The 243793-nt window shown below is 43.4% G+C and overlaps 4 protein-coding genes, 1 long non-coding RNA gene and 1 other non-coding gene across 23 annotated transcripts; all 6 read left to right on the top strand.

Moving 5' to 3' along the window:
- The first annotated feature begins 1623 nt into the window (after positions 1-1623).
- ULK1 (unc-51 like autophagy activating kinase 1) lies at positions 1624-77353 on the top strand. 2 transcript variants are annotated; one of them, XM_077787203.1, is made up of 29 exons: positions 1624-1929; positions 3208-3358; positions 4165-4257; positions 4348-4389; positions 17494-17526; positions 18315-18351; positions 24983-25156; positions 26889-26962; positions 29064-29165; positions 36382-36440; positions 40144-40226; positions 43101-43151; positions 49459-49547; positions 51597-51762; positions 52968-53028; positions 53311-53400; positions 57340-57465; positions 60793-60944; positions 61766-61849; positions 62421-62683; positions 63236-63420; positions 63848-63963; positions 64478-64621; positions 67105-67292; positions 69844-70022; positions 70159-70277; positions 71853-72010; positions 72226-72361; positions 74178-77353. In XM_077787203.1, the coding sequence occupies exons 1-29, from the start codon at positions 1823-1825 to the stop codon at positions 74231-74233; spliced, it is 3318 nt and encodes a 1105-aa protein (XP_077643329.1). In that variant the 5' UTR covers positions 1624-1822; the 3' UTR covers positions 74234-77353. The 2 variants fall into 2 exon arrangements, with proteins under 2 accessions (XP_077643329.1, XP_021400133.1); XM_021544458.3 differs by lacking the exon at positions 1624-1929 and adding an exon at positions 2721-3015 and having other exon boundaries at positions 3161-3358.
- A 4617-nt stretch (positions 77354-81970) lies between these two features.
- PUS1 (pseudouridine synthase 1) lies at positions 81971-87410 on the top strand. Of its 2 annotated transcripts, none has more exons than XM_021544569.2 (6): positions 81971-81994; positions 82499-82723; positions 83483-83620; positions 83855-83957; positions 84194-84891; positions 86921-87410. In XM_021544569.2, exons 2-6 carry the CDS (start codon positions 82508-82510, stop codon positions 86969-86971), a joined length of 1206 nt encoding a protein of 401 aa, XP_021400244.1. In that variant the 5' UTR covers positions 81971-81994; positions 82499-82507; the 3' UTR covers positions 86972-87410. The 2 variants fall into 2 exon arrangements, with proteins under 2 accessions (XP_021400244.1, XP_021400243.1); XM_021544568.2 differs by lacking the exon at positions 81971-81994 and adding an exon at positions 82125-82228.
- A 1500-nt stretch (positions 87411-88910) lies between these two features.
- LOC110478081 (uncharacterized) lies at positions 88911-99208 on the top strand. Of its 6 annotated transcripts, none has more exons than XR_002466700.2 (8): positions 88911-89012; positions 90936-91141; positions 92125-93079; positions 94536-95427; positions 96677-96870; positions 97339-97437; positions 97547-97629; positions 98716-99208. It is a non-coding gene; the product is annotated as an uncharacterized LOC110478081 (long non-coding RNA). The 6 variants fall into 6 exon arrangements; XR_004148956.2 differs by lacking the exon at positions 98716-99208 and having other exon boundaries at positions 92125-92312; positions 92916-93079; positions 97547-97692; XR_004148955.2 differs by lacking the exon at positions 98716-99208 and having other exon boundaries at positions 94536-94753; positions 95292-95427; positions 97547-97692.
- LOC116184204 (small nucleolar RNA SNORA49) lies at positions 96064-96202 on the top strand. The gene has a single exon (XR_004148960.1). It is a non-coding gene; the product is annotated as a small nucleolar RNA SNORA49 (small nucleolar RNA).
- Positions 99209-99258: 50 nt separating the features above from the next.
- EP400 (E1A binding protein p400) lies at positions 99259-146212 on the top strand. 11 transcript variants are annotated; one of them, XM_077787195.1, is made up of 54 exons: positions 99259-99373; positions 101535-102887; positions 108708-108798; positions 109207-109314; positions 110022-110401; positions 110607-110912; positions 111059-111244; positions 112606-112746; positions 112862-112940; positions 113211-113257; positions 114266-114323; positions 114991-115080; positions 116257-116364; positions 116950-117143; positions 117335-117512; positions 117932-118068; positions 118220-118389; positions 118820-118994; positions 119379-119515; positions 120149-120335; positions 121302-121468; positions 122295-122449; positions 122970-123212; positions 124265-124429; positions 125227-125394; positions 126592-126671; positions 127337-127635; positions 128052-128254; positions 128353-128522; positions 128716-128912; positions 129394-129505; positions 130005-130148; positions 130456-130605; positions 130839-130922; positions 131486-131617; positions 131735-131779; positions 131887-132040; positions 132519-132757; positions 133264-133437; positions 133683-133730; positions 134734-134870; positions 135345-135401; positions 135525-135603; positions 136157-136357; positions 137365-137410; positions 137502-137611; positions 138203-138407; positions 138891-139054; positions 139410-139616; positions 139898-140093; positions 140396-140526; positions 140959-141126; positions 141825-141902; positions 143694-146212. In XM_077787195.1, exons 2-54 carry the CDS (start codon positions 101565-101567, stop codon positions 143964-143966), a joined length of 9276 nt encoding a protein of 3091 aa, XP_077643321.1. In that variant the 5' UTR covers positions 99259-99373; positions 101535-101564; the 3' UTR covers positions 143967-146212. The 11 variants fall into 11 exon arrangements, with proteins under 11 accessions (XP_077643321.1, XP_077643319.1, XP_077643322.1 ...); XM_077787193.1 differs by having other exon boundaries at positions 126580-126671; positions 127340-127635; XM_077787196.1 differs by having other exon boundaries at positions 126580-126671; positions 139919-140093.
- A 768-nt stretch (positions 146213-146980) lies between these two features.
- NOC4L (nucleolar complex associated 4 homolog) lies at positions 146981-155035 on the top strand. The gene is made up of 15 exons (XM_021544570.3): positions 146981-147077; positions 147219-147342; positions 147448-147554; positions 147837-147944; positions 148082-148231; positions 148783-148882; positions 149182-149216; positions 149320-149370; positions 149888-149999; positions 150625-150685; positions 151235-151345; positions 152584-152747; positions 153096-153178; positions 153928-154041; positions 154347-155035. Exons 1-15 carry the CDS (start codon positions 146982-146984, stop codon positions 154461-154463), a joined length of 1533 nt encoding a protein of 510 aa, XP_021400245.2. The 5' UTR covers position 146981; the 3' UTR covers positions 154464-155035.
- Positions 155036-243793: the final 88758 nt, after the last annotated feature.

Raw genomic sequence — 243793 nt, 5'->3', positions numbered from 1 at the left:
TGGTCCTAGGGGAAGTTTCTAAATTTTTGTAGAAGTTTGAAATACTTTCAGCAAAGTATTTTTTTTTTAAGACATACAATTGAAAGATTCTTAATTGCTACAAATGTTAAACTGATCATTCAAAGTGCATGTGATGCCTCACGTGCCCATGGCATCCAGTACTACTTGGTCCTGATCCTTGTACAGACTTTTATTCTGCTATCTTGAAGTCCCTTCTGCTCACTAGAAAGCTACCCAGTGAGACTGCTTAAAAACAAAACAAATTTACCTAAAACAAAACCAAAATGTCAGCAGAGAGGAGGTTGACGTTGCCACCTGGCTCTGTAAACAGCTGCATGCAAAGAGCTACCTTAGGACCCACGTTTAGTCAAATCCAACTTACGTTTAACTTTTTTTTTTTTTCACAACCAACAGCACGTGAAGGAACAAATGAGCACACTCAGTACAGAACAAAGGACATTCATCAGTGGGGTATTTTGGCTTCTAATTGAATAGCAGTCATATCAACTTCCTCCTTCACCCAGGACTGCATGTCTTTGCTGTGCTGGGGAAGGAAAGGCAGAAACACCTGTGGGCACTGGAGATTTTACCACGGTTCTTGCAAGAGTGCACTTGCTAACCAGAGTGCTCTGGCTGCTTTCCAGCCAAAGCAGATACAAGATTTTGCCTGCTTAGAAATTGTCTAAGTAGTTTCAAAACATTTTCTTCACTTCCTGCCTTAAACTTTTTCAACTATTACCTTCTGCATTAGAGGCGGTGGCTTTTAACAAGGGATAACATTAATTCCCAAGTCTGTCATTTGCCAAGTACCATTTTTCTTTGGAAGTTTGATGATGGTTGACATTTTTACTGTTTTCTGTGTTAGTTTTAAAATTAACCTCTTATGATCATTGACAAAGGCTTGAAATTGTAGATGTGGATGATAAAGAAGTGTGAAAGAAAACAAGTAGCTAAATATATTGTATGTTTTTTTTTAAAGGAGTTCTAAAAGTAAGTTCTGCTGAAATTACAAAGGTGCTCTGGTTTAAGGGCAACTTCAACAGAGACAGTTTTCAGATTCCCACTGATTCCTTGTCACTTTCACAGTTCCCAAGAAGCACTAAACTGCTGGAATTTGGGATGCCAATCCCTACCAGTGGGGCACTGCTACTTTTATACTGGCATTTAGTACACACTGTCATTTTCCCACTAAAATTTTAAGTGGAGGAAGGTACCTGAACACCAGTATTTAGGAACCAAGGACAACAGACTATCCCATCAGCACTGCCTTTGTGTAGAGAACACATCCTGACGCTGTGAAGTGCTGCTTGTGCCCAGCTTGTGCTGAGAATGGTGATAACTGCAGCACCCCGCGTCACGACCCCGAGCACCGGCATCACCCGGGCAGCGCGTGTTTGGAACTGCGGCGCTGCCACAGGTCGATACACGGGTCAATACCGCACAGTTGGGTAAAAAACAAACTTCAGGCAGAATGTGAGAGCAGCAGCGCTGCCCGCAAGGAGCGTTGTTTTCTCTGCAGCTGGAATTTGATGTGTGATAAGCATACAAACAGGAGAGAGTGTGCAAGTAGTGTGGATGCTGCCAGGGCTGGTGGATTTGGGCAGCTTGGAGCATGGGGCAAACATGTGAGAGGCTCCCACCATGGAGGGAATGACCTCTGAGCCCACACCCACAGGGCAGAGCTTGGGGGTCATTGCACAGCAAGAGATGGGATGGCCAAACCACACCAGGTTCAGGCCAGGAAAGGTCTCTGATTGCAACAGCGGTTCCATGCTGAGCTCTGGAGCAGGACATCGAGAAGAGTCCATCGGAGGAGAGCCCCATGGAGGCAGCCTCGGGCAGTTCTGGAGGCCCGTCTGGCTCCCTGCGGAGCCGTGGTGCCCTGGCACAGGAGCGGGCTGAGAACGGCCAGAGCCTGTGGAGGAGGAGGTGGGCTATGCCGGGAGAGAGGAAGGGGTGCTGGGGATGCTGGGACTGGGTCCACCTGGACACTTTACAGCTCCTAGGGTGAACTTCGCCCAGCCACACACATTTGTTTAATTGCTTGAAACATCAGTTGGTCTGTTCAGCCTGGAGGAGATGGACAGGAGATCTTATTGTGGTGTACAACTGCGGGACTGTGAAGGGAAGTGAAAGGGCAGGCACTGTTCTGTGGTGACAGTGACAGAACCCCAGGGGATGGCCTGAAGCTGTGTCGCAGGAGTTCAGGATGGATATTGGGAAAATGTTCTTTGCTAGGAGGTGGCTGGGCAGTGGTACAAGCTACCTAGAGAAGTGCTGACCACCGAGCTTGACAGAGCTCAAGAAGCATTTGGACAACGCTCTCAGGCACGTGGTGGCAATCTTGGGGCTCTGCCGCACTTCAATATCGTTGTGTGTCCCTTCCAACTCGGAACGTCCCATGATTGTGTGACCTCCCCAGGGCCCGGGCGGGGGGCTGGCAGGAGCCCGGGGGCCGCGGCGGCGCGGCGCTGACTCAGGCGGGCGGCAGGCGGCGCCTTTAAATGTGCCGGGCCCGGCCGCTCCGCCTCAGGTGCCGCCGCCGCCGCCGCTCTGCCCGCCCGCCCGCCGCCTCCCCCGCCGCGCACCGCGCCTGCGCCGCCGGCGCGCCCGCTCCGCTCCGCACAGCTTTGTCCGGGCCCGGCCGAGCGAGCGGCGGCTCCCGCGGAGCGACCCCGACCCCGCGACCCCGGCCCCGCCAGCGCTCGCAGCCGGGGGCGCGGGCGGCCCTTAAGGTGGATCGCGCTTAAGGTGGAGCGCTGCCGTGAGGCGGACCGGGCGTTAAGGTGGATCGCGCTTAAGGTGGACTCTCGGCGAAGCCGCGCCTGCCGGCGGGGGGGCCGGGGCTCGGCATGGGGAGCCCCGCCTGAAGCGGGGCCCGAGGAGCCGCGCCGGCCCGGCCCGAGGAGGAGATGGGGGAGGCCCGCTGCTGAGGAGCCAGCTTCGCCCCGGCCGCTGACAATGCCCGGCTCCCGGCCGCTCGGCAGGAAGAGGCAGCCCATGGACCAGGGCGAGGTGGGCAGCGCAGCCCGGCGCGGAGCTGCCGCGGCCGGCGGGAGCGGGGCTGCTCCGGCTGCCGACCGCTCCGAGCGGGGGGCGGTGGCGGCGGGGGGATATCCCCGTCGTGTTTGGATTGGGAGAGGTTTAATTTTCTTTCAAGGCAGCTCCTTCATCACCGCCATCCTCCTCCTCCTCGTCCCTTTGCAGCTCTGAAGCCGTCCCGGCCGCAGCCTCGCCGCCGGCCCCCGGGACCCCCCGGCGCAGCGCCATGGAGACGGTGGGAAAGTTTGAGTTCAGCAGGAAGGACCTGATCGGGCACGGAGCCTTCGCCGTCGTCTTCAAAGGCAGGCACAAAGAGGTGAGAATCCCTGCTTTTTATTTCCCCCGCTTCTGCTTTTCATTTATTTATTTATTTCCTGCTCTGGGCCGAGCTGGGGGCAGCGCGCCCCGGTCGCCGCATCCCCGCCGGTTGCGGCGGATTTTGCCAGCCTGGGCATCACCCCGGGCTCAGGATGCTTATTTTTATTTATTATTGTTCTCCTTGGAGTTTCTTCCAAGCAGGCGTGTGTGCCGGCAGGAGCCGGGCAGGTGGCTTCACCTTGGGGCTGGGAGGCCGTCGGCTGCCTCTGGGGTGCCCACAGATCCACCCAAAACCCATCCCCGCCTCCAAAACAAGGGAGAAAAAATCCTTACACACTATATATGAAAGGAGCTCTTTAGTTTGTTTGGGATTTTTTTTGTGCGTGTGTGTCTGTGAAGTCTTCTCCTTCTCTACTTAATTTTTCCAGGAGGAGGAGAAATCTCTTACTGGTAAATAAAAGGAAACCAATCCGGCAGTGGATTTTCCATCATTAGTGCTTGGGATAAGCCACGGCTCCCACAGTGCATTTATTTCTAGTGATTAAATAAGGGGATAATCATTGTATGAAGTAGTAACAAAAACCTAAACCTTGGGCTTTTCTCCTTGGGCTGACAAGCATAATTCTGGAAAGGGCAAGTCTGAACAAGTAAGGAGAAGGCATTAGGATGTGAAGTGAGAGGCCTTTACCGGTGCTGCAAGACACTTCTTTCAGTAGTGTTTGTAATCTCTTAAGAACCTGCTTATCCTAATGTGAATGAATGGTGACATTTACATTTGTTTGTGTTATTTATGTACTGTTTCAGAAACCTGAGCTGGAAGTAGCTGTGAAATGTATTAACAAGAAGAACCTTGCAAAATCACAAACACTGCTGGGCAAGGAAATAAAAATTCTTAAGGTAAAGGCAGGCTGACTTATTTTCTTCTATCTTTATTCTATACGTCCTTTGTTGCTCCTAGCTTATGGTATTTTTTTTAACTTTTTCTAGGAATTGAAACATGAAAACATTGTTGCCTTGTATGACTTCCAGGTAAATACATTCAATTATGTCAAACCACTCTAAATTTGGGAAAAGTTGAATGGAGTTTGTGAAATTTCACTTTTTAACAAGTGTTTCTATTCAGATGTGTACTTGGGATGGGGGGCGGGGAGGGGGGGAAGAGAAAGCCTTCTGATAAGTTAGGGAAAGATAAACACAGCAGATCATGTGGTAGTTGTTGGCTGGACCACACAACTCCTGTGCAGGTGGGAGCTTCTGCTCCAGGATGTTACACAGTGAAATATGGTGTGGTGAATATGCCTGTGCTAGAAGCTTTTATGTTCTCAGAATGTTAGAAATAAAATTAACAGTAGTTATTTTTGTCATGCCAGCTTTTTTATTTTCTTTTTCTGGTCGGGATACCCTCCCCGAGAAAATTTATTTTTCCTAGGCCATGTAAAAATAGTGCAAGCATGACTTTGTAGCATATGATTGTCTTAGCTCCAGAGGATTTTAATTTGCATTTTTCTGTTGTCCTTGTGGTCGTCACTAAGTGTTAAAAATTGCAGCAGACATTTTTCCTTCAAAGTCAGCCCTGAAGATCTAATCTAGAGGGGCCGAAACCCATCTGCTGCGAAACGCAAATCATCCAACGATTTTTATTTTTTTTTTCCCCCTTGATTATTTCATGAAATCCTGCTTGGTAACGGGGCAAGTTTTCTTTGCTTGTTAAGAAATAACGCCGCAGGATGCAAAGGCTAAGGTGGAGCGGCAGTGCTGGTGGATGCGGGGCTGTGGTCCAGGGCGAGTGACCGACCCCCGGCTGGCCCTGGCGTCCCTTATCGCCGGTGTCCTGCCCTGGCGCTGCTATCACGCGTCCCGCAGGCCCCGTGTTTGTTGACATTCCTCCTTCTCCCGTGGATTGGCTCCGGTGGCCGCCGCGTCAGCCCCGGCGGCGAGTCCCACCCGGGCTGGCGGTGCCTGCTGGGTGCTGTAGTCCGCCGCTGGCACCCGGTGTCCCGCAGCCCCCCGGCTCCCTCCCTGCTGGAGCTGGGGTGCCTTGGAGAGCGCTCAGTGCCTGGTGGTGTTTTGGCGAGAGAGGGTGTAGGGAATGTGATGCTGCTCTGGCTGGGAGCAGGATTGCTGCTGCTTTGCTCCTGAGCCAGCCCTCGGAGCTGATCTGGCAAAGCAGCCTTTGGGATGATGAGTGCTGCAGAGTAGCTGGGAAAGCTTCCTGTGGGCACAGTCCCCTTGGAGCATTAGATCTCATGGTTTGGGTTTTGTTTGATTTTGGTTTTTTTCCATTCTCTGTACCTTCCTAATTTGCTTAATAACTTTTCACTTGAGAGAATGAGTGGCTGCTCCTGCACGTCACAGTTTGCATTTGTATGAAGCATTTGTGCTTACTGACATCTTTCAAAACTTTTGTTGAATTCATCTCCCTGCTTCACATTACTGCTGAGTAGAAAGCAAATCATGGACATTTTCTGCCAAAGGAGCAATTTAATCACTGTTAAAATTATAGAAATGTGTTTTTCTCCTTTTGTGATGAGCTTTATCAAATTCTGTGTTTAGTCTGATGAGATTTTAGCAAGAAGCTATGTAAGATACCACAAAACAGGAACATAAGAATGGTCCAGGGCTCAAGGCATGCCCAGGTTTGTTCTTAGTTACCAGCATTGTCATAGAGTCCTTGTATGACCTGGGTAATTTGATTTCTCAGAGAAAATGAGATTATTCGGGGGCATTGGATGTGGACTCTCCTCTGGTGTGAGGTGATCTATTACCAGACAGTCTGTTGCAGTTAACCCACATATATTGTGTGTAGTGTGTCTGAATGTTTGGCCTTGCTCTTTGTCTGCTTAGGGGTTGTGTGAGAGTAAGTTATCTGCAAAGGTAAGGGTGAGGTCTGTGGAAGTCTGGCTTCTTCCCACCTTTCCTTACTTTGTGGAGAAAACTACTACTTATATTGCTCCCCTGTTACCAGATAAGGAGCTTCATTCATAGCTGTATATGTATTTATCCTCAAAAATACCATATTTGCAGTTAATTGAATCCTTACTTGCAGGCTTTCTAAAACAGAAGATGTTTATTTTTGTATTACAACATAGAGCAAAAGGAAAAAAAAAAATAAGGGAAACTTATTGTTGCCCTGTAGCTTTGTCTGTCATTGCATTTTGTGTCCTCCCTTCCTCTGCACTGCCTGTCAACAGTGACTCTGACTTTTACTTGTGTGTTTCTTGCACACAAGGAAATGGTTACCAAAACCACAGGGGCTGTAAGCAAGTGATTACACCCAATGATGCTTTCATTTGCATTTTCCTGGTTAAAAACTCATGTTAGCCAGACCTCTCCCAACATGAGATTTTTGATGTGAGGCTAGATTTGCTCCAGACAAACACTTGCAGTACTGACATTTAGCACTGACAAGCAGCTCTCATCCTGGCACCTTTAATTTATCCTTCACATCAGGGAAAATTGCTGTGTTCCTTCTTATTTCACAGATCTTTGTGATATTGGTTCATAAATAATGACAAAATAAGAAACTTCCTAGGAATAAATTATTCTGATGAATGTTTAATCCATAAAAGTACAGTGACTGGACTCTTATAGATCCCCTTGCTGGAGTCCTTAGAACAGCATCAGTACATGAGAATGGCTCACAAAATGAAATATGCATATTCCCATTATTATGTCCTTATATATTAATGAGAGGTGCTGTTAATAGTTTAGGAGCCTAATGCAAGAACCCCTGCTCAAAAAGAGAATAAATCTTCTCGTACCACGTTTCTAAAATGCTATTTGGTGTCTGTATGGAGTTGAGATGTGAGTTTTTCCTTGGCACAGGAGATATTTGGCAGACAGTAAAAGCTGTATTCCACCATGTGTGGGGTGTATTAGTTGCTGCTGAGCACTACCTGACCCCTCAGCTGGCTTTTTGGGGTCCCCAGTCTGCAGCAGTCAAGGGGAGTAGAGTGGTCCAGAGGGACATCTGGGTACCAGAAATCCTTTTACTCTGACAACAGCCAAAATGAGCCCTTGTTCCTTAAGGTGCAAATTAGTAACAACAAATGATGGTTTCTACCAAAGGAGGACTTGGTATAGAAATAAAGTTTCTTGCAAAACTCATTTCCATGACTCTGAGGATCAGCTCAACTCTTCATGCTCATTGACAGGGAAAGCTTAGCTCATGTGGTCTGTTGTGTGGGGCTTGCTTTGGTTTATTTTGTGTCTCAGGACATTAAATCTGTGAGCACTTGATTAGCTGAGGAGATTCAATGGTAGGAAGGGAACCCTTGAACTTGTCAGATCTTGGGAGCAATGTGTGCCAGAAAATTTCTTCCAGCACTAGGAAGAAGTTCCTACATATATAGCTAAGATCTTTGGGCAGTGGGAAATTCTGGGTGTCTTTCCCTCCCTGTTCTGTGCCAGCTGCCCCAGGTTAAATAGGTGTCAGCTGAAGATTTCATATGTGTCTCTGCTGGTGCTAGGGCAGAAAATCTGCTGAATCTGGGCATGTCATGCTTTGGATATTAGAAAGCATTTTCCTGCATGAAATAAGAAGGATAATTTTACTGTCAGATTTTTCCCTAGTTGTGCCCTGTGAGTTGAACTTGCTTCTTTAGAGCAGCTTGGCTATGACTGTGCTTGAGTGGGTATCGGGTGGTTTTTGTGTTAGGTTTTTTTTCTCCCCCAATTTCTGCACAGTGGAATGGACTGGTTGCAGTAACACAGCTGCTAAAGTCACACGAGGCACTGTGCTGTGATGTTTCTGGCTTAGCCTATGTTACCTGAGGGTCTGCTTTCTACAGTTTGGCAACAGGTTGGTTTATTCTACTCACCAGTTTGGGATGAGCTGAGACAAATGCTTAACTCAGTCACCTGGTGCAGACTCACCAAAAATATTTCTGCAGCGATGACTGTATCACCTGGAGACAAAGAGCACAAAGTCCTTGCAATGCAGTTTTTTCTTGTGCACATGGATTAAGGCATGGGTGGCAGAACAAGCGCTTCTCAGGTTAGTGATCAGTCACCCTGGGCTGGTTTTGAGAGCCAGGTAATAACAGCATTCTTGTGTTGCTGCTGTGTAGAAAGTCCTTGTGATCAATAGAGCTGTGGCTGCTGGGCTGTGATTTTGTGCTGTGCTGGCTGCACCATCACCTGTTTTCTGACACAGAGCCTTTAGATGCTACTCTGCATCTTGTGTACATGCCTCCTGCTGTCCCCTGGGACCCCTGGAGCCCCGTGGACAGCAGTGTCCTTCCGTGTGCCCTCCAGCACCGCTCACCTCTGCTGCAGCACTGCACTGATGAGCGTGGTGCCGTGTGAATCAGTGCTGCTGCAGTGTCACCTCATGCCTGGCCACCTCTCGTGCCACCTCATGCGGGATCTTCTGTTCCTCAGGCGCTGCTGTTTACATGCCCCATCTCGGGAGACAGGGCTCCGCTGAGGCACTTGGAATGACTAAAGAGGCACTCTGTGTCTGGGAGATTGCTCTCCTGAGGTCAGGCTGCCTGCTTAAACCCTGTTTTAATTCCATCCCCTAGCGAAGCTGGCAGGTTGCCTGGTGAGTGGGTGTAAAGTGCAGCTCTCTGAACTGCCAAGCAATCCTCTTTCTGTTTGCGCTGCGGACAAGAATGGCTGTCTGCTATCCTGCTCCGTCAGCATCCTCGCATCTGTTGAAGGGAATCACTCTTACTGAAGATTGAATCTGGCTTAATTTAGAGCTAGAAGGGGAAAGGATAAAAACACAGCCACCCTCTGCCAGTTGTTTTGTAGGGAAAGGCTTGGGAGTTTAATGGACCAGAATGACCATGTTTGTGGAGAGTTGGGAGTTCTGTAGTGTTGAACTTCGATTTGATGCTGGCTTCCTCAGCCAAGTGTCCCACTGTGCAGGTCACTGAAACATCCAGCAAATGTTGACCACTAAATATAGACCTCAGTCATGAGCTTTTTTTAGAGGGAGTTGTCTTGCCACATTTCTGAAATTATGGTCACTGTTTTACTCATGCTGTGTGTAAAGCACATACCTGTATTCCTCTCACATGATTAAGGTGTCATGGAAGAGCCGGCGACGTGGTGGTTAATAGCCTCCAAAGCTCCTGTGGAAGGTAGCATTACTCAGACTATAATGACAGATTAAGGAATGTTTCCCAGCAGCAATAGGAAACTGGAAGGCTGTTGTGTTCACAGTTTGATAGCAAAGCTGTGGTGGCTGCTGTTTGTGCTGCTGCTCTTGAAGCTCCACCAGTGTTTCCATCATGAAAATTTCCACTGTGTAAATCCTTGTGATGACGGAACATGTTTGGAGTGAGCAAAGCAAGGAGGTGAAGATTTGGATAATGGATGGAAAGATGTGTCTCCTAATCAGTGGCTGGGTGGGATTAAATTCAGGTGGAAACAGTGTTTGAATTTATTTCAAATATTTATAGGCTCAAACCAAAGTCTAATTGAAAGATTTAGTTTTGTGACTGGACTGAACTTGCCACTCAACTGTGAAAGTGCAATAAAGCTAATGTGTCTCAAAAGCTCATCTTAGTGCTCCATCTTGTATAGAGAATTGAGGGCACAGTTCACTTTGGTGTGTCCTCCCTTCTCCTCTTGTTTTCCCACACCACCTGCCTTCCCACTGTTGATACCAACTGAAAAGCTTTGCACTGACCAGCAAACAGAGGGTTGGTGGTGGTGGTAGGCATCCAAACTGGATGGCTCTGGTTTGCTTTGGAAAAACACCCAAAGCAGATGTGGGTCTTCCATGAGGCAAATTGCTTCCATCCCAGAAGTGAGATACAGTGGGAATGAGAAGTAAAGCACAGGGGTGGTCAGCAGAGGTGGTGGCCTTTCCAAAGGCAAGGAGAGGTTTTTGGTTTGTTTTTGTTTTCGGAATAAGTAGACATGGTTTTGCTTGATGTTTTTTGTTGTCTAGCTGGTGTTTTTTCCTTTTTCCCTGTTGTTACTTATGTTCACATAGCAGTAGCAAATGGCACATTTAGTGGAAAATTAACATGAATGATGTCGTCTTCCAAGGCAATGTTTCTCAGGTGCAGACCTAAACATATTTTGATTAAGAGAAAGCATCTTAATTGTCTTCAGATGTTATATTTCCTATCTGAGAAATGTAATAACAAATGTTCACAGCAGAATCCAGGGATGAGCCCTGCTGAAAGACAACTTTGGAACCTCTGCTGTGCTTATTGTATAGCAGAGAGGCACTTTAATTGTGCATTGTCTCCTTCTTTATAATATGCAGCCCTTTAATACTACCATAAACATAGAGATGCTGTCAAAATGCAAAGTGAGGATCTCAGAGCTGCATCTGTTTACTAAGCAAGGTTGTTTCAAGGGGGGCTGATAGAAATGAATCAAGCCGTGCATCACTGGTTGCTTAGGGCAGTAATGTTCAGTCTGGCTGCAGGAGCACCTGGCTTGTCTCCTAGCATCAGAATAACAGGAGGAATTAGGTCAGCTGAGCTGGCATAGTAGGGATCAACCAGACTGTGGTTCCACTGGGGGGGAATGAAAGATGCATAATTTTGAGTCATTAGAGATCTCATTTAGCAAAGCATCTTAAAAACCTCCAGGAAGGGGGGGTCTCCCAGCCAGCTCTGAGTGCATTGGTGGCCCAGGGTGTGAGAGCTGCTGGTGTGATGGGTACCACAGGCAGGGCTGGGAGGGAGTCCAGGGGCTGTGGGGTGGGCTTTGTGTGTCCCTGTGGGTGCTGTGTCACCTCACCCTGCACACAGCCCAGTCACCTGGAGACTCTTCATTTGCATTTGATGATCTTTTCATTTGGCTGGCAGTCATAGACAGCATACTAAATATGTTAAAAAGTGCTCATTTCTCTGTTGTTTAAATAGTGCAGATTTGATCACGTTTCTCTGGCTTCCAGTAACTGGATTTTTCCCTTCTTAAATTAAGAATTTTCTTATTTGAAAGAAAACTCATGCTCTTTTTTCTTTATACCCCTTGTTTCCAGACCTTTGTGGTAGCAAGTGTGCTTCTTTTCTTAAATCTGGTGAATGAAGTATGAAATAAATGGATGGAAAAGAGACTTGCAAAGGCCAGTCACTTATGCAGCTGCCACAGAAAACCCTGGGAGGTCAGACCTCTAATTTTCAGAATTGCTTATAAAACAAACAAACACACCAGAAAAACCCAAACCAAAAGAACTCTTGCAGAGTATCAGATTGTGTTTGGTATATACCATTAAAAAACAAGCAATTCCCAACTTTGTCAGCGGGACTACATTAATGAAACTAAAATCAAACCTCGGGACTGAGTCACTTTGCTTGTACTTGCACATATCTCAATAAATGAATGTGTCTCAATGAGTGTGATTAAAATGGAAGTATCCACCTCAACCCCTAGGTCTCCCCGCACTACCCCTGCTCATTGGGCAAGCTCATAAAATGCAGCTTTTAGGTATGCAAGGATTTAATTCCAATACATGTGACTGAGCTTAAGGTAATGGGGAATTCAACCTTAAATATTCCATTTATAGTATGGCTGGGATACAGGAAGGAGATGAGGAATAAATACAGAAAAGCGAATAGGGTCTTGATTATTTTTGTCATTGTGTTTAGAATTCTGACATTTCCTCTTTTGATAGCATTAATATAACGCATTGCCTTTTGCCTTTTTCAAGCTTGCTTTTGCTTGAAAAAGCTTCTAGGTATTACTCTGCCTGTTGGCAAAGGGGGAACTATTTCCACCCCATGTCAGAAAGTCCAAACTTTTCAGGATTCTGCTGCTTTTCTTTTCCTTACATTCTCTTATCCCTGCTGCAGCCTCATTCAGTGGTATGGGCAGTGCATGGCTGGGGGGCCCAGATGCTGTAGGAGCTGCAGTGTTACCTCCAAAGCAACGTGACTGCTGTAAGAAGGGATTGCTTCTCAGTGTTCCAGCAGCTCAAGTCTTAATTTCCTCTGATGTGTATGTTCTTGGTCTTGCCTTGAAGCTCTGTGACCTGTGAAACCCAGCACTTTGTTTCTGTACCCCATTAGGACGTGGATCCCATGCTTTGGTTTCTGTGGTTAGGCTTGGAGGCAGCTCCAGCTGTGACTTGCTGTAATTTGCTGCCCTGCAGAGGCCCCATAGAAAGAGAGTCAGGTTTTTCTGTCTGAGCTCTCTGCAAGCGTGTGGGGTCTCAGTGCTTTGTTAGAGGCCAGCAGTGAATTTGTGAAGCCCAGCAGCAGGGCTGTCGCTGCCTGGGAGACAGCTGGGGCTGGGCTGAAGGAACCTGGTGGAAGCTCGTGTCCAGTGGAAGGGATGGTGACGTTTCTTCAGGTCACTTGGAGGCTGAGCTGCCTCACCAGCAGTGATCCCATCTGGCTGTGATGGTTTGAGCTGCCTGGGAAAGAGCAGCTCCATGGACATGACGTCCTGTTTGTTTTCTAATGTCATGCAAGCAGACTTTAGAACTGTTGCCAGGGGGATGGGAAATAGTCTCCCTCCCTTCCTGAAGCCTGTGTAGTACCAGAGAATGGTTTTCCTGCTGTTTTTAATCTGCCCTGAAGTACAACCTGTCCTGAAACAGCTCATCTGTTTTACAGCGGAGAGTACGGTAGTGCCTGGAATGGGGCAATGGGCAGTGCTGACCCTTGGCATCACTGTTCTTCCAGTTCTGCAAAAATCTGCCTGCTGCAAGGCTGCCCATAGACCATTTTTGTGCTGCAGGGCCTCCCTTCTGCTTGCTCCACGTCCTAGAGCAAGCTGGCAACTTCCCCGTCATGCAGGGAAGCACAACAAACACTTTCTTGAAGTATCATGGAAGCAGAATGCAGTCAGTGACCCAACTGTGGGCCTCGCCAGGTCTTGCTTCTGATGCTTACTCCATGGTGTCTACATTAAGAAATTAAAAGCCGTGCTTATTTTGGAAAGTCACAAATGTGCTGACTCTGGAAATAACATTTTCCAGTCTGTAGCAGTAGGTTTTACCTTTCTTCATCTGAGTTAATTGGAAGCCTGCTCAAAATGTTCTTGAGCTCCTCCTTATTGATGATGTTCTGGAGGAGTGAGGAGGAGAACCAGGGCCAGAGAACAGAACACAAAAGGCTCTGAGACCTGTTTTTCTTTTCACTTGGGGTCAAAAAGCATGTGAATATCTTCTGGGTATTTGCTTTAGATCAGTTTTCCAAAGGATGAGCAATGATAGGTTCTTCCACACTTCTGATTGATGTTGCTATTGTCCCTTATCTTGCTTCCATTCCAATAGATGCACTGGAAGATAATCCTTGCATATCATGACAGTTTTCCTTTCCCTTTTCAGAGGCTAGCCTGCTCAAGCCAGGCTGTGAGCCACAGTGAAACAGTACTAAGTAGATTTTACTTTTTGGAAAGTTTTTTTCCTCTTTAGAACAGCAGGTTTGTTTTTCCCAAACCCAGTTAACTTGGGAGCCCCTGCCTGAGCTAGGGATTTTCCAGGTGCCATTGGCCTAAGAATTGGCTTCTGTAAAGCAAAGTTGTGTTTGTTTGGACTGTGTTTGTGACTCCAGTGCCACTGTCAGAAAGCAGTAACTGGAGACCACAGGTCAGAAGGGTACTGGCTCCATGAGATCCTGCTGGCAAAACAGGAGGATGTGATATGCCGTGGTTCTGCTGCAGTGAGTAGGGGAAGTAACAAAAAAGAAATGGAAAAGCTTAGTTTTCAGTTGGTGTTATCTTCCACTGTCAGACCCTCAGCTTTATGTTATGCTTCTGTTGTGTTGGTGCAGTTGGTTAAGTCCTGGCCCTGCTTAGAGAGATCCATGTGCAGCAAAATTATCTTTGCTTGGCAGCATCTCTGGGTGCTGTTGGAGAGGTGGTGTTGAGCAGCTCATGGGAGATATCTCCTGAGAGGCACAAATCCTCTGCCATCACAGGGATGCCAGCAAACACCCAGGAGAGTTTTAAAACTAGTCTTGACACTTGAGTGCTTATGGCTCCTCTACTGTAGGCAACAGGAGCCTTTTCAGGGTGTAACCCTGGAGCTACCTTCATCTTCAGAGTTCTTCCTGCATCCCAGTTGCCCTAGAAAAGAGGCCTTGTGTGAGCTGGAAGTCATTCTTTGCTGGCTTTCCCCAGAGTCTACTACAGTGCTGGTCTCACAAAGATTGGTGAGAACACTGCACTGCTGAGAGAATCCTGGAGTGTTGTGTAATCAAATTTCCATTTTTTGCTGTTCCTGAGCACCTTTTTAAACTTGGTGGCAGGCTGAGTTCAGGGGTAGAGTGCAGAGGAGGATTTTTCTAAGGAAAATTCCTCTCTGAGACTTTTTAAGCTGTGGTAGGAGGATGACTAACTGTGGGTGCACCCAGACATTTCCCTTTGGACACACCTAAGCACACTCTTTCCAAGAAGAGGATCATGCCACCTTCCAGTATGGGTGGAGAGAAAATTTAAAGGGAGTCAGGACTGTTGGGTCTTAATGTCCTTAACACCATGTGTCCTGGTGTCACAGTGAGGAATTGTAACAGAGCACAGTCTTGGGGTGATTTATGGTGTATTGCTAAATGAGGTTTCTTCATTTCTTTGTCCTCCATCATCAGATGTGTGTTATTTGTGGACAGCAGAGGCTGTTGCCTATTTTTACACTCAATTAAATTGTAACTTCATCACCGGGGCCTCTGCTCAAGAACAAGCCTGGCAATGATCCAGGCTGATTAATTATCAGCCTAATGCCTTTGGCAGAGGTGTTTTGCTGCTATTGTGGGGCATGGTCGGGGTACTGCTGCCCTTTGTGATGACAGGAAAAGTTAGGGGTTGTGTCTGTGCTGTTCTCTTCATTGAGCTTGTTTAGTGACAGGATTAGGCTTGGCTGTACAGACTGGCACATGTAAATAAGAGGTCCAGAGGAAATTATCTGTAACGCTTCTTGAAAATAAGCCTCTGCAAAAATACAGCAAACTGTAATACTTTTTTTGGATGTGGAAATGAGTGGGTTGGGCATTTTGCATTGGTTTTCAGAGAAACTGGTAGCTTGCAAAATTGGCGTGCAGTATTTTTTTCCTTGTTTTGTTAATGAAAAAATCATAAATATAGTGGAAGGATAAAAATGGACAAGAAGTAGTTTCTGCTGCTGAATCAGTTTGAGAGAAGTCCATCAGCCTGTTTGAGAAACCAGAAGTCTCTTTAGACAGCTGAGTCTCTTTTAACCACAGTAAGCTCTACCAGCTTTTTCCAAACATGAGTTTGTTTCTGGGACCCTTCTTGAAATAAATATTTAGTTTTGTTGGCAAAATTCTACAGACCTTTCTCGTAAGTGGGTCTTGAAATGCTGAAGCTGCAAATTTGTAAGTTTGTTCTCCTTGGTACAGGCATCTGTGATGTGAAAATACCCTTGCTAGATGTTCTGGCCAGTTCTGCCTGGTGAGGTTGAATTTTCAGAGGGTGCTGTTGCCTCTGATGGCTGGGGAAGCCACGGACCTCTCTCCTCAAAGCCTTTCAGGCATTGCCCTCTTATCACACCAACACAGAGTGAAGAGATAAAACCACCAACCACCAAGGTCATGTGTTGTTGGGAAAGTCAAGCAGAGCATCTCCCTTGCCTGTGCAGGTCCTTGTTTAACCCTGGTCACTGCACACACTGGCTGCCAAAAATCAATTATTTCCTTGGTGATGTTTGTTTGCGGCATCTTTAAATATTATAGAGTGGAAAAACAACCAAACTGCAGAGTGTACATTAGCTGTTGGCTAACAAGATATTGCAAATATCTTCTGGACTTGGTTTGTGTAAGCTCTGGTTCCTCTTCATTTCCTATGTAGGTAATAATACACTGAGCTTCCCCAAACCCTGCTGGCACTATCCATATTAAAGAGCAGAGTTACTGAGCTGCAGTGATCACAGCACATTTAGCCTGGAAGTGTCTATGAAACCTGTTTGTGGCAGTGATGAACTTGGTCTGGGCTGCAAAAACAACTTCAGACACTTCCTGTGTGCCCAGCAGTTGCCCTGCAGTGAGTTCCCTGAGCAGCTGCATTTCACTTCTGGTGTATCTCATATCTTCTGGTACTTCTGGGGCTGGAGTTCCTGTAGAAGTGAAAGTCCTGGGTGTCTTTTATCAAGCTTGGCTTTCTGCTTAGGACAGCAGGAGCTGATGGGCTTTGAACACTCCTGAGAATTCTCCCTCAGTGCTTTGTCATGTGCAAAGCTTGTGGTGATGCTTGGGGTTTTCTTCTTGCACTGCTTCCCTGGGCTGGTGCTTTTAACCACAGACTGGTTTCCAGCTTCATGTGTGTAGGAAATTGGATGACTTAATGTGTGCTGCTTTCAAATGCAGAGGTTGATAAACAAAGCCTGTTGAAAGAAGTGTTTGTAATGCAGGGAAGTGCAACAAACTCTTGAAGAATCACAGAAAATTGCTTTTTTAACAAACAAGGGGACTTCTAAAAGCTCAGCTGGGCTTGGCAGTGAGAGCAGCTGTAAGAATGGAGGGTGGCCCCAGGCTCTGGTGGACACTTGAGCTCCTCCAGGGAAGGTGGCCATTTCCAAGGCAGGAGGTGAACTCCCAGGATGGTAAGAGCATCACAGTGCAGCACTTGTACTGAATTTAGGAAGATGAGCATTTGGCCTGGGCTTTGCTGGTATTGACCCCTATTACAATCCAGAAAACTTTAACCGCCTGATAATGGCACTGCTAAGGCATGTAGAAAATATGGTTGGCAAGTGTTACATTTTTTGTCTGAGATATTTCATTTTTGCCCTCTAAGGGAATGTGTCACTTGGGCACTTTTCAGCCACGGGGTTGAATTGCAGGTCCCAAAGGTATGCTGCTCTTATCTTTCTGTTCAGCCTAGCACTGCTCATGTAGGCACAGCTGCTATAAAGGGCCAAGTTAAATGTGGAAATGATTAAGGCTCTAAGATAGCAGTGTGCCAGCATCTGTGTTGCGTGCCACTGTTAATCCCTGGAGCCTGAAAGGACATGGAGACCTACACTACAATACAGGAGATCAGCTTGGTTAAACAGATGCACCCTCACAAACCAATAATATGCTAAAATACCTGGTATTTTCAGAGCAAAGATTCTTCCAGGAATTAATCTGTAATGTTTTTACCCTTTCTTCAGTCTGACTCATAGCAGAGAACAGATTATCTGTTTAAAAGGTAATACAGTAATAAATGTCTGAAAAACTTCAGTGCATAAATCCCTTAATTTTTGATTTTCTATTTCCCCAGGAACTGGCAAACTCTGTCTACTTGGTTATGGAGGTGAGTGTGTCTTTATCTTTTTTAACCTCCTTTCCCTCCCTCTTTCTCTCTTTGAATTTTTTAAACTAATTTTAAGCAGAGGAGCGTGTTTCACAAGTGGTGCTTCCTGCTGGCAGTCTCACCTGTGGGGCTTTGTTAATCTGATCTGCAGCTCAGGCCTTGGAGAGTGTGGGTGCAGAGAGCAGCCAGGGGATTTTTCATCTTGCTGCTCTCAGAAAGCTGTGCAGGTACAGGCTTAAGCAGTCAGACACTGAACCTCAGGTGTCAGATGGGTGCCACGGGGGAGTTTGTGTTCAGGCATCCACCAGAGAGAATGTTCTGGACACAGATGACCTGCAGAGTCTCTGAATGTTTCCCTTCCTCTGCAGTTCTCACTTGGAAATCTTGTTGACTTTTCCTAATGATGTGGAACACTGTGAGGAATTCCAGTTTTCAGCTGTGTCCACTCCCAGGCTTTCCTCAAAGAGCTTTCTGCTGGTGTCTCCAGTGGTGACCCCTCTGCTTTGTTCTGGTTTTACCTTTCTCTCTGATGTCTAGAACATGGATGTGCACAAGAGCTGGTTGATGCTGGTGTATCATCATGCAACATAACATTTAGGAGAAATAGGACAGGAGAGGAACCCAGGGGAAAGAGGTCTTCCCTGCCAACTTCTGAATATGTATTTTGACATGTGTGCTTATTTATGTTTAAATACTGTGATAAGCCTGCCACCCTACTGAAGTTTACTGTTTTTCTTGTTAATCTTTGATTTGCCCTGTATGAACTGAGCTTTTTGTTCTCTTTGCAGTACTGTAATGGTGGAGACCTGGCAGACTACCTTCACAGTAAGTACAGCAGTATGGAGAATATCCTCTGGGAGGTTCACCCTTCATAATCATTGGAAAACTGAGAAGCCATGACAAAAAAAGCTGGTCTTGTAGTCCTTTCTATGTAGGTCAGCAGTGACTATTGTCAGTAGTTACATATTTTGGTTACAATGGCCTTATAGGTTAAACATATTCCAGCACTGCTAGGGACATGATTTGTCTTTTCTTGGTGACTGGAAAAAAGCTATTTACACTGAAGCCTTGCAGTTCTGTAGAGTTGGATTAAAATAAGATCTCAAGAGTATATTCTCTTAAGTTACCCCTAAGGCGTCCCCACATCTAGGGCAGAACGTATTTCCTGTTTCAGCATATTGAGGATGGCTGTGGTGTAGCCAGTAGTGCTGTGAGAGTGACCCCCATTAATTTTGGGGTCTTCTGGGAAGTATAGCACAAGTATCTGGGACCATGATGCCTTGAAGAAGAACCTTTTGATGAGACTCAGGGGTGTCTTTGCCATCAAGCCAAATTCTTTGCAAGTCATTAGCTGTACTGCTGGGACTGAGGCAACCCCTCAAGGTATTTTTCAGTGCAGCACAGGTACAGGACCCTGGTCTTTATGAAAATCTTATACCTCAGTACCTAGAACAGGCAGGAGGATAAAATGTTTAATAATATACTTGGCTGCACTCAGACACAGCTTTTTTTTTTTTTTTGGCCCTGACTGCCATTTTTTTTCCTTTAAAGTAGCTTTCTGGTTGTTTTGCATGTTAACTAGAAGATTACTAAATGTGAAGAGACAACTTTAATCTCATTTCATGTGTGACTCTAGGTCATGGTTAAACAAAGTTTGTTCACATTGTTCAAATTAAAAGCTAGTCAGCTGGATAAATACTTCAGGCTCCTTATTGAGGTATGTGATGCCTGGAAATGGCAAAAATTGAAGGATTAAAAGATAAATTTACATTTGCCCTACAGCTAGTGTTGGTGTCCCTAGAATGATAATTTGAGGCTTGATGCTAGCATGTCACACTCTTCCTACAGGGGAATGAATTATATTTGTGGACTTGAATTTTCAGAAAGGGTTTAGTACTTGAAGGAAAAAGAATATTCTGTCTTTCAAGTGTTTTGTTTGAAGTGTGGGTGAGATAGAAGTGACAGGCATTTGTTTTTTAAAATCCACATTTAGTTTGCTTTGTCTTAGATATGTTTTGCATCTGTTGGGTATTGCTCTGCTCTAAAAGGAGCATCTTTAGTGGTGGCAGAATGTTCTTATGAACACGAGTGGAAGATGGTTTTATATTTGGTACTTTCTTGTTCTTTCTGATTGCAAATGCAAATTTTATAAATCAAATGCTTTTAAAAAACAGCGAAAATTTAGTTTTACCAGTGCATGGGCTTTGAAAGCTAAATTTTTTAGCTTTCATGCACACCAAGAGAACCTAGATCTTAAAGCACTGGGCTGTGCATTCTCTTTGGCAAACCTGTATGTGGAAACAAGAAATTATAGAAACAAATGACACAAGCAAGGATTTATAGAAAATCTTCTGTCTGTACTACTACTCCTGTCTCTACATTGTTGTCTTCCCTTTTGCCACTCTCTTCCCCCCCAAAAAAAAAATCAAGAAAATAGTGAAGCATGCAATGAGTTCGGCTATTAATACAGCTCACTTCCTGGTCTAGCAATTGAAATTACTCAGTAAGTTGGTGGCTAGTTTGAGAAAGTGACAATAAATTGTATTTTACAAATAAAATTATGTTTTACCCCAGTTTGGTTTGTGTGAGTGTTACCTGTACAAGACTTGATCCTTCTTTGCTTGTGTTTGTGTGAGAAAGTTAACATTTAGCTCTCTTTTTATCAATCAAATATTTTGGTTTGATAACTGTAAAGATGTGACTGGGAAGCTGGTGCTTAGTTTTGTTTTAATGCTTGTGTGCTGGTTGCCAGTGAAGAGAACCCAGCAGGCACCAATTTCCAGAGGGAGAAGTCAGTAAGGGACTGGAGCAAGAAGGTTTAGTTACTCCCATTGGTGCCAGATCCCAGAGCCTAGATAAGTGTCAGATTTCTGCATCCCACCACATGCTCCTGCGGGGTATCTCCTCTTCCAGCTTCTGCAGGCACCCAGGGTGCTTTTGACAGGAGTGATTTTTCACTGAAAACTCATATTGGAAAGTTTAGATTTCTTCAGTATTTGACTGGTACTCATGAGGCTCATCTCTAGTGAGTGGTTATTGTGCTGCTTCAGTTATTTTGATAATTGTGTGATGGTGTTTAATTGCAACATCTACTTTCCCACTGGCTCCTCAGACATTTGTGCTGGTAGTTCCTGCAACACTTAAGCAAGCAGCACATGCAGATCTCCTGGTTCTCATTCAATGAGTTGCTTGTAAGCTTCCAGATCCATTGTGCCCTCTAATTTACAGGCATTAGGCAAGCTGGTAATTCCATGTTGAATCCAAAGGCACTCTAATTCTCCTTGTCTTCGTGACTGGAGGACGTGCCCAGGTGCACGTTGCAGTGCTGGGTTATGGTGTTGGGCAGCCCCATCCCTCTCTGGATGTGTGTGTTCTGCTCAGCACAGCTGCTGTGCTTTAGAGGTACAATGCAATTTCCCTTCTGGGAGCTCACTAGATGTTGCTTTTACTGGAGGCCATGGTGTATTGAGCTGAGAGTGGCAGGTCTCTGCTGTGGGAAGTGTTACAGAAGTGACCAGTTTCTGTACAGGACTAACTGGAATTGTGTCCTCAGGTACTTGGGAGGTCAGAGCAGGCTGGTCTGAAATTCCTTCTTAATTTCTGTGAGTTGGCATTGGCACAGGCTGTTATGGACACTTCATAAGAGCATATTTGTGACCTTTCTTAAAGCTGTTGCTTTCATATCATAACAGGGAATTTCTTGGTTTGTCCATGACACATGCAGGGAACTTTGATCTTTCTAGTCCATCCCAGCTGGTGCAGGGACCCTGTTGCAAAACAGGGGTGTGAAGCATTGCTCTGTAGCTTTTCTCCCTCTACAGCCAGATAATTGAGAAGGCCTAGTCCTATCACAGATATATCTGGAATTTCTGACTTGTAGAGAAGATTCATAAGAGTGTCACTGACCACGGGTAGATGGGACAGGTTCAAGCCAGGCCCCAAAAAAGTCAGCTTGGCCTCAGACTTCAGTGTGACTTGGATTGAGCCCATGTTAGAGATACTTGTGACACCTGTGGGTAAGAGGAGATGTTCTTTTTCCTAAACAACTTTTCCAAAATGATGATGTAATACAGCGTCAGTGGGTGTACTGCAGTACATCTTCTCTTGGATCAGCTGACAAGGGCTGTTTACTGCAGTTCACCTGGCAGCCTCTGGCAGGTTGAACTTCTCAGAACAGGCTGACCAGGGCACTTCCTAGGTGGCTTTATCCTTTTTCTCTGCCTTTAGAGCTCAAGGCACTGTGAGCCCCACAGTGACCCAGAATAAATATTTTCTCTGATCTACTGACCTGAGCAGCCCAAAGCAGTAAGAGTGCCTCATCACTGAAGTGGAGCCCATGAAAATAAACACAGGGATATTATTGCTTCTCAGTAATGGCAGAGTAGGGCTTGTGAAACAGCATCCTCTGCAAGAATGTATTGCTCACCACAGACATCCAGAGGGATGCTCAGACTTTAATGCAGGATTAGTATTTTGCCAGCATTTTTCTGGTGAAGATGAGACTATCCCTTTTTTACAGGGATAGATTTACAAGTTCCCTGTTTGAAATGTAAGGGAAGAGAGTTTTGTTCTCCACTTATTTGTGGTTTTTTTTTTTTTTTTTTTTTTTTTTTTTTTTTTTTTCACGGCACCTAAATTGAATGAGTTTTCTGTATCTTCTCATTCCCCCTGCTGTTGGCAGCTGGTCTAGGAGGACTTTTGCAGACAGGATTCTGAAGTCATTGAAAATGTCAGTTGTATTTATGTTTCTGTCCTTCAGTTGCAGATTGCTGCTGTCATACAGTAGACTGATGGGCTGAGTATGAGAGATAAGGAGTTTTGTTTTCCAATGCTACAGCCTGTTTGTTAATAGAGGGAGGTAAAAGGGTATTGCCCCTGCCCTGCCCAAGGAACTGACTGTCCCTTCTCTGTTGCTGAGAGCAGAGCCTCAATTTCCCAGTCCTGCCTTCCTGTCTGGATTTGTGAGATTTAATGCTGCCAGAGGATCCAGCAGACTTCTGTCTGATTTTCCAGCATTGCAATATGGTAGCTCTACCCTGCTACTGCAGTTGCACTGTGGGGATATGTCTGCACAAGTTCAAGACACCAGTTCAGATTCTCTGTGCCAGGAAAACAGTTCTTTTGCAGGGCTGAGGACTTTGTAAGGACTTCTGTGAAATGGAAAAGCTTAAATTCTGCGGGATCAGGTAGTTTAGAAGCCCTATTTTCTATGGATGAATGGATTTTTGTGATCTTGGTAGCAATGTTGTTGTTTTTAGTATTATAAAGTGTTAGAATTCACATCAGGGAGGCTCAGCTGGTTTGCTGAGGGCTGTGGCTGGTGCTGTGTTATCCTTATAGACACCAGATTATCTAAAGGAGAGGAAACGCCTTAAAGCCGTGGCACGCTCTGGGGACTGCAGGTCAGGACAAGGCTCTCCACAGCTCTCTGCTAGAGGCAGAGTGTGTTTAGCCAGGAGCTGGTAATTGCCTGCTGCCTTAATAATAAGAATTATCGAGTTTCAAGTCTTGCTTCATGTTTGGGGGAGGGTGATCAGCCTGTCCTTTCCTGGGCCTGAGCTGAATTGGGAAAAAAAAATTTATGAATTCCTGCTGTTTTGTTTAAAAATGGTGTTTTAACTATTCCTGTATAGATTTCCTGGAGTATAAATTGCAGAAATACTACGGAGCTCTTTTGTTGGAGAGACTATTGAGCACAGCTAAGAGATGCTGGACTTTTAATAGATAGAAAATAGACTGAGTACACTGTGATATTTTAGCAGGAGGATGGGGAGAGCTTTGTTAAAGAGGAGGCAGTGCTTCAGAAGATGCAAGTGTGTTTTGAAGACTTGCATCTGAGCTGCCTCTTAGTATCCTTAAAATCCTTTCACAGAATCTCCCCTTCTGGGAGAGGAGTCTCGTGAACTCCAGCTGAGTGCCAGTTCATGAGGAAAAAGGCTCAGTGAGAGGAGAGAAACTTTATATACATGTGCACTGCTCTCACGTGTTGGGAGCCCAGGACCACCTGATAGCCATGGTGACACTTTAGCTGTGCCTGTGCCCCCTAGAACAGTGAGGCTTGGGAGTGGTGGGAGTTTATTTCCTATTCTAAGTCCTGCTTAACTTATCTATGTCACTGCTGCTTCCCATCCATGTATTTTAAAAGTTAGGTTTTTAATTTCCTGTGTTGTGTTAAAGCTGTGTGCAGCCTCAGCTGTGTTTTCATAAGGATTCCTCTCTTCTAGCTGACTGGGCACAGTGGTGTTTTGAAGGTCCTGCTAGCCTGTTTTAATGTCTTACTAGAGGACAGCTGGAAGAAATCTAATGAAGTCCTGAGTAATTTACAGAGACCTTTTACAAAATAATTATTTTATTCAACTGAAATGGTGCTTGCTTGAAGCCTGACTTGCTCAGTGACTGACAAGGAGGCAGGCTGGTAGCACTGTTGATCCTGGGGTTTGTTCAGCAGGCTGTTCCCAGCTTTGGCAAGAGTTTCATACGTATAGTTCTTAAAATAACGAGAGCTGATGTTGCACTGCTCTGATTAGAAGAGCCAGATGAAAATTATTTTAATCCCTTCAATGTTTATTTTCACACCACGGTCCCTGGAAAGCCTATGTCTCAGGAGAGGCCACTCCAGAGCTTCTATATTTGCAGATTTTGATCACTAATACATTATTTTAAAAACTTGGCTTTTTTTCACATTTTTCTCAAGCATGAAAACATTTTGAGACATTCTTGCTGTATCTATGGATGCAGGGTGGAGGGTGGCAGGTGATGGTTTGCAAGGGTCATTTGGTAGGGTCTGTTGTTAAGTACTGGACTGTAGTTCACTGGGTTTGGGATGAAAATTCTGGTTTGGTTGGGTAATGATGCACAAGGGTTAGGCCTAGACTTGGATTCATACCCTAAAGGTACAGATCCCTGCTGGCCATGTGCCCTAACCTACTGTGAATTTAACCTATCAACCCTTCCTAGGTCTAGCATGAGCCTTAATGACTCTTGTAGGTGTAAATCCTGATCCTAATTGCCTTTCCTCTTAGCTCCACCTTTAGACCTAGTCTTTGTGATAAAGCTCTTGAGTATCCAGCTGCTGCTGACCATAGCTCACAGGTAGCCACAGTCCTGCCTGGATCTGCCTGGCAGCTCTTGCTGAGGGGAAGCCCTAAACCTCACCAGATGCCACTTTTGGACACAGTTAATAACCCAGATTCAGCACCCAATGCAGGTCCAAGTTCATCATGAGAGACTTGGGGCTGAAAACAGCCCTGACCACAGAATAAGCTGGGAATGCAAATGCTTTCCCTTGTTACCTGTAGGAATCATTCAGAAATGGTGTGTGGGGGAAAAGACATCATATGTGGGAATAAAATGACGAATTAGAGTTAATTGCTGTGAGATTCTGCCCTCTGGGCTCCTCAGAGAACTGGCATTGTAAGTTTTTCATCTGTGGTTATTTTTCTTTCCTCCTTCCCAGCTATGCGGACACTTAGTGAAGACACCATCAGGCTCTTTCTCCAGCAGATAGCAGGTGCCATGAAAATGCTGCACAGCAAGGGCATCATCCATCGAGACCTGAAGCCACAGAATATCCTCCTTTCCTATGCTGGAGGCAGGAAATCAAATCCCAACAATATTCGCATAAAGATTGGTAAGACACCACTACAAACGTCACCCTAAGCACTCAGGTTTGGTGATGGACAGATGGAAACCTCCATCTTACTTTGGGGAACTGTCTAGGAGGAGGAAAGCATTGATTCACTTTGGAAAACATTCGGGTGTTTTTATTCTTAACTCCTCTGCTAAATGTAGCCTTTCAGCTGCCTCCAAGCAGTAGGAGCAAAAGCTTTCTGCTCTGCCAGGACACAGATTTAACACAAAGGAATTGGGCAGGCCTTGCTCTGCTCTCAGTTGAATGGTGCCACCCTCAGTAAAAACAAACACCAGCCTGCCCTAACTGGCTGGTAATCTCCAGGTTTACCAAGAAATATACAGAAGTTACGACTTTTGTCTTTAGCTTTTAACAGTATTGAGGTTAAATGTTGTCTGAAGACCTGACAGTAGTTGCTCTCTTGACTGGCCTCAGAGAGTGCAGTGGGTTGGCAGGCAGAAAAGTGGGAGTTTTCTCAGTCTGAACCAGAGACAAGCTTCTCAGCTGCATCTTGAAGATATTCATGTTCTGCATATTAGGCAAGTGGCACAGATGGACCAGAAGTTGGAATGAGTGCTCCAGAAATCCAGTTACAGAGCACACTTATTCCCTGCAGTCCCTCAAAAATAAGATGATATCACCCTCACATGTGGGCTTTTGGTTATGTTACAACTCAGAGCTGAAGCTGACACCAATTAGGTAAAACTGTTCCTCACCTTAACCTTGTGCTTTGGAGAAAGTGTTTGTGCTTTCCTTCAGCTGGGAAATGATTTCCAGTGGAAAAGTTTGAAATGTTGCTGTTGTTTGACTGAAGCATTTTGATGAGTTTTTTTGTTTTGTTTTAGATTTTTTTGGTCAAGTGCAGAGTTAATATCTGTAGGGAAGGGATTGGTAGCTGCAAACAGGCAGGAGGGCTGTAGGCACAACTGCTCTGGGTGTGATGTAACCTGCAACCCTCCTTGTGCTCCCTGAGGGGTACATGGTCCAGGGAGAACCTGGCTGTACCAGTTCTTTAGTGACAGATGACAGTGTAAACAGCTGTGTCAATGTCCTAGCTTGAAATATCTGCTAACCTTGAGAGAACATCTCAGTGTCATATGATCAGATGCTGAGTAACCTGCAGAGGTAATTCCTCTTAGTATTCCTTGTTCCTGGCTCTTCTACTTGCTAAGTGAACTGTGGCTCAGTTACCTGTCCTAGTGCTCGAATTAGCACTGTTGTACCCTCCTAAAGGAACAGAACAAGACTAATTTTGGTAGTGCTGGTCTAGAAATGTGGGTAGTGGTGAGTAGTGGTTCCTCCTGGATGTGTTTCACATTACAGCCTTTTCAATGGAGGGCAATTTTCAGTTCCCAAAATGAAAGGCTGAGACAGCAGCAGATGAACTGGCTGGTTATGAACTGTCACATTCTCACTGAAGTCAGGAGAGCCTTTCCATCTGACATTTCAGAGTGCAGGCAAATTGATACTGATCCCTGAAAAAGGGATGGGAGTTTGTTCATCTGGCTACTTTTGGGGCTTAGTCTGTCCTTTTGTACTATCTATACTGTGCATTAATAACTAGCACAGGGATGCTGCTGCTCAAGAAGAGCTGTCAAGGTCTTGCTAAGATGGGATAGAGTCTGCAAAAATTGATGGGAAGTGAAGGTAAAGTAGGAAGAATCAACTGGAGAAGGTGCAGGCTCCCTAGAGCTGGTGTCTGCTCCTGACCTACCTCTGTTTCTTTTTGTAGCTGACTTTGGGTTTGCCCGGTACCTCCAGAACAACATGATGGCAGCAACATTGTGTGGTTCACCCATGTACATGGTAAGTGTGTTTTTTCTAGAAGGGTTTCTGTGTTGTTCTTGCTTTGCTCCCCAAAAGCAAGGCTTTGTTTTTATCTAGTGTTTTCCCCAGAGGTGAAGTTTTGTTTACTTGCCAGAAACCAGCTATTACACAGTCCTGCAGTTCTGGCTGCTGGTAATGTCAGACAGCAGGTGCCTGTGTTGTCATGTAACTTCCAGGTGAAATGTGGATAAACTATGCTTTCAGGATGACTGCTTAGACTGTGAAACTGATGTGTATAAGAAACCAAACTCTGATCCCTTTTACCCTCTTTGTACTTTCCACTCTGGGATCAGGTTGTGATGAGGTGATTTCTTATTTGTGCTCATGGCAGCAATCAAGGTCTTGGTGTCACATCAAGTCAATGAAAGGAAAAATGAGAAAACTAGACAGAAATAAAAATGTCAAAACCAGACTTGTAATAGTTCCTGAGGACGTGGGTGTATGAGCTCAAAGTAAAAAGATGATGTGAGTCAATTTAGGTTGAAGTTTGTGTAGGTGCCCTGGGGTAAAAGGCACCTCATTTCAAACACAGTCTAAACTCTTAACTTTTTTGTCTGTAGTCTTTGAGCAGAGTTAGGCTGGGCTGTGCTGCAGTGCACAGGCCTAGTGCATTTGGTAGTCTGTTCCACAGAACTACCTCGAGCAAAACACACTTCCTCTCTCTCCCTTTTTTTGAAGCCTGATGTTTATTTGAACTATGCTATATGTGAAGATGATGTAACTCTCTTCTCTGACAGTTTCCTGAATTGTCTATTTTTAGTGATACTTTTTCTTTCAGAGTCTCTTGTGAAAGTAATTGAAAACACCCAGCTTATTTTCTGAAAGGGCTGGAGAAAACTAGTGATGTTTTTTTCTGTTTGTTTTTTATTTTAAACAACACTGGATGTTACAAGGAATCTAAATGTTTCATATTCTCTGTTTATTGATGGGTTTGAAGGAAGATAAAAAAGGAGGGTTCAGTTGGGATTTAGGGAGGGTTTTGAGGTCTTTCCCTACTGCTGTTGTAGGTCTTGTGCAGGAGTCCTGGGAACATCTGCTGGCAAGGCAGGACTTTATTCCCTGCTTTAGCTCACAGCCTATGGCTGCTTTATTTAATTTTGCTCTTTTGAAAAACCAGAAAGGTATTTTACCCCTACCAAAAGAAGCTTTCTGTCTGAACCCCAGTATGATCCATACCATGGCAAGACTTGAAACCTCCTTGTCCAGTTCTTGTCCTGCTGCTTTGGCTTTTTTTGGTGTCATGCCTCCTTCCTTTAGGGACAGACGAAGCTCCTGTCTACAATTTACTTGCTGCCATTTTTTTTTCAATGACATGTGGCCTTTAGTTCTACCAGAGCTAAAAAATTGATCCTGTTCCATGCTGACAGCACTGCAATGAAATCTGTAGTTATAAACACGTGGGATTAGCCAGGCTGCCCTCCTGTCCCTCCTCTGCTAATGCTCCTGAGGCTCTGGGGGCTTGCACTGTCTCCAGCTTCTGGAACCAGCCTGAGGGAGCAGCTGAGGGCACAGTGTGGGATTAGAAACCAGAGTCTGAGGCACAGCAGGGCTCAAGCTGTTGGGCTGGAACACTGCCTTTGAGCCCAAACTGTGGCCTTGGCACCAGGCCCTGGAGCTTCAATAATGTGCTGCCATCTTGGGCTAAATGAGGGATGTGCCCAGGGATGCAGTTCAGGATGGAGGCTGGAGTTTACCTGTGCAGTGAGAGCCTTTGCTGCTCTTGGTCTTGCTCCTTGCTTTGGTTGAGAAAATGTTTGTGATTTCAGTGGCATTTCTTCTGCTGGATTCAGCAGAAAACTGTACACTGGGAGAAGGGGAAGTACTGAGTTTGCCCAAAATACACAATATTAGGATGTATTTTTGTCTTCTGAATGAAAGTCTATGCTTCCTGCATTTAAATAGGGAAGTGGCCCTTTCAATATAGTGTTACACTAAACAAAGTGTAACTTTCATGGTTATTGGGGAATGTAAGCTCAAGAGGTTTTATAGCATAATAGTGATTTATCTCTTGGAGTTGCTAAAAAAACCCACCAAAACGACTACTTTTTATAAAAGAAATCTCCCCTCTCTCCCTGAAAAGGCACCAGAAGTCATTATGTCACAACACTATGATGCCAAAGCTGACCTCTGGAGTATAGGAACCATCATTTATCAGTGTCTAACGGGAAAGGCTCCCTTTCAGGTGAGTTGTTTAGATTTGATGTTTATGACTCTCTCCTGCTTTTATCTCTTATCTTTTCCTTCTAATCTGGTTACTCGAAGGCTTCTGTCACCTCCAGTATCAACTCCCATAGATCCAGCCACATGCAAGTCTGACTAACACCTTGACAGTGTTGTGCTTTATATGTTGTAATTCTGCTTGTGTTACTGGAATATGACTCTTCTCTGGGCTGTCTTTCATTAAAACGTATTTCCCAGTTATAAGAGCTTAAGCAGGGTCACTTATTGAGAAAATTACCATGAATCAGTTAAAGCAGTGGGGTTTTTTTAAGCCTATGCTTAGAAAATCTGTTTCTATTTACAACTGTAGTCAGTGTATAATTTATAATTATAATTCTAATGGCTATAGAAGGACTATAAGAAAGATTGTAATTGCAAGTTAATGTTCAGGATGATTTGGTGGTAAGTAGTGTATTGCAGCTAAATCAACTTGGCTTTCAGAGCAGTTGAGTAGGATAACATCAAAAGGTTTTTATCTGTCATCTCACAGCAGTCACTTCCAGCCTGAAATGTTTATGTTCATCAGATCCAAGCCCCTCCAAATATAACACAGTCCTGTAAAGCTCCACCCTGTACTTAATGCCATAACTTCTGGATGACCTACAGCATATCCTTTGTGAACAGCATTCTCTGGTTTTTTTTTTTTTTTTTTTTTGAATGGTGGAGAATTCACCACAGCCTTACTCCTGTTGCTTCAGAATTACTTCACGTATTTTTCATCATCCATAGCTGGAATTCATCTAGACTCAGTGTAATTTTTTTGTTAGCCATGCTGTGTGCTACTTTACTTCTTCCATCTCTGAATGAGATCAGCAGATTCTCCCTTGAAATGACTCTTTCAAGTATTGTATTTGTCAGGGTTTTCATCCCATTGCTTTCTGGTCCTCTCTTGTTATGTCCTAACATCCTTTATTCCCTTATCCCGATTCCCTAACAAAACAAAATGGGAAAAATCCCCCAAAAAACCCCCAAAAATAATAAAAAGGAAACAACAACAAATAGCACAAAAGTCAGTCAGAGGGAAATTTATGCTCAAGTAATAAGGCACATTTTATGAAGTGAAGGACTTTATGAGCTTTAGTTCCACAGCTCTTTAGGATTTCACACAAGACCTGGAATGTTTATGCAGTTACATCATCAGGGAGGATAAAGCAAGTTCTGACTCTGTTGCAGGAAAGAGTGGGCAAATACAGGAGTAAACTAATGGTATGTTTTGGTTTTGTCTAGAGCCAAGAACACTTTTTTCCTTCAGGGAAATTTTTTCCTGCTCCTATAAGAATCTTCCACTCCAATGCTTTATATTCTGTCCACCAGCTTCCTCTGTATTTAGAGCAAGACTTCATTTCCTTTGCATGTTACTTTTTTTTATAAACCCCTACAAAATGCACTGAAACTTCTGAATGGCTTTTGTTTACTGGCTGCACCCACTTGTCATCAGTGCTGGTATCTTTGTTTGAGAGGAGAAAAGGACTGTTAGGATGAAAGAAAATAAATATTTGTGTGTTAAAAAGAAAATGGAGGGGAGGAGAAAGCAAGATTTGACTGCATGCATAGGAGAGCCTGGCATAGATTTTTCCTTTGCCTCTTGGTGCCTTTTAGTCTCTAAAGGCACCTTGGTACTTACTCATTCAAATGATTTAATTGCTGTTTAATGTGGTGACTTTATCATAGGGGCTCTTTGTCTCTGATTGAGGCATGGCAATGCCCTGCCTTGGAGTGGGCAGTGAAGGGACACTTCAGTCCCTGCCCAGCATTTCCTGACCTTGTTTTGTGCTTGCCTCATTAGATAACTCTCTCCCATAAACATCTGTTGGGCTGGGAATGGGGGTTATTGGTTTCGCTATTTCAGTTTTCCCCACACCCTTTCCTCTTTTGGAGGTTGTATTTTGAAACAAAATGCCAGGCCCTGTTTGTGACTGCAGTAGCAGCTGTGGATGTGTTTGATGAGGGGGAGAGAGGAGCTCAGCCCAGATGGTTCATTGTGCCCAATCTATTTGTTTTGGCCATGCATGTCACAAATTGCCTTCCAGCCTGAGATGCAGGTGAAAAAAGCCTGTATAGGGGAAGCTGGTTAAAGGTTAACTGGCTTTCTGTCTTTGACTGTGTTGTAAGAATTTGCTGATGGTCACTGAGCAGGCAAGAAGCTGGTGTTTAGAGGGCTTTTAGGAGAAAAGAGGGGTAGGGGACAGAGGTGATTGGGACACCATGAGTAGGAGTGAGTGCTTTTGGGAGGGATGTCTACCAGTAGGTGGAAAGAAGACAGGCAGATTCCACACAGTGCCACCAGCAGACCCAGTTGCACAGGGAAGCCAGGAACTGGATTTCTGAGTGAACCTCTTCAGGCTAAGTCCTCTGCTGACTTTCCTCCCAGGCTGGCAAAGAGAGCTCCTCTTCTCTGTCTAGCTGAGTTTCCCATGGGAATCTGGAGCTGGGTGGCATGGAACATGCTGAGTTTGGGTGCTGTAGCTGCCACTGCCTGAGCCAAGGAGGCACCTTCAGGAAGATGCAAACAAAAAGGACTTGAGTGTTATCTGCAGTGAGGAGGAATGAGCTGCCTAAAAATAAAACAGGACTTCGGGGAAATGGGTTAGATGGGAAAAAGATCAAGTGTGTGGAAAGACTGAGGCAGCTGTCAATCCTGAAAGTGCTTGTAAATCAAGACAGAGATGTGCATGTGCATGAATGTGGTTGCTGGCTGTCTCAGAGTTAAAATTAACTATAGCTGGGTCACCCAAGGCAATTTCCCAGAGCCATTCCTGTCCCTTCCTTGCCTCACTGCACACAGAGAAGAAAGAAGCTGCTGATGCTCAGATGTGAACAGTTGGTAGGATGGCTGGTGAAGCTTTCTTAAGGAGCTTTTTGTATTAAACATGCCCATAAACAAAACAGTGAGACTGCCATAGGGATGAGATTAATGGGATTCATAATCCCTATAAACAGATTTGTTGAGCACTGTATTAATGTGGAATTGTTAATTTGCCTTGCCTAATAAGTGGTCTGCACTCACGTCTCTGCATTTCTGTCACTGAGGACAGGACTTAAACATTTCCTGCTCCTGCTGACCAGACCTGGGAAGTGCCCTGGGAGTGTAGTGGTTTATTCTTGTCCTTACCTGAGTTGAAAAGTTTGGGACCCCATGCCCACCATGAGGTGGTGCTGGCTGTGTAAACTAGTGACAACCAGAAGCAAAGCTGGAGGCAAGAGAAGAAAGATTTGCACAAAGTCCAAAACAATCCAAAACCAATCTAGTCCTTGTCAGATGGTCTTTTAAATATGATTAGTTAAATGACCTCAATCTCCTCTTTCTTTTTTTTTTTTTTTCCCTGTGTGGGAGGAATCACACTGTTATTTCTGGTGGCTTCTGTTGTGTGACCCTTTTTAAATCTTGGTAAGCAGACACCCCACTGAGCACGTGCAGGTTGTGTCAGAGCTGGCTCTGGCTGTGGCAGTGGGACATCAGATCCTGCTAAACACCACAAACCTGGTTGTCTGCTGTCTGAGCCTTTGCAGGAATCTTGAGCTTTCTAAGGACATGGTGCCCTGTGTCTGGGGGAGAGTGAGCCAAAGAGCAGGGATGTGACAAGAGAATTAGTGCAAGTTTTTCTGCCTGGTCTGGCAGCTCTGAAAGAGTTAACCTGCCTGTTTATGTTCTCATTCAAGATAGTTGTTAGGTGAAAAATTAATTTCTAAGTCTGATGTACCAAGTTCACTGCTTTAATTCTGAGTTAATTCTGTCTGCATAAGTACTGGGATTATGTATCACTTGCAGCAACTGCTATGTTGTGAAATGGCCTTGAGGAACACCAGGAAAGGCTGGGTTTTATGCCAAGAATTTGAATCCCTGGTATATTTGTTAGGCAGCTTGCTCTTCTGTTCCCAGCTCTGTTCCTTTGGAGTGCTCTGTGTCCATGGGGACAGGAATTCCTGGAACTGGTGGGTAATTCTGCTGAGACTGGGTGCAGTGATTGACTTGTTGCTGTAGTCAGTGGAACACTGGCTTTTGGAGCAGTGTTTGTGGGTCTTACCGTGCTCTGTTAGCAGTAAAGAGATCCATGGATTGCTAAAGAAAAAGGTTCAGGGTGTGGGTTTTTTGTTTGCTTGTTTCTGGTCCTTGCACTTTCAAGTCCTCTGAATGTCAGCCCCTTAGGTCTGGGAATCTTAAAATATCAGCAAATATTTCCAGTAGGTTTTCAAGCTTTTCCCTAGAGCTGCTGAGCTAGAAACAACATTACTTACTTATATTTTTCTTTTCCCCTTTATTCACCTCTAGATCCCCAAGGAAAGGATTCAAGAGCAGGGCAATACCATACACCTGTTATGGAGTGTTGAATAGACAGGGCTCTTCAGGGAAGGTGTGAAAGTCTCTGGCCCTCTTCTGTCTAAATGTTGGGCTTTTGCATCCAGCCGTGGCTCAAGCATGACAAATCCACTGCTGAGTGCTTTTGGAAGCACCACCCTGCCTGCTTTTCACATGCAATTCACTGCCAGGCAGCCAGCACTGAAGGGCATTTGGCAGGGTTCTGCTGAATGCCTTTGTTGGCCCAACATATTTCCACTGCTGCTCAGGACAAAGTAACAGACTGGCAGGATTGAATTTGCCCAATTGCCTCTATATATAGAAAGGGTAGACAAAACCAAAATGCAGCTGCTCCTAGTGGCATGAGAGAGGGACTGAGGGTGTGAACTGACCTGCTGGTGTGCCCTCCTGGCCTGAGGGAAAGCTGAGCTGTTCTGCATCCCTGGTTCTGATAGATGGGTGCTGTCCCACAGGTAGAAGTTGGCTCTGTGTACCTTGAATGGTGTGATTGTTTCTTGCCTCTGGTGTTTTTATCTTGGGCAGGGTGTATCTGCTTGGAAAGCAGATTTCAATTTAAGTTTCAGCTTTCTAGACGAGGGAATTCAAGTGACATTTTTACTGTATTACAAACTTGAGTTGTTTTTTTTTTTTTTTCCATGATTCTTAGAGAAGCACTGTTTATTGAAAGGAGAGGTGAGCAAAGTGGCTGAGGGTCCTAGTGTTTTATGAATTGTATGACAGCAAGAGAGCAATGGACAGGTTACTGGGAGCAGAACTGTGTGACTCAGTCAATTAATAATGAAATTACACGAAGCTGCAGTTGGTTTTACCAAATGAATAGTGATCCATGGCTGCCTGTGCTGGGCACTCATTGGAATGATTCTCTTCCCCTGGAATCTGCACCGGGGACCAGCCTTGAATCACAGGCTCAGGGACAGCCCAAGTGAGGGAGTGTGGTCTGAGTGGGGAGGAGCCTGGCATGGTCCTTGCAGAGCAAGTGGGAATGGTACTGGGACAGCAGAATGTGGAGGAACAGCATCCCTACAGGGACATCGCTTGAATTTGTACAAAGAGGAGGAAAACTTCATTGAGAACTTTGTTTCTATCCAAGCCAGTGCTTAGAAACCTTCTCTAATGAACTGGTCTTCCTATATGTGCTGCTTTGAATATACTCTCTCTTTATTGCCAGGAAAATTTCAACAAAACAGTGTTTGAAGTAGATCAGAGCTTCATTGTATTTGTGAAACAATTGAGCTGTTGCAACAGGAAATGACCAGAGCAAACAGCCAAGGCTTGTATCTCTCTGAAGTGAATGAGCCCTTCCCTCCCTGGGCTGCAGTTCTGCCCCTCCTTTTACTTTGTCTGTCAGGAATATTTGTCATCACTCTGGGCAATGTGGCCAGGCTGTTTGGTGCAGTGTGTATGCTTGCCTCCCTGAAGTTTGCCAATTATTAATCTAATTACATTCCAAGATCTGCCAGGGGAAGGTGTAAAATGGAATTTTCCTGAATCAAATTGAGTGGCAGCAGTTGGAAATTATGATGCAGTTTGACATCTGTCTAACAAGGTGCTCTGCTTTAATTTTCATGTTCTTTTGGTGTAGCTTCTGTTCATAAGGCTGTGTAAAAAACACTGTCCTGATGAATACTACACAAGTGTGTTGATACTATCAGCTTTTGAGACCGCCCTTGCTTTCTTTTGAGGTTTTTTTACTGAGCTCTCAGTTATCCTTAATTTTCATCTTTAGCCAGAGGGAGTTAGGTGATGTTGAAACAGCATCTTATGTGGCTGCTTTTCCAGCCATACAGTAGTAGTGGTATTTTGATGGCCATCTGCAGATTGGCCTGTCTGATTTGCCATTTTAAGCATCTTAATTGACCTTAAATGCTTCTAATTTAGAAAGAGAAGTAGGTGCAAGGCTCAGGGGGTTTTTGAGCCTGCCCTGAACATCAGGAGAAGGTGCCTGCTGCCTCTTCATTCACACTTTCCTGCACACTCTGCTGCACTAATAATTGATTGCAGATGAATCCCTCTGATCTTCCTGCCCAGTTTATGTGCCTTCATGTCTGTGTCGTGCCAGCCAGCCTGCTCTGCCTTTAATAAAGCAACTTTGCTTAAGCAGAGAAGCTTGAGACACTAGGGTTAATTTACTGGCCTGTATTATTCATTGCATAAAAACAAGTGGTGAATTTATATTAGGGGATTTTTATGTGTCTGTGCTTGTCTACTGGTGATGTTATTTTTAACCTCAGCTGTAAACCTCTTGTTCCTAGCCCCCACCTTTTTTTTTAATCCCATCTTTCAGAATTTGGAATATTGTCATCAATATCCCCCACAGTTGTGTTTATTACTGCACAAATAAAATAGGAGCTATGGCTGGTGACCTTCTGGCTTCCTGGAACTAAAGTAGAAAATCCTAATTCAGTTGCTGTTTCTCCATGTTCCTAGCCTCTTCACAGATCCCTTGCCCATCAACAGGTTCTCTGCCCCTTTTCTAAATGCCCTGCAGCATTAATCCATGTTCTCAGCAGGATCTGCCATGCATCATTTGGGACTCCTCACGTATGCAATTATTTAGTCTTCTGGGTGAGGCGATCAGGCCAGCCCAAACCTGAGCATCAGAGCCCACTGCAGTGAAGCTCAGCCTGTAGAAGGGCAGAGCAGGACAGAACCAGGTCAGGGACAAAAGGGCAGCAGGTTGAAATATTGTATTTTCACTGCAGGACAGGGCTACTTTTTCAGTCTAAAGCAAGCTGCATTGTCTGTGCTGGTCCACAATTAAAAAGTGCCTCTGCTCTTCAGAGCTACAGTAAAATAGAAATGCTAATCTCTTTCCTTCATTGTCAACTGCTTCATGTGCTGATTTCTTTCTCCCCTACAGGCCAGCAGCCCACAGGATCTCCGCCTCTTCTATGAGAAAAACAAGATGCTGATGCCCAAGTAAGAATTTTTCCAATGTCAATGTTTGTAGGCACTTGTTTACTCTGTGTTTACACCTGTCCTTGCATGCTCCTGGCTTGTCACTTGGGGAGGTGACTAAAATATTTGGCCTCCTGCCTTTCCCCATTCCTGAAGCCAGCAGTGATGTGTCCCAGGGAAAGTCCGACGTTAGCAGATAGCCAGGGCTGGGGTGTTCTGTCTCTCTGCAGACACTGTTCTCCTACGTTGCAAAAATTCAGTGTTGTTGGTGATTCCAAGAGCCAGCTAGAGGTCCTGTTCCACACATGGCATCCCTGAGGCTGAGAGCTTTGGGATGAGCTGAAGGCAATTCTGGGATCGTGCGAGCAGCCAGGCTGCAGCCTCTGCTGTAACCTGCCCTACCTGACTGCAGATCACATTCCCATTTCTCACGTGTCAGGGCAGCAACTGCTTGTGTCCATCCTGCTCTGGGGGAAATACTATAACCTCCCTGGAAATGGACACTGCTGCTGTTTCCAGGGGGAAGAGAACTTGCCCTCATCCCAAAGGGGTGTATGTTACCTCTGCTCAGTGCTGTGATTTGTCAGGGTATTTTGGTTTTGTTGCTGTGCTCTTACTGTTTCATTTCTGAGCTCTGAAAGCAGGAGCTCATGATGGCTCTGAAAACTTCAAACTGGTACAAAGACAGGACTGAAGTTACAGATTATATATCTAAAATCTAGATGGCCTTTTTTAACCAGAAAGCTAGCTCCCAGTTGGCAGAGGAAGTTCTATATATGCAGGAAGTTCACTGGGTTGCTGTATATGGATTTTTCTTTTCCCTTATCAGTTCAGACAGCTCCAAGAGATAACTGTAAGGAACTGTCAAGAAGCTGGAGCTCTTATCAATGACTTGTGATATGCAGTTAATTTCCCTTTAATTACTTCCTTTTTTGATTTGGGGAGAAGGCACAGATTTCTACCAGGATTACCTCTGGGGCACCTGGACTGAACCAGAGGGTCTGATGGAGTAAAACACCTGAAAAGAAACAATTTAAAGCAAAAATGTGACTGCATAGTTGAAGCCTGTCTTTGTGAGCAGAAAGTAGAGCTTCTGTTTTTCCTACACAGCCCAAAACATGGCTGCTCACCTTTGAGGTACCTCCTCTTACTAAATGAGAAATTAATCCATAAAACTGAGTTTTCTCGTGTCAATCCCAGTGCCCTGCTGTTATTTGGCACATGGTGCAGGGAAGGGCAGAAATTGAACTCAGCTGTAAGAGGAGAGCATGTCTGTTCTTGTAGGGATTAGTCCTTCGAGTGCTTCAGTCTGCATTTGCCATTTTCACTTATTTGCAATTTTGATCTACCGAATTCTTCCAAAATTCAGATCCAAGCTGATTGTTTTTCTCACTGTGGAAGTCAGATCTGAGCTGGCCTTTGTGTAAATGGCAATTCCCTCTTTCCAAAGTTGGTTTCTCTCTTTAGCATGGGCTGCAATCTGTGCTATTCCCGAGTAAACATGAATAAACTCCTTGAGTGCCCTGCCAGCACAGGATGAAACACAAAACTACTCCAGAGACCTCCTTCTCAGACTGCAGCAGTGACAGGATTTGGTTTCATTTTCCTTGGGACTATGCAGGCTGGCACACACTTCCTTTCCATGGCCAGGGAAAGTGTTTTGGCTTGGGAATGGCGTGGGGAAGCAGTCCCTGGCTGCACTTCTGCTGCTGGCAGGTGAGGAGATGCTGTTCTGAGCATTCTGGGAGCCCGTGGCAGCAGAAGCCCGAAGACTTCACAATTTTCATAGTGCTAATCTAAATCATTAACATTCATTGTGCTGGTTTGCATAGCAAAGTACATCCAGGTCATGGGGGCAAGGAGGCAGATTTGTTGCTTATGTTTAAAAAGATGGTCCTAGAAAATAATACTGAAGGGTAGCAGAGCTTGATGCTTTGGACATGGGAGGTAAGAGGAGACACAGGCTGTTAATCTGCACCCTCTTCACCTGTCTCCTGCCATCTGAAGTCCATGAGTTGATGTGCCTGTTTATTTGCTTTAAAACCAAGGTTAAAGTCATAGCTGGGAAATGGACTCATTTTGAATGAGAGCTTTATGTGTCACAGATAAATTAATGATGATAACACTGCAGGGCTGCAGGACTCCAGCACTAATGCATTTTTCAGGAGGCTGCTTGCTGTGGTATGTTTGGGTTATTCCATTACACAGTGTGCTTCCAAGGGATTCCTCCTTTGGTGGGAGGCTCAATTTTAGTCTGAGACCATCTGCATCCCTTCCAGAGTCCTGGTGGGCTCCTCCTGTGTCAACCTGAGAAGGTGCACAAAACCATTCTAACAATAGGGATGGAAAACCATCTCCTCCATTACACACAAGGATGAGGGATACTTGTCATCATTCTCTGATCTTGGCATCACTGGGTTCAATTCCTGCCCCAGGAAGACCCAGGGCTTCACAGAGAAATAACTGCGTGGTACTGAAATGTGTAAACATGTACCTTGCCTTCCATCTCCTGTTTCTCTGAACAGGAGTCTGGTGCTAGCTAGCACTGTTTTTTCCCCCTCACTATTTTTGAGCTAGCTTCTGTTTTACCCCTGTCTGTGGTAGGGTGTGTTGGTGGAGATGATAAAGGAAGGGTTTTTTCCTCCCAGCATTGGTCAGACTTGGCCTCAGGGCAGTGACTGATGCCAGAGCCACTGAGAGCTAAAATTACTGTGCTGGGCACACATGTCATTACCTCAGCTGACCCAGCATGGGGAGAGGGGAAAGCCTGGCAGAGTGTGGGGGCCATGCTGGGAAGAGCCATGATAAACAGAATTAATACTGAGGGGAGCTGCAGCCACCCACGCTTCTCTAGGAGAGCTCTGCCCCAGCCCAAAGCCCCCAGCAGCACTTCTGGGGGTGGAGGGAAGTCAACAGAGCTGAATCCACTTATGCAAGAGCTGAACTCTGCTTTCCTTGCCTTAATCCATTCATTTATTCCCTGCATTTTTCAATCTACGGGGGTTATGAAGAGCTGCCCTGGCCTCTCCTCCATCTGCTTGTGGGATGAGGGAGAGCACAGTGCTTTACCAGCTCTTTTGTGCTTCAAAGGCTGTTGAAAAGAATATTTTCTTCCTAACTATGCTGAAAAGTGAGGTAATAACTGCACAAATTTTAGCTTGCTTAGGTGGCAGTTGCTCACATCTTAGTGGCCTTTGATTAATCTATGCTGTATGTCAAGGAAGCAAATAGAAAAAGGTTACTTGTTAGTCTTACATAAGCTGCACTGAAAAATAAGTGCCTTAATAAAATGATAGTAATTGGTGATACATTTCACCACTAGTGTCTTAATTGGAAGCTTCCCCTTGGAAGTTGCTTTGTTCTAGTGATCTTATTCCCATTAGAGCAAGTAGGAGTGATTTTATTTATTATGTGTGAAATACTGCAAGTGGAATGGGCTTAGCTGAGCCCCAGGGGATGACACTTGTTTAGGGAAGGATCTGCAGGTGCTCATGGGAGAGGCCGCTGAAGCAAAAATAGGTGTAGCCTGACCAATGGCAGTAGGGAGTGAAAGCCAGAGACTCAAAATAAAGACATTTCTGATCAGCCTCCCTCCAGTGAGCTCCTGGTGTTCCTGGCCCAGCAGGCATGGAGTGAGTTTGCATTTGCCAGTTGCCTTCCTGAATATGTAAAAGCAGTTTAAGTAGACCACAAGTCTCTTATTTTGCTTTGTTTCCAATCCTAGCATCCCCAGGGAGACATCAAGCCACCTGAGGCAGCTCCTGCTGGGCCTCCTGCAGCGTAACCATAAGGACCGCATGGATTTTGGTAAGGCCTCCTTCCAGTTTGAGTTCTGCTGCCTGTCCCTGTGTCTTTTGGCACTGCACAAGCCTCTCTGCTTTTGGCTGGTGCTAGGAGAAGCATCCACACACCTGGATTTTACTTGTGCCTGGAGGGTTGTATAATCTTGGGGATTTTAGTTTATGTGCTGGTAAGATCAGTGCTGATTCCAGTACAATTTTGTAAACCAAGGAGACTTGGCACACTTTCAGCATATGTTTATTACTTGCATTCCCTGTCCTGGCCTCTGCTTTTATAATCTCTCTGAGCTGTGGTTAAATGTGCTACTAGATAAAATGTGTCTTGTGTATATGTGCTTTTCTGTCACAGTTTCTTCCCAGAGCTGCAAGCTGCACTCATTTACTGAACAATGCAGTCACTAGCCTCTGTTTCTCAGGGTTTGCTGTGATAATCTGAGCCAGGAGATGCTTCTGCTTGCAGACTCTTCTCTCCTTCAGTTTGTGGGGAAGGAAGCCTTGGTCCTTCTCAGGCCTTAAGCTCTCCAAGCCTTTATCTCAGTCTCCTGACATGGCTGACATGAAGATTCCCTCTTTTGTCTTAATTCCTTCCAAACTGAGATCAGTGATTGTGAGCCCAGTGATTCTGACTTGGCAGCATCTTCCAGATGTGTTTTAGCTGAGCTCAAAGGTCTGAAGAACCTCCTAGAAAAGCGATGCCCTAGAGGAAACTAGACAGAGGTGGAGCCTTTCCTTGAATCACTGAAAGGACCAGGTCATCTAAAAGCAAATACATCCTGTGTGTGCTCAGGATGCTGCTTTTTAGTCAGACTTGGGTAAAAGAGGTTGATATTTCTGGGGTTTGAGGTTTGGTTTTCTGTTGGGTTTTTGTTTGTTTATCTGCTCAGGAAGGTTTGTTTCCCCCATGGGCAGCACATACTACGTGATGAATTGTTTTGCACCCTCTGTTATTCTTTTGGATTAGAGATACCAGGAAAGCCTTTCTGGGTATGGTCAGCTTGATAAGCAACTGTGGATTACCTGAGGTTGATCATAGTTACCCAGTGATGAATGCCAAGGACTGGTTACTGGAGTGTAGAAGTGAGAGAATGAGCTTTTTGAAAAGCGAGTTGTTGAAGCTCATGACAGATTCCTGATAGAATCACCTGGCAGGGTTATTCCCTACAGATTTTATCTGGCCTGTGGATCTCCACCTCTTCTCTCATGCTGCTGTGCATTTCAAAAGAAGGTGTCTTTAAGGTTCTTGGTTCCCTGCTGTCAGAAATTGTCTGGCAAACCTTTTTAGCCCGTATAAGCTGGTTTTGTACCTCTTGGTACTGAGTAGAGTGCATGGGTCTGTGTCTAACACTTGGAATTTTGAGCTAGTAGCTTTTGATATCACTCTGGACAGCAGTTACAGCACATCTTGCAGTATTGAGATTTTTCCTGTCCTTAATCACATTTTTATCAATAAATTGGTATGTCCCCAGAGGAGAGGGTTTCCTGCTGTTCCTTGTTCCCTGAGACCCTCTGCCTGGAGAGGTCACAGTGACCTCCACAGAGCTCCCCCAGAGCTCACTTGAGTCACACAACAGCAACTCATCAGCTTGAAACTTCATATACTTGTTGTGTGTCCCAGCTGCTGTTCTGCCAGGAACTGATGCTCTCTGCAATCTCAAGATTATCTAAAGGAAAACCAGGAGGGTTTCAAGTTGCAAGTTTCCTGCTGATGATTACAAGCTGGGTTGTTTGAATTTTGCTTTGCAAGCACAGCTAATAAGCAGTTTGGAGCGAGGAGGGGGGAAAACTGAAAGAAATCATCATTTCCACACCCCCTCAGTTGAGTCAACTTGGCTGAGGGATGGTACCCTCCTCTAGTGCAGCAGGCTGAAAAAGAAGCAGGAAACCCCAGCAGCTGAGCAGCTCCCACAGGATGGGGATGTTCTCCATCCACAACAGATCTAATCTGTGAGATGCCAGCTTTCCCTGCCAAAGATTTCCATTCCTTGTCTTGGGCTAAGCTCCAGACCACTGCACTGTGGCTGCAGGACCCTGGCACAGCAGTAGCAAGGAGAGGCTGGGGGGACAGGGATTGTTGAAGATTAAAAAGCAGATAAACAAAAAACCCAATGACTGTTCTGGAAAGCTCAGTCACCAAAGAGGAGCTGTTTACAGAAGTTTGTAGACCTTGGGTGTTGCAACAGGAAATCCATTCTGGGAAAGAAGCTGAAGCTCAGTAATCAGCGTTGATCCATGGCTGACACTCCCAACAGACTGAGTTGCTGATTGTGATAGGAGAGGGCTCTGGCACGGAGCTGCAGTGAATCAGAGATGAAGGAGCTGGGAGAAGTGGCTACTTGTGAGGACAGGCAAACATGCAGAGAGTGTTCAGCAAGCCAGGACAGAAGCTTTTCTTGGCCTGGATCTGTAGAATGAATTCCCATAGTGAGGGGAGGAAGCAGCAATGAAAGGGAGGGAGTTCTGCGCTGTGGTTCTGGGGTGACCCATTAAAATGCATTTCTGCCCTCAGTGCGTGATGGATTTGAGCCTGTGTGTCATGGAAGAGCACTTAGTGGAAGTTTTTGTCCATCATTCCTGTTCTGTGGAGTGAGTGGCAGTGCAGTGTGATAAATATAGCTGCCCTGGATCCCTACATTTAGGGTGATTCACCATCCTGATCAGCCAGGGATCCAGTTAATTTCCCATCCTTTTATTATGAGCAGTTCCTGCATCGGGTCTCCAGCCTGTAGTCTTGACCACTTCTATATGCAACCAGAGTCAGTCAGCTTCCATTGTTGCATGGAAAAATCACTGTATAACACAGTAACTTCCTGTGTTTTATCTGCTTTGTAAACTTCTTACAGGCATTTTCTTTCACTGAGTCATTGTTCTTGATTTTTTTCAGATGAATTTTTCCATCACCCATTCTTGGATGCAAGTGCCTCTATGAAAAAATGTAAGTATTGCGTTTTTGCTTACAACTCTTTCTGAACCATGGCCTGACTTCCTTTGCTGTTAGTTCAAAAGGAAAGAAAAATACTGCTTTATGTTTCCTTAGTTATTTAGGCAGGGATTCGGTGTTTCTTACTGTGTCATGTCCAGATTTTGCCATCAAAATGTATTTAATTTTACTGAGTTATCTTCAAAGGGGTGATTGGGGGATATTTAAAAGCCTGAAGTTGTGAAATGTATTCAGCTGCTTTGTGTGAAGTGCTTGGCCAGTGGGATTCTTGTAGGTACACAGGATTGGGCATCATGGTCTTGCTTTTCATCCTCTTCCTGTAGGACCATTCAGGCTAGTGAATGGTGCAAACTGGCACTCCTGGCCCTGCTTGCCAGGTTGGCTGTGCAACAGCCAGATTTTGTGGCTACCAAATCTTGTTTCATCATTTACATCGATTTTCTTGATACATCTTGTTTTAGAAAGGTTACATTTATTACTCTGTGGGAGCTGGCCAAAACAAAGACAGATTTCTATTGCAAGTTCTCTCTTCCTCCTTTTGAGTCAAAACTTTGGAAAAGTTGCAGCCACGTGTATTATGGTTCAGAGGTTTGTTTTCAGTGGAAAACAATTCAGAGTTGCTTCTAGTGCATGGGGCATCATAGTTCTCTGGCCAGGAGACTTGGGTTAGTGGAATTGTGTATGGTTGTCTTCTCTGGAGGGATTCTCCAGGACATTTAATCTCCTGAGTAAATACAGCACCAAGAATCTTCATCAGTAACTAATTTGGGCTGTCCAGTGCAAAATCTTGGAGGAAACACGTCCAGCACAAACTCAATTTCTCTCTTGGGTGTGTGCTATGCGTAGACACACCTTGTCTGATATCCACATCACTCTCTTGCTTTCCTGCTGCCAGAGCAGGACTTCTGAGCTGTCCCTGATGAGATTTTACCTGTGCACTCAGGTGATCGTCCTGCGGGCAAGAAAAGACGCTTCTGGTTTAGGGGAGCTTTCAAAGCAGCCAGGGCCCTGAACCCACCTGTGCCAGCAGGATGTGGGGCCAGCCCTGGAACACAGGGCAGGAAAGGACCCTGGCCCTACAGGGCTGCTCCTAAGCCAGCCCAGCTCCTGGCACCTGCTGTCCTGCAGCTGTGTGGGGAAAAACCTTTGGAGTCTGATCCCCCTGTGGGCAGAAGATCTCCCCCTCAGGATGTTCTTGCATGCCCACCAGCTCATCTCCTGCCTCCAGCTGTCCCACTGCTTCACTGGCCAGGGGAGCAGAAGACCCCAGAAAAACAGGAGAGGGTTCTCCTGACTTGGCCTCGGTTTCCAACTTGTGCACACCTGCCATGCAGGAATCAGAGGTGCCATTATGAGCAGGAGGCTGTAGCTCAGCCTTTGCCCCCAGCTGCACCAAGGTTAATGGTGTGGGGTCAAGGACCAAGAAAAAAAGCACCTTTACAGGCTGATAAGGCCTATGCAAACTCCAGACCTCTCTGTCACCCTGTTGATCCTCGCCTCCGGACGTATATCCACAGCCTGGAGTCCTCTCCAGGCAGGAGAGACTGCTACTGGTTTTGAAGACATGGGAGAAATATCAACCCATTGGTGGAGATGTTGAAGCTATTGTGCACAGAAATCTGCTAGTGGAGGAGGGAGTTCTTGTAGTCTGCTCTGAGGTCTCTGCTACTGCCAAATGCCTGTGATGGATCAGAGCCCCTGGGACATGTGCTGAAGAGCCTGGAGGAGAAAGGCTGCTTGTGGTCTTTTTGATTTCTGATAGGAGAGAGGAGAGTCAGTGTATCAGCAAGGGTTGGGTTATGGTGATCTGGATAAGAAAAACCCACATGAGATTTGTGAAATGCTGTCTAGCATGGCAGTGGGCTCGACCCTTGCACTGCTGTAGCTGAAGTGTGTCTTGGCAAGGCTGCAGTTCTCAGGGGATGGCTCCCCTGAGTCTGTGTGCAGAGCTAGGGTGAGTCCAAAACCTTGCTGTGCTTCTTCATCTCAACATATGGCTCAGCATCACGGGTGTAGGAAATACCAAAGAGAAGAGCTGCACCTGAACCATGCTGGTTGTGCTCAGACTGAATTAGAGCCCTCATGCCTGCAGTGGAGTGCGAGGAAGGAACAGTGTGCCTTTGTTCTTGCTCTCCTTGAGAGCTGATCATTAGCTACCACTAAGTCATTCACATCTGAGATTTTTTTAAATATAATGGAATTTTGGAATTCTGGAAAACTGATGAGTCCTCAAATATAGATCATTCTGCAGGTGAATAATTTTGAAGCTGCTAAGGCAGGGGGATCCCCCTTGTTGAAATACATTTTCATGTTTTTTGAGATGCTTTGGCAAAATCAACATTTCTTTCAAGAGCCTTTCAATAAGACATTTCTGACAAGCACCTCTTCTTAACTGCTGTTTTGAGGGATGGTTGTTTTCATGTCCCTCCTCTCATCTCCCTCCCTGGAGACTGGGTTCAAGGCCCTTGGGCTTAACTAAGATGCTGTACTTTTTGTTTGTTTGTTTATAATTTATTTTGTATTGTGGGTTTTGTACCTGTGACTAAGCGTGTACTTTAGATGTGTAAAAATTGATTAATAAAGTTTTAAAATGCTCTGTCTAGTCAGACTGTCGTCTGTCTGTAGCCAGGTCTGATCAGCATATGGTATGGGGCTGTGTGTTACAGTAATAACACATGAGAAGGCATAATTAGATGCTTGTGCAAGTCTTCTCTCAGTAAACACATTGTAATTGGTACCCGTGCAGAATATTTTGGAGGTTTTTCTGCTCCTGCCTTTAATGAATGAGATGCTGCTGCCTCCTTGACTCTGAGTTTAGAGAGCATGAAAGGTGAGCACTTATGGTTCAGAAGTGCATGGGTGCTTTACTGTCTGAAATACCTGTCAGGCCTTAGCTTGACTTTTGCCATCTTTTTAATCTTATTGTACATAAAATACTCAGATGAAAACTAGCAAAACATCCCCCTGACTTTTGCATACAAAAGATTTTAATGCTGCAGACTTTTAAACTCTAAAAAACAGCTTATTTGGACAAGTCCTTTCAGATTTTGCACTCACACTTTATTGCCTTGTCAGAGATTGCAATTAAAGAACTTTTTTATGAGCGGTTTTAATTGAATCAGGATAATCAGAAAAGTGCATCTCTCCAGTGTATAACTCAGATTCCTAATAAAGCTTTTCTATAAAACTTGAGGGTTGGCTATTTTTTAAGACAACTGAGCCCCTGCTAGGATGATGTGTCAGAAGTTATTTTGACAAGTATAGGATCCAGTATCAGGATCCACACAGCTGGATCACAGGCTTGCCTTCATGGCTCCCAGCTCTCCCATTTTGAAACCAGTTGGCATTGGTTACACAATGTGCAGGATGACTGTTCTGTTGCTGGAGCAAGTTGGAGAGGACAATTATGAAAACAGACTTATTTACATTACAATTACAATCCAGCAATTTCTGGATTTGGGTGGGAGCCTAGAATTCATGTTAACATTCCCCACATTCAGACTCAACTAAGAACATGATGAGCCAAGTGTTTGCATCCTTTTTAATTTTGAACTGGGAGTGCCTGGGTGTGTGGAGGAGATGGAAGCAGGCGTCTTTCTTTCAACCTGGCCTACATGGTTGACACCAAAAAATGCCCCAGCAGGGATGTGGAGGTCAGAGGGGGTTTGTCAGAGCCAAACCTCATGGTTCTACATGCATCAAAGTCTGTTTGTAGTGTCAGGACCTTCTGAGTTGGAGCTCACAGCATTACAGTGTGAATTTGGGGAGTTCAAAGGGATTTAAATAAGAAGAGTGGTTAATAGAGGCTGTATCTAAAGGAGTGCTTCATGCAGCTGAGTTTGAGTTTCAGATGATAATGGCAAAGTCTGCCAGCTTGTCTTCCCTCCTGATTAATGAAAAGCTATCTGGAGCAAATAGTCAAAAATAGAAGTGTTTCATTTCTAGCCAGGTTTAAATCAATAATCACCAAAATAGGCTGGAGGGGACCTTGTGAGAGGGCTGGAATGACTAACAAAAATGCTAATTCCAGGAAAAATGAATGCTGATGCAAGTCTTGCATCAGGCATGTGTGGATACAGTAGAGAAATCACTTATCTTCTTTTAAAAGCACCCTTCCATAATAGGAAGGGCTGTCTATACATGGGTGAATTGTTCTGTAGCACCTGGCAGGATAAATAAGAGGGGAAGACCTTTTTTTCCCCTCCTTTTTAGTATTAAATCCATAGGAAGGTCCTAGGGATTGCTCTGCAGGCTCTGTGGGAAGACTGTGGAGATTAAAAGCAGTGTGATAGAGGCAGGACAGAGCTCTTCATTTTACAGACAAGTTCTCAGGGCTCTGTGTGTGTTCTCTGAGCATGGAGAGGGAAGGCAGCTGTGCTGGCTGTGGACAGAATGGCTCTCCATGCCAAGCCCCTGACTGACCTCCCAGAACACCCATCCTCAGGATACCTCCATCCCTGCTGCTGTACAGGAGCCAGGGCAGTGTCTTACAGCAGCACAGCCCACCAAGGGCACTAGATCTGGTGCAGGGTAGATGTAGAAGCTAAAAAGTGTGTCTAGCCCCCTGCTGCCATCCTGCTGTGGGTTCCTACTTGTTAATGTTGGCAAAGACTGGAGGAGATCACTGTGACCCTGCTTAAACTGTTTCAGTGGTCACTTACTTACATTAAAATATATATATTTTTAGTCTACACTGCTTTGCCTTCTCTTTCCTGTTATTGGATCTTGTTACATCTCTCTCAGACTGAGGAATTCAGTGTTTCAGTGATTGCTTTCTCTGTGATACAAGACTCTGGTCCAGTCATCCTTTAACCTTCTTTGATAGTCTGCATGGAAAGATTGCCTAAAGCCTTTTATTAAAAGGCATATTTTCCCATTCTTTTATCATTAGAGCACTGTTTCAACAGTTAATTGCTGAGAAATGGACTTTTATTTTTCTAGCCTGTCAAATAGAGCAAGTACTTTGTAGTATCTAATGGGATTAATGACAGAGGTAGTTTTACTTCAGACAGAAACATTCCTCTTCTAGGTGTTATTAATCTCCCTTGTATTAGGTATGGAGTCATTAGCACAGGTACTATAAAGGTAGAAATTTGATAGAAGGTGCTAATTCTCTGCCAGCTTAATGGAAGAGCAGTAAAGTGTTCCTCTCCTCAAATAAACGTTGTCTCTGATCTCTATCTTAAGTCATTCAAATACCAAAATGGTTTCAGTGTCAAATCTGACTTCAGGCTGCCTTGAAGTGGAGATTTTGGGCTCTTCTGTGCTGTTCAGTCTTGTGCAGGTGAACTGGGGAATTTGAACCACTAACTGCTTCAAAGTCCTTTGAAGAGCCATTGTTACCTTTGACTGTCTCCCTACTTGGCTGAGCTGAGCTCTTCTGTTATTTACTGAACCTCACTTGCATAAGTCACTGGAGTTAAATATTCTTTTCTCCTCTGATGCCTTAATTATCTTTTCTGCCTGAAGGTCAGTGCTAACCAGGCTTTTCAGTGTAAGCTTTAGGCCTTGTGTGGGTTACAAAGGCCAGTGCAAGAAAGAAGTGAATAAAATGGGCAGTTCCTCTACTGAACAATAAAACATAAAAGTGACGGACACAGGGATGGCCTGTGCCATGAAAACTATTTCTGTGCAAAGATGCTGAATGACCAAAACATGTTTAACTTGTTGAAGTGACCAAGTTGAGCTGTGGGAAGCAATGCACTATTTCCTGGAGGAAACACCCTTGAAGGATTTTTGTTGGGTTTTGGGTTTTTGCTCAGAGCACATGGCCTGGAATGCCCGAGTGGCTGTTTGGACAGCAAACACATAGGCTTTGAGTAGGCATGTGTTTAACTTGGCACACATCTCCCAATATTTGATGTATGTGTGCCAAGCCATGAGGTCTCATGAGGAAAAATCTGTCAGGGTATGGTCTAGCTCCTGGCTTCTGCCCCAGACACGAGCAACTCTGTTCACTTTTCTGTTTCTCTTTCCCTGCATTTGCAAAGATGTTTTGGAGGCTCTTTAGAGCAAAAACTATCTTGCTGCTTGGATAGGTCAGTGGTTGAGTGGGCATCTGATCTTGGTCAGGAGTTCTCAGACCTGTGAGAGTGTGCACGGAGGAGTGGATGCATGTGAATCACATAATTGAACAGAATGCTGATTTTCTTTTGTTCTCCTTTAATTGACCACATATGATACATGAGACACATGATGGTGCATGAGATAAATCTGATGGGAAAAGATGAAGAAGACTTTTTATTATTGCTTGATCTTGGTTTAACCACTTATTCTGGTTTTTGTCTTTTGCTGGTTTTAGCTGCTTCCGTGCCAATGCCTTCTTATCCCAGTTCTGGCTCTGGTAGTTCCTCTAGCAGCTCATCCACTTCCCACCTGGCATCACCTCCTGTAAGTACAGCTCAGAGGCTGCACTCTTTGTGTTAATGGTTTTCCTGCTTGTGTGTTTGAAATGAGGTCTCTGCTTTAGTGCTCTCCTGGTGTGAGTCACTGTGGTTCTGGCTGGGCTTGGAGCAGTGTTCTCTCCAGTTCAGAGTTTGGATCCTGAAAGTTGGCTTACTTTCCCCAAGACATGTTTCAGTGTGCCATTGCCTGTTGGATGAGAAGCCATTATGAAAGAAGTTGGTATGAGCAACACCAGCTTGTCTTGGCAGAGATGGAAAGCTCCTTGGAAGCCAAACCATTTGTTAATTCAGGGTGTAGCTCTGTTTCCTTGGCTGCACATTCTGTATGTTCAAGCAAAATCTCTGCAGCCTGACAGTACATCCACCTTCTGACCAGCATGTCCAGGCACCACAGAGGGACATTCTGCAAAACTATTTGCTCAGACCAGACCTGCCACAGTCCAGTGGTCTCATGAAAGATGATCTGAACTGATGGGTTTTCTCTCTGGTCACCCAAAATGGTGAGAATTTTTCTGGAGGGCAGAATATTTAAGTGACCGGTGAAGTGACATTCCTCCAGCTCGCTGAACTGAAGGGTTGTTTTTGAAGGCTCTTGGTGAAAGCTGCCTTTGACTTTGAACTCAGGAATGCTGGTGGTTTGATTGGTAAGGGAAGGGAGAAGGATGGGACTTTTTCTTCCCTGGCATGACTGGTTTTTTGCTCTGTTCTCTGTTTCCCTGGGCCAGAGTATCTCATGGGAAAGACTGAGGGGCACCAGCAGAAGTTGATGTAGATGCTCATGATGTGATCTAGACAGAGAAGACAGGTCTGCTCCCCTCTGAATGTTTCATAACTGTGTCCCTGAGAGCTTCCTCCCTGCAGCCTGAAGTAGAGGGTGGTTGGCTGAGGCCCTCCTGGCCATAAGACTCCAGGAATGAGCAGATGGTGTGAAAAGCAGACTTACTCTCCTGAGCTTTCCTGGTCTGGAAGCTTAAGGATGGTACAGAATCACTGCCAGACTGGGAAGGGGTCCCATGTTATTTGTTTACTCCACCTCTCCTGCTCTGCCTTTGGAGGTTTTGCTGATGGAGGTGTGCTGGCTCAGTCTAGGGAAAATGCCATGTCTGCAGGGCACAGTTCACAGATTGAGTGGAAAAGAGACAACTTTGACAGCTGGAAAATTCCTTCTGCCTCTATGTCCTGTGTGTGCAGAGAGAGGGAGTCCCCATTGGTGCAGCAGGAGAGTTTCTGCAGGGTGAGCAAGGTCTTAATGAAGCCCAAGTGAAAGCTGCTTCAAGTCTTTCTCAGCCTGGAAATGCATTAGGATAAAGACTGTGATCTGCTCCATGGGCAGTTCAGCTGCCTTAAAGCTTTCTTAAACCATCCAGCCTCCTCCATCTGTCTGCAATGGGAGGGGATTTTGGGGCTGTTCATCATTTAGCTGAAGGAAGCAGGAAAATGGGACTTTTTAGGGACTGTCCTGCCTCTGACAGCTGCGAGCTGTTTATCTGCTGAAAGTTTAATCTCTCTTGGGCCTTTCTTTAGCTCCTTAGCAGCAGTACAGCAAAACAGGGTGGTCTTGGAAGTTCAGGAACACTTATCTCTGTGTTACCAAGTGCTGCAAAAGCACAAATAGAGACCAGATGGTTCTGTGTTTAAGAAAAAAAACAGAAAAAATGTAACCCTAAAGAACAACCAAAAGGATCTCTGAAAGCTCCTCTCGTGTTCCCAGCCATAGTAAAGTGAGTTGGTGGAAAATGTGTGGTTGATCCAGAAAACCTCAGCAGAAGGATGCAATACCTTGAGTGAATTTTTCTTATCTGTAGAGCATCAGACACACTGGAAATATGTTTTGTGTAACAAAAGATGCACTGTTCTGACAGGGGCATAAAAGGCTGTTCCTTTTCAGCAAAATGAACAGCTGCTTCTGGCAAACCATCAGCCCTGGTTTATCAGCAAAATGTTGTTTATAGCCTTGTACAGCTCAGTTTAAAGGATGGAGCAGAATGATGAAGTAGCTGTGCTGAAGGCAGTGTTTGTTTTCTCCTTGAATTAGCAGTCCCTTGGAGAGATGCAGCAGCAGCTGCAGGAGAAGGCTCTGGCATCTCCTACCCAGGATTCTCCCGGGTTTCTGCACGGATCCAAGGACTCTGCAGGAAGCAGCAGCAAGAATTCCTCCTGTGACACAGATGACTTTGTCATGGTCCCAGCACAGTTCTCAAGTAAGGTGGCTTCTGAAAATGCAGATGTTCTGAGCTGAGGGGGATGTGGATGTTAAGGATAGATCTTGAAGAGTTTAAAGAGTGATTAAACTTGTCTGTTTGGACTGAATTGTAGGAATGGTTTTGTTTTCAAGCTGGTAGAGACATCTGGCTCACTGGCTAGCTTCATATGATGTTTTGTAATTACCTTTAAAGACAGGATTTGAGAGTAAAGATTACTTGAGGACCTCAGTAAGAGATTGAACCTGGAAATCCAACTGGAAAAGAAGATAAATAGGCTCACAGGGAAAAGTCTCTCCCACAGACGCTTTTACCTTGTTATCCTGTCTTCAGTTTCACTCAGCATCACAGTCCAAGACAGGATTTCAGCCAGCAAGCTGAAAAATCCCCAAGAAAAACTAAAATATGTTGGTTTTTTTTTTTTAATGCTCTGAATTTCATTTTATGACCTTTATGTGTTTATACTTTGATAGGACTTGCTTGAAAATACAGATGTACGTAGAACCAGGGCCTCAGTTCATGCACAAGTCCTTACTTAACCAGCAGAAGGACATTGTTCAGCCTTGCCCATGTGTGTGATGCTTTGCTGAGTTGGAATTCAGGGATAAATGCTGTGATTCCTCCTTTCACAATTACACCACTTGTATTAAAACAGGAATTTGGAGGGGTAATCTCTGGAAGATCTCTGCAGTCCTTATGATAAGGAGGAGCTTGTGTTTTCCCTGGAATAAGTGGTGGGACCAGTACACACTTGCCTGGTGCTGGTCATGTTCCCAGTGTTCAGATGTTTGTTGTGTATCCAGCTGCCAGCTCATTTGGCTGCCCTGGATTTTTGCCATGGAGGACAGGGATGTTCCAAAGCACTCTGAGTATCTTGTACCACTTTTACACAGCAGCCAGTGACTTGCACTAAGTGGACATGGACCTGTTGCCTCAAATGATTGTCAGGATTGCCAAGCCCCCTTCCAAGAGGACTTGCTTTTGGCCTAAATTTTCCACAACTTCAGGGTGTAAGGATTAGCAGCATCCACCATGAACTTCAGCTTCAGCCCACATGTGGTTTGCAAAACACTGACTTCAGGAACAACTCAGCAGGGCTCGGAAGAGCAGGAAATTCTACACAAAATCTCAGTTGCTATGAATGTATAAAAACTTAAAGAAAATTATCTTTAATTAATCTATTTTTGTGCTTTCATGTTCATCAGGTGATTTAGCTGCTGAGGCTGCAGGAGGGAAACCAATCCAGGACAGCTTGATGTACAGTGGGTAAGACCAGCATGGCACCTGAAGCTGTCCAGCCACTGGAGCCTGCTGTGTGCTTGGGACTGTGGGGTTCTGGTGGATGGGAGGGAAGATGTTCCTGAGTTAGCCTTTTTTTCAGGGGTGTCTGTCACCTGCCTGGTTCTGACCATTTTCAGTTTCATATGGTTGGAGCAAGGATGACAGTCCCCAGAGCTGCTGGGCAGACATGGCTCTGTTGCTGTGCTTTGTAGGAGGGAGAGAAGGTTGGTTCCCAGGCTCTGACAGCTGAGTTTCTGTTTTCCTCAGGAGTTCCCTGGTGACTTCAGCAGGCTTGGAAAGCCAAGGGAGGACACCATCTCCATCACCCCCATACAGCAGTTCTCCAAGCCCATCCGGGTAAGAAAAACTGTTTGGTGGTGTCTGTGCAACACTGAATAATCCAACTCCCACTGACTTCCAGGGGGGATTTTACTGCTCTAGTGTGCTGGGCAAGATCCACATCTCTCCTCTTAATTAATGGGTAACAAGAAACACCCAGTAGAAACTCCCCAGCCTTGGGCACTGATCAATCCCAACTACTGAGCCTGTCTCTCCCTCTTCTGGCTCTCAGGAGGGGCTAGGAGAGAACACAGGAGAGGTGGAATTAACTCTGTTCCCTGAGGGGCAAGGATTGTTCTCAAGCAGAAGGTAAATGTGCTCTGCTGGCACGTATGTGCTGCTCATCCCCCCAGTGTCCAGCCCTCAGAGGTGGGGAGAATTCCAGCTAAAGACTCTTGTTTCTAATTCTAATTTACTGGACAGGTGTGGGGGAGTGTTGCTCATCTCCCCTCGTTGTTGAAGGACAGATGAGGGCCTGCTTAGTTGTTTGTGGTTTGTTGAAAAGCTCCTTGCGCTGTGTCTCTAGAAAGTAATGCTGATACTGGACCTTGTTTACTAATGAGGGATGCAGGAGTAGGAGGAGCATGTGCAAAGAGACATGGTCGTGGGTTTTATTCCAACTAAACCAGTTGCTCTACACTCAGTTTTGGCCTTTAGAAGTGTTGTAGGTGACAGCTGCCCACACGTAACAGTACCAGCTGCCCAGTGGGGCCTGGCACTTTTGTGTTCCGAAGGTGTTAATGGTCTCTGGAAGGTGATCCCCTTGACTCTGGGCCTGAAGCTTTAGGGTATGTGCTTAGTTTGCAGGGAACTGCTCGTGTTGCTTCCCATCTTGTTCTTGCCTGCTGGGGAAGCAGGACAGCTTTCATCTTCTGTTCTGTCAATATGGCACCTGTCAGGGGAGGATGGTTTAAGGGGATTTCACACTGGGAGATGGATGACCCTAAAATCTTTTTTAAGAAGAAAATATAGTCCCAGGCTGTTTGTTGAACACATTTGTCACATGAACAGAGCCCAGAAAATGACAAAACATAGCCTCAAAGCATACAAATTTAACAGAGGATAATATAGCTCAGAGCCTCACTGACGTGATCAGATTAATTGGCAAGCGTGTACCACAGTGTGGAGTTTAATTGCATGAGGCTTCTTATGCCATGGCCTGCTAAGCTTTTTAACAGCTTATTCCTTAACTGATTCCTTTGCATTCTGGAGATCAGTCTCTGTTAAAGGATTTGGCCTTGGGCAGCAGTGAGGAGAAATTCAGGGAAGTTGACACAAATGCTGCACACTTCTCACTGTTCACCAAACTGGTCTCATCATTTTCTAGTGGATCCCAGGGTGGCCAGTCAATGCCAGAGGCTTTGATCTGAACATGTTTTAATTCTCTTGGTCTTTCCTACTCCTTCCCAGCAGCTTCTGTGGAGCAGAGGCCAAACCCTCTAGTGCTACTTCCCACTTTTCTGTCTGCCTTGAAGTAACACTGAAAAGCTTATTTCTGTGCTGTTCAGGATGGGAAGTAAGACATCAGTAATGAAGGATTGGAGCAATCACTCTGAGTCCAGAGGATAAAGCATGCTCTGGACTGTCCCCTGAAGGTGCTCAGAACTGGTGCCACCCAGGTGTGCCCTCACTGGGTTTTAGTGCCCTTCCCTGGTGGGGAAGTGCACGAGACCTGTTGGTTCAGCATTTGGCTCCACTGGTGCAGGGGAGTCCGGATTTTCCCTCTTTCCTGTGCTCACTTGGATGCAGCAGTTCTCCCTTCCATGTGTGGCCCCAGGCTAGCAAGCAATGCTGGCTGCAGTCCATCTGGGACAGAAAGCAAGGGCTGTTTCAGAGTGGCCCGCAGTGGGTTTTCCACAGGATGTCTTGGTACACTGACAGCTCTCCTTGCTCTTAATTAAGAGTTTAAGAACTGGGCAGAGTTAAAACATGCCAATAATTGATCCTTTTTTTTAATTCTTTTTTTTTTTTAACGCTTCATTGAAGATGCTTAGTAAGTCTAATGAAAGGTAATTCCTTGGATGCACCCCACAGCACTAGATTTAATACTGTTTTCAAAGAGCTTTTAATTACTGCCAAGTAGTTAAACTCCCTGTCCCAGCTTTATCTCTTGGACTTTGCAGGTTTATTGTCAATTGCATTCTTTAGGGCTTGAGGCTATTTAGCAGGTTTAAGTGTATATCACCTCATTTGGATAATTTCCTTTGCAACTTGCACCATGTGAAGGAAATAAGGACTTGATATAACTCTTGGGGAGAAGAGAGAATCCTCTTACCCAAGAATTTATTTTCTGATAAAGAATTTTGACCAGGTAGAAAAGATACCATTTTGGATGTATGTTCAAAGTGAGCACAGGGTTTCACGTGAACCTTCAGATTTCTTGCAAAAGCTTTGTTTTGTTTATGTCTGTCACAACACTATGTTTTATATTCATGGAAGGCAGATACATCAAGACCTCACCTTTTTGCTGAGCTACTGGAAACCTTGAACGCCTTTATTTTATTGTGTCAGTGAAGAATCAAGGCATCCATGCTGCCTTTTGGAGACAAATAGGAAATTAAGAGTCTGTTTTCTTGGTGGAAAAAATAAGAGCACACAAGGAAGAATATATAGAACTTCAGAAGGTGGAGAGAGGAATGAAAAGTTTGGAATCATTTGATCATTCAGCCTTGATGAAAGATCTCTTCCAGTTATTTGGCTCTCCTGTGATGGAGGAGTGTCTTCACATGCACTGTGTGAGGATCTGCAGACACTTTACTGCAGCTCACCTTTGTTCAGTGCTGTCACCATAAACCACAGAATGCTATGACCTTCCTCAAAACAGAAATTCTGGTAATGGGATGCTTTGAACGGCCAAATAAGTCACAAACCCTTCTTTCTTCCCCCGAGTACACGTGTGTTCTTGCTGAATTAAGTATATCCCTTCATGTCATGTAAAATATTTCCATTCCAAGTGCTAGACCCCAAGGAGTGATGCTTCCATCTTGTCAGGGGCAAACCCAGGTGTGTGTCCTCACTTGACAACAAAGGAGACTGCAAAAGCCTTCATTACCAATAAGATCTTCCTGTAATTGTTCAACATCCCTGCAATTGGTGTTGGCAGTTGTAAATAGCTTTGCCGTGGCAATTAATCCTAGAATTCTGGGGCCTTTGGGAAAAGACTTTAGGCAGGTACTTAGTTAAATGTGGTATTTGCATGGGTTTTGTACAGCGTGGTTCATGTGTAGCCTGGTGGAGAGGCCAAGAGTAACCTGGGGGAACAGGTATCAGACGTGAGCCAGTTAACCTGCTTGGATGGAGGGAGCCTGAAATTTGCAGAATGGACTTGTCCCATTTTGTGTGTGTGGTATTCTATCTTGTCCTTGATGGGTATGTAGATACCAGCTCCTGTCCCTCAAATTTATTCTCTCCTGAGTTGCCTTCTCCACCCTGTAGTTAACTTGCCAATACTCTTGATCTACACCATGACATTCCCTTCGTGGTGTGAGACTTCCACGGGGATGCCGTGGCTGCAGCAGTGCCTGTGCATGAGTCAGCCACAGGCAGCTCTTGTCAGCACAGTCTGTGCTGGTGTCCTCTGTGAGCCAGGGATGCTGAGCCCCTGCTCAGTGCTGTCTGCTTGGCTGTGGATCTGAGCTGTTGGAAACTAGGCCAGCCATGGCCTGAAATAGCAGGGCTCTGGTTTTCCTGGAGGGAGTGGTGTGCTTGAGTGTATGTTTTAACAGCAGGCTGTGGGTGGGAATGGTGCTGGAGGAAAGGTGCCTGTTTTCAGGAGATGTGTGGTGCCACTTCCCTTTGATATGACTCTGAACCACCTGCTGGTCCAAACCCACAGCCCCAGAGCAGCCCAGGGGACGCTCCCTGCGTGCAGTTGCTTCATGAAGATAAAATCTCCAATTAGCTGGTGGAAGGCCCAGCCCTCACAGGAGGTTGTCTCTGTGTGTCTCCTTTCCACAGCCGGCCAGGGCAGTTTTCCAGCAGCAAGTACGGCCACTCCGTGCCCATCCCAGTCCCCACACAAATCCACAACTACCGTCGGATTGAGCAGAACCTGCAGTCTCCCAATCCATTCTCCTCTCCCCGGTAAGTGCTGGGGCTGGGACCAGGGGCTCTTTCTGTACCTCTATAAATTTCCCTGGGTGTTGGGCTCTCCCCCTCGCTGTAGGGGTGTGTTTTGGGGCGATTTTGTGGTGGTGTTGAGATTTATTTGTTAGCACTGTCAGTTTTGCCTGTGTGCTTTTATGTGGGAAGGTTCCTGTCAGCTCAGAGTGAAGGCTGAGCCACTTTGAGTCTGACAGCTTTTCCCATGCCAGCTATGGATTGGGCATCCAAGTGTCCAGACAGAGAGAACCATCCATCTGGCAGATGCCTTTTTAAAAGGAAAATTTGAGATAAACAACTAAAATTGATGGGGGTACAGAACCTACCTGACTTTACCTTAATTGGTTCCTGTAGCCAGTCACGCCATAGATGATGTGTTGTGCACGAGTTGCATATTAATGTGGTTATGCAGCCAGGACTGAGTAAATCATGAGCAATTTAAACCCGTGAGGCAGAGCATGTTTTCTGAAGGCTGTCAGGAAGACCCTGACGCCAAGTCTGCAGCAGACAGCTGACCTGAGTGCAGAGGTAATGCCTGGTACATCCAAGACATGTAGGGCTTCTGTCTCTTCTCACATATGATTGCTGGCTGGCAGCAGCAGCCCAGGTCATAGACGGATGGGAAGGAGACCAGCATAGGATCTTAAGGAGCTTGTGCTCAAATAGAAGTGTCTAAGAGGTGTCATGTCTTTTCTAGGATGAGTTGTGTTGGTGTCTGGATTAGTTAAAGTTTAGATTTCGAAAGTAGGTTAATACCTATGTCAGCCTGTTTGGGCTCCAGCCAGCCTAATTCAGGATGAGGCTTATTTGAAGTGGACCCAAAAGTAGAGACATGATATGCTGATACTGATCAAGGATAAGGATTAGCAGAAGACTTGGTCTGTGCCACTGTAATTTTAATACTTTTTTTTTAATGTTAACTTTTTTGAGTGTGTGGCAGGTTTTGTGGTGAACTCTGTCCTGCTTCCTATGTGCCTTATGTTTTTGACAGCAAAACTTGTGGGTGCTGTTGGTGTTGGACCTCACAAGAGTCCTGGTTATCCCTGTGAGGTATCAAGAGAGAGCTCTGGAGAAGGTGCTGTGCCAGCCCCTGAGCTGGTGATGGGCTGCTGAGTTGGGGCTCACAGCCCACAGCTGCAGCCAGGGAGCAAACTGCTATGTTTTGCTCCTTTTAGTCACCTCTGTGTAATGCTGAGATTGTCATGTCCCTGCAGAGGAACTCGAGGAATGGGCCCAATCAGGGTGACTCACAGGCTGCTTTTAGCATCTTCTCAGCATCTCTGGCGTCATGTTTTTTCTGCCCCAGGAAGCCATACTTATCTCTGGCCATCACTTCCTCTAATCAGCAGGTTCAGTAGACACCCTTCAGGAATGGCAGGAGAAAACTCCACCAGGCATTTAGTGTGTGATGCCACTTTTCCATCAGGTTTATCAAACCAGCTGTTGGTGCTGAGTCATCTGATTGCAAACCTTGACGTACACTCTGGTGCCTGAGAAGTGTCCCCCTGTCACCCGACTGGCTGCTGTGTGCCCTGTAACTGCTGTGCTGGTGGACAGATGTGTGGTTTGCTGAGGTGTGCCTCTGGCCACATCACCTGTCCTGCTCCTCTGCTGGCTTACCCCGGGTCTCACAGGGTGACATTTGACATTCCACATCTTCCAGCAGCAGCAGTCACCTGGTGGTTTTCTTCTGCAAGTTCCTGATAGATAAAATTCAGCTTTCTGCATGGCTCATGGTCTGGAGAATTAAAAACATGCCAGGGCAATACTGTCTGCCACTGAATATTTAGGTATCTTCTCACCTTTCTCTTTGGAAATTCATTTGGCTTCAGGGCCAGGCACTTGATGAGCATTAGCCTCTGAATCTGGAGCAACCTGAAGAGTAGTGATTTTTAGGTTAAAATTTCCAAGTATTTCCTTTTTACCAAGCATGTGACTGTAGCATAGATTTACTTGCATGCAGAATGTGGTAACACATTGAATAGGGGCAGGGAGGTTGGCAGATCAACTACTCAACCACCTCAACTACTGAAATAGATTTATTTTTTTAAATGTATTTATTTTCTGAAATGTGACATAAAGAAATATATGCCTTGAAGTGTTGTTCTGTAGGTTTACTGACAGTTCATCAGGATGATTTTGCCAGTCCTGAAACCCACATCCTTTGTTCCTTCTGTTCAGATACATGAGGACAGTTAAATGCAGCATCCCTGGCAGAGGAGGCAGGATACCTTAGTGACAGCATCCTTCAGTGGCTCAAGCAAGGAGGGTTTTTTGTCAGCAGTTATTGATTCCTGTCCAGAAAACCACCTACTGGTTGAGACTAATGTTCTTGTAACAAGAGAAAAAATGTTTCCAAATTGAGAATAGAATGAAGGACTTGATGTAAAGATTTTCTCCTGTAGAGGAGTATAATAGGAGTCTTGAAGGAGCCTGCAGAGGCAGAATGGTATTGCAATTTGGGTTGTGTGTTCTTAATGATGGTGAAAAGATTCACATATTGAGAAATAATTAATTGATATGCAGTAATCCTGTCTCTCTCCAGACTGATGGTGTGAATGTACTCACTTTCCCACTAGTTTCCTCTTCTGTTTCATTTTAGCATTGGGTAATACTAAAGGCTCCTGTATGTGTGGGCTTTACAAATTAATTTGAACTCCCTAAGTTGAGCCTTCACAAGGAGTTGAAGGAGTTTATACAAGCAATTCTGACTTTCCAGCCCAAAAACCCAAATTCCACTGGGTAGCTGTGAATTGTTTCAGATCTGACAGCCAAACACTGTTGTGTTTTGCTCTGTAGCTCCTGATTTGAGTCCAAGCTCTGCTGCAGGGCAGTGCCTTGGCACACTTTACCTCAGCATTGAGCACAGAGCTTTCTGCCTAAAGGCTGCTGTGACTGAAGGGCAAGTGGCTCAGCACAGGAGGCACACTTGAAAAAAGCCTTCTCAGGGTATTCTAGAGACACTGCCTACAATAAACATCTTGGACATGGCAAGATAAGAAACTGTCTTGTTCATTATTGATATAGATATACCTGCAAGCATCTGAAATGTCTCTGAAAAATGACTCTCCTGTTTACAGCTAAGCTAACCTCAATTGTTCTTTTAATTTTGAAACTCTTGAGAACAAGGATTATCATCTTAATCTGTTTTGGTCTAGTCCTAGAACAGTGGGATTTTGATCCAGGATAAACAGTCCTGAAGCTCTGCTTTTGTGGGAGTAACTGTGTGTGTGCTGTGTGATGCTGTTCTCCTTCCTCTTCTGGATTGGCCTCTGGAGTGACCTGTGTGCTGCTCTTGTTTCCTGTAAGGTCTGCCACGGTCCGGAGGTCCAGCAGTACAAGTCCTCTTGGTTTTCCCAAATCTGGTGCTTCCCCTCCTTATCCAGGAGAGCATGGATCCATGCCCAGCACTAAAAAGCTCTCCTTTGGTGGTGCCAAGCCGTTTATGCCATCACCACAAGGTAAGATGGCAGCTGGCACGTTGCTGTCCTAATAAAATCATTTGCCTCTTTCCTATAAAGAGGAGGGGTTTGACCACCTGTAGCTGCCAGGTAGTAGAGAATTCAGATTGTTGTGTTCCCCTGTGGCTCTTCTCCACAGATGATTTGACAAGTGTTTTGACCTCAGTAAAACGGAGAGAAAAATACCTGTTAGCCCCAGGACAGGCAAGCTGTGCTTTGGTGCTTGCATCAAACATTTTGCTGCCCTCAGAAGAGGGCATCTGTAAGTGCAAAGTATCTTTTTACTGGCTCGGGTTGGGATGAGAGCAAATGTAAGCCAATTATCATCAAAACAAATTCTGACCAGCTTTCAAAGGGCTTGAACTTCCAGACTGAAAAGTTTTGGCTGAGTATCTGGTAGCCTGATCTAGATGCTAACAAGCAATTCAAGTGGAAAGAGACGAGAGAAATCCCAATGTGCAATGGATGCAATTTTCTGTTTTCTGTAAAGGAACAGGCTGATATAATGAGCTGTTTTATATCCCTGGTGTCTTTGATCCTGTATTTATTAGTCTCTGCTTATGGGGAAATACAGAATATTCATATTCTATTCCTCTGAACTAATATCACTGCAAAGTCAGACTAAAACTTGCTAAACTAATACCAGGCAGAGGTTTTTTTACCTCCTTTTACAGGAGTTCATGATCTTCACCACACAGCTAGGGCTGAGAAGATGGAAGAGATAATTGGCATCTTTCTATAAACAGGTGGTGCACAGTGCTGTTCTTGCCTATGAAAACTTAATACTGAATTAACTTCTTTTTTATTTCATTCCCTCACAGTTGGAACAATCCCAGAGCAGCCCAGCCAGACTGTTACCCCATCTTCTCTTGGAGCAGAAGTGAGAAGCCGTGTTCCTGCTGCCGGTGCGTCAGTCCTTGCCTTTCTTCGTTATTCCTATGGATAAAGCCAGAACTGTAGTCTCATGGTATTCTAGGTTGGGCTGGTTGCTTCAGCACCTTCTCTGGATGTTTGGCCAGCCAGGATCTCTGTGTGCTGGTGGGAGTTGGGGTTGTTTCATTCACATCCTGTCAACCAGCATCTTCCAGTGCTGACAGACCCAGTGTTGCAAAAATCTCAAATTTGGGACTTAGAAGCCAATGGATTGAGTGAAGGAAAAGCATCTCAAAACCTCTAACACCTACTCTGCCAAGAGGCCTTCTTGATGTATAATTTCCTTGCTGCTGAGCTCTGACAGTCAGGGTTTGTGTCTCTGAATGGGCGGCAATGAAAGAAAGAAGCTGCACTTCTATTTCCCTGTTGTTCATATCTCATCCTCCCACAGACTCAAAGCATAACCAGGCCTGGCAGGCTCTGCTCAGTACCATGCTTAGCCATAGAAGGTTTCGATCTGTTTGAGCTGTGGCTCCTGGGATCAGGCTGTCTCTCTTTGTTAGAACCAGGCAGTGATGTGGTTTGTCACTCTGTGCCCTCCAGGTTCCTTGGTGCCCGAACAGTCTCCTCGAGGGATGGGCTCTCGGCTCCACAGTGCTCCCAACCTGTCGGATTTGCATTCCTGCAGGCAGAAGATAACCAAGCAGCACTCTGATCCTCTTGTTGCTCACTTTGGTCATACCCCAGTCAGCCAGCCTCTGCAGATCCATGGCCTGCAGCACTGCCGGCAGCTCCGGTCCTCACCAAAGCTCTCCGAGTTCATGCAGAGAAGCCCTTTGCCAACAATAGTGGGCTCCCCTACAAAGGTGTGCCCAGGAGTCTTTTGGGCCTCTCACAGCTTGATATTCTGGGTGATCTGGGCATGAGCTGCTGCAGGAGCAGATAACTCTGACCTGGATTTATCAGCATTTGCTCCTATCCTGTGAGGGCTGTGCAGTGATCTGTGTGAAATGGGGTGGTGTCCTGCTTTCCATGGGCAGCTCTGCCCTGGCAGCAGTGCTCAGCAGAGCCTGGGAAAGGAGCTGCCCTAATGGCCAGAGTGACTGGCTGGTGGGGACATGATGACCCAGCTGTGACACAAGTGTGTCCAGCAGGAATCCCCAGTAGAGCCAGCAGCTAGACAGTCCTGGGCCTCATGGGGAGTAGGCACTGTGACAGCATTTCCTCTGCTTGCAAAATTCTCAGCAGTTTGTTGTCCTTTCCTTTTAGCCTTTCTGGGATTAGAGACAAGTAACTTCAGGGTGGGATTTCCACCCTTATTTCAGGCAGGTTATTAAACAGTTTAATTTTGATAAACAAATGAAGAGCCTTCCTCCTTTCTTTTAAATACAGATCTCTGTTCTTTCTGTTCTTCTTAGGCTGTGTCCCCATTTGAGTTTCCCAAAACCCCAAGTTCCCAGAATCTCCTCACCCTGTTGGCCCATCAGGGGGTCATGATGACTCCGACCCGGAACAAGACCTTGCCAGATCTAAAGGAGATGGGTCATTTCCACTGCCAGCAAACTGGGTTGGGATTGAGGCCTGTGGAAGAGATCAAGGGCAGGTGAGCTGCAGTCTGCTTCATACAGTGGTGCTTCACTCCTCAATGCAGGACAGATGGGGCAAATTTCAAACCCCAGCTGATGATGAAGTTGTAGTGAGGCATCTGTAAACATTGTGTAGTTATCTGCTAGCACCAGTGTTCTGGAGGAGTCCTCTGATACTAATTTTCATTATTTTCAACAAAAACAAATTGAGTTGTATTAATGTAGTAAGGACTTGCATTACTGCAGTTAGTCATGATAGTTTTGTGCTTTCTACAAGTAGCAGGAGGTGCTTCAGATGCTCTGGTGAAAGAGTTTTTTTCAGCTCCAGACTGTTTACTGTGTAGTGTTAAGTGGCTGTGGAGCAGGAATAGCACAAAGAAGTGAAGTTAGCTGACACCTAGCACCTGTTGACTTTCAGCATCATGTTGTATGTACTCTTTTTAGATCTCTGAGCACTGGCAGACTCACCGACCTGCTTCTGAAGGCAGCCTTTGGGGCACAGATCTCGGAAGCTGGCAGCAGCGACAGCCTGAACAATGAGAAGCCAATGGAAATTGCAGGTAGGTGAGGAGGCCAGGCAGATCTGGCAGGGTGTCCTGGGTTGGGGTTTGCCTACACCCCTCCTGCAGATGGGAGGCTGCTTTGCCGGTGGCTCTTGGCACAGGAAGCGCCGTGTGTGAGGAGTGCAGTGGTGTTTGCTTTCCCCTGCTCTGTGGGCTGTGTGTGCTGTGCAGCTGCTGGGTAGTGCTGTGATTTTTGTAGGCAGGGCTTCCTCTTTTGGCTGTTTCTGAGTGCGATGACCTGTGGAAGCGGCGGCTTGGTGCCAGGCGGCTCAGTGTGAATGGCTCTGCAGGGGTGGGTGTTCTGGGCGTGCAGGCCAGGCAGCGAGGAGGGAGAGCAGCTGCAGCAGCGGCTGGCACTGCCCAGGCTCTGTCCTGGCGCCCGTGGTGCTGGGGGTGCCTCACTGGGCTGTGCTGGCACCCAGTGTGTCCCAGGAGAGTCTGCAGGAACACCGCCCGTGCTCTGAGTGACCTTCCTGTAATGCCGGTCTGCACCTTTCAACTGTCTCCCCAGCTCCCTCAGGTGCTTTCGGAGGGACCCTGCACTCTGGTGCCCGGGCTGGGGGCTCTGCCAGCCCATCCCCAGTGATTTTTACTGTCGGATCCCCTCCCAGTGGAACAACCCCCCCACAGACCACGAGGACCAGGATGTTTTCAGGTAAAGGGCCGATACCTACCTGCCTGTTCCAGTGGGAATGCCTGGGGGCAGAGAGATGTGTTGCATTCCTTGCTGCAGGGCACTGGTGATGGCAGAAGGCTGCTCAGAGCAATTTGAAGAGCTCAGCTGGTCTCAGCACCTTTGAGGTTCTAGTGCTGGCTCCTGCCAACCCCAGTCATTGCTGCTGACTGTTTGCTCTGGCATTAGTGTCAGAGAGTGGTTTTCCAGTATTGTAAGAGACAGGCAAACTGTTACTTTATTGTTCTCTGCTTCAGGAATAGTGCGGCAGCTGTTCACAGAACCACTGTTTCTGAGAAGTCAACAAATGTAAAGATTGTGTTGTGTTCTGATTGTTCTCCCCGTGGGTTTTGGATGAGCTATAAAAGATGAGTGTGACTATCTGTGCCCAACAATTTCCATGCACAAGGACTGTTGGGAAAGGGCCAGGAGGGCTCTGTGTGCAAAACTATTAGAGGTGTTACTTATGCTCTGAGCTGTTTAGGTAGGAGATGGGGAGATGCACTCCTGCTTGGCAGATGCTCCTTGTGAGACACCAGTGCTCTGGCCTTGTCAGCCAGCAGGTGAGGCTGTGGTGATTGGCCCTTTTGGGACAGAGTGTCTGGGAGTTGGAGTCTATGCTCAGTTTAAGAAAATATTTGGACACGTTTTGATTTGCATATTTGGCTTGTTTGCTTTTTTGTCTTGGCTGTAATGTACTTGACTCTGTTCTCAATTACTGCAGGGAAAGTTTGGATGTGACCATGAATAGGCTGCTTGACTGGGATGGGGGTACATGTGGGCTCGGTTCTTGTGTATAACTTGCATTTCCATCCTAACTAAAACCACTCATGTTTTTGATTGCCTGGCAGATTGTAACCACAATTTTTTCTTTGTCTCATTTATTTGGAGAGTGAGCTTTAAGACTTAAAAACTGTATGAGGTGCCTGTAGCACAGTGGGGTTACTGTCCTGGGTTCAGCCTCCAGCTACTACTGCAATGTGATGGATTTCAGGATTCAGACTTTCTGTGTTGCTTTTCAGGGATAATAGCAACCTGGAAGCAGATCCAAGCACCAGGTTTTAGCAGGTTAATACTCAGGTGCTCAAGGGTCTGCCCAACAGTCAGCATGTCAGATGGGAGGCCTGGAATAGGAGGCTGTTGAAAGTGAACCTGCAGCACACACAGTGTTAGGTCAGGGTGACCAAAGCAATGATGCAGGACAAGCTTTGTTTATTAGTGCCTGTGCAGGAACTCCTCATGTTATAGTTAATGCACAAAGTTAATGGTGGAAAGGGGAAACTTTTCACCCCAAGTGCTTGCACAAGCCATGAGTAAGGACAGTACTAAAGGCAGAGCCTTTCTGTGAATCATCCTAACAATTTCTGCAAACAGCTTCTTGGAATTACAGGGCATCCAGAATGTGATATTGTAGGTCCTCTCTCTCCTGTCTCTGAGGGAACTGGAAATATTCTGCCTGTCTTTGATGATTCACTTGGCTTTGAAGCATTGCTCACAACATGAAGAAGGTTTTTGGGAGGAAAAGAGGCTGTGTCTCTCAGCAGATCAGTTGTGCATTATTATATTGCTGAACCTTTTGAAGGCAGGGTAGGGCAGTAAATTAAACCTGTGGTTAGAAGACTAACATCTTCCTCCAAAGGACCAGTGAGAGTGGAGAATACCACCTGGGTACAGTTAGCAGTGTTGGAGCTGGTACTGGCATCCCCCATCAGACAGAGTGTTTCCCTCTGTGGCAGTGTCTCGGGGTGGGAAAGCCTCTGGAAGTGGTGGATGTATTGTGAGACAAAATCTCCTTTTGTCCTTTTAGGGTGAATTCAGTGGTCAAGAAGGGGAGAAGCTGATGGTGGGGGAATTGTCTGATGGACACCATACCTACAGGGTCTCCAGAACCCTGGGGTTAGGGTCTTGACTCAGCTGTCACTCATTGTCTGCCCAGCCTCTTATTTGTAAAGAGGGAAAGCAAAAGTACAGGGCATTTAATGAAAAATCTCCTGGCTTGCATACAGGGTGTTCTAGAACCATCACTGACCAGAGTGCTCATTCAGTGATGGTAATAGCAAAAAGGCAGGGAGCCAGGGTTCAAACTGTGCTGCTCCATGGTGGGGAAGTTCATTACACTATGACAGTGTATGATAAAGATCAGCCCAAGATATTGTGGCAGGATTCAAAAAGGTTTAGCCAAAAAAAGGGAAAAGAATTTCTTCTGAATTGTCTCCGTAAATGATCGTCGTTCTTAAATCTGCTTGAGCTTGTCAGCGGGTATGCCTGAGTCACTGAGGAGCTTATGGTGGGGAGTGATTGTTCTGCATCCAGAGTCTTTGCATCTTCCTCCCAAGTACCTCTTGCTGGCTCCTGTCAGATCCAGGATCCTGAATCCTACAGAATTCTCTCTTCTGCATGAGGAATGTCTGCCTGACCTGCTATTAATACCTCCAGTTAATTCCTTTGTCTGTTTTTCTTCACAGTGGGGTCTTCCAGCTCTCTCAGTTCTGGAGGCTCCTTCAGTGGGAGGCACTTGGCAGTGGGAGCTGCTGGGGAGGCTCTGGAGGGCCCCTCGAGTCTCCGGTACACTTTTGCTGATCCCATCACTGCCAACCTGGAAGGTGTTGTTACCTTTGAGGCACCAGAGCTGCCCGAAGAGACGCTCATGGAGGTGGGTATGGTGTATCCCAGGGGAATAAAAGTAAAGCAAATTCATGCTTTGCTTCCAGAGGTGGAGCAAACAATACAGCAAAGAGCAAGGCCAGTGAAGTGTTCAGAAAGCCCAGGGCATATTTAGCACCAAGCCCTTTAGTCAATGTTACAGCCCATGACTGGGGTTAAAATTCCCCATTCCCAAAGTTGAAATTGCAGCTTGGAAGATCAGTTATCCAATGCATTCTGTATTAAGGGCCTCTGAAGCCAACCTGTCTGCTTTGGGGCTCTCCTTTTTTAAAAGGCTCAGCATTAGTACTGGCTGACTGAGAACATGAGTAGCTCAGTGTGTCAGGTGCCTGCCTGGTGCACCTGGGGAGTCAGCAGTGATATGGTCTCTGCTGAAAGGGTCTGAAAACAAAGTAAACCTGACACTTCTGTTCCTGCTGGGGGTAGGGGGACACTGTGTTCTGCACCAGAAGAGCTGAACCAGATTGAGGAGCTGAAAGGCTGCCAGGCTCCCCTTCTCTGCAGGCTGAAGCAGAGCAAATGCTGTTATAGCTGAGTTATATTTGAAATGTAGGTCAGGCTGCCCGTTTGCAGTGGAGGTGGGAGGCAGATTCAGTCACGCTTTTGGCTCTGCTTGTGATACTTCCTTGGGCTGTCTGGGACTGGAGAAGGCTTTTTGTGTCTGACACTTGCTGGTGTCGCTGAAAACCCCAAGATACCAAGAGAGATATGCACGCATTGTTCTAAGGATGTGGGTTTGCTCTTCTACTTCAGATATTGTTGAGCTCTTTCTTTCTGTCAGTTCTGCATTGGATTGCATTTGTTGGCTTCATTACCTGTAAAGTCACAGGGCAAAGACTTCCAGCAGTGATGTGATCACTACAGCAGTCAGTTTAACTGAACATCCTACCTGGGTGAGGTGACAGAAGTTTGGGGCCTTGCCAGCTCCCACCACTTCAGATGCTGGTCTGAAGAGAAGTGTTCTAAGGAAGTATTAGTTGATCTTGGAACAGCACTCAGCTTCTCTGGCTATAATGAGTCATTTGGCTTCAGTTGACGTTTCTGCTGAGCACAGTAATCTGTTTGCATGTCACAAATACTTTACAGCAGATTTTAAGACCCTCTTGTGCTCTGTGGAGTTGGCCAGAATGCAAACCTGGCAGGTTTTCTGGTTTCTGCTCATCTTTCAGGGCGCTGAGGTCTCACTGCTTAGGTGCCCTTGTTTATCTTGAGCAACACATTTGCATTCAGATGGGTGGTTCTGCCTTTTGTGAAAGTTTCTTTAGGTGCAGACAAGCCATACTGGTGCTTGGGGTTTAGTTTCTTTTACAGTGCTCTAAAAACACAATACAGAGATGGCTACAGAAGACTTGTGATGGCAAATGAGGCCATAAATACCAGCACAGTTAACAGAAGCTGACTGTAGGCAGAGTATGGACTGCCTGTGGGTTAAGAGATAAGAGGCTGAGACCTGCAAGATCTCAGCAGTTTCCTGCTCTGCCACAAACTTCTTGTATGACTTGGTAATTACTTAATCTCCAAGTTCCTCCTCTGCTTTTAAAGAAAATTGAGGAAGTTGGAGATAACACTTCCTCACCATACTGGACTGTCCAGGTAGCAAGGTGGTGGGAGGGAGAGATTCATGTTCCAGATAGTCAGAGCAGCCCAGTGCCCAGTGAAGGAAAGAAAGCAGCTCTCAGACCTTGAGCATGGGGGTTTCCTGGTAAATTCATGTAGGAAACATCCTTACCCCATTTGAGAGAAGTGAGACAGTGAATCTCCGAAGACCCAGAGCTTACCCACTTCTCAACAGAGTACAGACAATGAAGTTGGCATATGACCCAGGCAGCAATTCACTTTGCAGACCCACAGGCATTCAGTTTTTCCACAAATACTAACTTCCCAGAACTGTTTGCAGTGACTTAAGCAATGCAGCTTCCCAGAAACGGGATAATCCCCTTTGATCTGTAACAGCAGAGGAAAAACTACTCTGAAATGACCACAGCATTTGGTGTGAGCACTTCCCTCACCAGCTGGGCAGGAGTTGCAGATAAAAGGTTGTCCTTGCTGTCTCCTCAAAGAACTTCACCCAGAGCTCACTGCACTGAACTGGGAGGGATGAAGACTGGGATGTAGGGTGGGAGACACTTAATTGGCAGTATTTTTGGTGTAGGAGGTTTTCTCTCTCATGAAATCTACACTGGCATTGCTGTAGTGGGAACAAGAGCTGGGCTTATGGTGCAGATGGTCTCTCCCCATTCCTGGCTGACTTCTGAAAGAATCCCACAGTGCTGGGATGCTCCTTGGGAAGGGAGCTTGTAATTTTAGAGAAAGCCTCACCAGCTTCTCCAGGGAGCTGTCTATAAATTTCTATGCTGGGACTGTTTGCTGCTGTTACTGTGGAAGAGGAAGCGGTGCAGGCTCCAGGCTGAGTTTGGCCCAAGGCAAAGGTGCAAGGGGGTCTGGGGGTGAGGTGTTGTTTCTGTGAGCTGCAGTGGGTTGCTGGCACAGCTCAGGTGAGCAGCTTTCCCTGTAACCCCCCCTTGGCATCCCTTCAACAGCAAGAGCACACGGACATCCTGCGCAGCCTGCGCTTCACGCTGGCCTTCGTGCACTATGTGATGGAAATCGCTGCTCTGAAGGGCAGCTCCAGTGACATGGGCAGCTCGGTGACATCTGAGTACCAGCTCCAGGAGAGCGTGGTGGCCGACCAGATCAGCCTCCTGAGCCGGGAGTGGAGGTAAGGACTGCAGAGCTGCTAGCTGCTCCTCTCCCAGGTTTTCTGTCGCTGCCTCCCACCCCACGCATCCTTGTGTCCCCACAGTTCCTGGGGACATGAAGCTGCTGTCACACTGATCTGTCTGCTTTCTTTGCAGCTATGCAGAGCAGCTTGTGTTGTACCTGAAAGTGGCAGAACTTCTGTCCTCAGGGCTGCAGATGGCCATAGAGCAGATCAAAGCTGGCAAGCTGTGCCTCTCCTCCACCGTCAAGCAAGGTAAAGGGCTGCTGCACTCATGGGGCAAAGGACTCACCAGGAATGGAACTATTAAAAGTGTCACAGAGGGTATGGAGGGGGTGGAGTGAGTGTGAACTCCACCAGAGTGGTGGGGGCTCATTTGTAATTGTCCCCTTGTGTAGCTGGATATTTATTCACACTGAGCACGTTCCTCTCTTCACATAGACCTTATGGCTCAGAGCTATTGTCAGGCTTCTGTGAGACTCTTCAGCACTAATTGTAAGGGGGGATGTATCTTAGCTGATTCCTTGTATGTCTCTCTCTTAGGTGCTAATGTGTACTTGATGTAAGCTCAGCTTAATTACACAGTGCATGTCCTAGGAAGTGCTTACTCAGCAAATAGAGACTCGTCCTGGCAGCGATGATTTTTCAAGTGAAACAAAAACACAGGAAGTGAAGTACTGGTAATGCCAGAGTTACTTCTTTGCTGGTATTACAGCTTTACATTTGCATCTGATTGGCTGTGGTGAGAGCTGGCTGTGAGTCACTGATTAGAAGAAAATAATTTTTAAATTCCCATTGTAATATTGCTGAGGGAGCTTTTGGAAGCACTTGAAATACTTGACCCACCAGCCACCTACCCCAAGAGCTTTGTCTTTGCAAGTATTTGTGCTGCCTTGGATGGGGTGTAAAAAAATGGAAGTTAAATAGGAATTGAACACATATGTTGTAGCAGCCAGCGTGGAGCAAAGTACACCAGATTTAGCTCCACATCTTCCACAAGTTCAGGCTAACAGGAAAGTTGTCATAACCCAAATAAATCACTTATTTTCAGAGCAGAATGCAGCTTCCAGATTTGTAGTGTTGTTTCTCCTTCAGTGTGTGGGAATTGGGCAAGGCTGGCTTGTCTTTGTTTCATGCAGTGTGGGGATTTTCAAATGTGTGTGTAGGAGTTAGTACTCATCAGATATTGGTGGGAGTTTGTGTTCAGTACTCTGTGCAGATCATGCCATGTAGCTAGGGAGACTCAGCCTGTGGCATCCCTTGCAGTTGTGGATTGTTATTTAATCACTGAGAGTCATATCTGATTCCTGATTCCCTGTTGCATAACCTTCCTGCTTCAGGAGAGGAGATGGCCTTTCACAGGCATCTGTGTCCTTTCTTAGTGGGACAGCAGAGTCCCAGGAGAGATTCCCTTGCTTAGTGCTGCTGATCCACACTCCAAGAGCTCCCACGTGTGAGCCATGAACCCCTTCACAGCATGTCGTCACCCATCAAGCAGCAGAAGCTCTGTATCTGCTGCTGGTGTGTGAGACATCCTGTACAGAGCAAACTGCTCCTGCCTTGTGACTGCTGAGGGAAACAAAAATAGACCCAGCCTCAGGTGAACCAGACTTGTGTAGGAGTTGCCATGTGCAGGCTTGTAACTGGTGAAGATGACAGAGGAAAGGGAAAAGATCCTCTTGGTGCAGGGCTGTCCTGCCAGTCTCTTTAACAGAACCCCATTGTCTCCATGTTAATCCTCTGGGGTCCTGCACGTGGGGATGGGGAGGCACATGGAGAATTGTGAGTAAAAACCATTTATTTCTGAAGTATTTGTTTCTTTTACTGTAGTTGTGAAGAAGCTAAACGAGCTTTACAAATCCAGTGTATCCTCCTGCCACTGCCTCAACATGAGACTGCAGAGGTTCTTCTTGGACAAACAGAAGCTCATGGATCGGATCAACAGCATCACTGCAGAGAAGCTCATCTTCAGCTATGCTGTGCAAATGGTAAAACCCTCACAGTGCCTGGGACTGGGGCTAGCACAGAGCAGGGCTGGGCAGTAATGCTTCCTGCTGGTGGCCTTAGCAGGTGCTTCCCCTCATGGAGGGGATGCATCTCTCTGGAGGCTAGGCAAGGGGGTGACCATGCAGCTGAGGGACTGTGCTGGGAAAGCTGGATTTGTTCTGGGAGTAAGCTCTTGGCCCTGGGTTGCTGCCCTCAGGTGCAGTCTGCAGCCCTGGATGAGATGTTCCACCACAGAGAGGACTGTGCACAGAGGTACCACAAGGCTCTGCTGCTAATGGAGGGACTCCTGAACATCATCACTGAACAGGGGGACATAGAAAACATCAGTAAATGTGAGTATTAGGTGACTTCTTGTTATTTCCCCAACTAGAACATACGGTCTTTTTAGCTGCATGGATCAGAAATTTCAGCTCCCAGCAACATTTTTTTCCCTTTCGCTACATCTTGATGGACATTGCAGAGCTCTTTTGGCTTGTTATAGCTCCTCACAGCCTGGTCTCCTGCTTTTCCAACAGAAAAACTGTTAGAAATGCAGCTCTCTGTTCTGAGCCACATTTTGAGAGGTTCCCATGCAGAGCAGTAGCCAGCACTTTGTTGGAACTTTAGATGTGTGAAAGAAGTCACTGAAGGAAGTGGTTTGGCAGCAGCAGGGGCCTGGGGTTGGTTTCCAGTCAGAACCATCTTTTTGCACAGAGCGCTTGGGAACGTGAACCTGCAGTGGCTGCAGGGCAGACAGGGCAGAGATGGCTGCTCAGCACAGCAAGGGCTCCTTCCAGCACTTCTCTGAACCAGGACTGCTCACCTGCCTGGTTCCCCAGCCCCGAGCCTGGCTGGGAAGGCAGCAGACACAACTCAGCAAGTGCTTGCTGTAGCAGTGCAAGCTGAGCTCTGACCTGTATGCTGTCCTTGGGCCTCCTCTCCCAGGGAATCTGCTGCTCTGAGCTGTTCCCTCTCCAGTGCTCTCCCTGTCCCCTGAGGGATGTTACTCTCCATCTGGAGGGGGAAGGACTGACTCACTGCTCTGAGCACACTTTCCCTTCTTTATAGCTGGGGTTTAATCACTTCTGTCACCTCTTGCTGCAGGTGGTGGGAAGCGGGATGGGGAATAACCATCATCTGTAGGAGCTTGGCTTGGCCTGGGCTCTGCTCCACCACAGCCATCCCAGCCCACCTGCAGCAGTCCCAGCAGTGTCCCTGTGCCTATCCTCTCTGCTGGCCTCACTGCCTGCCTCAGCATCCAGAGCACTGGACAGCTCTAGTATTCCATGGAGGCAGAGCCCTTGGACAGATAATGAGAGGATCTGGCTCCCAGGCAATCAGTCAATTAATTATCACCAACTTTCACAGCTGCCAGGAGGCTCGCTGGAGGAGAAGAAAGGGAAATGATCAGGTGGTGTGTGGTACTGGAGGGCTAAGTGAATAGGGAATACCAAGTAGTTTCTGTTGTACTGTTTCTTACCAAACCTAGATCACATCTTTTGATTCAGAGGTACAGTTAATGCATGTAATAGATTTCTTTCGCAGTTGTTATCCTGGCGTTGCAAGTTCTAGCTTCCTGATTGAGCTGTTCTCTGATAGGCAGTAGTGGGCATGCGTTTCATTTTAAATCTCAGGTCTATGATAACGTATTTCTGAACAGTAAAATGATGAAGTTAGAAATACAGAAAGTATTCCTGTGAGAGGCATGAATTCTACCAAACATAAAGCTTTTGAAAGATTCTTGGGCTCAGGTGATGAGAACCTGGTGCTGTCAATGCTGGATTGACAGTGCAAGCCATGGCAAATGGCACTGGAGACCCTGAGCCATTCTGCCTGCTGGAAAAAGCTGCTCCAATAACTGGAAGTGAATCAATTCTTCCTCAAGTATGGTTTTTGTAAAATCTTGATATGTCTGTCAGCTCTGCTGCCTCCCAGCTTTCACTGTCAGATCTTTGACTGTTCAACCCTCTGACCTGTTCCTTCCCAGCAGGGTGTTCCTGGTAAGGTCTTCACTGGCCTCATCAGTACCTGGTAACGATTCTCAAGGTTCTGCTTAGACCTGTTGAAATTCTACTGCATGTTTTCCATTTTCTGTTCAGTCTCCAGTGGTAGTCTTTACATTGGCAGGAAAATGAGAAGCTGATGGCTTGTGCTGTTTTTTTTCTCCAGGTAAGCTGTGCATTGAGCGCAGGCTGTCGGCTCTGCTGTCGGGGTTCTGTGCCTGATTCCAGCGGTGTTGTCCTTCACACACCTCACCCCAGCTGATGGCTTTATCCCCAACAGCCTGTGCTGTGGTGGGAAACCACTCTGGCAGTAGGACACCTGCAGGATGGTCTGCTTGCTGTTCTGGTTTTGGACGTTTTGGGAAGTTGTTCCACAGACTCAGATTCCTTTGTGGGGACGTGTGACTGCAGCAAGCACCAATATTTCCCTGCCCAAAGGCCTGGGTGAAGACATAGCTGATGTGGAAAGGTCTCCCTCGTTGTCAGAGGGGGGTGAAGGATAGAAGTCTGCTTCTTCCCAGCACTTTGAAGGATAAGACTGCTGCCTATCCCTCTTGCTTAAGAACAGGGTATTCCAGTGCTGTGTCCATTGCAGGCAATGGATGTGCTGAAACTGCTGGCTTCAGTTGACGTCCGAGTGTGTCATTCAGACATAAAGGCCAGTCTGTGTACTTTCCCCTTCCCAGCTGAGAGCCAGGCATCTTCAAGCTCCCTGGCAACTGGAGGTTCCCCTCCACTCTTTCCTTTGTCCTTTCTCCTTGTATTTATGCCTTGGAGTGCTTGGAGAGGGGAGAGTTGGCGTTGTGAAGTAGCTCCCACCTCAACAGACTCGCTGAGTGAGGCACAGGATGTGTGGCTGCTGGGAAGCTTGGAAATCTCATGGCTGCTGTGTGGGCTCCCTTTCTGCCTGCCTGGATGGGCAAACAATGCAGGGAAAGGGGCTATGCAGGAAACAGGAGGGCAGCAGAAAGCATCACACTCCTGTGTTTGTAAGAAGCCAAAATGAATCCGTTCCTCCCTCGGTCCCCCGGCTCAGTGGGATCAGTGTGAAGGACTCGTGGCTGTTGAGCTCTCCTGTCAGCACGTACCTACCCGGAGGAAGCACTAGCACTGTCCTGCTTTCAGCTGTTGGCTCAATAACCCCGTCCCTGGAGCCCCCCAAACTGAAAACACTAGCTTTGTGAATCAAAGGAGCACTTTACACACTACTGGAACTTTGAGAAGTTGACTTTGCATCACACAACAACCCAGGAACATCACGACTGTTAGGAATGCTGTTCTTTTTATTCCTTTCCTTGCTTCCTGGTTGTTTTATTGCACTACGTGTGTGCGTATATTAATATGTATTCCTAAGAGTGAATATATATTGATATTGATATGGTTTGTGTGTAACTGTACGTATTTAACTGTACTGTATCTCATGAGTGTGAGGCAAAGAGCACTGCAGAGTCTGTGCTGTTCCTCCTCCACACCAGGCAAAGCTGACTTGCAGTCTGGCAGTACCAAGATTTGTTTTTTATTTAAATGTTCTTTTAAGGACAGTCTTTACAAAGCTCCATGCTTTTTAAGAGCTGAAGAACAGGCGTTAGGATCCCACACACTTGGAAATGCATTTTTAAAAAAGTGTTATTTGCTGCTTTGTTTTTGTTCGTAGGGTTTTTTTGTTTTTGTTTTTTTTTTTTTTATAAAGAAATCCCATAACGTTCAGTTTTATGTTCAGCATTTCTTTCAAGGAGACTCTGTAGCCAAATGTGACTGCGGGTGTGAGTGGCTGGAGTTCTGGATGAGGCTTTGGGTGCTGTGAGCATGAGTGTGAGAGGGAGCTGCCTGCCTTCCATCTGTCTGTGAGAGCATGAGTGTGACGTTCCAGAGTCGTGGCAGTATTGTGGTAGTGCTGGGCAGAAAAGCATCTTTGAAAGCAACTCGAAACCTCAGGCTTAGTTTTTGGGGATCTAAAAATACTTTGCACATGGTGGTTAAGTCCTCATTGCTTTTTTTTCCTCTCAAGATTGGCACGTTCAGTGTGATACTTTACAAGAGTTTCAGGAGCAACTTCATGGGCTTTGGAGCTGGCACCGCATTTGGCAACAATGGGTGTTTCTGTTCACAGAGCAGAAGTGCCAATAAAGAAATGTAAATATATTTCCAATTGCCCCAACCAGGGAAGCTTAAGTGTAGCTTTCACAAATGCTTCAGTATTTGGCTCACAGTTTGCTGCTTCTGTGGCCATTTGTGTTTGTGCCTGGGAAAAAAAATGGAGAAAGAAAAAAAAAAAAAAAAAAAAGAGAAAAACAACCAACCCCCCTAGCCTGTTGTGGACAGCAATGCTGAGGAGACCCAGACTGCTTCTGAAAGGCTTTGGCCAGCTGTGCAAAGGGCTACGCTGCAGCACGGAGGCACCAAGGCAGGACTGACTCTGCAATACCAAGCCCTGCAGCCCAGACCTCGGGCACAGCCCCGGGGCTCCTGCCCAGGAGAGGCCCAGCCCGGACCCACGTCTGCTGCCCCAGTGTGTGTGGCAAGCTCAGCACTAACTTCCAGCTGTACTTCATTACTTGAATGTATCAAAATCGTCCACATTCAATGTATACAAGTATATATTGCTCCAAAAAAAAAAAAAAGAATTGTGGTTTACAGACCTACAACTGATATATATGTATGTGTTTGTGTATATACATGCAAGGCTGTGTGTGTGTGTGTATGTGTGTGCATGGGTAGAGATACAAACACAAACGTGTATATATATGGGTTTTTTTTCTCTCAATACTTGAAACTTAGCCACTGTGCTTGAATTAAAAAAAAAAAAAGAAAAAAGAAAAAAAAAAAAAACAGCAAAAAAAACCCCAATAAAAAATCCACACAAAATAACCCCAAAAGTAGGGGAGGAAATAAAAAAAAAAAAGGTGATTTATTTTGCCATCACTTTGGTGACTTTCTTTTTTATCTAACTGCATGTAGCGTGAAACCAACTTTTTTGGTGAAAAATATTTATTGCTTTGTAGACAATAAGGTATGCAAAAAAAAAAAGGAAAAAAAAAAAGAAAGAAAGCACCCCAAAAACCAACCCCCAACCATTGCTGAAGTTGCTAGTGTAGTCCACCTGCTATTGTCATGGCTTTGTTGCTGTTGCAGCGTTTGTGTCTGGCGTCTTTAATAGATTTCAAGAAACCTCAGTCTAATTACACGTACCTTCAGGTTTGTGAGAGTGTATGATGATGTTCTTTATAAGGTAATGCTTGATACTTTGTCAACATTTTTTATTTGTGTTTTGTGTGACTTTTTTTTTTGGCTTTAAATTGTACAACACCGATTTAAGACAATAAAATTGATTTGAAATTGTTAGTGGCCTGTTTTCAGTCCTTTATAATCCCAGTTCATGTGGCATCTGAGCGAGGCCTTTATAATGTGTGTGGTTCTACCAGCCTCGGCTTTTGGGCAAAAAAAGGGCTGTTTTCTGCTGTTTTCTGCCCTCTTACACAGCAGGTGAAAGCCACCTTTCCTGAATTCTCATGAAGCCTGTGAATTTGGGAAAGTTGAAGCCATCTGGGTGGGAGCTGTAGTTCCTGGTTTCTCTGTCCATATTACCTGTCCTCTCCTCCTGCAGTGGTTAGGAACTGTCACAGGTTGATAGCAGACCTCTCCCCAGCCAGTTGGATGCTTAAATTCAATTGATATTTCAGTATTTGTAGGATTACATTGTCAGAATCAGCAAGCTTGCTGCTGAACAAAAAAGGGACTTGAAGTGTGATATCATTATAACATTTTGGTATTAAGATTAAATATTTTCCTGCTGTGTTTGTATGCATTACAGTTTTCTTTTTTGAACAGAGCAGGCACATGGCTTAGAATTCTCTTGCCCACATAGCTTTGCAAAAAGTCACTGAAAATGGCAAAAGGGACAGTGAGGAAACTGAGAGTGTTGGTACTGACTTCAGGTCAGGACAGGTTCCTGTTCTGTCTGGATTAGAATACTCTAGGAGGAAAAGCTAAACACTGCATCTGGGATGTGGGAGAGGTGCTGAATTAATTAATCCAGTCCTTCCATTCTTGCAAAAATTTCAGCCACACAGCTGTAAACTTTCAGAAGCCAAATACTGTAATTCCACCAAACATTTCTCAAAACTCCACTTGCTGAACTCTGAGTTATTGTTGCCCATGAGCATCACTGGGGAAAGTCCTGCCCACCAGGCACTTGTGTGATGCAGCATCACCCCACAGTTACTGCACAGTGTTGTGGTTTTGTAATGAAAAAATCTTATTTCAAAATCATCATTTATTGAGAGCTGGAATTGTTTTCTTTTTCCCTTGCTCTGCCCTGTTTATAACCTCTGTTTCCAGCCCCTGCCTTTCCCACCCCAGGGAATTGCTCTGTGAGAACAGTCCTACCTAGTAACTCTGGGCTGGCTCACATGCAGGGACAGTCAATTCTTTCTCCCTGCAGAGCTGCAGAACCATCAGCGCAGGGGACAACTCTGAGAAACTGCACTTTCGTGTGCTGAAAATGTGGTGGCACAACCTGGGCAAAGACCCCACGGCAGCCCTTGAAAACCTGGTCAGAGCTGAATAATTACAAATGCTGCTCTTTCTTTTTTCTGCTCAGCACACTTGTTTTTTTAGGATTTGCAGGGTTTTTTGGGTTTTTTAAAAACATTTTTCCCTTTTGTAGAAAACCCTTGTGTATGTTTGTTCCCTGCAGCATAAGATGGTAGTACATAATACATACATGTAAAAGTTTCTGATGCTGAGGGTAAGGGAGGGGGGTTTGTTTTGAAGCTGCTCATTAAGAATTTCAAATGTTCAGGTGAAAATACTGTAGCCAAATGAAAGATGGACCACTGTGTGTCACATGCCTGTGTAGACAGAGAACTCTCTGCTGAATCCATAGGACTCTTTCACAGGCAGCAGAGCAGAGGGGGAAAGTGCTAGCTGGGAAAACTTCAACAACAGGAATACACTCTCTCTTCTAAAAGCACTGAACCATGGGACCTGGACAGTTCAAAAGCACCAGTGGAAATTGCACAACTTTCTAGATGTTGACTGGGACGTCATGCTGCTGTTGATTCTAGGAGAAAACAAACCCAAGCAATTCTTCCAGGGCATTTTGGCTTTGTTCCTGCATTTTATATTTAGTTGTTGGTAAGTACGTCAGCAAAAACACACTCATTCAACTCTGAAAGATCAGAGGTGACAGTGACATCAAGGAAGCAGAAATGGGTGGGTGGGTGTTGAACCAAGGCCATACAAAGATCAATTATTCTGCTTCCAGCTCTTTTAAAGCTTTATTTCACAAGGAGTTAACTCCTTCGCAGCATGTTTGAGCTCTCTGGTGTTTAACTTGATGTTGGCTTCTCTGCAGTGGTCCATTTTGCCTGGTCACCTCACAGTCCAGGAGGGGAAGGGTTGTGTGCAGGGAGACAATACCCTGGCATAGCTCTGCAGGGCAGGACCTAATGCTCTCCAGAGAAATGCTAGCAGTTGGATTTATTTAGATTTATTTCCATAAATGTAGCACTAAGCATGGGTGCCATTCCCTGGGTGAGGAATGGCACGTAGTGCAGCGATGCAAACTTCCCTGGGACATTTCTTTCTAAAAACAGCCTTTTTAGGGACAATAGAGTCAGAACCACCCCCTCTCCTGGGAGATGAAACCTGGCAAGGGATTTGAACACTTTCACAAAACATGTTAAATAGTGTATGTCTAAGAAGGGGCTGAAGCATATGTCAAACACAGGTTTCCTCTTACCATGGACAGAAGGTAACTGAGTTCCCAAATGTGCAGAATTTTTCTTCATGTTTCTAGTTAATGCTCAATATACAACTGTTGGGGAGGAACAGAATAAGGCACTCTTTGAGTTTTGCATGTCACCAGTTCCCAACATGGATGTAAATGGCTTTTAACTAAAACATTTGCTATCTCCTGAACTTCTAGTGCTGGGCAGCAAAGCCCTTAAACTCACTCAACATCAGTTTAGCAGGTTTTCCGTTCCCTTTAACAGAAAACAATTGGAAGGAAGCATCTTTCATAACACAAGGTTTCCTTGGAACCTTTTTTATTGATATAAAAGAAATTTTATTTCTCTGTGAATTGAAATAAATACCTCCTATTTCAAAGCAGGCCTTGGGGAGGAAGATAAGAAATTCGCTCAGGTGACATTGCCACAGCAGAGCAGGAATAGGCTGCTCAGGGAGGGGACAGCCAGATGCAGTGGGACCATGGGCTGCTTAGGGAGGGGACAGCCAGCTGCACTGGGACCATGGGCTGCTCAGGGAGGGGACAGCCAGCAGTGTCCCCGGGCTGGGAGGATGGGAGGAGTGCCAGAGGTGGCTGCTGGCAGGGACAGCGGTGTGGGCAGGGCTGTGGCTGTTCCCAGGGCACGGGGACGTGGCGGTGCGCGCTGCCAGAGCCCCATCTGCAGGCGGCCGCCGCCCGGGCGCAGTGTGGGGTAAGGAGCGGCGCTGACATTATTCGGAGAATTAAATGAATCGCCTCAAAAAGCCTCCAAAAACATGCCAACCCCCCGTTCTGCAGCCATTCTGCTGCCCGCTCGCAAAGGTCAGGTGTCCGTGAGGCCCCAGATGGTTGATGCTTGCAGAGCTTCTGATTTCAGGACTCTGATTTCAGTGCCCAGCCAACTCGGGACCTCCGGAGGGTCTGACTCTCCCCACTCTGGCGAGTCACTTCGATTTCCCCTTGCTTTTGGTAGCAAGATAAAATAGATAAATGATACATAGGTGTCTCAAGATAAAATAGGCAAGTTAAAAAAAAGGGAAAAGGTATTGTGTGCTCTGGCAGGTTAAGAGCACTGTTTTGAAACTTCTTGGCTGCTCTTAGAAGGGGTAAGGAGTTGGGATAGTAAAGCTTTTTCCCTCATGGGATATCCATGCAAGTCTTTCTCCTATCCCATTACTGTTTTCCATATTCACTGGCACCTTCTTCCCTCTCTCACGTTTACCGAAATAAGCCAAAATCAGGGCAGGGAAGGAGGAGGAAGGGATGTGGTGGACAGACAATTGCATAAGCTCCACTTCCTAAGGAAATGAGGCAAAAAGAGATTCAGACACCCTGGTTGCAGTGATAGAGAAATTTGTATTCCTGTTTCCCTTGGCAGCAGCACTGCACTATGACAGGCCATCTTTTATCACTTCTCTAAACAAAGTGCAGCTTGGGACCCTGTGATAAATCTTCCCTTTGCTCCATCCCACTCCTGAAATAACTCAGAAGTGTCAGTTCGGAAAAGGACGTGCTGCATTTCTTCCCCTTATTAGCTGAAAAAACAGGCCTGTGGTAACCTGGCCCGCTTGGAAGTGTCGGCCTTTCCATGTTCCATGTGAGCTCTCCTACAACAATCGCACAACGTGCCAGGAACCCACATCTCCACTGGGTCCTCCCCCGTCCTACAGAGCACTGGAGCAAAAAGCTGTTCCAGGTGCATTTGGCTTTTCGGGAGGTACATGCTGCGGCCTGGTAAGGGCTCCTGTTGAGCTCGGCTTTCCCATGAAGTGCAGATAAAACTTACTGCACGAAACATGAGCAGAAGGATTGCCTGAGCAAGCTGCCTGGAGGAAAACCTGAGGGGAAGGGGAGGCAGAGGCGCCCATGCTTGACACTGGCGCAAAGAGATGTGGGTTCCTGGCACCTTGTGAGATTGTTGTAGGAGAGCTCACATGGAACATGGAAAGGCCGACACTTCCAAGCGGGCCAGGCTGTCAGCGCCTGTTTCCCCGTGGATAAGTGGGCTGCTTTTCCGCCATTTAACAATACGACAATTTTGGGGTGTGCTTGAACCCGTGTGGAGGAGTTGGTGCTGAGCGGGGCAATACCCCCACCCCGCTCACTGCCAGCACTGGAGCACGGGAAGGGCTGGGTTTGCTGCGCGGACGGCGCTCCCCTCAGCCCGCCCCGCCGCCCTCACGGCGCCCGCTGCCTCCGCCCTCCCCGTGTCCCCGCGCGGCCGCCGTACCGCGCGCGTGTGCGGCGCCCGCGTGAGTGGCGGCGGCGGCGGGCGCGGGCTGAGGGCGCCGGGCGCGGGCCCGAGAGCGGCGGGCGCGGCCCCGAGAGCGGCGGGCGCGGGCTGAGGGCGGCGGGCGCGGCCCCGAGAGCGGCGGGCGCGGGCTGAGGGCGGCCCCTCCTGCCCGGCGGCTCCGGGGGCGATGCTGCGGTGGGGGCTCCGCGTCCTGAGCTGCGGCTGCTCCGCCCCGCGGAAGCGGCAGCACAGCGTGCGTACTGCCGGGCCCTGCCCTGCCCCGCTCTGGGAACGGGTCAGGCCGGGTGGCGCTATCGCCGCTCGCCCTGCCGGTGTCCGGGCAGCGCAGGCCCTGCCTGCCTCCTCCGGGGAATGGTGACACGGCCCAGGGTGGAACGGGGGTGCTCGCCCTTCCTGCCTCCGCCTCGTTCATTTGCTGCGGCCCCGCGGGGTGGAGCTGTCCCTTTCTGCCCGGGGTTCGTGCCGTTCACGCTCGTCCCGTCTGCGCTTGTATCCCCTGCAGGTTCTTGCGATGGCTGAGGATTTGATAGCAGCGGTTGCCAGCCAGACAAAGAGACTCAACAGCAGCAGCGAGGTGGTTCAAAGGCTGGAAGAAAACGGGCATCAGAATAAAAAGTTGAAGAGTGATGCTGATGAGGAAGATGCAGAGGATCAGAATAAGAAGTTGCCCAAAAGGAAGATTGTGCTGTTGATGGCATATTCAGGGAAAGGCTACCATGGCATGCAAGTATGTGGTTTGGCAAAGCAGCATCTCCAGCTTATTTTTTGTTTTGGAGTCTGTTAGGTTTAGTCAGAGTGCCTGGGTAGGGAAACAATTGAGTATTTGCAGTGTGAAAAGCCAGGGCAGGGACAGTGTGTGAATAGGTTCAAATGGATCGGTAGTAACTTCATTTTAAGAGGCCAGTGGTGCATGTCTGATGATTCTAGGGACAGTGCTTTGTCATAGCACCAGACCTGCCTGTGCAGGATGGTCTGAGGCACAGAGCTGGCAGTGAGAGGATGATCCTGCTCCATCTGCTGCTCCTCTCCACGTACTGCAAGGTCCATACACTTAAAGAACACTTCAGAAGCTTTTTCACCAGCAGGAAACCTCATGCTTATAGGCACATCAGCTGAACTGAGCAAAAGAATCCAATTAATTTCTGGAAGAAAAATTTGCAGAGGCTGGGTTTGGTGCAGCAGCTGTTGACTTGCAGGCACTGGGACAATATTGGCGCTGTTTCATGCAGTTGAAGGAATCATCAAAAACCTCCAGAAGTGTTGCACAGTGAAATTAGAAATGAGCCTTATTTGCTGTAACAGTAACAGCTAAATCAGAATTATGTTTTATTAACACTCTGCTAAAATATAGTTAGGTTTGTTAGAGAATGGTTGCAGAGGGAAGACTTTTAAAGAATTTCACAACAATGTGTGATTAAAAAAAATTCCATCTTCATTTATCCACTTAATATTCTATTTCTTGTTTTTACTGCATATGGCCTATTAGAGAAATGTGGGATCTTCACAGTTCAAGACAATTGAAGATGACCTGGTCTCTGCCCTTGTTCAGTCAGGGTGCATCCCAGAGAACCACGGGGAAGATATGAAGAAGATGTCTTTCCAGCGCTGTGCTCGAACAGATAAGGTAGGTTGGGCTGTGTTTTCCTGTATTCTGAGGTTTGCACACCTCTGCTGCTAAAGCATTGTCCAGAGAGAGATCCATCAGCAAGTGAATGGTCCTTGAAATCTCTCCTTTTGTCCACTATTAAAGTACAAGCAAATAGACTTGTTATTCAGTTATTTCATTTCTGCAAGTGTTACCCTAGAGCTTCCAAAGTACATAATTATGTGGAGTTTTGTTTTTTTTTGGTTTTTACAGGGTGTGTCTGCAGCTGGACAGATTGTGTCACTGAAGGTCAGGCTAATAGATGACATCTTAGAAAAGATCAATAATCATCTTCCTTCTCACATCAGAATTCTGGGTAAGAACACTGAAATAGGCAGAAAAAATGTTTTCAAGAGAAGCTTTCTCTTACAGAAGGTCTCTGTAATTTTACTTAAATAGGGTTGAGTTTTAATGTGCTTGAAATTGGGGTTCTTTTGAACAAATTTTTTTTGTTTATATTTTGTTTGAAAAACATCCTTGTTGGTAGGAGTGAGATCACAATCAATCTGTAACCTCCTGATTCAAAAAACCTAATGTCACCTTTAAATCCAGGCCTGAAGAGAGTCACTGGGGGGTTCAACTCCAAGAACAAATGTGATGCCAGAACCTACTCTTACATGCTGCCAACGTTTGCCTTTGCCCATAAGGACCAGGATGTGCAGGAGGAGCTTTTTCGGCTGGACAGAGACACCCTTGAAAGGGTCAATCGACTGCTGGGCTGCTACAAAGGGACACACAACTTCCACAACTTCACATCACAGAAGGGCCCCAGGGACCCCAGTGCCAAGAGGTACATCATGGAGATGTACTGTGGAGAGCCCTTCGTCAGGGAAAACGTGGAATTTGCAGTGATCCAAGTGAAAGGTCAGAGTTTCATGATGCACCAGATCAGGAAGATGATTGGGCTGGTGATAGCAATTGTGAAAGGTTATGCTCCTGAGTCCATCATGGAACGTAGCTGGGGAGAGGAGAAGGTTGATGTCCCCAAAGCCCCAGGACTTGGGCTGGTTTTGGAGAAAGTACACTTTGAAAAATACAACAGGCGTTTTGGGAATGATGGGCTGCATGAGCCACTGGAGTGGACAGAGGAGGAGGAGAAGATTGCTGTTTTCAAAGAGCAGTACATCTATCCTACCATTATCAACACAGAAAGGGAGGAGAAATCCATGGCAAACTGGCTAAAAACCCTCCCCATTCATGACTTCAACTCGTCTGCTGTTGAGATGCAAACTAACAACAAAAATTCAAAGGTAATGACTGAAGCCATTATTTTACAAATGGAAGCTGTCAAGTTGAAACATCTCTTCCCTTTGTAACATTTTTATTTTCTGTGAAATGCTGTGGAAATGACAGTCATCTGGAGTGTGAAATGTGTATAGTCTTTTCTGTCTTTGTGCACTTGATGATAGTGGAATGAACTGTGCAAAGCATTGTTTTTGTAGGGTTTTACAGGGGGTAATTGAGGGAGGAAGGAAAGCTTTAAGCACAAGCAATTTGCATAATCATAAACTGGCAACAGAAATTATAGACACATTGCCAACTTTTGCTGTTGTGAAAGTGTTTGGGAGTCTAGATTTCAGGTTGACAATTTTGCTTTAAATACCTGCTCGCTTTTTGTATTCTCTGATTTTGGGCTAATTCTCATTTTGTTACCAGATAAAGTTTGGGATCAGGGAAATTTAGGACCAGCTCTTTTAAATTAATATGCCATGAGCTCAAAATAGGCCATCAGAACGACTTCTGAGTAATTGGGATATTGTGAAATTGGATTTGTGCCAACAGGAACTCCTGTGAGCAGTGAGGTGCAATACAACAAAGGAGTAGAATACATTTTTGCCAAAAAGGAAATTTCAGTTAGAGGCTGGCAAGTCCTTGAAGGATGAATGATGGGCAGGGCTAAAAGGGCTAAAACTTCTGTGCAGTGCAACTCAAAAGAAAATAATGGCTTTTTTTCATTTAACAGAATCCTTAAAATTAGCTTTATTTTGTGTAGCAAATGGAGAATGTTGGAGAAATGGAGAAAAATTATGTCTTTGCCATTTTATGCATGATATAAAACTTACAGCCTTATTGAATAGCACAAGCAAGATACCATAAGTTTCTCAGGGTTATTTTTGTACTTGTGGTAGTTTTTTTTCTGAATGCTGAATATGTGAGAGGAGGGCACGGCAAAAGCCACATTAGTTTGTTTAAAGCCTAAGAGACCGTGTGGCTCAGAGTCTGTTACCTGGTGGTGTTGGCAGCACCTGGTGCTGCCATGTTCCCAATCCCTGATGTATTCCTGGAAGGAGGAAGGTTCTGCTCCCTGCAGATAGACCCAGCCAAGTTTGGCTTTGGCATCACTCTTAGCACAAGCTGTCTAAAAGGATAAATAAGGCATGATATGACAGACTCTGCTGAGATTTTGCAGACTGTTTGCGCTTCAGTGAGCTGTTTTTGCTGGTATGAAGTCAACTGTGTGAATGTCTTGGAATTTGTTTTCTAGTAGGATATTAAATGGCCAGAGTTAAATTTTTGTGGGATTAGGTTTTTTCAGCAAGAAGTGGTGAGGGGAAAAAAAAAAGGGTAACTACAACTAGATATATAGAACCATAGATATATACTATGCTAGCTTCTCTTTATAAAAATAGTTTGATATCAGTCATATCAATTAAAATACTTGCTTCAAAAAAATATATAAATCCCCCAAATTAATTGCATCATATTGCTTACTCCTGAAGGAGTAGCTAGAGAACTATGACTACAGTCTCTTGGTAACATTTCTAACATTCGTAGTTTTTCCTTAGTACTACTTTGTGCAACTGACTTCAATTTTAAACAAAGTGAAGTGAGCCCTGGCTTATCTGTAATATAGGTTGGACATAAATTCTCTGCAGCAGACAAAATTCTTGAATATGGCTTTAGACAATGTAACAAGCTTAGCTTTTGAGGGACTTGCATAAAAAAACACTTAACCTGTCTCACTTGTATTTATCTTAAACATCAGCATTTCGTGTTACTGTTCCACTTTCAAGTTTCCCAAATACTGCAGGTTGTAATTATGGAGTTCTAAATGTGAGAAGAAATTTCCTCTGGTAATTGTAACCCCAAGTACGTTTTTTTGTTACAAGAAACATCTTTACCAACACAGGTGTTTTTTACAGTAGATGGGTCTAACCCATGAAGTTGGGATCCAGGACTATTTTCTTGTGGAGAAGTTTGAAGTCAGTATCTGTGATTCAGGTCAGTCTGTGGGTGTAAATGCAGCACTGACCAAGCATTTTGTGTTTTGCTTTGCAGAAGAGCAGCGATCTCGAAGGCAGCGATGGTTGTGGCGATGATTCTGACTGAGCCAGCAGCTGGCTGGACGTGGGACCCTTGCTGCTTGCAGTTCTCTTTGTCTACAAAAAAAGTGGCCTTTCCAAATCCAGGAATCCAGTGAAACAGGAGTTTGTGTGCTTGCAGAACGAGAACTGGATGCCCAGGAGGAGCTGGGTGGGGAAGATAGTGCAGCAGAAAAAACACAAGTTTTTTATACCACTGACTGATGTACCTGACTGATATACTTGAAAACAGTGTAGTGGGATAGCAGCTTTCTAAAAAAAAAATCTTGAAATGCAGGATATCTTAATTGCTATTTGAATAATGTTTTTATTATGTTTACCTGGAAAATAGTATTTTAAATATGTATAATCTCTATGTAAAAATGGGGCAAGTCATTTTAATACACTCCTTTTTATTATGACGTTATGAATTTGATTTTTTAAAAAATAATTTACATTTACTCAAACTGAATCTTTAAGATTTTATTTTTCATGTCATCTATGGTTTTCTTATGGAATAACATGCATGACCCTGAGATTAGCTCAGTTAATTACAGTGTGGTGCTAAAAATGCCAAGGTTATGGATTCAATCTCTTTAAGGGCCATTCATTTAAGAGTTGGACTTGGTGATCCTTGTGGGTCTCTACCAACTCAGAATACTCTTTGATTTAGAAACTGTGGGTTAGGAACTCATTATCATGCTGAACTCCTTTGGTTTTGAAACAAATTTCTGTGTTTTCTAGAGCTTTGCAGGTCTAAAGGAAATGATTCCTTACTCAGTGAGAGGGCTTCAGTTTGGAATGTGAACTGAGCTATACATTCTAAGATAAAACCTTTTCTGAGGGAGGTGCCATCCTCCCAGCATTGCCCCTGTTCTTGGGCAGGTTAAAGGATATAAAAGCACAGCTCCAGGTGTAGTTGGGCCTTTGCTGGCTGAGGTGTAACCCCAAAATCCTCTTGAGCCGTCTGCAGGATCCAGAGTTGAGTTAACTTGGCATGTGTGAAAGAAATGGTGCTGAATTCTTTGGGCTTTAATCAGGCCTGGGTTTGTGAACTCTTAATCCTATTGAGCCCCTCAGAACAGGGAATGTCTGCAGTGATATGGGAGGCACATGTCTGGGCACTGCCATCCTCTGAGAACCAATTATAATTTTCTGTGTTTTCTGGAATTGCATGCTCTGGAGTTTGTACTCCTTTTTCCCATCAGTGGTTTAACTTCTGGTTCTTGTGTCCAATTCTCTGTGGAGGTGGCAGAAGAAATGATACCCTCTTGCCTTACTAGCCTGCAGTACACTATTGAAGGGTTGGAACAAGCCTCCAAGAATTTGGATATTAGTACAAGCACTTGATAGATTTCTCTTGCCGAGTCTCTGTGGAGACTTGCTTTTTAATATGGGACTTAATGAAAATGAGGAGTCAACTCTTTGTTCCCACATTTAGTGGTGTTTTGCCAAAGTCTTTAATTTTATGGTTCCTTCTGGAATTATTCTTTTGGTTTTGCAGGGGTTTTTTTTGGGTTGGTGGGAACTTTGGGGGATATTTTGGGGGCACAGCTGTCCTTTAAAAAAGGATTCCAATGTTCATTTTCTGGGTTTTCTTTAGAGCTTTTTCTTTTATCGTGAAGGCCTTGCTGTATTTTATATGAGCAAGTGTGTAAGTGCCCTGGAGAGGATTTTTGCCTGGATTTTAATTTACATCTATTGCTGGTCCATACTAGTGACCTCCATCCAAAGCTCCGTTTCTTTATACCTTTCAATCTGAAAAAAAATTTCCATTTATCTACTTATAATTAAGGCCCCAAAGCTGTGATATGTACCACAGTTGAAATCAAAGAGAAAAATCTTATTTGTAGAAGAAAAACAATAATAAAATAAAAACAAAAACTTAAGGGTCGCAGCTCCCCCCGTGTGCGGGTGGGAGCGCCTGGGTTTCCCCCCCGCGCTGGGAGGCGAATGGTGTCGCCGCGCGGGGCGGGGCGAGGGGCGGCCGTGAGGGGGCGCTGCGGGAGAGCGCGGCGGGCCCGGGCCGTGAGGGAGCGCCGGGCGGGATGTTACGGGGCTCTATGGGGGTAATACATGGCGTGCGGAGCGGGTCGGGCTGGGCGGGATGTCACAGGGCTGTATGGGGGTAATACATGGCGTGCGGAGCGGGTCGGGCCGGGCGGGATGTTACGGGGCTGTATGGGGGTAATACATGGCGTGCGGAGCGGGTCGGGCTGCGCGGGATGTCACAGGGCTGTATGGGGGTAATGCATGGTGTACGGAGCGGGTCGGGGGTAATACATGGCGTGCGGAGCGGGTCGGGCTGGGCGGGATGTCACAGGGCTGTATGGGGGTAATACATGGCGTGCGGAGCGGGTCGGGCTGCGCGGGATGTCACAGGGTGTACCGGGGTAGTACATGGTCAGGCTGTGCGGGATGTCACAGGGTGTACTGTGGTAGTACATGGTCAGGCCGTGCGGGATGTCACAGGGTGTACCGGGGTAGTACATGGTCAGGCCGTGCGGGATGTCACAGGGTGTACCGGGGTAGTACATGGTCAGGCCGTGCGGGATGTCACAGGGTGTACTGTGGTAGTACATGGTCAGGCCGTGCGGGATGTCACAGGGTGTACCGGGGTAGTACATGGTCAGGCTGTGCGGGATGTCACAGGGTGTACAGGGGTAGTACATGGTCAGGCTGTGCGGGATGTCACAGGGCAGTGCGGGACAGGGACAGGGCTCGCCCGTCGCTGGTTCGTGCCGGGCGGGGTCCGGAGCACGCAGCGGTGCGAGGGGCACTGCCGAGCCCCGTGTTAGCCCTGCTGCGAGGCAGCGCCGACACCCCGCGTACCGGGCTGCAATTCCCTTAGAGCAGGGACATCCCACCCCGCTGCTCTGGGAAACAGCAGGTCTGGAGCTGGCGGGATGACACCAGGCAAGTGACACCCTCCTGTCACAGCTTCTGTCATCTCCGTGCGTGTGACAGCGCCGGCCTCTCTCTGTGACTGCAGCCCGTGAGCCCCTGGGCTGGGGAAAGCTGAAAGCTTGGCCATCCTGCATCTTCTTCCAAGTATGAACATAGCCAGTCCAGACTCAGAATGAGCTGCCAGAACCCTCCAGGTCTGGCTGCTAGAGATAGAGCAACTGGATAAATCTACTGGATCCATAAAGAATTCAAGTGGTTAATTTGGGTTAAAAGGTCGGTAACCATTGAGACAACCTTTACTGTTGTGCAGGAAGCAATTCTGCACAACCGTTTTGTAGCAAAATAAAGTGAATGTAAAATTTAAATCAAGATATAAAAGTGGTTAGAGCTTTGGAAGTGGTAGCCCAATGCACCATTTTCTTGATAAAGAGGTACTTTATTAGGTTAATTTTATTTCAGTTCCAAAATAGTGCTTCACAGAGACTCATAATTAGTTCTGACAGCAATTTTAAAAAAAAGTAATGAACTTTAAAATAATGCTGTTACATCTAGTACTTATATTAATGACTTAAGACAAAGTGTAAGTTTTAAGGTTTATAATTAACGGTAACTGCTTTAATGAGCTTTTCTGTAATTGTAACATTATATCTAATACCAATTGTTGCGCATTTAAAAAACCCTCTGGAGAAAATCTTAGAGATCCTAGTAAGTGTTGCACATCTCATTTTCCATGCATTGGGTTTAAATTTGTACCCTCTGAGCCCAATTTGTTGCTTTCCTTAATTAATGTTGTTGCATGAAATTTTTCCCTTTTGGTCATTTGATACCCTGATAGAGATTGGTTGTGTAGTTGTCAGCTCTCTGCAGGGTGTTGTTAGCAAAGATCTTGTCAGCTTGAAGAGTGGATAAGCATCCTAGACTGACTTGTTGATTGAGTCACACCTCAGAGCTTCCAGGCAGGCAGGTCTGTTGGGGTGCGGTGGGGAAGCTGATTTCACCAGCTGTGTAACAGGCTGTATTGCCACTTTCTTTGGTTCTCTTTGTCATTTCACTATTTTCTTTACTGAAACTGCAATTTTTGACAGTCTCTCTGCAGGTGGAATGCCTCCTGTCCCTCAATTGGCTCAGCAGATCAGCCAGGAGGAAAAACAACAGCAAAATGGACCAAATTTGTCAAGTTTGCTTAATTCCTTACCTGCTGCACACAGCAGGAACCCAGCAGGTACAACCAGCAGGATGGGATAAGAACCAAGTGCTTGTGGTCCCAGCTCCAGTTCCCTTACAACAACAGGTATATTTGTATATTGTACAACATTTAAAAAATACAACATTTGTATATTTTCTCCTATGGGGAGTGTTGACCTTTGTGTTTTGTGTGGGCACTTTGTGGATGGCAGAATTTATCACTCCAGCCTGGGGAGAAAGGAACAAATGATTCCAGTATTTTTTGCAGGTGACTTTGCCAAACCTGATAATTTGCTTCAGACAGCTGTGGTATAGCTCAGCTGGGTATGAATCTTTGAAAAAAGATTTTGTATTCCTTTAAATTTAGAATACTCTGTGGATAACTGTACCTCTCGCTTGGTTTTAATTAGTGCTGCAGATATACATGATTTTTCTTGAAGAAAGGAAAGGAGTGAGAAGGAGTCAGACACATTCTCTAGGGAAGTAGCATTTGTTCTGTAATGAAGCCCTAGAAGGAGATTTAATTAAACAGAATCCATCATTTAAAAATTTCATGCACCATTTTAAAATAAGGGGGGAGGGGGATGACCATGAAAATTTGTGCTGTTTCTGCTGATTTGCCAGTAGTTGCAGGATACTTACATGTGTTAATAAAAATGCATGAAACTAAATGTGTTTTTATATGAATTTTTTAGGGAATTTTGTCCATCTGCCATCTGGCAGAGTATTTAAATTCTGTGAAATTTCTCACTGAATCAGTCAGCACTTCTAATGAGATCTAGGGGTACTGTATTTTAGGAGGAAAAACAAAAGTTCTCAAGACTGAGTAGCTCTGCATCCCAAGATTCTCTACTCATTTCTGGTATTACTGCTGTCTCACGAAGTCCTTCAGAAACTTTACAAAAGCTGCACAAAATGCATTAGTCATTATCTTTTACTAAAGTGCAACTTCAAAATCCATGGAATGTTTCCAAGGACTGAATAATTGTTTCTATTGATTATCCATGTAACATTTTAACATTTTTCAGTGTCTGTCTTGGTTTTGTGTTGTGCAGTAGGAAACATAACTTTAATTGTGTTTAATTGAAGGAAAATGAAATTCTGCAGCAAACAGCATCATCGAGGAAAGAAAGTTTATGATCTCTGAAACCTCTGCCGAAACTCCATGAGGCTCCACAGTATAAATCACACCATGATTATCTTCTGGAAGAAATGCAGTGGATGGCAACAGATTTTTTTTCCAAGAAAGAAAATGAAAGATGATAGCTGTTGAAAGAGTAATGTGAATTTGATCTTTTCAACCAGAAAATAATAGGCAGCATTTTCATGGTTAGGATGTGATCATTGAGGATCTGTGAGTTTGGGGTTGCCTCTTCACTGTTTGTAAACTTTAAACAGTACTAAAGGGATTGTAATTATTTTTCTTTCTTTAGGAATGTGTTTTTTAGATAAAATCAAGTAAAAACTTAAAATAACTTTATGGTTTTATTTTAGGGTTAATGTGTCAAGGTGGGAATAGATGAGTCTGGAATGCCAGTTCTACAAAGACAAATTATTTAATTGTGAGCAATGAATTAACTGCAGAGCTTGTCATTTGAGGGTGCTGCCCTGTCTGTGACTCCTGGTAACATGAGCATAATGCTCTATTTCCATGCTGTGGGCTCTTGGAACCTTTTAAAGTAACAGCAGCTGCTCTCTGCAGTGTCACATGACACGTGGCTCTTCCAGTTCCTCTTTAATTCTGCCATCAGCTGGGAGCTTTTTCATCATTCTCAGACACTGTGCTATTATTGCGATTTTTATTTTAACTGCAGTGGAATAGTAGTAAAATATTTCTTTACTTTGTGTGGGTTTTTTTTTTTCTTTTGCTATTACTTAAGGACACAGACTGGTCTCTCTCTGATGTGATTGGGATGGAAAACCAAATTACTTGCTACAAAGCACAAATGCTGCCAAAACTGAAGGTAATTGAAAAGCTTATTGAAGAGTTCTCCTACTCCCCTTCATCACCCAGACTTGAGCCAGAGAAGGTCAAACCAAACAGGTATGTACTGTTCAGGTGATTGATTTTTTTTTTAATTGATTTTTTTTTAATAGCATATGAAAAGGAGTAATATTTGTGAGGGTTGAGAGAGTTCATTCATAATTATTTGTTAATTTTTTTTAATCTTTTGTTTTCAAACTGATCACTGCTAAAGACTTTATGCCTTTAAAATCTTCTCCCTCAGTCTTCTGAGGGAAAGCAGAGTGCTTCTTACTGCTTAATAGTTCTTTTCATTTATGAAAGCTCAGTTTCGATCTTTCTGGCCATGCTCAAGAGTTGAAGTCACTTGTGGTTTTGATCAAACACTGAAAATTGCTTCTGGAGTAGTTTCCTAAGCAGAATAATTAAATCTTCTCCTTCGAGTTAATATTAGGATGTACTTGCAAAGCACTAAAGATTTTTTTTGCGGGGGATGGGGAAGAGGGGGAGGGAAGGACAGAGGGAGAAAAAAATGCTCAGTTAAATTTTGAGCTTATTTGATTTTTGTTCCTGAGTCTTCCCTCGGAGGAGAAGTTAGGAGGGTTCAGTTTTGAGTCTTGGAGCAAATATAATTCTGCTGTAGAGCAATGTAGAGTTAAATCTTACAGTAAGTTAGCCTGATATGAGAAGAGTAGGGTCAGTGAAGCCCAAGACAGCTTGTGTGACATGTGGCTGTGACAGGTGACAAGGAGAATGTCCTGCACTAGTGTTCTTAGCCTGTTCTGCCAGAAGAGAGCATTGGCAGCTACTGAAGTTAAAGACTTGGAAATGATAGCTGAAGTATATATGTAAAACAGAAAAAGAACTCATTCTTTTTCTGTTTAGACACCTTTGGTTTCCTGGAAATAGCATACACAAAACAGTTACTGTGAAATCTGATTTTAAAACTGCAGTGTTTTTGAAACCATACCCATAGGAAAGCTTTGCTCCATTAAGAAGTTTGACCCTTATTAGCATCTTTTGGGGAGTTCTCTTGCTGTTTCCAGACTCCAAAGATGACTAGGGGATATGGGAGTTCTGTTATGCCCCTTCCATGTGATCCTTCAGAGATAACTGGAGCATCAGAGCATTTGGTGTACTTGAATTTTACAGTATAGTGTGTTGAGAGAAGCAGAAGCTCTCCTGCCATATGCTCTTCAGCTGGGTACCTCTTTCTGCTCAGATTACTGACTAAAAATAATATTTTTGCCAGTAGGCATAGAGTAGGAAAGCAGATTTATTTTTCATTGCAGTACCAAAGCTAACATTTGTCCTTGGTGTCACAAGTGTCAGCTTTTCTCCTGCTCTCTTCTCCATTCACAGAACTCTTGCCTGAGCTAAATTATCCTTATTTTCAACTTTGTTTTTTGCATGATCTTTATCTGGTCACAACAGATTCAGAAAAAAATTTTGAATTTAAAGGATATTCCAGGAGAAAGGGAGAACTGAAGGAACACCTGGACAAAATATACTTCTTGAATGAGTGTCATTGTTGCAGAACCCCTGTGTATGGCAGAGACCTGTTGGAAACTTGCTCTTGGATCAATGAAAGAAAAATCTCTCAGCATTGTTCTGCCAGGATTAACAAGTGGTGCTGGGCTGGCTTTGCAAATTGCCTCCCATACTCCAGCACTTCAGAGGCTCTGAGGATCCATTGCAGGAACTCATTCTGACACTGAATCAGCAGCAGATTGCCCTGAAGGATGTTATTGCCAGGTAATTGAGACAAATTCGTGCGCAGCCTTTGCACAAATTTGGTGGGTGTGTGCTACCCTCCAAAACAGGGTATTTATGTGAAAAACTGTAAAATGCTAAATGATAAATTGGCTGCCTTGTTTTATCCTTTTTGCAGGCTACATTCCTCTATGCTGAACCTATTTGCATCTCAGATGTATACTTTTGGATCATTCTAGGATCTGAAACTCTCAATAGTTCCATGACAACTGTTATTAGTTATATAACAATTCTACTTGACTTTGACATATCTTGTATTTGTTGTGCTAAGTTAATGCTGACAAAAAAAAGAGTAGGAGTTGTAGTAAGCTTCTCTTGGTAACTTTATGGATAGTGGTAATTTCCTCTTCAGTTTTTTTTTTTCACTTACTTGATGTCAACTTAAAACTACATGTCCTGATTTACTTTCTATTACCTTTAGCCAGGTGCTTTGTGCTTCTTTGCAACATTACTGGTTTTGAGTGTTTAATAGCCCGAGCAGTTAAAAATCAGTATAAAAAAGTTTTGATTTGTTTTATAGAGACCTGTGTGTGTTCCCAGCTGTAGCAGTTGCTCCTCCATGTTTGTATGGAGCAAATCCTTCTTAGGCTTGGAGCCATGGAATGAAACTCCTGCAGTTCAGTCTCGAGGAACAGAGATGGTGCAGCGTGATTCAGGTATTAAACACCCACCACTGGTTACACCTGTGTGCAAGGGTTGTGTCCAGTTGTGAATGTGACCTGCAGAACCCTCAGGTTCTCATTCACAACCAGGCAAGCTCTGGCTGTCCTGCTTTGGCAGCTGAAAGCAGAAGGGACAGCAGGTGCTGATTTTGACACAGATGATTGCAATGCTCAACATCCTGGAGCTTTTCCTGAATTTCCATTTCCTCATGTGTGTGAGAGTTTGTGAGAGTGGTGCTCACAGCTGGCATTAGCTGGTAAGAGGATCTCTTCCTCAAGCTCATAGTGAGTAGGTGCTCATGGTGGGAAGGCAAATGCTAAAGGAAAGTCTTAAGACAATGAGATTCATTTGCATAATTTCCTTACTAATTGAACCAAATTATGTATGTAGCTGTAGCTCAAATATGTAATTATGTATGAAATATGTCAGTCATATTACTATTTGATGAGGCATCTAGGGTGTTTCCAAGGAGTATGCCACTAGTTATCATATGTTTACGAGCAATTTGTGCTTCAAATGCAGATTTTTTTTTTCACAATAGCCATTTGATTAATTTGCCTTTGCTTTCATTATTTGTAGCTGTTTACATTGTTAGTACTTTAAGTGTAGTTTGTGTTTTTATGTTGGCAGTTCCTCAGCCTTACTCCAGGGGCTTTTATTTTTCGTAAAGTGCCCTGGCATTGCCTGAGGATAAATTGAAAATATGCTCCTTTCCCTCCCCAGCAAGATTCTCTATATCCTCTGGGGCCTACAACTTGAGCAAACATTAACAATATATTGAAGTTTTTCTTATTTTTTATTCCAAATTGCATCATTATGCTTTCTGTAAGATGCAGTATAAAACATTAAATAATACTTTACCTTAAAGCAACACAAGGCAGCAGAACAGAAGGGATTTGATTTAGTCAATGGACAAGAAAAATAATGAAGCATGTACAGGAATAACAACTCAGGTGTGCTTAGTCATAGGACATGATGTGATTACTTGTAATAGATCTTTAGATTTTATATGGCTGCACCATAAATTAATAGCTTTAAGGGTAGACAGATTAATTATGAACTGTGTAGATCTGTAATATGGGCAGTCAAATAACTTGAAGTGTTTGCACACTTAATGTAGGTTGGGGAAGTAATAAGAAAGCAATTTTTCCAGTCTTCTCACTCTGTTAAAAAAAGTTTTTTTAGAGATTTATCCTATATTAATGTGAATTTATAGTTAAGTTGCTTGTTTCCCCATTTTAGGAATTCATAAAAAGCTTCAACCAACACAAGTGATCCTTCAGTGCTATCCTGTGTTCCCACACTCCCTCCACAGGTGTCAGTCACACAGATGTGATTCCTCTTGTCTTCTCTGACACTGATTTAGATCTGTTGATGGACACAAAGATGGAGTCGTGTGACAAAAGTGCAAGAGGCAGAGATACCCACACATACAGGTGAATTTCATGCTAAGAAAGCAGTGGTTTAAAAGCAAAAGTAGAGAGAAGATGATTTGGGGAGAAACTAGGATTTTTGGTTGAGGTCACCCTTCTAGTTTAAGTAACTTGGGCTTTTAAGATGCCTTCAAAGATGATATCATAACCTTTCCCTTCAAACTAGGGGGAAAATGAAAATCACATCCTTCCCACACTGCTGCCTCTGCTCCTGTCTTTCTCTCCCACTTTCATCTAACAAACCATCTGGAATTCTGTGTTGGGACAGCCAAAATAAATGTGGGTGTTTTCAGCCCTTGATAAACAAGAAATGTCATTCTTGATCATCATTGAATTTCAGATCCACCAGTGAGGAGATGCTGTGTGTGTAGGTCTAAGGTGTATTTGAAAACTTCTCTCAAGTGACTGTTTCTTGTCTTGGAAGGATGTGCTGAGACCACAAGGAATGTAATGGGTTTCTTTGTTTTACAGGCTTTTAAGTGGTAATTCTATTGTTGAAAAAGAGTATTAAACATGATTCAAGAACTGGCTGCTCAGGGAGGGGATTGTTCAACAGACTTTTTATCCCAGGTACTGTAACATTAAGAATGTGAGCAGAATTTAATGATACATAAAAAAATAAGTGTTTTACTAGATATGAGACAGAATTTTGAAAAGGTAATGGTTTATTTATTTTTAGGCTTGTTTGGGAACCACTGATGTGTGTTCACAGCTAAATTCAGTAGAAATCCTGAACTGTCAGCTCATATAGAAAATCAGAAGGTAACAATATCTAATAAATATTGGTAATATTGAGAAGTTGTAATAAAGATCTGTGTGTTCCAATTATAATGCTACCCTTTTATTGACATTGCAAAATCTGCAGCAAAAGGTGTCACACACATCTGTAATTCTGACTTTTCTCAACTTGATTTTAGGATGATTAAAAAAATTTTGCATTGTTTTCTTAAAGGTCTTGGATCATATCAGTGATGTGTTTAACTCTAGTAACATGTTAATCACTCTCCAAAGCAACGCCAAAATGGTTACATGTAAACCATTGCAGGTCAGAGGGAAAGGAGAGTTCAAGCTGAAACTTGCTTTACATTGTGAGGACTTGGCGACTTCTGGGGTCCTTTTTGGTTTTTTTGGTTTTTTTTCCTTTTAATTTCTCATTGCTGTTAGAGTACTACATGAGTGTTTACTAAGCAGAAACATAACTAAATTTTAGAATTTTGAATAGCTTGGTATACAAACAAATGTTAGTAAATACCTTCTCCTAACAGTATGAATAATACTGTTATTATATATAATATATATATTAATTAATATATTATATATATATATATTAATATATATTAATATTTATTACATTTCCACACACTTAGGAGTATGAAATTTCCTCGATCTTATGACAACACAACCTTGGATGTATCATTTTGCACTAACCAGTATGTTAAAAATAAGGGAGGGGAGATGTTTATTTTAACTTTTAAGTGGTAGGATATGAATTATCTTCAGTCAAGACTATTGGTAACTATTAATTTTGAGACAGGGGGACTTTTGATTACGTATTTTTGGTACTTAAGCCTTCACTTCGTATTTATTTCAGAATGCAGGTAGTCATCCTTTCTCTTAGACAAGACTTGATAAAAAACAGAATTTTGAATCAAATCAAATCGATTTCAGTCAGAATTCAAATTGATGACAATGACAATTAGAAAAAGAAGTTCCTCAAATAGATTTCTGTAAGTTTACTTCCACTGTCAATAATTTTTCTCAGATTTAACAGTAAATCACTGGTGATCTGGTGAATTTCTTTTCTCTTAAGCACGAATGTATTTCATGGGGACCTTTTTCTTATCAAAGGCTGACCTTTACTTAAGGTAAAGTGTCCAAGAATCAAATCTGTGCTCGTGCTGATGTAAAGAAACGCCTGAAGTGCTTCAGTACGGCTCCATCTGATGTACCACAAGTCCTTCCTCGTGTCCGGGTGCCCCCTCCTGAGCATCGGTGTGCGCCCGCTGTGTCCCGTCCTGTAACCTGGCAGCACCGAGCAGCGCCGGCCGTGCCCCGAGCCCCAGCAGGCCCTGACAGACAGGGCTGGGTCCCCTCTCAGCCCTCTGCCCGAGGCTGAGCAGCGCCGGCTCCCTCAGCGCTGCCCCGCTGGGGCTGCTCCAGCCCCTCCATCACCTCCGTTAGCCCGGCTGGCCCCGCTGCGGGCGCTCCCAGTCCCTGCAAGTGTGGATTTCCACACCGTCTGTCGGGGAGAAGCGACAGCCCAGCTCGGTGCGCGGTCCCTTTGCTCGCTCCTTCCCCTGCCCTGCCTCCGCCACAATAAATACAATTTCTCTGCGCTGTCGCCGAGCCCGTTCCTATCGCGACAGGCCCCGCGGAGCGCGCAGGCGCGGCGCAGGCGCGGCCCGCGGGCGGCGGCGCAGGCGCGGCGGGACGCGGTTTGTCTCCTGCCGGCGCTGGTAGCGGCGCCCCCGCCCTCGCTTCCTGCCCGCAGCGAATGGAGCCCGCGGTAAGTGCGGCCCGCGGGGCCCGCCCGGGCCCGGCTGCGCGACCGAGCGGCCCCGCCAGCCCCGCCGCTGCACCGCGGGGGGACGGGCCCGCCCGGCGCGGCGCGGGGACGCGGGGCCGGGCCGGGAGCCCCGGGCGGGGGCAGTCCCCGCGGAGCGGCGGCGGCGCCGCGCTTCGGCCCCGGCCCGGGGACCCGCCGCGCTGCTCGTACACAAAAGGCGATCCCTGCATCGGGACCTCCCTTAGCGGCCTGTAATTAATTAAGTGTTTTCACTGGGGCCGTAAGTGTTAGTGAGGTGCGGGTAATTAAAATAACAAGACCTTGATGCATGTGGTATCGTTTGAATCTTAACTATTTGTTATCGGCGCTGTGAAAGAACCGCGATACCTCGAAGAACTGCAGTATTGTTTAATCTTTTGGAAAAGGGGCCTGTAAGGAGTGCAGTTTTTTCTCCTTCCCGCTCTACTGCGGGAGCTCGATCAGATCTGAGCTCCGGGGAGTGGGAGAGCCGCGACCCGCCGGGATGAGCCCCGGGGCGGAGAGCCGCGACCCGCCGGGATGAGCCCGGCACGGAGAGCTCAGACCCACGGGGATGAGCCCGGCACGGAGAGCTCAGACCCGCGGGGATGAGCCCGGCACGGAGAGCCGCGACCCGCCGGGATGAGCCCCGGCGCGGAGAGCTCAGACCCGCCGGGATGAGCCCCGGTGCGGAGAGCTCAGACCCGCCGGGATGAGCCCGGCACGGAGAGCTCAGACCCGCCGGGATGAGCCCGGCACGGAGAGCTCAGACCCGCCGGGATGAGCCCGGCGCGGAGAGCCCAGACCCGCCGGGATGAGCCCCGGCACGGAGAGCTCAGACCCGCCGGGATGAGCCCGGCACGGAGAGCTCAGACCCGCCGGGATGAGCCCGGTGCGGGGAGCCCAGACCCGCGGGGATGAGCTCCGGGCGGGAGAGGCGAAGCCCGCCCGCAGGAGCCGCTGTGCCGGCTGCACTCCCCGGTACTCCCGGCACGGGAGGTCCCGGGTCTCGGCCCCCTGTCGCTGCTGGCACGTGTGTGACAGCGCTGCTTTGCTCCACCTTCCCGGACAGCCGCCTGTTTCCCGGGGCATGGAAGGGACTCTCCATCCCCAGGGCTTGGGCAGATGGCTGCAGGCGGCGCAGGGCTGTGATTGCTCCCTGCCTGGGCGGCAGAGGAACGGGAGAGCCGGCAGCGCCCGCTGCATCCCGGCTTTTCCCAGCGGTGCTGCCGGGCCGGTGTGCTGCTGCCTGGTACTGCCTGCGACCAACTCCGAGTTAGGAACACACAGGAGCGGCAGCATGTTTATGTATGGCCTGAAATGCTAAAAGTGAAAGTGTTGCTTTCAAAAGAGGCGAGAGATTTTGAAAGGAAAAAAAAAAACCATCAGGTTTCATTTTCTCTTGCTGCTATTTCTGTGTGAGTCCCAGCCCTGAGTCTACCTGTCAGTGCATGTCATTGGAATTTTTGTTTGTCTGTGACTGAAATACAAAACCAGAACGTTTTGGGATTTCTGGGTAGCTTGACTCAATAAACAGCATTTTAAATGAAATGCAGATTTGGTTAATTTTTGTCTCTTTGTGTTCTGAAGGACAAGAAGGCAAAGTTAAGCATCAAGTACAGTGGTTTTTCATACATTTAGATGACTTGGCCTTCAGTAGCTAGAACAATGAAGTTGAATAGTCTGTCTATTTTCTTGTTTTTAGTTGCTGTTGAAACAGTGTTTCAGATATGTTTCAGCAATTACAATAACTTTGCATTAAGAGTTAAAAGCACTGAAACATTGATAATAATGAACACGAAAAAAGAGTAGATGCCTTGATGCTGGAGACCGTTATTTCTTAAAGTTCCATAGCAAGGGAAAAAGTCCTGTTCATTCTTTTTATTATTTGAAGCCATTCTACCTAGCTAAGGGGAACACAAGACTATTCAATAGCAGTATTAGCTAGAGAAATTTATGAGGGATTTGAGTGAGATTTTTGTTGTGCTGAGGGTTTTGGATAATTTGAAACATTTTAAGTAACTGCAAAACCAGGATAACAGAGTTCTTACTATAAGGCAATCTTTCTAAGTGTAACTAAATAGTTTCAGTTGCAGAAGAGTTTTTACATTCTCTGAATGTCTGTTTTTCTGTATTTTTTTAGATTACACTGTAAAACGTTAGATCAGTGAGAATGCACCATGGCAATGGTCCTCAGAATGCCCAGCGCCAGCTGCAGAGATCCAGGTCCTTCACAGGCAGTGAGGGAGAAGAACAACAGGCAAATTTACCCCAGTCCCCCGCAGCCTCTTTCGCGCCTTCCGCGAGTCCCTCAGCGCCGCAGTCGCCCAGTTACCAGATCCAGCAGTTCATCATGAGCCGGAGCCCGGTGGCCGGGCAGAACGTGAACATCACCCTGCAGAACGTGGGCCCGGTGGCCTCGGGCAACCAGCAGATCACGCTCACCCCGCTGCCACTTCCAAACCCGACGTCCCCAAGCTTTCAGTTCAGCCCCCAGCAGAGGCGCTTTGAGCATGGATCCCCCTCGTACATCCAGGTCACCTCTCCGCTGCCCCAGCAAGTGCAGTCCCAGAGCCCCACCCAACCCAACCCGGTGCCGGTGCAGGCGCTGCCCAGCGTCCGGGCGGGCACCCCCGGGCCTGGCCTGGGCATGTGCAGCCAGAGCCCCACCAGAGGCTTTGTGGATGCCAGCGTGCTCGTGAGGCAGATCAGCCTGAGTCCTTCCAACGGCGGACACTTCGTGTACCAGGAAGGCCCGGGGATCGCACAGATTGCTCAAGGAGCTGCTGCACAAGTGCAGCTTCCATCGTCCGGGCCGCCTGCCACGGTGAGGGAGCGCCGGCTCTCGCAGCCCCACTCGCAGTCTGGGGGCACCATCCACCACCTCGGCCCTCAGAGCCCCGTGGCCAGCGGGGCAAATATGCAATCTTTGACTAGCCCGGGCCACATCACAACGACCAGCTTGCCACCCCAAATCAGCAATATTATCCAGGGGCAGCTTATGCAGCAGCAACAGCAAGTGCTTCAAGGGCAGCAGCTGAGTAGACCCATTGGATTTGACAGGACTTCTGGTGGATTGATAGCAGGGGTTGGAGGACCGAGTGCGTTTGGAATGACATCACCTCCTCCTCCCACAAGTCCTTCACGGGCCACTGTGCCACAGGGGCTGTCGAGTCTTCCTCTCACTCCTACAGCTAACACAGCAGTGAAAAAACAGCCCAAAAAGTTGGAGGAGATTCCTCCTGCCAACCAAGAAACTGCTCAAATGAGAAAACTATGTTTGGATCATCACCACAAGCAGATGGAAATTCTTAAGGAAACTTTTAAGGAGTGTTTGATTGAACTGTTTTTCCTGCAACATCTTCAAGGGAATATGATGGACTTTTTAGCTTTTAAGAAGAAACATTGTGTTCCTCTGCAAGCATACCTGAGGCAAAATGACTTGGATTTGGAGGAGGAAGAAGAGGAAGAACAATCTGAGGTCATCAATGATGAGGTAAGAAACTTTGTTGGAATAAAATCATAGATGAAATTGTAGCACTGGGATTGTGAGGTATTAAAGAATGGGACAGGACATGAAAAATCATTTTTGCTTGGTGAAGTATGGCAGTTTTTCATAAAAGTTGGCCTGAAAGAATACAGTTCTGCTGGGTAGTGTCATTCGATGGTTGGTTTGAGTGTGCTGTTAGATTTTTGTGTTTAAAATAAAAGCATAGAGAGGGAGCTTTAACTGTCCTAGCTGCACACAAATAAAGATGGTAGAAGTATGGAAATGGTTTTAAACTCTCAGAATGGTTATGACTAGGAATCTTAGCTTGAATTTCACTTAACTAGACTTGGACAAACCAAAAGAGAATGAGCAAAAGCATTACAAGAGGTTAGCCTGACTCATGTGACTGTTAATCATATATGTCACTGAAGTTCAGTGTTGCTGCAGCCAACAGAAAATGTGAATTAATCTAGTTAGTGAGGGAGAACATGTGTAAGGGTCCACAGTCATATATTAATTACATTGTTTTGGGTGCCCTGGAGCTCTGTGTGTAAGCTGCTGTTTAAAGGATGAACAACCAGCACTTACAGACTGGACATTGACGAGTTCACTTTGTTACTTATGCAAAGGTTTAAGTTACTAACTTGAATTCACTGCTTATTGATGGCAAAGAACTTGAAAGAAGCTTGCCACTAACAGGTGCTGTGCAGCTTTTCCTGCACGTTTGTACCCACCTGTGGGTGCTGGAGCACTAGTCTGGTGCAAAGCTGGCCCAAAAGCCAGCATGGCAAGTGGTTGCAGCAGAGTAGATAGAACTGATGCCCCTGCACCACGAGGCACTCATAAATATCTTCTAAAGTTTATGAATTATGTAGCTGCCTGTTTGTAGAAGAACCAGTATTATGTAAAGAACCTTGTTTTGCTTTGAATGCCCTTTGTAAATGAGTTCCTTCACTGAAATTTGATGGCTCTTAGGCATGACTCATTAGCAATCATACCTTCAATTGGAATTTGTGGGAAATTTTAACAGAATAATGGCTGAAGTTTTAATTTTTTTAGTACTTTGTTGTATAAGCTTCTTAATTAGGGAAAATATATTTCTGCTTGTGACAGTTATTGACACTTTTATAGGAATCATTACTTTATATAGTAACATAAAAGCTAGCCTGTTTACTGTATTTTATTGACAATGGATATTCAGTATTTTTTTTTCACCTGGTTTGTGTTTTGTCAAATTGTTTAGGTGTTCTTGTTGGGTTGCGTGTTTGTCAGCTGAAATAACCAGGTATTTTTAACTACCATCTGCACACTTTGAGGGATTTTTAGGGGGTGTAAATGGTACAGGTTCCTTGAAGTCAGTGGTGTTGCTACACTTTAAATGAGTTGAGGCTCTACCCTGTGGTGGTTCGGGTTGAGAATTTGCTGTACTTCACTGCCTTCTCGTGGTGGATCCTCTTTTGTTTGTGGAAGCTTCTTGTCCCTGTAACCGCTGGAGAATTTTGCAAAGTGCAACAGCAAAAGTCTTTATGTGTTTTCAAGTGATGAATCCTTCTGAAAGATTAAGACATCTTTTGAGTATGTTCTTTCTTTGTATTTTGTTGTCGTCTTCTGTTTTATTTCCCCCTCCCCTCTTTATCACTTTCTGCTAAAGCAACACGCTTCATCCCTTGCCTGGAAGGTTGATTTCTTTGGGAATTCGAGGGGAGAGTGAATGGTGGCTGTGCTCATTGCTTAAATAAATGTTGAAGCTCTCTTGCGTTCAAACTGTCTGTCATGCTAATTTGTTGTCTGTTAGCAGCAGCAATCATTCAATTTAAAACACACTTTTGTGTTAACTGGATTTAAGAAAACATTTCCAGTGACGAGAAGTCACAATAAACAGTCAAGGCTGTGCTCTGTTCTGCTACTAAAAGTAAGACAGAACTCTAAAAATGGGCTGTGCTTGAAACAAGCTGTACTGGTGGTGGTTTGGTTATTATCCCCTCTTCAGTGAGGTGCCATCAGTACCAAAGGAGTGTGTTGAACAGTTAAAAAAAAGAGAAACCTCTAAAAAGAAAATGATTCTCCCTTCTTTTTTTTTTTTTCCCAAAATATTTCTCTCAGGTAAAGGTTGTGACAGGAAAGGATGGGCAGACTGGTACTCCTGTCGCTATAGCAACCCAGCTTCCTCCAAATGTTTCTGCTGCTTTTTCATCCCAGCAGCAACCATTTCAGGTACTTTTCAATGGTTCTAAAATGTAGTTTCATCCCAGATTTTTTTTCTTCATTCAGATTTGATATTTCTTAGATGAATTAGAATTTTCCCAAGAGCCCATCCCTTATCATCTAAACAAAACCAAAAAACTTCTGCAGTCTTCAAATGCATCAGTATAACTAAAGCCTTGAGGAAATTAAAGCTTTGTCTCCAGGTTGCTGGCTTATTGCATTAACTTTCAGCTTGAATGTTTTCACTTTGGTTTGTTTGTCTTTTGTATCCCTAATGCATTTGGTTCATTTGTGCATTCTGCGTAATGATGATATGGATTCTTTGTCTGTGGCATTGTAATTGTGGATTTCTTCTAAAATTCTTTTCTTTTTTTTTCTTCCCCTTATGTATTAAAGGTTTTGAGTGTGGCTACAGAAGGTTTTGGATTTGCCTTCCCTGAAATGTGTTAAACAACAGTACTAATCCTCTGATACAATTTGTTTTAAATAATTAACTGCTTTCCATTAGCTCTGCCATAAATGTTGGGAAGAAGAAACAGAAGTGGTTATTTTTATTATAAAAGTCCTTTTAAACAACTTTTTTCTTTTTTCATGAGGAATGCTGGAGAAAGCCAAGAAATAAATGTGATAAGCAGTTAAAATGTTTGTGGATCAGTGATGGTACAGCTTTTCAGTTTGGTGTGGTTTTGTGCAGCTGCCTTCAACTCTGTTACCCAGACATCACTACATACATACCCTGAGAAGTAATACACCCTAATTCCATCTGCAACTAAAATATTTACCTTTTAGCTCAATGATATTCTCAGCAGGTGTTGCAGGGTGAATTACTCTGCTGTACCACAGCAGCTGTACAGGCTGTGCTCCCTTTATCTAGGCTTTGGACATGGAAAGTGAAATGAAATACAAGATGTGTTGTGTTACTGTGTGTAACAGATGAGATGTTCCCTGTGATATTGTACAAAGGAGTTGTGCAGCAAAGGGGATTCACTGAGCTCTTCCTTAGGGCCAGTACTGACATGTCTTGGAAGTCTCCTTAGGTAGTCAGGCTCTGTTTAAGCTGTTTAAAATACTTAATATTGCATCAGGTTATTTATTGTAGTGATTAGGGTTACCACCAAGCTGTACCTGCAGCAGTGGTGATACTTTTGAAGGAATTGTACCATGCAGTTTCAGGGAAACTGGTTCATGCTAAAAATGCACAAAACTGTCTGTGTGGTACTGACCTTTTAGCACAAACTGCTAACGGAAAGTGGCATTTCTTTCCATCAGTCTTGCTCTTTGCAACTGTTTATGGAGAAATAATGTGTCCCAATCAGCATCACCATTCAAATCCCAGGGCAGAAGTGCAGTGCTCAGAGTGATTATTGTGTGCATGCTGCATAATAATGACCTCAGGACAACTACATTATTTTAATTAAAGTTAGGACAGTTTTAGTCTAATATTGGTATGTGACTGCAATTTATAAAGACATAATATGTCTGCTCTCTGAAGAGTCTGGCCTAAATTACATGGTGGTAATGCAGACAGCTGGGAGGCATATTCTTAAGAAAATGTCAGTCAGAAATCCTAAAGTAGAGATACAGCCTGAAACTGTGGTTATGCAGTCATCCAGAGGGAGAGAGTGCAGGTGAAATAAATGGCATATAATGTGGAGTTCGAAGAATATAATTTCTTAAACTGATGTCCCAGGAGCCTGTGATGCAAAAAGGACTAAACTGAATTTGTTAGTCAATTTAGTAGCATTTACATAGTCAATTCTTGTTGCTTATTTTGAAAATTCTGTGAATGCCCATGTCTATGACGCTCTGCCAGACACTGGCTGTTGGACCTGAAATATGCTGCATATCTATTTTGTGACAAGACAAATACTTGAAAACTTAATCCCTATTGAGTGTGAAATGGCAGTGAACTGTGAATATGAATCAGAGATACTTAAAACCAGAATTTACATCTTAAGGCTGTAGCTGTATCACTGGAGTGGGTGCAAATGCCCTCAGAGCAGCAAAGAGATTAAGTGCTATTAATTCATAGCTATTGATTGAGTCTGAGGGGCATGAGATCTATTCAGCTCAAAAAGGAGCATTTGAAACCCAGTCACTGTAGGTGATGTTGGCTGTGATTATCAATACCATGCAGTGAAGCACTGAAGATGTAGGATGTCACTGCTGTGATTTATTTCAGCATAGACTGGTGTTTACCTCTGTGGGTTTAATTTACATTGGTAAAATTTTGTTTAAAATTGGAGGAGAAAATACCTGTGAATAAAGTAAAAAATTTAAAATGGAAAATTACTGCCTTTTGCATTGTCATCAAAAAATTTCACAACATTTACAAATCCTTACTATACCTCAACATGTTTAAGGCTCTCACCATTAGAAAAGTACACTTTGAGTACTAGAGTGCTAAATTAATTCATTTCCCAGGATGCAGAGACTACCATACATAAAGTCTGTGTTTGTATTTTCTGGTGGAATGTCCTTAAGACATTTTTTGGGATAGCCCTTATTTTTCTCATACCAGGTTTCACAGTAGAATATTTGGTACAGCATGGCCAAATACTGAGGAGGAGTTAAAAATTATTTGGAAACTCACTGAAAGGAATTGGAGTTGCACAGACACTGATGGACATTAATAAATAATTGCCAGTATGCTGAGACCCCAAAGAGCATGAAAATTGTCATATACCCAAATTTGTTTGCTTCAGTAATACTGTACATGAGCCTGTCACCTGTGCTTGATGCTGAAGCGATTCTCTGGGACAGGTTCTTGCCATCACTGCTGATATTAAATGTAGTTATTTAAAAATAAAGCTTGAATGCACAGTGTAATCTTACTGAAGCTAAATTCCAGCTTGCTGAATCAGAGCCCAGTGATTCCTTTTTCATCTCAATATCAACAGTGCTCTTCCAGACTTTTTAATTCACAGTTTGTGTGCTGTTTATCCTCAGACAAAATGGATAGTAATTTCTGGTGATCTCTGATGTCACCTAAACCTTATGACAATATTGTTTCTCCTCACTGAGTTTATTCATGAGGCTCATTTTGCCAGCTGTGCAAACAGGTACAAGTCCAGCATCTGGAAAACTGGAACTGGAACTTGTGTACCTTGGCTGAGGTTCTTCATTCCATCTTCCTAGCTTTTTCCTGAAATATTTCAACAGTAACTCTCACAAAGCTCTATCCTGAGAGTGCTGGAAACTCAAATAAGCTTAAGCTGTTTTCAGGATGAGGATGAATTTGTGTTACTGATGTTTCACACAGATATAATGCACTAATGAAAATTTCCATTAATTAAAAACAATAGTATCAAAAGGTACTGAGCAAGTTTGTTTTTTACATATCCCATTTTCCTGAGTTTGGTATCACTTAACAAAATGTAGGTGTGCATTATATATAAACAACTTCATCACTATAAAATTTAAACTCAACGAAGAGTATTTGTGCATTGTGGACAACTAAAACTTCATAGCAGATACTGAATGAGTCTTGTTTCCTTTTTTGTACAGCTGTTCTGAAGGACTTTTTCTGTGCTGGCCTCCTTAGATCTTCTTGTAAATTCTCTCCTGGTGTCAGACCATTTGCAGATTGAACTTCTGTGATTTGTTTTCTTTTCCCTGTAGCAAACGCATACAGGGACTCCAGCGACGGGGACTGTGAGCACCATAGAGATTGAAGCTTTTAAGAGACAGCAGCAGGCCCTTGCACCAGCAGGTATGTTCCACAGGCACCATTCCACTTCCATCCTCTTTTTTTTCCAAACAGTGATTGGAGCCCACTGTTCAAAAATACATTTTTGCCTCACCTTGGGAATCACCGGATCCTTAGGATTATCTACTGTGACTGGTGCTGTGGGAAGCGTGCACTCCACTCCCAGTAGATAGGCCTGGATTTGGCAGGCATGGAGACATGGTTAGGTTGATTATTCTGGCTGAGAAGATTGGAGATGGCCACATTGAAGTCAGAGGGACTCTGCCCCTGGAGCATGTTCTTCATAAATGCTACACATGTACAGGAGTTGTAGCTTTCAGAGCTGATGGTGGAATCATGTGTAGTAGTTTGCTTTGTAAAATTGAACCCATTCCATTATACCATGCCATAAATGGAATTTGAATATCACAGATTCGTCTAAGAGACCACGAATTGAAGTGGGCCGTCATGGGATGGTTTTTCAGCACCCGGGTGTGGCTTCAGGAGTTCCTCTTCAACAGCTAATGCCAACTGCACAAGGTACTGTGTCACCACATGCCAGTTGCACATTAATTTCACAAGGAGATGTTGGTGATGGAACTAGAAACTTGGGCTTCCGGCCTGCCAAGATCCTAGTCCCACCACACACTTCTCCATGTAAATTAATACTTGGTATGCAATGCCTGGTTTGTTTAAGGAGCTGAGTGACGGGCTCCAAAGGTGCATGTGGGCATGGAAATACGTCACAGGTGCTGATGCAAAATGGCCAATCTGAGAATTCTGGAACGGAACCAATGATTTGTGAAAAGGAAACCATGTAATTGGAACATCATGACAAATTTTTACTCACTAGTCATGCCAAGCTTTAGAATATGTGTTAGAGTGAATGTGTTCTTAGAAAGAACTAAGTAGTATTTAGACTTCATGCTGGTATTTTAGGTTGAATTCCATTAGTTCACCAGTCCTTTTTTTTTTTAAGTGTACAAAATTTAGAAGACCCATAATGACATGCTCTTTTTTTAGTTGCTGTGCTCCAAATTTTAGTTACAGTCCTGTGCATGAAGTACTTTGTTGTTTATTGTAATGGTGATTTATTTTGTGATTGTGATGTGGTATTTTCAAGTGATGGTGTCTTGTGGCAAAGTAAGTAACAAAACCACTCTATTCGCAGTCGATTTCCTCCTTAAATCAACAGAGAGCATCGCAGGTTTTAATCTCACCTGCACGTGTCTCCTCTTGCCCTGCAGGCGGGATGCCTCCCACTCCGCAGCCGGTGCAGCTGACGGGGCAGAAGCAGAGCCAGCAGCAGTACGACCCCTCCAAGGGCCCTCCGGTGCAGAACGCCGCCAGCCTGCACACGCCGCCGCCGCAGCTGCCGGCGCGCCTGCAGCCCGCCAGCGTCCCCATGGCCTCGCTGCCCGCCGCCCTGCAGCTCCCGCAGCAGCAGCCTCAGCTCGTGGAGCCTCCAGCCCAGCCGCAGATCCAGGTGAAGATCCAGCCCCAGAGCGTGCCCCTGACGGCCGCTCCGCTTCCAGCGCCGCTGCAGCAGCAGGTGCCACCAGCCATCCACGTGCAAGGACAGGCACCCAGCCAAGTGTCGCAGCCTCAAGCTGCCATACAGCAGCAGGTACGGGAGCGTTACGGGGCGGACGTGGGTTTGTTCCATGGCCAGAACCTAAGAACGCTGTCTTCATCTCTTAATTCCACTGGACACTTAAATCCTTTCCTTGTAAAAGTGCAGGTGGACATTTGTTATTAAGTTATGTGCTGCTGTAATGTAGACTAAGTATTGAATCCTCAACTCATCAGTAACCAGTGTGTTTCTTGGGCAGACGGTGACTCTGACACGACCGTCTGCAGATCCTGCTCAGAGTTCTCAGCGTCTTGCAGCAAATCCACTGCCACCTACCTCATCCATCGCTCCAGCAGCGATCCCAGGCACAACACCGCCTTCTCCATACCCATTGCAAACAAACAGGACCTCTCCAGCAACCAACAAGTCCCTGTCTCCTATTGCATCGAAGCCTCCTGGCTTAGCAGTAGCAGCAGCAGCACCTAAAACACAAAGTCCAGCTCAGAATGCAGCAGTGTTGCCCCAGGAAAACTCTCAAGACAAGCTGGCTGAGCAGGTCAAGCTGGTAAGATATTTTATGTATGATGCTTTTACACCTTTTCTTTTCCTGTGAATTAATTTATAAATTGGGAGCTATTACTATTTTTCTTTGATTCTGTGACTTCAGGTGGATTCTGCAGCTTCACTCTAAGTCTCTGTACTTCTTTTTAGGAAAATCAAATCCACCAGCGGATAGCAGAACTGAGAAAGGAAGGTTTATGGTCCCCCAGACGACTGCCTAAACTCCAAGAGGCTCCAAGACCAAAATCCCACTGGGATTATTTGCTGGAAGAAATGCAGTGGATGGCAACTGATTTTGCCCAGGAGAGAAAGTGGAAGATGGCAACTGCTAAAAAGGTACTTGAAAACCATTTTATAACTCAGAGCAATAAATGTTGATATCACTCAGTTTGGTAGCAAAGCTATTGAGATATCTTTTGCCACAGATAGAAGCAAAGGAAAGATGAGGCACTAACTTTACTTCAAATGAGAAGTTTTGTTGTCAATTTTGGATATGGCACCTGAGACAGCCTGGGTAATTGTACAGGCTATGGATGCAAACAACAGTTTGTGGATTTTATTCCTCTGGAAATCAAATAGCTTTTTTAGGAGCCCACTCAATATGTTGACTGGGTTACATTTAAATAAAAAATGGAGTTGTAATGCCTGTCTCACAAATAATCAGTTATTTCCAGCCAATAAAGAGTACATACAGAATTTTGTAAATAACTCCCACTGGGTGTGGTTGTCTATCTAGTTATTTTTTCTTAATCTCACAGAAAACTAAAGAGTAGAGACAGTAGTGGAAACATGGTAGAGAACTGTTTCCATAGGGGAAGAGAGCACCACAGCAGGAACACAGTAGTGGAATGAAAATTGGTATGGTGTGAGATGAAATATATAAAATCTGTTAGTTTACAGTAAGCAAGGGTTTTCTATGGATATCAGCAATGTGGCATCTTTTTTTTTTTTTTTTTGATACATTTATGACCAATTTAGGGTAATGAACAGAGCAACTGAAGGTCATTAGTTTACATTGCCATGTTGTTTTCTACTGTATATTCTGAAATGATGGAAACTCAGAAGCAAAGTATTGAAATAATTGTATTATTTTGTACAATAAATATCTTCATTTTGAATATAATTTAAATCTGGATTTCCATTTGTGGCCAACGGTAGGTTTTTAAGAATAGGAGAATCAGGAAGGGGAAATGTGAAAAGATCCTTCCCCTGGCACTTTGCTTCAAACTTCTGGAAGTCAGTGTTTTAGGGACCTCCTGAGCTAAAGGTTGCAATCAAGTCAGTCTTAACAGCCATTGACTGATCTTTCACTCATGTATGTACACTCTTCTTGAACTCATTTTAGCTTTGGTCTCTGACATTTTGTGGTGTGATTTCTGTGTCTTCATATGTGCTGTCTGAAAAAAAGGTTTTCTTTTGTGTTTGCTGCTAATTTCAGTGGAATTTTTTCTAATTTTTGTATTTAGAGAGTGAATTAAGGGTTTCCTCCTTGATTGCTTAGTTATAGTTGTATTTTTTTTTCTTTGAGTTTCATGTCTGTTGCTTTACTGGCATGGTAAGAATTAGAAATATTGGAGGTAAGTGCTATGTGTGTAAAGCTGTGGTCAACATCTGGCTGCTGATAACCACTATAATCTTAAGAAATGCAATGACGTGTATTTTGAGGTAGCCTAATTCAGTATTTCATGGTATTTTAGATGGTAAGAACTGTGGCTCGTTACCATGAAGAAAAGAAACTCAATGAAGAGCGAGCTAAAAGGGAGGAACAGAATAAACTCAGGAGGATTGCAGCATCCATTGCTAGAGAAATAGAGTATTTCTGGTCTAACATAGAGCAGGTAAAGTACTCACTCAGTAAGACTTGTGCAATTTGTGGTGGTTTTTTCATCTTCAGGAGTTCATTTGTAAAGTAAAAGTGATTTTATTATTTATTAGCCGTGCTTTATATTTCAGGTTGTTGAAATTAAACTGCAAATTGAATTTCAAGAGAAAAGGAAAAAAGCTTTGAATCTAAAGAGATTTTCAAGGAAAGGTAATTGTTTTCCATTTAATAAGAAACATAGTCTGAATTCTGATGATATTGTTTTATATAATATCACTCAGTGCAGGTTAATCTCATTGGTGGTAAAATTGTGAGTTGCTAATAATAGGTTGTGAAAAGATCTGAGTAATGAGCTATGGGTTTTTATGTTTTTTGTTAGATTTTGTTAATACTTCTTTGTGTTTTGCTTTGAAAAGTTAATGTGAGAAATGTGAAATTGCTAAGTGATGAATACATACCTGAAGTTTAATAATTTTTCAGGTAAGGATACAAAAGAAGACCTTTATTTGGAAAAAGAAAGTGAAATGGTAAGTCTTTGATTTTTGAAACAGCCATCAAATTAATTTAAATGTGACTACCTATGTGAAAAAGTTTTGATAAAGGTGATTTTTTAAAAAAGAAATATGGTGATGATAAGATTTCACTGACAAATGAGCATTCAGTCACAAGCACAAGTATAATTTTTCTTTTCTGGTTAGGTACGGAAGTGGATTGTGGTTGATACATGTCTTTAGTGGCTGTGAATCATTCATTCTGAGATTGAAGACCAAAAAATTGTGCAAATTAATTGCCAGACTTGGGCAGGAGTTTCATGTACAGTAGCCAGGGGTAGACTTTGTGGAGCATGAAATGTGTTTTGAGGTGTTCAGCAGAGATTTATCTGAGAGATGAAGGTGTATTTTACAGAATGGATCAAACTGAATGAAACTTGGATATCTTTTTCCCTGGATGAAATGTGTGCTAAGGACTCCTTGGCTGTATCTGTGCAATTGGAAAAAAATGGACAAGGGATCTGAGGCCCTGAGCCATCTGTTGTGGCACAGCTGATGCCCATGTGCTGAAATACTCCCCCTCCACCAAGCAGAATGTCTGCATCTGAATTTCCTGCTAGGAACAAACCTTAGCATGTGTTATCAGCCAAACTGTAGCCCAGCACTGGCTGTGAGATTTAATTGGCACAGGCTAAATAATTCTACAGAGTGCACTGGACAGCTGAGATTATTATAGGCCTGTGCCATATCCCTTTTTTATTGACTAGTGAAAAAAATCAGTGCTTGAGCCAGCCTGGCTAAAAGTTTTGTACCACAGCTGGACCTGAATAATTTGACCCATGAGCAGTGGAAGTGGCTGACTGCACAATCCCATCAATTCAGAAGCAGAGTTGCTGTTTTGGCATGACCAGGGAAGAAATTAAATGTCTATCAGCAAATGCTTTTGGGACTGCAAGGCGTGTTTTGTTGTCTTTAAAAAAAACAAAGCCCCCTGCTTATCTTTTGTTTTATCTGATTTTAAATATTACAATTATTTAATGCTAGGGGGGTTCATCATCTGGAAGGAAAAGAAAGGCAAGCACGTCTTTGACTGATGAGGAAGGTAAGTCACTTCCCAAAATTTTACATCCATAGCATAGTACATAAGTTGAATATTAAACCCACAGGTTTTCAGTCTGTTACTGTGTGGGTGTAGTGCTTTTCATGAACCAAATACCAACCTTCATCTATTTCTTAGAGACATTAGATAGTCAGTTAAATAGTAAATTATCCCTTAAAGAGCTCCAGTGAAAATTTGAAAATAACATTTTCATTGAAATGATACTACTATCATTATTGATGGATCTTAATTCTTTCTCTCCTCATTACTTCATTTGTCAGACTTTACTAATGGTCTCGAGGTTCTTTTGAGGATTTTAGACTGAAACACCCATCTGCTTTGGGTCCTTTCTTGTTGGTGACCACTCTGTCATGTTCCTGACAAAGGAACTCCCCTGTTCAAAGCTACAGAACAACCTGTGGTGAACATTGTCAATCAGCACTTAACTGCCTTCTGTCCTGAGGCAGAAGTGCTCCTCTCCTGTTAATTTTTCTTTTAAATACTGCATATAGTTGCTCTCAGATGATCTTGTTTTCCATACATATTTAATTATTTTTAAATCCTACAGACTTAAAATATTCTGTGCTTGTTCACTTCAGGGGTATAGAATTACAAGCCTCCTGAATTATTGTATAATTTTAACCCAAGATTTGCATTTTTTCTCTTGCAGTTGAAGATGAAGAAGAAACAATTGAAGAACAAGAAGCTAAAGAAGGAAACATAAACCATCAAACTGAATTGTCTAATCTAGTCAAAGAAGGTAGGCACGTGGCTTGGTGCTTCTCTAGGCTGGGCTCTGAAACAACAGCTGGAAACACACAACACTTGTTATATTTGTAAAGAGGATTAGAGGTAGGAGATTGAGTGCATTCAGATGTTCAGTCCTGTGTAGTCTGTGTTAAGTTTTTTTTGTTTGGAAAGCTGCAGCAGTTTATGGGATGATGATGGACATCTACACTTCATAAAGCAGTCCTAGTTATCACACAAGGTGGCTTGAGAAAAAGCAGATCTCTAGTGAAGAACTGCATTAAAACCTTACACCACGACTCTCAACCCAAGTTCTAGGAGTTCATGATAAACACTTAACACCAGGGTTGTATCAGGTTGAACATGGACATTTTATCAACTGTCTTGAGTATCCCAGAAGGGTTTGTGACTGACTTGGTAGGTTCAAAAGGACATTTAAGTGCTGATCTTAAGGGAGGGTATAAATATTTGAAGATTAGGTGCTTTTAGGGACAGTGTTCTGGCTAGCAGCTCTCTCTGATTAGCAGTGTAATTGCTATGCTGAGCTTGATGTGTGCAAAGTACCCCACAGAGATATGTCACTTACCCTGGTAAAAGCAGATTTTTAGAGGCAAGGCTGCCCATTAGGCTGAGCGTGCCTGGCCATGAACACACGGTTTCCAGATCTGTTTGGCAGCTTAGTGGCTGCACTGAGCTGGCCAGTTGGAGGGATTATAAGCCTTGGCCAGTCAGCCAAATTTCTAATGAGAATGTTTGCTGATTGATTGGCCACTGCCAGCATGTACATTCCTACTTTAACAGCTCAGACAAGGGATGCTGGAGTTACAGCTCAGTTTTGAAACTCAGTTTTGAAACTTTGGAAGTCTTGCCTTGTCTTCCAACCACTCAGCTGCATTTGATGCCCCTGCCTTCCCAACTGGGGATTTACTGAGGGTTGTAGGGGGTGTTTGTAATACAGTAAAAAGCAGGGTATGGGAGCAGACTGCTTGGTGTAGTGCTACGTGTTCTCTATAATCAAGGTTATTAAATAAATTCTGCCATCATTCCCTTAATAATTACCTCTGAAATTGACTTCTGGTTAGAAAACTGGATTTATGCAATTGTGAAGAATGTAATGAGATTATAATTAATAGTATCTATTGTTCCAAGTTGCGATATTTTTAAACTTCCATCCTTTAATGACCTTCAGCTGAATTGCCTCTGGAAGATTTGGTGAAGATGTACGAAGGTGCCTTTGCAGAAAATTTTCACTGGCCCCAGCCAAAGCCTGACAGTGAAGAGGAGAGCAGTGAGGAAGGTAAATTACTCTATGTTTAGGAGTTGTGCTGATTTACATGGTGAAATAAGTTACTTGGCTCTTCAAGACTCTCTGAAAAGACATTTTGTTCTAGGGGAAAACACACCTTGAGTGAATTACATTTAAAGTTTCTCAGTTTGTGAAAAGAGGGCAGTGTTTGCCTGTCCGAAAGTGAAGATGTATGAGATTTTCAAGAACAGTACTGAGCCATAGAAAAGCCTCTCTACACTGAATTAAACAGCACACTTCATAGGTAGCTATAATTACACCTCTGTTCTGTGCTAACATGAAGATAGAGTTACATACTTGAAGTTAGATTTTAAATAGAGTGCGAGGACCTCCCTAGAAGTTGTGGAAAGCGAATGGTCATGTTAGCCTAGCTAGTGTGAATGGCCACAACAGTACATGAACCTGAGCTTAGGCTATTTGCATTTTACCTGAACTAGCTTGATAATCATAGAAATGCTTTTAAAAGTTACCTACCTCCTTTAGACCTGTGTCTGAATCCTGGTTATCTCAGTTTCTTTGTGTTACTGCTACTGAAATTTATTTTAGATACCACTGCAATTTTTCTTTCTTTCCTAGAAATGGAAGACCACATGTCTGATAGGGAAAATCCCCAGAAAGAAGTTGTCCTCATAGACTCCCTTCTCAGCATTGACCAGTACAAGAGCATGGACAGGTCGAGTCCTCCCAAGAAGCACATGAGAGACATAGCAGAAGTGGCTGCTGCAGCAGAGATGTTGTTACCTAAAGGCAGCTCCAGGATAACAACAGCAGTAAGAATTCCTATTTTCTGCTACTCTGTGTGCTGATGTTTATATAAAGAATGATTTTTTTCTTCATTATTTTGTAGCTTTTAGCAAGAAATAGCTTCTTTTTAATTTGAGTTACCTAAAGAATGTTTATGCTTTTTGCCATGCTCTGTGAATTTAACTCAGGAAAGAATATAAAATTATTCACATTACAGATAAAATACAACACTCCATCACTGTTGTATGGGTCTCTCAGAGAATATCAGAAGATTGGGCTGGATTGGCTGGCAAAGCTGTACAGGAAGAATCTCAATGGCATCCTGGCAGATGAGGCAGGGCTTGGAAAAACAGTGCAAATTATTGCCTTTTTTGCCCATTTGGCTTGTAATGAAGGTAAGTTCATTTGGCTAACAGTTTAAGACAGGTACTGGGCCAGCATTATCTTTGTGAATTGTAGCCTAGGGTCACTTTTTTTTTCCCCTACTGAACTATATCAGACTTTAGTTAATGATAGGAGTAAGATTGTGCCAGAATAACTTCCTGGTATTTTGTGACATAAGGGTGCTGTCTTGTCAAGTATAGTGTCTGATCAACCTATTATCATCTAGAGATTCTTCTGAATACTTCTAAATTCTTACAGAAAATTACAGAAAAGCCTTAAAAATTGTTCAGTGACTCTGTTTGCTGTTATTTGATCTCACTTTTAATGATTAATTTAGTGCAATAGACTTAAAAAATCAAGGGAGAATATAAGCCATATGCCTTATAAGGAGTCTCCTTCCAGTGTTAACTGCTGTATTTCCCCTCTGTAGGGAACTGGGGCCCTCACCTTGTTGTTGTCCGGAGCTGTAACATATTGAAGTGGGAGCTGGAATTGAAACGCTGGTGCCCAGGGTTGAAAATACTTCTCTACTTTGGGAGCCAAAGAGAACTTAGGGCAAAAAGACAGGTGCTGTATTTTGCAACTCTTACACTGTTGCCTGAGACATATATAGGCTGTATATATCTGTCTTATTTTTCTTTTTTTAATGAAGTTGATTTAATGAAAATAATTGAGAGTTCTGCCTTTTCTGTCTCATCCTTTCTTTCCTTTTCCATAGGAATGGACAGAACCCAACAGCTTCAATGTGTGCATCACTTCCTACAAGCAGCTGTTCAAAGGCCACCCAGCATTCATGAAAATGCGATGGAAATACTTAATAGTAGATGAGATGCAGCAAATAAAGAATATGACTGAGAAACACTGGGAGGCACTTTTCAGTCTCCGCAGGTACAGAGCAGAGAATTGATTTCCTGCTGGCAGGGAGTTTTTCTCTTTTCATGTCACACAGTTCTCTTCTTAACAGGAAACTTGATTAAAAAAGCCCTCTTGACTTCATCTGCCCAAATTCCTGAGCAATGTGCACCTATAGAAAAGTGCTTTTATTTGAAGCAATCAGGATTCAGAGAAATGCTTGAGATCTTTCTGTTTCCACTATCATATCACTGTAATTCTTCTTTGCTGATATTCTGTGCTCCCAAACAGATTCCCTTTTATGTTCTGATACTCTGCAATGAAGAAGCTATTTGGTGGTATATTCAAGATTGAAAAGATAATTTATCCTAGGTTTAATTTTATTATATCTACATAATTCTTGTGTGTATCTGACAAACATAAAGGCATAGTAATTAGTCAATTAAAAATCTTGTTTTATTCACAGCCAGCATCGTTTGCTTCTGATAGACACACCTTTGCATAACACATTGATGGAGCTGTGGACCATGGTACATTTTTTGATTCCCGGAATTTCCAGACCTTACCTGGATTTTCCAGTAAAAGCACCTAATGAGGAGAACCAGGATTATTGCCATAAACTGGTCATCAGGTTGCACAGAGTATGTTGGAATTTTTTCTCATGTGTCCTACTACAGGAGTAATGCTGTTAAGGAGAGGGGGGGAATAAAAATATGTGGTTCAGGTCAGAATTTTTATCTTTTCTTAACACTTTGTTCCATTTAGACAGAAAATCCTGCTGAAAGCAGAGGGTTTTGCTACCAGAAGAGTGTGGAGATTTTGTTTAAAAACAATACAAGGCTCAGATTTTGAAGCACGACATGCAGAAATTAAAGAGCAAATTAATGTCTATTGTGTGCATAGCAGAATGATATATAGCACATGCAGTTTATCATAGCAAATCTGTTAGGTGTGAATAAGTTTAGCTTTCTGTTTTAAACTCTTTGAAGTGAGAATTTTTTCCTCTCAATTCTGAAACGTTTCAGATGATTCAGCCATTTATTTTGCGGAGATCAAAGAGGGATGTTGAAAAGCAGCTCACAAAGAAGTATGAACATGTGCTCAAGTGCCGTCTGTCTAGTCGACAAAAAGCCATGTATGAGGATGTCATATTGCAACCAGGGTAAGGGCTTGCAACAGTAAAGATAAAATGCTGTCACTTTTAGTGCTTAAGCAAGGAAAAAAAAATATTGTTGTGGGGGGAGTTGTTTTAGTGTTTCTCTGAAATTTTGCATGATAACCTGTGAATAAAGTATGATTGCGTTATAGACTAGAATTACAGAAGGTGATGTGATTTTATGGTATTTCATGCTGATGTGATAAACATGCATTTACCTCTGGAACCTAAGAATCCAGTTATGATGGTCAGGTCTTCTACTGCATTATTTTAACATTTGTCTCTAATGAGTAGTTCTTAATCTTTTTAAAGCCCAGATTTTTTCCTCACCACCCCCCTACCAGTGGTAATTGATAGGTGCAGGGGTGAAACAGAAGCAAACCAGGGAGAGAATGGGGAGCTGCATAGGTTGTATTTGATTGTAAGGCAGTGCTGGGTGGGTCTTTAAGTTTCAGTTTTCCAAATTTACTTTTGGTACAGTGCTGCTTAGAATACTACAGAAGACCTTGGTGAAATCTAAACTTGTTCTAAGACTTTTGCATAACATACTCCATTGCTCATTCTCACCTTGCTGATTTAGGGACACCTCCATAAAAGCTGCACATGAATCAATGTCTTTCTGTATAATTTATTTGGTAGAACGCAGGAAGCCCTCAAAAGTGGACACTTTATCAGTGTCCTGCATGTCCTGATGCAGCTGCAGCGGATCTGTAACCACCCTGATCTGATAAACCCCCGGCTTTCAAGCTGCTCTTATGTATCAGAAACACTGGAATACAGAACAGCCTCTCTGGTGCTGCGAGCCCTGGAAAGAGATATTTGGAAGGTCAGTAGAAATGTTAAGGTTTTTTTCCTCTCTGCCAGGGCACTACCTGGCAGAATTTCAGTACTTAGTATTGTTTTGTTATATGTGATAAATCTACCTGGAGTTTATAAATAGAAGGAATTCACTCTTCCATAACTGTGGCTACCAAGTGTGCTCTTGCTGCATATCTTTTTTTGTCATAGTGGCTTCAACTTTTTAAGTGGTTTCTAAACAGTAATTTTTCATGAACTGCTTGGTCAAAGAGAAATTACCTTTGCTTTTGTCATGCTCATGTTTGCAGGAATTTTCCAACACTGAAGTCACTCTGGGTAGCACTGTGCTTATTTATGGCATTCTGCAATTTTCTTGTTGCTTTTACTAGCTGAAGGAAACCGAGACTTATTCTTTTTCACATAACAGTAAACATTCTGTGACAATGACTAAATTGGTACCCTGCTAATTTAGTAGGATTTTGGATTTACTGTCAATCCATTTGAAGTATCACTATTTCTGTTATTGTTAAACAAGTGATCCCACTCCTTGACGTGATAAAAATATAAAAGAAGTATGAGTAATGGAGCAGCTGACATTTTTTGTTTAATTTTATTTCCATACTTCATATTTTTCTACTCCTAAGTTATAGTTTGGCATTTAAACTTGATAGTTAACCTTCAAAGAGTTCTTTTTAATTCTTTGGAAATTATGATATATGAAGAATTGTTAAATGTGTTTTGCTTTGATTTCCGTAACTGGCTAATGATTTCAGTTCTTTTTCTTCTAGTGCTTAAAATGGGACTGTCAGTTTAAGATTTATTTCCGAAGTTTCTAGACAGTTTTGGATAATAGTTAGTAGTTTATTTCTTAAACTTACACCATTTATTTCAAGTTAAAAAGTAAATATATAGAAATTTAATTCATCATTGAATGTAAAGAGGACTTAACTGTTTGGGTCATTACATAAAACAAACAATTTTCTGAAATCCCTAGGAATCGGACCTGTCTCTTTTTGATCTCATTGGAATGGAAGACAAAATGACTCATTATGAAGCACAAATGTTGCCAAAACAAAAGGTTACTAGAAAGTTGATTGAAGAAATCTACAGCTCCCCTCCACCACCAGCGAGGCCCAACCCAGTGAAGCTCAAACCAAGCAGGTGTGTACACCTACACTCCTTCTAAGCTAGCAAAAGGTGACTCTGCTGCAATTTTGACTGAGTTATCTCTACATCTCTGCTAATGGGATTCACATAAAACCTCAGACTTACCTTTGCATTTAATTTTTCTCTTACGTTCATGTTTACCTCTGAAAATACGAATTCTGTTCTTTGAGGCATGCAATTCTGTTTGGAGTTTGTTGATGGATTTCCCATAGTCCTTACTTCAGCATCAGGTGAACTTTGTTCTTGGACCTTGTTTATGGCAATTGAGTGTTGTTTTGCAGAGACAACATGAGGATAATTCAAGACTAAGTTGGGCCTGCAGTGTCAGCTATGCTCTCACTGTTATGGTAGAGACAAATTAAGTTTTATAGCAGTACACTTTTTAAAAAGTATTTTTCTTCTAGTGAAGTACTGTTCTCAAAGTAATATAGAACTGTTTTTGGTAATGCAGACCTGATGACCTGCAGCGTGTTGATATCTCTCTGGAGATTATATGGGAACCCTTTTATTCAGATGTCTTCAGATACATCTTTTCCCAGATACTGACCTAGCCTTTTTAAGATGTTTGCTGTAATTCTGAAGCATCCTGCATTAAACTGGGTATATGGCAATGGAAATTTTTTTCTTGGATTCGGCATAATCACTTTCTACAATGTTCACTCAAGAAGCTTGTGAAGTGATGAGTCTTGCCAGCTACAGCATCTGCAGGAAGATCAGCATCTGACATGATCAGTTTAAATGTTCTTGGGTTGACAGAGTTTACTTCTAAAGGCCCCACTATGATCTTCCTATAGACTTTGACTCTTCCTGCTCTTGCCAGGTTGTTCCAGCCCGTTCAGTATGGTCAGAAGCCCGAGGGCAGGACTGTAGTCTTCCCAAGCACTCAAGTCCAGCGCACGGTGACCACGGCAACAGTGACTCAGCAGGGACAAGTTCGAGGCAGATCCCCCATAGCTACAGTGTCTTCAAATCAAGGTAAGGGACTCAGTGCCACCCTGGTCACCTGCACCTCAGCGTAGACAGATACAAGTTAGTCTGTTTAATAGAACTCCTTTTCCCTCTAGCTTATTGGTCTAGAATACTAATGGCTTAAAAGTACCAACAGACTAATTGCCAGTAAAATTCCCCACTAGTTTCTCCAGTATGATCTGCCAGTATAATGCAAAACTAAGCTTTGTGTAACCTGTTAGCTTATGGAGTAAATATGCCACAGTTGATATTTAAACCCCGAAGACGTGTAATGTTCTGTCAAACATGGGAATGTACAGCACTTCTCTGTATTTATTTAGCCTTTAAACAATGCTTTCCAAATAGATAATGTTGTAAAACTAGGATGGAGTAAGAGGTGTGGCTAGAAATCCCGGTGTGTAAGGACAAAGCCGTTCTTGTAGCCGTTTGATTATCCTGTTGGAAGGTTTCTTTTTAATGCAGGTTGTTTAAAAGAGCCGAGTTAAAACCTCTAACAGCTTGCACAAACAACCCTTATTGATTGCAGCTGCAGCAGCACAGTTTCAGACAACTCAGGCTTCCACCAGTGCTCCAAGACACCAGCCCGCAGCGACCTTCACCACAGCAACTAGCGCAGCCAACCCTGTGAAACCGCGGGGCCAGACCTCTGCGCCGGCCCCGCAGCCGGGCCAGCCCCAGCCACAGCCACAGCCCCCCCCGCACACCATCCAACAGAGTGTGCTGCCTCAGAGGCTCGTACTGACCTCTCAGGCCCAGGCACGGTTGCCTAGTAAGTGGCCTCCCCTTTCAAGGTTTCTCCCACCTTTGTACTCAAATGAGGTTAAGTTACTAGGCACCCTAAGATGTGTACAGAATCGTTGTTTTTTTTTCACTCTTCTGATTAGCCTTGCTCAGTACGTTGCTTATGACCAAGGAAAATCGAAAATTGGATAAGAAACAATAGAATTGCTGTGGACATACATTAGCGGTGTCAACTTAATCTCCTATTTCTGCATGTTTCTTCTGCTGGCAAGACTTCCTTCAGACCAAATGTTTTAGCTCTCTCCTAATTATTCCTTTCATGTTAAACACTAATCCATCTGCTAAAGGCCTCTCTGGCGGAGAGGAGCGTCGCCACTGTTAGGCAGAGAAAAGTGATGAGGCTTTGCTTTAAGGTTGTATGTGCACTGCCTATTAGCATGTGTAGAGAGTACTGAGCACTGATGTATTAATTTTATCTCTGGGGTAATGCACTGCCTTTACAAAAGCTGAATTTTCACACCAGTATTTTCTCAATATCATAAAACTTAATGCTGAAATGCCTCTAACCTTTCTGCATTTAAATCATAAAAAGCTTGGTCCTTGCCACTTCAAAGCTTTTTGGTTTGTCTAAATGCAGATTGCTTAAAATAAATCATGTTTCATCAGCAAATTTCGAATGTGTACTTAATGTGCCACACATAGGAATATATTAATTGCTTCCTTAAACCTTCCTTCATGCTCTTGAAAAGGCAGTGAAAATCACTTTAATGTCTATACTTGTTCTGTTACAAAGTGTCACATGAGTTTTCAGGTAGCTCTTAACTTTTTTGCTAATGGAAGTGGTAATTTCTAAAATGTTGATGTTCTTACCCTTTAAACAATCAGCTTCTTTCCAGTTTGTCCAACAAATATAGAAAGCAATACCTGCTTAACTTTTATATGACACTTTTGATGCACTAAGTATAATTATGCATGGAAGGCGCTTCAGCACCAGTGTACTAACCAAAATGTAGAATTGTGAATATTGAACAACTTGCTCCCACCTTTGATTTTTTTAATGCCTCTTTCCCTCCTTAACAGGTGGTGAGGTAGTAAAAATAGCCCAGCTGGCTTCTATAGCAGGAGCACAAGGCAGGATTGCTCAGCCGGAGACCCCAGTGACTCTGCAGTTCCAAGGGAACAAGTTCACCTTGTCACACAGTCAACTCCGCCAGCTCACTGCAGGGCAGCCCCTGCAGCTACAAGGTACTTATTTCAACAAAGGAAATTTTCCATTATTCAGAATGCTCATGTTTTGATATGGGCACCATGTTTCTTGTTGCTGGAGGTTTTTCCATCCCCAGTGCTTATTATACTGTCCTGCTCTTCCTATTTTCTGTGAGCCTAGGTAGCTCTGGTTTGAAAAATAAATGCCTAATCGATGAAAGACATGGTTACTTCCTTCTTCTGTATTGTATGTCAAAAATGTTATTATTTGATTTGTTCTCACACCCAGTGAGAGAACATCTCAGTGCAGCTAAAGCAAGGTGAGGCATTATTTGACAAAAACTCCTTGCTGAGCAGAAACAGAAAAATTGAAAACATTCTTGGTTTATTCTGAAATTGTGTAAATAATACTTCAAGATTGGCATGCTTCTGAATTTTGGTCCAATTATTGTTCTTGCCTGAATGCTTTACGTACACTATATTTTGTTCTCAAGTCTCCCTGGCTGGTGGTGTGTATTGCCAAATTTAGGAGAGCTGACATACCTTGATTCTCTGTGGCAAACTAAATAGAGGGAATGTTAAATGAAGACTTTGTGTTTGTTTGCATTTTGTCCAAATTCTGTATAAACACCTAGGTTAGAATGATACCTCTATGACATGAAACTCCTCTACAGCTATTAATACTTAATCCTTTTTGGCAGATTGGTGTAATGAACATGTCTGGTAAAATTTAACATAGTTCGAAACAGTAATGATCAGCTTGCAACACTAATAGATTTTACTCCAGAACACAAATTCTTTTCCCCTCTAATGTGTGTTAAAATCCTCCACTGCAGGAAGTGTCCTTCAGATTGTGTCAGCCCCTGGGCAGCAGTACCTGAGGCCTCAGGGCCCCGTGGTCATGCAGACGGTTTCCCAGGCAGGAACTGTGCAGAACGCACTGAACGCTTTAGGAAACCAGCACCAGGCAGGTGGCCCAACTTCCACTGCAGTCACACAGCAAGGTGGGTTTCCCAGCCTGAAGAAATGTCTCTGTATAAATATTCAATTGCTAAAATCACATTCATTTATAATTCCAAATTGCTGCAGATCATAATTCTGTAATTAGCTCAGAAGTAGGTAAACTATGAGGCAAATCTTTACAGTTTGTATTTGGTGTGTGCTGGAGTTTTAAGAAAATTTTTAGTACAAACTTTGGACAGTAACTTAATTATAGATTTTTTTTTTAACGGTTTCACCTTTGGTCAAATTTTTTTGGAAGAAGTAAATTTGAAATACTTGGGTAATTTTTGCAAGGAAAAATCAAGGGTGATAATTTTTTATACTGGCAGAGAATGTCCAGTTATTCCCTCAATTTTTCCACATTGATTTTGCTTTTATCTAATTTCTTTCACTTCTCCAGCTGATCAAGCTACAGTTTTCCATTTCCCTCTGCAAATGTTGCTTAGATATTTGGTGCCTTGCTGTAAATGTGATTAGTTCCTTGTTTAAAAACACAACCAAGATGTTGATCAAAAATAATGGAGAAATTAATGCATTTACAACAAAACAGCAGATTATTAAATGAAGATAAATATAACACTAGGAGTTCATTCCCTGAAAATGGCCATCTGCTGTAATTTTCATGGGATATAAAAAACCATTCCTTCAAAATGGTGTGATGCTGTTACAGTGTAGTTAACTGTCTGGGTAAATATCTGCTAACAGTTGAAATCATCAAAATGCAACTGAGATTCCATCATATGATTTCACCAATTTCTAGGCATGCTCATCTGATGTGTTTTCTGAAAAATCTTAGATGATTTGCTCAAGATAAGTTAAAACAATCTTTTCCTGAATTAGAACATTTTCTATTTTCTATTGTGTTCATATTAACATTTTCTGAATGTCAGTGTGTATTGCACTATATGTGACATTTTAAATAAAGTACAAATGGGGCACATCAATTTGCTTTGTACAAAGCAAAGTAAAATTCCATTGGTCTATCTTGGATTTTTGTTAGAGCACTTAGTGTGAATATCTGTCAGAGATCTGATGTATAACAAAGTACAAATTTGCAATACTCAGTGGACATTTAAACTTAAAATTTGCAGCAATGATCTGTTGTAACAGAAATGTCTACTTATTGAAAATTACAAAGAGACCAATTCTCAGATGAATAAATATATAAACACGAGGTTTATCCTCAGTTTGTATTCCAGGTAGAGCTACAGTTACTAACTTGCCATCTGGAGACATAGGAGCAGTATTAAAACCAGCACCTTTGCATGGACAGTCACAGGTACTCAATTTTTATTTTCTTGTGGAAACATCACTTTTCAGAATCAATAGTAAATCTGTGTAATAATTGAAAGCTATAATATGCAAAGATGGAATTAATTAGGGACTTTGATGATTATAGAGTAGATAAATATCCCAACTTCTGTCCATGTTTCAGGTTGACAGATCTGATGCATTTGTAATCTATAGATAGAATAATCTGGTGTACAAAGGCAGCTGACAGCTTTCTTGTGCTGTGATAGACAGGTTCTTTTAACTGTAATATATTTTAATTATAGAGTAATGCATAAATAAAGAAATCGTGCAGGTTTTGTGTTTTGAACACAATGGCACTTGGGCAGATTTTTATAGATTTCTAATCTTAGGTTTTTGGATAGGGTATTCAAGCAACTTACAAAGTGTAGGGAAACATCAAGAATCTATCAAAAGCTATGAAAATGTACCTTTAAAAAGCAAGAATTGGCTCTTTAATAGGAACTGAATTCAGCTGTAGTCTTCAGATTTTATCTGAAATGCATACCTTTAATAATTGGTCTAAATAGTAATTGTACTCTAGGATCTACACTCTGATCCTGACAGTTTCAGTCTAAAGACCCTCAAATCCCTCATTTATTATTATTGTGATGAGCAGCAAATGTGGTTTTCATTCACCTTCTCTTGGCAAAGGAGACGTTTGAGGAGAAGAACCGGCTCTTGAAGGAGCGCCTGGACAGGATCTTCTGCGGCAACGAGCGGCGCTGCGCGCGGGCGCCGGTGTACGGCCGGGACGTGCTGAGCGTGTGCTCCCTGGCTGGGGACACAAAGGCCTCCCAGCTGCCTTCCAGTGAGGGCAACAGCTGGAGGTGGGCTGGCTTTGTCAACTGCTGCCTTTCCTCAAGTGCCTGCGGAGGCCCAAGTAACCCCTTGCAGGAAATGATCCTGGGCTTGGTTCAGCAGCAGGAATCTCTGAAGGATCTTGTTAACAGGTAATGTGTGTGACCCTGCCTAACAAGCCTTTACACATCTAGTTGTTTCTAAAACACTTTTCAAAAAGGCTTAAAACCTTGTTTCTGTTGATGAGCTTATTTGGTTTAGAATGGTTTATTTAGCAGTAAATGATGTGCAACATGGAAGTAAAAATAAGTCACTTATTTATAAGTGACTTATCTTTCCTAATTTTAAGCCCAAATTCAGCTGACCATACTTAGGCTTACGTTCTTATGCTATTGGATGTACTTGAATAGGTACCACTTGCACCCAGCTAACAAGAGTTAAGAGCAGAGATGCAGGCAGAAGCTGGTTTAGCTAAGGCTGAGTTTCATTGCTGTGCCTATGGTTATTGATGATCATTTTGTGTGTGTCTTTTTAAATCAGTATTGCCTTGTTTTGGTGCTTTTCACAGGGCTCTCTTCGTGTTGCCAGCTGCAGTTGCTGCTCCCCCATGTTTCTATGTAGCAAATCCTCCCCCTTCATACAGTCACAGACTGAAACTCCTTAAGCACAGCCTGAGGCAGAAGGCAGCTCCACACTTGCATCAGTTGCAACAACTGACCACTCCTCACTTGCTGCAGTTCCCTGACCTCCGGCTGGTGCAGTATGACTCAGGTAAAGGACATTTGCTAACAAGATTTCAGTAATTTCCTCTATCATATGAATGGGATTTCTATATAAAGCCATTATTGTTTTTTCTGTTTGAATTATAGGAAAATTAGAAGCTCTTGCTGTCTTGCTTCAGAAGTTGAAATCTGAAGGGCGCCGTGTGCTGATTTTGTCGCAGATGATTCTGATGTTGGACATACTGGAGTTGTTCCTGAATTTCCATTTCCTCACCTTTGTGAGGATTGATGAATATGCCAACCAGGAACAACGACAGGTAAGTGTGCCCTACCAGTTACTCACTGGTACCAGGCTTTTATACACTACAGCAGAGAAAGGAAATTTGCCTAATTTTGTATTCAGTTTGATGTATGTTAATCCCTTATTTTATTAGGCTATAGTGAATTTGGTTTGGTATTTTATTTTGGTGTGCATTTTATTTAGTTATTGCTTTTATTCTGTTTATGTAGGAGCTGATGAAAATTTTCAACAAAGACAAGCGCATTTTCTGTGCCATCCTCTCCTCTCACAGCCGTTCCACAGGAGTCAATCTTGTTGAGGCAGACACTGTTGTCTTCTATGACAATGATCTGAACCCAGTGATGGATGCAAAAGCTCAGGAATGGTGTGACAGAATTGGGAGATGTAAAGATATCCATATATACAGGTGATGGTGACAGTCAATATCTGCTCTTTAACATGTTTTGATGTGAGTTTTTTTCAGATAGTGCTGCCCTGAATGATCTGGAATAAAGTGGAAACAGTGCTGAAAACCGCTTCCCTTCAATGAAAAAGATGCCAGGGTATCCTATGAAAAAGTGGGGGGTTTAATGCCAAATGTAGGAAATTAATCATCCCTGCATGGGTTTTGTCTGTTAGTCTACGTGGAGTTTTTAAAGAGATCTTTTTCATTGTTGATTTCGGGTTTATTTTTTTCTTTAATTACATAAATTATTAGAAGACAGCTCTAAAGTAAGGTGATAGTGTACTTTTTTATGGGCCTGCACCATAACTAAAAAAACTCCCACATACTACCACATTTTAAGCATTTAGTGGAATTCTCTAAGGGCAGTTTGTATTTTTGTTTCTGAAAGCTGATTTGGAAATGACTTACCAGATTTCTATGGTTTTTTTTCCCTTTTTTTTAGGCTTGTCAGTGGTAATTCTGTAGAAGAGAAACTTTTGAAAAATGGCACAAAGGACTTGATCAGAGAAGTAGCTGCTCAGGGAAACGACTATTCAATGGCCTTTTTAACACAGGTAAGTTAATATTCAGAATGCATTGAAACACCCATGTTGCAGTTTTTAATAAATTCAAGCATCTGTGTTGGAGTGTTTAATAGCAGTTTAGTAGAAATCTGTCTAGGCTAGAATTAATGAGGAGGCATATTGGATTTCATGATTGCTTGAACTCTCAGTGTTGGGGCCACATCCTTTCAAATATTGTCCATCTGTTTTTTCTGTTATTTGTATAGTGATGCACAGCATCACCCATGACTCAATATATTGTGATTTCTTCACAAAATTCTGCAAAATTTCGCAGAACTTGTAAGGGTGAAGGTCTAAACAGCTTTAAAAATGTGAAATAGTTTTGGATATTTAGAGAGATAGGCTCTGAATTGCTGCTCTGAAGATACGTGAGACAGTGACTGCACTGGTGAAGCCAGGCTATCCTGGCTGGCACTCCTGATGTAATAAAAAAAACCAGGATGCTCCCAAAAATTGAATGTATTTCTCTTTTTTCCTTCTATTTATGAAGCAAACAATTCAGGAATTGTTTGAGGTTCATTCTCCTATGGAGGATTCTGGATTTAGAGTGAAAGCAGAAGAATTTGTAGTACTTTCTCAAGAGCCGTCTCCAGCAGAAAATATTTCACCTAAAGTTGCAAGACCATTCATAGAGGTAATGATTAACACACACATTAAAAATACAGCTGTGCAACATCAGTATTAAACAACTAACTAATCCCATTTTATTTGGGTTAATTCTGTCAGTATCTTTTTCTTGTAGTTTTGTGCTCTTTTGTCATTTGCTTTGTGACAAGACTTCCAAAAGCCCAAAGCTGAATTTTATAATTTCTGGGACTGTTTCTCTTGCTGGAGCAGAGACTTACTTAAGAAATTTGTATTGCATTTCAGTGAACTCCTTATGGAGTTTCTTTCCATATTTTTGAAGTCTTAATTATTTTAAAAATACATCTCTCTGAAAGGCCCTCAACAGCATTGAACGAGAGGATGAGGAGTCAAATGAAGAAATAGGATCTGAGTCAAGCATTGAACCTTTAATCTCAGAGCTCTGCGAGACAAAATACATTGAAGAGCCCTCACAGCTGCAGGAGTTAGTTGCTGTTGTGGATCAGGTACCGTCACTTCCCTTGAATAGCTGGCTAAAAAGTAATGTTTAGTTCAAATGTTTCAATATCTTTGCAGTCTGACCTTAAAGCAACTTTGTTGTTTCTCCCATTAAATGGAAGGGAGATCTCCCACTGATTTAAAATGTTAAGATGAATTTGAAGGAGAGCTTTGATACTTCATGTAGCATTTCTTTTGTTATCCTCAAAGTTACATTTTTTCCCTTTGATACTTCCCTCAGCTGACTCCAATTGAGAAGTATGCTTTGAATTATCTGGAGCTCTTCCATGGTTCAGTTGATGACAATGAGCCACGGTTGAGTGAGGTAAAACAAATCTTTCTTTTCCATGTTATTCTGTCACAGAACAACATTTATTATATTTTCAATATGAAGTGGAAGTGTCTCCAGTCATGTGGAATATATTGTAGGCACTTCTGTGATCTTTTCTTGCTATACCTTATGAACAGCATAATGTCTTACAGAGAGCTCATTATTCTGGGATTCTCTGGTTTAAGCAGGTGTCAGTTCTTAATTTCTTTTTTATAAAATGGAAATTGCTTTCAGCCCAGCTCAGCAAATATTTGTTGTACTCCATTGATAGCGGGGGAAAAGATTTCATTAATTTCAGTGAGCCTGTGCTCTGATTGTCTTCATTGTTTAACTGAAATTCTTTGATTGCTTTATATTGATGGCTTAAAAGCCCTTAATAAAGACCAATAAATATCTTCTAAATGATTGTGAAAGTATCTGATAAGAAATTGCTATAAGATTTCTGTGTCTGAAAATGTCAAAGTTCAAGGCATTTATCCATAAAATTACAAATTGATGACTTCTAATCCAGTGTCTGTTACTGTATGAAGTTTCTAAGGAGTCTGACTTTAATCTAGATGGAACTGAAAACTGCAAAGAAAGCCTGGGAAGTCCAGCATATGAAGGAGTTAAAGGAAAGAGAGCAAAAAATGCTTTGGGAGGATGAAGAGGAACTTCTAACCTACACTCGGGAGGATGCATACAACAAAGTAATTGCTGATTAGTCTTGTTTTTTCTAAATAGTTATTTCTTAACAGTCTGAGAACACCTTTACCCTTCAGGTTTCAGTTGGATCATTTGAATTATGTTCTCTTTTTGCTGTGTAGGAATATGTCTATGAAGGTCCAGATGGACAAACTGAAATTATGCCAGTAAGTAAAAGTAACACCAGGCAGCCTAAACAGGCTTTTTATTTTATGAAACATAAAGATCAGTGAAGAGTTAACATTGCAGTAATTACAGATTTTATTCTCTGCAGCTCTGGACTCCTCCTACTCCACCTCAGGATGACAATGATATCTACATAGATTCTGTTATGTGCCTGATGTATGATACCACCCCTATTCCAGAGTCAAAATTGCCTCCAGTGTACGTCAGGAAGGAGCGTAAACGACACAAAACAGATCCCTCTGGTGAGTGCGTGCTCAAAACTGTTCTGGGATTTATTGCTGAAAGTTTAAAAAATCAGTGGGGTTTTCATGCCTCCTATATATTCAGAATGCATTGATACACCATGTTGTAGCGTTTAATAAATTCAAGCATCTGTTTTGGAGTTTGGTCTGGTAAAGATCGAATGTGCATGTTTGAAGGGATAAAAAATCTTGTCCCACCACGGCCTTGAAGCAGTGGAGTCACTGGAAGTCCCAGTTCTTGTGGTGTGTCTTGTCTTTAGACATAAAGATGTTCTTCAAAGGACAGTTTTAGAAAGCTGGCATTCTATTTTGTCAGTCAGGACAGGGCTAGTCTTACTTTATAATAGGCTCTGTTTAGTTCCTGGCTGTGCTTTCCAGAGGCAGTGGGGAGTACATGTATGAGCATTTTGCAGCTGTAGGCAGAGGAGTCAAAGAATGACAGTATCTACCAGTAATGCTTTATGTTTTGCCTTAGCAGCAGGTAGAAAGAAGAAGCAACGTCATGGGGAGACAGTTATCCCACCTCGTTCACTCTTCGATCGAGCAACTCCCGGAATGTTGAAAATGCGCCGGGAGGGCAAAGAGCAAAAGAAGAACATCTTGTTGAAACAACAGACACAGTTTGCAAAGCCTTTGCCAACTCTTGTCAAACCAGCTACTGAGGCTGGACAGGATAATCCAGAGTGGTTGATCAGCGAAGACTGGGCACTTCTGCAGGTCAGATGATACCTGCAGCTCCTGCTGCCATTATGTTTTTATTCCTTCATTTTATCTTTTCGAGGTTATTTCTAATTCTTAATGGCAATTTGCTGTCATAACTTGGAACAGCTTGCCTGTCATTTGTGCTCCTCTAAGGAGAGATTAAAGGCTAAACTACAAAATGTATGATTAAGGCCTATTGTTTTAGAAACCACTTACTATTATTCAGATTAGTTGTGCTGGCTGGACAATGGGTAATGTAGCTAAGTTTCTTCCCACCTTTGAGGGAAGAGCAGCACTTAAATAACAGCTCTCTGTCCTACTCATACCAATCTCCAACTATTTCCCTGCACATCAGTCAGCATTAAGGCACCTTATGCCTGTTTATTCTCTGTGACTGAACACAGAGCCATAGCCCTGAGCCGTCCCACTGTAGTAACAGCATGTGGGCACATGCAGGCAGGGCCAGGTTTGGAAAATGGCAGCGATGTCTCCTGATGCATTTGTACCTTTCTCTGTTGCAGGCAGTGAAGCAGCTGCTGGAGCTTCCTTTAAACCTTGCTATTGTGTCACCAGCACACACTCCCAACTGGGACCTGGTCAGTGATGTTGTTAACTCCTGCAGCAGAGTCTATCGCTCGCCCAAGCAGTGCCGCAACCGATACGAGAATGTCATAATCCCAAGGGAGGAAGGAAAGGTGAGTTCACCTGGAATGATGCGTCTTTTTTTTACCTTAAGTTGTAGAGTTTTTTTTCCTTAACTCCATAAACACTTGTTTTTTTGTTAAACGTTTCAACAGTGTAAATAAATAACTTTTAAAAGATCTTTTTAAATTATTCTCATCAGGATTTCCACTTATTTTATGTGATTTCTTTGAAAAGAAAAAGCACCTGAACAAAATCTTCCACAAAAGATCATCTAACTTTCCTTCTTATTTTACAGCTAATGTACGAAGCTAATCCTAAAAAGAAGACAAAAAGTATTTATAAGGTGTGCATTGGTATTCTTTCAAAATCAAATCTAGACACTGTGGTATTTAGCAGCAATGGAGGTGGGCAGATAATTCATATGAGATCCATGTTGAGTGTTACTTGAGTTCTGAAACATCAATTAAAATTCCAAATTTATTTTTCCTTTCTTTGTTGATACAGTGGATTGACACCAGACTTCAGCTTTTGGATTTGATAGATAAATTTTAGATCATGCAAGAAGTTTGTGATTTCACTTAAACTGTAGTTGGCATTTTTCCACCTTGTATCTTATCCTGATGGTATTTAAGATCTGAAAGAATGAACTTCATGCTAGAGTCTAAGTGGATTACAAATACATAGTGAATTTGATGCCTGAAACACGTTTTAGTAAATGAGGATGATAGGACGCTAAAGAAACAAAAACAAATTCCATGACTTGTGAACACCTTCTTCCAAACCACACAGCAATTTAGTGGCAGAGTTGGGTGGAGAATCCAGAACTTCTGGCTGTAGTTCCATTTTCTGACTGCTAAGGAGGTTTGTCCCTGACTGGCAGTTTCTGCTTAGGAGAAGCCAAATGTTAGACTGGCATGGTGTGTGGATGTTAACCTAGCTTTGTTGGGAGAGCAGTGCAGTGATGGTTTTGTTTTATTACCTTATGTGTGCGCTATGCATAACTATAAACTAATGGGCTCTTGGTTTGGGTAATGAATTAAACTTGCAAAATCTAAACTAAAGCAAAGATTCTTTCTCAAATTAGAGTTTGCCATTTTGTATGTCCCCCAGTGCTGATGCCAGTGTGACCGTGAGAACTGCTCCTTATTTTGCTCTTTCTTTATATATTTCCCATAGAGTTTTGTGTGACAGTAAGTTATCAGTGACACGAGGCAGGAACCAGTCTGTGATAGATATGTTGGAGAGTGTTTTTAAATAATCTACGAGCTCGCCTTGTGTTTAAACATAGACAAAATGCCCTGTTGGGTGAGTTTGCAATTGAAAGTTGGTTTGTTTTCTTTTTCTAGACTAAAAACAGTCGCCCACTTCGTACCAATCAGATCTATGCTCAAGATGAGGGTGCAACCCACACACAACTTTATACTAATCATTTTGAGATGATGAAAATGATTGCAGGGAAAAGAAGTCCACCTATCAAACCTTTGTAAGTTTACCTGGGATCATTTGATCTCCTGCCACCACAGATCTCCTGGAAACTGAGTTCTGAATGGCTCTCAAAACCCAGAATTATTCTGCACTCTCTTTCTCTGTTCTTGATCTCTCTCTGTGTCTTCTGTGTTGTTGGAAACACCTCCATATTTCATGTGTTTGGGTCTCTCTGCAGGAATTTGCTGGGTTTTTTTAAATCTATATCTGTCCATTTACCTAAATTGTAGACAACTTGCTATCTATGCTGTTTACTAGTACATTTTTTCCTGTGTGTCTTCCTGTAGTTTTTCTATATTTATTTAGTATTTACTCTGAGTCTCTTAAATGTCTGTCTGTATGCATGCTCCAGTACTGGCTGGTATATCATGGAATCTTCACCAAAACTGCAGGGTTACATGCTAATATGTGAAATGAAATATTGTATTTAAAGTTTTTCTGTCTCCAGTAATACAGTTTTTCTCAATTTCAGACTTGGCATGAATCCTTTCCAGAAGAATCCAAAGCATGCATCGGTGCTTGCAGAAAGGTGAGCACTCCCTATCTTGAAGGAGTTATAAATTGTATAAAAGTGCTCTTTTTTTATGTTCTTTTTTTTTTAGGTTTCAGTTATTTCTAAATACTGTGTGTTTTGTCTTATTATTGTTTCTAGTGGAATCAACTATGATAAGCCCCTCCCTCCGATTCAGGTCGCGTCCCTCCGAGCAGAACGCATTGCCAAAGAGAAAAAGGTATGGTCCCATCTCTGCTGCACAAATGACTGCATTAATTAAAAAATCAGGAAACAGATGAGGTATGAGCAAAGCTTCCTCCTGGGAGAAGTTTGGCAGTACAGTGGATATTACAAGCAGCTGCACATTGCTCATGTACAGGGGTTTAGAGAACCAGGCCCAAAGTGAGGCCTTTCCTTGCACCTCTTGTCACACTAAGACCCCTTGAAGCAATGAGGAACATATTTTTGCAAAATATATTAAACGTGTAAAAATCTTATTTTATTCTTGACCATTCTGTAGCCTCCTTTCTTATATTATTCAGAAAGAAATACTTGCTTGTGGATGGTAAGCTGCTTGTTGTGCTATGCGCTAAGCCATAAAACCATGAGTACATCTTGTAGTTTGAAATGAATCAGGCTGTGTAACTTGGACTTCAAAAGTGAGGCCAGCTTTGCGGGCTGCCTGTGGTTTTGTGGATAAAGAGGTTTTTTCTTGTTGCTTGATTTTGCTTTAAAAAACCACATCTTGCTTGTTCCATGCTTGAAGACTGAAGGTGCCCCTTGCCTTGCAGGCGCTGGCGGAGCAGCAGAGGGCCCAGCAGCAGACGGGTCCCCAGCCCCAGCAGCCCCAGGCGGGCCAGCAGCCCCCCCAGCAGCCCCCCGTGCAGCAGGCCCAGCCACAGGCACAGGCACAGGCACAAGCACAGGTAGTTCAGCAGCCACAGGCAGTGGTGCAGACTGCAGTCACTACTGTGGCCAACACAGCAGTATTGGTAAGAAAGGGAGAGCTCGGTGCCTCTGATGTAGTAACTTCAGTTCTTCTGTGTGTGCTGTATTTGTGTTGTGTTTTCTCTGGGAAGAGAATTTTAGGTCAGTATAGTGAGATCAAAGATATTTTTTTCTTGTTTGCTTTCCCTGGTTATGCTAGGTGTCTTCTGGTTCCGTGATTTATTAAGACTATTCATACCATTGTGGCAACAGATCTTGGCATTCTGAGGTGAAAGAACACCATGCTAAGATGGTTTTTCCTTTTTCACTTTAGACTTTCATTTAATGAAGTCTGAGTGAATAGATGTACATAGTCAACGAGAAGTATTTGTACAGAGAATTTGCAGGATACAGAGGAAAAAAAAGAGAATGTAGCTGTAAGAGCAACTCAGTTAAAGAACTTAAAACCCAAAGATTCATTAACCTTTGCAAGGAAAGTGAAATGATGCATCCTACAGGAAACACCATTGTGCTTTTACTGCGAATTTATGCAAAGTTTTCGTGTCTTTTCCTAAATCTAGAGTCTGAATGAGTCTGGTGACTGGTCTGTGGCTTTTGTATTTAGAGCCAATCCAGTTTGCATAGTAATGTGTTCAGCAGTGGTGGATTTATTTTGCTTGTTGAAGAGCAAGAGTACCACAGCTTTTGCAGAAAGACACAGAGGATGTGTTTTGAACCACAAGCATTGCTGTGTATGAAGTGCTCAGTGATGTTCCTATGTGAGTGCTTGTCCAAGGTTTTGCTCCCTTCCTCTGCTAACAGGGATGTCCAGTGACCAGGGTTTACCAGACTAGGCTGGTTTACAGTTGCTCATCAGTGAGGCAGAATCCTGATTTATGTATGCATTAGTTGCTGTGATCTGTAGAGTCAATGAACAACTGCAGAAATCTCTGTGTGTTCCATTGCATTTTTTTGTTATTTTGTCACTTCTGGAGCACAGCATTGTGTTAAGCAATGCTCAGTTTTCTTTTATTGCTTTTCTGAAGTGCTACCTTAATTGTCTTCTAATTAGGCAGGCACCATCAAAACAGCAGTGACGGGGACAAGCATCCAGACTGGTAAGGAGACTTTCTAACTGGAGATAGAAGGTGATGGGACATTAGGATTGTCACTTTCAGAATCTCACATTTAATCCTGGTTTGCTTTCAGCTACAGTGAGTGGAAATGTGATTGTGAACACTGTTGCTGGGGTCCCTGCTGCTACCTTCCAGCCCATCAATAAACGTCTGGCCTCACCTGTTATACCTGGCACGTTGACTGTGAGTAGATCCTGTCACTAGTTGTGTCCCTGGAGACATTGGGTTGCATGTTTTATCAGCATAGCTTTAGTTTTCCATGTTCTCAAAAATTCTGCTTCTTGCAAATGTCATGTGCGTCTTGGGGCTCTTTATCAAACCTCTCTCTCTTACCAAAACATCAGAACACACTGGAATGGTTTATCAGAAAAAAATGCTTAATACGTTAAAATAATTTATAGGCAAGTGCTGCTAAAAGCAATGTATTATGTTATTAACATTTTCAGCTTGTAACTGTTTTGTGCTTTATTAATTATGATCTTTATGATGATGTTAATGGTTTAAGACTATGGAAGATAAAGCAAAACATTGAAAGGTACTAAAATCAAATGTCTGTAATAGAATGAAGGGTTTGGTGATCAGCCTGTTGGAAAAAGATTTAACCACATGCTGATATTAAGATGCATCCAAACAGATGTGTTAGACAGATTTGGGGCTTTCCTTCTTTTGCATTTTTCGTGCTTGTTTTAAAAATTGCCTAGAGGGCCAATTCGGTTTGCAGCAGGGAAGTGTGAGGCGTGGGAGGGGAGCAGTAATGGCTGTGTTCCCTTTCAGACCTCGGGAGGCACCGCCACTGCCCAGGTGGTTCACAGCCAGCCCCGCGCGGCCGCGGCGCCGGCGGCGTCCACCGAGCTGGTGACCATCGCCTCCACCCAGGGCGTGCGCGCCGTCACCTCGGTGACAGCCTCGGCCGTGGTCACCACCAACCTCACGCCTGTGCAGACACAGACAAGGTCTTTGGTCACCCAGGTCACGCCAGGTAATGATCCTGTGTTCAGGGACTTGTTCCAGTAGTGCAAAAAGGGTCTCAGAATTCCTGTAGATCCACCATCACAGCCCCACAATGTTGGAAGTCTGGGATGCAATTAAACAGGGCTACGATTTTTAACTTCTTTTGTTGTTGGTGCTGAGTTTGCATTTTTTTCCAGTATTTCTCGTTAAACCATGGCAATAGAGAGCTTGGCCCCTAGGCATTGCAATTTAAAAATATTATTAACAATCTAGCAGTAAAACACTAGAATTGACTGTCTTGACTAAAAAGCATTGTGAAGAAATGCCCTTGCATTTTATGATCTACTCTGCTTTTACATCATGCTCATGATAATGTGTTCTTACATATAGTTAATCCACAAAGTGTGCTGGAGCAGAAAAATAAGCATTTTTTTTCTCAGGTGAAATTCGTGAGTTAAACTGAATGTTGAAAAGTATTTGTCATAACTTTTTGTTTTTTCTTTATTCACAGCTACGCCAACAGTCCAGCTGTCAGGCAAAACCATCACCCCTGCTCACTTCCAGCTTCTGAGGCAACAGCAGCAGCAGGCTGCTCAGGTGCAGGTCCCACAGATCCAGGCTCAGGCACAAGCCCAGTCTCCAGCTCAAATAAAAACTGTAGGGAAATTGTCACAGGTGAGGAGCCACTCATGAAGTAACATAACACACTGCTCTCATTACTGTAAGCTTCCTTAACAGTGTATGTTGTGTCCTGTTTTCTTGGGCTAGAGTGAGATGTATTTCCCTCTTAAATTTCATCCTACTAAAATTTCATGAAGGCAGTGAGTCAGACAGCACTTTCAATAGTAGAGTAGGGCAGGATGGAAAGCACTTACTGTTGCTCACTGGAAGCCATTGTGTAAAAGAGTTACGTTTTAGATACTTGATCTTAGCATTAGTCTGGTTTTCTCCTTTTAAGCTTTGGATGCATCTCCATTTTTCTCCTGTAATGTAAACCATTGGAAATGATGGAAGTGTTTGATTTTTGCAGGAGCAGCTGATCAAGTTGCAGAAGCAGAAGCTGCAGCTCCCCCAGCAGCAGGCAGCACAGCAGACACAGCAAGGGGCACAGCAGCAAACAGCACAAGTGCAAGTGCAGCAGCAGCAGCAAACTCAGCAGCTCACTGCTGTGACAGCCCCTCGGCCTGGCGCAGTCCTCACGGGCACTACGGTCACCAACCTGCAAGTGGCACGCCTGGTGAGTTGGCTTTGACTTGGCAAAAACAGGCTCAGACATCTCACCCTTGGCTGGCTGAAATGAACTGGGCACTGATCATTCACACTCACAAGGGGCAGTTCAGAAGGAACTGCTGTAACATAAATAGCTTTACATTGTACTTACCCATTGATACCATCTCTGAATTTTGTCACTGCACAGGAGCCATTTAGAGACATTTACAGCTATCACTTTATAATCACCTGTTATATGCAGCAAATCTTTCTGTGCTGGTACAATAATCTTCATTCCTTACTGCTTAGACTCGTGTTCCTGCTTCCCAGCTCCAAGCACAAGGACAGATCCAGGCCCAGACTCCACAAGCAGCACAGGTTGCTCTGGCAAAGCCTCCAGTGGTGTCTGTTCCAGCTGCTGTTGTGTCATCTGCAGGAGTCACCACACTCCCTGTGACTGTGGCGGGCATTAGTGTTGCCATTGGGCAGCCACAGAAAGCAGCAGGTACGTGAGTGCAAGTTGGAAATAGAATTGTATTTCATAGCAGTCTCCTATAGTATAGACAATTTTTTTCTTGGAGGAAGATTATTGTTGGAACAAAAAATTAGTTTACTCATGCCATTAGATAAGAAATTTTCTCCACTGTGGAAATGTCTTATTCTCATTAAAATCAGTGGGTTGTTAGTGCTCAAAGCTGTGCAAATGTATGTCTGTAAAAGTAGAATCTGTGTGTGTAAGCTGTGATTACTGGGACTAAGCAATAAACTGAAGACTCTTACAGTTCTAAATATTTCTGTAATTTTCAGGAGGCCAGACAGTAGTTGCACAGCCACTGCATGTCCAGCAGCTGCTAAAACTCAAGCACCACCAAGCAGCACAGCAGCAGAAAGCCATCCAGCCCCAGGTTGCACAGGGACAAGCTACTGTGCAGCAAAAGGTACTATTGTCTGCTGTCCCATTAACTTGTGCAGTGGTGCTGTGGTTGTAAAGCTTTGGTTTTGGATGACCAGGACACCCCTAGAGAGTCAGTCAGGATTTCTAGGGGTGATCTTAGGTATATCTAGAGAGAACAGGTTCTCAGATGCTTCATTTTTTTCTGTAAAGTGGTTGATTGTTTGGTAGTTTTTAATAAGTGTATTGTTGTGTGAGTGTTGTGTGTAAGAGAGAAACTTTTCATTAAATACTGTAATTCTGAATACTTGTGTACATGCATGAAGGCTTTCATCTAGTACTCATTTTTTTTTGTGGTTAATCCTGGGAAAATTATTTTTTAACAACTAAATGTAATTAATCTTTTTTCCCCGCATACCTGTTCTTTAAAGTACACTTATCTTTTGTAGTCATTGGTGCCTTTTTTTCTCTTGTGCAGATAAATGCTCAACAGGTTACGGTCCAGACCCAACAGCAGACTTCACAGCAGCAAAAAGTAACTTATGCTACACAGCCTGCCATTAAAACACAGTTCTTAACAACTCCAATTTCCCAAACCCAGAAACCAGGTGGAACCCAGCAAGTGCAGGCCCAGATTCAGGTACAGGTAACACAGGTTTACACCCTTAAACTGTACTGGGACTGGAGAATTGTAAAGACAACAGGTGAGGTAGAATTCAGCACCCACTCATTTTAATTCTAGTCACACATTCATTTAAATTGACTTTTCAATAAAATTCACTGGTGCTGCATATGTGGCCTTTCAGCTAGTCATAGCTGTGAGCTGCAAGTTCACCTTTCCTCTTTGAAATAAAATAATTGAGTCACTCCTTTTTATTAGGCATAGGATTCCATACTGTGTTTACTGAGGAAAATTCAGCCAGAATTGTTCCTGTTTCTGGTGCTGCCTCACAGCCTAATCTCTGGTAGCTTAGAGCAGGTGACAACTCACTTTTTTTTCTGCATAACTGAATCAGCCTAACCAAGGAAAAAGAAGGGGGTTAGGAATTGGAAGCCTTACTCTTTCAAAAATATATCCCAGATAATGTAACGTATTAGAACTCATGTGCATCCTTCAATTTTCTAGGTAGTTGGAAGGAAATGACTCTGTTGTAGTTAAAATTGAAAATATTTTTCTTCCTCCCCTAGCTAAGTTCTTCTTTCCACTGATCTAAAATGTTTCATAAACATTCAGCCTCACAGAAAATGCCAAGCTACAACTTACCTTGAACAGGCCTTGGTATTTTGCTGCTATCAGCAGCTTTTTATTTTGATCCAATCTTTCTTTATTTCATATCACTACAGGTTGCAAAACTCCCACAGGTGGTCCAGCAACAGGCTACTGTTGCCAACATTCAGCAGATGGTTTCAGTTTCCCAACAGGTAGGTTTTGCTCTTGTCAAATATAGCACTAAAAACATGATCTTTAGAAAAGCTCATGTTTTTGCAAAGTGTGTATTTTTCACGTTATGTGTGGCATAGGTAGTATTTTTGAAGGATATAGCAAGTGCCTTTCTATAAAACTAAGTCTTGAATACTGAATCAGCTGAGGTATATTCTCTGGTCTAAAACTTTCATAGATGTAGCAATGTTTGCTCATCACTGTAGATAAGCTGACAAACAGATTTTTAACTGTTTTCTAGAGCTGAAAGGATGTTTAAAAATTGGTTTCTGGTGATGTATAGTCAATACAGCAAATAATTGAACTAATGAGCACCATCTGAGCTTTTCACACAAAAAATGAGGACAAATTGAAGGTTACAGGTTGTTTTGTTTTAGTTCATAGAGCCATGCCAAGTGCTCTGTAAAAGGCAGGATGGTGTGGTAGCTGTTCCAAATGTGTGCTGGTAACAGACTGGGCTTGGGCAGGAGGAACTCAGGTGGTTTGGTTCTCCTTCCCTAATGACTAGGCAGTTTAATTAACACTCTTTAGATCAATCTCATCCAGATCATTAGCAACAGGCCTAACTTAGGCAGTTGGCTGGCAGGAATTATTTAACTTTGGAGGGTGGATGAAGTTCTTGACTTTGGTACACAAAAATCTGGGCCTGCCAGCATTTAATCTGCTACAGTTCACAGTGCAGTGTTTTAGTGCAGAATAAAATCTGTGACTGTTTATCTTAAAATGATGATAAAGTGGTGTAAGCTGTCTGATAACCACCTCAGATGTGAATGCTTCAAGGGCAAAGTAGACAGCAGGAAGTAGAAATCTCGTTAGTCAACACAAGTTGAGTTGTCCTCTGTAGTTAGGAAGAGCTCTTAGATCATTTTCAAAAGTCATCAACGGTGGCATAACTCTGTGAGTTTGAGTCTGTGGCAAAAAGACAAACAGTTTCCCTCCCATGTACACTAGTGACTTCAGTGGCAGTAGATTTAGGCCATGATAAGTTTTATTTAAACTATGTTCTTTGTATGTATATGGCACTATTTTTATCTTCATTTTTAGTGCTTCTCATTGGAATCCTTTTGGATCATTCAAGAGTTAATTTCCTCTGAAGAAGTCCTTGTAGCTTTGTTTTACTTCTGCATCTGACAAAGGCAGTTGAAGCTGCATGGTTTTCATTACCTTGTCTCCTGAGCAAGGAGATGTTGATTTTTTTTTTCTCCCTTGTTCTGGGTACAGCTATGAAAATCAGATGTCTGGATGGAGTTCAAACTATTCTGCCATAAATTGGCAATAGAGACTGGCAGCTGTAGTCTGAAAGGGCAATGGCAGAGACTGGTGGGAAGCCTCAGGGGCTGTATTTATTGTCACAATATGGGTGCAGAGTCAGCATTTTTACCTCTTTGGTCCTCTGGCTGTCCCTCTGTTCTTTTCCCTGCTCCTTCACTTCTGCAATACAGGAATTTTCCTATATATCTGGTGGGGTTTCTATACCTTTCATCTGCCTTCTGAATGTATCTGAGGGCATGTCCTTGGATTTGCACTGCAGATACCTGAGTTACAGGCATCTTGGCTCTGAGTTCTGGTTTCTAAGGCTCTAGAAGATGTGACAGAATGGTGTTTCTCTGACACCACAGAGCCTGTGTTCCCAGAATCATTGTCTGAGATGTTTGTCAGTTAAGAGAGCAAATACCTAAAGAAGCAGGATTCCTTCTGTAGAGCAGAAATGTAATGACTGCTCAGTTTAATGCCAAACCATTTTGTAATTGCCTTTTCATCCTGATGTGTAGGTACAAGCTCAGCCCCAAACTGTGACCCTTTCTCAGACGACAGCAGGTCAACAGCAGGTTCAGGTGATCCCTGCAACCACTGCTACTGCTCAGGTCGTGCAGCAGAAGCTGATCCAGCAGCAGGTTGTGACCACAGCATCTCCCCAGGTTCAGGCTCCAGGTGTACAGAACCCAGCCCAGACACCAGCAGCACCTGAAGCCCAGAGTCAGCAAGCAAAAGTACAAATGAGGACACCGACTGTCAGACTAAAGGCACCTACTAAACCAAGTTGAACTATTGCAATAAGAGATAAACACAGTATTTTGTGTTTGCTGAGACAAGTGAGAAGCTACTCCAAACATCCAAATGAAGACAAAACACCTCTTTTATTTTTTTTTTTAATTTTTTTTTTTTTTTGTAGCAGAAGGTTTCTTGCTGGTGAACATTTAAACATGAAAACTTACATGTAACTTCAGTGTATTAGCAACTGTTTAGCACTCAATCTCTGTACAAGATACATTCTGCCTGTGTTCTCTGTGCTCATTCAAACCAGATAACGCAATCATTACTTAGGTTGAAATTCTGCCCAGCTTCTCAAAAGTGAAATGGTGATCTGCCATAAATGTCAGTAACATCCATCTGTGTTTGAATACCACACCTGCCTGTGGGCATGTGCAGCTCCTTGCTGCAGTTCGGTGTGTGCTCAGTACCCACACTGAAGCCACACAAAGAGCCAGGTGTAGTTGGTACAGCACAGTATTTTCCATCTGTACAAAAGCTCTGTGTTGTTCTTTCCTGTGGTAAACGGCCCTGGAAAATCTAACACAGACTTGAAGTGCTCCCTGCAAAATTTAGCCAATAAATGTGAAAACCTGTAAGTATATGTAATTAAAAAGGAAAAGGTTTCATTCTCCATTTTTGTAAGTCTTTTAAAATGTTTGTTAGTAGTTTTTGTGTACAGTTTACTGAATAACCCAACCCGTGTGCTCATTCTCATATTTCACTTTAAAATAATGGGTACCTTAGGCATGAGCTGAGTAAATACTGTGTTGATAGTAAATGTGTATTAAAGTGTAGCCCTTTTTTTTTTTTTTTTAAAAGAGTTGTTCAGTAGATACAGCTAAACAGATGATCCATAGCTGTTTCTCATGGGATTTCTGTCACAAAAAATCTCCAGCTGATAAAATTGAATCTCTCAGTTTCATTCTGCTCTTGCAACATGTTTAAATGTTCAGTACTTTTTACACGGCTTTCAGCTTGGGGGGTGGGGGGCTGGGGGAAGGGGAGAATAGTGAAATGAAATCTAATACTTAATTCTTCAACTGTGTAAAGAGTAAGATCTAACTTTTGTACTATTCTTTTACTAAAGCTAACGATGAATGTATCTTCAGGTGGGTATTTTGGATGTGAATAGAGCGTGGCCTCTTCCTCCAAATCAGTTTGCCTTATTATGGAGAAAAAAAAAAGCAAAAAGCTGCATAGAACTGTGGGGGGTTACTTTACTTTTCTTGCATACAATGAATAACAGACTTTGCAAACAGCACTGAGTGAGGAATCAAAAAGCCCATGGTGGCTTGAAGGGATTTGTTTTACTTTGGCCGTAAAACTGCACAAAGTGTAAAATCCAGACAAAATTAGAACATTCCTTTTCTGAGATGGTTTTAAAATTATTTTTTTCATTCTGTGATCTTTTTACTCTTTTAGGAAAGAAGCCTATTTAACGGCAAGAAAAGCAAATACTTTGTTTTTACCTCTGTATGTCCACACTTGTTGGTACCTGGCAATCCACATGGCTTAAACAAGAAAGAATTCTCAGCCAGCTCCTCTGTGTTAGTTGTGATAGGTACAGCCAATTCTCTTCAGATTACAAATGTAAACACTGGCTCAGGCAGCGTTCTGACTTTTTTATTTTATACCTCTTTTGTCCTGCATACTTTTTTTCTCAGACCCTCAGGTGTACAAATACAAGGGCATTTTGGGTTTTTTTTTAAGCTGTTTTTGCATGCAGTAGTATTCCCCTGACCCTGCTAACCCCTGGCGTGTGCCATCCCCTAAACTTCACAGCCAGCCATGGAGCTGGCGTTGCTGACAGCAGAGTAGTTTAAAATGCAAAGCAGATGCAGTGGTAATGGAGAGTGACACTGTACAGTATAGCCTCGCTCATCCAAAAATATTGCTTAGCTAGCCCCAGTTTCACTTTTAAGTGTTTAGCTTTTATGATGTGCATGAAAGTTGGGGTGGGGGGGAACAGTTCCAGCAGTGGGAGAGCTGTTGGCTGCGTTGTTGTGCTGGTCTGATTTGGTGTCTAAAGAGGCGATTGTTTCTTGTTTAGGTCAGTTGATGAAGATAAAAAGTCACCATCTTTTTTTTTTTTTCCTTCTCATTTTTTTTTTCCTTCCTTTCGATGTGTCTTTCTCCCAGGAGTGTGTTAGGAAGTCAACCTGTACATAAGTGATGAACATTTGTACTCGACCCAGTAGGATGATAAGGAATAGTGCTGTATCCTACCTGAAGGTGTAATAAAGTGTACATTTTTATACCGCTGCCTCGCCGTGTACGTTTTTATACGGCCTTCTGGACCGGTGCGGGTTACAAGGGGGGCGGTCCCGGTCCGGATCGTGGTCCGGATTGCGGTCCCGTTCCCGATCGCGGTCCCGGTCCGGATCACGGTCCCGTTCCCGGTCCCGTTCCCGGTCCTGGTCGCAGTCTCAATCGCGGTCCCGGTCCGGATCGCGGTCCTGTTCCCGGTCCGGATCGCGGTCCCGGTCGCGGTCTCGATCGCAGTCCCGGTCCGGATCGCGGTCCCGGTCCCGATCGCGGTCCCAGTCCCGATCGCGGTCCCGGTCCGGATCGCGGTCCCGTTCCCGGTCCCGGTCCAGATCGCAGTCCCGTTCCCGATTCCGGTCACGGTCCCAGTCCAGGTCGCGGTCCCGTTCCTGATCCTGGTCGCGGTCCTGTTCCCGATCGCGGTCCCGGTCCCGGTCTGGATCGCGGTCCCGATCCCGATCCCGGTCGCGGTCCCGTTCCCGGTCCCTGTCCCAGTCCCAGTCCCGGTCCGGATCACGGTCCCGAGCGCGGTCCCGGTCCGGATCGCGGTCCCGGTCCCGTTCCCGATCCCGGTCGCGGTCCTGTTCCCGATCGTGGTCCCAGTCCCGGTCCGGATCGCGGTCCCGATCCCGGTCCCGGTCCCGGTCCCGGTCCCGGTCCCGGTCCCGGTCGCGGTCCCGGTCCCGGTCCCGGTCCCGCCCCCCGCCGGCCCCGCCTGCGGGCGGTGCGGCCGCGGCTCCTCCCCTGCGCTGCATGCGAGCATGGCGCGGGAGGCCGCGCTCGCCGCTTGCCTGGAGGCCGTGCTGGGCAGCCGCTCCAGCGCCAACCGCGTCTTCGAGCTCCTGGAGCCGCTGGCGGTGCGGGCCGGGCCGGGCCGGGCCGGGCGGGGGGAGCGGGCTGAGGGAGGGCCGGGCCGGGCCGGGCCGGGCCGGGGCGGGGAGCGGGCTGAGGGAGGGCAGCGCCGGGCCGGGCCGGCGCTCTGACACGCTGCTCCGCAGGGCCAGGAGGAGCCGGAGGACATCGTGAGCGCCGCCAGGGCCTGCAGCCGGCTGTTCGGGGCGCTGCTGGAGCGGCGGGAGCTGTTCGTGGGGCCGCTGCCCGAGCAGGACGCGTCTCTGGGCGGTGAGCGCGGAGCGGGGCTCGCGGCGCTGCGCGGGACGGGCGCGGCCCTGCCCGAGCCCGGCCTGTGCGTGTGTCTGTGTCTGTGTCTGTGTCTGTCCCTCGCAGAGAGCTACAGCGCCCAGGACAAGTACAGGATATGGATGAGGCACCGCTACCGGGACTGCGTGGCCTGCCTGGGCGAGCTCATGGGCCACGAGGCCTTCCAGGTCAAGGTGGGTCCTGAGCCCGCTGCTGTTCACGGGGTTCCCGTGAGCTATCGCTGTATCGCTGTATTTCAATATGTGTGTTCTAAGATAGCATTGATGCTCTGACTCACCTTTGCTCACCAGTAGTGAGCATGCAGCTTTCTCAGGAAATATTTCATTCTTCTTCCTCTTGAAAGTACCTCGTTTGGGTTTGACCCCTGGTGTTATTGTTTAGGTGGGTGTTGTGTTTGTTTTTTGTTTTTTGTTTTTTGTTTTTTTGTGATGTTGCTTTCTTCTTTTTTTTGTAAGGAATTGGCACTCTGCACACTCATGAAGTTTGTCGAATTGGAGGCACAGTATCCATTGATCAAAATAGAGTGGAAAGGAACTTTAACTTTTCCATGTGACCTTCTTAAGGTAAGCTGCGGAACTGAAAAGTCCCTCCTGTCAGTGACCTGATGGCACATGAACTCATGTGCCCTCGGCCATCTCACTCTGTGCTCCAGTGCTGTGAGAGGCTGACTTGTTGCTTTCCTTTCCAAACCCTTTGTTAGGTAGTTGTTGATGGTTTGCTTCCCACCACCGAGGACGCCTCACTCCTGATCTCCCGCTTTCAGGAGTACCTGGAGTATGACGATGTGCGGTACTTTGTCATGAAGGCTGTCACTGCCAGCGTCGGGCAGGTCATGCAAAAGACAAAGGAGGTAACAGATTTTTACTGCTCAGGTGGCTCTGGATGAGCTGCTCTGGCTTGTGTATCTTGTGTGTGAAGCAGGGACTAATTAGTAGTGTATGGAAATGTTTAGAAGCCAGAGAAATGAGTGTGCTCACTGAAGGCATTGGTATTTTTCTTATGTGTGTCAGTATGCCAAGACTGGCTTTACTCTGAAAGTATTTCAAGACACATACTGTTCTTTCTGGTCTAAGCTCTAGCTTCTGTTTTACCCAAATCTTCACAGCTTGAGTGACACACAGAGAACTTTTAATTCTGTTTACTGTGATGCAGAGGAAGAAACTGTTTCTTTCATTGGATCCACCAGTTTTGTTAAGCTTGAATAAGTACAGAGATAGGTTTCATGTTGGATAAACAAGCAACAGTACTCCAGAGAATATACCAGTGTGTAGTTTAGTCATTAACATTTTCCCTTTTTCTTTCCTGAATATATTCAGTACTTGGAAACAGGGCAATATTGAAACCCAGCATCTTGCTGATGTGAAACTTGCTTCATGTTTGTTTATATGCTTTTTTCTTCAGAGGCCGCTGCCTTTTTACCAGCAGAATGTATTTTCCCTTATCTCACCCATTAACATGCCAAACAAAGAGTCTGAGATGGTCAAATTTATGGTCAAGCAAGGTTAGTAAACTCTGCATGATAAACTGTGTGTGAAAATAAAAATCAGATTAAGATTTCTAGCATGTAAAGACTTTATTATTGTTTGCTGTTAAAGAATGTCTGCTTCTTTGATCACTGTGATTCTAACAGTCTTAAAAATCCACATCCCTACATCTACATGGGGGTCTGTTATGACCTTGTATAAAATTAAGTACTTCAGGCCAAATTTTTAGAGCATCAAAAGGTTAACTTAAAAAGGGTCATGTTAATTTTTTGAATATCCATTTCAAATTCAACATCTGGTTTCCCTTTCTTCTTAGATAACCATGAGGAGTTGAAACTTTCAAGGCTGCAGGTAACTGTTCATTTGGTGCATTAGAACTGAAATTTTGTCTGCTTAAAACAGAGCATTATCTGTACCAGTGTGTTTAACTCACTGTTTGCAATTCTGTTTTAAGGCACACAAACAGGTGTTTGAAAAAATGTGGCTGACTTTTTTGAAGCACAAGGTGAGTGTTACTTTTGCCACTGATCTGCATTGCTCTTTAATTTAAGGACTCCTGATCCTTAGCAATTGTGTCCAGCCTTGCAGGAAGGTGCTGGTAGGACCCCAGTGTGGGGTGGGAGCAGCCCAGTGACCATTTCTGTTGGATCACTCTGCTGAGAAGCATGACTGGTTTTTCTCTTTACTCTCAGCCTTTTTCCCTACCTTAAACATCTCTGCCTATAAGGGTGATCTGCAGCATAACAACCTCTGCTCACAAACTGAAGCTTCCCCAGCCTTTCTCCTGGTGATTTTCCCCATCTGAGTGATGACACTGTTAGTTGTGAGCACCTGCTTTCTTGAATGAACTTCATTGGTGTCACTTGTAAACTCTCCCATTTGGGAACTGCTGCTGCAAGCTGTTCTGTATTTTTCTGGCACGTTCCCTTCTGCTTGTGCATTGCCTTTTTGAGCCACAGGTTGCTGCTGCTATCTGAATTCTCCCTGCAGTGCTTCTTTCTCTGTTGTTTTGTCCTTCACAGCTGCCCACTGGCCTTTATAAAAAGGTTCTTGTCATTCTGCATGACTCTGTGCTGCCTTACATGAATGAGCCCACTCTCATGATGGACTTCTTGACAGTGGCCTATGGCATAGGTGAGTGAGAACAGCCTTTTATCCTTTGTGGCACCTCCAGCATGATACAGGTGGACTTGGAAGCTCTGGTGGGTGTAGCACCACGACCTGGCTGGTGGAATAGGTGTACTCCTGGCTGGGATGGAGCTAAGGAACTAGGGTCAACTCCATTGTCCCTGAAAGCGAGAAGATTTTACTTATGCTTGTCAATGTCATTGCTCCTTGTGTGTAAGGAAAATCATATTTAAGGCTTTGGGGAAGAGTAGAATACTGGAGTGATTTAAGTATAGAGTTCAGCCAGTGCTGCTGATCCAAACACAGGATCCACAGATTCCTGCAGAAATGTCCTTTTTGAGCAGACCTTTGCCTCGCCAGTGTGACTTTGTTGAGGAATTAGAGCAGCACATTTTTGTGTCTCAGTTGTTGAACATTTGTTCTACTAAACTACAGCTTAATCTTTGTAAGAAACTTGGGAATCTCTGGAAGGCTGTAGATGGAATTGTTTCACTTTTCAGCCATCACACTGGCTCTGATTTCAGCTATTGAGTTTTGTTTTCCTTCTGGGAGATTATATTACAGAAAAAACCTGAAGATTATTTTTTTCTAGTTATTTTTATTGTGTTGATATCTGCCTGTTTTTTTACAGGTGGAGCAATCAGTCTTCTAGCCCTAAATGGGTTGTTTATTTTGATTCATCAGCATAATCTGTAAGTAAAAAGAGTATATTGTTTAAAGGAACATGGGTTTTTGCATTTATATCTTTATGTAAGAGGAATTGAAATGGATTCACCACACCTTCAGGCTTTGAAACTCCCCCATGAGAAAGCCAGACTGCAGAAGAGGCTCAGGCTGTTGGGATGCTGAGCTTTTATGTCTCTCTGATTTCTTTTACAGCTGAACCTAAATAGTCTCTTCTCTAGACTGTGGTAGCTCAGCACGTAAAAATCAATTTCCATTGATCTGATTACAGAGTGAAGCCATGGTCTTTGGTGTCCCTTTCACTGCATCCTGTACCGTTTGCAGTCACTGGACATGGCTTCACACCGTGAAGATGGCTGGGCACTGCAAGAGTCATAAATTCACCTTGCAGCTTGTTTTCAGGTGGTGACTGTAGAGGGAAGCCTAAGAGAGCTAAACAGAGCACAGCAGTGGGCTGGGGTGCTCTTAATGAAAGCACAAAAACATTTAGTTCCTCTGTACATCACTAATGGATGTTGTATTTTTCCTTTTTTTCTTTTTTTCCTTTTTTTCAACAGGGAGTATCCTGACTTTTACAAGAAGCTGTACAGTCTGTTAGACCCTTCCATCTATCACGTGAAGTACCGAGCTCGCTTTTTCCACCTGACTGATCTGTTTTTGTCTTCATCGTAAGTAGCATCTTTATTATGTGTGCTCACATATTTTTCTCCTGCTTTTCTATTCTTGAACAGTCTCCCACATGTCTGGATTTAATGTATTCAGTGTGCCTGCTGGATTAGATACATTCTTATGGAGAAAACTGAATCCAAGACTATTATTGTAGTCTTGTGTAATTTTTCATGTGCTATTTTTGAAGATTTGCCTCACAGCCATAGATTTTCAGAAAGGAAGAATTGCAGTTAGTTATCGGAGTTTGAGCTGCAAGTGCTTATGGATGTGTTTTTGATCTCTGTTCCACTTTGGGTGAAAGTGATGAATTTTCTGTCTTGCCTTTGTAAAAATGGAAAAGTGAAATTTGCAGGCTTTTTATAGATTACAAAGCTGTTGATAAATGGATGGCTTTTTGCAGACATAAAGCACTGAAATGTGAAGTGTTTGACAGTCTGTCTTGATGTTGTCAGTTCATTGTACATGGGGAATAAACTGGATAGGCAGCTGGTCATACAGTTGCTGTCATATATTATAAAATAAACCAACAGTAACACAGCACCAGGCACTTCATATCCAACCCCCTTGTATTCCTGGTGTACTTCGGAGAGAGTGACAAGACCTGTGGGTTACTTTGTTGAGCCTTGCAGGTGTAGTGAAGCCTGAGTGACTGAAAATTGTCATTTTCATCTCAATTCTTCTGATGTGAAGAAGGGGCCTAAATGAGTTGGTTGCTGTTAGAAATTTGCATTTTTATCATTAAAAAGAAAAAAAAAAGAATTATGCGGCACATTTACACTACATGGGAGCTTTATGTTCCCATTAACAGCTGCAGTGCTTGGAAATGTTATGTAAATTTAACACCATGGCCTGTGTATTAATTAAACCCACAAAATGACATAAGAAGAATATAATTAAGGTTGCCTGGCCAAGCACTCAGTTTATGAAAGGACTGAATAAAGTTTGCCATGAGAATGGCCGTGTATACGGGCTGTGCTTGGCAATGGTGCCACATGTCAGGATTGAATCTCACAGTGATCTGAGATTATGCATGCACTGAATGTAAATTCCCCAAAAAATTTGTTCCGGTGAGCACACAACACATCGCTGCTTAAAAGCGAGATTCCTAAAGCTTCTCTTTCCTCTATAGCCAAAAAAGCCTGATGAGCCCCCTGATCTCGAGGTGCTGTTAGGGTGGCAGAGGCTGCTGGCTGTCCTGCCAGGACTCAGGCTGTCCCCTGCTGTCCCCTGTCCCCAGGCACTTGCCGGCGTACCTGGTGGCAGCGTTCATCAAGCGGCTGGCCCGGCTGGCGCTCACGGCCCCTCCCGAGGCTCTGCTCATGATCATTCCCTTCCTCTGCAACCTCTTCCGGAGGCACCCCGCCTGCAAGGTGCTGCTGCACAGGCCAGGAGGGCCAGCAGGTGAGAGGGCAGCTGTGTTATGCCTTCAAGGCAGCATAAAGAGGAGCATTCCTCTGGAGGAAAAGGGGAGATTGCAGTTCTGAGGTTTGGAAGGATCCCTTTGGTCCCGTCCCTTGAGTTTGTGAAAGGTCAGCAGGCTCCTGCTGTTCCAAGTGCCCTACTTTGCTCTTTAAAAGTAACATGGGCTGCCAACAGTGACTCTTGGGTCATGCTGGGATTTGTCATTCATTCCCATAAATTACTTGGGAAGGAGCAACTCTGGCTGCAGCACTGCTCTGGGCCTGTGTTCCCTTTGGGGTTATGGACATCACATAGAAGGTATTAGCTCTGGATCTCCTATTTCCTTAGATATGTCAGAAGATCCATATATTATGGAGGAGGAAGAGCCATCTGAAAGCAGGGCTTTGCAGAGTTCTCTCTGGGAGATTCAGGTATGTCATCCCAAAATGAGCATCTGGGTCTCGTATGGGTCTCTTCCATGCTTGCTGCTTCCTTGACATACGTTGGCAGTGGACAGTCCCTCTCACAAGAGCCTGCTTGACCTGTATCTTGCAAATGAGATGAGTTCTTTTACTCTGCATCATTCTCTATCCTAGCAGAGCATTCCATACACTGGAGAAAGGTATGCTAGTTAGTGGGTGGCTTGTGAGCACACATTAGAACTTGCAGTTCACAGTTGAAACAGACTAAATAACTGCAAAGGTACCAAACTTCTCATTTGCTCTGGAGGGGAGAGAGGAACTTGGTGAGCACTGATGGAAGTGAATTGAGTAGAGCCAGGTTGTCCTCTAGAAATGGATGAGGGGTTTGTGTAGGGGGCTGAAGCAGCAGCAACAATGATGTGCAGGAGCTGGAATCCTGGAGAGCTGGAGCTTAGGTGTGGCATGAAGGCACTGTGAGGTGGGAGAATTAGGTTATGCAGTGTAGGCATGGCCTGTGGATGAATTTGTCTGAGCTGGATGTGACCATGTGAGAGGAGCCTTTGACATGTTTGAAAGATGCCTGAAATTAGGATTTTGGGAAGCCCTGTTGTAGCATGGTACAGCGACCTTGGATCTGATGGAATTTGGTGGTCACTACGGGTCTGACCAACAAATGGGCAGACTCCTGTGTGGGAGTGCAGATGGATGTGTGTTACCCTGTACTTTTAGATTATCTCCCATTTGTCTTGCTTTTTCAGTCTCTCCAGAACCATTATCACCCAGATGTGGCCAAGGCAGCTGCTGTCCTGAACCAGTCCCTGTCTGAAATGGAGGATGACATATCAGGGCTCCTGGAGCTCTCAGCTTCTGAGGTAATGCTGCTGTGCCTTTGTGAATGACTGGAACCAGAGGAAAGGAGGTTCTGGATGCAGCAGCCATGTTCTGTTCATCTGCCTTGCTGCTGGGGAGGCAGCTACACTGACTTGGTTACCCAGAACCAGGGCAAACCAGGAAAATGGTCTGCTAAATAACAGCATGAGCAACAGTGGTGACATGGTGGCTTTTTTCTTTGAAGTGTTTATTTGCTGGATGTTTTAAGACTTTAGAGAGTGCAGTGTTATTGGGGTGAAGAGCCTGTACTGAGTTTTGACGATATTTTCTGTTTTTTATTTTGTAGCTTTTTGATAAAGAAGTAAAGAAAAAGGCTGTTGATGTGCCCTTGGAGTTTGAGCAAGTACGAGGTTTGTTTGGGAAGAAAAATGATATTTTTGCAGAACACTTCAGTTTAGACTGATGCCATCTCTTACCAAAACATGTCTGTCAGGAGCTGGATCTTAAGGGCACACAGAAAGCTCCCACGTGCTCTCCCTGTGAGGAGAGCTGGACTGCTTGAGCTGCAGCCTTCTTCAGAGCCCCTTGCCACTGCCCCTGGATGGACTTTGCTGTGTTTCTCACACTTGCATACTGCCACCTGATATTTGGGAGGGATTTTTCCTTGGAGCAAGTCTTTCTGCATTTGTTCATGGCTGGGATCCCAGTCCTTCCCCCAGAGCTGCTGGTGACCAGGGGCTGCATCAACAGACATCTCACTGCTACTCCATGGGGCTGAGGGGAATTGCATTCTCTGACTGCTCTTGTTTTTCAGATGTTTTACTTTTATATGAGAGCTGACAGCCTGCTTGTAATAAATGTCTTCAGTACAGAAGTGGAAATACCTGATGTATTATAATTATATTTTTATATGCATTTTTAAGCTTGTCTTCAGAGGCATGTTTATCTTCCATGTACTCAGCACTCCCACATTCAAGGCATTGAAACTGGTTTGTCTAACAACTCAGAAGATACTCAGTAAATCCATCTAGCAAACGTTGCTGGTGTTCCTTCCTGTACATCCATCTCATGCACTAAGGTTGCTGGATTCCAAATGCTCGTGAGCTTTGGAAGTGAACATAATCCTGGTGCCTGCTGTAGCCAGGGAGGCCAGCTGATGTGCAGTGGGAGGCTAATCCTTGAGTTTTGCTTCAGAATGATAAGCAGCTTGGTGTGGTTTTGCTTGCAGCCTGCATGTGTTTTAGGGGCTCTAGCTAGAGTGTATCCAAGGGGTAATAACTTTAACTCCACTGCTACTGGATGCTTTTGTTAATTTTTCATATACTTCCAGAAGTCATGCACAAATTCCATATTGATGGGGTTCCCCCCAAGGTTTTAAGTTTGAGATAAACTCATTATAAACAGCACAGATGAACTCAACTTTTTTAAAACTCATTTTCAACAACTTAATGTTACCTTCTTAGATTTAAACTCTGCTTGCATAATTTTAAATAATATTTTGTGGAAGAATAAATTACAATCAAGAAAGCAGAGGCCAAGAAATCCAATTTCTGGCAGCCAAGTCTGGTTAAGTCAAGGAAAACTGCAGCTGTCATGGAGACACTGAAGTGTTACATTTTCTTCATCCAGTTTTTTCATGCTTTCCAAACAGTGGACGTTTCCTCACAGTGTAGAGCTCTACATCTTTTTTTTTTCCTTTCTGATGCTTTTGAATTCAGATGGGGTGTTTCTCAGGATTGATATTTCTCCTCTTTTTCTTTGCAAGTCTCTTTCTTTGTTCTCTGGTGAAAGGGCAATGCTGTCTCCTCCCTGGCCAGCCTACTTTTCTTCTTTCTTTGACTTCTGGTATCTGGGGTGGGAAGGCAGAACGGTTGAGATGTAACTTTCAACTTGGGAAACCTTAGTTCAGGTTCACCCAAGCCTTGTATTTAATCTCTAAGATGTATCTCCCTTTGTCATGGGCTTTTGTCTGTATGTGTTTGGTAAACATCTTGAAGTGTTCTGCTGTAGCAATGAGAACCACATGGCTCACTTTGAAAGAGGTCAGTGCATCATCTCAGATGAAATTAATGACTGTATATGAAAGAATGAATGTCTGTGTTGAATGGCTTTCTCTGATAGTTTTATTTTATTCAGGCTGGCCCTAATTATATCTATGTGTAATTGCTGGTGGGCAGTGTCATTCACTTCTGTGATTATGTTGACACTCAGGAGTGTTGGGCTCATTTTGAAAGCACAAATATTAAACCACTTAGGCTTAGGGCAAATCCGTGTATCAAAATGCTGGAAATGAGGGAGTTTGGTTGTGTTCTGCATGGACAGGGGGTAAACAGTGTCCTTAGGGTTGTGTGACCTGTGTGCCTGTCTGTCCTTCTAGGGTCTCCTGGCACCAAGCAGGGACACCTTGCATGAGGGGCAGATGGATTTGGTGGGGAATATTGGAAAGCAGCAGCTCCTGCCTGTGGGGAAAGCCTTGTATCTGAGACCAAATGGCCACAGTCTAAAGCATCATCCAAGCACCAGGAAAAGGGATGCCATGGAAAGGAAATGGGGAAAAAAGGCAATGGAAATCCCTGTGTTTTTCAGGAGAATTGCAAAGACACCAGCATTTCCAATGTTCCACCAGCCATGGATTCCAAGTACCACACTGCAATGAGCAGTGAGTGGATTGGAGCAGGATGCAGTTCATGTTTTCCAGAGAATTCCCAGTGTGTTGGGAGTGTGTGCTGCCCATGTTCTACCCGTGGCAGCTCCTGCTGACACTGAGGCAGAGGCTCAGGCTGACACAGGGTGTTTCCAGATTCCTCAGCACATTTCAGTGCTGAGCTGGAAATGCTGTTAGCGCTCTACTTGAAGTATGTGCAGCTGACCTGGAGTGACTTAATTATTTTGTGATGATGCCTGGCAGCCCCAGCACAGTCCCACTGTGCTTGGTGCAGGCAATCAAGCCACAGACAGCTCAGAGGAGCTTACAGCTGAAAGCCTGGGTGCACTTCAGACAAGCCTTGAAGGTCTTCCACAGACTCCCCCAGCTCTGATGCTGCACTTACCTGAGCAGCATTTTTAAACCAGCTCTTAGGTGGAGATAGCTTAAAGCCCCTGCCTGTCCTTGGAAAAACATTCCACCTGGTCTTTCATCAAGGCTTTATCTTTCAACTTTCACCCCTTTCCCCCCAAATAGGAGGCATCAAGGAAAAAAATCAGCGTTATAAATATTAAAAATTTCATCTGCACAGAGTGAGCAACCCTTATCAGGCTGCACACCTGCTGCTGCTCCTGCTCTACAGGTCTCCAAAGACTGTAGATTATAGATGCTTTAATCATGGGGTGTATTAACTGGAAGGCCAGATTGAAGTACCAGGCAGCGAGTGCATAAGTCACTCCTGTTATTATTTGGTTTTTATCAGATGTGGGGAGGGGGGAGAGGGCTCTTCTGGTTGTTTTTTTTTTTTTTTTTTGGGTTTTTTTTGTTTTTTTTGTGTTTTTGTGGTTTTTTTTTTTTTTTTTTTTTTTTTTTTTTTTTTTTTTTTTTTTGTTAGGCTATTTCAGTGAGCATAAAGCAGTTCTATAAAAACATTGACATAACCATGCAGCCTCTCCACCCATCACTGCCTCGGACCCCCACCAGAGGGTAGCGATAAAGTCTCTGACTCAATGGGCTGCCCTTGGTTTGTTTTCCTGAGCTTTCATTCAAAGTCATCCCAGCCTGGCTGCAAAATAGAGCTGCTCAGCAAGAACATGATGTGATTTATCTGGGGAGTCAAAGGTTGAGGTAAGCACACTGTTTGTATTAATCAGCTTGGATTCTTACTTCTAAGATATTCATTGGGAGATAGAGGGAAGTGCAAATTTACATCTGTAAATGAGTGCTGCTATTGGCATTAAGGTGGTTTCATATCCCTGAAATAGAGCTACAGTGCAGCCATAACCCCTGTGTTTTCCTCTACCTAATTTTGAAAAACAAGCTCTCAGTTAATTTACAGCCCTGCTCAGGCAAAAATGGCATCTCAGTTCAACTGACACTAGCTTTTTTCCAGCACTATCATAATCAATATTCATTAACTGAAGCCTATTGGACTTGGAGATTTACTGCTATTAATAAGCCAAGAGTCTATCTTTGTGTAGTTTATGAAGAAAGTTTGAGACCTGTTACTAAAAAAATTGCTTTTCTGAAGTTTCTTTACCCTGTCCCTGGGTCATACTTGCACCTCTAAAAAGAGATTTCTGGAGCATGTGAATAGAGCCAAAAGAGATAAAACCAGAGTGAATCTACCTTCCTCTTCCAGAAGAATAAACCCCAGCAGACAGGATGCTCTGCTTGATGGTGCATGCAGAGATGTGAACGTCATCTCTGTCCTAACAGAGTTAAAAGCTGCAGACTCTGTGTCCTGCTGGTTATCCCCATTTTGTTGATAAATGCACAGAGTGAACCTTATCAAAAGGAGCAGGCTGCAGGCCTGCTAATGGAGCTGTGCTTGTGCTGAAGATAATTGATGCCTCAATAACGCCACGCGTTATCCAGAGAGCGGCTGGAGCGGTGTGTGAGGGGAAGCATCAATCACAGGTGCTCGTGTTAACTTTTATCAAGTATTCAGGTGGGTGGCAAGGTGCATTCTTGGGCTGCTCTTGGGGAAAGTGTTGGGCTCTGAGATACAAAGCGAATGAATCATCACATCCCTTTTCCTCCATCAGTTTCCTGCTCCCTGGCAGTGTGAGCATTTACATTTTAGTCGTCTCGGCAGGAGATGGGAGATACCACGCGCTGTGAAGCAGAGGTTTGATGGCCAAGAGCTGCCGTTCCCAAGCCTTGCTGGTGCTCAGTGTGTCAGCTGCAGTGTCCCTGCAAGGATGGCAGCCCCATCTCTCCGGGCGGGGAGGGGACCGCGCTGCGGTGCCGTGCGGGAAGGAGCGGGGCGGCTGCCCCGGCCCTGCCCCGTGGCCGGCGAACGGGGCCGGTGGCCGCTAGAGGACGGTGCAGACCGGGCGGCCGTGCCCGCGGGGCATCCAAACCCTCACCGCATCCAAACCCATCCCTTCCTGCAGCCCCCGGGCCGGGCATCGCCCTCGGCAGGTGCGGCAGGCAGGAGAGCGAGTCCACAGCACAGCCAGGCCGGGCGGTTCGGGCGCCTGCGGTGGCCCTGCCCGAGGAGCTGATCCCGCACTGCCGTGGGATGGTGGCTTTGCAGGGCAAAGAGGGAAACCCAGAAATCCCAGAGCAGCCGGCTGCGGTTGCAGTGAGGGGACTGCGGGGCGGTGAATGGGGTGACCCGAGCCAGCCTCTGTCCCCTCGCTGGGGCTGGCTCGGTGTGTCCCAGCAGGTGCTGCGGACTGGGGGCAGGAGGTGAGCACGCCCTTTTGGAGACGAGCACACCTTTTTGGAGGTGAGCACACCCTTTTGGAGACGAGCACGCCCTTTTGGAGGTGAGCACACCCTTTTGCAGGTGAGCACACCCTTTTGGAGACGAACACACCCTTTTGGAGGTGAGCACACCCTTTTGGAGACGAACACACCCTTTTGGAGGTGAGCACACCCTTTTGGAGACGAACACACCCTTTTGGAGGTGAGCACGCCCTTTTGGAGGTGAGCACGCCCTTTTGGAGACGAACACACCCTTTTGGAGGTGAGCACACCCTTTTGGAGACGAACACACCCTTTTGGAGGTGAGCACACCCTTTTGGAGGTGAGCACGCCCTTTTGGAGACGAACACACCCTTTTGGAGGTGGGCACACCTTTTTGAGTGGACAGTGCCAATCCTGCCTCCCAGCACTGCCCTGGGAGTGGGATGGGGCGGGTGACCCGTGTGTCCCCGGCTGGAATGTCCGAGCCCCTGGCACTGAAGGCTGTGCTGGCTGGCACTGCTCTGCTGGGGGAGCAGCCTTCCCTGCTCCTTCCCAAATCGCCTCATGTGGCCTTTCATCCTTATGTTTTTAACCATGTCCTAAAAACTTTCAGTTCCAGTTCAGAAAAATATTCTGTTTCAGGGTAGCATTTAGATATTTATATGCTTTAAGTATCTTGGCAGATTAAATGTAAATTTGTGCTTTAGAGCAGTTGACTGTCTTTAACACTCCCCTGATTTCCTTACTGAGGAACGGGGCTGCAAAGCGCCCACCAGAGAATGTCTTGAGCAACACCCTGACAGGGCAAAGGCTGCAGCCCCAAGCACCAGGCGTGTTCTCAGAGCTCCCTTCAAGCTGCACAGCAATTCCACCTCCAAAACCCTGATGGCAAGACAAAGGACTCAGTGCAATCATGCAGGAAACCTGCTGGAGAGGCTTTGTCCCCAGAACTGCTGGATGTATAGGAACTCCTTTATCCTTCTATAATGCATCATAAAGTCTCTCTTGATTTTTTTTTTTTTTTACTGCATATAGGAAAACAGATTTAGATTCTGTTTCTGTTTTAGCTGGTTCTAACACCATTCATCATTGCTGTATCTTAACAGGATCTTACTTTGATAATAAGACTCCAAGCAGTGATGAAATAAAGTGAGATTAAAATAACTACAAAATAAAGTTCCAGATTAATCTGAAACTATGGTAAATCTTCCAGGGCTGTAGAAAGGCAATAGTTGAGCTGCACGGACTCAGTGTTCACTGAATGACTGTGATAAAATGTGTTGATCCACATTATAGCTTTATGTCTGTTTAGGTATAATAACCATAACTACAGTTCAGCTGCAGTTTGGCTCCTAAAAAAATCTCCTGTGAATTTTTAACTTGTTGCATGTCTTTTGTTTAGCTTTTAAAGTATCCAGGTATTTAAAAAAAAAAAAAAAAAGTTATTGGTGAAGGGTATTGATTCAGATGCTAAGGGACTGCTAAGCAAATGGAAGGACAAAATCCTCTCCCCTGCTAGGAGCACTTTGGTTGTCTTGACTCAGTGTGGGACCCCTGCAATCCTGATTTCTGTAAAGCAGAGGGAGGTGGGGGAGTCACAGGGCTCTGCTGGTGCTGAATCTGAGGCTGCTGAGTCCCCTTTGCCCCATTTCCCACACACAGAGCTGGCATCCCAGGTTTTACAGCTGGCCACTTGCCCCTTGATGGCAATCTAATGGCCCAAGCAGCCTCTGGCCACTGCTCCCATCAGGTGACCCTTGGCTTTGGGTGGAGGGCTTGTCATGGCTCCATGGAGAGTGGATCCAGGCCAGGGAAGGTCTCAGGCAGTGTTGGGAGCCGGGGGCTGCCTGGGCGCTGGGCTCAGCTCAGGCTGCCCTGCTCAGCCTCACACAAGAGCTGCAGCTGGGATTCCCTGCAGCAGCAACCTGGGCTGCCTCCTGCTCTCCTCCTGCTGGGCTCCCAGCAAAGGCTTGCAAACCTGGGCACTGAATTGCCTGCTGAACAAATTGTAAATCATGTCGCTTTACAGAACCAGTGGTATTTTTGTATCCTTTGGATTTACTGTGTATTCTTCCAGTTCAGATCAGTGATCCGACCCCTGGCTCTGTTGGTGTATTGATTAGTCCAGAATCCCATCTGCCACTTCACTGCTATAATGAGATAGCTTTACAATAAATGCCCTGAGACATTTCTGAAGGAATATCAGAGCCTCGTGCTCTCTGTGCCAGTGAGCATCTCGTGGATGAGCTCTGACGGTAGAAGGGGAGGAAGGTTACTGGAGCAGGATTTTAAAAGGAAGAGTAGAAATTATTTAGCAAGCTGATGCACCCTGGAATCTCCCTCAGCCTGGGTCACATCAGCTCTCTTGTTGCTGGAGTTTTGCTCAATGAAATGAAGCCCCTGCCATGGCAGAGTGGCACAGCACAGAGGACTCCCCATTTGCAGCATGTCTATGGTGCTAAGCCCATCCCTTTCCCATCCCATGGCTCTGGCATATGGATCCCTCTGGCAGCTCTACAGCAATGACCTTGTAGAGCTGTGTGCTCCTTGAGGCTCAATGTGGAAACCTGAGCATTGCCAAAATCCCAGGAGCCTTGTATAGGGTTTGAGCAGGGATGGAAGGGGGTATCAGACTGCAGAGCTGGTTCATAAAGGGGTTTTTCTCCACCCAGGCAGGAATGGGAGGATGTGCCACAAGAAGGGGCCCAGCAGACATGTCTAATGCAGAGATTGGAATAGCTTGAGTGACATTAATGGAGAGGACTTTTCTTCCCCCTGCTCTGCACTGCTAAAGAGCACTCTCATCCTCTGGGAGGGACCTGATGGGCATTGGGACTGCTCCTAAGAGCCCAAACATCAGTGATGGACAGACTGATGGACAGAGCTGTCTGTCATCCAGTCTCCCAGTCAGGTGTGTGGTGGTCAGAGCCTTCTCCCCAGTGGAATATCCCTCTCCAAGGACCCTCTTTCTCTCCAGCCTCAGAGATGCATTTCAGTCCTTCTGAACCAGCTGATGTTAGAGAAGGAGGCTTTGAATTTTGAACGTGCAAGAAATTGCCCCTGTAGGCTTGAATTACTTAGAGAGTATAGATGATGCTGGAATGTTAATGCACATTCCCAAGGGGATGATAACTTCACTAAGTGCAGCCACGCTGCACCACTGATGAATTCAGCCTGGGGTGCTTGCTGGCAAACACAGCACCATCCATCCCTGCTTATTCGCCCCAAACCCTCCAGTTTGTGTCGACCTGTGAGCCAGGAGCACTCCAGAAGAGAGGCAAGAGTGGGAAATAACAAAGATATCTCTGTATATTAGAAAGATAAATTGCTCCCTTGGCAAAAGTGATCCCGAGGGTTGGCAAGTCACTGGTAAGTAGAGCAGCAAGCTGGAGCTGGAGAGAGTCCCTGGTAGATGGGAGGATCAAGGCTGGAAGGCTGCTGGAAAGCTGCTATCAGACACAGCAGCAGGACCAGGCTCTCCAGTGATCCAGGACTAATCCTGACCCTGCCTGTGACAGGCCAGAGCAGCATTGGTACAGCGTGGCTGGGAAGGGAAGCTTGATTTGCCTGGTAGAATGTGCATTTTAATTGCTCATTTTCTTGCCTTTTATATGTGATTTGGTTGTGAATTATGTTTTCTGCATTTGTAATTAGAGGGTAGAGCAGATGGCGAGGTTTTGTCTGAAGTGATGTAGCTGTTGAAGTAACTCACTCCTGGCTGACAATTTCCTAGGAAGGGAGTGTTGTGACATGAAGATACCCTGGGAGTTGCATGAAGGGAGTCCCACATTCTAAATAGTCTGGGACAGAGCTTTAAATTACAGAAACCTGCACTGTCCCACTGAAATCAGCATCCAGGCTGGTTTACACCACCCGTGAAACTGTTCACTGGGGAGAAACTATTTTTTACTTACACCTAGAAATGCCTGCTCTCAGACTGTGCCTGCAGTGAGCTGTGCTGTGTTTATTGACAGCCCACAAAGTGTCAGTGCAGTCTGCTTGTGAGCCTGAAAGGGACTGGGTGATGAAGGCTGCCCAGGGCTTGATAGAGCCCGTGGGCAGTGGGCTTTCCAGGAGGCAGAGGAGCAGGATGGTGAGCTGGATCTGGGGGCTTTGCAGCCTCTCCAGCTTCACCCTCTGAGGTTTTGGCTGCCCACACCCTGACAGAGCTCAGCCACAGCCTGCTGGGCATGGGATGCAAGCAGAGCATTCTGCACAGCCAGCTCATCCACGAGGGACAGACCTTCACAGCCCTGGAGGTGCCCAGCTCTGCCTTGTCCTCCTACCCTGCGCTGGGAGGCAGTATTTTGTCGTCCAACACTTCCAAAAGTTACAAAGTTGAAATTTGGGAAAGATAACTTGGAAAGCTGTGGGAGTTCCCTGTAGGGTGACATCACTTTGGGCCTGTCTGTGTCAACCAGACACTTCATTCATCAGTTTCCCACTTGGTGGGTGATTTGCAGGGAAAATGTTGGAGTAGAGTCTCAAAACAGAGCAGATCCTGACTGTAGTTTTGAAAAAGAGAGAAAATCCTTCCTAGAAGGTTGCTTAAATACATTTTAGCCTTTCATCCATGTCTTCTTTTATCAGACACAAGCTTTCAGTGATATGCCAGTAGGCAGAGCTGAGAGCTCAGCTAACAAACAGCTCCCAAAATAAGCTGTTCTGCCACCTTCCAGCCTCCCACCTTGGGAAGATGAGGTGTTTCCCATCCCACTGCCTTTCTCCACACAGCCAGACCTTCTGCTTCCCTCTAGAAATCCCTAGCACAGTGCGAGTCTGCTTAAGAAGGCTCAGGAAATGCTGACATTCAGCTCCTTCCTGAAGGACTTTTGTTTATGACATTCATTTATGATAAATGGAGGGCATATGGAGCGTCACCCACACTGAAATGCTGCTGGGTGAATGTCTCACAGCCCTGCCTGTCCCACTCTGCAGGAACTCCCTGTGCAGTGCCACCCTGGGTGGGGTGGCACAGGGCAGTGCAATTTAAGGTGAACTTCAGGCTCTGACTCCATAAATCCCTGAGATCTGGGTTTCTCCACACAAGCACCAGAACCATCTTGGTGTATCCTGACCCCCCTGCATGCCCTCATCTCTAACCTGGAACCTGCCCCTCACTCCAGAGGCAGAGTTGATGCACAAAGGAGCACTGAGAAGGTCCCATAATAAATCAAACCTAATTATAGGGGTGTGTGTCTGCTCTGGCAGGGCTCTGGGAGGTTTCCAAAGGGAGTTTGCTGGCTCTGGTGGCTGCAGATGGTCTGATGGCATCCTTCATCTTCTGGAGGGATGCAGTTACTTACCTGTTCTCTCTGGCTGGTGCTTGTGAACACTCACAGATTTTTATTTTTACTCCTTAATACAGCAGCACTGTGAGCTCCTCCATTTGTAAATCTACCTGAAGAGAAAAAAAGGAAATATATTTAAAAATGCACTCTCAGGCACACATATCATTTAAGACAACAAATAACTAGGAAAGAAGAGGCAGTAGTAATTCACTCTCGTTTTTCCTCTGATGTTTTTAAATGCCTCAAGTTTTCCTCTTATGGTTTACGATGCTATCATGCTCCTGTCTAAACTACCACCTTAAAATACATTCTACATGGTTATTTTCTCCATAAAAACCTGACAATAATAATTTTCCCTGTACTCCTACTTGCACTGTAATTTTGGATCTGCCAAGCCATCCACACCTATGTGCTGGCCAGCAAATTGCAGCCTTGCAGGCATCTGCTTTGCCCAGGCACCACTCGTAGGTCACATTGCCCCACTCTGGTGACAAATTCCCTGAGCTGGCAGAGGTGGCCTTGGATCACCTCAGGTCACCAGCAAGGGCTGGGGGATGACAAGAGGTTAATTTAATGAATTGTGTCCTTTCAATACCTGTGGTGCTGCCCTGGGCAGGGCCTGGCTGATGCTGCTGTGGTGGCACTGCTGCTGTCCCAGGTGTCCCTTGGGCTGCCAAATGTGGGCTGCAGCAGCAGCCTGTGCCTGGCCAGGCTGGTTCTTGCCCTGCTCCCTCCTCCAGCTGTCCCTGGGCAGGGATTTGGGGCAGGCTGTGCTGGGGCTGCCTTTCAGCTGCCACAGGAACCTTTAATGCAGCTCTGCTCTCCTGAGCCTTCTCTGCCTGAGCTCCCAGGGAGTGCCCAGGAGCTGCAGCCCTCTCTGAGCACCCCACCCCAGCTGGACCACAGGTGAATGCAGACCTGGAGGAGGAGCAGGACACTACCCAATGTCCTGTAATTTGTGCTTAGTAAAACCAGAGTTTTCTTGGAGCAAAACTCATCATCTGTTGTAGCCTGGTGGATGTTTTCCCCTATGCCTTTGAAAAGAATTGCCACATTAACCCTGGTTAGATTTGAAGCAAAAGCTTTGCTCTCAATTGCTCATTTTTACTATTGCCAACTTATTTGTAGCAAGGAAAGAAAACCTGGCAGTATTGCCAAACCATGAGAACATCCTCACAGAGCCTGACACAATTACTGCATGGTATCATTTCTCCTCTAGGTTGTTTCAGCTCATCTGAGATATGGGTAGGATTATTTTTTTAGATTGTTTGTTTGTTTGTTTAGATTTCTGTTTGATTTTTGAACTTTCAGCTTACTGCATGGAACATTTTGGGATCATCTGAGGTTCTATGTGGTCTTATCTCCAAAGCACACTGCTGAAAGCCATCAGAGAGTGGGTCTGGTTTAAGCAGGTATTAAGTGGCTCTCTGGATTTTGAGATAGAAAAAGCACAGCGGCCTGCTGCTTGCATATATCATTTGCTTTGTCCAAAAGTTGCTTCAGTCTAGTCCAGGGAAAAGAGAAATTCATCTGCTTCATTCAAAAGTTTTCCATGTAGCCCAGATATTTGCTGTGTGCAGCGACACCCTGCATCCATGTGCTTGCTCAACAATTGCTATAATAATAATAATAATAATAATAATGATTCTGCCAGCCTTTACAGAAGAAGGGGGGGTAATCAGAGGAAATGCAGACACTGGTTTGCCCAGGTCAGGACCCTCACTTCTTCTCACATTTTTGGTGGGAATCAGTGGTGGCTGGCAGTGCTCCTCATGGTGGTTTTTCCTGTGTGAGCAGAGGAGGAGGAAGAGGAGGAAGAGGAGGGCAGAAGCCCTGTTTGCCCCAGTGCTGAGGATGTGAACAGTGAGTCAGCCCCTGCTCACACAGAGGAGCTCAGGGAAGAGCTCAGGGCTGTGGGGCTCACAGGGAGCCCTTCTGTTGGAATCCTGGGTGCTGAGAATTTTAAACTTTCTGTGCTGAAAGGCACAGACTTGGAAGAAAGCACTGCATTTGACCTGAGGCTGTGGAGAAGACTTCCAAAATTGATTAATAGCACTGGGATTATGGGTGTGTAGTTGGTTAGAAGCATGTGATATTACAGGGTGGAAAACTTAGAGTTTAGGTTTTTAGAATAAATAAATACGAAGGGAGATGGAGATTTTAGGGTGATGGCAAGTTGTCCTTTTTCACCTTCTTCTTCCTTCTTATTCATAGGTTTGGGTGATATTTTATAATTGGACAGAGAAGTCTGCATTGCAGGCTTCAAGAGATAAGTTATTGTGTTAGAAGGGAAAATAATCTAAGTGTAATTTCTTAATTGGATACTTTAGTTTTAGTTCAGCCTTAAAAGACCTTAAAACTGCACATCTGGGGTTATTTTTGTGCTATTTTCCTGCATGCAAGGTACAGGAAAGCCCTCAGGGAGTGGCCCAAGGTGGGGCAAAGAAACCAATCCCCCTCTGTTCAGAGCCATTTCTTGGGTTTCTGGGTTAGGTGACAGGGGGAAGGTGACTCAGGTGGGTGTAAAGCAGCTCACAGGAGCAGGGGAAGGGACAAGGACATCTGTTGGGAAGGGTAATGGACTTTGGGAGCATCATGTGGGGATCTGTCTGTAAAAGCTGCTGCTTTGCCTCAGATTAACTTCACTTGTGCTTGCAGAACTGAACTGAGCTGGGTTTTCTGCCTCATTTTGCCCTTGAAATGCTGATCCAGGGAGGAAATGTGCCTGCTCCACACCTTGGGCCATGCTCTGCTCCCGGAGGTTCCTCATTCCTGGCACCAGCTCTCCGTCACCCCACAGGACCCTTTCACTTTTCCCCTCTCTTTCCCTCCTTCTATTTGTTTTCAGAAAGGAGTATTCCAGTAATAGCTAAATCACACACCAGAGAAGTTTATCAGTAGTTTAGAAGAGATATCAGTCACATATTTGCTAAAAAGTCAGTGAGGAGAAGTATATTAGCTCATGGATGAAAGTCTGTATTTTTTTCCTTTTGCTGCCTAGTTAGCTCTTAAATTTCTCTTAAAATTGACATGGAACAGCAGATACCCAGTTTCTTTCTTTTTTTTTATCTCTTTCCCTTTATTATATATATAAAATTTATATATATAAAAATATAAAGTAGATATTAAATTATGTAGCATTGTTATTAAACATACATAGGTGATATTTATATAGAGATTTAATTTATATAATAATACAATACAATAATATAAATATACAAATATTAATATAATAGATAATAACACAATATATATGAAGAATAAGACCAAAATTATCATCTTATTCTAATCAAAAATCATTTTCCAAGGAAATGCTGCAGTTTTATCCTAGGAGTGTAAATCCAAAGACCAGCACAGAAGCAGAGGTAACAGAAAAAAAATATATAGCATATTGGGGTTTTGTTGTTGGGGGTTTTTTTTTAGCAGGACAGTAGTATTTGCATTTAATGTTTCTGCTATGAACATTTGGACTTGTCACTATTTAACCAGATTATTAGCAATGAAAAATGTGAATAAAAAAGAAATATACAAAGCAACCACACTGCAATTATCCCATTCTCTCTGTAATGATATGGCTTGAGGAGCTCCCCATGCAGTGCTCATTTCACAAACTAATTATAGCAGCTGCATTCCAAACTGCACTGTTGGTATCTGCTGGAGCAGATGAGTGCAATTGTTCCATCCTGGAGCTGCTCTGGGAGAGAGCTGCATTAGTGGGGGAGAGGAGCAGTCACAGAGGCAGTGAGGGCTGCTCCTGTGGCAGATAATTTTCAAGAGAATTGTCATGACAACTGAGCCAAGGAATTCCTTTTCCTGCCTTTGTTGCAGCCGTTGTTAGGTGAGGATGGAACCGTGGCACTCAGTTTTCTGTTTAATTTCTGTCCCTGCTCCATTTCATGCCCTGCACTTGGTACAGGCGCTGTCAGTGTGAGCTCTTGGCATCTTCCTGTGTCTGAGCAGGTTCCTCCAAACAATTTGGAGGGAAGAATCAGCTTGCCTGTTGTTGTTTTATTTTTGATGGGTTTTTTTCCTCCCCACAGAGGTGTCCTGGCACAGCTGGGATGGGCAGGGCTGTGCTGAGGGTGGTGCTGGAGCAGGGACAGGGACAAACACAGCCTGCCTGTCACTTACAGGGCCAGGGAAGCACCCTGGCACCTGTGCTAAGTAACCCTGTGGCTGGAAAGGAGATGTCCAGACTGATTTGAGAGCTGGGAAGGAAGGGCAAAGACACAGCTTTCATTTGAATCAATAAAACAACATGCCCCTGTGTCAGCACTCTGTAGCATCATCCTTGTCCACAGGCAGTCTGTGTGTCTCTTTTTTAAGGTGTTTGCTTATTTGTTTATTTAAATTTCATCTGAGGCTTCATTCTGCTCAGCTGGCAGGGCAGGGCAGGGCAGCCTGTGCTCCCCAGTGATCTTGCTGACGTGTGTTGGGCTGTTCTTGGCTCACAAGCATCCCAGTGACCACAGCAACCACTGGAGCATCTGCTGTGCCAGCTGCACTGCCAGCTCTGCATGGCACTGAGCTGGCTGCCTCAGCTTCACTGTGCAATAAAAAATGGTCATTTACAGAAAGGGACTTTGCTTACAAAAGGAAAAAACAAGGTGGACATAGCAGTTGATCTCCCCAGACTCAGAATTCGGAAATAAGGAGCAGGAGATGTTTGCAGCTCATGTTGCTTTGGTGGCTGGGGGAGGCACTTCTTCAGATCACTGCTCCTTGCTGCTACATCAGGATCTTTTGTTCTCCAGGTGCTTTGAAGCTCTCCAGAGTTTGTTTGCACTGAGCATTTTGCTCCAACCCTCAGAGGGATCAGGAGCCTTCAATGTCTGCAGGGACCAACAGGGTTCCACACTGTTCACAGCCTTGGAAAGGCAAGGAAAAATGAGGCAGAAAATGTCTTTCTTAGCCTGGAAAAAATGACTGGATGGCTGAAAGGGTAGAGGATGAGCTCAGGCACAAAGCAGAGGCAGGACAGAGAAGGAGCAGCCTGTGCCCACGGGGCTGCTGTTGGGTGATGTCCCTGGGAGCACGTTTGACCCAGCAGCCCTGAGCCAAACACCCCCAAAGGCACCCTGGCCTCCTCAGCCCCGGGGAGGATTTGTCAGAGCTCATGTGTGCAGCCAGATTAAGGGTAAAGCCAAAGAAACAGGTGACAGAAGCACAGAGCTCCAGCTCCTGCCCTTTGGTGGGCTGCTCTTCAGGCTGTGCTGCTTTCATCCTGCTGCCACTGCTGTAAATAACCTCGAGCTCCTTCCAGGCTGTGCCTCACCTCTGGCTACATCCTCCTGGGAAAATCCAGAATCACTGCAGCTCCTCTTCCCATGAAATGTCTCCATGCTCCCAGTCTCATACACAATGGTCTAATTTTACTCTTTTAAAACTTATCTTCTTTGTTTTTAAAATAAGAATTAACTTGCTGCTCATCTTTCATTTCCTTTCCATGCTCTGAGCAGTGAGTAATTAGAGCTGCATCACACTGGAGAAATTACAACAATATGATGTTTCTGCAGTTAAATCTGCATAAGTATAATATCTTTGAAAAATAACAAGCTGCTCTAAGGGAAATTAATTATCCCATTGGGACGGTCATTATTCTGAAACAAAAGCTCTCAGTTTTCCTTGCCCACTTTCCTTTTGGGCATTTCTTTAATTTTAAGTTCTGGCCACATATTCCATCCCTTTTCACTGTGGCTGGAACATAAATAACAACATGTTTAAAGCAGTGTAAAGTCTGTCTTGGAACCCATTACAGATAGCACAAGAATATTAAGCGACTTTAAAGTTAAATCAAAGTGCATTTTGCAAATCTGTATTGGTGGCTATATATCATTACTGTTCATCAAGCCAGTTCAGCCTCATTTTCCTTGGCTATTTTTTTTGTGAGTTGCTGCTTCTTTGAGGAACATGGTTCCATTTATCATAATAAGCATTTATTATCATCATATTGTCTACCCAGGCACAAGCATTGCATTTAAGAGAGAATTTTTTTTTTCCAAAGGGGATGGTACTGCTGTACATGGTGCATTCCTGTATTTGAGAATCCCCCTCTCCCCAACCTATTATCAAGTTTTGCATGTGGCTGCAATAGCTTTTGCAGTCAAGGTGAATTACAAGGATTCTTGCTGAATCCCTGACAGATACAAATACCTAGTTATCCTTGGCTTTCCTGCTGAACCTAATCAAATATATTGTTTATTAAAATCCTATTGTCTCCGCAGTGAGGAACAAGGACAAGTTGCTCTGGAGTGATTTAATACTTCCAGCAGTTCTGTGTAAAGATTTATTATGGTCAGGAGAAAGAGCAAACAAAAAATGCCTGAGTCATTACTTTTAATTTGCCACTTCTTTAAAAATATGTATACACAAAGCTAAAACCTTCTCTACAGCTCAGTGTGATCTCTTATCAGCCAGGGGAACAGGCCAAAGCACAAACCATCACCCTTCTCTTCAAACAGAGGGAGGACATAAAGATTTAGCCTTGGATTTGAAAGCAGAGCATCATGCTTCTGCTTAGACTGGTGGTTTTTAGAGTTTTGAGACTTTATAAAAAAATTAATCAATTTTAATGATTCAAACTACCAGTTCAAACTATCCAGGTGAGCCTGTGATTCTCTCTGAGGTGATCCATGCTCCTACAGAGGGGCTCAGCCCTGCAGTCAGCTCCTTGCCCCACACCCTTTGTGCAGGGTCACAGAAACTGAACTCATTAAAAGTAAAAACTCATTTTTTTCCAAGTAATGAGCTTTTCTTTATGATTCAGTTTTATTAAGGTTTCTGGGGCCGCATCATAAGTAAAGCACAAAGATAAATGAGTGAGCACAATTAATATATGCTCACAATTAATTCAGCTCTCTGAGCTTTTAAACTGCTTATCTAATCATATGTAATCTTTATTCCCAGTGTTAGAACTACCACATTGCAACAGTTGTAATCAATTAGGAAAATGGCTTTGATGGTTTAAAGAAGGTAAAAGGCAAGGTGTGCTTTTCCAAACTGCCCATTATCAGGTGAGGGGAACTCTGAAAGTGATCCATGAAGGGAAGCTGCTGCCCTGTGATATGGGAGCCCAAGTGCAGCAGAGAGATGGGAGGAGAGAGCACATCACACTGTTCCACAAGAATCCAGTGGGATTTCACTGCCTTCCATGGCTGCCTTTTCTGCAGCCTGTTAAAGCACAGCAGTCAGATCACAACCCAAAACCTTCTTATCCTTCATTATCCCACAAGTCCAAGTTGGAACAGCTTCTTATTATGTGAAAGGAGTTTTCTCTCTGACATTTTAATATTTCCAACCACTGTTCCCAGCTCCTTTCTTTCTCACTGCTAAAGCCATGAAATTTACATTAAATTAAAAATAGCCAATTTTATAATCAGACGTGTCCTGGCAGGTTTGGTCACACACCCTACACTCTGCTGAGTGCCAGGGCAGGACAATATTGATCTGAAGGAAGTTCCAAGCCTCCTCTCACATCAGGACCCCAGTGATCCTGGCTCTGGCTGCACCCAGGACACCCAACCATTCCTGGTGCTGCCTCTTGACTTCGAGCCTGAAGTTCCCTCTCTTCACTGACTTTTAATTTGCACATAACTCTTGTGGTGAGATGCTTCTGGTTTAGGTTTCATGTGTCTGCTTATTGGATTTGACAGTGTTTCCCCAGCTAATTTTCACCAGCAAGCTGTACAGGGCTGGCTTCTGCTTGACTCATTCCCAGCTGCCAATCCCCTACTCCAGGCCTGCACTGAAAGTAAAAATGAAGGCAAAGCCCCACTTTGCCTTCCTGCCTTCTCTGCCTTCCAGCAGCTACTTCTCCATTCAACAACTCACAGATTTCTCTGAGCACATGGATTTTTATTTGCCCCAGGCTTTCAGCTGCAAGAGAAGCTCTCTTTTGGTATTGGAAAAACAAAAAGACTGTTTTAAATATAAAAAAACCCCAATGTAACAAGGACCACACTCTCTGTCCCAAGGTGCTTCTCTCCTTCCCATGGGTGAGGGGTCTGGAGCTGTCACAGGTGGCTGACCAGTGATGCTCTGCTGGCCTCTCCCTCAATCCTCCTAAAGGCTGAAATTTTACGTGGCCTTTCAGGTGAAGGAAAAGGAAAGTTGTTCCTTTGATTATGTTTTATCTTTTTGTCCCAAAAAGTTGCTTTGAAAGCAGCTTGCACAGCTGATCTATGGACACCTTTCTCCTGTAATTCTGCTGTGACCTTTTCACCATTCTTCTACAAGTAACTGAAAAAAAAAAAAAAAAAAAAAAAGAAGAAAAACCCCCAAAGCCAAACCAAAACAGATATTTTCTTTCTTCTGCTTTCAGAGAGTGTAGGGTTTTTTTCCCCTCACAAAACATATTCTTGCTTTACAGGCTTCAAATCTGAAGAAATCAGAACAAATGGTCAGTCATGACAGCAGAAAGCTTTGGACTGAGCACCAGAGAGGTGCAGTCTCAAACCAGTTTGCACTAATGAGCAATACATTTTTTACCTGTGGAAAAGGTTACACTTGAATTTCTATTTGGTGTTGATATCCCCTGGAGAAGTGACAGATATCTGTTGGGACAGGAGTTGAAGGGAGAATATGAATATGAGTAGGAAAACTGAAAAAACCCCCGAACAATCCAAGCCTGAAAATGAAGTGGATTTTTTTGCCAAATAGAAATGTTTTAAAATCTTCACTGCTGATGAAATTTTGAACACAAGCATACAAGGGGTTTAAGGACACTTTCCAAATATGACTGAACTATATAATATCTTTTTGGTCAGATCTGGAGGCTTTGAAATACCTTGGAAAAAGAGAGCTTGTGAATGGCATTTAATTTTCCTAAAAAATGAAAAAGTTGTATAATAAAAGCTTCCTAATATCACCTATTTTTGTAAGAGCACTTTTTTCCCTCATAGGGGGTATTTTTACATGCCTTGTAAAAGCACTCCAGTTCCAAGATTTTTATGTTTTTGCAGAAACACAAATCTGACCTGTATTCCATGCTTTTTAAGAGTTCAGTGTCCCAAATCTATTATGTGCCTCTAAGCCAAGCTCCAAGCTCTGGAGATGACACAGTCACTGGTATGGATAATTTGGCTTCTAAATGTTTGCTTTGTGCCTTGAAAAAACATCTTTGAGCGGTTTCTTAAATGTCATTCCTTGCAGTACACAGAGCAGGCAATAAACAATAAAATTATTCACCTTGAAGAAACCATCTGCAGTCTTTAGGGACATCACCAGGTTTTTTTTTGCTTTGAATGGTCCTCTGGGATGCTGTAAGTGTCATTTCAACACTGTTTTCCCATCATCTCCGTGCCAGCTTCATTTTGCTTCAGAAACAAAAGTGACGATGGGCAAATTAAGAAGAAATTCCACTCTCTATTAGTTCCTATATTTCATTTATTTTTTTGTAACTGCCTAATATAACTCTTGGCATTTGGAATTCTTATTTGGAGGCAGCATGAGGAGGGTTTTTCCCTGGAATGAGCAGTGCAGTGGGTGCAGCAGGGTGACCCAGCTCTGCTGCCCATGGTGATCCTGGCTCAGCTCAGGAGAGCTGAGCTGCAGCAAGGAGAGGTTACACTTAATCCAGGCACATCTGTCACCATTTTTCTCCTGTTTTTCTCAGGGGTGGAGCAGATGTTGCCATTTTCAGTGGAAGCCCAGCTCCCTTCATCCCCTTCCTGCAAAATTTGTGCTGCCTGCTCTGATCTGCTCCTCTGCAGGGGTGACACCCCTGAGAGCAGCAGTGTGCTCCTGTGCATGGGGACATCCTTCACAGCCTAAAGAGGATTTGTCTCTGGCTCCCTCTGAGAGCCATCCTCAGGGAAAGGCAGGCAGAGTTGCTCCCACTGCCCTCTTTCTTGCTCTGCACAAAGTCGATGTTCTTTTACTGAGTTTAAAACAAAATGCCCCTTAAAACTCCAGCCCCACTTCATAGGAGGAACCTGAGGCTTGAGATACAAGTTATGGGAAAAAACTGCAGGAATGTCCATCTCAAAAAAGGCTCTCGCTCTCAGGACATAGATTATGGGAGATAAAATCCACCTGCATCCACCTCCAGGCTGAGCCCACCCCTGGCAGAGCCCTTGGCATGGCAGGTTCCAGACAGGGTGATGCTGCTGGGCTGGGGGATGGAGCCCAGTTAAAGGTCAGACAAGAGGCTGCTTTTCTGAGAGAGCAAAGGCTGAGAGCTGCATTTGGAATGGGCTGGGAGAAATATTTTTTTTTTTTTTTTTTTTTAAATAAGGCTCCATTGTTTTAAATGCTGTATTTTTCAGGATGTGCCAGCTTTCTCCTAATAAAAGCCTTCAAGAGGCATCACTGATGTAATGGTCTCTGCCTTGCAGGGTTCAACCTTAGTTAAAAGGTTGTGAGGTTTATTTCTAGAGGCTGAATTTACTGTATAAAATCTTTCCAAAAGCCAGCTAGCTAATGTAATGAAAAAGCAATCAAACTCTAAGAAAGAGCCATTGCAGCAGAGACAACCCACCATTATTAATCCAGCTAAAACCAAAGGCTAAGGTCTGTCAGCCTTAAAAATGAAATTAATTCCTTCTTAGCTCTACAACCTTTAATTATTTTCACTAATCGATGAGTTATAAAAATATAAAGAAGAGATTTCAAGCTAAACCAGGCCTTCTTCTAAAATGAAATTAAATATAAGAACAGTAGAAGCAGCCCAAGGTTGGAGTGGCACTGGTTTTGCTGTTGTGCTTTCTGATTTCAGAGCACCCTGTGATGGGATTATTTCTCTGTGCCTCACGATCCATCCATTATAGTGCCCAGATTGTAGACTTCATGTCACAGTCAACAATAAAAAACACCCTTGGCAACCTCCATTACATCCTGAAGTTAATTTGTGTTCTCACAAAGTGCTTATATTTACTATGAGTGATAATCATAAATATGCATGAGACCTTAAGTGAGGGAGAATGTGCTTAGGAGCTAATACAGCAGGAGGTTTGCCTAGAAGAGATGTCAAAATCAGTTCACTTTTGTTATATATGAGTAATTTAATTTCCTCTACAGTGTTATTAGGGCAAGAATGAAGTAACATTCTTTGGTGTAATTGAAGCAAATCCTGGCAAGACAAGAGGATAACAAAGCTTTTCCATCTTGTCATGTCAAACTCTTACCTTCTATTCAGAGCACACAGACGGGTCCTTTGTGCTGAATTAAATTATCCTGTTGAGTTTATTAACTTGTGATGTCCCATGACCTTCAGCATATTTACTGCTGGATCTTTAAAATTGTCTTTAATTTACTCCTTCACAACCAACCTCGTTTTTGTGTCAGATCAGAAATACTGGTGGCATTCAATCCTTTCTCAGCTCTTGATTTTCAGCAGCAGCATCCCTCGTTGAACCCTACAACATGGAGCATTTCCAGTGCTCCCAGACAGATTATAAACCCATCAGCCAAGGATTCCTGGGACTGGGGAGGAGATGTGAGAAGCTGTTTCTATCCTTTCCTCACATTTCCTGTAGCAGGGTGATGCTCAAAGGCATTGTGGCTGTAGCCCAGGGAGACCAGAGCCATGGAGAGCTGTGGGACAAACCTGCTGCTGGTGCCCCTCAGGAATGGTGATTTCAGTCAGATTTAATTGATTTCAAGCTGTCATAGTCTCCAAAGGATAAACTGGGGCTTTTTCAAAAGAACACGTGGATCACAGGAAAATCAGTTATCTGTAGGTGAGCCAGGCCATGGTGGCTGAACCCCTCCAAGCCAGAATTTCCAACCCTGCACTGCAACTCAGAGCAAATCCTCTGACTCCAGAGCTTGGTGGCCAAGTACCAGGGCTTGGGTTTCACAGCCCTGCACTACAGGCATTGACTGATGGCCACTCAGCGAGATCTGCCTTTGATATTTATTTGGTACTCACCAAAATCTCAGCACTGATCCAGCCTGGCAAAGGCACATCTCACTCCTGCTGAGTGACACTTGCCTCTCCTGCTGCTGCCATCCCTCTTACCTCATCCCTAAGACAGGAATAAATGCTATTTATGCAGCTGGGTAAAGCACGTGAGAGCATCAGAGGTGAGGCACTGCGCCTGTGGCTGTGTTATTAGCTCTATTCATACAAGGAAAAGTAAAATGACAACACATAAGCAATTTGCAACACCTCCTTTTAGCACTGCTCAGCCTGGGAAGGTCATTATGCACAGTTGCTGGAGAGAGAGAAAACTCCCCAGCTCTGAGCAGAGCTTTCCTGAAGGAGGAATATTCCATACACCAGGCTCAGGCAAGCCTCAGCTCATACATCAGCTTATCTTGGCCATGCACAAGTTACCCTTTCTTCACACGACACTTAAAACTCTTCAGCTTGTACATTCCTGAATATGTGAGATAAAAACAAGTCATTGCAGGATGAACCTTGGCTCCCTAAACCTCCCCAAACAAGAATGGAATGGATAGAAGCAAAAAGAAGGAGATATTTCCCAGGTGTATTGGGTGGAGCCACATATTTGTTGCAGATGCTGTATGTCTCATTTATCACATTGTTCTACTCTTGGCTTGTTTTTAATTGTTCTCTTGAAATATTATTGCTACATACCTGAATTGTAGGACTGTTTAATTGAGAAAGGTGGTAAATGGCAGTAATTTCTGGAAGAGAGTAGTAGATAAAATAGCAAAATAAAATAGCAGCAAAAATAAAACAAAATTGAATATCAGCAAGTAAAATGAGGTTTTCTGAAATTTCTTACAGTGATAAATCAATGACAAACTCCTTCACATCAAAAGAAGGGTAAATCATGGAAATTAGGAGTAGCCTGTTACCTTTTCTTGGACTTAATGGATGGTCTACCTTTAGGTATTAGACATTTTCCAGGTGTTCAGGATAATTCAATCCTTTAGCCTTTGGACAGAGACAGTCTGCTGTCCCCTCACCCTCAGCACGGAGAGAGGGATCACTGCCCTAGAGGATATTGAAATGAGCCAGGGAGCTCATCCCACATTTAGCAAGGGAGAGTCAGGACGTGCCTGCAGCCACCTGGGTCCATCAATAATGCCTCAGTTTAAAACATACTCCTTGGTGAGCTAAAAAAAAAATAAAAATTAATTCTACCCTGTCTGCTGTCTCTACATCAGTGCCAAAACTGCTGCGCCCTCACTGTGCTCCACAAATCCAACCTGAAACACACCTCCAGGGAAATGGTGGGTATGTGTTTAGAGCACAGCCAGAGCTTCTTGGTGGGCTTAATCGAGATGGGAGAGCACTTCATGATGTGCCTATAAATTGATGCAGTGATTCTGAGCTTTTAAAGGCTAGAAGAAAATACAATCATCTAATGAGAGCTCCTGGACCACATGAGATCACCCACAGGTCAGGGTTGCTGCCTGGTGTTGGAGGAGTGTAGCAAAGGCTCCATCTGTGATTTTACCCCACTCCAGACCACTTTGGTAGAAAAGAAATGGAAGCCCTTGAACTCTGTCAGATGTGGAATAGAAAACTGTCTCCTGGCTGGTGTAGGCAAAACTGCATTAAGATAAGCTACAGATGAAATTATTGTTATATTCATTGTGAGGGCTGCTATGACAACAGATGAATGCTGCAGGTAATTTAATCACATTTCTGTCAGCCCCTGTGCCTTTCAGGAGACAATGCAAAAGTCAGCAGCATTTTCTTTTAATATTGCAGGTGGCACAGAAAATGCCAAATTCTCTTCCAGAGGGCCTAATGAGAGCATTTCACTCGAGTCACAAAATATTATTTAGGCATCTTGAAGGATCACTCACAGTTTTTTCCCAGCATTTCTGACTCCATGAGCTTCACTCTGCTCTCAGGGCTGTACCAACACCTAGAGCAGAATTCTGACACAAGCTTTCTGCACATCTGCTCACCCCACCAGAAAACCAGAATTGTGCACCCTGAGCTGACCCTCCATATCCCCTTCCTGCTTCTCTGCCTTCCCTGGGTGTTTTTGGGAACCACCACTCACTTGGCTGCATTAGTGGGAAAGAGCATCAAGGGATGGAGGTGAGAAAATTCCCTTTTTCCTCTGATCACGAGCTGTGCGGCAGAGAGAGGGAAACAACTGTTTTAAAGACAAGGTATTGACTTACAGAGCAGAGGGAAATTAATAGATATTGATTCCCACTTGTTTCAAGTAGGTCACACAGTACAGGATTGTGTTGCACGGCCTTTGAGGGTTGAGGCTAGGGAATTCTTGCCACAAGGAGCAAAGTTTTAAATATTGTTGCGTGTGTGTCATTCCCTCACACTGAGGGACAGCATTTTCCTATGCAAAAGTCCTATTTTGTGTAGAGCTGGGTGAAAACCTGCTCGGATGGACTGCATTGACTTCAATGGGTGCTGTGGGAGCTCAGCATGACTGGAGAAGTAATCTGTGTCTTACCAAGGCTGGACCCAAGATCATTCAAATAATCTTATAATTTGCATTATATTAAAGTAGGAGCATGGCAATTATCTATTGTTTATCTGAGGAAACCATCTGAGGAGCAATTCTGCCATACCAGGGTATAAACTCAGTTGCCATGTAATTAAGTCATGGCTACAGAAGCACTGAACAAATGTGCAACAAGATTCAGATAATACCTTAATGTGATAAGAAATACCCAGGCATTTAGCTGGCATTGAGGAAATTAGCCACACCAAATTAGATATCAATGAACACATTTGCTACCATGTCAGTTACCATTCTGAGCATAAATTGAAACCTAATCAATTATTTCTACAGAGCTCTTGCATAAACTCAGATTAGGAATTGAAAAAATACTGTTATTTTATAATTTTATAAATATTGTTCTATAAGTATGTGTTTTATAACACTGACAAAGATGGTGTGACATTGCTGCCTTCTCTCCTGTACTTCCCTGGAATGAAGAAAGATGAAATTACAGCAAGACAGAGTTTAAAGTCAACACTGAAGGTAGTTGACAAAACACTGAAGTCTTGGGACACCAAGCCTTTTTCTCATCTCCTGAACACCTTTGTGCCTTGATTTCTCCTTTGGCATGTGGAGGTTATGATATTTCCATTGTAAGGAGCTCTGAAATGCCTCCTGATGGAAAACTCTACCAAATGACAAGGATGCACCCAAAGCTGCCCACAGCCTTTCCTCATCACCTTCCTCTCGACATACTCAAGGAAGAATTTCTTGGGAATTCTAATAAAAGCTGGTGCCTCCATCCTGAGGCAAAGAGGGGACTCTCCTAAGGGACACACTCCAGGATCATAAGCTCAATTCCATGTGTGTTGCAGTCCTTTACACTTAAACTTACACTTAGAAGCATCTAACCCACTAGATTTTTCCATATGCATCTTCCCCCAAACACAGCATGCTCCATGTCCATATGATTATCTCCTAGCATCCCTACAAGATCAGGACCCATTTCCAGACAAGAGTCTCAAAAAATGCAAAAATTGCCCTTTAGCATCCTACCACCACCTCCCTCTCTCTGTGAGGCACAGCCTCGCACTCTGACTGTCAGTATTTACATGATTATTCATAGTGCCTTGATTCATCCTTCAGAGCTAACTGTCTGGCATCTTCCAAACACCAATTTCTCTCAGGGTCTGTCTTTTTCTCCGATGAAAAGGAAATATTTTGGTATGTGCATCCAGCCTTGCTGCTCAGACAGTTTAATGAATACATCAATAAAGCATGGACCAGAGAAGGAGAGGGAGGTGCACAGTCATTAGGATCCATCATTAGCATTTTGCACACCACCACAAGCTTTTGTGCATGAGCAATTAATACAGCAATAAATACCACAATGAGCTGCAGAAACCTCATTGAGGCTGGGAAGTGTAAACAGTGCCCTCCACTTAAAATAATTGTGAGAAGCATTTAAGAACTTTCACATAATGGAATGGCTGAAGCTTCTGCTGAAGGCACAAAAATCCACCTCCAGACATGATGGAGAAACCTTCCATCATCTTAAAAAGAAGCCATCTTAGGGATTCAGAATAAATGCTGGCCACTTATCAGCTACTGAATCAAATATCTGGAATATCTTTCCAGATCTCCATAAGCTGCCAGCCTAAGTGTGAACATCAGTTTTAGAAAAGTGTTAACAGGGAGTTTACTCCAGTCAGTTTATCCCCAGACATGATTTACAGCGTCAATTGGTTTATTCTGCATGAAAAAGGACAGGTGATACCTGATATGTTGGTACACCAAGAATTTTTGAACACTCTTGAACAATGGGTTCGAGAGTTTTTGCAAGAAAAATGTTTCTGTCTGTATTTTTGACTTGGCATTACAAATGCTATTGCTGGATTTACTGTCCTGTAAGACTCTGGCTGGAGATAAGTGTGACAGTAATATGGGAATGCCCTGTATGGCTCTGCAAGATCTGTCCCACATGGAGTCAGAATCCTTGCACTCATTTCAAACCTTTGCCTTGGGTCAATTTTTCACCCATCCATCTAAAACCCCTCACAAGGTTAAGTTTGCCCAAGGAAAGCACAGGCAGAAAGAATCCTCTCCCTCAGTTTGCTTGTACACACCAGTTACCAGCAACTTTGTTAATGACACATTGCCCATGCAAATTAATTCAGCTTAGAGAAACGAGTCTTGATGATTATAAAATGCTGCAATCACAGTATTGCTTCCGGCCAGCTGAGAGTAAATTCATCAAGGATTTGTTATTTAAAGCTGCTGTGGTGATAAATGCTTGCCTTCACTTATGATTGTACACCAAGACAGAGAGAAAATGGAATACATAAAAATGACTGCATGATGGGAATCCCAACAGAAACCACCCGAAACAAAGGCGGGGAGATGGAATCTCTCTCACCAGCTGATATTGAGCCACTCATCCTCCTGTAACGAGGGTCTGCTGGAACAAAAGCAGCAGCAAACACCAGTTTTGTTCAGACAGAAGTACTGAGTGTGCTCTTGTTGGCTGCATCTGATAAAAGCTTTATCATGCCAAGGTCAAGGACGGGGGACAGTGGTGTCTCTCCTGCCCAGCACTGCACACACAGCAGCTGTTATGATTATGGATGCTCCCTCCATGTGTGCAGAGCATATAAAGAGGAGGATAAACTCCTCTGAGTTTTTGATAACAGCCCTGCTGCTGCTGTGGACCTTTGCTCTGTATATGACATTACAATAAAAACAAAAGGAAAATGAATCCAACAGTAAATACCCACAATTACACTGCACTAATTGTTTTAATGCGTTTATGTGGAGTCAACGTTTCAGGCAGTGCTGCCCATACAGAGCAAGTAATTAACTCCACTGGTATTCAGAGTAATGGCAATTAAATACAATGAGCTGTTCTACTAATGAATGTGGTGAGAGCAGTGCAAGGCAGGGGGAGTTAGCTGTAACTTTTAATTCGATGAGCTCTGCCCAGCTGCCTCCTGGCAAGTAGCTGATGGCAAGTCGATCAAGCTGATGATCATGGCCAGTCCCAAGAGCATCTGAGGGTGGGGGGATTCCAGGAGATGGCCAGTGGCTGTTTTTCCACATTTGCTATCAGGACTGACTTTGTCCTGTGGCAGCCACAGGGTATCTCAGCAGGAGGATGCTGGCAGCAGCAGCACTGACCTGTGGCTGCTTGGCTTTGTGAGAGTCTTTCCAATATACGAGACAGGAAACGTCCTTGTGCAGCGTGGGGATGTTCAGCATCCTCCAACAGGTCCCATGGGCAATGCTTTATAAATTCCACCTGTGCTGTCCCTGGGCAGGGAGGAAATGCTCCTCTGGAGTGGGCTGGCACATCAGAGTCCTGGTCCCAGGTGGAGAGAAAAAAGATCTAAGGACAAGAGGAAGCAGAAAACCCTTGGACATAAATCTCTTGGCAAACTGTGTTTGCCAAACCACAGTTGTCATTTATTCTAGGATAACATCTTAGAAAAAAGAGCTGAGTTCCCATCTACGGCTCTATAAGGAAATTATAAAGCAGCTATCTACTTTTTCATTAAAATTAAATAATTGAATCTGTCCAGATTCATGTACTTTCCCCCCATGAGATATCCAGGAGAATTAAGTTTCAATTGACTTTCCAGACCTTGGTTATCATAGGAAGCTTTTAAAAAATCGGGACATTTGGCAATTTGAAATTCAAATAGGTTTCAGTCAATATGTTTACTATTGCTAGACAGGCATCTTTGTCCCCTGGGTGTTTAATGCCTCAATAAGTAATTGGTCCTTTCATCTTTTATAGGCACAGAGTGAAGAGTTTATGGCTCATACAGTGAATTGTCAATACAAAGGATCTTTGCACCAGTTTTAAATAACCCAGCTCCCAGCTCCATTAAATCCTGTTTAAAATTCCCCCCTCCCTCCACACACCCACTACTAGCCTTGAAGCACTTCTTCCCTCCCCTGATTTTCAGTGGCATCCTTAAAGTAGCTCTGCTTCACTCCCCAAGCCCAGACACAGGAAAAAAAGGAGGTGCACATAAAGAATAAGAATTTGCTTCCAATAGACTGAAATACCAAGATTTCCAGGAAAATTCTTGTTATGCCTTTATCCATTAGGTCTGAAACTCAAAGTAGCCAATGCAGTGCTGTCTAAACGGAAATCAGAATTTCTGTTTTCCATGAAACTGTCACATGATTTTTTTGTGCTCATTTTTTTTGTTTTACTGTAAGTTAAAATACTTGAGACTAATTTTCAGACCACCAAAACATTGTGTTTCAATCAAGAAAGAAATCTGTCATTGAAACTGGACAACACTTTTGTACATTGTGCACTATATACACATTCATCCCAAGTGCAAGTATTAAACCCCGAGAAAATGTTTGTTTTTTTCCTGAAGAAAAAATTGTTGTGTTAATTTCCAAGAAGCTCAGAACTGAAGGTTATCTCATTTCTTCAAAACAGGCAGTTTCATAATGTGCTTTTCTTTCAGCGAGCCAGGATTTTGCCAGAGGAGCTGTTTCCCTTGGCTAGTTTCCAGTGAGGCAGGACACCAGGGGAGGCTGTTCTGCTCTGTGGAGCCCAGGCTCTGAGAAGCACAACCAACCTTCTATATTTTCCTTTTAGAATATGGTACTACCTGCCAGTTGAGGATGTGGAGGAAGCCTAATATCAAAACTTGCATCTGGGTTTTGGGCTGTGAAGAGTTATGGGATGTGCAGAGTTTGATTTAACTTTCTGTAATGATGGGAATAATTTCTCTTCTTGTGTGCAGTTTTTGTTTGTTCGTTGGAGGTTTTTAAGTCAACCAACAAAAAATATCTTTTTCAGGCTAAGCTTCTAACTCAGACAGGTCTAAAGAGGTTTGGGAAGTCCAGTTTCTTGAGGCTTTCACCCCAAAGGGCTGCCACATGATTCTGGTCAGCCAATGCTGCTTCTGAACCACAGAGATTTTTCCCTGACTCAGTGCACAAGAAAATATTGAGTCTCTTCACAATGGATTTCCTCCATTACCCCTGTCCTGGCCCTCAGCTGGGGATTAGTAAAGAGGCTGTACTGATTGATACCACGTCTGGCAAACTGCTTGCAGAAACAGATTTGTGTTCTGTGAATGGAGGAATAACTCAGCATTACTTTTCCTTATCGGAGTGGCAGCATGTCCTCGTGGCAATGAGAGATCAAATGCATCTACAAGTAGCAACTATCTTATCCCTTAGCCTGTAAAGCCAGTCAAAATCAGAGCTCAAGTTGATCAGAATGAAAAAAGCCTTCTCTTCAGTTAGTCATTTTTTTCAGTCCATGTTTGCTCAGCCCTCAGAGGAATGAGTAGAATATAAAACAACTTCCAAAGGAGCAGTCCTTGTATCAGCTAAAATATTACAAGAAACTTTGCTGGGTATTTTACCAGTATTTGACCCTGCTCTGGGACTGTGGCAGCTCTTGGCCTCTGCTGTCTGAGCAGCCACATTGTGTTTATCCTCACAGGCTGCTCGTGGTACTGCAATTCTGCATCAGCTTCCCATGGTTTGGCATGAGAAATGTCTTCTCCTAGGATCAGACAAGGCAAAATTAATTAATAGATAAGGGTCCTCACAGTGGGGACTAATTTGCTTTCTTATCCAAAAAGCATTGCAGATTAAAAACTGGAGCTGAACAACTCACAGAAAAGTGGAACTGCTGGAGAAGTGGGTGCTTTCATCCTTTGCACATTAGGGAGACCCTCACCTGCAATCAGGATTGCAAAATTCCCCAGTCCAGCCTGGCCACGAATCATTCCCTTTGCTTCATTCAGAGGAGCACAAAGGGAAATTTCCTTCCCTGATCAGGAATGTGGAGAAGGCAATCACTGCCATTTGCATTCAATCAGATGTTTGTTCCCAGTGATAGAAGAGCATGAAGACTACTTGAAAGGCACTGAGAAAGTGCTATGCCATTTCACTAATTAAACCCACCATTCTGCTCTAAAATTGATGAATAACGACACAACTTGACTCATAATCCCTTTGTCTTTTATTATTTACTCTTTTTTAACAGTGATTTAGGGGAAGGTAGTGCTTTCATTATTCTTGTTAATTACCTCTGTTCTCTCCTTCAGCTTGTAGAATGTAATTGCATGAAACATAAATCTAGTCTTGCCACCTATGCTCACACATCATTAATATTATTCTGGCCATTCCTATAAAATCTTTATAAAACATAATTTTATCTGTGCCACTCAGTGCCATGTTGTGTTGAAGATGCACTAAGCATTTCCTGAGGACTAAACTGCTCTGTGTATTAAACTTCCCCATTCGTGCTACGTGTTTAAGTTTCCCTAAGGACAAAAAACCCAAACAGCATTAATTGGTCAGTGACTATAGATCCAATTAACAGCCCTCCATAAGCCCAAGCCCTGCTAAGTGGTTGCTGACATTTCTGCACAGGGAAGCAGAGGCAGCTCCATGAGCAATGAGCTCTCCTTCACTCCCCACCCCTGGAAACGATAATTTCATTGCATTCAACAATTACTAGTCAGGAGGGTAGCAGACAAATACAGCAGCTACTCACTCCAATGATTATCAAGTTTCTTTCTGTAGGTAATCCCCAAACAAATTATTTTCATTCTCTCTGCACTTGATACCTCGAGTCAGACAAACTGTGAATCACAGAGAGCAGACACCTTCCAGAGGCATTTTTTCCCCAACTGTAATTTTTTTAGTATTGCTTATGATAATATAAGGAAAGGAAAATATTGCTTATGATTATATAAGGTAAGGAAAAATCTATTAGAAGGAGAGGACAGGCATTATCCCCAGCTTGTTGTTGACATGATATTAGCTCAGTGTTTGTCAGGTTTCTGGTAGTGAACAAGTTTATACACAGCACTTATTTCTCCAACAAAACACTTGGCTATATGAACAGCAGTAATATCCCAGCTGAGCCTGCTGAGAAACATCTTTATTATCTCTCTCAATGACAAAACCAACCAAAAACCCCCAATTCATTTCTTGCAGATTCATCTACTGCATTATTACCTAAATGTGCATTTGGAGGTACTGGATCAGCTAATGGGAGCCCTTCAGCCAACAACTATTATCAAGTGTATTTCCATTAACTTCCATTCCCCACAATCGTAGAAAGGACAGCCTATAATACACTGCAATTGCATTTACAATTGTTAATTACTGTAAATTCAGTGTTTGAGATAAGAGCATTTGCTCTCTCCAGGTTTTCTACCTGATGGATGGTGACTATTACAGCTTTTAGTTGGATTTGCAGTGACGAGGTCCTGCCTGGGGGGCTTCTCCTGCCTTACACCAGTGTGCAAGATCCAAATCAAACCTTCCCAGCACTTTGAAAACTCAAACAGCAATGCAGATCTGAGAGACAACAGGGTGAAGTCTGCTAAATGAAGTCAAGACATTTCTCTTTTTCTATTTTTCACTGGCTGCAAGGAAAAATATTTCCTGCCCGAGCCCACCTGGGGTGATGGCATTCTCAATAATGCATTTTATCTGAGGAAAGCTTTGTAACTTGGCTACTTTGGGGGTGGAAGGGGTAGTGGAGAGTGGGGAAGCATAGAACAGCATAAAGAATATTAGTCTTTAAATCAGTTTTGTAAATCTATGCCAGACTGGGGCAGGGAGCATGAAAGAGGTAAGTCATAGGCCATGCTCACCAACAATTAGAGTTCCCAGAATAAGAAGGCAGCTTAATTTTTTTTTCCTCAAAGAAACATTTATTTCTTAAAATCAAGTCTGATATAAGCCACAAGTCCTGGGACTTCTCAATGCAGATGCACTACAGAGGTGCATGTGCCTTCTGGAGATTTCAGGCTCAAAAGGAGTGGATAAATTTCATTCCAGTCCTAATTTAAACTGCTAGAAGTGACTCTCCAGCCTAAAGTAGTAACCCAATAGGGTCAACTCTGAGACATCCAATTCCATTTTAGGCTGGTTTTGTAGGAAAGGTTGACTGGCTTGCTTCTTGGCAGCCTGTTTTTTTACATTTAGACATCTGAGATGTCTGCTGAAAGCTAAAATTCTGCCCTGGTGGTTGAAGCCCTTCACTTGGGAATTCCATCCCTGCCTCCTGACCTCCCCACAAATGCTGCATCCAGTGTGGATGGTCAGCAAGGAAGGTTTCACCACCAGGGGCTCCTTACAGTCAGACAATGAATATATTTTCCTGCCAAGCAGGTCCCTCTGCAAGTGATTTAATTAAAACTTCTGAATTAATAAGCTTATCCTTCATTAGTAGTCAGAGTAATAAAAGCAGCATGAACTTCTCTTTAATGAAACAAAACATATCTAAAAAGCAGGAAAAGAACGTGAGGAAGCAGCTGTAACTCTGTGAGCTGCTTTTGCTGCCACTAGTGCATTAATAGAATGGTTATCAGGGAACTTCTGGGTGTGTTCTGGGGAAGGAAGAAGGACTGAACAAAGGAATGTGTGTCAGAAATAATGGAATCAGCTTTGGAGGTTAAAACCACAGGGATGACAGGAGAACTCTGAGGTCTGGTGCTGCTCAGTGTTCTTATAAAGCAAAGCACCTCAGGAGTGCAGAGGTGGTTGGTGTCAGGCACCTGATCCTGCCCAGGAGTGCAGTGGAGCAGATTAGCTAAAATCTCTTCTCCCTTTGTCCTTGTGAGGAAAAGTAATAAAAACATGGCAGATACTGAGGCCAGATCACAAGGCTGTGCAAATTTGAGAGCAAAATGCAAAGATCAGGAAATTCCATTTGGGAGGGAAAGGGGATAAAGTTTTCCCTGACAATAGAGATTTTTGACCTTTTTCAAGCTATTTACTGGACATATTTTTCTAGACTGATGAAGATTACTGTGACACTCTTTAGACATGATGGCTGCAAGGTTGTCTTTCCTTTCTGCCTTTGTAGACAGCTCACAGATCATATAGTGAGGTACACATTAATTTTTCATAATTTTTGTTAATACACACCTCTCCCATTTCAGTTTGTGAAGCCCAAACAGACAACTTGGGAAGCAAAGCAATCTCTTCTCCCTTTGTCCTTGTGAGGAAAAGTCATAAAAACATGGAGATCCCAGACATGGCAGATACTGTGCATCAGGGGCTCATCTTTAATTCTGGGTGCATCACACATCACTTAATGCCTTTTGTCTTTTCTTAAAGTTTTCTGTTGTTTCATAGTTCTGCCCAGGTTTTACAATCTTCTGTTACAAACCCAATGTGATTGTATCTCCTGCACAGCTGGGGGTTCCCGAAGCCAGATTTCTAAAGAAAATGTGCTTTTTATCCATTGCTTCCATGAGCCTCCCTACTGAGAAGAGTTTATGCTTAGCTACTCTAAGGACATAATAAATGCAAAAGAAAAGGAGGCAAAGTGAGGATTTAAAGACCTGTATCAAATTTTATCACTGGAAGGCCTGGCAATGAACAAAATCCTATTTTTTTTCCTGTTTAATGCATTTTGGAGTTCATTTTTTTCACAGACACCTCCACATCCACCTAAGGGATATTTTTTGTTTTTATTTCAAGTACCTAAATGGGTGAACTGGTCAGGCTCTAATTGTGTCTGAAAGGCTGCAGCTGACACACACTGGAGACTTAATTATGTAGTGTGTGGCTCCATCTGTCAGCTGCAATATCTTTTGTTACCAAGAATCAGGCTGCCATAGAAGATGACTTGACAGATTCAATTTACTTTCACAGGGATAAGAGTTATGTGGGCATTTGAATGATGCTGGAAATGAGAAGTACATTTACACTCCTTGTGTAGAAATTCAAACACTATTTACAGCAGAGTTTGTCCAAAAGATGAAGCCAAGATTGAATGGGTGGCAGTCAATGTGAAGCTGAAAACCAGGAAACAATTAATTAAAATATCATTAAATGGAGGATAGACTTCAACAAAACTGCCCGAGTAAGAATCCACATGCAGAAGAATGCTGAAGAGTGCTTTTGTGTAAAATTACTGTAAACAGCAATTGTACTAAAATTCAAGCACTTCTACAGGAAATTTGAGAGCAAAATGCAAAGGTCAGGAAACTCCATTTGGGAAGGAGAGGGGATAAAGTTTTCCCTTACAATAGAGATTTTTGACCTTTTTCAACCTATTTATTAGAAATATTTTTCTACGCTGATGTAGATTACTGGGAAACTCTTTAGACATGATGGCTGCAAGGTTGTCTTTCTGCCTTTGTAGACAGCTCACAGATCATATAGTGAGGTACAGATTAATTTTTCATAATTTTTGTTAATACACACCTCTCCCATTTCAGTTTGTGAAGCTCAAACAGACAACTTGGGAAGCAACCAATGATGGCATATTTACAAAGAGAAAATACAGAAGAGTGAAAAGAATACTGTAAGGGATTTTGTTATTTGCTCTAAAATGAAGCCTTGTAATTAGGAAATGCTTTTCACAAGTGATTTAATTTGAAATTGGAGAGGACCCTTTTCATTTGCTTATAGGCTGTCCTATATTTCAACTGATGAACAACAACATTATTTTTAGCAAGGCTATACATTAATCACAGAGAGATGCATCTGGCAGTCTAACCTGCCATTAAATCAGTAGGCAATAAACAGTTTTGAAAAACTCCCTATATTTATCAGCTTTTGCATTCAACGGTTGTCCAATTACCCCTAAAATTGTTATAATCTTAGTTTTAGGTGAAAAGCTTTTATTGAAAATTTACTAGTTATCTTCCATAAATGTTAGTCATAAACAACTCCACTAAATCATGAAAATATAACAGCTTGTGATTAATCTGGAAAGAGACTTGTATTCAGTTCTAAATGTTCTCTCATCCCAGCACCCTACCAGGACTGATAAATTGAATTAGCTTACTTAGTGTGAGGTTTGCTGTGAGCTTCCTTGCAAACCTCCCTGGATTTTCTATTTTAGCATGCTGGCAGAAGTGTGAAAATTCAAACTCCAAACCAGATTTTCTGAAAATGGGTGAGGATCTTGCAGAATCCTCTATCTGCACTCTCCTGAACACGCCCCTAGCACTCATTTTGGACTCTGTGTCTGTACAGGTTTTACTTCCCAAAGGCCAAAGTCACCTGAAGCCAAGCAAACCATGATTTCTCCATCAAGCCCACCCTTTCTGATCAAACTGAACCCTCACCCTACTCTGAGTTTAAGTTTTCAGTGTGAGCAGTGAGACAAACTGGAGATATGAGCACAAGGGGTGGGCACAAGGACAATGTTCTGGGCTGGTCACAGCTGCAGCTCAGAGCCAGGATTAATAAAACCATGACTTTATGGACTCCACCAAGTATATGAGGATGCATTTTCCACACTAATTTGTGCTTTGCAACTACTGAAGTACACCCCTTCCTCTGCAGCAACTCATTCACATCCACTCCCTGTTGGACAAACAGTAACTGGAGCTGAAGCTGAGCAAGAACTAATTCTGGTTAATGAGAATTCACTAAACACTGCTTGGAATATTGCTCTTGTTTGCAGCCTAACTTGAGAGCTGCTGAAGGAAATCTAAGCCATAAAAGCAGTGCTGCAGGCTAAGGAAGGCATGGCTGAAGGGAGGATGCTGCTGGAGCAGCTGCACAGATCTGCTCTCCAGGGGCCTGGCAGGGAGGTGCCCAAAGGGACAGAGCCCAGGGGGCTGCCCATGGCCCTGGGCTGCTCCCAGCTCCTCCTGGCATCCTCTGAGCTTGCTGGGGATGAGCCATTCCCTGCCAGCTGACAGAGCCAGCCTGTGAACTGACTCCTGCCAGCTGGCTGCAGCCCTGGCATGAAGGTGCTTTTTTTCATCCCCATATTTATCTTCTCAAACGCCTCCCCTTTGCCTTCTTGCCAGCAGAACCCCCCTGAGGAACCCCAGGATTGGGGGGACAGAGCAGTGGGGGATGCTGGAGCATCCCAATGGGAAAAGTGGTACCTGCTCTGCAGAGAGTTTTGTTTGGGCACCTCATACCTTCCACATGCAGATAATGTTCCTCGCTTCCCAAATGTGCAAATCAAACAGAAAAAACCTCCAGACCTTTCAATGAAATCCCATCTAACTGACACTACAGGAAGCTTTTGACCAATGCAGAGAACTGAGATATGTTTCACTTCAGTAAAATGGGTAAATAGTTTCTGCTGCACACCAGAAAAATGTAGAAGACATACAAACTTTAAACAGCCATTTGGCATTAAATACTTGTAAAAGCCTTTTTTCCTTAGATTAATATCTCACATTTATCTGCACTATACATTTTGGAGACATGGTGGAAATTGCTTATTTCTAATAAAATGCAGCAACAGTACCCTGAGGAAAAATTACTGTGTTATGAGATATTTTTCCCCTCTACCACAGCCAATTTAGTTTTCATTTAAAATTCAATAACTGCATCATACTCAGAATCTTCCATGACTGTCATAATGACTTTGAACAAAAAGTGTGCTGTAAACAAGGAAGATTAGAAAGACATTATTGAGGTAATTTCTCCCCAAGTTTCTCTCACACAGTCAGGGATGCAGAAAACGGATGCAACAGTTAGTGGGGATAGGATTTATAAATAAGTAGAAGAAAGTAAGCACTTTGTTCTGCAGATACTTTGGTAATAAAAGCATTACTGGCCCCATTTTATTTGAGATATATTTTACGGCTAGGTGGAAGGAAAAACTTTGTTGTTTTCTCACTTAAATGTTGATGTAAGTGAAGAAGACAAACAATATAATATCCTTAGGAAAATGCTGCCTGCTTGCTGTAACATCTTCTTTCCTTGTTTCTCCATAGGGGCTCTGACAGCAGCACTGGGATGGATCTGCTGGGCAGGGGCGCAGCTCCAGCCTGCATCCTGCACCCTGCTGCTCTGTCAGGAGCACCATTGCAGGAGAAAAGGGGAAGATTGTTTTCCTTCTGTCCTTTCTCTTTGCCTGGTGAGTGGCTTGTACAGTCCCTTTACATTTTAAGAAACTGCTCTTCCCTGCTCTCTCCAGGGATGCACAAAAAAAGACACCCAAGTAGCTGCTTTCTCCCCAGAGAAGGACTGAGTGCTCTTATTTAACAGAAGCATGCAAAGCAAATTAAAAAAAAAAAAAAAATCTGGTCAGATTCTTTGCCTCTTGACTGATCTAATCAATGCATTTTAAAATGCTGATAGCAAATTTCTGGGGTTTGCCAGGCAATTAAACCAGAGGAGGTCTCTGTAGGCCAAACCCTGATCACATTTATACCAGACAGTCTTGCTGGTGTTCTATAGACACAGGATCATGTTAACAACATTGACTTTCTCCCCTTTTCATTCATCAACATTTATATCCCAGGAACTGATAGGCCACCTGCAAGCAGAGGTAGCTTTTTACATAGCTATGGCATAGATGTCTTAAAAAGTCCAGGAATCTTTGGACAAATGAACTATGAAGAGCAAACAAAAGTTTCAAAAATTAAAGCAAACTCATGTAAGTGAGCAAGAAAGTCCTGGTGTGCTCTCTGACACACACAGAGTAAGAACCAGTCTCATTGCACAGGGCTGTCCTCAAAAGATAATCTACTTTATGGGTTTTCTACATCTCTGGTGGGGTGGTCTTTATCAGTCACAAAGAATTGGGTGCTCTGGTTCACTCTCTGTTCAATGCTGGATCTGTGATTTGCTATAAACCCTTGTCCCTAGTCCTCAGTTTTGAGAAAGGTGAGAAACCAAATGATGGATTCTGCTTCTTCCTCACGCCATGCTTTTGTGCAAGAGCAAAACAATTGTGTGGATAATTTCCTACAGCCTGGCCATGCCACGCTGATTCAACAGTTGGGATTATGAGATAAAAGGATGCTGTTCAGACTGATTAATCAAACCCCCTTATGCTTGCCAAAGCCTAATTATTCTTTGATCTACATTAATGACTTCAGAAAGCATAGCACACCTGGTGGGAGTTCTCAATGGGGAACATTTTAGGCTAAAAAGAAAACTCCTCCCTGTGTCACAAAAACCTAATTTGCTTATATCAGTAGAATCAATTGTTTTATACAGAACTGTGTCTCCCACAGGTACTGTTGCTTGTGTGGAAAGATAACTTAGGCAGCTTTTACTTCTATTTTATCAAAATGGTATTGTTTGACAAATAGCAAATTCCATCTTGGGGTGACTTGAAAAACTGCATTGTTATCACAAACTGTGGCTATCTGCAGATTTTTATTGAACAGCCTGGCTGTAACTCACATGAAAACAGAGGTCTTATCTCATGGTTTCTGTATTCTCTGGGAGATGAGTGACTGGCTCATACTCCAATTTAAAACTCAGCAAGAGATTAATTTACAATCCAGATCCAGAAGTATTCACATGGATAAGGATGACACAGCATCACAAAAGGAAAAACATATTTCTGAATAAAGCAATTCACCCCAGCTCTACTTGATTTAAAAAAATCCCAACATTGAGACAACTGAAATGTTGAAAGCATGAGGTCTGTGCTTGTGCACTGGGAATTTACTGTATCAAATGGCTCTTTATGATCATCAGACAGAAACACCTAAATAAAACAGTTTTCTCTGGTAAATCTACCTGGAACTGTATCAATATCTAACAGAAATTTTAAGATTTGCATGAATGACAGACAAACAAAGAGGTGTAGGTGAGCACCACTGACAATAATAGAACAAAGGCTTAAAGAACAGCATTTGCAACAGAACAAGTTGTGATAAACTGATAATGCCCTTAGGGATCTTGTTTTGGTCTCCTCTATGCTGCTGAGGATAACCTTGGGAAGAAGATATAATTTCCTTTACAAGGAATATATGCTCAAATCCCAAAGCCAGGAGTACAATTTCCTGAGCTTTTGTGGTTGACACTACCTTGACCACCCTCTACATTTTGAGAAGCTGATACTCCTTACAGAAAAATTTAACAAAGGAAACAAAAAACCCAAAGTTTTCATATCAGAAAGAAGGGCATCAAAACAGGTGTTGTCTATGCAGAACTCAGAGGAAACAAAGAAACCAACAATCTGGTGTTTCCCTGGCTACAGGAATATTTGAGAAGCCTGGAATAAATCACTGCTGGAGTTTTGCAACAAAATGACAGGCATGAGTTGTGTTTGCCAGATAATCTTGGAATGTATCAGTTTCACAGCATCACAGGGAGAAGAGGAGCAAATCTGTGTGGCACCAACTGTCTGCCAAACCAGAACATATCCCCCAAGGCTCCTGCACCTTATTTTAGCCCTTTGAATTTTAATGTCCTGGGCACAACCTGTTCAAGGTACACGTGTATTGTAAATGCAGGTGAACCCAATGGGAAGAAATGACCATGCCTGACTCAATTCAGAAGGCTGAATTATTTCTTTATTATAACTATGCTAAAATACATTAATATCCTATATAAAAGGAGGATACTAAAACTACATACTGCTTTCTCTGACTCTCTCTCACAACTCGTGACCCTCTCCCTATAGTCCAGCCCCAGGTAGGTTGGATTGGCCACCAGGCTCAAACAATCCTCACCAGAATCCAACCAAGCAAACCACCCCAGGTAAACAATTCTCCAAACACATTCCACATAGGAAAAACACAAAGCAGAAATAGAAATGGTTTTCTCTTTCATTTCTCTCTGTGCACCTCTAGGAAAATCCTGAGAGGGAGAGAAATGTGCTTGCCACACCCGTGGACCACACTCTATGGCTGTAGGGCAGCCCTGGGAGAGTTGTTTGCTATAAACCAACATTTTCCATCCACAGCCAGCAGGTTTCTAAGGACCTGCACAAACCATAGTGCATGGAAGAGGCAGGAGCCTCATCCTGGGACCAGGGCTTTAGCTGATCTCCATCTGTCAACAGGACTTTACTTGTAAGAGCAGACATTCCTGCGCTGTTATGTTTGCCTTGTGCTATCATTTTCTTCTCATCAAGAAACAAACTCAATTATACTTTCCTCTGCTCCAGGCATAACTAATCAGCAGGCAACTCCCTCAGTAAGCCCAGCCATTTCAAACACCTCCTCACACACAGATATCTCAAATAAGAAGTGTTACTTCTATACCCCTCAAGGGGTGCAGGCACAGTCATTAATCTTTCTTTCATCTCACAGAATGCTAATAAAACAATCACCTCCCTATTTCTGAATTGGGTAGGTCCTAATTAACATGCTAATTGGGCAGATCTTCCCTAATGACTCCCAAACCTCAGCAGTAATATGTTATTTAGATAGAAAAGAGTTATCTAAAAGATAGGTAGAATTAAAAAACTGGCAAGACAGAACAGAGTTTGGATAGGCAAAATAGTGAAATGGATATTTCTGCTGTGAAAATTAAAATTCTCCACCTGTCTATGCACCTTGCAACATCAAGAGCAAGAATTATTTTGGAGGTAATATACAGCTGTAATAAAGAATATTATTTATGCAGAGAGAAGAACCATAGGGGTAACAGTGACATTTTAAAATATATAATTAAATTTGTTCATTTTAATATCTAAATAAATATGGCTTTTATTATCTGACACATAAATGTACAAGTTGCTTTGCAAACCCAGCAATGCCAGCAGCTCTGGCACTTTGTATTCATGAGCAACTTCAAGGTGGATAGTTCAAGTCTTAATGGAAGTAGTCCACTGGGGCTGGTATTGTGTTTATTCAGTTAGAGGCTCAATATAATCAAATTTCTCAAAGAGAGCATTTGCTCTTTTCAGAAAATAGGACTCAATAATAATTTAAATCCCCCGTTAAGCTAAAATGAAAATATTGGCAGATGCCATAAAAGTAATTGTTCTGAAGTTTTCTTTCATGCACACCTCATAGGTAAAAGCTGAGTTCTTCCAGTAAGAAATTAGGTTTGAATCTTAGAAAAGAAAATCTTTGATGTGTATTGCTTGAAACATCCACTGCAGGAGTCCCTGCAAACCTGGCCTTGCCCTGCTCAGCTGTGCACGTGCAGCTCCAGTGAACACCAAAATGCTCTGAAAAGCAGAATTTCTGTACATGCCACACGTGCAGCCAGGACAGCCTCACACCCCAGGCCAGGCAACTGAGACAAACCTGAAACTTGGGCCCTGAACTGTAAAACCTCAGAGGAAAAACAGAGGGTTTTTTTCCCTTTATGCTTTTGAAGCACCAAAATTAAGAAATACTGGCACTGGGACACCACGGTGTTATTTTGTATAACTGTCTGGACTTTAGCTCCATTTAAAAAGCCATGAAAAGCAGTCAAAACATTTCACTGAGTTATTTTGTTTTCTCATGCAGAACAGTTTTTCATTAAAAGTTTTTTTTTACAAACTGCCAGAAGCTAAAATGAAATGTTTTTGTCTTGTGTTCTGCTATTCTTTCCAGTTTTGATTTTTATGACCCTTGTTCATAAAACCAAGATTTTTTCCTCTCCCCACTCCTCATTTTACAATGTCTAGAAGTAAAAAATAATATCTGCAACTATTCGTATGTTTTTCTTGCATATGAGATAGGGACAGGCAATGTAATTGTCATTACCCATGGCTGGTACAGATCAAGAAAAAATAAGTACAGCTGAGCTTTTAAGAGTTCAGGTCCTGTTTTTCATCATTGCAAATCTCCTCTCACTTCTGAAGGCCCATTTGACAGAGAATTTGCTGGTTTCATTTACTGGCAACTGCAGTACAAATAGTGGCTTTAGATGTATCATCAAAAGCCCTGTTAGGGGGTCAACACCCTGCTCCACTAAAGTCAACAAAGCATTGATTTAAGCAAAGCCCCTGAGCCCCTCTGGCACCTCACTGCTGCTCTTGCCTCCACATAGGCAGTTTATAACATACATTTAGATAAAATACAGAACAAGAGGCATCAGTCTGAACAGATACGACAGCCTCAGTAATATAAAATAGAGCCTAAAAGAAATCTATCCCTTTTTTATGCATGCAGTACTGAAGTGCATGGGATCACAAAGACACATCACTTTCCATATCCATTGTTTTGAGCAATATCAGGTGTTTTTTAGGAGCTGCTGACAGAAACAGCATTACAGTGGAATTACTGCAGCGTGTCTGGGGCTCACCTGTGTTTCTTGTTGGTGAGATGTGGCATCAGGGGGCTGGACAGTCCTTGGGTCAGCACTGCAGAGATCCAGAGCAGCCTCTCATTCCACAGCAAGCTCTTATGGAGCATTCTCAGCCCTGCCTGACCAATATCTGAGCACCCAGAATTCTTTTACAGCACCACTAAAAAGCACCTGCTTATGGTGTCTTCATTCACCAGCAGATAAGGGGCCTGCCACTGATGGCAATCCCAGATGGTATTTACAATAAGTCTTCTGCCTAGTTGAATTTATAAAGCTGATTTATGCTCCACACAGGCAATCAGACATTGGGTATTTTGCCATGTGCTTTGTACCTTTATTTATTTATCTAAAAATACCTGTAAATGCATAGATACATTTTTTTTTCCTGCTATAGAACCTATTCAGAAGACAGCATCAATATTTTTGTGGCAATGGGCTGCAAAAGCTGGGCTTGAAGGAAAGGCAGACATGGAAAAAGCTCTCAGTCAGAGGCTCAAAAATAATGTAGCCAAAGAGCTTTAGGGTGAGGTTATCTTGCAGGGTGTGTTTTTCTGACAGAAACACATTTCCCTCAGCTGCATTCACATCTTCTGCACACTCACATCATGGTTCAGTGATATAATTTATCCATCTTAGACCAAACCTGCTGCAGCTGTTAGACACAGAGCACTGACCCACTATGAATTTGCTCTGCTGATTCAAATTTTTTAGAGTTGACAGGTTCAGCTTTCACTGTCAGGATCATGTACCAGCTGTCTGAAGCACTTTAACATTTTCTGAGATCCTATACCCTCTTCAGCTATCAGAAAATAAACAGCAGCTCCTAGTTTTACATTTTACCTAATCCACTAGAGATGAAATTGCATGCTTGATCTGGCTCCAATCCATGTGGCTAGATGGCCCCACAGGAGCATGAATTTGGTATAAAGAATGGAGAATAACCCCCTCAGCCTCTGCTGGAACAATTCCAGGGTGTATGGCCCCAGGGCAAAGCCTCTGCTCTAAGCAGGGGAGTGCTCAGGGTGGCAGCAAAAGCTCCCCTTTGAGATGTGGAGCCAAAATCATGGTGAACAGACCTGATCTGAAACCCAAAGCTGCTGCAGGCTTTGCTAAGGTGGGACCAGTTACATGAATACACTTGAGGTAATGTGGACTGTGAAGCTGTTGAAAGGCTCTTTTTGAAAACATATCCTTTTGCTCTTTGTTTCAGAATTGCTTTTCTCCCTTTTGTCTTCTGGTGTTTTTCAGAAACCAACTTTAACAGAAAGAACTTCCAGCTGCCTGGAAAGAACAAAACAAAGAGAGGAAACTTTTGATTTATAACCTTTTCTAAACAACAACAACAAAAAAACCCATGTAAAACATCCCCTGATGAGACCTGGGTCATGATGCCACCCCTGCTCAACTGAAGGTGAAATGCTTCTAAGTGAGCTCAAAGAGAGCTCAAAGGAGAAAAGACTGTTGAACCAGCTGAGGGTCTAACCTAGGTCTAACCTAGGTCTTTCTGAGATGATCTGCTGGTTGAAGTTGCTGTGTGGAGTGTAATAGATCAGTGGGTTTTGAAAATTCACTAAAGGATGTGTGGGGTGAAAGCATCATGGCTATGTAAATGGAAATTTTCTTTCTAAAGAGTGAAATATGCAGATTTTGCTCATTGCTTCTACATAAGCAAGTGACCAAATGAAGAGAAAACTGATCAAGAAAAATGTGTGCATAATAAAAATGTGTACATGCTTCATCTAAAATTCATTGCCTCCAAAGCTTCACCATATAATTACTTAATCTTGAGCAGCTGCATGCACAATAAAATTTGCTTGCACTAGGTCTGAACAGAATTAATTTTTCCTCAGGATTGTAACATAACCAATACCCTCCAACTGTTCAGCAAGAGGCAACTGAAAACACCACTGAAGTAACTTGAATTAAAAAGAACCTACTCAAACCAGATTGATTCTGAGCTGACATTTTCCTGGGTTTAATCATGTACTTCATTGTATAGCAGCAAGAGCCTGAAGAAAAAACAGAGCTACTGCACACAAAAGTTTATTAATGAATCAGATCTGATCCCTGCCTTGCTCTGCTCAACAAACATGAGAGGCTTTATGTCACAGCTGAAATATTTCATTCCTGCTGTGAGCTCAGGAAATTTGGGCCCTGGGCAGGAGATTTTAGATATTGTGCCGACTGCCATGTCTTAGTTTCTTCAGGTTCCCAGAAATGCTGCAGGTAGGACAAAGGGCTGGGGTCTGAGGGGGGTTTGGGGGCACTGTGCCTCGGTGTGGAAGGAAAGGGAGAGCCTCAAGAATCTTGTCTGAGCAGAACTTGAAAGGAAAGATTCTCTCCACCCTGCCCTTTCAATAAAATCACTCATGTGCTGACAGCAGGATTTGTTTCAAAGTGCCTCATCTTTACAATATCTGTACCCATCAAATTCCCTTGAAAAATGTTTATTGCTGGGTCACCTGCCTTGAGATGGGAGCTGCAGGCAGACAAGTGACCAGGCTGAAAAGCTGATTGCTGTCCTGGAGCACTGCTGTCCTTCAGCTGTGTCCTCACCATTCCTGCACTGCTGCTGCTGTCAGGAATTCCCTGGGAGCAGGGAATTATTCCAGCAGCCCTGTGCTTGCTGCCTGTCCAAACCACACAGGACGTGACTGACCTGGCTACACTGGAGTTAAGAGAATGTCTCCCACTGGCTGCACCAGACACCAGGCAGGTGTGCAGAAAATTCAAAGTTCCAGTCTCGTCAATATAAAGTTTAAATTCATGAATTTAAAAATTTACTCCAGTAAGAGGAGCTGCTTGACAGAGATTCAGCTCCTATAGCGAACAAGGGGCTGAGGGATATCCTGAATTTATCAGGGGTAGCTCTTCCTCACACAACCAGGCTGCCCACTGCCATGCTCAGCTGTGAAATAAAAGAAATTCTACACTAATCACAGGACCAAAATCTGCCTTTCCCCTCCCCAAAATCCAAATGAGTTCAAAATGCTTGGGATGACAGCTGACAACAGCCATAGCCAGACAAGGAGGGTAGTGGCCCGTGTAGTTTTGTAATTAAGCTAGGTTTGCAAAGTTTTTATTTTGGAGGAAAAAAAAACCTCATCAGGATCTCTTAAAATTGGAAATGAAACTAAATGAATGCCACTGCTTTTATTCTGACAGCTGAATTCCAGTAATGCTTAGCAATTGCTGTGTTTGTAATGTAAATTTACTACTGTCGCTGCACTGAAATAGATTTCTTCTTTTTCCCTACTCATCAAAGTAAAAAATTTGCTCCAGCTGCTGCTGATGAAGAACTTGGAGAACATTACTCAGACTATTAGTATTCAGCACACACTGCCAGGTGCACAAATAACTCACTAGAATCTGTCTCAACCTAGTTAATTGAATCATGTCTTGATTAGGTTCAACAGACAATACAAAATATTTTCCAAGTTTGAAAAGTTTGACCTACCTTGAATGAGTAAAGGGTGATAATGGACACATCCACAAGAAAAACCAGCTCTTCCTGTCTCATCTAAATCCGTGTTCAATTTTCTGAGCTCTCTGGTTTTAATTTGCTTCCTTCCTCCTATTTCTGTTAGTGCTGGAAGACAAATGAGCTACCAGGTATCACAAAAGGTCAAAAGACAGAGAAATTTCAACATAGCTAGATTTTCTCACCCATTGCATGATTCTGCTGCACACAGATGGGATTTCTGCTCTGGCTGTGCTCTCACCCAGGGCTGCCACAGCTCCATTTGGCAGAGGAGAAGGGATGCTGAGGAAGGTATGAGCTCTGGTCATCCAGCTGAGTGTCCTGCCTCCCCCAGGAGAGCACCAAGCACTCCTCCAGGCTGAAGTGTCTCAGCCTACAAAGCAATGCTGTGGCTTAGAATAAGCACAGGTACCCCCAAAGACAGGGAGAGATGTTGGTTTGCCTGCTGAATTCACCTGGAAAGGAAAAAATTGCAAGGGTGTGGCAAGCACATTTCTCTCCCTCACAGGATTCTTTATAGAGGTGCAGAGAGAAATTAAAGAGAAACCAATTTCCATTTCTGCTCCTTGTTTTTCCTATGTGGAATGTGTTTGGAGAATTGTTTACCTGGAGTGAGTGCTTGGTTGGATTCTGGTGAGGATTGTTTGAGCCTGGTGGCCAATCCAACCTACCTGGGGCTGGACTATAGGGAGAGGGTCACGAGTTGTGGGAGAGAGTCAGAGAAAGTAGTATGTAGTTTTAGTATCCTCCTTTTATATAGGATATTAATGTATTTTAGCATAGTTATAATAAAGAAATAATTCAGCCTTCTGAATTGAGTCAGGCATGGTCATTTCTTCCCACTGGGTTTGCCTGCATTTACAATACAAGGGAAATGAGGGGAAGTTACAGATGAGAGAACCTTTGCTGCTGTGCAGAAAGGCCAGACCTTTTCTCAATGGAAACCCCCTTTTTAGTGGGAACAGAAGGTCTTGTGCTCCTAATTGTCCAAAGGGTTTGTGCATTTGCCAGAAGGAGCATGGAAATCAGCTGTGCCAGAAGAACACACTCTCCTGCTGTGTCTCCTGCTTTTCTTTTGCCTCATCTGACAATTCCCAAACTCCCTGTTTGCCGTGCTGGGCTGTCCCAGACCTCTCCCAGCCCAAATCTTGGGATTTAGTTTCACCTCCAGCACAGCCACAACATGGAGCACTGAAGGGAGATGTGCAGAACCCCTGCAATCTCAGCCAGATCTGGGAGTTTGAGAAGCATTGCCTGGGAAGGAGCAGGAGGTGCCAGGGCACAGAGCAGGGCTGCTCTGTCAGCACCTCAGCCCTGACAACTTCCCAATTTCTCGGTGACCTGGCACCTAACAGTGGGGATGAAGGCACCTGTGAGGGTTGGTTTTGGGCCAACGCTGGCATTTACTGCCTGCTTTGTGCTCATGTTTGACCCTTCAGACCTTTCACCACTGCATATTTTCCCACCTATCACCCCTTGTCCCTTTTCTGGGTTGCAACAGGACAAGAGTCACAGTGGCTGTAAATCACAGCACAGCTCCAGCAGAACTCACAGGGCTCTGCACAACCAATCTCTCATTCAGAAGGACCCACAGATTTTATTATTTTGTGAAATATTAGGCATTACAGATCAGGGATGAATGGGTAATTCTGACAGAGTTTGCGTAATTCTGACAGAGTTGAAGTTCCATTCATTAGCATCTGTATAATATTTTCAATTCCCTTGTTTATTGAAAATGGGGATTTCCTACATATCCCCCAAGGGTACTTTTTAAATAGATATCAGCCTCAAATAGCTGGCAACCCACCGAAACTCTATTTAATAAGCTCTGGAGTAGAGATTTCTCTTCCAAATCTTGTTCTGTTTTGGGCAAACTTCAGTGAAGAACAGGCCAGCTTTCAGCATCTAGCTTTGTTGTGTTAACAGCCATGTGGAAAAAGAAAAGGCCCATCCCATAAAAAAACAAAATACAAATCAAGAATTAAGAGCTTTCAGCTGCATTCAGTTGTCAAACAGGCTCTGGAGTATTAACAGATGGAAACAGTACATATTTTGGTGGATAAACACAGAAATAGAAGAGTGATGGTGCAGAATTAAGCATCAGCTTCTGAATTAAATCCAGGTTTTATCTGCTTGACAGAGGAGTGGTTTATTTCAGCATGACTCTCACCTGCACTGCCAGAGTTCAGGGTCTGTCAGCATTTTGCAGTCCCTGTTCCAGAGGGGGAGGAGGCCTGGGCTGTACCCAGCTGTCCCCATCCTTTCCAGCCACACAAGGTCTCCTCTGGGAACAGCAGGGTTTGTTCTGCTAATTATTTTTCCAACTTGTTTAACTTCCTTTTTTATTTTAAAGGAGGATTTGAAAGGAAAAGTGTGTGCAGGTCAAATTGTGTTTTCCACAATTTCAGGCAACTTTTTACAGCTTGAGATATTTTTTTTTAGCAAAAAAAAAAAGTGTTTCAGTAAGCACAGAACACGAATGAGCTGCTAAATACTGAATATGCCCCTTCAGGTAATTGATTCTAACTCTTCCCAGAAAAGACCTTTAGGTTGTAGGCTACAAAGTAAGGACTAATTAGGATTCCTTCAGATCCCAAAGATGTCAGTGTGCGCCAATTTTATTTGGATGGCTGTTGACTCAAAGTCAGAGCATCTTTGCAAACAGCACACTCTTTTTCAGTGTTTTTCAGGCAGGCTGGCAGCAAGGCAGTAAATAAATATAAAGTTTCTATCAGCAACATTACTCCTGCAAATTTTTGAAATGAATATGGTAATTGGAAATTGTTAAAAATTGATAAACACATGTGGATGAAAAGGAATTGCTGTGAGGCAATTTAAACAGAGAAACCATGGAACAAAGAAAAAGAAGCAATAGAAATTTTTTTGGCACATAAGCAAGTTTTTCTTCTTAAAAAGTGTATGCATGCACAAAACGAGAAGATATGGGAGAAAGAAAGTTGGAAAATATTTCCACGAAGGGACATGTAAGATTCATTCAGCCATGCCTTTGGAATCAGAAGATAAGGAATGGGTATTAAATAAGCACTAGCAGGGAACTGGTTTTGACTCCATCAGTTATGCTTATGCTGAACTTGGAAGAAATTTTGATGGAAAACTTTAGCTTGAATTATCAGGAACCTCAGAATAAGAGGCCTGATCTGAGAACATCTGAGTGTTTGCCTGAGTGAGAGTCGTACAAAAACATCCAGATTAAGAATCTGCTTTATAAAGGGTGCTTATTTATGACATCTTGCCCTCAGAATCAGAAAGTGAAGCCAAAAAGCTGGCATGTCAAACTCTAGAGTATCTGGAGATAATAATAAAATGAGATAATCAATAGTTAAGATAATGTATAAAACTCTTTTAACACATGAGATTAAACTGGGTATAAGGATTTAAAGAAAACACTGCTGACTGCAGTGCATAGAGATCTTATAAAGAAAAACCTGTCCTAATTGTGGATTCAGAATGTTGGTGAGAAACTGGCACTAATCTTATGCCATGAATTTGGCAGGCTCAGACAAAAGAAAGAAAGAGAGGACATAGCTAAAGAGAAAACAGAACCATCCCTGTCACCTGCAGTAATAAAAGTCAGGTGAATCTGATTTTCCCTGAGAACCAAATATTTCTGGCAAGTGGGAAGTGGCTTGGAGCAGCCTGAACCCACAGTAAATGTTGTTGTGTGCCATGAAACCCTGGAGAATCCTTCTCTAGACACTGATGGGGTGAGGGGACATCCATTTAACCATGACTCTCCTTAGGGGACTGAGGTCCAAGGACCCCAAACTGCAGGCAGATATGGATATTCATCTCTTGAAAGCTGGAGGTTTACAAACACTTAGCAGCCCTTCTGGGTAGATGCCATTTTTCATCTTCTTTGACTGTCATGAGGTCCTACAATATTTACAGCAGCTCTGCAATGTCTCAGTAACTTATCCAAGATCCAGCAACTTTCCCCATCTGTCACACTTTATGTATCCAGAAGGAGTCTCCTAAAGAAAAGATGCTCTTGAATTTTTCTGCTCAAACCGCTCTGACTTAAAGACCAAACACACCCTTCAGAAATGGCACAAACCCAATTGTTTACACTTGTAAGGATATATTTATGCCAGAAGTTACTTTGGATTCTCATTCCATGTGTGATTGTGCTCATCCTTGAACAACATTTTTAGACTTTAAATCAAATTTGTTTAATCCATTTAGAAGAGGGTTTTATTCAGAAAAGGCACTCCACTTCCAAAATGAGAGAAAACAACTCACAGAGCCAATTGGGAGCCAATTATGGCTTGACATTCAAATGTAGCATCTTATTCTACACTTTCTTGAGAATAAATCTTGGCTCACCTCTTTCTCCTTCCCTTAGAGCCATCCCCTACCCAAGGCCATTTGAGAGAGATAATTCAATGAGGGGTGAGATATCACTTGCCTGAATAAAGACACTGTTAAGCCTGCTGCAGGTGCACATGGAGAGCTTTCATCCCAGCCCCTCTCTCCTGTGCTGCCACAGCTCCTCCATCAGATGTTGTCACTTTGCTAAGGCACACAAAGCTGGAGCCATCTGCTTGCTTCAATTAATTACAACTTGCTCCTGAGATTTCTGCTGGGACTTTCCTTTTGCAGGCGTGCTGAAATGAGAGCTGCAAGCATTAGGGGAATTGACCATGCTGTCCCACCTTTTAAATGAGAATAAAAACAGATGCCCTCACTAAATAAGAAAAATGTATCATTTTAGCTCCCTTAGAAGTGTCTGGAGATGTCTTTCTCTGCAAATTACTTTACCACTTGCACAAATAAGGCTGGGAAAGGCTGCAGTGTCAATAATAGTTGAATTTTCAGCTACTTGCTCTTTAATAAATAATGACAGGCTGCACTTGGAGTTCAGCAAAGAAACTCCATTGCCTTTCTCCTGCCAGGACATCTAATGCATAATTACAGGATAGGACACAAAGTTTCCTGACACAGCAAGGTTAGTGCAGTCATGCACTTGAAAAGAAGACCCAGTGAAATTCAGGGTCGAGAGCTGATAAGTATTAAACTGCTCAGGTGTTATGCACTTGGTTTTTGACCTGCTCCATTTGCATGCTTGCTGGAGATGTGTTATGGGGAAGCTGGCCATGAACACAGTGACTTTGGGGGCTCACTGTAAAAGAGAAATGTTCATAACTCTGATAGGGACATTTTTCTAAATACCTAAGTTGAACAATAGTACTATAATTTGCCAACACTGAAGCAAAACTTCTGGCTCACAGCCTAAAAAATACCATGGTGATTTTCCTCTCCTCATACATGATTAAGGAAGGTCACAAAGCAAAAATACCCCTCACCCTTACATGAATGCTCATGTAAGCATATGATGTTACAGCTTCTATCACAAAAGTATTGAGTCATCTGCCTAATTATTTCCAAATCATTGAAGTAAAATTTCCATCATCTACTTGATCTGAATTGCTCTGTGATCAGATCTTGGAGAATAATTAGCTTGTCACCAGCATTATGACCTGTTCCAAGCACAGTTTGACATTGCAGCATAAAGAACAAACCAGAATTTTGCTGGATTATTCCCGAATTCACTGAAACCTCCTCATCATCCACTGCAATGTGAGGCTAAACATAAAGAAGAGGCTAAATCTAAGTGCTCTGGTGCTGCTCAGAGTGAGCCAGCCAACAGCTCCTTAGGGTTCCTAGCAGATTCACCCTTCCTTCCCAGGAGAATTCAGAGCACTTACGTTAGACTAGCATCTGCTGGCTCATCCCAAACCAAAGAGAATTCTAAAAGGCAAAGCAAGTTTTCAGTGTTTCAGATTTGTGTCTCTCCCTGGTTTCCAGCCCCTGCCACAGAAGAAATGAGTTACAATGCCCTGAGCTCGAGGGGAGCACAGGGGCTGCAAGGTGAAGTGAGAGCAGCTTCATTAGCAGCTCTGCTGCTGGCAGGAAAAGTGCTGGCAGTGTCTCTCTCAGTTTAGTCTGCATGGGAGAAGAGACCAGAATGGAAATCAGTGTAACCTGCTCCTTTCACACTGCCTTTGAGAGAGCCACAGCCTCCTCCACCAGCAAAACCTGGCAACTTGCTCTGAAATGCAGAGCTAGGAAATTTGGAAACTTCTGAGGAGGACTGGCACAGTTTATTAGTTTCTGCCTTTTGTTCAAAATATATACAGGCATCTGAAGTCTAAAGGGTCATAAAAGTCACTGAACAAGTGCCACTTTAAGAGATCAACTGCAAATAAAGGAACATATATCCAGCTGTTAAAATGATGCAGCCCATAAATGCCAAGAAAGAGTGAGTGTTTATAAGAGCTGTACATCTGCTGCTTCTCCCTCTCCTTCCTAGTCTTTCTGGATGCCCTTCAGAGTCTTCCTTCTTGTAAAAACAGGAAGAAGGGAATGGGGGAAAAGATGTGAAGGAAGAGCTTTAAATCAGAAACCCAGGTTGTGAACTCCCTTTTGATAGAGAACTGTGAGTCTGACAGTATACCAGCCTGAATCCTGACTTCTCTCTCCCACTCCCAGCACAAAATGAAGGAGATGGCAGGTTGCAGCAGTAGCTCATTAAAGTCCCTTCTTAATCTATTCTTGCCAAGCAGCTGATTTTGGGTGAACTTGCTGACAGCTCTGTAAACCTTTCTAGAACTAATCTGTGCCAGTGACTGACATTCACAAGAGTTAGATGGACAGATTACAACCTTGGGCTGGAACTCCTTTACAGACTCTCAAATTCAATAATCTACTGTGAACAATTTAATTAGAGAATCATCTCCAGTCAGTTTAACAAGAATGTTCTTCACTCTATGTTCTAGAATTCACTTTTCTTCAATAAATCAGGGAATTTATTCTCCCTGTCACACATCGTCTACTTGTTATTTGCTTGGCTTAAATATTTCAGCAAGTGCTTTAAGAATGCTTGCTGTTAAAAAATTTAGGTGGTGAATAAATATGTCAGTTTCTTATTTCTTAAGCCCCACTGATGCCAGGGACCAGATATTAAAGGCAACACTTCTGCTGAGATCTCACCACCAGAATTATCCATTCACAGTGTTGTCAGAGGGCTTAGCACTGGATTGAATCAGTTCAGTGCTCTTAGCACATCATCCCTTTAAACATCTGTAAATGAATAAAGCATATTTAATGAAAATCTGTCATGCACTAGTCATCTGCATTAGCAGGTTTTAGAATTTTAATGAGAATTATGTTAGGCCTTAATAATAATAAAGAGCCCAACTTTGCCCACATGGAACATAGGGGAACTTTTTTGCACATAGATGAAGGAGTTTTAAATATATGAACTAGACAGCAGAACTTAGATCAGGGATGGTGATGAAAAACATCCATGGTCTAGAAATTATTCACAAAAAACATAAGGATCAAGCAAGGAGAACTAATTAAAAATATGTACAAGGAAATGTATGTACACTGGATTTATTCATATTCATATTGAAAAGAGAAGAAGTAGCAATCTTTATTTTACCTCTCATTAAAGTCCCATGTACCTAAAGTTGGGTACACCTGGACATTTGATTAGCGCTCAGTTCAGCCAAAGTAGAAATGTGAGAATTACTTCTTGGGAAAGGGCAACTCTGTTGTGGCCAAGGAATTATCCTCACTTTAGAATGGGACTTGTTGATTTTCTTCCCAGCCTCTTGGGATTTATTTCCTGATAATTTTCTAGGTCCGAGAAAAATCCCCCTCATTTGTAGTAACAGCTTAATGAGTCAGATTCTGGGAAAAAAAAAAACTAAACCAGAGTTTAGTTTTGAGATTTTCTCAAGAACACAAGGTGAATATTAGTGATATTATAATGAGATTTTATCAAGAACACAATGAGATTTTCTCAAGAACACAAGGTGAATATTAGTGACTTCTGCCCTCTTTACCCAATCACAAACTATCCATGGGCTGCAGCAGTGGGCCAAACCAGAACCACAAACATCTCAGAAGTCAGTTAAGCAGGGGGATGCCTTTGATGTTCTCCTTTCCTGTGGGATCAGGCAGAAGGACAGAGAGCAGCCCACTGCTGGCAGAAGATGCCCAGGCTGCCAGAGCTCTGCCCAGCACGAGCCTTTGCACAGGATGTGTCAGCCACCTTCTGAATTCTGAATTCCTGCTTCCACATGTGCAAAACAGCACTGAAAGGTTTGCTTCACTACAGAGCAGACAATGAACAGTAATTTAAGAGCCTGTCTGCCTAAACAAGACTTGCAAGAAATGAAAAATGACATTCCTGATATAAGGTAATTACTGTAGTTCCAGCCATCCAGTTAGGGGCAAGGTACAAGGGAATTCTTCCTGCATTTCATTTCCTACAAAATCACAGGTATTAATTAACTTGACTTTTCAGAAAGGTGCTGTCTTTGACATTTGAACACATGCAGATTTTACAGAGGTTTGTAACCATCTGTTTTTTGAAAATTTACCCTGGTTTCTGTGACCTGACTGAATGGCCATGCAGAGCAGCATTTAACAGCTGAGAAACAGATTTTTTTTTTCCTTGCTTTATCCCAGATATTTAGCAGCTGTACTAATAGAACAAACTCTGGTTCAGATAAGTCTGCTGACTTTTCAGCAGCAGTAACAATTTCTGTGGACATTAGCCAGGGGAAGTAAATAAGGAGCACATTCAGAGCTCATGACCATGCTGGTTTTCTGATTACGAAGTAGAGGAGGTGAGTTAAATGACCAGATTTAGGTGAGTCTTTGTTTGAATAATGAAGCACTAGGGAAACTGTGATGCCATACAAAATTGGCAAACCATAGATATTTTTTCCTCCTCAAATCCTAACACTTTTTCCAAAACAAAAGCCTCTCCCAGAGTGAGAGTGAGGCTGCTAAGTCTGGCTGAGGGTTCTGCTCTTCCCAGAATCTGTAAGGCAGCATCTTTCTAAGAGCCTTGAGATCTATAAAATGAAAAAATAAAGTCTCTTATTTCAGCTGATGTCACATCCCAAGCCAAATTTTCATTTAATTATCATTACACAAAAGCAGCTTGGTCCTTCCCATGGGGTCAGGGCAGTAACTTTGCCACATCCCCATGGACAGCAGATGTCACCCCTCTCTGAACATCCCCCCCCACATCAGCTGCTGCATCTCTGCTTAAAATTCTCTGCTTTCTGTAAGCAGGAAAATGCCTTTATGTGTCCCAGGCATCCCTGGATGAGATGGCACATTTAAAATCTGTGCTGTGGCAGCCTTAACCCGTGGCTGGCACAAGGCTTCCAGAGATGCCCTGTGAGTTGATGCAGTGCCACAGCTGCTGACAGATGTCAGAGGCAGCAGCCAGGTACCCACACACTGGAAGTTCTCACTGCACAGAACTGAATATTCCCTTGTCACTCATTAGTGTTCCTCACACTTCTCATTTATGATCTTTCCACCATACTTACAAGTGGCTGACTGTTAATAAGCACTGTCACTCCAGCTATTATGTTTCAGATAAATACATTGCAGTAATTAACAGAGAGTAACAATTTGATTTTTAAGATATTGACTATACCCCAGTATGAAAAATGACTTGACTGTCACTGCAAGCTCAGCCAGTCCTCCATTAGATTGAACGTGCAGTTCGTATGGGGAATCATACAGAAATCTCTCATCAGTAAAATTATATTCATTAGCCTGCAGTTTAGAAATGAAGCTGGTAAACCAACTTTATCTGCTCTCTGTGGGGTTGAAGAGACTTTTGATAACAGCTTTTTAATTAGATGAGGCTCCTTAGCATCAGCATGCAGATAAGTGGAACTGCATGAATTACCTATACTTTGTAGAAGTAGATCTTTTGATTTGGAATACAACAACAACAAAAAGATTTTAACATCAAAAGTACTGGGGACAAGACTGCTTGTGAGTAATAGCATCTGTATAAATTATAGCAGGAGCAGCTGCAGCAGAGATGAATGCCTGTAAAAATGAGCCTGCTAGAAGAAGCCTGTTCACATCAAAACTCAGAAAAATCCAATGCCAAGTGAATATTAAAACTTTCAGCCAGTCCCCACTCAGATGAGAGCTGCCTAACACTCACTTTTGCTTGTGGGACCTTGATTATAAAACATTTATCACATTTTCATCCCTTGTTAAATGATTTCTTCCAGGGGAGTTCTTCATTGGCAAGCATATCTGGTGATTCCATATGCCAGGCAGGCAGGAGAAACTGCAGGAGAATGGAAAGGCTGAATATTTCATTCAGTCCCTGGTTGCACAGGTTTATGGTTCTGGAGCACTCAGCACAAGAGACAAGGTTTAAATAAAGCTATTTCCAAGGAAATGGCTGCTAAGCTTCACCCTTTGCACCAGCAAGTCACACGACCTCTCAGGTGGGAAGGAGCCCAAAGCAAACTCAGTGGTTCCCACTGGAGCACTGAAACTGGACTCCTGAGAAAACTCACTTCCTCACACTCCACGCTTTCCCAGACACCCCACATTCTCCCTTTGCTGCTCTCTGTGTAAAGACAGGAGGAAAAAACAAGATATTGGCCAACAAGATGCCTGCAAAGGCACCTGTGGAAGGAGGAAAGGATCCTGCTCTTTGCCTCCTACTTTTGATGGAAGATTGCTTTCCATGCTGGCTTGGAGCCTCCTGTTTGCTCACTCATGGAGCTTGTCAGGCTCTGGGCACTCAGAATTAGGAAATTGCTGCATTTGTCTGTGTTTTGAAGATTTTGATGGGCACCTCTCTTTCTCCACAAGGTGAGCCTACACACTCTGAATAATGAACCTGATGTGTATTTCCCTTCAGCAGTTACTGGGCACCCCAAGCTTCCCCTAAACTTCTTCTCATCACGCCCATGCTTAGGTGCAGAGACAAAGTGCTGGGGACACTCAGGCTCAGAGCTGCCACTTCCATGGTGAGTGGCATTTCCATTTCTCATCAGTCACTCCTCTTTCCCCTGTCACACTCTTCCTGGCAGGAGGTATCCTTAAATATATATTACCTAAGTGCTTGGGTTCTGAAGGCAAAATGTTACACCCCAGCAGCCACAAACTGGCACAAACCCTGTGCCCAGAGAGACTGGAATCTTCCTGGGTAAAGGTTGACCACCAGGTTTTCCAAGACATAACACTGAGGTGTTTTACAGGGACAGAGCTTGCACGGGGAAGCAGAGCAGCAAAGCTAAGCCATAGGCTCTATTCTCCTTTCCACGTGGTTTGCAGCATCCAACCTGGCCCAGAAACCACCCCAGGGTGCTACACGTGGCAATTGCAGCTATTTCTTACCATACTGTGTAAGAGAAAGATTATTGTCATCTAAGGAAATGGCAGAAAATGCATTTTCTAGAGGCTCCAGGAACTGCAGGGTTTCTAAGGTCCAGGTCAGGATGAGACAGGTTCTCCCCTCCTTAATGTGAGTTAGGAAGCACAAACATCCTCCTGAGCAATCACTTTTAACAGCAGGATGCTGGATAGGAAAATACCTGAGCTGTGTTTGAGCTGTGTGCAGTCCCATGGGAGAAGGGATGAGTGGGATACCTCAGGTCTGATCCTCACCTTGCTGTTCCAGAGTTGCACTGTGGAGACCTGCTGCAGGAAAAAATCAAGTGTGCCAATTTCCCAGGAGCTTTTTGTGTCCTCCCAGCAGAACCCCAGGTGCAGGATCCCTCTCCTGGCCTTCCAGCCCTTCCTCCTGCTGAGGTTCAGCTCCATGAAGTTGCTGACTCCCAAGGATTTGTCCTCTCCCAGTGCCCATCTTTGTTCCCCCTGAGGCAGAGAAATCCTCCTGCCACACAGCTCTTCACTGAGGCTGTTCCTGTTATCACCAAGTCCTTCTGAAAATTCTGTAATATTCCCCTGTCTGCTCAACACTGAATTTTGTGGGGAAAGGTCTTGCATGGGTTTTAAATAATTGCAGGTGAGCAGAGAAGCACACACACCTTGCTGAACAAAGACAGTTATTTTACATACCACACAGCACCACTGTAATTTAAATGATGTCAAATGTAGCTCTTAGGAACTCTCTGCTCCAGGAAATAAACTTGCAGACAGTTTTAATACCATTCAGTTGTCAAACAAAGTAGTGATTTACATAATAGCACACTTCTGTGTCTGAAAGTCCCAACTCTTCCATAAGGCTCCTTGGCATAACACTTCTGCCTCCAGGAATATTTACATTATTTTATTCAGCACAATTCAGCTCTGGGGGTCCCAGTGGATCGAGCTGTACCAAATGTATTTTCCTTGAAAATATGGAAGTCTTTTGTGCTTTTTTGACAGAAGAAACTCGATCACCTGGTCTCAGAAGATTTGCAGAAGCTCACTCTTGGCTCCAGCACACACCAAAGCTCCTGCCTGCCAGCTCAGTTATGGAAATGCCTCTCATGCATCCTCCAGCTTCTCAGCAAAGGAGAGGTAATGAGCAGAGATGGGAATAATTAAAGCCCAAATTTGATTCCTATTTCACACAGTAATTCTGCTTTGTAATCCACATCCCCTTGTGCCTCCAAATCACTGTGGCTACAGAGGTTTTGTTCAAGCAGTCAATAGGGAGGTGACAGCACTGACCACATCAGCCCCAGCTGGTAGAGGCACAGCAGGGCAGCCACACCCCAAACAGCTGGCTTGCATTACACTATCATGTAATCTGATTAATATCTGCATTCTAAACATCCATCATCTTTTCTCAGGCTTTTTTTTTACCCCAGAAGCATAATGTGAAGAAAAATAGTAATTAAAAAAAAACAATGCCTGGAAGAGAGCTGAAATCCCCCTTGTTTTGGGAAGTAGGATTTGTGCCCACACTGTTTTTGCTGGCTCAAAGGAGCAGCTTTGTGCACACACTCTGGGAGAACTCTGCTGCTCTGAACAAGAATCACTGGGAGAGATTTCCAACAGGTGATGGAAGTCAGGGGCAAGAGGAAATTGTAGGACCTGTAGTGGCTTTCTGAAGGGCACACATTCTGTTTGCACAAATTTTAAGAGTCCTGTCATCCCAGCCCATTTTAAGCAAAATTATATTTTTTCACTTTGAGTGAAGTTTTCCACCATGATATTTTGTATCTGAACCTACATTTTCCTCACAAAACCAATGACGTTCCTGTGAGCAAAGCCAATTTGAGAGATGTCTATTTTGGTGGTCTGGAGTTTTGCAAGAGAATCTTCTGTTTTGGCAGGTATATGATCTCCAAGCTGCTCTGGACACTGCAATTTCCAGGAACCTCAACTAACCTGAGTTTGAAGGACAGGCTGCTGCATTTGCCACTTCTGCAGTGTATAATGTCAGGAAAAATACAGATATTCTAATCACAGCTTTGCTTCACACAGGGCAGAACAAGGGGGATATAAACCAAAATGCTTTACCATGCAGAATGGATTTTGAATACATATATTGAATAGTATAGCAATGCCAATAACATCAGTGACTGATCTTAAGTTTAAAAAGTGTAGGACACCACCCTTATAAGGTAGAGCAGCTTTACCAAACATATTCAAGTTTATTGTATGTCAGCCACTTTTTCTCTTGGTTGCAAGTTCTGAATTGTGGGATCATCCAGCCAGTCCCAGAGCTTCTCTTTTCACTTGAATATTACATTAGGACAACTCCCTCCCAACACCCCCAACCCCCAAAGCTACATTTCAGCTTGTGAAAAATCATCTAGAATACTTCTCCAATGGTGTGTTAGCCAGCTCCACTGTAGAATTACAGCTCAGCTATCTCAGTGTTTACTTTGATGAAAATCTAAGCCTTGTTCTTGCCTCAGCAGGGCTGTCTTGGCTCAGTCTCTCTGCTCTGATAACCTTGCTCAGCACACAAGTAGCTGCAGCTCACAACTTCCCAGTGTGTGTGTGTGTTGTTTTGTTAGGTGTATGCTGAGCATTTTAAAAAGTGCTGCAGTCATTAATGAACAGAATTTCAATTTACTATCATCTAGCCATTTAAATGTGGGGGCTTTTTAATTCTCTGCTGTTAAAACCCTCACGCCTCATGTTTCATGTTGGCTTCCAGGTATTATAAGTGCTGGTCTTGCATGTAGAATATTATTTTACAGTATTACATCTTGCTCAAGTCAGTCTTCAGCTGAAGAAGCTGAAGTTAATGTCCTCAGTCTGAAGTTAAATGAAGCCATATTTTAATTTTCTTCACTGCATAGACATATAACCAACTTCAAAAAAAGACATCTTAAAATGCCCAAAGGTTTTCAAAACCAGGATAAATAAAGCCAAGAAGACAAAGCCTCAAACAACCCTAAACACTAGGAATATGAAAATATTTCAGCCCCTGTCCCTTCAATTCCTCCATTACCATCAGAGCAGTGCTCTAAATAGTTGAAGTATTTATTTCTCATTTTGATAACTCCAACAGAGTTCATTGCATTTAGCACTGAAGAAACACAAAGATCCCTTGAAAGTGAACTGAACTCATGTCTCCAGTAGCTGAATCTCTCCTGTATCCCAACATGGGTTATCCATGCAGGTAAGCAGCCAGAATCCACAGCTAAGTCAATCATTTTGGGTAAAATGTTCTCTTTGCCAGGGGAGCAGGAGTATTTATTTTAGTATGACACAACTTCTTTCCATCCTTTCTGCTCTGTTTTCCTCAGAAAGGTGGGAGGTCACAATGGCACCCAGATTCCATTTTCCTGGATAAGCTTATGCATATGAAAAACAGACATTCAGAGTTCAGTCTTACTACATCAGAATGTCAGTGTTAGAGTAGTCTGCAGGGAAAAAACTCTCTAACTGTACTTCAAGGTTTTTAGCACTTTCTTACATATCTACTCTATATACTGTAGTAATGTTCATTTTTACTTTTCTTTTCTTTTTTTTTTTTTTTTTTTTGTCTCTCACTGTTTGTGGACATGGCAAAGGTGAAACTGATGCAATTATCAAATAAAAATTGTGGTTTAGATATTTTGCAAGGTCACCTAAACCTTGCAATAGCTGATGCTTTGGTAGAGACAGAAACAGATGAATCAACACGCAGTCATTTTTCAGAGTGTTCAGCTATGAATTGGTGATTAACCTTTGGAACATATCATGAGGGAAAGAGGCTGATTCTCCCTCTCATTGCCTTCAAATCAAAGCTGCTCATCTTCCATAGCCCAGACCAAGCTACTGTGTCCAGCACAGGACTATCTGTCTGAATTCTTCACCCCATTCTTTGTAGCAGAAGAAACCACATAAGCATATAATATTTTCCAGCTGAAACTCTGCCTACTATAGAATATCATTTCCAGTCCCCACAAGCCACTGTTTTAGTGTCCAGCTCACAACCTCATTTTATCTTTCTTTAATACTGTGTGGAGAAATATGCAGTGTGTTGGTATTGTCACATTCTAAACTCTTGGAACCAGTGCACTTGTCCTGAGTTCTGAAATTTCCTAATGCTTTTTTGTCAAATTAGATAGATATCACCTTCTCCTGGCTGGGAATCACTGCTATGGGCAATGGGTAAAAGAGAACCAGAACTGAGCAGGCATAGAACAGAACAGTGGGAGCAGCATCCAACATGGGCAGAAATCACTGTCCATGCCCTGTAAGTGGAGAGAACATTATTTATGAGTGACAAATGAATCCTATTCCTTACTGGCATTTTTTTGATTTTTGGTGTGCTTGGTCTTCATGGAAATGCAGCTAAGTCTTCAGTTGAAATGAATTATGAGGACTTTCCCTTTATACTGTGAATTTTATAAGAGGGAAAAGCAAATTTGATGTCAAAATAATTCTCAATTAAGATTGTTCACTCCTTCTGAAACAAAGTTTAAAACTGTAGAAATCTTTATTAGATGACTAACCACAATATGCGGTCATGTGAGCCTATCCAGAGATGCACTAGCATCTTGCTCTAGGCTGTGCTATTGTTTATTTTGGAAGAAAAGAAGATACAGCAAATACTCCTGGCACACCTTCTTCAAACTCAGTCTTCTGGGACAGAAGTCAGTGAAGGACTTGCTTTGTGGTTGACCTCAAAGAAGGACATTTGACTTGTAACCATACTAGAAAACCAGGTTAAGAGAAGAACTTTAATGAGAACCAGATGCTGCATCTGAACTGAATTTTCATGAGTTCATGAATTATAGAAACCCCAGGGGCAGAGGTGGTATCAAACTTATAATTCAATTTCAGTTGCTATTTCAAAGTCCTATTCCAGCATATAGAGATCCAGGGGGAATCTGAACAACTTTTGTGAGGAGTTCTTTTTGTTACATTTGAATACCAAGTAATTCACTGATTTGCTTCACACCTCAGATAAGAAACCTCTAGTTCTGATTCTTCTTCAGCTATCACAGCAGGCACTTTCATACCCAAACACCCTTAATCTAGGTAGATGTCACGTTTCAGAAGTGTACACATGGTTAAAGAATTTGCAGGGCAGCTGAAAAACAGCTTGTCTTGGAAATCATGCTTAGCCTTGCTTGCAACTTCTCCCAGCCTTGCTGGAAGCTTTAAAAAATGCAGTCAACCTACAAAATATTAAATAAAGGCAGGCACTAACAGCCTTCTCATATTTCTGTAGAAGATTTTAAAAACCCATTGCACTCCCATTATTTTAAAGATGCTGTTCATAACCACAGCAGGTGGAAAAGGCTTTTTCTGCCTGTGAAATTTGTGCTATGTAGTTTTGCTGCACTTAAACATGAGTGTGTGCACATGGAAACAAAATGTAAAGTTCTGAGCTTGTTTATCTTTCCTCTTCCTGGTGAACTGATACTGAAAGTGGCTGTTTGAAGTCAGCCCTTTTATTCACAAGCCAGGAAGGCATTGGATAAAGCAGGACCCTGTCTGACAGTAGCATTTTGCTGCTGCTCTGCCTCAGGGGCTGCTGGTGGAGAAGCAAAGGCAGCAGCGTGGAGCAGATGGCTCAATGTGCTTCAATAAACTCATGGAACACACAGTGCTCTGCATCTGCACAGAGCTCCACTTCCAACCTCAGGCCTCTCAAGCCCGGGTTTGTCTCCTAAATTATTTATTTCTCAGATCAAGCTTAACAAGAATGTGGGGAAGAATTTGGTTTTGTGGTGAAGAGCGGTTTAATAAAGCTAACAGTGTGCCTACTGTCAGAATCTGAGGTATTGATGATTCTGAGATTGTAGAAAGTCTCTGTCTCTCAGCCCCGCTGCCAAAGCAGAAGCCATAATTGGTCTGTGCTGGTTTCCAGGTTGTTTATTCTGTTTATCTCTAACATGTTCTGCTGCCCTGCCCAGCTCTGTCCTGCAGGGCAGCGTGTGGGGCTCTGCCCTCAGTGGGATGTTACAAACATTAAATACCAGAAACTCCCTGGGCTGCATTTACAAGAACGTGCCAATATCTGTCACCTACGTTGGACAGTGTGTCCCCAGCCTGAACCAACAGAAAAATGCCAACACCACAGTGAGACATGGAGGGCATGAAGAAGGAGAAAAAGGACAAGACACACCCAATTTCCTCCATCTTGTCCCCTTTGAACCCCTCATCTAGAATCCTAAAATTTTACTTTTGCATCCGTGCCACATTAAATTATTACTTACATCAAACACTCAGAGCTTGTAATTCATCCTGTGAGATAGAAAACTCTTTTCCATGGACAGAGATCACAGCCAGTGTCTCTGGGGGCTCTGTCCAGGGGGGTTCCTGACCCCTGCCAGGGTCCCAGGCCTTCCAGGGCAGAGAGAGAAACTCTGGATTCCCACACCTACAAGCTTTGCTGAGGCACAGAGGTGAATGTTCTGCTGCTCTGTAAATGGTTATGAGTAGTTACTCATCAGGCATTAACCAGCTGTCATGAATAAAATCTCTGCAATCTACCAATTTCCAGACATATAATCTGGGCTATGGACAGAGGCACTACCTTCTGGACCAGGTGGTAGGAGCACAAGATGTTGCAGTTTACTTAGGTTTTGTTTTGCTGAGAAACTGGCATTCTTTTTGTTTGGATCAACCCTAATGAAACATCTGCTAGGTTTTAATTAAAATAAAATGGAATGCAGTTTCCTGAACAGGTGGAAGCAGGAGATGATATAGCACGGAGCTGAAATCCCTCCATGTGTTCAGAGACTTTGCAGAGTCCCAGCTATTGCATCCATAAACCAGTGATGGAGAGTGTCAAGAACATTTTGATTGTGCACACGAGTCTGCTTAAAAAGGCATCTACCTAGTCAGGGAACAGCAGAAAGATAATATTCCAGCAGCCCTGCATCACACCCAGGTAATGATTTCTTGCTTCTGATATACTACATGGTGATATTTTCCAGTTGTGAGAATTTGGGCTACTCAAATCACTCACAAGGAAACCTTAGACATCAAAACATCAGCCAGATATCAAAATACATAAAACACATAATGGATACCATATAAAAAAAATTGCAAACCTACCAAAATCTTGATTACTGCTCCCATCCTGTCCCCACCCTTTGCTGCAAAGAGCCACCCCAAGAGTTTGTGCACCTCAGGCCAGATGCCAAACAGAGTGAGGCAGGATCAGCTGCTTCAGTTCATATTTTGTTTAGGCATAGAAGAGAGGTGGTGCTCTTCAATTGTCTGTTCCCCCCTGAATTTAGCATGAGGGTAGGACCTGCATGTGGAAGGAAAGGGAAGGTAATGAAGAGTCAGATTCATGCTCCACACAATCCTGGCCTGGCATAAGAGGAAAGGAGGTGATTCTGAGACACGCCTGGTAAGTGCCCAGTGGAAGAGACAGTCCTGGTGCTATCATTTATGGACAATTTAAGTTTTCAATGACATAAGAGCTTAGTGAGCTAGAAAACCTGGCCCTTTGCCAAGGAATGCTTAAAACTGATTGCTTTAAATTAGGTCTGTCCTTTAATGCTTTTATGCATCTACTGTCAGGGAGCCTGTAAATGTTCATCTATTACTAGTTTGGTGGGTACTCCTTCTAAAACTGTAGTTCCAGAACTAATTATATAACTAACTAAAAATCACACATGAACTCTGCAAACATCTCTCATTTCCTGCTGATGAAACATGTAATGAACTTTTCCTGTTGCAAATAAACTACTGCAGAGATCCTTAGTGTGCGCCATGTTAATCAGCAGACAAAAGCTATTTAGTGCATGGGGTATTTAGCTTTAATAAACTTTTTAGTCTATCAGGTTGAAACAGGTCAATGGTATAAAATACTCATGCAAGAGTTGTTTTCCATACACAAACATCCACCAGTTCTTGAGACATAATACATAAAGCTTTTCTGATTTTTGCTTTCAAGATATGAAAATACTTCTAAGGACCAACGGTTTGTAAATTTTCAGTTCAATATCAAAGAATAGGGGAAGGCACATAGCATGCTGCATTTGAAGGAGCTCTTCATTTCAAATAACTGCCGGGATTGTAATTGTGTACAATGAAAGGTAACATACGGAGTTGGAAGTTTGACCTGCAAGCCCCCTGCTAGTTCTGCTTGCTCTATGTTTTGTACAGTGGGTGGATTACTGGTTATCTCCCGTGAAACAAGGACTTGTCTGACATGCTCAACTCTGTAATTTGTAAAATGTGCTTTGATTTAGAAAATAAAACAGCAGCAGTATAAAAACACAAAGAACTTGAGTAAAGTTTTGTTTTCCAAGGGATGCCATCCAGGCCACTGCTCCCAGGCAAGGGGTCGTGAAGCCCAATGAGGCACAAGCCTGACAGAAGCTGGTGATTGAAACAATTCCAGAACTGTAAGAATGGTCTGGAGACAGCAGAGCACTCAGAAGGAAGGATGGCCTTGATATGAGCCAGGTCCTTACCTAACCCAAACACATGCTGTCTTACCCAAGGGCAAGGAAGTCACCAGACCTAATTAATTATAACAGATAATTGAGCATGTTCAAAAACATGTCTGTGAAGTTTCAGTCCATAATTCAGAAACACTTGGAAGGGGGGGTGGTTCTGACCTCCCATATTGAGGGCTATTCCCATAACTTTTCTTGCAACAACTTCATGTCCCAGATGGAGTTTCGGGTTGAGCCAGGATTTTTGGACATCCCTCCCACAAAGCAGGCTGCTCTAGCAAAGTGTTTGCATAGTTTAAAGCCATGTTTTCTTTCACTATCTCTCTGCCATCTACATTTGTAGATCACAGCTTCCCTGGCAGCTAGGGATTGATTTTCTACTGGTTCAGATGCACAAAGTAACACTTGATATGGAAAATCCATTTAACAAGTTTGTTTATTTTTTAAAATCAGTTTCTGCTGTCCTCAAATGCAAGTGATACACATTTGAACATGTCACAGTTTATTTTTGAGTGTGAATCCCATTCCACATTAAACAAGAGAAATCTCTCAAGGAAACCTTACAGGCAGTGATGAAGTATAGGCATAAAATTGCACATTTTGATAGGAATATAGTTCCTAGATAAGGATATTTAAAGCTCTGGGCCTATGTGATCCAGGTCCCTTGATACCCTGCCCCACTTGCCTTTGCTACACTCCTCTGTGCTTTGTACAACCACCGTGTTAAACCTTTGCTACGACACAGACAAAAATGCAGGAAGATATTTTTGTCCCTTTGTGGTCATTTGCTATGCCAGTTTGTGAAGCCAAATTCTCAAGAACACAGAGAATCAGGTAAAATAATAATCATGGGGCAAGAGAGGAAAGGCAGGGAAGTCCAGCAAATAATTAGACTTTTTGTGATGTGATAGCTGACTCAGAGTTCTTGTAGAAGTGAAAGCAAACACACCTGATATTGCACAGGAACAGCCACAGGTCTGGTTCATATTAGATAAGAAATTGGCCAAGGTATACAACAATGGGTAGAAATAGGAGCAAAGATGGAAAAAAGTTGAATATTGGGTCTGAATTCATTTTTATGGCAGTTGCATGATCCAAGTTCTCCAGGTAACACCTATAAAGTAGAATCAAGACCTGGGGCTTGCAAAGCAGCCTGAATTTTGGATTTTATTATGTACCATTAAAGTGGATAAACCATTTAATCACAAAGGCACCCACTGTTCTGGTCCAGAAAAAGAAGTAATTGCTACCTCTCATAACTCATTAGCATGCAAGCTAATCCTGTGTGGGGTTTCAATCAGCAACCAAAAATGCTTCAAAGAAACCCAGAGAAACTCCACAGCAGACAATTATACAACACTCCAGTGGAGATAAAAGTACTTTCTAGCACAGTTAATGCCTTTTTTGCCCAGAAGCCTGATAATCTGTTTTGCACCAAACCAATTTTCTATGCAACTGAAGAAGGATTTGGCATTTAAATGTGAAAACATAAGGCAAGTTGTGTCATCAATGCTGCAGATAAAAGTCTTGTGCATTTGCACAGGTTGCATCTCTCCAAGCTCTACAGGAGATTACAGGGATAGCAAATCCAACTGGCACCATTCTCTGTGTAAGAAGAGATTTATCTGGAAGACCACTGAGCCTGGCTTTCTTGTTTAGGGTTTACAGATAAAACTATACTTGCATCATGAATTTAAATATTTATATTATTTGTAACACAGGCAAGCAGATGTCTCTGACTTCTTTGCTATATGAACTCTGTCAAGGCAGTAACTTCTCAAGCATCTTTTAAAATAGATTAATTCCTTTGCTTGGACACATGGAAAGCAGCAAGGAACACTGAATTTACCAGAACTTTTAGCAACAGGGTATGCTTCTGAATGCACATTGCTTCCATTCTGTAATTTGGTCTCCCAAGTACTTTGGATTAAAGCTCTTACCAGATTAAAAAAGAAAAAAACTTCTGACTCTCTGGTGCTGTGGAGGAAATAAAGCACCATCTCTGGACTCTATTTGAACACAAAGTGTTTCTCTATGGGCAAGATGTGGGATTTGTGGGAAGCATGAATGGCTGGGAATATTTCACAAGTCAGGGATTATGTAAGACTGAAGTGTTTTAGGATACTGTCTCAGTGAAGATTTGATTCTCCTTTCTCACCAGCTTTAATAATGACAGTAAAATGAATCCCCAATGTGCCTTGTCACTGACCTATCAGGCAAGTTTAATAACCTTTCCTCTTAAATATTATATTGCACAGGGCCTTGAGATGTCTTTTCCTATTTATAACCTATCCCAGTCTGGGCTAACCCTTTTAAGCTTTTCCAGTCCCATTCTTTTCTTTCCAGAGATACAAACTTGGAATCTGGAACTCAAGAGCACAGGTAGCTCCTGCCTTCCCCAGTGAGCTCAGCCTGAGCTTTACTTACACCACTGCTTCCCAGCTGCATAAAAATTACAAAAAAAACCCCCACCAAAATCTCTTCAGCACTTACAATACCCAAGCCTAGCACTTAATTTTATTAAACCAGAACAGATTGCCCTACTTTTCTTACATCCTAATAATTGTCCATTAATAAATCCTACTCCTTCTCAGCCTTATCCTGTAGTTACCCAGCACCAGCAAGATTAAATCTGAAATTGTTCCCAGGAGGACAATAAGAAGGAAGGGAACTTTTGCCTTTGGCAGATGTTAGTGGTAATGGTGAGTGGTGGGTGCTTACCTACATCCCTCTCACAAACACAGGAGCTAAAGAAAGCCTTGAATGGCAGCACTTTGATCTGCCTCTCTGCCCCAGTCTGTTCACAGGTATTGCAGTATCACAGGTTTGGAATTAGAGGGGTTTTTAGTGCCAAAAAGTGGGAGAGCCAGGGATATTTTGCTGTGTAAGTAAACAAGCCAACAGCTCCTGGGTGTCCAGTCACTGACCATTTGTGGCTGTCGAGAGGACCCAGGGTGAGGAAGGAGAGCACACCAGCATTACACCTGGAGCAAAAAAATCCCTTCACTCTAAGCCATGGAATTGTTCCCAAGCCATGGAATTGTTCCCAAGCCCTCTCGTGGTGCTCCCTGCCAGCTGCACTCCAGAGGTGTCGAGTCACTGCAAAGATGCTCAACACAAGCTCTGCCTACAGAACAGCAGCTCAGGGAAAACAGCACTTGGTTTGATCTAACACAGAGCCTCTGTGCCCTTCTCATCTGTGGTGTTGGGAGAACAAAAGTCACAGGAGTAGCATGTCCTTGTCCCCATCCTAACCCTGAGCACCCTGCTCTCCAAGGGATGAGGCAGTCCTCTTTTAAAATTATTGTCCAACAGCTATTTAAAATTTGCTTTGCTTACAACTCTCTTCTCTTTCCTTGCCCTCCCCTGAGCAAACAATTTCTTTCTCTTCATTTGATTTCACCAGCTTCCAAAACAAAACCTTTAAAAGATCACCTCGACCTCCACATTTGTGGTGGCTTTTTCAAATACATTTTGAAAAAAAACTCATTCCAGGTTCTGTGAGGACAAATCAATTTTAGTCAACAGACAACTTAATTTTAGACTGAATTTATGAAGAAGACCCAGAATAACCCCAATTTAAAATAAATCATTTTTCCCTGAGATAGTAGAGAGCTAGGATGAAAATGGTTAAATACCACACATTCACAAAGGCAAAGTCTCCATCCCATTCTCAGTATGCCACTAGAATTTCTATCTAAATTGCTGAGAGTCCAGAAGAAAAGTTACAAATCAAGGTCCAACTGGGAAAGTTTAGCTCTTTTTATTTCCAAGCTGGAAGATGGTAATAAAGAGATAACATTTGCTTCAGGGAAAAAGCTTTGGAACAAGTGTCGCCCATTTGATCAACGTGCTGCCTGCTTTGTCTGCCTCTCCTTCTTTAAAAGGCTAATAAAAATTATTTCTTTAGAGACTGCACACCATGATAAGTGCCACAGAGCTGCAGACCTCTAGTGAATGTTCTTATCAGCCACTTACAAAAGGGCATGGAAGTGAACAACTCCTGACTTCATCAGCAAATTGGGAAAAATTCAAGCACTGAACGTGCCAGGTATTGCCACCAGCAGAGCTGAGTGTCTGTCTGAAGGCTCCCACTGCACCACTATTCCAGCCAGGGACATGCAGGGCAGAAACATTTAGATTAGCTTCTAAATTTAGCTCCCTCCACTTCCAAACAGATTTTGCAGCTCCTGCCTGCTCATGTGAGTGCACCCAGCAAGAGCAGCTGGTTCCTGGCACGAGGTTTGTCCTTCTTGGGTTGTGCTCTCTGTCTCCAGCTCACAACTGCATTTTCCAGGCATTTTCTATTATTTTACCCTGCAGCATCTACAATCATTGTCTCACATTTATATCCAGGGAGGAGGCAAAGAAACCCCTGGAAAATTAAAGTGTCTGATGCTCCCAAAGATGATCTTAAATTTTGAAGCTTTCCCAGAGCAAGCACCATAATTGCTGTGGCACTGGAGCTCACAGGACACTTTCCCTAGAAAATAGCACACAACATTCATTTAAACTAAAGATCATGCTGAACTAAATAAGAAAAATGAGCAAAGGTGATCAGTGGGAAAGTGGTACAGAGAGCAGTATTCTGGTCATCACACAAAGCTGAAGGCTGCTGTATTTATCTGCTTCTTTTCTCACTACTGAACGTCACCATTTCTAAGCAGAGCACCTTAGCAGCAAGCTCCAGGCACACATTTCCATTTAATGGTTGGAGGAGAGAAGGAAGAGGCAGAAAAATAAAAGACAATGAAAAAGTAGGAAGTGATTGTTTCTCAAAAATCAAGGTACAAGAGGGCAATCAAACCCTACAAACACAGTCATGCTGCTGTCAGCCCCACAGCTGCTCCTTTTGGTACCTCATGCTCTCAATCATCCTCTGCACATGTTCTCTAAAAAACATAACTCTGCTTCACATTTGTGTTTATTTTTCAACTTTATTTGCCTTAAATGACTTCTAGCAAGCTGATCTTGGGATCAAACAATAACTAGGCTAGGACTCATAAAACAGGTTTATGATTTATTAACCACTGGTCATGCCCCCTCAGCTTCACTGCTGACATGTCCCTCATCCTAGAATTATTCTGTGGTGTCAGTCAGGACACTCCTCAAGGGCTCTGTGAAGAAGAGTGATGTTGAAGGAGAACAAGTGATGTTGAAAGAGAACAAGTAGCAATGATGGACACAGTCTGTCTTTGTCATCCATCAGCAGAATGCTGTGCTGGGAGTCCTGTCCATGCATTTCACCCACTGCAGTTTGCAGTGCTGTGCTCTTCCCTGGACCCCAATAAAACCCAGCAATGAGAAGCCCCAGCCACACACCTCAGCTGCAAAACCAAACCTCCCTCCACTTACTTTCAGCCCTAGCCAGTAAACTTGGCTCCTTTTTCAGTGCTAAAACATGACTTTCAGGGCTTAACCTGACATTGCCTGCATTTTAAAGGGTCTGCCTGCCTCCCTTTGTATAAAATAAAACTGTCAGTCCTTCAGCTCACGGTTAATTGAAATGGGTTAGGCTTTGCAGGGCTCTGCTGAGGCAGAGTCAGCTGTGCTTTAACCACTGCAGGGAGCAGGGCAAGGCTGGCAGAGGATGTTTTATGGGGCAGTGCTAATGGATTGACACTGACCTTGCTGAGCCCAGCTCTTGCACAGCTGCTCGTGGGATTGCTGTAACCCTGGGGTAGCTGTTCCTGCTCCCAGCGCTGCCTCACACACTGCCTCAGAACTCAATTTACTGAAATAGAAAACTGTCCACCAAGCCATCACATTCTTCTTTGGGGAATTTACAGGGCTTTGGATTTTTATTTTTATTTTTTTTATGATTCAGAAGACCACAGAGCCTCAATGGACAAGAATTCCTGCCTGCAAAAGCTCTGTAAGGAAACAATGGCACTTAAAGATGTGCCTGGATAAATGTTTCACGGATTAACTCTTTTTGTTGATATTTTCTATCCAGCTCTCCACAAATGACCTGCAACTGCCCTGAAGCAGCGTGTTTTGGAAGTGCTGTGTTATTACAGGAGCTTGATTATGGCTTATTGAAACTAATGGAAAAGTTGTCACTGACAGCTTCTTTTTGCTAGGTCAGTTTTAAATGTTTTCACAATAAAACCTGCCCATTTACATAGCCTAGTGTCTAATTTTGGAAGATTGCTTTTGGGGCAAGCAATAATCAGCCAACCTCAATATTTCACAAAATCCGGTGAGTAAAACTGGTAGTTAATGCCTTTACAAACAGCTCCTAGTGCCATTTAGCTCTTACAATGGGGAAATCGGTTCTTTCTTGGCAATGAAAAGCAGAAGAGAAAAAGATCTTATAAGGCTACAATCAAAAATACAAAACACACCCTTGGCAGGAGCTGCAAAGCAGACAGTTTTTCAGGCAATGAATATAAGCCCCAGCTCAGAATGCAAGGAGCTGCAGAAAAATCAATGCAAGGGCTAAACATTTCTCCTGACACCTTCCCTTTTCTGAATGGCTCTCATAAATTAGTTTTTTAGCTTCTTGGAGTGCTTTGCTTCATAAAAGATTTAGCACTATCTGCATCCAGCATTCTAGTCACTCCCCAAAACATAATGTACTTGCTCATCCCAAAAAAAGAATTATATAGAAAGCAAATTAAAAAACGCAAGATATATCAAATCAAGCAGAGTCGGTCTCAAATATTAATGCCTCAGGTCAACAAGGTATAAAATTATAAAAACACTCCTTATGGGCAATTGAAAAAGCAGCTTGGCAAGCAATCAAGAAGACTGAGGCCATGGTATATAGGTCTGCTTGAAGTGGTTCAGTAGAAAAATGAGGCTTCTATTCCTTGGAGTACATAAAAGGGTGCATAAATCCCATGGTTTCTAACTGGATTCTGCCCTTGCTCATATGTGTTGAATCACAAGGGTGTCAGGGAGGTGAACAAGAATTTTCAAGTAGGGGCTCCAGTTTTACAGATCATTAATCTGGATTAGAGCAAAACTTTCATGTTTAAAGCAAATTCATTAGTGGGGAGCCTCGGAAATGTCACATTTTCAGTTCTACTTACTGTGTCTCATTATAAGTACAACACAGGCACAGGTTTTTATTCTGTTACTCCTTCAGTGGACAAGTGAATTCTGTTGATTTAAATCTAAGTCAAAACTGTTTTGACAGGCCACAGTGTCTTAAAGGCTTGAAGAGAGAGGCAAAAATCTGTATAACAACATGTTCCAATTGGCAATTATGCTCAACTTTAACAATAAAAGTATAAATACCCACCTAAAATGTATCTGGATTTCTTCTTCAGCTCTTTGGCCTTTCAAGTTCACTTGAAGTGAATGAAATCTATCCAAAAACCAGGAAAAATGTCAAAGTTTTGGTACCCACTCTTGGGAGATCATAATAGTGGGACGCTTCTGGGCAATGACAGTGGTCTTGGTTCCCTTTTTTGTAGTCAGCAGCAATTTGTAAAACTCATCAGGGACTGCAAGCAACACATCTGCTGAGTAAGGCTTCCTAAAATACCTTTTACCTGCTGGAGCCCTTCCAGGAAGTTGTCAGAACAAGTCTGCTACTCAGTGCCATACCACCACTGACCTCAAAGTAAATTCACTTCTTCCCCCCTCAGTCAACAGTGCTGGATGAACACAGCAAGGGATTCTGGCTTGCACAATATAATGCAAATAAACAACTTCGTTTTACCCAGGGCTGAGCTGCCCATGCTCCTCCCTTCTCCTGTTTGTTCTTTATCATGGCTGAAGTTTTTTTATCTTGCCATGGATAAGTGTTCTCTGCTTTTACAAGCACCTCTCATTTTAAAAGATTGTGGTTTCACAGAGTACTTAAAAAAAAAAAAAAAACCAAAACCAACAACGAAACCATAGTGCAGTGTGCCAGTCAATAGTGAAATTATGAGAAGTGTAATCTACTCTTCCCACCCTAATGAGCTGATGAGTAAATAACTGTCAGGCCATTGCTCTGAGCTATTGATCAGGGCTTCCCACAGAGCTGATGCACTGCAGAGGTACCTGCTGCTATCCAGCAGGGATCGATACAGGAAACTTCCAAAAACAATAATGAAAGGTTTCAGGCTCTTTCCACGTGTGCTGGGGCAGCAGATGTTCATTGCAGGATCAATTCTCTCTGTTAGATCACACCTCCCACGCTGCTCCCTGCCTTTCACCTTGCAGGGTGAGACTTGTTCTGTAAATGCTCACCAAAGCATTATGGCAGGGAGTGAGGCTGAGGAGCTTCCCCTGCAGTGGGGGCTCCAGAGGGATTTCTTGAGACCCCAGCCTTGCCTTCTCTCCCCTGCCCAGCTCAGCCACCACATCACACATTGGCTTCCAGCTCTGCCAGGAGCCAAGGATTCACATTTTTACCTCCAAAAGCTTTGCAGGGACTCCTCCACTGGATATCATCCTGTGTCACTCCTGCATTTTCCACACTCCCTTCCTTCAGTATTACATTCCAGAGCAAGACTCTTAAATTCTGCTGCATCTTTCCTTTTTTTTTTTACCCTTTTGTTACAGAATTTCTGAGAGACAGAGAGTGTGATTTATGTCTGGAGTGAGATTGAGCTGCCCCTCAGACTGGGCCTGATGAGCGGCCCTGGTGGGGCCTGGGAGCCTTTGATGCAGTGACAATTCAGCTGTGGTGCAGTTAAAAATTATGTTAAGGTGACTACAAAGTAATGAGCTATCCGAGCATGAATTAGGGTAGAGCTGCAGTGTGAAAAGTCTGACCACCTTAAGGCAAAGGTAAACAATGTTAGCGTGCCAATCAGAGTGCCTTTGTAAACTGTAAACTATATGGAAGTGTATATAAACTGTCATCTTCTCACTAATAAATGGGAGAATGTTGCATTAATGATATTGATTGGATGTGCATTCTGTCCTGTCCAGTGTTCCTGATTTATGAGGTCCCTGGCTTTGCCCTTTCTTTTCAAGTATCAGTGGAAAATTTTCTCCCCTTCTCAACCTCAAGGTATAAAATAATGTGGCCTCTGATATTATTCCCTTGAATGGTCCAATTTTCTCAAGATTTATCAGAGCTTTTGTCTTCACCTTTTCTCTTTGAAACCAGGTGCAGATGTCAGACTTAAATGTTAATTTTCAAGTTTCCTTTTTATCTTTTTACAAAATTACATTTAACTTGAACTCTTATAATATTTATTCAAGCCCACTTACAAACACTAAAATGAGAAGGTAACATTTACTTTTTTAATGAAAAAATTTCAATTTACATAGCTCTTGTTTTAAAGCACTAGAAGGTCTGAACAATTGCAAAGACTTTATTTCATTTGGTCATTTGAAAAGCAGTCCAATCCTGCAAAGCTTTTATAAGCTTTATAAGAATGTCACATGACATTCAAATCTCTCATGATTAATTCACAAACAGGTCTAACTCAAACTCCAAGTGGAGTGAACCAGATACTATGTCTAGATCAACAACATATGGAAGCCAGTTTCTCCTACCCACAGAGCAGAGAGTCTGTAAACACAAACCATAAGCTTTGTCTTTTATTTATGTATTGTGTCTCAATGACAGAAATCCTGAAATAAACCTACTGTCTTCTTTCTATGCACTGCTATCATCAATCTATATAATAGCAAACTGACCACAAAAAACAGCAAGCTTTCCTATTAGAAAATGGGGCATGTACTATTTTTAAATACTTTTGGATAGTATTTTTCAAATAGGAAAATTCAAGGAAACATTTGTGTCTTTCCAAACAAAAAACATGGAATTTTAGTAGCATGGAAAAAATTCCTTGCATAGGGAGCCCTGATGCACAGCATGTTTTCAAAAGATTAGGTACTAAGTTTTCAAAATCAGCACAAGTTTTCACCCTGACATTTTTCTGTGACAGAAAAAAGTTTCAGATCATCAGAGTTTGCTGCAGGACCAAAGTTGCATTTGGTGATTTGTTGTAACAATTCTTTGAGGCATGCACTTCTTCACCAGTAGTTCCCTTTTTCCCCAGCATTGTTTGTATGCTCTGAATATTTGGCTTCCTCACATACCCCAGAAGGACAAAATTGCAACAGTTATTTTAAGTAATGTCACCTTTTCCTGCTCAAACTCCATAATTAAAGCTAAAAACGGAAAGTGGATTGAACAAGACACTGTATCCCTTCCTTTTACAGTGCCCCAGATCATTTTATCTCAGGAAGATCCTGCAGCAGATAGGTACCTGTCTCCATTAAAATGCAGCAGAGGAAAATCTAAGAATGATCAAGGGGACACATTGGAGTCTTCATGTTAAATAAACAAGAGAATTTGATGTATAACTGTGAAAACAGGGAGTGAGAAGAAAGCTTAGAAAAGAGATCACAGAGGATAAGTTATCAAACATAAGACCTTGAAGCAAAGAATATTTTGTTCATTTCAATAAAGAACAGAAGATTATACACAAGAAGATGGAAGAAGATTATTACTTTCTCCTCTGACAGATTCATGGTTGTATCTTTTTTAAAATTTATTTTTATAGAGCTGTACTATAATCAATTCCCTTTTTAGTCTCCACTCCCAGGTTGTAGATCTCAAGTCCCAAAAGCTGGAGTGCAGTTGAAGTTACTCAGTCAAGAGATACTGGCAGCTATGACATTAAGGAAAAAAAAAAAGAAAATAAGAAACCTGGAAACTACAAGGTCTTTAAAATGAACAATGGACTACGGAGCAGGATGCACTGAAGGCTATTGCATGCAGTAGTATCTAGACTGTTAAACTTGATATAAATAACTTGCAAAAAGTAAAAAGAAAATGTATTTCTTCTTAAAAAACAATTTATTGCAATCTAGACTCCCGACCTTATTTGAGCCCTAAGTAAAGAGACATAAAATACTGTGGTATAGATCCTAGTAACATTCAGCATTGGCTGTAAGGGCTCATTTCTAAGATTTTGGTTCGTGGACTAAATGGAAAGATCCAATCATGCAGAGTGTGAACTGTGCATCTACTAATTGAGGAGAAACACACCCACACTTCAGTGAAAACAAAGATGATATATGAGCAGAGAGGATGGGAGGGACCATGAAAAATGCCAGCCTCTCCTCTGATATATAAAAAAACCAAAAAAGGCAGCTAGTGACCAACCTGGACCTTGCTCAACATTAGAATCCCACCAGGTTTCTCCTTTCTTTCCTTTGTGAGGGTCACCTTCCCCACAAAGCAAATCTCAAAGTCCCTGTGAAAGTGATAATCAATAATTCCAGGATGAAAGATGGAAGATGGTAAAGTTCTCTTCCCACCACCTTGGGAAATGGTGCTAATAGACAAAGAAGAGCTGTGATAAGTCTGCAATCACAAAAGGATAATCTCCCTGTCAAACAGAATGCCAGCAGACATCAGAATACTAATCAAGGAAAAGCTTTTCTGGTGCTCCTGGATGTGACTGGCATTATGCTGTTGATGTCTGGAGTACAATGGTTTTACTGCCATAAATCTGGAGGTGCCATGTGTTTTCATGCAGTTAGGATCCAGCACAGGTTGGATTTTGCTTGAGAGCTCATGCATAGCATCATAAGTGCATTTCCAAAAATTGGATATGCAGGATAGAACAAGAGACCCCTCTGTATATGAGGCTTGGGCTGCCATATGCCAATGCTATAGTGGTGGTAGCCAACACTCATCAGAGCTACAGGATGGCAGATTAGGGAAAAAAAAAAAAACCTACACTATGCAGGCACTTCATCTGACAGCGTGAAATTAGGCTGAGAAATTCATTGGCCACTGGATGCTCATTAAGGCTGAAACCATCCATCAAAGTTGAAGGGGGAGTGGGGTGTCAGGCAATTATGCAATGTGGGCAGATGACCCCAAATCATCAAGGTCCAGTAAATCTCCACTTCCTGGTCTTAAGCCATGTGAGGCTTTTTTTAAAATTTTTTTTTAATTTTTTTTTTTTTAATTTTTGTAACAGCACAGGTTATTCCTCCTGCTAGCTTTGTTCTGGATTCCCATGTTACAGGTCAGGAGATGAGTCCAGTAGGTATCCAGCAGGATGTACTAACTAGTTGGAGGCACAACCTGGCCATTGAAACATCCACAAATGATTCCCAGAGATCCCTGCTGACATGCTGTGCCATTGTTCCTGGCATGCCCAGGCACAGGAACAGCCCATGTCCTGCACTCCCAGTGTGACAGGCAGGCATTTTAACACAGCTGCTGCCTTCCCATGCACAGCACAAGAGCTCCCAGTGTCTTTTGCAGCCTCCATCACCCCATTCAGGCACTGCAAGCTCAGCCTGTGCTGAACCAAAGCTGGGAATCGAGGTAATGAGGTCTCTTCCTTTCCCCAGGCACTCTTGTAGGCTCCTTTCCAGCTGGAGGGATCACAGGAGAGGAAAGGTTGGTGGGCTTCTTTCTTGCAGAACTGGCTGCAGTCCACACCCAGGCATCTGCTAGAGAGCTCACTAATGCTCTTTTATAGGAGATTTGGCCAGTAAACCTGGGAACAGCTGCACGAGCTGTGCCTGTGATCCATACAATTAATTTGCAAGCCTGTCATTGTTCATCACTAGATGACAGCAATGCACTTCTGAGCATGCCTCGAGCTGCTTCTGGGGGCACGACTCCAAGTGTTGTTTCCCTGCAGTAATCACAGCTCCACCAGGAAATGCAGTGGAGAGGATGCACTTGGGGAGATAACTCTGCATGGATGAGGTGCCACAATCCCAAAGGGAGAAGAGGCATCAGTTCAGGGAATAAAATAAACAGTGGAGCTCAGGATTTATCCCAAAGAAGAGGCTGAAATATTGGCTCTCCTTTCATCACCACAGGGACAGAGGAACGTGTCATGCACCACTTTCCCACATCCACAGCACCAGTGCTGCTGCAATAGAGGGCAGAGACATGGAAAGAGAAGCTTCTCACCATTCCATGTAACTCCCCCTGCCTGAGATATCCATGCTGGCTGCAGAAAACAGGTACCACAGGAGGAGTGAAACCATGGAGATGGGGATGGAGGAATTAGGAAAAAAAGTAAAAAAACCCAAACAAATCAAACAGAGTGGATGCATCACCAATTCACAACCAAACACTGCTTCATCCGGAGCAAGTATCATTTAATCCTCCAATCTCCATAGGAAGGCAGCCTATAAATTTAGTTGCATACATATAGATGTACACCCACATTCACATAAATCCTTGTGTGAGAATGAGGAGCATGAATATCTGCAGCTTCAGTAATTCCTTGCCCTTCTGGCAAGAGAAGAATAATTTTTTGTTTTTTATGTCTATGACAAGCCATTTATTTACACACAGTTTTTTCATACTGCCCTTTTTCCTCCTCACCTGAAATGTTGCCTTTGCTGTATAGTTTTTACACTTATGATAATTTTTTAATTCTAAAGTTAGCTTTAGGGTAGACAGTCTTACAGAATATAAATGAAGGCCTTGGCCACTTGAGGTCATTAGATCCTCCATGACAAGAAAATTATTTATGAGCAAGAAAACTTAGTTTTCTGTACCTGTAAAGAATAAATTGATCCCTGGTAAGGCGAAAAAACCCCACAGAAACCAACTAAACATAAAAATTTTACCAAAATCTCCCCCAACAACCCCTCAAACAAATACAAAGAAATACCACCCCCTTCCAAACCAAAACAGTAATAAACAAAACAAAACAAAACAAACAAAAAAACCTCCAAAAAATAATCCCCAGCCTAGCTATAAAAGTACAGGGATAGGTTCAACTGAGAAAAAGGAAAGACTTGTGTTTGAATTTCTTCTGAAATAAAATTTTTCTGGATTTTCCACTCACAGCTGTCAGGGAACCAAGCCTTTTTTCTCTCTCACTTTAGCATAATAATCTATGGTTATTTCCTTCTAGAGTGGGATCATCAACTAACAAGCTGGTCATTTTGTCCTAGTGGAAGCCATCAGCCAGAATTGCTCATCCCGCATAAAATATCTTTATAGAGTTCTCATTACTACAAGAAGAAAATCTTCTTAAAAGAGCTTATTAAAGGAAACTGCCAGTTCAGACATTCACCTTCATGACTCTCATAAAAGTCCCTTTTTTTTTTTTTACAGAAGTGAGGGAAGTGGAGAAGGCAATAAACATACAAGCAATATTAATGTAATGAGTATTGATGACTGACTGAGAAGAAAAAAAATTAACAAATTTCAGCCCCACAGTTCCTTGTAAGGTCTAAGAGGACCCAGTCTGACTTCCCACTAGGCAAGGTCCAGAGATCAGAAGGCAAAATGGAAAACAACAGTGCCTGCTCCAGTAGAGAAATGCCCTATGTTATTTTGGCTTTAATTTCTCTAGCTAGGCAAAAAATAAGTGGGCTGTTTTCTTCAAGAGAAATAAAATGGGTTTCCAGAAGTTGAATCCTTGAATTCTTTCCAAAGCAGTGAAAATTATTTTCTGTAGGATTAGAAGATCTTAAAATTAATGTCATCCTAGAATAGCCCTGCCCTCTTCAAAATGAACCTAATTAGTTCTTCAGTAAATGAACACAGGTAGCTTTCTGTTGGAACTCAAAATGTCCCTCAGACATTTTTGGATGTTCCAGGCTCAGGTCAGAAGCATTTGAGACCCTGGCAGGCAGCTGGAAACAGCTGTGATTTTGGATTTGAACCATGGAACAATTTACCTACCTTGCAGGAAGAACAAGAAGTCACAAAAGTTATTATAGTAGAAGTAGTCACAAAGTAGAGGGAAGAATTTTTGAGTGCTGTGCAGGGGGGTTTTTGGTTTTGTACATGGGGGTCAGAGGTTTTAAGATGGAGGGATTTGGGCCTGCCCTGTCCTCCCTCTTTCTTCTTCCTTACCTCCATGTTCTTGGTGATGTTGGCACTCACAGATTGGTTTAGAGTAGAAAGGCACCATTTAATATAGGTAATAGGCACTGGGGAAAAACTGTAACCATGTAACACGTAGTGTACCATATAAAAGATAGAAAATCACCATTTAATATAGGTAATAGGCATTGGGAAAAACTGTAACCATGTAACACGTAGTGTACCATATAAAAGACAGCAGCAGCCCTGGACCAGGGGAGAAGAAGCAGTCGGGGTCAGAGAGGATGTCAGGGTGTGTGTGTGCCTCTGCCTGAGCTGTGAGCAAACCACAGCAGCCCCAGAAGAAAATCTTTTAGATAACTTGCAATAAACTGCCTCAAAACCAGACAACAGAAGAAAACTGAGCCTTTTTTGGAAGCTCAGCTTGGAGGAGAGACTTTTCCACCACATGGAGCCACCCCTGACCTGGAGTGAGCTCTGGAAGCTTTCAAGTCATGATATCTTTTCACACTGAGCACTCTCCTCTGATATATGATTGTGCACAACTTGTGTTGCTTTATCCATCAGTGCAACACATGATCCTGCAGCCCAGTACTCCACTGCAGAGCTGCCTCATGCTTTCTGTGCACTTCCATTCTCCCTCCTCGTGTGAAATTCTCTGCCTCTCCCCACCAGCAGCTGCATTTGCCCCTTAGCCCAGCTGCTGGTCTGCAGGAAATCTCTTTTCCAGCAACTTGCTCCCACAGCCCATTCAGCACCTTGAACCTTGGAAAATGAAGTTCCTTGAGAAAACAGGAGACAGTGTCACTATGCTTAAAGGATGCTAATGACTGGTAAGGGACTGACTGCTCCCTGTAATGAAAGGCAATGTGGAACCAGCCTCAGCTTTTGCAGCTCTGCAGGGAAGGGTTGTTGTTTTCCCTCTTTAAATAAATTTTGAGCAGACGACAGGTGAACTCTAACTGCAACTCCCTCTGTAGGTAATAAAGAATCTGATGGAATTTCTGCACATCTGTGAGTGAAGTGATATGGATTAATCAACATATATCATCATCTACATGGAATGTATTAAAGCCTCCCCTGGTCTGCTGTGCAAGTACATCCTCTTGACATTATTTTGATATTCATATCTCAGCCTTTATTTGTTCCTCATCTTTTGGGGTGATGGATGAAGATTAGAAAAAACAAATCTCAGGGAAGAGTTTTCATTTGAAAACTATTTGCTCCAACCTTGCACACTGTATGGCAGGGCTGATAAAACCAGATTAATTTTCTCCATTGGTTTTCATTCAGGGGATGGTAGGAAAAACTGGCTGGTCATTTCTTGACATTTTCCATCTCCACACCTCCAATTGGAAAACAGGTAAAAGTGACATTTCTTTTCAGAGAAAAGGTTTGATTTACCATAAAAATCTCCAATAAGAGCATTGCAATTAGTAGAAAGTTCATTTTAACTTACAGTGGGAATTTGGAAAAATGTTACTGCAAGTTAATTTTGCTAATGTGAAAATGAGATCCTCTGAAATGGTATAAATTTACAAAACAGTGCCTTCCAAACTTCATTGGGGTGGGAAGTTCAGCAAACATCAGGTTGTGGTTTGTAAATTTGAAAAGATATAGTTTTTAATCCAGTAGAATACATTTAAATAAAAACTTATCAAAGATCACAGAACTATAGAGGAAATATCAATAGAGAAATATTGATCTTTCCAGTGTCCCTATGTTTAATCAAATTATGTCTCAACACAGACATAATTTGATTAAACATAGGGATACTGGAAATATCAATGTTGATTTATGCATTACTCTTTAAAATTTTGGCTTTAACAGCATCTCCCACTGAGTCTTGAGACAGTCTTGTAAGTTTTGGAGGACTAGCTTCAAAGAATAGCAGCCTGTTCTTTGATGTCACATGGGCTTTTCTGTCTCAGACTGATTTCAGCCAACTTTCTCTAAAATTCAGTTTTGTCAAAAAAAACTAGCCAAACTGAAACACTCAATTTAAACAATGGTATAATAGTAAGTCTTCAAATTTCAGTCTAAATTTATCCAGAGCCAGTTTTCACATGATTTATTGTTTTCTCATCAACACAATTGTCCAGCTCAAATAGCTATGTCTTGTATTTGTAGTTCCTCCTAGATGAATCTTCTGCACCTTAAAACTACTTTTCAGCCAACCTGGCTAAACAAATGGGCCTATTCATCAACTTATCCTCCAAAATGTTCCCAATTATGAACGTGGTTCAAATGCCAGATCAAATCTTTCTAAATAAACCTCCTCATCAATCTTTGTGAGTAAACATCTGTCACACACCTAAGTAAACTGAAGGGAAAAGGAGATTTGTGGCCAGACAGGTCCTTGCTGTTCTCAATTTCTCTTCCTTGGTTCATCCCTCTGGTTTCCTGCAGCTTGGCATTGGCATGAAACACGCTTGTAGCAGCCACCTCTGCATTTGGGAAGGTTTGCTAATGCCCTTTTTATGGCTGCACGAGGACACAAAGTCACAAGGGAGGTGTTTTGAGACAGAAAAGTCAAATGCCACCAGCAGCAGGACACGCTGGATAACGAGGATGCCCAAGTGAGAAGAATGCCCAAACCTAGCCATGATTAGAGCAACTCAAAGAGCTGGTGAAGGTGTTTAGCCCTGTCACAGAGCAGCAGCCAAGCCCTAACAGAGAGCTCAGAGTTTAATTTCTGCAGGTATTGCACTGCACCAAGGGCTGCAGGTACCAGAGCAGGTGGTGCTACCAGTGCTGGAGAGAAGCCACTGGATGCAGCAAACTGATCTTTGACATGACAAGCTCTTACACAACTCCCTCAGCCACTTCTCACATATACTTTTCTGCTAAAATCAATGGCACAATGAGGAAGGACTTGCCTTGTGGCAGGATTGTGGTTCACTGGTATCATCTGAGAGAGAAGAAGAAAGGAAGGGGCATTAAAGAATCTTAAAGGCCACCAAAAACCTGCAGCTCCACCTCAGCAGCTTGCTTCCTTTACACTGGCAATTCACATTTCTACCACTTGTCAGCTACAGAATGAAACAGGGCATCTTTAGCAGCAACAATGTACCCTAATTAGAATTTTAAAAGAAATTACTTGCTTAAGAGCTCACTCAACACTATTAGGAAGACACATTACTTTTTGTTATAGAATAGGAGTGTTTTGGTAGTGACAGCCTCTTTTGACTGAATTTCTCTCTGCATCCTGACAGTGTAATGTTGATTTAGCACTTTGCCTGTCAGTTATCTTAGCATGATAATTCTGTCTTCCAGCTGGGGAATAAAGCTTTAATAAAAATATTTATGGAACATAGATTTTTCTTAATGATGCCTAACTTGGGCAGGCTCAACTTACAATAGCTAGACAAAATGCCACCCAAAACAATTACAATCAATTCTTTTCAATCTATCAGCAGTTACACTTGAAGCATTAACAAATGCCAAATTGGGAGCACTTAGAGCAAAGTCAGTGAAATTAAACCAGTATCAGGGAAAAAATGTACTAATCAGCAATCTGAAAGGACTATTCTGCAACTGCTTGGACATCTGCACCCTTAATGCCTTATGCTGCTTTGGTTGGGTCTTTTTGAATCAAATGCTCAAAAAGTCACTGCTTGGCAGTTCCCAGAAAATGACATTTAAAAGTGTGGTCAGGGGAAATAAAGTGAAATACAACAGACAAGGCTCAGCAGAAAAGCCCATTCATCTTTCACAAATGAGCAGGTGGAGGAAGCAGGGCAGACTTACAGCACAGAGAAAGGAGCAACCAACTGAGCAAACCAAGAACATATGGTCCAGAGTTGTCACTGCACCATCTGCCTCCATTTGTGATGGAAATGCCAGAGGTGGGAGTAAATCCATCTTTTGAGCAGTGGCTGGACAGCACCTCATTCCACAGGGAATGCAGCTCCCTGAAACAAGACATTCCAGGAAGAACTATTCTTGTTTACTTATGAAAAGCTTATGTTTTAACTTTTGGCCTCTTAAGACTTTCTATCTTGCTTCCATCCAAATTGTGCATCTCACAAAACATAACTGGCAGCCCTAAAATCATGAATAGTTGCTGGAACAACTGAAGTAATCTTTGTAGTTGGTTGAAAGTCATCTGAGACTTTTTACAATATTCACAGAAAGGTCGACTAAACAAACCCAAAACAAACTAAAAATCAGTTTCATCATCAGTAATATATTTACAACTTAAATGTTTTTATTTATCCAGGAACCAGTGAAGAAAATCAGTGAAAAGGATGAAATGAAGGCTGTTCCCCCAGGGCTGAGGCTATTTTAGAGGTAGATTATCCAACTTTCTCCATAGGAGAAACTAAAGATGATAGCCGAGTGTGATACCACAATCCTGTTTTGCAAAGTGGAAATACTCATCAAAAAAACTTTTGAAAAAGAACAGCATTTTCCTGGCAGCTAATCAAGCAAGAACTACTGTTTTTCTCTAGGAATGACCAATTCATTGTTTCAATGTCAGCTTTTATTTGGGGAATAACCACAGTACATCAATGAAGATGTGCAGGCATGCAAACTATTCTTTCTGACAACTGTCATCTTCAATTACTGTTTTCCTGCCTACCTCAGTCTTCTTGTCTTAACCTGTTGTATTGAATTCCAAAATCCCCCTTGGGACCCTGCCATCATGCAATAGTTCCTGGCAAAAAGGGATTCCAGCCTGTCTCAATTAGATCTGTGACTTGATGCAGTCATTACACAATTGCACAGGAGCAGCTGGAAAGAGTGAAAGTAGTATAAAACACACATGCACAAGTGCAGCCCAGAGACACATTTCTGTGCATTTGTAAGCTGTATTCCTGTAAATTAAAAATTATGTTTAAAATTACTCCCGAGTTTTTAGCCAGCAAGCAAATTCAGCACAATCTCACCCAGAGATATTAAAAGAGGCAGCAGTGGTTCCACTGGTGGAAACCAAATGAGGGCTAAGTTTTGATACAATAGGAGCACACATGGACTAGAAGCAGAGACCAGGCAGCTACTATAGCACTGAACTAACCTCAAATTCCTGTGAAAAACCCACTGGGAATGAAACAACATTAATCCATTTTCAAGTGCTTGGAAATCAATCAATAGATTTGTACTATTGGCAAGGCTCAGCCCACACCTTCTGAAAGAGCTGCTGATCTGCTTTGGAGAATAGCAGCTTTGTCTTTTCAGGAGAAAATTTTGTTTAGCTGCAAGTCTAAGGAATTCCCTCTGAGAAAAGAGATCAGCTTGATCTTCAGCCAGATGTCTGCCATTAAAAGACAAACAGGCACTTCCTCTCTATGGAGGTCATTGGTACACCCAGAGGCTCAGAAGGGTTTCCACAGCAAGGCAGCTCAGTTTTAGTTCTTCAGGTGATGCAATTCTTGTGCTTCTTGCAGTGTAACCTTGAGGAGTCAGAGCACTTTTGTTGGAAGAATTTTAATACCCTTAAGTATTATTATTATTATATAATAATTATTCCAAATACGAGCCCGCAAGCTGCTGTATAAACATCCCCCAAAACCAGTGGGACAATATGTGATATACTAAGTTGTCTTGAATCCCAGAACACAGGAAAATGCAAGAACTTTTAAGCAGCATTTAATTATCTTTCCTTCACACCTAAATTGCCTATTCTGTTTGAGAACAGATTGCTACTTTCCCAGTTTCTTCACAATAAATCTTCATTACAATCTGATCAATGCATGACCCTTGTCCCCTTGCAATCAACTTTGCCAATAGTTCCAGATGTATGATCAATACCTGTATTTAAGCCTTTCCCACTTTGATGTAAGTTACATTTGTAGCACACCTATTCACTCATGTTTACAGTACAATAAACAAGTTACTGATGTAAACTTCACACACATCCTTCCCTACAGGATCTCATTTTTCCCTGGGAAAGGTGATGGCTTTATAACTGAGGAATTCTTGAGAATATTATTGTCTTCACAACCATCAAAACAAGTAGATTCCATGAAAATATAGCTCCGTATGATTTTATTTAAAAATTAAATAAGAAAATCAGGAAAATTGTGAGACTGTACAGTAATTAAAGTAATGAAAAGCTTTCATATTCTTATTTGTTACTTTCCTAGCTTGCCTTGGTCACTAGGAAGTTGTAGTTACACTGCTTTGAGTGGCAGCTTCCAGTACTCATTTATTTATACACTGTGCACTGACACACTCACAGGTGTGATACTCTCTGCCTCTACCAGCTGCCTTTTTTTGACTCAATAAACCCCACCATAAATGGACCTATTCTGTCTTAGTTAAGGCAAATCTCCTGCCTTACGGTTATCACAGGCAGCAACGTTTAATTACCCACCTGAATTGATTCATTTTCATTTAGACCTACTGCACCTCCAGCATGCTGTGACTGATGTGGTCTAGGAAGTAATTTGCTCTAAAGAAGAGAAAGAGTCCTTGGCTTTTGTAAGGCAGTTATCACCATCAGGTGCTTTCACTGAAATCACAGGGCAAACTGCTCATTACAACTGCAATTCATACCGAGCCTAATTTCCAACATGATGTAAATTCAATGTATCATGTTGGACTGTAGAAGAATACATTTGCCTGCCTGGTTTCAAGGTTCATCTTCGTTAGGACTTAAGCTCCACAATAAATCAGCTCTACTAAAAAAAGGCTCTGGTAGCAGCAGGTTTCCAGTCTTTGTTTCAAATCATCCCTACCTGTAATTAATGCTTCATCATTGTCCTTGAGGGAGAGCATCTGTTTTCACAGATCATGCTAATGCTTGGTTAAATACAACCGTCTTTACTGTTCCCCAAAACATATTTGTCAGATCTTAAAAACAGATTGTATCAGCTTTTTCAGGAGGTTTTTACAACTGCTTTCCTAGACACTTTATCATTCCCTTTGCAGTCTCAAGCAGTGATTTTTTCTTTTCATTAACTGACAAGGAATTCCATCCTCCTTCCACTGCCTGGAGTCAGAGCTGCAGTACAGACCAATATCATTATTATGTTATCATTATTCTCAATTACAGTAAGCCACAGTCACAAACAGTGCAGGATATGACCATTAGCAGCTATTAGTCCTGGGGAACATAAAGGGTGAAGATAATTAGTAAAGGGATACCAAAACTCACAGCAAACACACATTCCTAACACACATTCCTCAGTGTAAATATTTCAAGCTCATTCTGTCCTTGGAGAGACCTCTGCCTGCAGACACAATGCAGAAAAGGCAGTAACTCCAACCACACTTTGCTTAACTCCTTCTATCCCTTACCAGCCCAGCTCAGCAGCAGAGACAAAACTCATGGTCAGGGATCACATGTGATAAGAGATCTCAGTGCCTTTCTTTTTTTTTTTTGTAGTTGTGTCTACTGCTTCACCACAAAGCACAAAAGACACACCATGGTCTAACAGGGCAACTCTATGCAACAACAGCAAAAAACAGATTATTTTCCCACTGCTGTGTGGGAAAACAGCAGTTGGGACACTCCAAGCTTATGGCACATGGCTGAGCTCTCATGAGCCTGAGGTAGGAGCACAAATGCAGGGCAGGCTCTGACACCCTCTGCAGGACCAGCTGCCTGGGCTTCAGTGGCTCACACCACCTTTCTGCTTTCCCCATACTGCAGGCAGAATGGGGATAAACAACAGGGATGTAACAGCTGTGGGGATGCAACTCCTGCATCCAGCCTAAGCCTGTGCAATGCTGTGAACACATCATAAAAATCTCATTCATTAACACAAATTGCAAGTATTTGCTTGGCCCACTGTAGGTAGAATAAGGCTGGCTCAGAATTTCATTCCTCTAATGGTTAAGAACCACTGTTTTGTTGTACATTACTAAGAGAAGCACTGGGACTGTTACAGATCTGCTGAAATAAAAGAAGATATTTAACAGCCAATGTCCCATGTTTCTGGGAGATGCTTAACACTCACTTCCCATCATTTCACTCTACAAGCTGTGGTACTTTGAAGCACCAGCGCCTTCAGAAAACTCCCAGCTTAGACAGATCATAAGAATGCAATATGCTTGAGATGTTTTAGTCTCACATAGGATTAAAAAGAGCATAGACTCCAGGAACTGTTAGTTAGGGCATTGGGGTTGAGCCAACACAAATCCATTGTCAAGACAGAAATTATGTTCTAACTGCAAAGTGAAAGAGGATAATTCTAATGATCAAAGATTACAAAGGCAACAGTCTTAGAATCAAATAATCGTCTTGCCAGCAGAACCATTTTATGGAAAGTATAGCTCATGATAGAGTTTGATAAATAGCACCTCATTAGCAGAGACTCAAGGAGCCAGAGGTTAGTGGGAGTTAGAGTCCAGCCAGATTTGTAACATCGTTTTCAAATTAAACCATTCATTTAATAAAGCCAGGCAAGGTAAAAGCTGAGTTCTACAGTTCCTGTACATTTGTTACCCTAATCAGGTACCAGCCATCATTTTCTCCCCAGTATACTGCAAAAAGAATGATTTTCCCATTCCCCCTTTTACATTGGTACAATTGCCTGGTGTTTTCAGGTAAAAGCTTTAATTGTCAGTACGTGGCAAGTGTAACAATGGGCGAATTTGCACATCTGATGTTCCTCAAACAGGAAGAAGGCCTCCCAATCCAATTAGCTGCCTTTATGGTAGCTCTAATTTCTAACCTTGGGTAAAGCTCTTTCATGTAAACCACTTTGTGCTCTGATCTCCCAATGTGCCTGGCATTTATTTGTCACTGTCAAAAAAAATATAATACCATAAATAAACATATTTTAACTCTGAAAGTTAAAAAGTAAGAGTATTACAAATGCAGCTGATAACAGCATTCACAATCCCATTCCAAGCTTCTATTGGATTAGCCATTGTACAGAAAAGAATAATTGAGCAATCATATGACAGGGATTTCTGTTAGGGGAGAGTCTGTTATGAATTCAGACACCCAAAAAAGAGCAGGAGTGAGCTAAGAAGATTCTGAGTCATCCCAGTAAGAAAGCAAAATAAGCACCAAGTGATCTCCCACCAGTGGTCCAGCTCCAGCAGACAGAAAGACAAGTTCATGCTCTGGAGCCTCAAACTTTTGCCCAACCCATTGAGCAGAAAGTGACAGCA

Source organism: Lonchura striata, chromosome 18, assembly GCF_046129695.1.
Source record: "Lonchura striata isolate bLonStr1 chromosome 18, bLonStr1.mat, whole genome shotgun sequence".
Taxonomy (NCBI): Eukaryota; Metazoa; Chordata; class Aves; order Passeriformes; family Estrildidae; genus Lonchura; species Lonchura striata.
The sequence above is the reverse complement of the archived record's forward strand: the minus strand, read 5'-3'. Positions and strand labels throughout refer to the sequence as shown.

Bases quoted from the DNA above. Each gene is read 5' to 3' on its own strand.
- EP400 (XM_077787192.1), top strand. From the start codon at position 101,565: ATGCACCATGGCAATGGTCCTCAGAATGCCCAGCGCCAGCTGCAGAGA. The intron at 128,255-128,352 runs GTAAAGGACATT...TTTGAATTATAG, and splicing joins GCTGGTGCAGTATGACTCAG to GAAAATTAGAAGCTCTTGCT. The intron at 137,411-137,501 runs GTAAGGAGACTT...GTTTGCTTTCAG, and splicing joins GGGGACAAGCATCCAGACTG to CTACAGTGAGTGGAAATGTG.
- NOC4L (XM_021544570.3), top strand. From the start codon at position 146,982: ATGGCGCGGGAGGCCGCGCTCGCCGCTTGCCTGGAGGCCGTGCTGGGC. The intron at 147,343-147,447 runs GTGAGCGCGGAG...TGTCCCTCGCAG, and splicing joins GCAGGACGCGTCTCTGGGCG to AGAGCTACAGCGCCCAGGAC. The intron at 150,000-150,624 runs GTGAGTGAGAAC...GTTTTTTTACAG, and splicing joins GACAGTGGCCTATGGCATAG to GTGGAGCAATCAGTCTTCTA.
- PUS1 (XM_021544568.2), top strand. From the start codon at position 82,163: ATGCTGCGGTGGGGGCTCCGCGTCCTGAGCTGCGGCTGCTCCGCCCCG. The intron at 82,229-82,498 runs GTGCGTACTGCC...TATCCCCTGCAG, and splicing joins CGCGGAAGCGGCAGCACAGC to GTTCTTGCGATGGCTGAGGA. The intron at 84,892-86,920 runs GTAATGACTGAA...TTTGCTTTGCAG, and splicing joins CTAACAACAAAAATTCAAAG to AAGAGCAGCGATCTCGAAGG.
- ULK1 (XM_077787203.1), top strand. From the start codon at position 1,823: ATGGAGGCAGCCTCGGGCAGTTCTGGAGGCCCGTCTGGCTCCCTGCGG. The intron at 64,622-67,104 runs GTAAAGGGCCGA...TTTTCTTCACAG, and splicing joins GAGGACCAGGATGTTTTCAG to TGGGGTCTTCCAGCTCTCTC. The intron at 72,011-72,225 runs GTAAAACCCTCA...TGCTGCCCTCAG, and splicing joins TCAGCTATGCTGTGCAAATG to GTGCAGTCTGCAGCCCTGGA.